This window comes from Notolabrus celidotus, chromosome 1 (assembly GCF_009762535.1).
Source record: "Notolabrus celidotus isolate fNotCel1 chromosome 1, fNotCel1.pri, whole genome shotgun sequence".
Taxonomy (NCBI): Eukaryota; Metazoa; Chordata; class Actinopteri; order Labriformes; family Labridae; genus Notolabrus; species Notolabrus celidotus.
Window position 1 is genome coordinate 7,277,274 of NC_048272.1, and position 246,215 is coordinate 7,523,488.

Below are 246,215 nucleotides of genomic sequence, written 5' to 3' on the forward strand. Positions count from 1 at the left end.
TTCTTGAATTTGTTCAACGTAAAACATTTAAAGTGAGAGAAACTGCTGGAAAATTATCTTTTGGGCTCTGAACAGTTTCCTTCAATGGAAGAAATTTGCAGTGCTGAAATTAGTGGCATGGGTAGTCACGTCCACCTTTTTCCTTTGAAATATAGTCATAAAGGTGTGGAAACAGCTTTTAGACAATAGCAATATTTTGAAGAATGGGGCAGGCTTTTCAATTACTGAGTAAGTAGACCAGCTCTTAGTTATGCTGCTATAGGATTAGACTGCTAGGTGAACTGGCACACCCCCATCACTTACTTTAACTATTCCTGTCCCATTGAAAGTTACTAACCATAGACCTTTCTGGAGTCCCTGAGCTCCATTGTCTTGTAGGTTCCTCTGAGTCGCTGCCATAGACGTGCTGCTTCTGTGGACATTCCAGACCCCAGCTGTTACAACTATTACTACTATTATTACTACTACTACTACTACTATCTGTCTCATCACTATCATCTCTCTTCAAGAGCTAGAGTGGTCAGATGTCCTAACAATGGACAATGAGGCAGACTTTTGAATTACCATCATTTCCTCAAAAGAAGGTAACCCTGAATAAGCCAGCGCTGCAGGCTCCCAACAAGCAGGTCCTGGATTCAAATTCTGGAATGGGTCATCACTGCTACCAGCTGTCAAATGACTACAATTCTCAGAAACCATGATGTACAAGAAAGTTAAAAAATAAAACCTAGACAAGTTAGCAGTGACAGGCAGCACAGTGGTGTGTTGGTTAAGAAAAGAACATCACCCAGTCCTCTTTTGAAGTGTGTTTATTAAAGGGTATTCAAATGTCATTTGAGTTCTTCAAGTTTCAATATAACACTGACATCAAAACTAGACAGATTGGTGTGACTGACTGAAGTTGACTTTCACTGGTAGATCACAAAGGTACAAGATGGCTATTTGTTTTCAGTTATTAATTTAAAATTATTACAAATCTTTTAATTCAAGAGTTGAACATAATCCCTGGGAACAGTGCGTTACAGCCATGAATCCTTAATCCTGCAGACCCAAATCCTGTTTTCAACCATGAATGTCACCCCTTCCAAACAGCGTGCACCATCTTATAAACCCAAATATACTGAGATGCTATAGCTGACATGGGAAATGTATATATGTGTCATAAGAAAAACCAAGAATGTAACTTCACTTAAACAGTGCATTAATTATAGTAAGGTTGGAATAATTGATCCAAATGCATCAGTTTGTGTTTGATTGTTAAGTTGGTTGCAGTGGAAAGCCAGTTGTTTCATTTAATGTTTATCATGTTTTTAATTGACCAGAGATCCAATATCCGTGGTCAAATGATGCTGGAAATCAATCTGACAAACCATGGTCAAAACACAGCCTCATAAAACCTCTCTGTCATAGACGCATTATTGCACTCTTAATGAGTGTTGATTTGTATTACCAAACCAGTGCCTCCATGACATGAGATTCATTCCATGAGGTTATAAACCAATTACAAGATTAATGCACACTACACATTGTTAAGTTCATGTATGAAACCATGGATCATTTGTTATTTAAGGCATACAAGTGTTAAAAGGTTCAGAAATTGTACAGGTTCATTAATTGTGAGCCTCTGTACTGGCATCTTTCAGTGTCTGATAAGATCATCAATTTTAAAGTTGCAAAATTCAGTTGGCGGCAAACAAGCATATAATGGTGTGAAAGTATTTTCTTTTGAAAGGAACATCACAGGAAAGACAATAAACAGAACTGGACAGAAGAATTATGCTTACCTTATAAAAAGGACACTAATCACGAAATTTGATTTTTAATACTTTTTCATTTTTGTAGTTTTCACCATAAATTGACACGCTGACTTCACCAAATAAATCAGTTGTCACAAGGCAAAGTAATCCTCTATGCTGGGCATGTAATCGTTATTTTTAAGGAATTTGGAACCATTTAATCACACTATTTGTTAATTTACTGCATCAGGTGGAAAATTGCTTGTAGTCTTCATCTAGACCTATAAAGTACAGTTAGCTTTTCCGTTCAGAAACAGCGAGGCAACACACACAAACATTTCTGAACAACAACTTTAGATTTTAAATTCCTGTCGGGTTGGACTTTTCCAAATTGATAAAAAGTTTCATATAACACTACCTAAAAGCTATGCAGGCTACATCTTCTAATCTTTGATTCACTACAAGTCTTTTGACTTAAATACAGAAAAAAATATCACAAACATGGAAAAAAAAACAATGTAAACTTTAAAACAAAAGATAATTTGAAGCAAAACACAGCAGAAGTATTTAGGCAATACAAAATAAACCAATAATAACCAAGGAAGTAAATTTCTTATTGCTCGAATAAACTTTTGTGACATTCTCTTCTTGCTTTCTGCAATCTTTGGCCTCAGGCTGCGTGCCCACCGGGCATTTGTTTCATAGCAGGAAGTGCCGGCCTGTTCCTCTACCATTGCTTTGCAGCTACAGTATTGAAACACACTTTTAAGAACAGTCCAGTTTTACACAAGGGTTGGATCAGTTTGACCCCCAAATACTTTGCACTCAAGCTGCTGAATGCATAGTACCTCCCTGTTTAGCACTTAGTTTCCACTGAACTGACAAACTATGGCCAGCTTCCCGGTGGACGCCCAGCCGTGATCCCTGTCCATCAGCGGAAAGGCCATCTCATTAAGTTAGCTGCGTCTGGGGAAATCACACAGATTCACGAGCTCCACTTAGACAGACACCTGATGCCCTTACACCTGGCTGGCCAATCATACTTAAAATCATAGGGCACCTCATGGTACATCAAAGTATCACAGTGTGGGGATGTGAGGCCAAAGCCTGTTCACAGTATGGAACAGCCAGAGTTTCGGACTTTGGCTGACCTCTGCCAGCCCATCGTACCATTCCACAGGAGATAAAGACTGGGTGAAAGGCAAAGACCATGTCAGTAAGCAGAGTAGAGAGAGGGTGGAAGAGTTTGTATCAGTCCATGCTACGTCTTCGTGTTTCTAATCTGTCCAATAGTTTTGTCACCCCCAACTCTACTCTTCATACAACACACATCATTTAAATTGCCACCCTCTATGACAATGGATTTCTCACTTCAGGTAGCTCCTGTTTATCTGCCGAGTCTGAAGCCTGTGGTGCCATCTGGACCAGTGGGCTGGCGGATCACATGATTGTTTGGACGAACTTGTTCTGGGGGTTGCTGAGTACTCATCCTCGCTGGCCTAATGATATAAAAAAAATTTAGAAACTTTAATGCATACAAAATACACTTTTAGGTATTTTCTAGTTTTGGCAACAGTTAAGGTTCAATATTCAACTCCCAGTTTGTAAAGCCATACCTGTCCTGACTTGAATTGTCCTGAGGGGTTTCATCTGAAGAAGCACTGCCCAAAATCCTTCTCCGGGCTTCCGCATACTCTGCCTCCCGTTGGGCCAAAGATTTCATCTGCTGAGAGGGTCGTGTTGAAGATGCAGAGTTTCCTGCAATACCATTGTTTGAGGGACGTTTCAAAATTCGAATTTGTGGTGGGGGGGCTGCAGGCAGAGAGTCATCCTGGATCACAATAGCAGTTCGCACAGGTGAACCAGCTGAACCAAAGCTGGATTTCCTGTTTGGGGAAAAAATTATAAGTAAAAAAAAAACTAGAAAATCCTTGTATTTATTCTAACTATGAATATCACATTGATAATTGTTTTTTCTTACTTTGCCTCCTGATTTATTTTCAACTTTGCCTCAAGTCTTCTCTCTATTTCCTGAAGAAGAAAAAAAAACATAGTTTAAATACATTTTTATTGTTGTCCAGCGAGTCCATTATCCTACCATAAACCCTGTAATAAGGTATAGCAATCCAAGTTAGTTACATTGCTATTGACTTAGACTGCTGGGGTCTGGATGCACAAAGTTTCTCTCTTTTCCTCATTTGTGCACACTTATTTCTAAGAAAACAAGTTAGTAATTCTGTAACTTGCCCATAGTTTATTGCTCTCTTATTTGTTTTATTCCTGAGGATCAAAGTTAATGAGCACCTGCCCTTGTGGGTCTGCTAAACTCCAAAGCAACCATTGGCACAGTCAGTCATATTAAAAATATGTTCTATTATGCATATTTTATTTTATTTTATTGCCTATCATATTTCTATTTGTTCACAGTCGTTATTAGTTTTCTGTCTGTGGCCAAAGGGGTTATTGTTATTGCTATTTTTGCTGTGCTTCTCATTCTGTCTTTATTTCTCTCTGTGCCCAGCCAGCCAGTGCAGGTGGCTTTCTCCCTAAAGTCTGGTTCTGCTTGTGGTCTGGGCCTGTAAAGGAAAGCTTTTTCTTGTAACTGTTGGCAAGATCTTGCCTGTATCAGAACTGATGGGTCTCTGAACTGAGCTGGCCCAGACATTACCTGTTTATAAAGTTTTGTATTTATACAGGAATATATTAATTTCATCCAAAAATAAGAAATTATAAAGATATGGGATTACATATGTCAGGACAGTGGATTACAGTATGCTCTTAATCAGACTGAGAATATTAAAGAATTCAACTTTCACATTTTATAATCAGTTATAACATCAGGTATAGCCACATGACATGTAAGGTGAGGAGTGTAGGGCAGATTTCAAGGGTTGATAGTAATAGCACTGTCTGCTGCTACCATGTGTTTTCTAGAATCAATCAACACAATCTGAAAAGATTTATGTGATTACAGTATACAGATTTTTATTTTATTTTAAGGATTCTCCCCACTGAAGCCTGTCATTTCCGCAATGGGCGGGTCTAAATAATGGGGGATAAAGTAGGAAGAAGTCCACTTGGTGAAGAATTAGGCTCTATTTGTGGACAACAGTTTAGTTTCCCACATATATGCTTAAACAAATGTGACAAACATACACGATGACATGAAGCCATAGTCGTCTCGTTTCTTACTGAACAGCGAGGCCTGCACGACTCTATCAGGAAGACAGACTACTTTCTTAGACAAGAAACCCCTCTGAAATGAATGACATGGATATTGTGTTTTGTTATTGCTGTTGCTAGCTGTTTGACAAACTTCAGTAAGTTTACGACCTTGTTTGTATTAATGCGACGTTAGTATTTTTCTCACCCCGCTGTCCGCTGCCTCTTCCCAGCTCTCTGCAACCTCTTCATCCTCCATGTTTAGCAGGACTGCTGGCTGGTTACCTCTTCGGCCCCACTTGCTTGCTATTTCCCCATCCACGCAGAGGCTTTGGATGGTGGGGCTGGGCTCACACACGCCCGTTCAGATTTTTGAAACTCGTCTTGTTTGATAAAGATGAAGACAGAATGAGCTAATCTGAGAAACGCTGCCCTGGCCGTGTGTTAGCCAGCTAGCTTAACGCTCTACTTCTGAGGGCAATCCCCCTTGGCTGCTGCTTTCTACTTTGAATTTGGCGACACGTCCACCCCAGTTTACCAAAACACTGGCCACGGGTTCCGTCCAAACACGGCTACCAGTGCAAAACAATACACACAATTGTTTGGATTGCCTTAAGTTACGTCTGGCTAAGGTTTCACTTTGGCTGTCTGTCAAATTTAACCGTTTAGTTTCCTTGCGTTGAACGGCACAGGAAATGACGTCAGACCGAAGCTAGCATAAGTGACGTAAACTCGCTGACGTTCCCTTATTAAATAATTTATTTTAGTCAATAACAAAAAAATCATCAAATTCATGAACTATTATTATATGGAGCCAAAACGATTACTTTAATGTTTGGTATTGAAAATGATATTTGGCATTGAAAACACACCCTGAAACTGAAAAAAAATAACATTGGCATTGAAACACTTTTATTGTAAAAAAAAACAAAAAACGTAACGGCATCAAAACAGGTATTGGCATTGAAAAGACATCAACTGTGTATTTAATTTCTAGAAATGTCCGCATTCTAATCATAGACTGTATAAAATAGATTCTAATATGTTTTTGAATGACAATCATATTATACTTATTTGATGTAATTTTTTTTCAATGACAGATAATTTTTTCGATGACGTTTTTCTGCATTCAAAGACTGCATTAAAAAAAAGGAAAACGTCATTGAAAAAATAACCTGTCATTGAAAAAAAAGTGACATCAAATAAATATTATATGATATAATATAATATGTGGTTTAGGTAGTGAGTAGCTAGAGCATTGATAGAAATGTAGTTGAGTCCAAAGTAATACGTCCCCCCAAAAATAATACTCAAGTAAAGTGCAGACACACAAAAAATGTACTGAAGTACACTGCTCAAGTAAATGTACTTTGTTACTGTCCACCACTGGATGAAACTAATGATAAGGGTTGCAAAGGGGTGGAAAGTTTCTGGGAAGTTAAGCGTGGGAATTTTGGAAATATTCCAAATTGGAAACTTTCTATGGGAATTAACTGGGAGTTTATGGGAATTATGGGAATTAATGGAAATAATGGGATTATATGGGAATTAATGGAAATAATGGGATTGTATGGGAATTAACTGGGAATTGAGGGTAATTTAATGGAAAGGTATCATATCCAAGCATAAATATTTGTTTTGTTATAAGAAGACATCAATCCAAAATAATACAATTACAACAGATTTATTTGTAAGTTCAACCTCTAGCGTTAAATATTTTATTGAACAATCAATTCTTTCCTTGAAGAACAAAAACATGAATGTTGAATTAAATATTACTCATCCCCACGACCCAATAATCCCTCCAAATAAGTCCCATTCAACATGCAAATAAAAAAAGCATCTTCCCTCAAGCTTCACAAGCCTAGCCTCTGCAGGATTTTAGAAATCATCTGTGCATGTGATGGAGGAATTCCAAGTTTGTGTGTAGTTAGTTTCTGATGCATTGAAACACACTTTTCTTACTGAGACACTTATAAGAACAGGCTATTGACAATTTTACATGAAAAACTTTGTTTTCTTCTACTTTAGAAACATCGTTTTGTGAATCTATTACTACTTTGGTTTGAAGATATCTGTGAATTGATCTAAACATTGTTCCTGTTTTTATTTGTTGAAAGTTTTTCCGCCCCTCAAATAATTCGCTTCGATCCTCTTGCAGAATGCACAATAACCAATAATAACTCACCGTAGGCCTAACCAGAGTCTCTTAAACTAATAAGGCAGGCAAGGCCTTTGGTTATTAAGCGGGTTGTATAACTTAGTGGGGCTATGAAAGACATATTCTGTACTTTTCAACACTTTCCCTGTTAGAAAAGAGAAATATCAAGTGTTTGCTAGTCTATTCTTCTCTTTGTAACTGCAGGTTGTTGAGGTTGGACTGAACTAGCCATTCATTTTTTTCTGATGTCATGTTAAAGAGATAGTGTGATTTTTTGGTAACTTTTATTATAGTATTTGATTTAAGTGTTTGCAGACTTTGCTGTAACTTAACTTATTGCAACATCAACTTCCAATTCTATTTGTTTTGCTGATAGATTTTCTAAAATAAATCATATAATTGATGGTATTTTTTATTTGCCTTATTCTAAAGTGGCTATAACAGTGTAAGTGTACCTTTTCATTGGGCACATTTGCTTACAGCCAGTGGTGGATCTGTACTTTACTTGAGAATTATTTTTTGGGGAACTTATTACTTTTACTCCACTACATTCAGAAGACAATTATTGTACTTTTTACTCCACTACATTTCTATCAATGCTCTAGTTACTCACTACTTTTGCTTTGAAGTCAACTCGTGAATTTCCTTCTCTTTTCTGAAATCTGTAAGACAGTAAAAAGTGTTTGTGTAGTTCTGTTTGTCTCAGTGGTTTAGCCATACCTGTATATCGTGCGTCTCCACGGTTGAACGTGGAGCAAACACAGCAAATTTCCCTCAGATCAGGCAGTTCATTTAGAGGTGGTAATGGTGGCTATAATTCTCCACCTGAGCACCCATGGCCATATCTCCATCCTGTGTTAGAGGTTTTTGAAATGAAGAATGACACATATCATTTGAAATGTTCTCCCTGTTTCCCACTCTGCCCAAACATTCATAATTCACAGTCCAACCTGAGAAAGTGTGTTGAGCTACGCAACATTTGTTTCATTCCAGATAAACATTTAAAACTAAGTTGTCTGTGCTTGGAGTAACTTAGTGTCTGTTTTTATTCCATGGTATAGTTTTTAGAGATTTCAAGTAATGGTTTCTAAATAAAACATGATGTAACCAAATGTACTTCTCTGTATTCTTGATTGCATTTATGTATTTTGAAAATACAATGTTTTGAGATTTTTTAAGAAGTACTTTGAATACATAAGTATTTTTAAAAGTGAGCACTTCAGTACTTTAACTCAAGTAATAATCTGACAGAGCAACTTTCACTTGTATTGGAGTAATATTTGACTTGGAGTATCTATACTTTGACTTAAGTCATGAAGCTGTGTACTTTGTCCACCACTGCTTACAGTCAGCGGCTGGGGGGCGCAGTGTTTGGAGCAGAGGACCCACCCTTGTACCACAGACAGTCAGCGGCTGCTACAGCGTCGCTGTGCTGCGGAGGACGCTGTTCTCAGAGCGAAGATGGCGACTGTTTGGAGGCTGCAGAGATACCTCCGGAGCTGATACCGGGGGGAAGGAAAGGAAAAATACACATTTACCGTAAAACCACGTCCAAAAAAACGGTATTACTTAAACTGCAACTGTTTATGAGCGAATTTGACACAAGTTGTGTGGATAGGTATCTGACCATGGAGGAGCTAGCGCCAGTTAATTACTGCACACAGGCTGTGCTCAAGCTAACGTTAGCAAAGATTATCAGCAGTAGACTGAAGATGTCAGCTAGCTGTTATAGGATGTAACATTAGCTGGGACTGTTGTCTGTGGAGGATGCCGTGACATGTAGATACACAAGACGTGAATGGTTTCCTCCTTTGTCAAGCAGAGGGATTTGAAAGAGAACACGTTATGGCTGGTTCTGTGCCGCTAGCTGAAGGCTCATGATGAGTGTTAGCTAAGGCTAGCTGGGCTGCCTGTGATCATGTTGGTAGCGTTAGCCGGTGCTAGCTTTTATTCTTCAAGAAACAGACATGAAGAAGCACGTTGCTATTAAACGCTGGGTTGTCAGTAAGGTAGCCGTATGTGGCAGAAGTCGGTCATCGTGTGATCATATGACACAAAACCCGTGTTCTGTTTTTTCTTGGTTCCTTAGCTTCAAGGGGTGATTAGCATTAGCAATCCGGCATTTCATTGACCAAGATATGCTTAATGATACAACAGGGACGTGGTGAGTGGAGGGGCCAACACCTAAGTCAAAGAAAGGGCACCACAGACAATGGATGTTACACTTATAATTGGTGCTATAGCGCTATACAATACAACCCTACTGTTATTGCAGGTTTCCACATTGTCATTGAGTTTCTTTGGTGGGACAAGCTCTCCTCTTGTTTTGTTACATGCTCTTTTATTTGTTATATTTCTAATAAGAAAATATATTGCAGACGACAAATAGATAAGTCTACCAGTAACCATGGCTAATTTTAGCTGCTGCCTTATTGCAGCTAATTATAGCTGATGGTACACATGCTCCTGAACATCATTATAACATCAGAGCAGATATTAATAGCACTTCTTCCCATGTCTCATCAGACAATAATGTCCCACTCCCCTGACAATGAAGATGGATGCTTTGTTGCCATGGATACAGAGGACGACAGTACAGAGCCTGCTGGGATAACAGAGGACATAGACGCAAAGATGGGGTCCTGCCAACAAGAAGGGAATATGGACAGTGGTGCCAAAGGTGAAGGGAGAACAATGGTGGAGTTGCCAGAGGAAGTTCTGGAATATATTCTCTCCTTTCTCTCACCTTACCAGGAGCACAAAACTGCTGCGCTTGTTTGTAAGCAATGGTATCGCCTCATCAAAGGTATGGGCTTTTTTTTGCTACATCATTCTGTGAAAAACATGATGAACTTGTCACAATGGAGATGATTTGCTAGTATGTTCTGAGCAAAGTGGTGAAATGTTATTTCAGACACTGGAGAGTAAAGTTTAATAAGTAATACGATGTGTGAGTCTTTATCCTTGGGAAGAAGTTCTGAGATGAATCGATAATTAAAGGTTCATTTCGGTTGAGACAAGACTAGGGATGCACCGATCCCACTTTTTAGGTCCCGATACCGATATCGATACCTGGGCTTTGGTATCTGCCAATACCGATACTAGCCGATCCGATCCTGGTATTGATTTAACAATCTCTATTCCTCAATGAGAGGATATAATCATCTTTTGGCAACTTCAGGCTTTTCTGACTTTGTAAACAAAAATAAAATGAACATTTTTACTGACATTATTCAAGAGATTATAAATGTGTATCAGCAGTTTTAGGAGTTAATCTACATAACCAACAGATATTACAAATCAACTGTAAACCTCGGCAGTGGATAAGAGGAATTAAATATTCTGTATATAAAAAACTGCATCAAATGAGAAAATAAAAAAAATGTCAACATAGTGTTTCCATAGTGCTTTCCGCTGAAGTACAATGTACCTGTGTTTGGGATTAAAATCATCGAACACATTATTACTCTACCCAGCTTTGCCCTTACTGTTTCCCTTCTCCATGCCTGATATGGTGACAATATTAATCAGCAGCACATTTTATAAAGACGCTGATGACATAGGAGACGCACATGGCTATTGTAAACACAGAAAAGCATAGAACTGAGATTAATAGATCTGCCATATGGATCGGCACTATATATCGGCCCCTTGTCACCGATATCCGATCTAGCTTTTTGAGTCCAATCGAGCCGATATCAGATACCAGGATCGGATCGGTGCATCCCTGGACAAGACCAGTTGTGATTCTGTGTCCGGCGGGACACAGAATCTCTCTCTGTACATAAGTACATAAGTACAGAGAGAGAGAGAGTAGATCAAACATAACTGGCTGCATATCAAATTTTAATGTAAAAAGTGTTTGCTGTATGTTTTTGTTGATTGTTACTGTTCTGTTTTTTGTTATTGACTCTGTAAAGCACTTTGAATTGCTCTTTGTTTGAATGGTGCTTTATAAATAAACTTGCCTTGCCTTGCCTAATACTGTTTGAAATCAATTTCCTTAGGAGTTTTAATGTGTTCCAGTAGTTTACTTATATTTCGTCCAAACTAGGTGTTGCCTATCAGTGCTACCATGGTTTCTTGAGAGCTGTGCAGGAGGGAAACATCCAGTGGGAAAGTCGAACATACCCATATCCAGGAACACCCATCACTCAGCGCTTCTCACACAGTCAGTATATGTTGCTTCAGTTGTGTAAAATTATGAAAAGTGTTACAATTTGCTTACTAATTGTTCAAAACCACGAAACTGCAGTTCATGTACTAAATACGGCAACATGTTTAAATGCAGTTTGAGCTGTGTGTCAGACTTTGAGTCCAGTGTGGAGTAGACAAGAGTAGTGATTCACGAAGAGTGTGACATTCAACACTTAATCCATCATTGTGGTCTGATGTATTTCATCAACAATTAAAATAGATTTAGTCTTGGACGCAAAACATTGTTATGGAAGTTTCAAGTTGAAGCAAATCTTTTATCACCAGCTATACAATTTGAAAATAAATAATCTATGATGTGTTTTTTTTTTAGCTATAACAAAACAGTGATAAATATTGCATTGTGTACATGTCCAGTTTCAAGTGGTTGAAACATTATCTGAAATGAGAGGACTATTGCCTCTGAGCATATTCCTATGTTGATTTATAATCAAAACTTTTTTGATGTAATATTTATGTTGTTGTGTGAGTAAATCTAGAGCTTTTCGGAAAATGTTTTTTGCAGATTAGGATATAATTGTCAGTGCAGTGTTTATGAGCATACTGTGATATTACTCTTGTTCTTTTTGATTATAAAACATGTTAAAAACTGTACTTCACAAATATCCCTAAAAGTTAAAATCTACCATTAAGTTGTGCTTCATTTTTAATTTGTTTGGTTGCAGGTGCATGTTACTATGACTCAAACCAGTCTATGTATGTGTTTGGGGGCTGCACTCAGAGTAGCTGCAATGCTGCCTTCAATGATCTATGGAGACTTGACCTTAACAGCAAGGAGTGGATCCGCCCTTTGGCCTCAGGTAAGGATCAGCATGAAATTTATATTTCAGATTTCAGGATTACAGTATATCAGTACACCATTATCCCCTATCCAATAATGCTCCCAGTACAGAGTCACTTTATATCACACCCCATTTGCATTGTCAGAGTAATAGGAGCATGTTTTGATACTCTATTACAAAATCCTTCATTAACATTTTATAGAAGCGTTCCTAGATAGACTGATATCCTCTATCACATAACATCCCCACTGGTGACAAGCGCCCAAGATTCTGGCTCTACGCATTAGCAGAGCCTCCTAGTAGCACATCTAGATAGGAAACACTATTCAACAGAACACCAGTGTAAAGAGTGACATGCAACAGGATAAAAATACCATCAATAGGAAGTGAGACTGTTTTATACTCACTGCTCCTCTCCAGTATGTTCTTTTTCACTCATTTGCTGATCCTGTGGATATGTTCAATTACTGAAAGCCTTGATATAAAGGGAAAAACTTGTTGTAAAAGTGTACAACTCTGTCTCTGTCTGCCAACTTTGTTTAAATTAACTTTAGTGCAATCATTGACAATAACAAAGCGGTGAATTTTGAATGGACACAGGGGTTGACAGGGAAACAGAAATAAAGAGAGTATGATATAGAGTAATTTAAACAGAAGAGTAAAATGAAAGGATCAGCACTTTTAATCTAAGATAAGATTGTAAAAGATTTCACATGGGGCGCTGGTGGCCTAGCGATCTAAGCGTACAGTGGCCACAGTCCTTGTCGCAGGGGTCGTGGGTTCGATTCCCGGCCGGTCGACCATTTCCTGCATGTCATCCCCTCTCTCTACTCCCCGCATTTCCTGTCTCTCTTCAGCTGTCCTATAATATAAAGGCAAAAAAGCCAAAAATATAACTTAAAAAAAAAAAGAAAAGATTTCACCGTGACAACTGCAGTGTCTATCTGACGTCATGATCAATTTTCTTGAAATCTTCCAGGATTCATGTCATTCTGTTTATAAGAATAATAACCACACTGAATTGATTATTAACTCTTACTTGTTCATCATTTGATACAAGTTTAAATCATTTTGAATTTAGTAAAGACTGTTGACGATGCTTACTTATGTCAGACACGAACCATGCAGTATGGTTCAAATGATTAGTAAACCATCAAATTCTGTTTTGAACAACATTTTACACAGCATCCCAACTTCTTTAGTTAGTTGGGGTTGTATATCACATATCACATGTGCCAAGAGCATTGTTCTGACTGTATGGTAAAGCATATTTTCATGTTTTTTTGAATGGCTGCAACCACTGATTATTTCTATGATTGATTAATCTGCCTCATATTTCCATGACTGATCTTAAAACATTAAGTTTTTCCCAAAAACTTTGGAGGAATCCCACCAGTGACAGTTGGAAATGGGTTCTTTTGTACTACCAATTGTCAGTTACCAAAATAAACTTCACTTCCTATCACAGAAAGGAAGAAAATTGGTTACTCAGCTTTGACATTTTTGAGCATTTTTTTTAACAGATAACTTATTTATGCATTACCCTATAAAGCTTCAATTTTAATTACATATTTGTATTCTCTTTTCTTGTACAGGCTCTTATCCGTCTCCTAAAGCTGGAGCGACTCTCGTAATGCACAAAGATCTGTTGGTGTTGTTTGGGGGATGGACTCGCCCCAGCCCATATCCACTGCACCAACCAGAAAGGTTTTTTGATGAAATCCACACCTACTCTCCTTCAAAGAACTGGTGAGAGATGCTGAATCACTATTAGTTTATGAAAGTGTGAAACTTGGGGAAGCTTTCCTCCATTTCTGTGTTTCATTATTTTTTCCTTCTGTTGTCTCAGGTGGAATTGTATAGTAACCACACATGGACCTCCTCCTATGGCTGGGCACTCTTCCTCTGTGATTGGAAACACCATGGTGGTGTTTGGGGGATCACTAGGAGCACGTCAAATGTACGAATATGTAACACCCACTTAATACTTTACCATGGTTCATATGTAACTTTTGCACGTTGAATGTACTGCAAAGATTACAAGAGTAAGGGGGATAAAGGTTAACTGCCTGCAGCTCAGTACACATTAACTTTTATGTACTTAAGATGGGTAACAATGTACTTGAAATCAGAAACATGTCTGAAGCAAACATTTCACAGTGGATGTTCTATAATTATTTTTAAAAATCAAATGCACATTGGTCATATGCACGTCAAAGGAGTCAACAGTCCACCATTGATATGGATGCAAAAATGTTAAACTTGTTTCAGCTTTAGATTTAGAATTTTAACTATTAACTGTGTTTAGTGAATATTATCTTTAGCTGTCCCAACTCAACATGTCATCTCCTCTGATGGTTCTTAACAGGAGTAATGAAGTCTGGGTTCTGGATCTGGAGCAGTGGTCCTGGTCCAAACCACCCATATCGGGTCCATCACCTCACCCACGTGGAGGCCAGTCACAAGTAAGAACACTTCAACATTCAAGCAGGAAAAAAACATCCATTGCATCTCCTCTACATTCACAGAAATGATTTAACATAATAACAATGTATCACTAGGTCCAAAAAAGTGTGATGATATAGTAGTGGTTTCAAAGATTCCTAGTCTCCAAGCACTTGATGACTGTAAGCCAGAAATGTATTATTATTATTTTTTAAAACAGCCTTTTTGCTTACTTTCCATGTTAGATTGTGATTGACGATCAGACGCTGCTGATCCTGGGAGGCTGTGGTGGCCCTAATGCAGTAAGTTCTTTCCTGTGTTATATTCATTCTACACATCGTTATGCAAAATTGTATCTGTCCAAATATTCTATCTGACTACAATGATAGTTAAAATGACCATGTTATCTTGTGTGTTAAAGCTCCTAAAAGATGCCTGGCTCCTCCACATGGATTCACCCCCTTGGAGGTGGCAGCAGCTGCAGGTTGAAAATGAAGACCATGGGGCCCCAGAGCTGTGGTGTCACCCAGCTTGCAGAGTACGTGTTTGTCTTATTTGGCATGTCTATGTGTGTCCTGGTGACCAATGTCTTAACTTTTTCTTCTATCTCAAGGTGGGACAGTGTGTGGTGGTTTTTTCCCAGGCTCCGTCTGGCCGTGCACCACTCAGCCCAAGTCTTAACTCTCGGCCCTCCCCCATAAGTGCCACACCCGCCCCTCTGGGCCCTGAACCGCCTTCCTTGCGCTCCCAGTCTCCTGTTCGGAGTGGGGCTGCCGGTGTCGTCTTGGGAGCCGTTGAAGAGGCTCCATGTGTTAACGGTCGGTGGGGCACACTGAGACCTCGGCCCTCAGCCAGAGGAAGTGCCAGAGATGGAAGTCCATCTTCATCTCAACAGCAGTCTCCTTCTCAAGGCCCTGACAGCCCTCCTCTTCCTCCGCTTCCTCCTTTATTAAACGGATCATCCCCTTCCCCCAGGACCAGCCCGGCCCAGGCTGCGTCTCCTCCCTCCCGCCCTCACCTGCCTGCCTCCACAGACTATGGTTGGGAGTCTCCCCCTTCTGCTGCTCACCCCCCTGAGGTGCCCAGCACTAACGGCCTGCATACTCCTCCTTCAGGCTCTCCATGTACGCCCCCAGGAGCAGTGTCCCCTGCTGCCTTGCGGCGAGGTCTAGAGGCAGTGAAAAACAAATCTCCCCCATCATTACCATCGTCGTCTTCATCATCTTCCCTTCAGACACAGGGGGCTTCTCATGGAGGAGGGAGCAGTGGAGGAGGAGCAGGTCCTCCTAGCACCCCTCCATCATCCTCCAGCCCTCCACAGGCAGCAGGAGCTGATGGACATGCTATACCACCTATTGCACGGCGTCTTGGCCATCACCCGCCTCAGAGCCTGAACGTAGGGAAACCTCTGTACCAGTCTCTCAACTGCAAGCCCATGCAGATGTACGTGCTGGACGTGTCCCGGGCCAAATCTGCAGGGGTGGTTTCCTGGAGAGTTTATGGGAACGGGACCCCTGCTGCAGTTACAGGGCCACCAGAGACCAGCCTTCACACAGTGGTACAGGGCCGAGGAGAGCTTATCATCTTTGGGGGCCTAATGGACAAAAAACAGAATGTGAAGTATTACCCAAAAACCAACGCCTTGTACTTTGTTCGTGCTAAAAGGTAATGCAGCACCAGGCAGGATCGAGAAGACGGACGCTCCACCCTGTGACCTCACGAGGGACTTGACACACAAGGCCTTTTTCCCATACAGAGGATTATGGGAAAAGAACATAATCAATGTTAGATGTTTCACTTCAGAAATTCACTATTCTCCCTTCTGCCTACTGCAAGCTTTCAAAATACAACACTTTAACTACACTTTGATAAAAAACATTTGGTTGAATGAGAATACTGAACGTGTGTGCGTGTGTCTGTGTGTGTGCGTGCGTGTGAGTTAGTGACTGCAGTGGTTAAAGAGAACAGTTTTATTTCTTGTTCTTCCGCAAAAGGTAATCAACCAAACAAGATTTCTGTTTTTCTGTCTCTCCTCTGAACTTTTGAGAGAGAGAACCCCCTAAGAACAGACCCAGTAAAAGGATCAGTTGAAGACTACCTTGCTTTTTGTATCACTCTTTAAACCTGCAATGTTTACATTGATACTAGTGTGAGTGTGTGTGTATGTGTTTGTGTCATGTGTGCACGGTGGTGGTTCAAAGTTGTTGACTAATGTGTGGGGGGGGGGCAAGGTGGGTGAGAGATGTGGCACTGTACTATAAAACATAGTTGAACAATAAAGGCCTCCATGTCTCCTCTATCACAGTCTCTGTGTATATGTATGCATGTTTGTTTCACACATAAAATGGAGCTTATGATCATATAACAATCTTCTCCAGCTGATGAAATTGTCATTGATATGCAGATCTTGAATTTCTGTATTTTTGTCTAAACATGAAGTTTGAGTCCGAACTTAAAGGCATGGGAAGTGTGGAAGCTCTAAAACCACATTGTGAGATTCATTCCCTTTTTATTAGTTCATGTTAATCTTACTGCAACTGAATTTAAAGCAAAATGTTTTACTATGAAAATCTCATTTTTTGGCTGAAAGTAGCCCTTGTCACATTTCCATCAAGTTATTTCAATATTCTGTTTTGTTTTCAACATTTAAACAGAAGTGTAGGATACTTTTAAAGATGTGTGCTTCACAATAAAATATTTACTAATATGTTTGTTTTGCATATTTTCAAGCCAAAATAATATAGTATCATTAGGCGTTTTTCGACCGCAGAAACTTTACCCTGGAACTAGGGACTTTACTCCTGAACTATGTGCGTTTTGACTGGAGGAACCAGGGTCTAAATTTAGTTCAGGGATAGATAATCTCCCCCCTGAAAAGCCCTTGCTTTTGGGGTAGTACTTTTCAAAGGTCCTGGGACTTTCGGTTGAATGTAACAGTGTTTGTGGAGTTTACACAGTTGTTGAAACAGAGGGAGTTCCTGGGAATGCATACTAGTTTAGTGTTTTATTAAGATTTCAAAATATTACACATAAATATTTTTTTTCCCATACATCACTGACCTGATTTGCACCACCTGGGACTTGAGCCCGCGGTCGAAACGCAGACAACAATGGGGGCACAGGAACCTTTTAGTTCTGGGGACTAAAAGACCCTGGAACTCTTGGTCAAAATGCACCTATAAAAACCCAATTCCAAAAAAGCTGGGACGCAGAGTAAAGTGTTGATAAAAGATTTGGATTGTTTGCAGATAATAAAATACATTTTATTTTATTTATTTTTTTATTTTCAAAATAAAATAGTTTATAGACTACATGCCATGTTGAAACTGAAGAATTGTTTTGTTTTTTGACAAATATATGCCAGAAACACGTGTCAACAAGACTGCTATGATTACCATTGTGTAATATCACCTCTTCTTTAAACAACACTGAACATTTAGGAACTGTGGACTGGAGTATTGAAAGTGAAAATGTCTCTCTCTTACCTGATGTAGAATTTCTAACTAACTGGGCTCCCATGTTTTTAATGGGGTGACAAGTTGAGTCTCCAGGTGGGCCAGTTTAGCACTTAGACCCTTCTAAAACAGAGACATGCTGGTGTAATGTGTGCAGAATGTGGTTTGGCATTGTTTTGCTGAACTATGCAAGGTTTTCCCTGAAAAAAAAAAGCATCGTCGGGATGGCAGCATATGTTCCTCCAAAACCTGTTTATATTTTTCAGCAATAATTGTGACTCCCCAGATGTGTAAGCTACCCATGTCATGGCTACTTGGTCTACCATCATGGATGCTGGCTTTTGAAGTGTATGCTGATTACAAGTCAGGTGGTCCCCTCTTATCTATGTAGCAGATGATGCTGCGTCCATGATTTCCAATAGCAATGTCAAATTTACATTCATCAGACACAGGCCAGTTTTCCACTTCACCTTGAATGGACTCTGTCTGTTTTAAATGCAGTGTAGTCCAAGAGCCCAAAGATCATGGCCTCCCAGTATTGGTTTCCAAGCTTTTACCCTTTCTACAGAGATTTCTCCAGTTACTCTGATTCTTTCAGATTATGTACTGTGGATGATGAAATCCCCAAATTCTTTCTAATTTCATGCTGAGGAACATTATTCTGAAATTGTTGAACTATTAGAGATATTATATTATGTTATATGATATAATATAATTTAATTTTACATACTATTATATTATATTATATTATATTATATTATATTATATTATATTATATTATTTTATATTATATCATATCATATTATTTTATATTATATTATATTACATTATATTATATTATATTATATTATATTATATTATATTATATTATATTGTAATACTATAAGAAGTCTGTAAAAGAAAGTGTAAAAAGTGACTATTTTACTTTAACTTCATCTGCTGAGGAACATAATCTGTGGTTAGATTGTCTTCTGCTTACAAACAAAAAGGATGAATTTGCACATTTACTTTTTTACTCTTCTCCCATCAAAGATCATGATAGTCAGATATGAAGTACTTGTAGAAGAGAGCCCTCTTGTGGCTCCTTTGTGAAGGGTATGAAAGGTTAAGACCATGGTTAAGACACATGAATTAGTCATCTCATCTAAAAGTTATATCATTTTTTTCAAATGTATTTCAAAACTATTTTTTCAAAGCACTTTTTTAAACATGTTTGCATAATAATTAATCGATTTTGTTGAATTCATTTTAAAGCTTAAAGTTTCTTTGAAACAATCAATCCGGCAAGTATGTAAAATAGATTACATGGTGCAAAATGAAGCAGAAAACAGGTTTGCTTGTTCGTTGTGCTTCAGAGATTATCCATACTGTATTGCACACATTGACCTTGTTGCCAACCCCTACTCCCCCAGTTTTGATCCTCGCTCTCTTGTCCCCCTCAGACACTCCACCCCCCTCTTTGACCACCTATAACCTTTAACCCAGAGAGCTCCCATTGGACCAGAACAGGGGCAGTTTAAAGGGGAGCCTTGTGATTGGTGCAGACTTGGGGATATGGTGATGTGGCAGAAGCAGCGAGCTCTCATTGGCTGTGACATGAGACAGGGGGAGGAGTCTCATACAATGAATGTGCTGAGGACACATGTTTACAATGATGGGGGAGAGAGGAAGAATGGAGCTGCACAGGAGGACCACTCAATACTGTGAGTTCTCAATAAGCAATCCAATGAAAGAGATATTTTTAACTTCAAGGGAGTGTTTGAGTCTGGTACTTGTTCTCTGCGTGTTTAACAGTTGGCAATTTGTTTGAATGAATCTGAATTGAGTGGAGTGTAACTGCTGCATGTCAGGTCATCTTGCTTTGAGATTGTCTGTTCAGTAAGATGCATAATTGTATATATTCAGAAGTTCTTCTATACCTGTATTGGAGTTGTAGTCTTCATGAATTTAAACATGCTGCAAGTTTAGAGGGTTAATCAGGGAGGAACGTTTCTGACAGGTTTTTTAAACATGTGTCATGTGATTAGCTCAAACCTGAGGGACTCCTTTCAGTCTGATTCTAGACTGATTCTCTGTCCTGATGTGTAAGAAAGAGCAAATGTAAACACATGAACCTTACAGTTAGAAATGTTCATTCAGATGTATTTTCTCTTGCAGATGGTGCCTCCCCTGGACAAACTTCTTGTAAGGGAAGCTAACAAAAGCCACTGAAAGACGCTAAAAAGTCACACTGGACTGCAGTATCACAAGGGAAAGATATTAAATGAGTCATCATCCCAAAAGCTTGTTTGTAACCTCACTGTTTGGTCCAAGCACAACTCTCTATACCAGTTCCATAACAACCTCAGACAAGTCATCACAAGGACTCAGAGAACACACTGTGAAGATCCTCTCTCAGGAATGACCAGTGCTCGGCTGCTGAAAAAATCAGAAGAGTCAGTTTTTGGAGCTCAGTCTTCTCACAGGATGGCTTCCACTGTGTCTGCTGTCCCCCGTGGCGTCTTCGGCCCTTCACGGCCTCCTCCAGCTGTCTGGCCTCCTCTAGACTTTGCCCTGGGTGCTCTCGCCTGCTGTGCCGCCTGCGTGTTCACCAACCCTCTGGAGGTAGTGAAGACCCGCCTGCAGCTGCAGGGAGAGCTTCGTGCTAGGGGATCCTACCAGAGACACTACCGGGGAGTCCTGCAGGCCCTCTGGGTGGTGGGCCGCACAGACGGGCTCAGGGGCTTGCAGAAGGGGCTCTCAGTGGGGCTGATGTACCAGGGTGTGATGAACGGTGTGAGGCTGGGCTCCTACTCTTACTGTGAAGCTCTGGGGGCTACAGCGTTGCACGGAGGGAGTCTATTGTCAGGGGCAGTGGCTGGGGCGCTGGGTGCCTTCATTGCCTCTCCTGCTTACCTGGTATGTTTTTTTTATGATGATACTGAGTCATCCTCTAATTACATCTTCCTGAAAAGTATTCTCTACTTGCACACCCTCTTTAAAGAATGCATTTTTATGAGTTGGGAGTAGATCATCTAAAGTCTTTTCTTTTTACCTTCTCAGACTGATTAATGTTAATAGTTCTTAGAGCAAGGAAAAAGCAAATATTAGATCTTAGTTTGAAAATAACAATCTATCTTTCATTTAAGGGGATCTTCATGCTGGACACTACATTCTATTGATCATTATACATCAACTCTCCAAGTTTTGAGAAATTAAGATTCTGTAGGTGTTACAAAAATCCATATGAAGGTAAATCTTCATCGTGTCGAGTCAGAGAGTGTTACAAAATTTAGGTTTGGCCAAAAGATTGCAGTCAAAACCCCAATTTTTAGTGTCAGATCTTCTTACAACATTATGCTACACACATTGATGATACTGACCATGAATTAAGGTGAAATGGAGTGATCTGATGCTCCTGTTTCTTGTAATCATATACAGTTTGTCTCTGCAGCATTTCATGAGTTGTCAGCTATTGTGTCCCTCTTTGTTGTTTTGGTCTTTTGTATGACAAGCAGGGAAAAAAGGAACTGGAAAACTGAATCCCTGTGCACAATTAAGAGAGTATCTTAAGACTGGGTTACACTCATGCATAGTAAAGAAAACCAAAATGAGTTATTTGACAGCCTCACGATAGACAAGAGCTAAAAGACTCTAGTGTGGAAAGACGACACAGGCAATTTTCTTCTGATGCTAGCCTCACATACATTATGCAAAATGTTTCAGCAGAACATTTTTTTTGCAAACCCATCATGATGTCCCATTGTTTAAGGTAAATATACATATATTTGATCAGACCATTGTTGCTCTTGGTGGGGTCTTTATCCTTGATGTAATGGAACTGTTACAGTCACCCTAACCTGAAGTTGTAATCTACAGTAACATAAAACAAACAGTATGTCAGCTCTTTAAACAGATCTGCTACAAGAACTTTAGTGGTGTAAGATTACATAAGGATTTATACACTACAAAGCTTATGCAACACTGGGCAGCAAGAGATGTTCAGAGTTCACTCCCACCAGTCATACTGGACAAACTCTATGCAGTGCAGCAGGACATCTTTGCACAAGACGATAAATTCACATTCACTAAAACACCTCGTACTTATTTTTACTACTATCTGTTCAAACAGTGTTTTGTTGTTGTAATCATCTGTACTCCTCAAACTCGCCCTGAATATATCAAGAATCCAATTCGAAGGACAGTGTACAAAACTTACAGTCCTCATTCTCAGCAGCCTATCCAGACCTTTTTGATTAGGATGACTCAACAATGGCACTTCCTTATTCAGAGGTGGCATTACGAATATGCACACACACCCATGAATGAATGACATTTGTTAACCTCTCTGAACATATCTAGTTTAACTTCTAGCATTTGAGTACTGTGCTGTTGATGTACTATTGTATAAGAGCAAGACTAGCAACTTATGAATCAAAAATTCATTTTTTAAAGGGCCCAAAATGTCTTTGCTCAAAGTTGAAGGTACATTAAATGAATTTTAAATACATTTATTATCATCTTGTTTTTGACAGTAAGACAGTGTGAATAAGTTTGCTGTACGTTTTTGATTGAACTTATTTCTCTCCTTTCTACGTGTCTCATGAAAAAGATGTGCCAAGAATTTTTTAAAGTACCAACCAATGGTAATGTGTTACATTTAAATTCTAAGAAAGCTGCAAGCAGCCTGTTACAACACAGCCCAAATGGTTGATTTTAACAGAAGTTACACCTCTGACAAGGCAAAAAGCAAGTCATAGGATTTTGGGGAGACACATTGATTGACCAATCAGATTTCAAAGGGGACCCATGCCACCGCTCTGGATACCCCCAGCTTATTCTGCAAATAAATCAACTTCAGTGAAAACTCAAATGAGGCTTGGTAGTCTCATTTTATTTATCAAATTGTGTGCATGTCCTCTAAAGTTATATTTTGATGAAATTCCCCCTCTTTGCAGAGCTTTGGTACAACAGCAGTTACACAAAGAAAAAAATCTGCACTTGATTTGTACATTAACCAGAATAAACTGAGATAAATTATAGCAGCTTACCAGTTCTTCAATATACACTAAGTCATCAGGGTGTTTTTCTAAAGATAGACTGGAAGAAATGGGAATCTATAATCTAATATTGCTTTTTGATTACTGAATAACTGATGGCTGTTGACCAATGAGTTTTGTGCTACTGCCCAAGCCCTTCTTTGTCTCTGCTATCAAGTGTTTGCTCACAGTGGACAAATATTGGGTATCTTTTTAATAGCATATTGAGTTTACATTTGTATATGATCTTTTCAGAAAACAGATTAACAGTTTGACGTTAAATTTGGAAAATAGCAGCCTCCTAGCTGGATATCCTGGTTGTTTTCTAGTGGGAGAAAAACAAAAAGAAAAGTGGGTCGCTTACATGAAAACTAGACTCCACGCATATCACCATTTGGCCTGAACACAAACAGAAACATGGAAACACAGCGACTCAGTTTCAAAGGTGTCTCAAATGTCCTCAGTCTATTTTAATCGAGTAGGCAGGCTTGTGAGTCAAAGAGACATTACATGGGTGTGTGTGTACACAAACCAGGTTTGTGTGAGGTCACACCTAATCTAATTACATCTAGTTTGAAAGAGCACAGGATAAACATTCTGATCATAAATCGACTTAACTGTATCCTGCACAGATAGATGAGCAATATATCTTGACATGTCTTTTCTGAATGTGCTGGGGATTCAATTTACATCCATAAAACTTGAAGTCTTAATGTTTGTTTATTTACTAAAGGTTTGACATTAACACCTCTCATATTTCACTGTCTTCTTTTTTATATCCATGCATAAATGACCTCTGCATGCTCCATCTTAAATAACAAACGTTTTTTTGTTTATTTTTTCCTCTCAGCTTTCAGTCAATATATTAAAGAGCATCTGATCTTTTGCACTGTCATGGAAAGACAAAATTGTTAAATGGCGTATTTGTATAGATCTAGGTCACTAAATATATCCTGCACATTGCTTCCACTTCCACCCCGCTGCCAAAAATACACAAGATACGTATACATACAGGGTCCCATGGCTCCCTGCTTTGTGTTGTTGGCAGCGAGTGGAGGTGGATGAAGGTTATTTTGTTGACACTATGTGTAAGGCATCTTGTGCTAGCTGTGAATGATGTAACTGCTGGATCATGAAGGTTTGGCAGAAATGTTTAATCACAGTGCAAATTTACCAAAGACACTCCTGGCAAAGTGTGCGTTCCGTGACTCATGACAGGTGACTTCGTTCAGTGTGACAATTTCAATTTTCTATTTTAAGATACATTTTGTTCAATGTTTGCATCATAGGTGAAGACCCACCTGCAGGCTCAGAGTATGGAAGCAATAGCAGTGGGCCACCAGCATAACCACCTGGTAAGAAAGACAAAGTATATCACATGAAAACATCACCAGTTACTTTAACTGTATTTTACCATGCCGTGTACTCAGATTATTCACTTGAAGTAGCAATATCACAGTGTAATGGTAGTTAGATATATATTTGTCACATCTTTAATTTAACTTGTATCTTAAGTGTGAGCAGATACATGTGCTTAAGAATATCTCTTAAAGCCCCTGTTTTGAAAGTTGATCCTATTAGTGTTATATTTCTCAATAATACTAATATGTTATTATGGATAAAAATTCCACCATGAATTGTTCCACACTTGTATTTTCACTTATCCTGTCTGATGAAATGTCCTCTCATCTTTGTAGTGGTGTATAAAACTTTACTTGGTTGAGAGCTGCCTCACCTCTCCAGCAGTTTTCTTTAACCTGTAAAGCAGGACATCCTGTTGTCATTAGAATAAGCACACACTGTTTGGACTTGTCATCCATAACACGGCTCCACCCAAACTAAACTTGACAACAAGTCAATTAGAGTCATTAAATAACCCCTGTGTGACTTTCGAGTGTATCTGATTTACAAAGTAAAAAATGTATTCAAGCACAAGTCAAAACCATTTCTCTCTGAAATTCAGTGAAGAAGAAGTGGTTATGGTTGCATAGCATAAATGTATATTACAGCACAAATTACAATATTTTCTTTAATTGTTATTGAATGTTTTTAGTGCGAATCCACCTCTGATTTAAACTATGTTTAAAGCCTGTAATGATGACACTTTATATTACTCTACAGATGGAAAATACAAATAGAGAACACAACATTGCATGATAACAATTAACATCCGTACACTCCACCAAAATTGTCGCTTAAGCAGAAATCTTTGAGATGGTTTGACAAAGCTTAATGCCTGAAACATACTTTTTGATACATTTAAAACATTTTCTTACAAGTAGGAAACACATCGCTGTATTTATATATATATAAATGTCTACATTTACATAATAAACCAAAATGTCATCACCTTTATCTTCTACTATCATTCCTTTATATCGTCTATTTCAGGGGGCGTCTGATGCCTTTGCTACCATCTATAGAAAGGAAGGTGTGATTGGACTTTGGAGGGGGGTGAATGGGGCCGTGCCTCGAGTCATGGTGGGATCAGCTGCTCAGCTGGCAACCTTCACCTCGGCCAAGGACTGGGTGTCACATTCCCAGGTAGACATGCTGAACAGCTGATAATTTTACAGCACATGTAGAAGTCACAGTCATGTCGTCAGCAGAACACCAAGCCTCTGTTCACTATCCTTTTCTGTCTTTCCTATCAGTGGTTCAGTCCAAACAACTGGCTCACAGCTCTGATAGCTGCCATGGTTAGTGGTGTTGCCGTGGCGGTCACCATGACACCATTTGATGTTATAAGTACGCGTCTTTACAACCAGCCGGTGGATGAGTCTCATAGGGTGAGTCAAAGTATCCCCCTAAAATATGATCTTGCTCTGAGCATGGGCACAAAAGACTCCATCATATTGTAGCTTAATTTTTTTTTGTTTTTCTCTCAGGGCCGTCTGTATCATGGATTTTCAGATTGTCTACTGAAGGTGTGCCAAGCTGAAGGCCTGCTGGGGTTGTATAAAGGAATGGGTCCTGTATTCGTACGCTTGGCCCCTCACACTGTCCTCAGCATGCTGTTCTGGGATGTGATGAGACAACAGACAGTGAAGGACAAACAGAGCCAGGGAAGGAGCTAAAACATTCTAAACTACCGCAGATGATGGTCTGAAGAGGACTCAACTATGGATATTAAAGTGGTCCATCAATTAATGAAAGATGATAGGACTCCTATCATCCCAGCAATAGGAGTCTCATTTCTGATATGAAGCTAAAGTTGATAGTGTATAAGCTTAGCTTAGGAGAAAGACTAGAAACGGGTAAAATATGTTACAGCTTTAGCCCAAAGGTAACATGAAAGCTTAAAACACCTCTAAAAGCTCACTTACACATACTATCTGACAGGTTGACGGACTTAGACTGTCTTGGCTATGATGCTAACTTCTTTGAGTCTCAGCTGGTTTCCTCACATTGCAGCCAAACCAGTAACAAATGTAAAATTGTCATTAAGGCTTTCTGCACAGGTTAAACTCAACAAGTTGACATTATTAATCAACATGTTAAGCTTTGAGTTTGAGAGATGCTAGGATTGGCCTTTTGTAACTGTGGAGCCAAGCTAGCTGTCCTTTTTTCCTCAGATGTTGCGGTAAGCTATTTAAAACTAAGCTAGGCCAAAACCTTACGGCTACAGCTTTATATTCAGCCTAACGCTAGGAAAGCAGCATTGGTTGTCTCAACCGTTTGCCAGATGGTCAATAATAGTATTTACCTACGTGTCACACTCTTCTTGAGGCACTAGTGGCACTTCAGTCTGAAGATAGGAACTGATGAACATTGAAGTAGCAACTTGAAGTTGGACTCAAGCTGCAAAGATTCTAACAAAAATTTCAGGGGTTTTGATCAAATGTCTACAACAAGAATTTATTGATAAACTATCTGAAGTTGCCTTCATACCTCAAATCATATCGGAACAAACCAGGTCTTAGAAAGTCTTCCAGTAAGAAGCTAAAATGAGGAAATATTGGCTTGTTTTTAATGGACTGCATTTGACCTTAGGGAATATGGTCGTACATCAGGCCTATGAGTCAACATGGCTGCTGTATTTGGGTTTTTCAAAGTTGAATTCATAACTCTAGTTGCCTTATCTGTTAATTGTTTGGAGGAACTTCTGATAAACATGCCTTTATTAACTAACACAAACTACTGGTACCTTAAGCACAATTGTATTTGATGTGATGTTTTTATGTACAGTAATAAAATCTGTGAGTACTTTAAGCCTTTAAAAAGCACTAAGTGATAATAATAAAGACTTTTTTTGTATGAAATGTAATAAACTTGTTTTTGTGTTTTTTGGACAAATGAGCTGAATCTTTGAAATACCAGATATGTAAGACCCCTTGTTAGTACAGGGTGTGTTGAATTTAATCTAGTTTGAGCTTCCTGATTGCTCCTTTAATCCAATCATCTTTGTGAGAGTACTCTCATCGGGAAAGGAATTGACTCACTCAAATCACCTCTGACCTTTGAAACCCAAACATGAAGCTGACTCAGACCTGACCAGCAGGGAGGAAAGAGACAAAGTGATGGTTTGGCTCAAAGGGGTTCAGTGCTTGTAGTTCAGTTCTTGGGGTGTTTCTAGCAAGAGTGTATAGCAGTTTATTGACCTCAATTGTTGAAATAAGGGAAAACATGTTCCTCCCATTCTCCTGGATCCTGGGAACATCTCACTGGACCCCTTTTGATATAAACCCTTTTGACAGCTTTTTTCAGGGTGAGTCAAATATTTTCTTTATTTATATGTCAATTAGTTTCTTGTTCCCATCCCCTGTACTCATTCATTCATTTTTGTTTGTTATAAAGGCCTTGTGGGTGCATGTGCGATATCTGTGCTCTGCAATTTAATGAGAGTGTACTACTTCATTCAAAAATGCAGGTGAGTTTCATTCATAAAGAAAATAAAAAATATACTGATTTTGTTGCAACAGTATTCATATTTCCATCTCATTTCTAACAGTGACTCTGAAACTGAAACTAAAGGCAAACCAAGGTCATCTTCTCCGGGCACTGATGTGAGCAGAGACTGGAGATCAACTCTTCAGTTGTGGTCTCTTGCTGTCCTCCTGTCCCTGGTTGGCTCAAGGGTCTCCTCTCTGATAGTTCTGGAGTTTTCTCTTAGAGCTGTTTCTGCATGGGTGTCAGCAGGGCTGGTAAGCTCCATAAGCACACACAAAGCTGAATGAAAACACACGACTTAAAGATACTTTTACAACCATTTTGCCAACGCTTTGTACATCTAAATAATACTGATAATAATGCTGCCTACCCTCCTGTATCTATCTAAACTCAGGATGCCAATGGCAGAGGTCTGGACCTGCTTCTGATCCAGAGCCAGTTCTCCCTGGGCTGTGGTCTCTCCTGCACTATGTTCTTCCTCCATCAGGGGGCTCCACACAGCTCCCTCAGCCTGTTCCTGGCTGCTGCTCTCAGCTGGGCACTGGCAAGCTACAGCCACAGTCTGTGGATTCATGTGGCCAGACTCTACCCACTACACAGCACCGAGCGCTACTGTGGGAAGTGCATCAGCCTGCTGACCTCCGCACACAACCTACTGGCTTCTCTGCAAAGAGTGGTTATCTTGTTCTTCGCTCTGGCCAGTGTGGCCTCCACCGCTACAGTTTACGACCACTTCCTGTCCCAAAAGGATGCTCTGAAGTTTTGGACTCCTCTGACGCTCTGTTACACCATGTTGGTGGTCTATATTCAAGGTGATTGTGAGAAAAAGGGTCCATTGAATGAAAGTCAGAGTGTGTGGAAGGATTCTGGTTAAAAGTGACTCATTATAAAAAACAGATTATATAAGTTTTATTGAAAACAAATTGAAATAGAGATGCAAATCAACCACACCACAATAGACAAGAAATCAAAGAACACACATGGCAATCATCATTAAAGAGCCCACCTTCAAGATACTGCAAAGCTGAAGAAGCTCATTGTTTGTCATCTAGAGGTATTAGTAGGTTAAAATTAAAATAACTATTTAAAATGATTAAAGTTTTGTGAAAAGAAAGACTTGTTGGATGAAGATCTATACAACATTCAAATTTCATTAGCCTTTGTAAAATTATTTTACCCAAAATAAAAAAAAATCCAGAATTCATTAATTAGTGTGACCAACATTGGAATAAATTGGATATTAATCTATTTGACTAAGATGTTATTCCTCAAAGCCAGCAGCTCAGCTTTGATTCCAGGTTCAACTGAGGGCCTTTACCATATGCTGTCCTCCCTCTCTCTTCCTACTTCTAGCTATAACCTCTGCCCTACCTCTCAATGAAGACATCAAAGCCCCAAAATAGACAGAATAAAGAGAAACAAATGTATTATCATTACTTGAGTTTGAACAAGTCAAAAATTCAGCAATATATTTTCTTTAAATCTACCTTAATCCAAGTTTCAACTATGTTAAAAAGGCTAGTAGCATTTATATATGAAAATGACCAGCAGTTCTAAAAAACGTGTAATGGACCTCAATAATATTAGACATAAGAAAAATTATACCACAAGAGCAACCCAGTTTAAATCAGTAGACAACCACACCAAAAACAAACTCAAGCTTGTGTGTAAAATGCTATTAAAGGCAATTTATCACATGTTTAACCTACATAACAAAAGTAAATGAAGATTTGTCATTCAACAGTTACCTTTTTATGTTTATGTTTTACAGAGGATCAGAATCGGCACACTGGTCCACAGGCCCTGCTACACATAGTGGTGCTGCGACTGGGAGCCGTACTAGTGCTCATGCTGACCGTGGGAGACTGGAGTGATGTCCTCCACGTCCTCATCGCTTTCTTGGGTGAAGCTGTCTGTCTGCTGCCGTCTCAAGACCTGCTACAAGCCATATTAAAGGTTGGTGTGAATAATTTCTTCCCATTTGATTCATAAGTTTTTCTTATTTTTTATCATTATTTTTTATTAATGATTAGAAAAGTTGAAATTACAGATGATATTTAGTTTCCTTTCATCATTTCTAGGAGGAAGAAGACACACAAGTGAGCAGATCTGAACAGAGCTCCAGTCACAGAACAAAAGACAACACCAAAAAGGCATCAGATGAGAGCTAATGATGCCCCTGAAATTTAAATTCAAATTGCAATTTATCCCCGTGTATCCCTCAAATTACTGATGTGTGTATACTTTTTAATAAAATAACAAGAGGCTTGTCAATACTTGATATTATTGCCTTTTTGTGATGAGCAGAAGGGGAGAATTTTGTTTTGATTGCTGTTGTATTTTTAGTGTTAACTGGATGATTATGGAGCTTGAGTAAACATGAGTAATGAGGTTATTTATCTTGCTATATTGTGGCAATGCTTCATTAAATGGACGAAAATACATCAAAGGGATTGTTGCACTGCATCACACTGCATCCTTAAACAAAGCCTCAGTGGTTAAATAAAGTAGTAGAAAAGGATTAGTGACATGTTAGACCTCCCTTAGCAGCAGATTTGAAAATGTAAAAAACAGGGATATGGCTGTGGCTGTAATAAAAATGCTCTATATATTAATAATATGTTAGCTAACGAATCAAGAAAATCAGATTTTCCTACCAACTTTTGTTGTGAAACTTTTATTTTCTATATTTTTAATGAACTGATGAACAACAGAAGATTAGGTCATCAGGGTGTGTACATGTTAAGATGTTAATCATCAGGATGCTGCATTAACACTGGTGGCCTACTGATGGTGACCATATGTCAACAATTAAAGGGGCACTCTGCCAAGTTTTCACGAGGATCAGTTTACTCACTATGAGATGTACTATTCAGCTTGTGCAAACAGTTCTATAGAGTATCATTTATATACTGGATATACTTTTGAATTAAAAAGGTTGTGACCCCTGAGATGACGTGTAAGAGGCACATGGGTCTGATGAAATTATGAATTTTCTGCATTATAAAGAATGGAGGATCATTATATCACTAGCTTGGTCCTTTCCAGAGAGTAACAGTCAGGATAGCTCAGCCTCTCTGGCTTCTATATTAGGTTTTGTTTTTGGTCTGTATCTGACAATTTCCCTTCAAGAGTGACTTCACCCGGGGCGCCGGTTTCCTAGTGGTCTGTGCGTGCCCCACATGCAGAGGCTATAGTCCTTGTCACAGAGGTCGCTGGTTCAACTCCCGGCCGCAACCATTTGCTGCATGTCTACTCCCCATATTTCCTGTCTCTCTTTAACTGTCCTATCCATTAAAGGCGAAAATGCCCAAAGACCTAACTTAACCCTGTACTTCTATTCAGAATTAAGACATGTCCATGTTGATGTACAATATTCTCCCTTTGCACTCCTTGCATATTTTTATAAAGTTTAAGTCAATATTAACTCTTTCACTCACTTATCCTAAGTGTGTGTACTTCTGTGTTCCTCCATTCTTCCTTCTGTTGTTTCCTCCTCTTCCTTTTCCCTCATTTCCCTTCATTCTCCTATTGTTGCCTTTGTGGGCCAGATAGTCAAAACTTTGGATAAAAATACGTAATTCTGTGTGCTTGTGGTCCAGTAAAATGAAAAGTCATGCTGTAGAAGCAGTAAAGAGGTTCAGAGAGTTTAATGAGGGTTTTGGCTGGGTTTTTTCATTTTTTTTTGGGGGGGGGGGGGGGGTGGAGCTTGGGGATCTGGGGATTGTGTCATCAGTAGGCATGCTCCCTCCTGCAGCCGTGACATCACTGCAGCATTCCTTTCCTCAGAGCTGGAACAACAGAGACCCCCATCACTCTCCTCATCCCCGTCTCCTGTTCCCCTCTCTCTCTCTCTTTCTCACATTCCTGACTCACGTTTTTTGCTCTGATCTACATCGATCAGAAAGTTTTATGCAACTTTTAGTCTCCATCTTCCATTCTTGGCGTTTTGGAACAAAGTAGACCTCCCAAACTTTGGCCTACCACAACATTTACAGATTGTCGGACTTGATAGTGCTAAGTTAGACTCACTCTGGGGGAGAGCAGCAAAAACACAACAAAGCAGCTTTTTCATAGCTCGAACAGACATCACTCACTGCCCCCTCCTCCTCCTCCTCTCCTAATAAACCAATATCTCTTTCGCACAAAGCTTTGATTCATTGCACTGTAACGCTGCTGCTCCTTTGCTGCTGCCTTATGAGACTCTGATAAAGTCCACCACATATTATCAGACATGGTTGTGGCACAAATGGAAGCCATGCCATGTGACACTGATAATGAGTAAAGGCCAAAGTGATCTAATGTAGTTTGGGGGGAAGGGAAGAAGGAAAACAGGAGAAGAAAAAGAGGGCAATGAGGGAGGTAGGGAAAATAAAACTTACAGAACAATAAGAAAAAAGAGCTGCTCAGGAGAGAGAAGAGATAGAGAGTTAGAAGAAAGGGCAGGTACAGTCACATCCTGCTGACATGTTAAAAGATAAAGTAGGAGTTGGTTGTTTGCTTCAGGGCAAAAACCTTAAGAGACTTTATGATACTGTAAATGACATTTGTACAAAGTCCAACTGTGCGTGTTTGGTCTGATTGCTCAACATTGTAAGAGTATCTTTTGTATGTTTGTGTGCACACATGCCTGTATTAATATATATGTGCGAGCCTGCCAAGTTTACATAGTAGATGAATGTGTCATGTGTTTTACTGCTCTTTGCCCGAGATTAAATGTTCACCTTTTACGGTTTGGAGGGAGGTGGTATTGTCATTCAGCCAGAAAGGGAGGAGGAGGGGTCGACGGACGAGTGAGCCGGGAGAGAGGGAGGGAGGTACAGAAGGAAAAGGAGTGGCTTTCTGCTGATAGTCTCTCTCTCACTCTCTGCCGGAGTAAAACCTTGTCTCTGTGGCAGCTCACAGGAGGGACACAAACCAGACGTTTTGGAGATACAGAACAGGGAAGGAGAGAGAAGAAAAGTTTCTCACAGGTATGTAATGGCAGCTCACAGACAGACTGAGTGGGTTTAAAGGAAACATATGATTCAGATCTGTGCTTTCTTCTTCCAAAACCAATCATTATGGATAATGAAAGCTGTGAGTGTGTGAATTTACCTCTCTAAAGTGAGAGTAAACACACCCACAAAGTTGGCTTTGAGGGCGTTTACTCTTCGATAAAATATTTCAGAGATCAGAGGGATAAAATGTTGTGACTATTGTTCTGTTTGTCTGTTTTTATTAGTTCAAAAGACCCAAGTATGTGTGGGGTCAATGATATTTATCTGAGTCACAATAGTTCTCTCAAATAGAGTTATGAAACATTAAATCATGCCCTTAATCCTGAGTCTTGATAAACGCTCTGTCCTCCTGTCAGGCTGTAACTGGTGTTATACAGTCATGGCATCAGCAGCTCCACCAAAAAGGATGGTGTCCTCTGTCTTCATCACCCTGGCGGCTCCTCATCGAGCCACTTTGACACAGCAGAAACCAGCACTACAGGCCCACAGTGCCCCAGCAAGAGAGAAGCACCAAACAGCTGTACGAGTCAGCCCGTGTGACAGCATCCCCGTCATCAGACACAAGAAAGACTCACAGTCTGACCCTAATGGCAGTACAGAGAGCAGAGGCCAGACCCATGCTGCTGCTGCTGCCTCAACCCGGGTCTCAGACCCTCAAAGGCCATCACCTGCCCAACTTGGACCCAACAGAGCAAAGCTGCAAGAAGGCAGCAGAGAGGCTGCAGGTACACATGATAATACTTGTTTGTTACCTCCTAATTAATGGCAAAAGTGCACTGAGGTTAACTGAACTTTACTGCGAAATTGAATCTACATGTATCTGAGTCCATCAGGGCCTTACACACTGACATGCTCTTCTACACATTTGTTTTAGAAATTAGTGTTTCAATCACATGTTGAGCCGCTGAGGTTCTTCTTTGACTTTCCCCAAATACAAATAACAGTAAGCTGCTTTCCAAACCTTTAACTGGATAGTGTTAAAGGACAAACTTATGTAGTCTTTTTTGATTGTTATTGCAAAATTCGTAGGAATTGCCTCAAATGCTGCCTTCAGAGTCAGCATGGGTTTGAGCAACACTATGAGCTTGTGTTGAGAAAAAAAGAAATGGAAAATCAGACATTTTAACCTCTGTGGCTAGCATCTAGTTATGTTATCAATTAAGTTAGCCACAGCTGCATAAGTTGCATTGTGGGTAATACAGATGCAACTTTTGTAAAGGAGAAGAACATGAGGAGTAAACAGATGAAGATACAGATTCTGCAGCATAAGTTTCATTATGTTTGGATGTATGCATTTTTTGGTATATATTTTGACATACAAGCTCTCTACTGTGAGCCTGACAGTTTTACAGGAGTGCAACACTTGCTCATGGAGTTGGTTTTAGATTTAGAACTTTAAACCCTCTTCTTACACTCGCTGGATCTTTGAAGTATTGTGCCCTGGCAGGTTGTTAACACCAGAGTATTATCAATTCATGTGATCAAATTTGACTTCCCTCTTATGCTTGAAATGAAAAAAAAAGCCAGAAAAATATAACCCCATGAGCTGTAATTTGTTTGCACATTTAATTAATGTAACCCTTACCTCAACCGTAGTTTGAAAAAACATTTTTTGGCAAGGTATCTAAGAAGTGAAATTATCTTACCATACAGATATCCTCCCTCGTTCTTCTCCTGCTGCTGCTCTGACTTCATCCCAGGGAACACCACTGTCTGAAGAATCTGTTCTTCCACCACCTCTTCCTGCTCAGACGCCTCTCGTCCAACATCTGAACCCAGGCCAGCAGTCACCTAAAAACAAAGCGGTATGAACTATTCTCTCCTAAAGTCAAATATGATCCTAAATTTCCCTCCGTGCTCTAAGTGGACCGGACATTGTTCCCCAGAGTGATTGATTTCTAAAACTTTTAAAGATACTGGATGATGTTGTGCGGAAGATTGTAAAGACTCTTCTGCAAAGTACATCATAGAGGGAAAAAAAGCTGTCCTTTAAATATGGATAAATGATCAACACTGTTCAGTTTTTTCCTTTGGAAACGGAACCCCTTTGTTAATGTCTGTTGAAGTCTTTGTGAGAAACATCTACTACAGCCTCATCTCTGTCCAAACCATCAAAGTGCTCAGCAGGAAATAGGGCTGAGTTACACCAGGAGGTTTGATAAATTGCAGACTTTCAGCATCTTGACAAGATGTGGCAATATGAGATGTATGTTGGTAGGAAGAAGCCAAAATTGCAAAATGATTATTTGTTTAGAATAGTATCCAAGCTCCATTACAGTTGTGAAAATGTTACAAGGCTTCAGGAGGTTGACTTTACTGATAACTGGAATTCAGTGACTCCAAAAGTTGACATTCCACTGCCTCATGTTATGAAATATCTTAAGAGTCAGAGGCAATGGCCCATAATTCAGCTCATCTCTGGAAAATAATTGAGCTAAAGAAAGTGCACAACTGGCAATTGTATCTGAATTGTGTGTCTTTTCATTATGAGCAGTAGTTCTATATGTCGGTATGTACAGCTGAATACTTTCCAAGTATCCATCCATCCATCCATTATCTTGACCGTTTATGCCGTTAGGGGTCACGGGGGGCTGGAGCCTATCCTAGCTGGCTTCGGGCGGAAGGCAGGGTACACCCTGGACAGGTCGCCAACCTATCACAGGGCCTTTCCAAGTATCAGAATCAGAATTGCCATAAACGTTGTATTGAAATCAATTTAAGTTATTTGAATCACATATGACATAAATATACAAATATATCTCTGCTGAATTAAAATACTAGAAGTGTAACTCAGTCCTGATTCTTTGAATGACCCTCATGTGCTTGTTACCTTCACAACCACTCTTCTTTAACTTACCATGAGCTATGTGCTTTACCTTTTAGGTAGAAACAAGCACACCATCTAGTGGGTTGAAAAAAGATGAACAATCCCAAGGGATTCCTCAAATTGGCCAGGAAACAAGTAGCAAGAGTAAAGGTAACATGATCTCTATTTACACATTCACGTCTCGGGCTTTAAGCTGCTCCACTTTGACAAAGCAAAAATTATGATCACTTGTTTTGACATTTTTGTTTGTGTGCAACTCAGAGGTGTGTGGCTTCTGTCGGAAACCTGTGGCTCTTTCTGAACCTGCGATAGAGGCTTTAAACAGAACGTACCATGAGGGCTGCTTCCAGTGTAGATCCTGTCACAGTCCTCTGGCGGGAAAACATTACTACAACAAGGCAGGAATCCCCCTCTGTGAAAACTGCTACCAGGTACGATCAACACAGCCTCCATCACAGGGTGTTATCAGAGCAACAAATACAAATGTAAATGTTTGTAAAGGGCTGATGTGTTTGCTGGCTCAATTACTTTACAATCATGCTTTACATTATTACTGTTTCCAAAGGAAAATGAAATTACCCTTTTGCAGCATGAAAGCTTTCTTACAACTCACATTGTGTCACATATTTTTAGTACATGTTTTGTAATGGCACTGTACATTTGCAAATTTGAAGGAATTAAAGTCTAAAATGTAAAATAATTGCCCTGATCATATTCAGTGTGCTACCTCTTAAATGCTCAGGCCCCTGACAGCTGACTTATATTTTGATAATGAAAGGAGGTTAGAGCTGCTTGGAAAGAGAGAAAACCATATTCCAGTAACATTTATTTTTAAATAGCCAGCATTATGACATTTGAGGTGTAACATTTTCATAGAAATTTGTTTAAACTTTGGAAAATGGTGGTTGCACAAATAACTTCTGTAGAGTTTTTAAAGAAATATATATATAGCTAGGCTTAAGCTTTATAAAAGTTGTTCACTGTTTACCCACCATTTTATGTTTCCTTGAATGAAAAATGCAAACATGTAAACAAAAAGGAGTAAATGAAAAAAATACATACATTTTATACTTATTAGCTTTGTATGTCTGTCTCTCAGGCCAGTCTTGAGCTCTGCTGGGCCTGTGGGGAATCCATCACAGACAATGTGATCAGAGCTCTGGAGCGAGTTTACCATCTTTCCTGTTTCACCTGTGCAACCTGTAAACAGCAAATTGGAGAGCAACCGTTTGCTCAGGGGGAAGTTGGAGAGGTTTATTGCCTCCCAGACTATTACAGGTAAATCCTACACCATCCAATACCATGGTATGTTGTAAAAGGTTTGAAACAGAAAAAAGTAGAACTTTTTTTTTTTTAAAACTTTCATTGCGTTGTATGTGTTTACTTTGTGTAACGCTTTAGAATTTGTTATACAAATACAATGGTTTTATCTAATATTTTCTTTCCTTTAAAATGTGGCCCATAAAGAAAGTATGCTCCAAAGTGTAACGCCTGCAAGAAACTAATCATCCCAAAAGAAGATGGTACTGACAGCTATAACATTGAATGTTTGGGACACTCTTACCATGAAAACTGCTACAGATGTGAGGTAGGTGTTCACTGAGCAAACTGTGTGGACACACTGCCCAGAATGCAAACACACACTGTTTTTGTACTCTCAAATTCATAAATCTTTTGTACTACACGCAGGCCTGTGTCATCCAGCTGTCTCCTGAGCCCAATGAGCATGGCTGCTATCCTCTGGAGGGGAAGCTGCTCTGTAAAACCTGTCATCTGAACCTGGTCTCAGGGCAGCACTAACACTGGCCTCTGTGCCCGGGGTGAACTGCCACAAAGGGAAAAGCACCACAAACAGGACGGAAGATTGTGCACTTGACTCTAAAATACACACCATACATTTTTTATCCTGTAGAACAATATGAAATATGACTATATTTTGACAACATATCATGCTTTCTTAACTTCTTCCTATCTTACTTTCATACTTGATCATTTTGCACTCAGTAAAATACAAAATGTACAAAATATATTTATGTAACATGAATGTACATCAAGCATTGTTTAAATGTTTTACATCTCAATCTTTTCTTAATCACTTTAACCACACAAAATATCTCGATGAAAAAGGCTTGTATAAAGTTATCACATTTATTTCATCTCCTGGCAGGCTCCAACTATTACACCTACACTATGACCAAGTATTAAAATGTGAAAAAATTACTAATTCATTTTTATTTTGTAACTTGCAAAATCAAATTCAACTCATTATTTAGGGAAACACATTTATTTGCTAAAATGCTGCAGAGGCTTAGACAAGGCAGCAGCATCTTTTCTGTGGATTGATGGACTGAATGTAATCACTCTTCAGGATCATTTCCTTCACCTGCTTAGGTAAAGCCGACAAAAGAATTACCTTTACACAACCAATTCCACCTAGCTACTAAATTACAGGTTATGCCCTTCTCTAAATAAGTCCAATTGGCTTAGTAAACACATTTGTGTTAGAAATATTTAAGATCCAAGTTGAATACAAACATCACTGTACAGTGCAACTGGAAAAATAAAAATCTAAAAGCATTTATGTTGGACCAAACAGTGCAGGTGTTTTTAATGTGACTATGGTCACAATAGACACATGCTCTATTGTCTTTTGCTCTTACAATACAAACATTTCTCGTTCAATTATTTTTTATTTATTTTTATGTAATCTCAAACTGACATGTCCGTGGAATCTTTTGTCTATGTATCCAAAACATTCAATAAAAAATACTGAATTTCATTTCAATGTTTATTTACATTTTTATCCATCACACCTTCAGTTTCATCAAAGTTAAAAATTCAGAAATGAACAAAGATAATTACTATGGGTGCTGACAGAATGAGTCTTCTCCTCTTGTGCCACTGTTACACTGTTTTAATATGTATATTCATCCCATTATTGTCACTGGTGGCCTCAGTGGAAATGTTCAGCAAAGATTACACAGTCTCACTCTCTGTGACCCAAAAGGTTGTATCTTAAAGTGAAGAGAAAAATCTACTTGATACTAGCTTAAGATAGAATTTGAAATATTACTTAATGCTGCATTATGTTTTCATCAAGCAATAATAAATGGTATTAAATATCAGTTTTATCAATCATATATAGACTCATACGCACGAGGGATTTGGATCATTGTTTCCATTGTGAGATAAAATTATATTTAAGAACAAAGACAATAAAGATTAATGGGTAGATTTTATGGACTTGAGGTTATATAAATATACAATATACAACTAGAGTATATGTACATGTAAACATTTGTGCGAAATGTAAAATTTTAAATATTTATTTGAAGGTACTCTTAGACATCACATCCTGCAAAGTGTCATACAGGCAGACATATTGCCCAACCCCAAAGATATAATTGTCATCTTCTCTTGAACATTTGTGTGATACTTTATCACAAAACAAATAATGAATTTTGGAGTAACGGCCGAAATCTTGATACTGGGGGTACCCATTTCTTGTCTTTTAACCTCCATTTTTCTATTGGTTCATCTTTCAGTAAAGGTGGACCTGGTTTAAAATGTTACTAAGCCTAAGCTTAAAGGAATTTCCACATAATGTCTCATATAACTTCTATTTATTTTAAAAGTAGTAGGACAAATTATCTACAGTAACAAATATGACAACAATTTGGATTGATTTACTTCTTCTCTAATAAACGGATGATTATAAGATCTAAGTCTGTTAATCAGACAATCAGTCTAAAAGTGCTACTAGCTAACACCAAGATAGCTAATTAGTTGAAGCCCTGCTTTCTACCTGTCACTGACATTGACTGGGGCTTCCATAATCACATAACAATAATTCAATGTTGAAAAAGCTATAGGATACAAGCAGTGGTGAAAGTGCACAGCTTCATTACAAAGTATGTCAAAGTATAGATACTCCATGTCAAATATTACTCCAATACAAGTGAAAGTTGCCCTGTCAAATTATTATTTGAGTTAAAGTCCTGGAGTACTTCCTTTTAAAAATACTTAAGTATTCAAAGTACTTCTTAAAAAATCTCAAAATGTTGTATTTTCACAATATATCACAATATATCCCATGGAATAAAAACAGCAAATATGTTACTCCAAGCACAGACAACTTAGTTTGAAATGTTCACCTGGAATGAAACAAATGTTACGTAGCTCAACACACTCTCTCAGGTTGGACAGTGAATTTTTGTATGTTTGGGCAGAGTGGGAAACAGGGAGAACATTTCAAATGATACGTATTATTCTTCATTTCAGAAACCTCTAACACGGGCTGAAGATATGGCCATGGGTGCTCTGGTGGAGAATTATAGCCATCATTACCACCTCTAAATGAACTGCCTGATCTCAGTGAAATTTGCTGTGTATGCTCCACGTTCAACCATGGGATCAGATTTCAGAAAAGAGAATGAAATTTATGAGCTGACTTTAAAGCAAAAGTAGTGAGTAACTAGAGCACTGATAGAAATGTAGTGGAGTAAAAGTAATAAGTTTCCCCAAAAAATAATACTCAAGTATAGTACAGATACTCAAAAAATGTACTTAAGTACTGTCCACCACTGGATACAAGTGTGCTTTAAAAGATAATTGCAACTTATGCAAATCAAAAAATCTGCAGTTTAGTTTGTTTGGGAATTGCACAAAGAAGCGCATTTAACAGGACTTGAAGGTATTTAGTCAATCATTTTGTAAACCTCCCTGGCAGCTGCAGAGTTAAAAAAAAATTATTGAACATTTTACAAAATTACAAACTCTCAATGAGGATAGTAAACACAGATTACAATCAATTACAGTGCAAATAACAAAAAGGGAATCATGTAAGGAAAACAAAACAAAACATTGTAAAACAACAAATAAGGTGCATCAGGGCTACTGAGTGAGTCAGGCATCCAAAAACAATATAAAGCAGAGCAGAGGCACAAAGTTCAGCGTGGTAGCATTTAGCTGATTGGTCAGTCCGTATATAGAAAATAGTTTGGGACGAGGGGACGTCTCATTTTAAATTTCTTTACATGTTTGGCTGTTATAATAGCAGTGGTGGACAGTAAACAAAGTAAATTTACTTTAGTATTATTTTTTGGGGGAACTTATTACTTTTACTCCACTACATTTCTATCAGTGCTCTAGTTACTCACTACTTTGCTTTGAAGTCAGCTCATGAATGTTCTTCTCTTTTCTGAAATCTGATCCCTAAGACCAGTGGCGGTTCTGGGGAGGGGCAAACAGGGGCCAGTGCCCCTGTAAAACTGAACATGCCCCCCCCCCCCCCCCCCCCCCCCGTGCCCCCGCCTCCACACCAAAATAATAAAATAAAATACAATAAAAAAGCTTCGGTATCGAGTCGATGTTACAGGCGGAACACATGCGTGTGGCACTTGGTTCCAGTCACTTAGAGCACTAAGGGACTTATGTTGAGTGTAAACAGCCAAACAGCTGCTGACACAAAAGTATTTGTGTAGTGGTTTAGTCGTAGCTTTATATCGTGCGTCTCCACGGTTGAATGTGGAGCAAACACAGAGCAAACTTCACTCAGATCAGGCAGTTCATTTAGAGGTGTAATGGTAGCTTTAATCCTCCACCAGAGCACCCGTAGCATGGCTATGTATTCTTGACTACACTTATGTATTGAGAAAATGCAATGTTTTGAAATATTTTAAAAAGCACTTTGAATACTTAAGTATTTTTAAAAGGAAGTACTTCAGTACTTTAACTCAATTAATAATCTAAAAAATAATAATAATCTAAAAAAAAAAGAAATGCCCCCCAACGGGGGACAAATAAAGTATATCTTATATCTTATCTTATCTGACTGAACAACCTTCACTTGTATTGGAGTAATATTTGACCAGGAGTATCTATACTTTGACTTAAGTAATGAAACTATGTACTTTGTCCACCACTGTATAATAGTGAGGCAGCAGCGGAGAGCTCAAACAGATAAACTGGAAGTGTGCCTGATGAAATCACGTGCTCACTGTTGCGTATGTTCTTTCGAGCACGCGCGGTTCACCACAAACCGGGGCCGCGCAGCTCGCGCCCACAGCAACCAGGAGCAAGGCTCCTCGCGCGTTCACGTGCACAGACCGAGGACGCAGCAGCTAAAGCTAAACGGGCACCGGGCTACCAGGCCCAGATTATTCACGGAATCCACGGTCGGTCATTTTGTTCAGGCGGATCTCCGACCGGTAGGGATTAGAAACGTGCGAGATCATATGTGTGTGAAGGGGGGAAGAAAGGCGCAATATGGTTCGGGAAACCAGACACCTTTGGGTGGGAAATTTACCCGAACATGTTCGAGAGGAGAAGATTGTGGAGCATTTTAAACGGTAGGTTACGCAAGAGTGGTCTCTGTTGGCGAAGCAGCGCGCGCTCTGTGCAACACTAAGGTTAGCTAGCTGTGCTACCTAATGCTAATGAAGCTAACATTAGCATCTGTTTAAGTTTTACAAGTCACGGGCGGTCAGATGTGCTGCGAAGGCCTGGATGCTTTACAGACAAGTTTGTTCAACCAAAACGTCAGTAATGGAACAGCTTCAGCGAAAGTGTTTTGGAAATAAAATATTAGGGTAACTTTTGGTAGAAGGCACGTAAGCTAGCTCGGTTTGTTAGCCACCGAGCTACCACCCAACCAACCAACCAACCATTTTGTGGGAAGTCAAGACGTTTACATGATCAGTACAAGCCAAAAGGCAGCTAGCGTTAGCTACACACCAGGTTTAATAACATTGGTAACACCAGATGACCTGTGTTATTTTAACCATCCGGGGGAAACATCGGCTTATTTATCGGTGCAAGATGTTTCCTTTTAGAAACAATTAGATCCAGAGAAAACCTTCCATCGAGCAGCGAAACGATCGGACTGATAATAGCAAGTTGTTCAGCTGCTTGACGTCGGAAGCCATCTCTTTTCTTACAGTTGGTCCGGGAACCTTGCAAATCTGTTTTTAAGTGATCCGTGTGGTTTTCTTGCAATGTTACAAGCAATTCGCAGACATGGTTTTGCCTCAGCTAGAAAGCAAGTGCTTGAATGTACTTCGCGCAACCAAGTATACACTGACATGCTTTCCCGTATTCGTAGAAGTCAGTGTAACGTGACATGATCCTTGATATAACATTATCAAACCAACGGGGTACCCATCTGCAACATATACACATTTACAGCCAGTCGGTATCACTAGATGGGCATGCTTTACAGTGATTAAAAACATTACCGTCACCAGGGATGTTTGAATGACATAACGAGGAAGTCGTTAAGAAACCTTTCGAAAACACAAATGCATGACAATATAAGAGACACATCCTTTAATTAAGATGGTTCACTCTTGTGTGGTGGATGGAAAATGAAACAAAAAGTTTAAACTTAATCCAAGAAATGTATTGTTTGCTCATAGATTCAGTACCTTTCCAGTTCTAGATTTACCTCAATGTGATAGCATACCACAATAGAGCTGCTTTGCCCCCACTCTGAGCTGGTATATCCATGTCATTTCCACCTTGTTTTTCATTGTTGTTCCCACACAGGTATGGACGCGTGGAAAGCGTTAAAGTCCTGCGGAAGCGAGGGTCAGAAGGCGGTGTTGCAGCCTTTGTGGATTTTGTGGATATCAAGAGTGCACAGAAGGCTCACAATGCTGTCAATAAGATTGGAGATAGGGACCTTCGTACAGACTACAATGAACCTGGGTCAGTGCCTAGTGCTGTGCGGGGCCTTGAAGACAGCTCCCCCTCTAGCAGTCGAGACGTTACAGGATTCACAAGGGGCACAGTTGGTCCAGTGTTTGGCCCACCTGTGTCCCTTCACACCAGGGAGGGGCGTTATGAACGGAGAATAGATGGGTAAGTGGACACGGCCTCCCCTTGAAAACCAGGGGAATCTAAGTATTGGATAGCTGTAATACCCAAACACATAGTGGGATTACATATGAGGGATAGATCCCTCCAGGGGGTTACACAAAGGTAATTAGGGATTCTTCCACTTTTCATCATGTTTGACTCGCCTTTCCCATGGGATCCAAGTAAATTAACTTCACATTATCATTGGTAAGGTAACTAAAATTCAAGGTTTGACATCTGGTTTGGATATAACATCTGCAAGGAATATCCTGGTGAGTTTTGGATTTATTGAATTTTGTGAGGAATTACATTGTCAGTTTTTGATTTTTTACAAAACAATTTTTTTACCAAAACCTGGGATCTAACCTTGCTTTTTACACGGAGTCACTTGAAGCTGGAAGTTTATCCCTATTAAGAAGGATGTACTTTTCCTTGAAGAATCGCATCAGGCAGTAAACCATTACTCCAAGGATTCCTACTCGGTCGTCTTTTTTTTTCTCCTTTTTTTTGCTCTGGGCAACAGTTGGTGATCGGACTTCTTTGACCACTTTTTGTCAGTGGATACGGCTGCTCTGGATTTAAGTTTTGCACAAGCGGATGGAGGATCTACATTTTTTCTACATCACAAGAAAGACCAATGTAGTCCGTATCTGTCTCAGGCTATCTAAATAACATTAGGAAAATTAACAGAAATTCTAAACACTTCGTCTCAAACATGGAAGAGCTACAAGAAGATTTTTTTCAAGAGCACCGAGGATGGACAACCGGTAATGTTTGTGGAGCTATTCTTGTATTGGATTGGTGGCCATGAAGACACGGGAAGACCGCAGAGTTGGGATGTATCTGCTTGGATGTACGCAGTACTGATTTGCAATGTTGGATGTAAGGATGTGAACCCTAGTTTGGATAGGTGTAGCTGCAATTAATTTGGATTACTTGAGTGTGGATGTAGCTGTATAAGGCCTCAGTCAGGAGAAGAGCGCTACATACGTGTTCCAGAAGCTAACTTTTTCAGAGTAACTTGAAGTTTTGCCACAAAATATTATAGCCTCCCAGCATCTACACCTGATGAAGAATTGTAGACTGTGGAATTATGTCAAGAACTCGCAAGGATTTTATTTGCTTCGGTCGATGTGTCCGCGAGTCAACCATAATGTGCAACCACCTCAAAGCAACCTGTGGAATAAATCTTTGATTTTTTTTCCCACACAAACCCTAACTTTTGGAAAGTACCACTTCTCATACTGCAAGGCACAACTAATCCAGTTGGATGTATTTTCCCTTCAGGCACCAACTTTCTGTGTAATCTAAACGGATTGTGCTGAATTTCCCTGAAATTAATCACCTTTTTTTTAACCATATTTATTTAAAGAGGTCTTATGTTCCTATTTTAAACCACATGTCCTGAAATCCATTAAAAGGTCCATCTCTGTGATTATTTTGTTTTTTTTTCTATTTTTCCATCCAGTGAAGAGAATTAGTAGCATAACTGTGGATTATACATCAACAATCTTCTGGCCTGGTTGCTCCGCAGTATTTGAAGAAAATGCACAGTGCGCAAACTGTGCAAGAGAACCGTTTTTGCCTAAATAGGTCAATTGATTTTTTTGTCCCTTGGTTTTTCATTCGGGCTCACATTTTGACCAACTAGATTTTATTTGGATTAGTTTCGGTAACTTCTTTTTCTAAAAGGTTGGTATTTTTCGCCCTCTACATATCTTATTCCTCTAACCCTCTTTTAGTGCCTTGTCTTACATAAGATTTTGCCCTGCTTTTATTGAAAATATCATTTTGCTGAGAAAAAAATGCTACATAATGCAGACACACTCGCAAAAACACACACAAGCAACACGTTTATGTATTTATTATATTACATTACATCAAACATTACTTTTATCACTGCATGGCATTTTAATTTCAGTTTCACCAATCTTTTTGATATGGTGGTGTGTTATTGAATAATTTAGAGATTTTTTTTTCTTACTAGCAGTAGTTCATGAACAGTAAACCCCTGAAATAAACACTCCTGGACACCTAGAGGAGCCTCAAGTGCTAAGAGTTCTTAATTTGAAAATATGTCCTTAAAAAGAAAAGGATTCCAGCAATGCAGAGTTTAATTTAGATAGTTTTTTATGAGCAGGTCTTCAAAACAACACAAAAGTTTGTTGTGACTATAAAAGTCTGAAATGGCTTTGTTGCAATCGATATAAGTCTTTTTGCCTATTAGAATGTGAAATGTAATGCAAGACTACTGGCAGTTTGGAGATCCGAGCAACGGTACATAATTTCATCCATTTTTCAACAGTTGATATGTTGACATAAATGATTTGGTGAATTTGTTCAGTTGGGACAAACTTGGAATTACATTTTTAAGAAGTGTTGAATTCATATCATGTAACTTAAACTATAAGAGCTTCTAAAAGTAACAATTCAGTGATGACATGTTGTGATACTTGTTGCTGTAAATGTAGAGAGTAATTCTTTAACTCACATTTCGGTAAAGACTGGTCTCTTCTTTGGATCCCATAGTAGTGGCCAATTTTCGTCTCCGATGGGTCCAAATCAAAAATTGATGGAGACAGCCTTCAGACTGATGGGACTGCTATGTCAAAGATATTAGCACTGCTCTTAATACCAGTTTTTAGTTACTTGAACTGACCTCATATTTATTATGGCCTGCTCTTTGCTGTGCCATTGCTAAACTGCCGTTTAAACTTTCAGATTTGTGCATCTGAATGCAAAAATGGCTTAAAAGTCAATAGTTTTGCTGTTTTTTGTTGTAAATCATAGTAATCCTTTCCCCTTTCTACCCTGTTCTTCTTTCACAGTAGCTCAGAGACCCGGGACCGTGCATATGAACACAGCCCTTATGGACACCATGACCGCAGCAGCACCTTTGACCGGCAGCGTCACTATAATGCTGATTATTACCGAGATCGTTCTATGTTTGCCGCTGCTGGCCCAGGAAGCAGCGCTATTGCTGGAACCTTTGAGCCATCGGATCCGCATTTTGACTCTAGAATAAGAGACCCCTTTACTCTGACTAACTCTTCAAGACGAGATCTATACAGAGATGACAGAGGCAGACGTGTTGATAGAACCTATCACCATCGTCGAAGCCGTTCATCTCATTCCTCACAGTCAAGGCACCCTTCCCCACAACGGACCACAGGACAAACCTCTAAAACTCCTCATTCCCCTAAAAGAGCTCCTTTGTCCCCTGGGAGGGGCCCACGATCTGGATCCCATAGCAGATCTTCGAGCTCGGACTCTGTCAGCAGCACCAGCAGCACAGGCAGCGGCAGGTGTGACGTTTGTTTGATAAAGATCTTAAGTCTAAATGTTCTGTGTGCTTGTTGAATGGTTCAGTCAATGAATGACATTTCAGCATTTTTTTAACAAATACTTTATTAATTTCACCAACAAATTTCTTTGTCTCTTTTTTGTGACAATAGTGATTCAAACAGCAGTTCAAGTGATGGATCTAGGGCACGGTCTGTTCAGTCTTCAGCTACACATGCACCTCCTCAGTCTTCTATGGTGCTTGATTCAGATGAGCCACGCAGAAGTTTTGGAATTAAAGTTCAGAACCTACCAGTGCGCTCCACAGGTGAGTCTCTACATGTCTTTAGAAGTGTCATGTGAAACTTTCCCTGAACTGTTACAAAGTGGAACAGTTAATTGTTGCTTTATAGGCTCTTGTTTGCTTTATATATTTTTTTGCACTGTCTACGTTGTTACTGTGACACTTGAATTTCCCCGTTGTGGGACGAGTAAAGGACTTATCTTATCTTATCTGTGCTCACAGCATGATAACATATTTAAGAAGTCAAAGTTAAGTTGCACAAGAAGATCATGTGCTGCTCACATGAATTTATATACTTTCCTGACACAAAGTTCAGCTGAAGGCTACTTAGCTAAATTGTACATGTCAAGAACACTTTTAGCCACCAGAGTACTTCCCTCTGGATGAAAGCCTTTTCCAACTTGTTTATCCACCGCAATGCTGTTCATGTTTGTTGTGTTGAATTTCAAATGAGCAGGGAAACGGTGAGTTTAGCTTACATCACCTATTTGCTCATGTTTTAGTCCTAAAGCATTTTTTATTCTTGGTTGCTACATTATAGTCATGTCTGCTAAGTAATGCTTGGTAGCAATTATTTTGGATATCATCCCACTGGTATACAGGTCACTTGCTTCTTATATGTCAACAAAACTACCCCTGCTAGTGTGTGAGTTTACTCCTCAGGTTCTCAGACCACAAGCTATCAATCTGCAAATCAACCTTTAAATCTTTGAAGGTATATCGTTTTGGTGTATGTATAGCTGAAAATTATAATAAAAATGTGCTAAAAAATAAGGATGCGCAATAACTGTTTTTTCCACCGATACCGATAACTTCCTGCTTCTCCAAACCGATACCAATATCAGTTTTTTAATAGCCTATACTAACTGACTGAAAGAAAGGCTAGGATGTAGTGTGGAAAGATGAGTTCAACATCATGGCTCTGCCTTTGACCTAAACAAATTATGTATCCGAAATTACTATATCTGTAATCACAACAACAACAGTTCAGTCTCCCAAAAAATAAACATTTATCACAGTTTTAAAAAGTCTGAATGCATTAGTCAATACAAAAAATAAAGTGCTTTAGTCGATTCAAAATAATTCTAAGTTTTGACAAAACAACAGTCTCAGTGCAATAAAGTCCTGAAAAGTGCATCACATGTGCAGCAGCAGAAAATGTTGTTCCAGTCTGTCCTGGTCCTCTTTGCCAGCAGCTCATCTGTGGTAGCTGAGTGAGGAGCAAAGGTTTTTAACTTTTTTTAAATGCCACAAGATATAAATCCCAGAATGTCAATAACAACTGTGATTGAGGATTAAAACTTAACCCCAAGATTAGTTCTCTTTTGTCTGTCATTACTGACAGATAATAAGCAGCTACACTCTCATTTCACATTTCAAACAGCAGCATTATTAGAATTAGATTTTTGTACAGCCCTCATTAAATCTTGTAAATGCCCCAAACATTTTAGACAGAAAAAAATATTTCAATTCTCTTACCCTTTGAGCCATGGTACTGGCTGCTCTCACTCTTCTCCCGTAGCCTTTCTGTTACTTCTCGTGTGGATGTAGGCGTCTCTGTCAAACTTTATTCTTTTTAAATGCCTCGATGATAGGCACAGGACCGGCCCCAGACGACTTCTTGCTTGCGGCTGGTGGTTCGGTAGCATTAGCCGCAGTAGATTTTCGTATTTCTTCCATACATCGTCGTAGCGAAGATTAAACTTTTGGTGACTTGTGAGGTTTGATGTGTTGTATGTCACACTCCTTTTCCCTCCCCTCTGAACTTCGGCTGAACATTTATTGCAAATTGCAATCGCGTTATCTTTGTCGCAGGTAGTAATGAAAGCCCACACTGGTGATGGAGGCGCCATGTTTACCTGCAGGCGCAGTAGTATGATGTCATGATTGCGACAACAGCATGCAGCTGTATTTATACAGTCTGTGCATGCAGCACAGGCAAGACGAAAGGGACCGTTATCAGAGCAATATTGGTTTATTTGAGTCGGCTCTTGTTATCAGTAATTTTTTTCAATATCGAACTTATCGATGTGACGTCATTTTTCCTAATATCGAACCGGTAATTATTGGCACCGATAATTATCGTGCATCCCTACTAAAAAAGTGTGTGGGGGCGTTAATCGCAACATTTGACCAGAAGCTTATGTTGGTATAAAAGCCAGCTTTAAGTACAAAACTTAAGACATCCCAATCAGACCTTGAGTCATTCTTAAAAAAAATAGCCAAAATAGTTTGCTAATCCAAAACTTCAAGACCCTCTCCCCACCCCATTTTACAGCAATGACTACATGAAAACTGGGAGAGGAGAACAGCAGTATTGAAAATGTTTTTTCTTTATCAACACCATTAACGGGGAATTAATTATTATGAAACTGTCATTTTAGATAGCAGGCAGACCTGGTCAAAAACAGATCTGATTTGTGGATCATTTTTGAAGAACAGCATTGAATAGTCAACCTGTTTTTTCCCCCTCTGCAGACACAAGTTTGAAAGATGGACTCTTCCATGAATTCAAGAAACATGGCAAAGTGACTTCAGTGCAGATCCATGGAGCATCAGAGGACCGTTATGGTTTGGTGTTTTTTAGACAGCAAGAAGATCAAGAGAAAGCCCTAAGTGTTTCCAAGGGAAAGCTGTTTTTCGGCATGCTTATTGAAGTCACTGCCTGGAATGGACCTGGTAAGTGAATACAAATACAACAGCTCTATGATGAAAAATTGATTCCAACATATTAATGCTAGTTGATAAACTAAACTTTACTTCTGGTGGTGGCAAACATGAGCTTTACATTTAGAAATAATTTAATGTTATTAATGAGATATAAACCCTCCCTTGCCTCAGAAACAGAGAGTGAAAATGAGTTCCGGCCCTTGGATGGACGAATAGATGAATTTCATCCAAAGGCCACAAGGACGTTGTTCATAGGCAACCTGGAGAAGACGACCAGTTATCAACAACTCCTTGATATTTTTCAACGCTTTGGAGAGATTGTGGTATGCTACCATTTGACCCTTTACTTCTATTTGATTCACCTTATATGTGATTACTTGTTATAACGTAAATGTTACTTACTGTTTTCTTTCTCCCCCTTAAGGACATTGACATCAAGAAAGTAAATGGAGTTCCACAGTATGCCTTTGTGCAGTATTCTGATATTGCCAGTGTCTGCAAGGCCATTAAGAAGATGGATGGAGAGTATCTGGGGAGCAACAGACTCAAGGTAGGGTTTATACTTAGTAGTAGTATACTCAGTAGTGACATTTTTGGCTCGATTGGGTAGCAATCTCAATTATTCTGTCTATAATATAAATGTTCTTCTCCTTTTAGCTTGGATTTGGGAAGAGTATGCCCACAACATGTGTTTGGCTAGACGGTCTGGCAACCAGTATCACAGAACAATACCTCACACGACATTTCTGCCGCTATGGACATGTAGTTAAGGTAAGTTAGTCATGGCAAAGGATTTGCAGACTTCAATTTTGATGCTGTGAATTTTGAATTTAAAATGTATCTTAAATGTGTCCCTCTTTTAGGTTGTTTTTGATAGATTGAAAGGGATGGCCCTAATCTTGTACAACAACACAGACTTTGCTCAGGCAGCTGTAAGGGAGACCAAAGGTTGGAAGATTGGTGGCAATAAAATCAAGGTAAATAATAACTTTCAGTGGCTAGATCTGGGAAAAATATTTTTGTATGTAAATACTTTTTGTCTTAACTCTGTTTTTTTTTTTGTGAAAGGTGGATTTTGCTAGTCAAGAGAGTCAGATGGCATTCTACAGATCTATGCAGGCATCTGGCCAAGACATCAGAGACTTCTATGAAATTCCTCCTGAACGACGGTAAATTTTCTTTTTTGTTAATTGCATACAGTTAATAACATACACGGCTTTAAATGTTTCAGTACATAACAAATTTTTCGGTCAATGGAATTTTGACTTGATAAATCTTTCAAAAGTAATTCACCTTCATGGCTAAGTATCGAGTAAAATTTTGGTCTTGATCAAAATTATGTTGCAGAATTTGCACGGACCTTTTGTTTATCTGACAGTGATTGTGCAACTTTACAAACTTATTGTTTATCTAGGTAGTAGTAATAAGTTTTGTCTTTCCACCCTTTCAATTTACTCTACAGAGAGGAACGCAGACCTCCATACCATGAATTTACAGCAGAAAGGGCATACTATGAGAATATACGAACCCCCGGGCTATATCCAGAGGATGCCCGAAGAGAATATGCTGCTGCTGCTCGCAGCAGAGAACGATTTCCTGAACTTGAACACTATCAGGGTGAACACTTCGACCCACGTTTTCATGAGGACCCAAGAGACTACAGGGACTACAGGGATCCTTTTGAGCAAGACATTCGGAAATATACATATATTCAAAGGGAGCGAGAAAGAGAGCGAGAACGTTTTGAGGCTGACCGCAGCAGGTGGAGTCCGTCCCATCCAAGGCGACCCATTACTCCAACAGTGTCACCTTCACCATCTGAGCGGGCTCCCAGAGACTCCGAACGACGAGTTTACAGCCAGTCTTCTGAGCGAAGTGGTAGTGTGAGCTCAATGTCACCACCACACTTTGACAAATCCGACAAGACCCTACCGGATCATGCATCAAAGACTGAAAAGACTGAGAAAAATAGTCTACCAGATCGTGTGGCAGGGGCAGAGAAAACCAAACGTGCAAAAAGAAAAGAGAAGGGTGAAAAAGCAGAAAAGAATAAATCAAGAAAAGCAAAGGGGCAATCTCCGTCCAACCCATTGCCTGAAACTGAGCCTGAGCCTGGGTTTGATGGAGGTTCTGGAAGAGGACGGGTACCTGACCAGGATGCTCATGAGAAGCAAAAACCTAAGGGGGATAGTGACAGTGGAAATTCATTGTCAGCTACTCATGACCAAGCTAAAAGTGAAAGATCTGAAGCAAGTAAAGGTGAGAATTCAGACGTAGATGGTAAAAATCGGCCCAAGAAACATCTAAAGTCTGAAGCTGGCAATGATGGGAAAGAGTCATCAGCAGATTCAGAGCGTCTTGCTGCAAGAAAAAGGCGATTTGCAGACTCCAGTGGAAGGACTGTTCGTCAGAAAAGAAGCAGGCATGAGGAGGAGGATGGTATTCAGTCTTCTGAGTTCAGTGCTAGTGCCACATATTTGAAAGAGTTGGACACTGAGAAACACAAAGATTCACAACGGAGAGACTCAAGACTTAAAGCTGAAAAAAGTGGTACACAGAAGGATGGTCAAGAGGACCCAAGAGGACAAAGAGAGAAATCAGAGGGTTCTTTGGACCCTCTGGAGTCAAAACGTCATCCAGGACACACTTCATCCAGAAGGTTTTCACATGAAGGGATTACAGAGCAAAGCAGTGCAAGAGAAGAAGAGCACCATCCTACATTCAAGTTTACACAGAATGCTGACAATGAAAAAAGTGGTAAGTCAAAAGAAGACCATGTTGACATTGATCTCTCTCAGAGTTACCGCAAGCAGATGGAGCAAAATAGACGGTTGCATCAGCAGCAACAGCAGCGTGAATCTGACAAATCTGATAAACCGGGAAGTCCCCATGGAAGTGAAATGGAGGACTTGGAACATCGCAGTCTTGTGCATGAAGTTGGTAAACCACCTGAGGATGTCACTGATAATTTCCCATCCCACAAACTAAAGAAACTTGACCAATTTGACACTGACCCTGGGACAAAGAGAGAGCGTGTCTACAGGAGTTTCAGACAAAAAAGTGAAGATCCTGACTGGAACAACACTTCCTCTCCAGGACATCATCACTTCCCTCACCATGCAGATGAGGACTTTGAGGATCATTCTCAAAAAGAGTTGGGCAGGAATGAGGAGAAAATTCATACAGATCTTGAGCTATTGGTCAAAAGGACACATAATACCCAGGTAAACAAGCCAAATACTCCTTTACTTAATATGGAAGAGGAGCAACAAAAGACCTGGGAGGGCCGGGTAAAACACAACTTGTTACCTGACCTGAACTTCCCCAGAACTCTTAGTAAAAATGTTCATAATCGCAAGCGTTTGGAATACGGAATTTGGCATGACTTGGAGCCCGGAGAAGTAAGATCTGATCCTGAGGAGGACAGAGAGAACAAGACCCATTCTCCTGTGCCCTCAACATCTATGCCTTTTTCTGATAGGCAAAGGGTTGACAGGTTTTCAGACCCCAAACTAGCACATCTCGAGAGGAACAAATTCTATTCCTTTGCACTGGACCAGACCATCACACCCGATACAAAGGCTCTGCTTGAACGTGCAAAATCTCTATCATCTTCCAGAGAAGACAATTGGTCCTTTTTGGATTACGATTCTCACTTTGCAAGTTTCCGCAATAGAAAAGATACTGAAAAAGTAGAATCAACACCAAGACCTACACCCTCCTGGTACATGAAAAAGAAAAAGATTCGGAGTGGATCTGAAGATAAACTTGATGACAGGAAGGAGGAGCCGAAGCCAGAGGAACAGGAACGCAGGGAACTTTTTGCCTCCCGCTTTCTTCACAGCGCTGTCTTTGAGCTTGATTCTAGACGACTTCAACATTTGGAGCGCAAACATGAAGAACCTGAGCATACACAAACCCAACAACCTAATCAGCAAGGGACAGGAGATGGTGAACTTGAGTCAGGGCCAGTTGTCCTTTTCCATAGTCGTTTTTTGGAACTCACACGTTTACAACAACAGAAGAATAAAACGCCACAATTGCAAGAAGCAAAAGGAGAGCCGATACCCACAGATGAGAAAGTGGAAAAACCATCTATTCCAGAACAGCAAGCTTTGCAGTCCCCCGAAACAACAGAATCTGTCATGGAGCCAGAAATTAAACCCATCAGTCCTGTTGAAGAGCTGATTTCTGAGCCCCAACTTGCACCTACACCTGTCACACAGTCTGTGGTTAAGGATTTTCCTCCATTAGAACAGAAAAGTGTTGTCTTAGATCATGCCCCTGAAACATATCCCCCTCTGTCTTTGGTAAAAGAAGTAAAGGACATGGAACATGTTGAATCAGTGCAGCATCTGCCATCTGAGACATCGTCCGATTCGGAGCTTGCACATCCATCAGCAACAGAACCCAGGCATTCAGCAGAAGGATGTAAGCTTTCATCTTCTGAAGAGAAACTGGATACTGCAACTGAAGACGGAAAACCTCCCAGCACAGAAAAGTCTTACCAGTGTGATGAGTTAATTGGCAGTTCAGAAGCTGAGGTGGATCCTGAAACAACACAGCCAGAGGAAGTGCCAGAAGTCACTAGCCCTAAACTACCTAGTCTTGCAGAGGAAGTGGATGTAGTCAAGAAAGAGACTCCCTCCTCTTGTAAAGTAGTAGAAGAGCCTGAGGGAGAGAAGAAATGTCAACTTAGTAAAGGGCAGGTTCCAGTTGATGTCACAAATGATGAGCCAATCTTGCTACAGAAAGAGCTTAGTAAAACAAAAGAAGGCAAAACTAAAAAATTCAAGCAATCCCCTGCTCGAGTTTCTCCAATTCCTGTTGTTTCTACCGCTGGTTCTGAAAAGCCAGCTACACGCAAGAGTGAGCGCATTGACAAAGAGAAGCTGAAACGTGGATCATCTCCAAGAGCTGAAACAAAGTCCACGAGCAAGTCTCCCATTCATAGCTCAGACCCAGATATCTCAGAGCCAAGCATATCAGTAGGCAGAGCAAGACGACGAAATGTTAAATCAGTCTATGCCACCCCAGTTGAAGATGATGCACCAGGTCGTACTGGAAAGGATATGACTGAGTTGCCACGCCATGCCCGAAAGCGGGGTTCAGACAAAGATGCAACACAACAAATTATTGAACAAGATCCACCAGCTCCTACCCCTGTAACAAAGCGAGGCCGCCCTCCAAAGAATCGCAAACCAAGTGACGAGATTTTAACAGCTAAAGTAGAAAAACCTAAAATCGACAATAAAGACACTGATTCAAATGAATCAGAAAGCAGTGAAAGAATTTCAAGAGTGTCAAAAGGGAAAACATCCCCTGGCACAAAGGGTCAGTTGAATCTGATGTCCACAGTCTTAGGTTCTGGATCAACAAGGAAGGTGGAAAAAACTGAAGTGGTTGAGGATGATGACCAGGAAATGGATTTTACAGATGAAGATTCTTTGGCCTTGCAAGATCCTTCAAGTTTATCTAAAGAAGATCCATTGATAAAAGTGGACCAAAAGAAAGATGATAAACAAGGATTGAGCGGAGACAAGGATGTTCTCAATGAAAAGGCTTGTGGGGGTAAGTCAAATGGAAAAGAGACAGATCCACGAGTCTTGGAAGAGAAACCCATCTCAGAAAAAGACAAGATTGTTAGAGGAAAGACAAAGTTGACTAGGACTCCTAAGTCTCCTGTCCTAAAGAACCTCAAGATCAGACTTAATGTCACAGAGGTAAAAGATCTTCTCCAGTTAGGGGAAGATGAGCCAGGTAATCCAGAGGATGCTTCAAAAAAGTTAAGATCTGTTGATCCTAGTGATAATGTTTCTAGTTGCTCCAATGCCAATGGGGGAGGCCTCAACAGTGAAGATAAAGGAAATGCCACCTTAGAACTAAAAGAGCCGATTGAAGCAGCAAAAAGCTTGATTTTGCAAGAGCGGGAATTGGAGCAGGCTGTGGAGAACATTGCGAAACTCACAGAGCCAGCATTCCCAACAGAACCATCAACACCCCCTGTCTCGGTTCCAGAGGTAAAAAGTGACCCAGAAGAAGAAAAGCCTTCTAATCCTGCTAGTGAGACAGAGCTCATGGCTGCTATTGACTCGATAACTGCTGAGGAATCAACTGTATCCTTAGCCCAAGCGACTCCAGTAAGTGCAGAAGTAGGTTCAGAACCTGAGGTGCCAGACTTCATTCATGCTACCAAGGAAGATGAACCTGAGACTCCACTCTCTATACAGGAAGAGCCTGTCCTGCCTACCACACCCAAAAAGGGCTTCAAGGTAAAACCGAAAACACCTAAACGCCCTAAAGTTCAAAAGCAAGTAAAAAAGGATTTAAAGGAAGGACTCTCAATAAGTGAGGAATTGTCATCTCCTTCAGAAGTTAACACAGCTGTCAGTGTAAAGCTTGTCCCTGAAGCAGCTCCATCATCAGCAACTGCTGCTGTCATTACCCAAACTACCTGGAAACCAGAGTCTGAGCCTTCAGCCCCCAAGACTACATACGTAGAAGTAGATTTAGAGCCATCTTGTGAAGAACAGAATCCAAATCTTAAATCAGTGACTCCTCACTCTAATAGTCCAATATGCCTAAAGCCCCCACAGGTTCCACCAGAATGCATCACCCCTTCCTTGTCTCCACTTGCTAACAGGCCAAACATAAGACCTATTCAAACTAGTAAAACGTCTGTTTCTCCTCCTGATTGGCGCCACCAGTCTAAAGAAACAGGACTCTCTTCCCTGCCTGTTATGCCATTGGCATCCAAGGAAAACCAGCCTTTACCATCAGAGTCTGAAAACATGGATATTGGTCATGGTACAAGTGACTTGAGACAAATTCTGATGAAACACAAAAATATTTCCCTTGCAAGCAGTGGTTTTATCCCAAGTAATGTGTCTACTCCGCAAGATCAGAACATCTCTGAAAGTAATACCCCATCAGCTGCTGTGCCGAATAAGCCACCACTACCTGATAGAATGCCAGCTCATCAAGCTCCACCAGTTGTTCCAGTTGTTCGACCTCCTGCGTCACTACCATCTCCTGAGACTAAGTCTGTAATCTCTGTTATTGCATCTACTGCAACCTCTGTCATCAGTCGTGTTTGCAACCCTCCAGAGCCTGAGGACAAATTAAACCTGAACATTGGGAATCCTTGTGTGGACATGACTATACCCAAACAAACTTATAGGCCCAGCAAAGATGACACTGGATCATATCATGTTGGCGATGAAAGTGGCAGTGCTGCACGCTTCATTGTTGATGGCCAAAGTCTTGGCACAGGATCTTGCCCAGGTCTGAGAGTCAACACATCTGAAGGAGTTGTAGTATTGAGCCACTCAGGCCAGAAAACAGAAGGACCACAGAGGATTAGTGCAAAAATAAGCCAGATCCCCCAAGCTACAGCAGGCGACATGGAATCTCAGCAGTTGGTGTCCATGCCCCAGACTAAACAGGAACTGTATGCTCATTCAGGACTACAGAAGGGACCTTCAACGCAGGCAGATCATGGGCACCTTGGAAAGACTCAATCAACTTTGTCCTCTATTAAACAAGAAAATGCTGTTTTCGAAAAGCTGGAACCCAGTTACCAAACTGGACCTCAAGGAGTAGTAAAGCGTTTCACTCAGGGGAACCAACAAGTAATGAGTTATCATCAAGAGTACATGCCAATGAAGCATCCAAAGAAAATGGACACTGCTGATCATCACAGTACAGATGGTACCAAACCACCATGGACTTCTGCTATAAGTCCTGCTATAAGTCCCCATTTGCCCTCTCCACCTGGTAACCACGTAGGTTTTGTTACATCAGCAGGTGAAAGAGCTCCTTCACATATCAGTGGAGTCAAACAAGAACCAAGATCACCTCGGAAGTCAGGCCACCCACACTCTCCGTTCACTAAAGTATCCTCACCTATTGGCTCCTCATCACCAAAGGGTATACCAGTGATGTTACCCACTGGTCATCCTGCTATGCAACAATTTATTACTGGCGTACATCATCAAGAGCAGTCCGTAATTATGCCACCTCATAGTGTCCCTGGAGGCCTGGGGCGTATGTCTCCTCACCGTGTCTCCCAATCAATACCGGTAGGGCACCTTGTCCAAGGAGATGTTCGTGTTAATACTCCACCTCTTTCTGTAATGAGCTATGGGATGCATAGTAGTGACACTCTTGCCTCTCCTTGGTCTGGTTCTTTGCAGCCAAGGCCCACATCCCCCCAGGCTGTAGGCAGAGACAAGGTCCTCAAGGTAAACCCTGGTTCTTTGAGGAGTCATGAGGGGGAACAGGAAGAAGCCAGGCGCTACCACCAAGCTCAAGGGAGGCAACCTGGCACACAGCTAAAACCTGAGACATTGCAGCCAGATCCTCGTGGAACTTTGCGGACTAATGTCCAGTTAGAGACATATATGGCGCAAAGGGATATGCGTGTGCTCTTGCATCAACAGGGAGAGCGTCTGGCCACAGACCCTCATTCTGGACACATACAAGAGACTCCTCCTCCATCTTCAGCAACTTCCAGCATACCTTTGTCCTTGTCTCCAAGAGGACACGTTTTATCTAAAGGTGTGGCTGAAAAGGATATGACGAAATCTTTAGAGGCCAAGAGGCCACACTCTCCTCTTGCAAAAGATGGAATGATGGGAATCCGACAATCTGGCCAAGCAATTGCATCTCCCCAGAGAGTACAGCTAATAACCACTGGACCTAGTGGCTCATTCCCAGAGTACTCATCTATGTACTCAAATCCAAGAGGCATCCACTCTCAAATACCAGAGGCATCTCCTGCTGGAATCAACCGGCCACCATTGAGTGTCACACCAACCTTGGTGAGTTCACTATGCTCAAACTTCTGTTTTAAATTTACCCTACTAGCTCTAATGCATTCTGAAACAGCAATCCTTCAGTAACAGTTATCCATATAAAGGTTAAAATGTTTAGTGTGTATTAAAACCGTGTTAGAAAGTAACATTACATTGATACTGTTTGTTTCATCTGAATTCTGCAGTCTAATTCTAACCCTTATGTTCTGTTAGGCACACAAGAAACTGGTCAAGTGATTGTGTATTTTGTTAGTTTTTTCAGGTTACAGAAACTGCTCATGACACATTGCTCTCATTTCTGAAATCCTTAGGGTGCAGACCTCCAGACCAAACCAGATGGCAAGATGACTCAGCCTGTTAATATGGTGCAGTTGCTCACGGTAATACACAACAGTTAAAACTGTGGTCAGGGTTTTGTGTCTGAACAAGAGCTGGCTTTGTCTGACACATTTATCTTTGTTTTGTCTCATATTAAACCAGAAATACCCTATTGTGTGGCAAGGCCTGCTGGCACTGAAGAATGACACAGCTGCAGTCCAGTTACATTTCGTCTGTGGCAACAAAGCCTTGGCTCATCGATCACTTCCCCTGCAAGAAGGAGGCGCATTACTGAGGATTGTCCAGAGAATGAGACTAGAGGCTTCACAGCTGGAGAGCGTAGCCCGAAGAATGACTGTATGTATCTCTTACTCACAATGTGTATGTTTTTCTCTTTTGTTAAATAGAAGCTGCAAATAGCTTATACTCTTTTTTTTTTTTTTTTTTTTTTTTTTTTTTTTTTGTCCTCTACAGGGAGACACTGATTTCTGTCTTCTCCTTGCTCTGCCATGTGGGCGAGATCAAGACGATGTCCTGAACCAAACTCAAGCTCTTAAGGCAGCTTTCATCAACTACTTGCAGACAAAATTGGCTGCTGGTATCATCAATATACCCAATCCAGGTTCCAATCAGGTGAGTTAGTTACTAGTGGTACTCCCTGCTCAACAGCTTAACTTGCGTATCGTCACCCTATTAAAATAATGGCCTAAGTCATTTTTTAAAGTTTTTGGGAAAACACAAAAAACCATACCAAATGCATTTGATATTTATTAATCATTTAAATAAAAAAGGCCTTGACAGTGGATGACAGTTGACATACATAGAACATTGTGGGTCAATTATGTAACATTAAAGAATAAAGTGACTTAGGCCAATTTTCAAACATTCTAATGTGACTTAGGCAACTTTAAACCTGGCTTAAACTGCCCTCTCAGTGCAAACTCAAAACTGAAATTACCCTGAGTTAAATTAAACAAATGTCAGGTAAATCAAATTGGTCAGGTGGCAGTCCCTTTCCTCACTTCTCCAGGTCTTCTTTGTTGTGTTTTTATTGAATTTGTCCTTTAATTCCATAAAGCAAACTCATAACGTAAATAACTCTAACTTAAATTAAAAAATGTCAGGTAAATCAAATTGGTCAGGAGGCATGTCCTAAGTGTAAGTCCCCCTCTTGACATAGGCCATTGTCCTTTAGGGCATAAAGAGCATAATTCTTTCAACTAAGGATTGAGGCAATTTTACCAGAGGTGTCCAGAATCATCAAGACATGATTTAGGCCAAAAACTCATTTTCATCAAAAAATGACTTGCCATTATTTTAATAGGGTGACAATATTAAACAACCACCTCATATCAAATATGCGAGCTCTCTATAACAACAAATGTTTAATTGTTGTTTTTTTCCCAGCCTGCCTATGTGCTCCAGATCTTCCCACCATGTGAATTTTCAGAGAGCCACCTATCCCAGCTCGCCCCTGACCTTCTGAACAGGATCTCCAGCATCTCACCACACCTCATGATTGTCATCACCTCTGTGTAACCCTCACTGCTGGGAGCTGTCCCATTAATGGATGTTCTCACCAATGAGCCTCAGGAAACCAGAGGAATACGGAAATTATTTTTATTTTTTCCCGGACACAATGGGAATGTGTAGGACGAACCCTATCAACTGTTTTTGCTTTTTTCCATCAGTCTTTTTTTCTTTTGTCTGGTGATTTTGTCCTCCTCAAACAAACTCAGGGATGGACCAAACCAGAATCCAGTCTTATTTGACCATTTCTCTGCTGTATTTCTATTTATTGGAGTTTAATTTTAATGTTCGGAGATGCTCTGAAAAAAAATCGGGATGTTTGATGAACAAGATTGAGTGACTATTCGGGTGGCCTTTTTTCTTTCATCAGTCTTTTATTGTCATGCTCATTTCTCCACAACAGAGGATCACTGAAGCTGTTGTGCCACAACGGCTTGAAAGGCATTTCAACATGTAATTTTAAATAATTATGTACAGACTTCCTCGTCCAGGCTTTCTCTAGATGAAGTATTACCTTGTAAACTATGGAGACCCTGTAGAGGACCACGTTCGCTTAACAACTCCTTCAATTCCACCAGCTCTGCTCGTTTCTCACACTACTGAAGCAGTTACACTTCTGGCCACCTGCCTTTGCATTGAACAAGCTACAGTATGATTTGGGAGCTTTTGAATACAGGACTTTGTAAATATTTTAAATATTTAAACTTTGACTATGGAGCTTGGACAACTTGACACAGACTTGAACTCTGGGACATACCAGTGCACAGAGTGCGAAAAATTCGATGGATAGCCTTGATTTTTGGGTGTAAATACTTGTAACACAAGAAGGTTGGCAAACTCTGCTGTGGAGTCTGCTGATGGCACTTCGTATTTTGTAACTCAAATAAAACAAACTCCAGAAAACTTGAATTTATAAGATATAATCCTTTTTTTTATGTGCTATTTATAGAAAGTGTCTTCATCTTTTATAAGTTAAATGCATTATTTTACTTATTTTATCCATGGCAATATATTTATTACAAGGTTAAATTTGAATTTCCTACCATAGAACCACTTTTTAAGTTGACCAAAGCAGTTATGGGTTGTTCTGTAGTGTATTCATTTATTTTACAGGGACCATGCACACCACAACTGCTGAGCCAGAGTTGGCTAAAGAAGCTAATTTACATGGTGGTCCCTGGGCAGGAAGATCTAAAAACAAATGATACAAATACATGGTATTGCATACTTCTGAGTCCATGCCTGAACAGCACAGTAAACTAAACTGACTTGAACTTTATTTTTGCAAACACTTATATAACGTTGGCCTGTAAAATTATGAATATTCTGATAACTTGTACCTTAGCGGCTATTAAAGTTATCTTATCTTATTCAACTTTCCTGTTGAAACTTAAACATTAGATCTAGTTTTACAATTTTAGTGCAATGTTAAAACAGCTTTTCAATAGAAAGGGAAAGTCACCTTTATTGACTTAATCAAAATCTATCGGTCTGGAAGAGCTGCATATGTGACACAAAGGAAACCTTTTTGGGCTGCAAAGGGAGCTGCTTGAAAGTTGTTTAATAGTTACTGATGTTTTAAGACTTATTTCAGGAAACAAAAGCATACAGGCTCTCTGTTACTCACTCCTCATCTCTGCTTTGGTCAGGCGACTTCATCAGCTACTAGAAATGATCACCTTGATGTTAAACTGGTTCACAGATTGCAATTTGGTATTCGAGGCTGATGGTTTGACAAAAAAAGACATTTTAAAATAAAGACTTATCTCTGATTCAGCTGCAATAATGTTAGTATATCAGTGAAACCTGTCATGAGGATGATAATGTTACTTACGATGGTTACTAACAAGTAACTGACTGCAGCTCTTCTGCTGAAAACAATATTTTACTTCTCATTTAAATATATGTGCTCAACCTTAACTCTTCTTAAATCTTGTTTGGCGAATAACCAGGCTTTTCACATAATGAATTATTTATGACACAAAAATGGATTTCTTTGCAGAGCTGTGCAAGGAACAGTACACTTTAATACAAATAAAACAGAGGGGAGATACTCATGTGTTACACATACCACCACTATGCTTGACTGAAATACTAGTTCATTTTATAAAATACACCTAATGTTTTAAATCAACACTGGAGCCAAAGAGTGCCACCAGCTGGTCTTCATACTGGGAAATGTTCCTCTTCATGATGTCCATACAGGGTCCCAGCAAACGCTCAAAAGCCTGGATGTCAATAACTGAAAGAAAATAACATTGGGTTATTTTTGTTCTCATCCTTTGCACAGAGGCAGACCGTGTTGCATAAATACATTTTCAATGAACTCTTTTCTAAAATATACTTTTTAGTTTTTCTGTCTTTGGTTTGTCTCACATTGGGCATATGGGGCATGCTTCATGTATACACTTTGTTTTTCAGTATTGATGTGGTGTTAAACAGAGGGTTAAGAAGAAAAAAGAACCTGCATCAGTGGATATCATTTATAAAACTACAGTGCAACACCAGGAATCCAGATTTATGGATTTGTCTGACTTATCTCTGTGAAAGAGCTCTGTAATCCTTTGCAGGCTTAAGACTTAAGTCCTTGAAGTTTAAAATCAAGGATATAATCAGGTCTCTAAAGCCCACATATCAAGACCTCCCTCATCGGTTGCCTCTTCTGACCCCTTCTTGAGCACATGAAAAGACTGAAGTTTTTGAGTGTAATTATTCATAGATGTCATCTGACACATGTCGTGTTTTTGTTCCTAACATTTATGTTGTCTACCTGCTCCACCTCATCTCCTAGGTGTTGCTAGGTTGAAATCAGGGGACTGTAGACCAGATTAATGTATGTTGTCCAAACAAACACTGACCTGGTTAGCAGCATATTGCAACAACAAGTAAGATTTGTTGAATGAGGTGATATGTGTCTGCTCTGGTATGATCCAGTTTACAGTAACTTATCACTACCACTACAGACACATTACTCCGCTCTTGGTTGGTAAATATGACGTGTGAATTTTTTTTGGAAGAATAGTGGTGAGATGCTGAAACTTCCATGAGACAACTATTTGATCAAATTTTAAGCCACAAACAGGGGGCAAAGTTGAATTTGAGTTAATTGAGATCAGAGGGTTGGGTATGGCTTGGTTTTATGAAGGGACATTGATTTCAGTAGAAATATGTTTTAATAACTCTGGAAAAGAGATCACATTCTCCTCCTGTTTTTTTAATAGTATATTTTAATAGTATTATCCAAAATTCATTGTATTGTTTATTCCGAGAGACACATTTCTAATTCTATTTCAGTTTTGGTATTTGGTATGGCAACACTGCAAAGATGATGTTAGACCAAATTAATTGTTTTAATATTGTGGCTATTTTACTGGAACCTATAAATTATTCCCTGAAGTTATTAGACTAGTTTTATTATATAGAAATGCAATCAGTTCAAACATTACTTCATATAAGCCAGGAACAGAACACTCCCTAAAACAATCTACTTGACATGTCAGAACAACATAAAGAGATTCTGGGGGAAATAATATTTTAACTCCACTTCCAAAAAAGTTGGAAATCATGGTTTGTGCAAAGACAACATTTTGAATATTGAAACTGAAAAAAGTTATTGTTTTGTGAAAAAACATATCGGAAATTTGGTGCCAGCAACATGTTTCAGGGGCATGTCAATGTGTTGCATCAGGTTTTCTTCAAGCATTGCATTTCAAATGAAAGTCCAAAAAAATAACTCCAATGTCAATTTTTGGTATTTTTGGTACTCACTATAGGGGGCTGGTTTACTCCAGAAACATGCATACTGTTTATGTATATGTTGAGGAGCTGCTGAATCAAAATGAGTTGTCTTTCCACAGAAATTAGGGTTACCATTTGTTTCTTTTATGATTCCAATCCATTTCTCTCTTGCTGTGGCTCAGCATTTAGATAAGCTTTATCAGATCTAATGGTTTAGTCACAGACTTTCCCAAAAAGTGTTATACTTTTCTTTCACAAATGTGGGAATGAAATTGCATTAAAATGTACAAAACATAGAAATGTATCTTTCCGGGCTCAGCACTCCTAAACATCCGATCCTAGAATTGCCCCTGCTCTGTGTCCAAACTTTTTTAATTGGAATTTAACATTTCGCTGAGATTAAAATATCATCAACTGTCAAGAACTCATCCTGAATATGGCAGAACTATTCCCTATGATTTCATGATAAAAAACATGTCCAAGAGTTGGCCATAGATATATATTCAAGTCAAAGAAAAGGGGCTTTCTTTGTTTAAAATTGATGTTTCAATACAAATTGTGTTAGAGCTGGCATCATAGAGGGGATGGATGTCTGTTACAGTAGACCCTGAATACTAAGATTGCTTGCTTTGATGATAATAACTTTGATAGGAGTCAAGCAGCAATCCTTTTTTTGTCTGATTATTGACACTACTGTTTGATTAGTACTAATATAAGTGTAATACTGATTGTTCTAGTGCTACTTCCTCAACAGTGAGAGAGACACACTGGTGACATACCTAACAATTTGGTTTCCCCCACAGCATAAACAGATGCTGCTCGAGGTTTGTTGTTGACCAGCGCCAGCTCGCCAAAATACTGTCCCCGGGAACATCGAGCGACCTCCACCTCAGTGTTATCCTGCTGACCTGCCTTCGTCTGTAACATACACACACAAACACAGTCATTAACTATCGTTCAACATCATAATTATTATGTCTACTGAATAGAAAAAGTTAGCACAGATACAGATCAATTAGAATACACAAAGCAAACTCTGAGCTCTGCAGTCATTTACTGCAGGATCAATGTAAACTTTAATCAAACCAGAGAACTCTAGGCCTCCCTTAAACAAAATCCAACAACCGAAGATACTACTCAGAATATTGAATGCTTACTTTGCTTTTTATCATAATCTTCACCTCTCCTGATTCCACTATGTAGAAGCAGTCAGCATCGTCCCCCTGCAGGCACAAGAAAACACCTAAATCACCACATTCATTAACTGTAACCTGCTAAAATCAAACAAAAAAAGGCAGCGAGAGATAGGGCAGCAAATGCCTCATAATAACACCTGTGTTATTATCCGCTCTCCATCCTTGAACCCTCGAGCTCCCAAAACATCCACAATCTTCATTCTCTCTGAGAGCTGGTGAAAGAAAAGGAAAGAATTTCCCCGATAAAAAAAAGACAACACGACTTTCATCAGCTCTACAGTTGTTTTGTCTGTAAAGAGTTTGGTATTTGATACAAACCTCTAGAGACTTCAGCAGAGGAACACACTCAATGAAAGCCTCATAAGTCCTCCTCTTCTTTGCGTTGTTTCTAACAATTAGTCTGTGGAATGTGGCTCGATCCTGAAAGATTTTCAAAAAACACTTTTCAAGTGATTTATCTTGGTGTCAGTTTTACTTTGAATTTTATTCCAGCAGCAAAGTGGACTTGTAGTTATAGATGTATTTGAAAATGTCTGACTCAGTCTGAATCTTAATCTTTAACTCATATATTATTAGCCTCATACACTCCTTTAGAAAGTGTATGCTGCAGTGATAAACTGTTACTCAAAATGCTGTGTATGACTCACCAGCCCCCACAGAGCGCCCTCCTGTGTTGCAACAATGGTAGCAGCTCGCGGTGTGTTGTACATGAGAGCCAGCTCACCAAAGCTCCCCTTGTTGTCATACTTTCCCACACACACATTCACTCCCTCTTTATCCACCAAAATATCATACACACCCCTGAAAAATAGACAGACACAGACATGAACCAAAAATCATCATCCAATTCTAACATATGAGGTTGAACAGAGCATTTCTGTCCCTCACTTCTCTATGACGTAGAAGTTATCCCCGTCGTCTCCCTGGTCAATGATGTGCTCCTGAGGTTTGACCAACACCTCAAACATGCCGTCCAACACCTCAGAGAACTGCTCCTGGAGGATTGTAGAGAAGAAATGTTTCAAAAGTGAGGAAACTCAAAGTGCTTTACATAAAACATACAAATACAAAAAGACATGATAGTGGAAACAAAGGTAAAATACACTCACTGTTTGTTTCAAAATACTGCATACAAATAGTTTGACTTACTGGATATGATGCCACATCATGCAGAAAATCAATAAAGATCCAGGGAGGTACAGTGGCGGTCAGTTCACTGTACACCAGTGGGCTTATAGTTGAAAACGGGGGAGTGCTAGGACTGAATAGAAAATTCTTATCGCTGAATTTTCAGTGAGGTTTTAATAAGTTAAAACAGAAATATGAAGCTGAGACAACTGATGTAACTCAGCATCATAATGAAAATGGATACTGCTTCTGTAGTTTGGATGTAGTAAGCAGAGCATATGATTAGAGATGTACTCCAGCTCTGAATTATTTAGTGCTTTGTCATTCAAAGGTAGGATTTACAGGTTATTTTTAGACAAACTGGACACAAGTCCAAAAAGCTTAGACTTGAAAAGATGTTTCACTATATGTGTTTCAGTAAGGACTCCAGCAGCTCATACTCAACATGTTCAAATCCCACCCCCCCAAAAAAAGTAATCAAAGGACAACTAGTTTGTCTCATCCTTTCTGTACTGTACCGGTTCCAGTGTTTTGAACAGTAAAATGTCTTTGCAGGCATCCTGAAGTCTGCGGCGCTGCACGTCTGTCTTTGGATGAACAACCCGAGGTTCAGAGTCGTCATCCTCGTCATCGTCAGGGTTGTATGCCTCTGCACAAACTGCAAGAGGACATGCAAGTTCAAACACTGTGCAGTGTACAGTCAATATGGTTTAATATGGGTTACATAGAATGGTCTACTTACTGACCTGAAACTCTGCGATTGTATTTGCCTGTTGTTGATTCTGTGGGGAGAAACACAGTGGGAATGCATTTTCAAAATTTAAATAAGATATTCATCCCTTATTGCTTGACTTTCTGCATGACTTCTTTTTTTTTGTACATTGTGTTTTTCTATTTACAAAATGAATTGCCTGAGTTAATCAGTGATTTTGCATCATGTGATCTGAATTAATGTTAAATGTGTCTTATGTGTGTCTGTACACACTTCCCTGCTCTTTATACACAGGGAGGTTTGCCTGGCTGTAACATGTCAGTCATAGTTTTGAGCTTGTCTTTCCATTTTCTGTGTGTGCTGTTGGGAAATGCTTCTTTAATTTGGAGCAGGAAACAAAAGAACATAACAGTACTTACTAATAGTGTCCTCCTCCTCCTCCTCCTCCTCCTCTTCCTCATCATGCTCTTCATCGTCCTTATTCGACTTGGTTTCAAAAGTCACTCCTTTCCTTGAAGGTTTGAAGTTGCGTTTTTTAGCCTTTGGCTCCTTTTTTTGACTCTCCAGAATTTTTGTAAAATGCTGCACGGCAAATTCAGCCAAGTTTAGCGGCCTGCGACGGAGCACCTCCACTGTGTACCCCTGCAGCAGCTCCTTCAAACCAGCCGGTATCTCCACAGTGCTCATCACTAAAGCTCAGAGGTCACAGAGTTTACAATGAACCACAAACACAAGTTTGAAATATCAAATTTCAGCATCAGTTTGTCTAATAGATTTCATTAAAGTACATCTGTCTGTACTGTCATCACAGGAACGATGTGATTCCTCCTCCCTTTGTCCCACACTCTCTCTAACAGTCAGCAGCTTATTGATTTTCTGTATTCAGCACGGCCTGTTGGAAAGTATTGATCAGGACTTTTCACATCACATGTAATTAAAGGCTGTCAGATGGATTATTCATCAGAACGTGATAATATAGCAAAGAAACAACAGAGAAGGAGAGAGGGAGATGTTTGTTTTTAAATTTCAGATGTGAATCCATCTCAAAATTCTGAAGGGATCAACAACGAACAAGAAGTAATTCCATTTTCATAAAACAGAAATGGTAAAGGGAGGGATAAGAATAAACCAGGTGACAACAATTAACATGTCTTACAATAAAAACATAGGTGCAAACTTGGATTTAAGCCCTGTTGATTACTTTTGTTGGAAACTCTCATTAAAGCTTTTAAAAATGAATTCATGAAACCATGTTGCTGCAGGAGTCATATTCTGCATTTTGATCTTCTTTATCAGCTGTGTGTCCACTGCAGGAACCTTCCCCCAGGGACTACTGTGGGTACATCAGGAGGTATGCTAAGTCAAGGAACAGTCCCCTGGACTTATTTAACTCCTAAAGAGGTCCCTGTTTAGGGAGTACTACTTCTCAAAAGTACAAGGACTTTCAGGGTGGGACCTGCAGTGCTGAACAGTTCTGATTGGCTGATCATTTGGAGCAGTCAGGACAATGGAAGAGCAACAAATAGTTTGACTTACTGGATATGATGCCACATCATGCAGAAAATCAATAAAGATCCAGGGAGGTACAGTGGCGGTCAGTTCACTGTACACCAGTGGGCTTATAGTTGAAAATGGGGGAGTGCTGAATAGGACTGAATAGAAAAGTCTTATCGCTGAATTTTCAGTGAGGTTTTAATAAGTTAAAACAGAAATATGAAGCTGAGACAACTGATGTAACTCAGTCCTTCCCCACTTTCCCTCTGCCTCCATTTGAAGTCACACCCACAGCTGAACAGAGCACTCATCATGAATCTGGAGGGACTAGATTTGTCTACAAGCTTTGAGGCAAACTCCCCTTAACCATAATCAGACTTAACAAAAATCACTCCAATGTAAAAAAGAAAAAAATTTCCCCCCCTTCTCTGGTGTATACATGTTCCATTTTTGGAGTGTTAATTGATCTTTTTTGTTATAGTATTGGTGGATAAATTTTATGAGTTTCCAGTTTTATTTCTTACATTTTTCCCTTTTTTTAAAAAAGCATTGTCTTTCTTTTACTATTATAAATGTTGTCTCGTGTAAATTTGAACTATATTTGTTTGGATCTTTTATAGCGCTGGTAAAATTAGCTTGTTTCATTGTCAAGACATCATTGTTTGCCCCATAATAAACATAATCAAATAATACAAATAAATTAAGAAAATAAGCTAAAAAAATGCCAAGTCTATTTAGTAAATATGGATTCTCCTTTTTATTTCTATACATGCTGATATTCACAAATCGTTCATTCAATCTCATAGTGACTACTCTCATAATTTCACATTTAAACAAACAGAAGGCGTACTTATTGTTGCTGGCCACAGGATGGAATGTGACCTGACAGACTGTCTGAAAGGTGTGTATTGCTGACAGACTTAACACACAGTACAAAAAAATGCACCTCTTTCCTGATATGTGTACCTGCTCGCAGATAACAAAGGTAAGGCACAACATGTTCAATGCACTCCTTTTTATATCATACAAACATAACAGATTAAAAAAATCAGGAAAGAAGTCAAACAAAGAGGAGTGAGAACATTCGACTGTCTGTTCGTTTAAGAGTGTGTGTCTGTGTACCGGCACCAGTGCAGAGTCATCAGCTCCGAGTTTTCAGCAGGTTTAACAACTCCTCAGACTAAACACTACCTCACACTTCAAAATATGATCAAGTATATTTTTTAAAAATTGTTATAATCTCTTGGTATTGTATGATTCTTTAGTTTGTGTGTGTTCTGCTTATAACTGCGTTGTGTTAAACAGTCCTTTTCCAGGTATCACATACGAAGCAATCAGCAGCCTCCATCACAGGTCTGGTGCGAACCAGTTCAGGAACTTCATAGCGAGCTCAAATCCCAGGAAACAAGCCTGAAAAAAAGAACAACATTTACAAAGCAGTTGAGTTTGTGTCAAATAGTAATGTAATTAATCATTTTTGTTATTTTCCTGTGCAGAGTATAAAATGTATTATTTAACCTCAGCTGATTTAAAGAATAACTGTGCCTTTATCTACCTTTTGCTGATGTTTTAAGTATCTATCAATTAACTTTTATTATGAAGGTCTTTACTTGGTAAACTGACCTGGAACTGAAAAATTTACAAATCTGGATGCTTTCATTTTCGATTGAATGTTCTCATTTTTATTAGAAAAAAAAACAACAACAAAAAAGTGTAATTTATCCCTCATAATACTTGTAATAATTGGGTTCTTCTGTGTTATGCATGTCCAAAAGGAAGAGGTAAAAATGAAAACAATTTAAAAGCAAAGGAACTCGCTTTTTGTGTATATGTAGATAGACTTTTCTTACTTAGTTATTTTTATTATTTATCTTTTATTTTATCAAGTCTTCTTTTTAACTATATCATGAAGTTTATGGGCTGCTTATCCCTCTATAAAAGGATATGTTTTATTTTTAAAAAGATACACACATGAAATATGAAACTCGCAGTTGTATGAACAGTCTCTTTTTGGCCTATGTTTTTTTTTTCCTTTCTCTCATTTTTGTTCCTCTATTATTTTGCCTGTTTTTGTTTTTGTTTTTGTTCTTACTTCATTTATGTGGGAAGAGATGTAGGGGGTGGGGGGTTAAAGGGAAGTAAAAAGTTTTTTTGTGATGGTTTTGCACTCAAAAAAGAAAACGATAAAAATAATATTTAAAAAAAAAAAGGAACTCACTTTTTATACTGCATCTAGCTCGTTGACTGCAATATTTTTAGTTAATCGTGAGTTGTGGTTACGTTGTCAGATGACAACAGTCAGTATTAGTGAAAAAGTATAGAATATGAGGATGAGATCATAGGAAAATACTGATGCTTCTCTGTAGCAACTGTAACAGACGGCTAATACCAAGAGAGGAAGATTCACTGGTTTGAAATATACATTCCAGTGGGATGAACAAAAACATTTTTTTTGTATACTGAGGTGTTGAAATCTATTTTGTGTATTGGTGAATCAAAATACTGTTTTGCTTACTTTTGGTCCTTATCTGTACATCCTTTTTAAAAACACTTGCACAGCTTAGTGTAATGATTAGAATGCGCTTTGGAGTATGTAAATTTAAATGGATCAACAAAACTGCTGCCTCTAATCATCGAGGTCCTCCTCGTGGGGCTTTTTAAAGTGGAAACAGCTTGATGTCCGATATACCATTCAGCCCTCCTGAACCCTGCACAGTGTAAAAAATAAGTCAGTGTACTCACTGCATTAGCAGGGAAAGCTCGAAGCATGACAGCATTGAAGCCTTTATAGAGAGAACCCACTCCCTCCTCTCTGACCAGCTCCCGCAGAACATCCCGGACACCGTTTGGATATTTCCCCTCCGGAGCTGAAGGAAAAACACATACGTTAACTGAGCAAATGACACGTTCTTATTCAGACGCATTTGCTTGCAAGACAAAAAAAGATTTCCCAAGCATACAAAAGAAACAAACTAGATCTGTTGTTGTTGTTTTACATGTCATCAGACTTTTTTTCAGTGCTCTGAATATAAGAGTACCTGGATATTGAAGAAACTTAGACAGTAGAAAAACACAAACTGTTTACAGACTATCTCATTATTCAAAGTTTTAAAAAGCACCTTTTAATGCCTTACAGAAGTTAAATCTAAAATGAATTCAATACCCGGAAACATAGCTGAAAAAAATACTTGACTTAAACAGTTAAGTGCTAACATTGAAAATAAAAAGGGTAGAAAAAAGGAAATCCAAACACTGAATCAGTAAAATAGTGTAAAGAAGAGAGAATTCAGCAATAGTCCTTTACATTTCATTAATATAGCAGTAGATGTATAAAATAAAGACAGCTCATAAATTAAACCAGTAAAAGCATTATCTGTGAATGAATCAATAAACTTTAAAAATTGTTTAATATAGAGACTGACCTGTCTGGAAGCGAGACTTGAGCACGTCGGGTGGAATTGCAACCGCCCAGTTAAAGATCCCGGCCATTCCTCCAGCAAATAGCACGCTAGGAATACTGAGTTCGTTGTGACTGCAGGGAAAAGACAACAGGTTCAACTCATCAGCTGAAGCCTTTTAACTGTATCACAGAGGGCTGTACATACTGTGAGGTAAAAACAAATATTGACCACAGTTATTCACCTTTTCCCTGGAGGTGTGAGGAGGTTTTTTAACCACTCATATGATGTGAAGTACATCCCACTGGCTGGAACATCTGAGATATGGAACAAATAAGAGTTTGACACACAGTATGTGAAAAAAAATCTACATTCAACTGCTCCGTTACTATATTGATAACAGTAAATATTTCTACTTAAACATAAAGAAGTGAAGTTCTTCTGACAAAATACATGAGGTGAAAGATCACAACTTATACACTTTTTTTTTCCTTTCTAGTTTTTATTAACCTGAAAAAGATGCTGAATCAAGTGATACAATTTAAGTCAAGAAATCAGTTTAATCTTTTGAGCTACATAAAGAACAAAACAACAAATATATACAATAAGAAAAAATCTATATATAGATATATAGATATATATTTTTTCACCTCTAACAGCAAGATGTTGAAGTGCTTTATTGTGTTTGTTTTCCCTCAGGTATTTTCAGTTAGTGCTTTAGTGAGCAACACTAAATGTAAACAGCACCTTTGTTTGTCTACAGGAAACCCCACGTCATAATTTCAATGGTTTATGTCATTTTTCCATGTAGTGTTCTTGTTATTCACTCATGCTTCTTAAATGTTAAATTTAACAGCAACTCCTCAAGTTAAGACTCAACCAGATCAAAGACTAACCTCTCATGAGAGTCAGAGCAGTGCCTTTGTAGATGCCTCTGATCCCATACTGTCTGTACAGCTGTTTGACACAGTCCATGGGTCCAGCATACTTCACATGTCCTGTTGATGCCTGGGTCTGCATAAATAAAAAAAACACTATTCCAAACAAGACCTCTCCAGAATGTGAAGTAATGAAAGCATGGCCAACCACATGCTCTGACCTGTAGGAGGCATTTGATTCGCTCTCCAGGAGCCATAATGGCTGTGGTGAACACTCCAGACAACATCCCAGCAGCAAACAGCTGTGGATACCTGCAGGAGATGGTGTGATTACATGTTATCATCCAGAGAGAGTTAGGGACAATTACAGCACAGCCTATTTCAACAAAGCTTCACCTACGTCAGGATATCATTGGGAGTTTTTTGTTGAAGTTTCTTGCCCAGTCCAAATCCAAAGAAACAGACAGCAAACATAGGAGTGACTCCAATGATGGGGGCAGCCATGCCTTTATAGAGACCTTTCATACCCTGTAAGGAAGAGGATGACGAGGAATACATCAGAGGAAACACTGGGAAATATTTTATCTTATCCATGCCAGAGATGAAGGCAGTTTGTGTCCTAACCTCTTTGGCTAAGGTCTTTTTGCAACAATCAATGGTTCCAGAGTAAAGAAGGCTCTCTCCCGGTTTCGGTTTGGGCTGAGTTTGTAAACGCACCTGAGAAAAAAAAAAAAGTGCACTTAGTTTTCACATCACATGGAAAAAATATAAAATAATCCCAGTTGTGTTATCTTTATATACCAATTGTAACCCCAGTTCAGCTCCTTATTGGTAGGGTTTGACATCAACTATTACACAGGCAGTGATATAAAAATATGTAGTGTAAATATTTCATGAACATTAGCCTGGTTGACACATCAGTTAGTTCAACATGTTTCTTCTGGATGAGTAAACAGGAAACTGTTTGCTGACCGTTATTGCTGTAATAAGTTTACTCAGTAAGAAGTTGTGATGTTTTGTTTACAATGTATTACTCAGCTCCCAAGAGGCCACACAATTTCAATGTGACCTGAAATGATAAAAAACTATTTTTGAAAATGTTATACATTGATCGGGTCACTTCATAGTCACAAGACGTGTCAAAGTTTTCATGAGGAGCCATCAAACTCTTTTTTTTCCAACATGTCTGAACTGCAATGATGTTATGACTGACCAATGAACAAGCACTGACATAACAACAATAAGCAACTATTGGCTACATGGAAGGTTCATCAGACTAGCTCCATTCAAGAGTATTGATCTATCTGCTGTAGGTGTAATGAAGGAACAGGTGACATCTGGCAGTAAGGGGAGCCATTACACCAGCAGCGAGCTGAGTCATATAACACTATCTGTCTGTATGTGGGTCAAAGGGCTGCAGCAGGCTGAGCTGGTACCCGGAGCTCTCTGCAGTGACATTAACACTTATATTAACCTTACTGCAGATTTGCACATATTTCACTCTGACATATGTTTGTCTGTAGTAACTAGCTCCATTGGCCGCTGTGTCATTGGATGCACTGCCCAGGTCGTATCCTAACGCGACACACAAAGTGTAAGAGAGGCACAAAAGCGCAGATATCACTTTAATCGTGTCGAGTGGATGTCCCGCGAAGACTAGGCAGACCCCTCCAAAGCCCCCGGCGAAGAAGTTCTTCAGCGGGCTGATCTGCTGCTGCGGCTGTTTGGACATTTTGACTTTCCGCTCTGCAGGAAGACAAAACACACAAAACCGCAGCGCATGAATGAACCAGGGAGCGAAAACAAACTCACCCACATTAAAAAAAAACACGATACAATGGATACCATCTCACCTGGTCGACTGTGGCTCTGGGATGTGCGTTTGTGATCTGCTGTCACTGCTACCTGGTGGACCTTTCACCCACTTTGTTACCCGGACTGGTTAGACTGCCGCACAGCCCTATACTGTACGTCTCTGTTTGCTGCCCGGGGAGAAACTTCACTTTGTTTGAAACTTGAGGAAATCAAACAAATTAATAATACAAAATAATCACATGTTGACACAAACACATTTCAGTTTCGTTGCACTTTGACCATGTGAAATTATAAAACCTATGTTAGTTCGCATTAATACGGAAGAGGATAAGGGCCACAGGAAAGAAACAAAACAATTAAGGTCAATTTACTATTATTATTATTATTATTATTATTATTATTATGAGAAAAATAATTCTGAGATTAAAGTCAGAATTCTGACTTATTTCTCATAGTAATAATAATCATAATCATAATCATAATAATAATTTAAAAAATAATAATAATAATAAATTGACCTTAATTGTTTTTTATCCCTTCTGGCCCTAATCATCTACCGTGTTAACGTGAATCAACATAGGTTTTATAATTTCATATGGTCAAATACAAGTGTAACGAAACTGAAATGCGTTTGTGTCATGTCAATTGATTTTTTTGTTTCATTTTTTAAAAATTATTATTATTATGAGAAAAAAAAAAGTCAGAATTCTGAGAAAAAAAAGTCAGAATTCTGAGATTAAAGTCAGAATTCTGACTTTTTTTTCACAGAATTCTGACTTTATTTCTCATAATAATAATATGAATTAAAAAAATTGACCTTAATATTTGTTTTTTCTCTGGTGGCCCTAATCCTCATCCATTCATTAACACCAAGCATGTTGTATTCAGTTTATTAAGCTTATTCCAGATATAATGTTGATACTACAGATGGAAGACACTGTGTAACCCCATTCACTGTTTATTCACAATACTATATATTTAAAGTCTCTGTAACAATTTGTTGTTAGACCTGTAAGTATATGCAGGTGCATTTCTAGAATGACTTAAATGTTCTCTTGTATACTGTAATTCAGAAGTAGGTACCATGAATAATTGTTTTGCGAGCAGGGGCTATTTTTTTTAAATCAATTTTTCATGCAACCATTCAACGATTATTATAAACAATGCTATACACATTTTTTTAAATGAAGGAAAGCAGAAAGAAAACAAAAGGCAAGGTGGAAAAAAACAGATACCTACACTACACATACGAAAGTCACCAGATGAAAATCAAAATATGTTTTGATTGCAAACTATGGAAAAATGAGATACAGGACAATGAGTAATCAATTTTCTTTCATATTTAGCCCTAAGAGAAAAGATACAAAGGTGCTTCAGTCTTCTGCTTTTGATCACACTCAAAAGTTAAACTTTAGTCCAAGTTAAATCAAACCTCTACTCCTTTAGTTGTGTCCTGAGTTTAACACCGTGACCTAGAATTTGTTAAAAAAATAAATTTGGTTTCATTTTCTATTGCACATAGTTTTCATCTGAAATACCATTCTGACCACTTGCACTGTTAAAATATAGCTTTATTAGTTGTATTATTACACAGTTGCAGCACTTTTGCAGACAATGTTAATAATGGTAAGAAGAGACACTCACCCCCTTACACTGCTGTAAACAGACACAAATAATTATTGAATGAACAGTAAGATATTATCTAAATACTGATATCACTTCTCTTGGGTTGTGTCTACCTTCTCAGAAACAAGTTTCCAGGGAAGTCATGCCAGGGACAACAAAAAAAAGTCAAAGTTTAAAATGGGAAACGACAATCACTACATCATGGAGAAACAAGGAATTGTTTATGTCAGTGTCAAGTATTGAGCATTAAAACTCCAGAAGACAAACAAAATACTCAGTACTTCCATTCCCTTGAATTTCAGAAAGAGAATCGAATGAGATGAAACACTGAAATTAATTGTTTGAATAGTCAGGGCAAACACTTTCATCTCTAAAAACCTGTAGCTGATATCAGCCAATACTGATTTTATTACAGCGAGAGTGCAAGCTGCTAGAAAGCCTTAGTGCAGCACAGTAAGATCGAACATGAATGCAGCATACGGACAAATAGTCCAACAGACGAGAATCTGTAATATGTCAGAGTTCTGATGCTTAAGGAGTTTTACATATGTAAGTGCAGAGCGACCATCTTTAAGTGTTTGAAAAGCTAAAGAGACAAAAGTACCAGATTCAGAAAAGTGCAGTCACAGCCACAGGAGACATCTGATATGTAGCAGCAATTACGCAGCCAACTGCTTAGTAATGATAACAAGGTCAGAATGTGCTTTTATCACTATATTTCACTAGGCTTTTAATCTAACTATGATGAACATAGAGATGAATGACAGAGAAGTCCGTTTTAAGAGCATTTGATCTATTAAGAAAATAATGCTTTTCAGTAACACACAGTAGTTTGGTCCCATTTACAGGGAAGCACATTAAGGGTGAAAGTATTCTCACAACAGTTCAACCTATGGCACTATTATCTGTAACATTACTTCCTGAAAGATCCGCCTTTTTAATTCAAAATATTTGACTTTGTTTTAAAAATAAGATTTGTTAAAGGTAATTTTGTTCAGAAAGGGTTTAGTCTTGGTTGCTGTTACTTAAACTCAAAATACCGAGTACATACAGGTACCTCATGTATGATTCTTGAAGTTGTTATTGCTAGGAACCCACTGTGAAACAGCTTTAAGGTTTGGCCTATATTTTTGGCTATTTTTAATCTCCAATACTGACTAAACCTTACATGTTTGAGCATTTGTCATATATTTTCTTCTTGGAGGAAACATACCTCCTACGGCAAAAATAGCATGCAGCAAGCTGCAGCCCTGGACAGATTCCAAGAGAGAATTGGCAAAACTGGCACAGAAAACGGGGTGTTCAACTCCTCTTCTTCAAGCTTTTTTGTACCTCCCTGCAGCAGACAGGAGCAGACTACAGTGTGTGAGTCTGATACTGATATGGTTAGTCCTGGTTCTCACAGATCTGTGGAAACTCCTTGTAGATCTGCTGTACGATTAGCTTATCCATCTGCTTTGCTGTGGCACACCCGTCCTCCTCTCCTGGATCTTCCTCCTCCCTGAGGATCCTTTGCAGTGCCCCCTGCAGGTCAGACAGGCGGTGTTGGTGCTCAAGGTAGTCCGTTGAGCGTACAATGGAGTGCATGAGGGAGAGATACTCCATTCGCAGCTTTATAGGGAGAGAAAGAGAGATAACAATTAGTCAAGGAAATAAACCGCTCATACATCATTATAGGACATTTTGAGAAATACAATTATTCAACATACACTACTGGTCAAAAGTTTTAGAATTTTTAGATCAATTTTTTTTATTGAAAATTATGTAGTTCAATGTCTTATTGTGATCTGAAATGAAAACATTGACGAAATAAACAATTGAATTACAACAATAAATCATGGAATCAATTCATAAACCAAAATGTAGTCTAAACCTTTGACTCATCAAAGTAGCCACCTTTGGCAGATATAGCAGCTGAACAACACACTCGCGGCATTATTTCTACAACTTTCAAAGCTTGACTAACCTCAATTGCTGCAGAACAGCAACCCATTTCTTCTCCCCTGATAAAGGCCTTTTCGTGTAATTCTGAAATGTACATTATTTTTTCAGTTTTGGGTAATCTTACCTTTTTTTAACCTCTGGCACTTCAACACTTACCTTTGTACCATTTCAAGCTATTCAATGGACTTGAACTGCTTGGATTTTAATAAAAAGTGGAATAATTGGGGTGTTCTAAAACTTTTGACCCGGAAGTTTATTTAGTTAGCGTCTGTTTCCCTCTGATGTTAGACTCAGGGTGGAACACCCACATGCTATTAAAAGTTGTGTTGCTGTGTTCCAGGATATTCATGCAGTGTGTTTGACAATTATTTTCATTTTATCACTTCTCTATAAATGAATAACTGATAAGACAAAAGATGAAAATCAGGCAAATATCCACATATCTCTAAGTAAAACAGCATATTTTATAACACATTGCTCACCTTTAATTAACAGCTAATGCTAATGATGGCACTTCCTAAATATTACAAGTTGTACTTAAAGTAGTTATTTTCTCCACTTTAAAATTATGTTAGCGAGGACAGAAGATTAGCTAGGAAGTGCTTAGCTAGTTATTTGCTGTAAGTTAACATTAGGTTAGCTAAGAATATAATAATTTACTTATTTGGCTGGGAAGTACTTTAGCTAGTTGTTTGTTCTGAGCTAACATTAGCTAGGAATTTAAGAACTTTACTATTGTGTTGTGTAAAACTGCTAATAGGAAACATTAGTTTTCAACACTCATGAAATATTATCTGAGTATTAAAAGGACAATATCGGAGGACAGCAACAAAGAAAAACTATTTGACAGTATATGGAGCAAGATTTATGAAGCTCTGTTGACTGAGAGAAGACACAAAATCACCCGATTACAATATACTCAAAGGCAGGGGTTCTCAAACTTTTTTGGCTTGTGTACCCCCTTTCAAAAACAATTTCCCCCTTGTATGGCTGAGAAACAATTTCAGGAAATGATATGGGAAAATAACATGTATAAATGTATGCATGTGGTTTTACAGTAACATAATACCATTGAAATGAAAGATGACACAAATTCTATACTTTTTCAGAAACAATTAAAGATTGAGGCAGCTAGAACCTTTGATGGCCCAAGGAGCACACAGATTAATTTGTGTCAAACAAGAAGCATTTCAACCACCTGTCCATTGTTATCCTCCTAGCCGCGCTTTTATTAGCATGCAAATGTACGTGATTGCTTGCTGAACAATGACGTCAACAGACAGAGGTTGTCTGGTCCAAGCAGTTTTGCAAATAATATATTTTATGAATGAATATGCTCAATTTGGAAATTGTGCCCTATTTGATGTTGCACTGAAATAAAAAATAAATGCTGTTGTAAAGTTGTTTTTAATCAGATTTTTTATTTTTTATTTGTTGTGATGCAACTTTTTTGCATTTTTTTTTACATTTGGCAGTACCCCTTGCAGTATTCCTAAGTACCGCGTGCACCCCCATTTGAGAATCACTGAGTCTATAAGTCGGTGAAGTGGTAGGGTGGACAAGTGTAAACATGTCAGAGTGTGTGTAAGGGATACAAACTACCTGTGAGATCAATCTAATATAACTGTAATGTGAATGAATAACACAAACAGCATCTATGAACTGAAATTTGATTTTCTTTGCTTGTTTTTGTTTGTTTGTTTGTTTGTTGGTTGGTTTTGTTTAAATTAAGATGACTAATTATTTGAAACACAGAATGTACTGACATATTTTGGCCCTTGCACACTTAATAAAATAAAATAATATTAAATGTTAAAAAAAGGGGAAAAAAGGAAATATTATTTTTAAGCCACTTCCTAGCTACGAGAAACATTTTCTACTCAGTGACTGGATGCTAACGTTAGCTGTTGTAAATGGGCTCTCCAATAGATTGTTTTACATTGAAATGTTTCAGATTTGTCTCTGTATTTTCTTTGTGTATTTTCTTTTCATCAATCAAGTAATTGATCAATTTAGAAGCAATAAATAATTAATAATCTCCAGACCTCCTTAGTCAATTCACTTTCTTTCTAATCTGTAGTTTGATTTAGTCTCACCTTATCTCCAGGTGAAAGGTCAGATATTTGCCGAACAGCGATATCAATCATCACCATCATGTCAGTGCTGTAGAAGATGTCAGCGGTCTCTCTGCTGGCAAAAACATCTTGCAGAAACTTGAGCACAGAGTGCGGTGCGGGTGGGGTGTGTTTGAACATACACACAGGGTCATCTGGATGGGAGGAGGAATAAAAGTGAGTAAGGACATTGAAATCCTAGTTGCTAGATGAGAGGCATGACAAATATTGGTATTTTACCTCCCCTGTTCAGAAGCAGCAGCACTTTCTCTGACAGGATCTTGACATTTTTCTTCTTCAGCTCCTGCATGATCACATTGTTGCTGGGTGCTGCAAACAGAAGACAAAGAAAGTATTTATTTAAGTGAATTGAATGCAGCCATTTTTGTTTTTTGTAGACTTCTACCGTGAGTTTCTTGCTATGACTAATTAAACCATCGGCTGTGAAATGTTGTATGGTGGCTTTCCTTACCTGTGTGGTGCAGGTTGAAGGACAGTAAGAGGTTCAGGAAGATGTCAGGCAGCTGCTCAGTGGGATCAGAGGGAAGCCCGTCCTCCACCACGCCCAACAGAAACTGAACAAAGTCTGCATTCAAGTGTTCTGAAAGCAGGAAGGGAAGGGATTATGTCTTAATAAAGCATACATGATCCATTTAATACAACCTTTAATGGATGAATCACAACTTTTTAGATTAGCTTAGAAAAATAATCATAATAATCAAGTCAGATTAAAAGAAGGAGTGTTTAATCATGGAGCCAAACACAAAGTTGTTTTTACTGTTTTGGAATAATAAACGTAGTTCACAAGAAGTGCTTGTTTCTATTCAGAGGTAAAATCATACACAAGAGTTTGTAAGAAACAATCAGCTTTAAATATTTCTTACCATAGTGGTGATATGGCACCTGTTCACCCATTGAGAAGATCATTGTAAGAACCAAAGCAGTGTAGCACATTTTCTGATGTTCTAGGGAGAGTAAAACAGGCAAGAAAGAGTCAACCACAGTAATGTGAAAATGTTCAGCTTGAGGAGTACTAGGTGAACAAGAAACTATGAAAGTGAAGAAGTGCACCTTGTGTGTCAGTCTGAAGGTCCCTAGCCAGCTCCATTGGGAGGATGGAGTTGAGGAAGGTGGAGATAATGGCAGCATCCAGGCTGCACATGGCCCCGAACACTTTAAGCAACAGCAGCCGTAAAGACACACGGTGCTCCTGCAGACACACAATTGCATAATGAGCATGCGCTGACTGAATGCACACAAAGCATCCCAAAGATACAGCTAAATATTTTACTAGGGTAATCCAGGCTAAACACTGGTGTTTCTAAAAGATGCTAAGTCTTTTTAGAAAGATAAACATGTAATGGATGGTAAATGGACTTGTACTTTTCTAGTCTGTCTGATGACTCAAAGCACTTTTACACACTACTTGTCACATTCACCCATTCATACCCATTCACTTACTGATGGTAGAGGCTGCTAATGTAAAGGGCCATCTCATTTGTACACATTCACACACTGCTGAACAACAGCGAGAGCAATTTGGGGTTCAGTGTCGTGCTCAAGGACACTTCGGCATGTGACCGCAGGAGCTGGGATCAAACCACAATCTAATCAATAGACGACCGACTCTACCCACTGAGCCACAGCCACAAGTAGCTGACAGCAACGTTTCCCTGAGCACACATTATTATTATTTTTTAGATCAAAAGGTGTTAAAAACAAATGTCTTCATTATCATTTAATTACCATCTGATAATATGAAACCAGAGACAGCACATTTTCGGAGTGGTTGGCCTTGCACATCCTCTTGCACACCTCAGGTTCAGCATCAGTCTGGGGAGGGAAAAACAATCAGCTTTCAGTTGTAAGCTATGCTAAAGTAACATCATAACTATGCTAGTTTATGATCTGCTGTGGTTCCTGAACACACCACAGGATTATGGATCCCATTAACAACTCATCAGGACATCAAAGCCATGGTCTGCATTCTGGTCAGGACAAAGTGCCAACATAGAACATTTGGCAGCCTGAAGAGTTTACAGATTCAGTCCTAAACCACACTGTTGGATTTGTAGAGTCGTCTGAGCCGCTCTGATCCTATCAAACATGTCTGGAATTTACAGCACAACATCTGGATGAGTCCTGCGGGGACATCACAGACTGATCCCACGTAAAAAACTTCACATATTATAATGATGTCAGCTCTCCCTGGAAAGTGTCTTTCCTGACACAACTGAATCTATTTCAACTCTGTTAATATAATACATAAATACTCATGATGGATCACCAGAGATATGTGTCCCATGTTTGTTCAATACTTAATACCTTCACTGTGGGAAACCCTGAAACTTTTATTTTCAAAAGTGCTGTATAATAATAATAATAATAATAATAATAATAATAATAATAATAATAATAATAATACATTTTCTTTATAAAAGCGCTTTAAAAGATTCTCCAAGCGCTTTACAGGAAGATGAAATTATACAATAAAAGCAAAGGAAAACAGTGCAAAAAAAGAAAAAAGAAAAGAAAAGCAAGGCAGCAAAATAAATCAAACAAGAAAAAAAATCAATCAATTATAGTTGACAAAATGTATGACAAAATTATCTTTGAAATCTAATTTTAGATGTGTTAAAAAATCACTCAGGACTTTTCAATGAGAAAACAGAGACACTTATGACTTTCAAAACATCTGCTGCAGGTGAGAGAGGTCAGCTGCTCTGTGCATCGTACCAGTATTTTCAGCAGCTCTTCCAGGTAGCAGGCGATGAGAGCGTGGTCTTCATGAAGCGCCCAGCTTCGCTGCTGGGAGTCATCTCTGTGACGTGCAAGGTCACTGAAGATCACCTCCAGCCTCTGTTCATCATGACAAACCTGACCCTGAGGTAGCCCTGCGCTCAAATCCTGGAGAGAGAAAAAACATCATGACACACCTGTTTCTGCTGATACCTGAAACATAGGCGTTTCTAGCCCATTTTTGGGGGTGGTGAAGCACCTCTAAATTGAATCCAAGTACCCTTAAAATTTGAGATTTTTTTTTACTGTATGTCCAAGTTAGCTAGCTAGAAAAGTTTAAAAACCACACAGTACTTGGTTGAAACGTAATATTTTAACAACAAAAATACAGCAGCTCCCCTGCGTTTTACATGATGTGCATTGCATTTCAAATGAAAGTCAAAAAAATAACTCCAATCTCAATTTTTGGTATTTTTGGTACTCACTATAGGGGGGTAGTTTACTCAAGAAACATACATACTGTTTATGTGTATGTTTAGGAGCTGCTGTATCAAAATGAGTTGTCTTTCCCCAGAAATTACGGTTACCATATGTTTCTTTTACAATTCCATCCATTTCTCTTTTAAATAACAGCATTTAAATAACCTTTATCAGATTTGATGGTTTAGTCACAGAATTTCCCAAAAAGTGTTATACTTTTCTTTCACAAATGTGGGAATGAAATTTCATTAAAATGCACATAACAGTGAAGTGTATCTTGCCCGGCTCAGAACTCCTAAACATCCAATCCTAGAAACGCCCCTGACTTGAAATATCAGTCCAGAGCAAGACTTCCTCTTGGAAGGAATTGACAACATTTTAACAGATTTTAAACATCAAAGTAAGATAGAACAATTGCATGGTTTTACATCTTAAAACTTGCATTAATTGTAGCAAGATGCTTTTAGCTGAACATTGACATAATATCATCTATAAAGAGATTACATTTAGCAAGACGTGTTATAACCGGTAATAACACAGCCAGAGAATTAGCCGTCATTCTTTCAAAGCTGCATCTCAAATATCAGATCACATCAGATCAGATTAGATTCCGTGAGACAGAGGGTAAATATAGTTGCCTAATAAAGTTGCTACATGTTGCACCTGAAATGAGGCCCAGTATTTGCTTTCTTCACATCTCTATTCTGTTTTTTTAGAAGCGAGATGCTATACTATTATCAGCTTCAGTACTGGGTAGTAGGTGTACACTGGATTTATTTGCAGCTTCACACTGCAACAGAAAGTGGTTTATGAGAGAGTTGAAAGTGACAGTGTATTTCTGTTCCAGCCATCTGGTGCAGTAGTAAACATAAAAACAACACATTAAATTTGAAAGCTGACAAAACCACAGCCCACACGTTAGTTACGTTCACCTCTCTGTAATAGAGGTGTTTAGTGACCCATGTTAAGTGTCATAAAGAGCAGACAGGCTTTCTCATTGGATGAGCAGGGTCCCAGTGTGCGCAGGTGTCACCGTGTAAATAGAGGATGCAGCCAGAAGCTTTCAGTGACTCCTGTTTGGGAGTCACATAACTCTTCCCACTGTCAACAACCTTACACCAAAAAGAAAAAACAGAAATGTCTGCCAAGGGAGAATCAGTGGTTGATTTCCAGCTTGGTTTGACACTGCAAACGTTGCCTCTGCAGGGCACAAACAGGAAATGAGTGAGTGATACTGTGAGAACTGTCCTCTCTGAGAAATGTCAGCTAAATGCAGACCAAGCTGTAACACTAAACTACACCGGTATTCTCCTTTAAGCTGGCAGGGCCCCAGGATGCTGAATCCACATAATGTAAAGTAAACGTATCTGACCTTGCTCTCCACCAGAGAGAGGAGGACCTGCTCCAGAGCAGAGGAGGACTGAGGTAAGGCTGTCTGCAGGTGACCCACCACCACGCCCACGGCGACCCGCGACAGCTCGTAGCTCAAGCCTGTGTTCTTCCGTACCAGTTCGATCAACTCGGCCCCGATGGTCATGGGAACTGGCTCAGGGCTAGTGGGGCTGCCAGGAGGGCTTTCAGCGACAGAAGGGGGGGCAACGGGCCAATCAACCTCCGGCTGGTCCTCCACAGCAGGTTGTGAAGGAGGAGGGGTTGCTGAGGACTGGGGAGGCTGTGGAGCCGGGCTCTTTTTTACAGGAGCCGGCTGAGGAGGGGAGTCAGAGGAGGGCACGTCCAGAGCTGGTGCAGAGGGCTTCACACGGGATGGCACAGGGGGAGGGGGTGTGCTCGACACACTGGGCAGACTAACATCAGAGGAGACCAGAGAGTGGGTGGAGCCAGTATCTAGAGAGGTGGTGCTGATTGAGAGGGAGGGAGCAGGAGATGGAGGGAGGGAGGACACTCTGGAGGGGACCTCTGGCTCTACTGAGAAGGAGAAAGCAAGAGAGAGAGGGAGAGCTCCAGTTACAAAGAGGAGAGAGAGTAGGAGTGACCTGACTAAGAATAGAGTGTTTGTGAACTAGCAGTTTTTGAACAAAGGTGCAGCAGCCAGCAAAAAACACTGTACTGTGTTAAATCTATAAAACAAACATATTAATAATGCTGTGCATGCACTGCTGCTCTCACCTGAGCGTCGATTGTTTCGCTGTTTCTCAGGAGGAGGAGGTGTGGTAGGAGCCGCACGTCGAGCTTGAGGAGGAACCTGCAGCGGAAAGCAGAAGTGGTTTAAATCAAACATGTACAGCTTAAAGTGCGGGACTATTTATAAGTGTGTTTTTATGCATCCAGCCTTGCTTCCCGTCCTTAGAACTTTCATGTTACAACTGGTTACAACTGCAAATCAAAACCCATTGTATTCAGATTGTATGTAATGGATCAACATGAATTGGTCATAATAAAGTGTGATCCAGTGCAACAGATCGCTTTTGGGTTAACTTGAACCAGTGGCAGAGCCAGATAGTTTTGATTTGGGTGGCCAACTGGGGCACTGACTGTTAAGGGTTGGCCAGGCGTGGAAAACATTAGGGGCTTACCCCAAGCCTAGGAGGGTTACTTCCAATAATCACATCTACTTTCACTTCTTTTTATAAAATAATTTTAAAAAATATATATTTTTGTGGATTTCTAATGTTAAAAATGTAACTCGAGAGTATCAACATTTAAATCTGCTGAACTGAACTATTTACGAACTCAAAATGAAGATGATTGTCCAAAGTCAAAGCATCAACAAAAATAATATTCAAATCCACAGAAACTACTGTCTCTGCAGCTTGTTGAAACACAATAGCTGATTTCAATATAAGTAATGCCTCTGACATGGCAAATAGCCAGTCATGGTTAAGAATTTCAGGGTGGCCACAGGGGTGGCCAATCAGTTTTCAGAGGTGGCCAGGGTCACCCCTGGCCATCTCCTGGCTCTGCCGCTGACTTGAACATCCAACAGATTTCTACCTTTTGGACCACCTTTGTTTGTTAATGAAAAAGTAAAAGTTTAAATAATTATATTTGAATTCCTGGTCATAACACAGTACAATGCAAGGCAATGCAGTTTTATTATGCAAAATTTAGAATCATATTGGTTGAATTGTCATTTCAGTCACATAGTCACCATAAGAAATAATCAATCCATGTTTTTATCCATGCTGATGAGTTGTGTTTAAAACTTGTGTTGATTATTAGGGAGTTATACTTGCAAACCAGCAAGCAAACTCAATGGACATGGCACTTCCAAATTATTAATTAAAAGTGTTTAACATAAAGAAAAGAAAAAAGGGTGAAAAAAACAAAGAAATAAAATGAGCTTCAGCAGCAGACTCTGAGGCATAAACCACGTTGAATTTTTAAATCTTGTGTGTTACCTGGTAAAAACCCTGTTCTCCCTGCATATTGTCCATGCTTCCTGATAGTGGCACGCCCCCCTGTCGTCCATAGTTTTGGTTAAGGCCGTTGGGCGGAGGAGTCTGGCTGAGAGAAATTTCACTGCTGGAGGATGGGATGCCTTGTTTGTGACTGATGGATGAGGAACTCCGCCGTGCAAGAGTCTCTTTTCTGTGATGAATCAGCTTTCTACAAGAGGAAGAGATAAGGGTTCATAGACAAAAAAACAAACATAAATCAGTCCTTTTTAAAATGTATTATTTGCTTTTGTACTCACTGAAGAACGTCCCTCTGTTCCAGATTGTATTTGCCTCCATTCTTCAGAGCAACATTGTGGATTCCCTCAATGGCTCTGTCTATCGACTGCAGCACCTCGTCCTGCTCTGGAGCCTGGCAGAGAAACACACAGAGACAGATAGAGAAAACATGGACTGATTAAATATTCATTGCAATAATTATTAAACTTTAAACAAAGCAGATCTGCCGCTCGGGGACGTGTGTGACTCCGGGCAGGATCAAACTAGGGCAGTTAACGAACAAAAAACTGCTTTTTAATCACTGAGGCTTCACATTCAGGCTCCTGAAACCTCCACAGACAATGGCATTTTGAACAGGAGAGAGCATACCTATCCTGCTGCTGTGAGTGAGCCTGTGATTTCATTAAATACATGCTCTGACTAGTTCACTGTAAGCTGGAGTCCTTAGAAAATCCTCACTGTGGAGCACATGAGGGTGTGACTGTGAGAAAATCCAAGTGGAAGGAAGTATAGCTCCATGTTTAACACAGGGGGGAATAGTTTGGATAAGCTTTTGATGACAAAACAGAGACAGAATCACAACAGCATATTAGATTAGTTGATTATAAACAGAGGCTTTGTGTCCTGGTGGTCCTGTCCTTGACTCTGTTCTGTCTCATTTCCTATCCTGTATCATCCTGACAGATCCATCCTTTCCTGTCCCATCTCCTCTCTGTCGCAGTGAGCAGCTGCAGTGCAGAAGGCCAAGTCCCCCATGATGCAACCCTTGCAAATTATTTATGTTTGGCTTCAGAAAACATGCTTTTTCTTCCTCCCAGTATCCAACATCCAGCTTTCACACGGACTGCCCTGCTGCACACATACTGTAGTAGTAACACGGGACCTGTCTGTATCGATCCCATCACCGTTAATGCGCGTTCACTAGATTTGACTTCACCTCAGGGTGCGACTTGGTCACAGCTTGTATTCATAGAGACAAAAGAGTAGGGGAATTGCCGGTTCAGAAAAGGGGTTTCACCTGTATTTTCTCGATGTATGAGGACGGGATGTAGCCGGTGTCCCCCGAGCTGCAGCGGGACCCCAGCCACCAGTGTTTGTTGCTCCTCTCCAGGATTAGGAAGCTTTCTCCGGCCGCGAAGTGAAGCGAGTTGGGCTCCGCGGATCGAAACGCGTACAGTGACCGGTACATACTTTACCAGCACGTTTACACGCCAAGACGAGGCGGGCAGGATCAAATACAGGCGTACGAGGAATCAGAGTCTCCTTGTGAAAATATCGGCTGTAGTGGAGGTGATTTCAGAGAGGTTATGATGGCATGGCCCCGGCGGATCGCTGCTGAGTATTTACAATATATCACAGACCCGATCATCTGACCTGTTACCTGTTACCACCGCAAGGGGCGCTGTTACTGCGCGGACACGCCCACCAGACATTGTAATCAAACGCCGAGCTGGTAGTTCATCGTTCATCTTTATAATACAGGTGTATTAAACCTTCTTTTGATACTCAGAGATGTCAAAATTATTCCCATTCATTACTCAAGTAGAAGTATAGATACTAGGGTTTAAAAATACGTATGTAGAAGTTATCATATCAAACTTTTTACTCAAGTAAAAGTGTAAAAGTACTGGTTTCAAAACTACTTAAAGTATAAAATTTAAAGTAATGTAAGGGGAAAAAAATCCAATCAAGGACAAAAGCTTAGGCTGCACCACAGGGGCCTATAGTGCACTACCCCACCTCCCAAAAGAAACATTTTTCTAAAGGCCATAATGACTATAATATTATATTAATATGTTAATTTTGAAATATTTGGGTTGCACCTGTTTCAGCCGCGTTCATACCCATTGAAAATGAAGGCATTTCCATACAATGCAAATACATTAAAGAACCATATATGTGTACTACTGAGCATTAACGTGTTTCATGGAGCAGAAGATATAATGACTAGTTGCCTATAAGTATTGTTTTTTGTTTTTTTTTAGAGTTTTCAAAAATGCAAGTAAACAGAGACAAAGGACAAAACAATAACAGACATGGGAAAGAAAATATACAATATAATAGGACATAGGAGACACCACAACACTGGACATGACACTTGGGGGGAGGGGGGGGTTACATGATAATTCATAACCAATTCATGATGGGTGAGTTAGGTTACAGTACACAACGAAACATCTAAGAGGCTGAATAGCTGATATAACAGCAGCAGGTAGACGACAATGAACAAAACCATGAACACAGATAAATACAGTACAAAGCTCCTAACCCAGACCTCCCCTGACAATGTCCCAGAGTCCACTCAGAGCTTGGTCAAATTCTTTTGAGAGACCAGCAGCTCTCTCCATATTTAGCGGGTCAAGGTAATCCTCCAGCCAAGAGTCCTTCATGAAGCATGCTGGCTTTCGCTCCTTCCAGTTAAGAAGAATCAACCTTTTAACCTAAAGGCACCCGAGGGCCCACAGGCATGTGACAGCAGGGCTAGTTTTAGTCTGGGGCTTATAGCCCAAAATGCAAACAGAAGGGGAGAAAGGAAGAACAGTATGCAACATTCCTGTCATGACGATATGCACTTCTGCCCGCCTATAAGTATTGTAATGGTGCAAAAAGTCAAACTTCACAGGCATGTTCCTTTATTGGAATGTCAATGTACATAAATGTGGTTTTTTTTTAAGGTGACAAGCCAGAATGAAAACAAGCCAAAATAAAATACGGGTAACGAGGCCATATTTAAAATGTAAGAAGTAGAAAGTACAGATAATTGCATGAAAATGTAAGGAGTAAAAGAAAAAAGTCTATATAAACTCAGTTTCTACTTAAAACTAAAAGTGTAAATCAACTCAAATATAATGACATGAACGGTTTATGATATGATATTGATTATATCATGCACATATTATAGATTATGTCATGCTTAAGAGTATAGGGGCTCAAAAATCACCATTGCTTGAACAAATTGTAACTATATATCAACTATTTTATAAGATTATATATGTATTTTTTTTCTATGTAAAAATTTAAATTTCACGCAATCAATTGGAGCTTTTGATACACACACACAGCCATAAGTCTTTATAGACTTTGTAAATAAAGTAAAAAAAAAAAATCATGACACTCATTAGGGTATTATTTTCTCCAGTTGTTAATGTAATCAAATAAAATCTAATCTTTAGCGATCACTAGTTAAACTTCACATTTTTAGTGAATATCTTGGTTCAAAGGGAAGTATTGTCAGGACCACTAATGCGTTAAAAAAAAAATCGCTCGATGTTGCGTTACACAACACCGGAAATAAGCGGCTGGTGTAGCAGTGAATTGTGTCCCCCCTGTCTGTCGCCGACTGGAGTGAGTTACTTTGTGAACATGGCGAGCGCAGTGTGTGCCAGACTCCTGCTCAAGAGATCAACACAGGGGTCTATCTTCTCTAGGACAGTGCCCGCTCTCTCATCGTAAGACTGTTTGTATTTTAAAGCTGTTGGTTAATTTAAACTGGAGATTGTAGAGTCAGTGAGGTGGTTTGAGTTACTGTCAGGTGACTTCTCTACCCTCTGTGAAGAGCCTTCCAAACTGAGACAAATGTCATGCTAGTATTATAAATACCGTGTTGATAGTGTTAAGGGCCGTGTATGGACATGCATGATTTCTGGAAAAAGAACATGAGGACGACCCTAGTCCTGCTGTGTGATTTTACACTGTAGGTTATAATGTCAGGGGACGGTTCCCACTGCGTGTTTACTCAGGGATCCTACATGTGCACCAGGACAGACATATTTGCATGCAGACCAGAACAACAGATAGCCAACATTTAATTACTGATTACATATTGTTTTTCATAACTTATTATGATAGATAGATAGATAGATAGATAGATAGATAGATAGATAGATAGATAGATAGATAGATAGATGGATTTAATCTGTAATTTAATTTCTATATTTTCCTCTTCCTCCCAGTGTGGGATTTAGCTTATATTTTTTTGTACAGTAATGTTGACACCTTGTGACAGTTACATTTTAAAAATAGATATATGGCTTACTTTGAATACAGCAAATAACTGTCAAACAGCAAATGTCAGTCAAACATACATTTTTTACATTTTAACCTTTAAAGTTTTTTTTAAAATGTTTTGTTCAACTGTCTAAAGAAACCTTGAACTGTCATCTACTTAGATCTTCACAACTATTTTTAGAAGGGATAAAGAACAAATGTCAAAGTCATCTTATTTTAGAGTCAGAAGTTTTTATATTTGATTTTCCTCTACTCCTTTGTGTCAGACAAATCAATTTAGGTTGTACAAAATGCATTTTGGAAAGTCATCCCTCTAAATTTCTCACAATTTTCTTCCACAGTATAGACCTAGCAGTTATGTGATCAATACAGAAAAATATAAATGGCTTGATTTACAACGAGCGAGCAGTCTATGTTAGTAATATTTTGATGGAGGTCCAACTGGTGAAGGCGGTGCCTAATATCAGGCAGTGGAAAAGTTGTGGGAGCTGATTAACTTTTTCTGTTACACCATGTGTGAAATTTAACAGAAAAAGATGTGTGCATACATTTTAACCATTATTTAAGGGTTCTTTAAAGAGAGACGCATTTTACTTATTGTCCATCCAATATTATCTGGGGCTCCATCTGGTGGAGACAGTCATTACGTTCACCTCTGGCAAGACTCGGCTGGAAGGTGGTCCATGACATCTCAAATCGAAAAGATCAGTCAAGCTTAAAACATTTTTGATACCAGTCAGGAAGGGAAAGTGTAACATCACCAGGCTGAAATATGCTACAGACAAGCAGATTTTTTTTTCTGTAGAAACAGACCTTAAGCTGTCCTGCCAGTAGGATGGCAGCAGGCTCTTGGACTTAAAACTCGGTCACATGGCAAAATTTCTTTGCTGTTGCCTACTTCTTATGATGGAGAATGTCCTGAGGCATTAAATACTTAATTATAGAGAGACTGATTCAGGCCTGAAGCACAGTGATTAATAAGAAATTATCATTTCTGTGTACTTAACATGGTGTGGGTTCAAATAAAGTTGACCTGTGCTTTGTTCCAGCCCGTTTCTGTCTCGTGCGCATCGATTGGGTCCCAGTGATGATGAAATGTACCAGCGTACAACGGTGTCTGTCATGCAAAAGGAGCCGGGAAGCGGCATTATGATCCACAGCTACAGTTCTCATGGATTCAACATCGATGGTAACAGAGTGTTCGGGCCCTGTGCTGTACTGCCTCCAGCCATCCTGCAATGGAATGTGAGCCCAGAACCCAAATTGGCTCCACAGCTTGTAGTTTGTTTTGACATTTAATGCTCTGTATAAATTTAAACAATTATCTTAGCCATGCCTTTTTAATGCTTTAAATCTCCTTCTCTCCTTCTCTCTCTCCCTCCCCCTCTCTCTCATTCTGCAGGTTGGCAGTCATAAAGACATTACAGAAGAAAGTGTTTCACTTTTTCACATGCTTGAACCAAGAATAGGTACAAATAACAGCACACCAACAAAAATAGATCAGATCTGCTGTTCTTCAGTAAGAACGAAACCTTTGCTTTTGTTTATCATTTGTATTTTTCTCTTTTTATTTCGGTAGAGATTCTGGTGCTGGGGACAGGCGCACGCGTTGAACGAATCAACCCCTCAGTCCTCGCTCTATTTAAAAAGAAAGGCATCGCTTTGGAGGTGCAAGACACGGTAAACTGCGCCCTTTGTCTCAGTTAGTAGAGTGCATTTGATAACTCAGACAGCACACAACCCTCATTCTGCTGCTCAGATTTACCCCTATAACTTTTCTTTTTTTGTCTCTGCTGTTTTGCAGCCAAATGCATGTGCAACCTTCAATTTCTTGACCAGTGAGCGGAGAGTTGTAGCTGCAGCTCTGATCCCTCCACCTGTCAGCACTGCGCTGGAAGTGACACAGGAATAAGTGTTGTGATGTCATCACAAACGAGGACTGATTTCTTGCAGATGAAGATTATAGAGGTTCACGAATGACCTGAGACCTGTGGGATATTTGTTCATCCTCTGCAAAAAGCTTCTAAAAAGATCAAGTCGGTGACATCCAGCTCTGAAACACGAAGAAAAACTAGACTATAACTCTTATTCTTTGAGATTGAAGTGTTAAAGATGCTGTAGTGACCCAGTGAACTGAGCGGGAAGCTGGTTTGATTCCCGAAGTGGACAGCAGTGTCACAATCAGGTGACGCTTTCAGGCAGCTTGGGGGTGTGAGTTTGTATGAGTGGAATATGCACAAGTGCTTAGTTTAATGTAATTAAGGAAGTCCATTAAGAATAATAAGACTGTAATAAAGTGTAAAGAAATACTTTTACTGAGCATAAAATAAGTATTAAAAGTGTTATATGTAATAAGTGATAAAAGTGTCATGACTCTTATGTGTTTCGTGCCTATAATAAATGTATAAGGACACCTATATGTCCTATGTTTTGTTTGGAAGACACTGAGAGGCACTGTTGTTTAGCAGCAGTCTAAAATACATCTGTTCCAGCCCTTTGCCTGAGGTGTTGCTGCTGACTGTGCTTCATGAGGTTAATCCTCTTTATTCTGTGCTTCTGTCTGTCAGCCTCCAGCAGTGCTGCCACCAACAAGCTGTCCGTCTACAGCACATGGCATAATTCACAGGCTTTGTCCTTCTCGTACATAATCCTCCATAGATAATAGACACCACAAATCCTCATCATCTCTACGCACATCAGCTTTAATCATCTGCCTCCTGCAATGCTTAAATCCTGTAAAAACAGAGGGCTGCAGGATTGAAAACAACTGCTGCTGCTGCTACAAACTGTGACACTGACCGGTTCTTAAAGGGGCAATAATTCTAAAAAGCTCATTTAGGTTTTCTTAATCCAAGTGTACAAGTGATGTAGTGAGTTAAATTGAAAGGAATTATCTAAGCCCATTAAAGCCCCTTTAGGAAGTTTTTGACTGGTTATGAAACAGAATGAAATTAACATTGATGCCTCTTTTATGACCTACAAAAGCAAACAAGACCATCAACAAAAATATGTAGTATTGTCATTTTTAATGCTTTGGTGCATTGTGACGGTGTAGGTGTCAGATGAGATGATTTACAACTCACTGAAGAAACAGCCTTTTTTTTAAATTTTCCACATCAAATATCCATAGTGAGTGATGCAAGAAATATGGTGAGATTTGTTGTCATGAAACACTACTTTCATATGTACAGACCGGTACAGACAGAGACGGCCCTAACCGTCTTGGTGCCCTAGGCAAGATTTCAAATGGTGCCCCTTGTATTATAACCAACTCCACCAACAATCGCATCACCTAGACACTTAAGGAAAACTGACATACAGCTTCATGATTTAAACTTTTCCTTTTTTTAAAAATAAAATTACTTCTAAAAGAACATTAATAAAACAGTAATAATGGAAAAAAGTATATTAGATATATATTGTATTTAAGCCTATCCTACATTTTTTATCCAATTAAGCTAACAGCTACAAAAGTGTAAATAAACAAAACAAAACAAAGACAGTAAATCATGAACACTGATAACCTTCAAAAACCGCTCCGCAAACTAATTTTTTAAAAATCAAAAGTGAATCACACAACTTTAAATGTATACTGGCATCACTCTGCAATTTGACCCCAAATTATATACAAAATAAAACAAGATTATTTTTCCTGTTGGCTTCAAATTTCCTTCCTCACTCATTTATGTCCAGTGTCTTTTCAAGAAGGAAATGCAGCTGTTATTATAAAAATGTGTGCTGTTTGAGAAGAAATCTTCTGCTCATACAACATACATTCTATTCCTCTCTAAATAGGATGAAAGTGACATTACGTCTAACTGACCCAAACTAGTCTAAAGCAAGGGTTCCTAAACTTTTCAGCCTGTGACCCCCAAAATATTGGTGCCAAAGACTCGCGACCCCTCAAAGTGATTTAATGTGGCCTCATTTAGCTGGCCTGCAGAAAATTAGCAAATTATATACAAAATAAAACAAGATTATTTTTCCTGTTGGCTTCAAAATTTCTTCCTCACTCATTTAGGGTGCAAGTGGCGCCCCCTTTGGAAGAACGGCGCCTCTAGCATTTGCCTAGTCTGCCTATGCCACGGGCCGACCCTATCAAATCAGTGCAGATGCAAGAAGTAGCACTTTGTCAAGCGGTTGCTAAAATTTACAAACAGATAGTTCCTTACAGGAGCTTTAAATAAACATAAAAAATAACCTGTTATATCAATTTAAGTAGTAATACGCTATTTTTAAAACTTGATGTCTGACAGAAGTTTAAAGTGTTTTTTGTGAAATGGTCAGCTAAGAACCCTCAGAGACATTTATTACATTGTCCTACATCTAAACAACACAAATGTGCAATAACGGCCCTTATAAGGACCAACAAATAGCAACAAGTCCTTCAATATAATTTCACAAAAAGGTAGAAATTTAACTCAAATAAAATAAGTAAAAAACTGAGACAAAGGAAAGCCACTCAATGCTTACATATTACACTCACTGTGCTTTACAGAACATCCTCTGCTTTATGACTGCAGAAAGTATTGCCAACAGTTATGTCATTATGAACGTAGACTCCAAGCAGACATGCCTCCATACATTTTATTACCCTGTTTCTCTGTGATGATGAGAAACTTATTTTTCGTTATCCCAGGAAGTCAAAGCTGGTCATTGTTACACATTAATTTATCGAGTTATCCAAAGATAACAAAGCTTGTGTTCTCATGATAACAGGATCATTTTCTGGTGATATTGAAAACAAAACAACAGGCTGGTCACTGTGAAAGATTTTGCAACTCTGAGGATTCAAGTTATGATGACCATGTGATAGAGTCAAGGGCTCAAGAAAACAATGCATTGTCACATGAAAACTGAGTATATAAAATGTATGGATGCATGTCCGCTTAAAGCCTTCATAATAGTGACCTCCCAGTGGTTAACTTATTTGATCCTGATGTTGAAAGTCTTCCTCAGTCTTCATCAGAGGTGTGAGACTGGTGCCTCTGTGATCGTCCCCAGCAGAGCTCTGTTCCTGTGATCCGCTGGTACATTCCTTTGATGTCCTCACATTCAGACACAAAGTAGTTTGTTGCATCGTATGAGCTGGACACAAAAATCTAGAAAAGGCAGAGAGATGTAACCTAAAACACTTAGACTTGTTTCTATCTTTACTTTTTTAATTGAAGAAATTCTTGTTTATGAATCGTCTAATTACCTGACTATTTCTTCCATCTTCATTGGGAACCAACAGGTTGCTGATTGAAACAAATCTAGATGGTATAGATAGCATCAGATAATAAAATGAAATGTCAACACACTGCTACACTGCAAAAACTCAAATTCTACGAAGTGAAATGGTCACATTTTTAGTCAAAATGTCTTATCCCACTTGATTTAAGATAAATGTACTTAACAGGTAACATTTGAGCAAGATAGAGGGACTTCTTTTAAGACAATGCATCTTAAATATTGTGTTAAGTCAAATAATCTTGAAATGATCTGGTTTTGAGTTAATTTAGAAGAAAAGGTTTATTTTACATTTCATACATTTTTCAAGCTGAGATCTTATTTGTAGGAGACGGATAATCTTGATTTAAGACAAACCCTTTACTTGATTTAAGTCAATGCATTTTACTGGAGAATCTATCAGAAAACAGCTCCATTGAAAGAAAGAAAGAAAGAAAGAAAGAAAGAAAGAAAGAAAGAAAGAAAGAAAGAAAGAAAGAAAGAAAGAAAGAAAGAAAGAAAGAAAATTTGTTTTTTTAAGGGTGGGTTAAAGTTTTCAGGCACTGTTTCTTCTAAATCAGATAAAAATATACATCCTCAAACTACATGCACACAATGAAACACCTACTTTTGATCCTAAAAAACAACATGACTGAATATTAGTATATATCCAGTTAACTATTAGAAGACATTATATCTCAAAATGCTCAAATTAAACATTGTAATCTTATTTCAAGTACAAGATGGTCTTGACCCTAGAGAAATGCTGCTATAATACAACTCAAATTAAGGTGAATATCTCAAATGAAGAAGTTGACATGAAATGTCTTAGTCCAAAAATCTTTTTTTGAGTGAAAAAATACTAATTGTTAGCATTCCTGGCTTATTCTGAGACACTAATCTTTATAAATACTGGCAAAATATTGCTTAAAATAAGTTTTCCCTGCTAATTTTAAGATCACAGTTTTCCAAATATTACGTCTTATTTTAAGAAATCTTACCAATCAAATTTTCACTTGTTCTATTGGCAGATTTTTTTTTGCTTATTTCAAGGTAAAAGTACCTTGAATTAAGTTTTTTTCCTTGTTTTTGTAGGGGCATTTTCCAGTGTAGATCAAAGGCTTGAAAATGTGACTCACTTTTGGTTGATGGGCTCGAGAAGCTCCAGTGCTGGCTGGATTTCTTTCTCTGGGTTGTTGGTTTCCACTGTGGTGCTCACTGTGGCGATGTACAGCCCGTCAGGGGCCACAATGTGAGCATAGGACACCACAGATATGTAAATATCTGCAGAGAAAAAAGAGAAGGGCTTTTTTCCTATACTCATACATCATTCTGAGCAGCTTTTGGGGGGAAACATTTTGTCACAACACACAAAGTAAATACCGGATTTCCTGTTGAGTTGTGTTTGAGGGATGATGATTTGACAGGAGTTTGCCTCGTGGGTGTTTTTAACTGGATGGTTTAATAAACAGATGACTCTTATCACACGGCCTACTTTCCTCACTCTGTTAGGGACGTAGCTGGGGTCACAGATGAGCAGTTTGCACTGGAACAGCTGTTCCAGAGAGACAAAAGAGACAAAATCACCAAGTGCAAAACTCTGCGGCTGGATCTTTTCTAGCAACATCCCAACATATTTGCAACAACTTCTCTATCCTTCCTCTACATTGATGCACTTGCCTTGCCCTCAGATTTCACAGCTTCCACTTTGCTGCTGTTCATCACAATCTCATCCACAGCTCTGTTCATCAGGAAGGTTCCACCGGACTCTGCACTCAATCTGGAACATGGATACAGGAAAGAGCCACATTTTCTGACCCTACCCATGAGCATTATAATGGCAGGAAAATCAATACGACAGCTATCAATCATATCTTCTAACATACATTTACATCTTGATATCTGTTTTGGTGTTTTGATGTGAAACATTAAATGTGTGGTTGGTTGCCAACTTGATGTAGAACCCAATAGATAAACTCAAACTTTTCTGAAAGTATTCAGGAGAAAAACTAAGTAATAATGCTGTAACCTGGCAAATCCCTGAGGTAGTTCTCCCAGCCCGTTCAGAGGGTAGAGGTAAGGACTTGTGTTATGACGGGACAGAGACTCAGAGTACAGCCTGATCCGTCTGATGGTTTCCAAACACGGCTGGTCCAGGTAACTACAGAGGACGGTAAATCAGAGAGGGAAGGTTTCAAACTTAAGTACCAGCTTTCACCATTTGACAAAGTTAAACTTTATTTTCTTTGACAGACCTCTCGCTGCTGTGTAAGGCGATGGCGTGACCTGTGAACTCCTGAACATTTACTCCCAGGTCAAAGCGGCAGAACAGGTCTCGGGTGGTGGTTTTATGAGGATCCATGTCTTGGTAACTCCGAGGGTTTCTCAAGTTAAAGTTCTGTGCAAAATGCAGCAGTTTTCTGAAGCGTCTCTTGTCAAACATGCCCAATAGATCTGAAAGGTAAATGCCTCAGTGAATACTATGAAATAGAGCTGTTTATATGCATGCACAGGTACAGTATGTGTTTTTCACCTGAAGCATGGGCATCCTCCTCTGTGCCGGGAACTTTGTGAACTTTTCCTGCTTTGTAAACATAGCTGCCTTCAACAACCTTGAAGTCCAGATATCGTGTAACCTCAGTGTGCACCAAGATTTGCACCAGATCACCTAATGCAAACACAACAGAGGGGTAAAGTACATTCCTTCTCTAAAATGATGCAAGACACTCTTTCAAACAGCACTCTGGTCTCACCATTTGCAAGAAAAAACTTAGGGATGAGGTCAATGTTCCACTCTTTCCCGCGTCCTAATGATTTAGCAGGAGCAGGAACTTCAAACATCTTGAACAGCTGTTAATGTGGAAATGTAAAATAGTTAAAACCACACTTCACTAATGTATCAGCAGCTGCTCTTGTAAGGTTTGTGTTTGTGTTGATGCACCTGCTCGAGGGGAGAAATAGATGCACTCTCTCCTCCGTAGTAAGGATTCTTGTCAATGTGAAGAACCTTTTTCCCACTTTGAGACAACAAAGCGGAAAGGACACATTCCTGAGACAGAGAGGGATTCACAATGACGTGCAGGACAAGTTAGAACATAGCAGGAGTAATTCAAGAGCATAATGATGTCAGTGATTTGAGTTTCTTAAAACTGAACATGTGACCATTTTTGCTGGAAAAAGAAACTTGTGTGATAAAAACCTGTTCAAAGATGATAACAGATAAGGTATTAGCCAAAGCATTCAAGGCAGTGAAAAAAACGTTTGCATTAAGAAGTCAACCAGACCCTTAAAACATTTACCTTAGACAGCTTTCATTAGCACTACAAGGATCATGAGGAGATTATGAGGCCAAAACTCTGCAGCTTTACATTTCTTTATATTATTTTCTCTGCTCTTAAGAGGACGTCCGTAGACCAACAGTATGAGTGGCAGGGGGAAAAAGTGTATGCAAATTTCCCTCTTTACATTATATCTATATTTAACAATAATTATATGTTTTCTTACCTTAAGTCCAGTTCCAAGCACAATAATATCATATTCCTGCATCCTAACAGTCTCTGCACCTGTTTTCACCGCCTCAGAGTCTCTGTGCTTTTCTTGAGTGTAGCATTGTGGGTTTGTGCTTGTGTGTGTGTGTGTGTGTGTGTGTGTGTGTGTGTATGTCAGCATGGGCATATGTGTTTACAGAGAGACACAGTTGATGATAAGTGACAGTAATTGCTGTGTGTTCTCCTTTTCAATAATCCTCTTAAGACATGCATAGCTGTTTGTTTGTGTGTGTGTGTGTGTGTGTGTGTGCGTGTGTGTGTGTGTGTGTGTGTGTGTGTGTGTGTGTGTGTGTGTGTGTGTGTGTGTGTGTCTGTGTGTGCACGTGTGTGTGTGTGTGTGTGGGGGGGGTGCGTGTGTGTGTGTGTGTGTGTGTGTGTGTGTGTGTGTGTGTGTGTAAGAGAAGAGGGAGAGAATAGCTTTCATAGATTTAGGTTTTATATCCATCGTTGCTTTAAGCTGTGGGGTTTCCCTGTCCCTGCAGATTAATGTATTAAATGATTAAATGAACAGGATATCATCAGTTAAAAGTGAATTAATGATTGAAGTTTAAAGTACATTTACATGTACTGAGCTTAAAGTTCCCCCTTTGACTAATGTATTAAAATGTAAGATAGTTTTATGAGATATGCCTTTGCTGATCCCTAGTGGTGTAACCTGGTTGTTGCAGAAGCACAGGTACAGAGATAATTACATAGTAATAGAGAAACAAAACAGAAACCACATTAGCCATAAAAAACATAAAATACAAAATACAATGAAGGTATTTAAATGTGAGGTTTAGATGTAAGATGTCTCTGGTGTCTGCTCACAACTTTCTGATATTAGTAGTACCCAAACGGATTAGTCTTTTAAAACAAGACTCTACAAATTAACCAACTAGTTGCATGTCCAGTGACTTTTCAAGAAGCAAATGCAGCTGTTATTATAAAAATGTGTGCTGTTCGAGAAGAAATCTTCTGCTCATACAACATACATTCTATTCCTCTCTAAATAGGATGAAAGTGACATTACGTCTAACTGGCCCAAACTAGTCTTAAGCAGGGGTTCCTAAACTTTTCAGCCTGTGACCCCCAAAATATTGGTGCCAAAGACTCGCGACCCCTTCTGTCCCTCAAAGTGATTTAATGTGGCTCATTTAGCTGGCCTGCAGAAAATTAGCCTAGCTATAGGAGCATGTGTCTGTGTTTCCTGTGCTGTTATGAATTAACCTACTGCTACTGATGCTTTTGATAATTAACTGTTCACTAACCCTAAACTTAAGTCGTGTGGCAAAAAGAAAGGCAGAAAACTAATTACATTTTCTATTTTCAAGGTTTTATTTCATGTTTAGCTTGTATTTTTGTCCATATTTTTTACTATAATGAGTAAAATTGACTAATTTTAGATAACTTTTGTCATTCATCTTTTTTTTTGTTGCATTTTTTCAGTATTTCCTTGTTCACCACAAGTTAACAAATTAGATATAAGTAATACAAAACCAACAAAGAGAAGAAAAAATATATAAATAGAAAAAATACAAAAAAATAATAATAAACAAATACTAATAATTAACAGTACCAACCAAGATAAACATGAGAAAACAAGGAAAATAAACAAAAACGAATGTGTCTCGCGACCCCCCAGGGGGTAAAGCATAGGTCTAAAGGTCTAAAACCACTAAAACGACCTTCTATTAAGAACTCTATTTCCCATCATGCCTCGTAATCAGATTTCCGGGTCGGTCTTTTTCAGGTTCGCTTGTTAAATACTCCAGCACACTCAGGCAGCGTTGGTGGGAAATGGTTTGCTATCTTGCTTCGACTCCGCCCAACCACAATGAGTTTCGGTGTACGCCGGCTCCATCGCAACCCATCCCATGTACGGAGGGTGAATAGACTTCCTGTCGCTTGCATCTCCCAGACCTCCAACACCTCAGACTGACTGTGGACTTGAACCGGACTTTAAAAAATGTCTTCACCACCGACAGTAAGTGTTGTTATTGCAATGCCTTGTTGACTTACAACAAGTGCTCATGGATTTCAGTAGTGGCTGTTACAGCAGCCTCCAAGTTACCACCGATTCTGTTTTACCTAATGTCACAGCAGAAAGTAACTTGAACTGACTCAAACTAAAAGTTAAGACTCTGTGAAACTTTTCCCTGCACTATTTCGTTGATTTAACCCAACGATATGCGTATAACAACAGCTCACCTACACGTATATCTGTGCAAACCTGAAAGTGTGGTTAGAAAGTACATTTGGCATAGAACCAAAGGAGTGTGATTGGTGCACGCCCAGCTTTCTGACAGGAGACACACATATTTGTTCACAGATGTAATAAAGCTTGGTACTTTCAAAACCCTCCTTTAAGTAGATGTACCTACTCTGGCCTATCACATGTATGCAACACATACAGTGAATATAAGACAAAGTGATGATTAACATATCAACAATGGTTCAAAGCAAATTTTCATTTCTGTCTGTTCAATGTTTTTTCTTTGATGGAGTTAAATGTAACCCAGCTTAATCAGACATTTAATAGGATGTCATTGAATTTACTCTCTAAACTACGGTGGCCCTGAAGGACAAAACACATTTACAAAAGATGAAACACTTTTACAAAGTTTGAGACAAATTTACAATTTGGAAAACATTTTTACATTTTATAAAACAAAATTACATCAGCAAAACACTTTTACGATTTCAAAACAAATTAACATTTCCTTTTTATGGAAAGGGAATGTCCCAAATACTGGAAGTGATCAGGTGAGGGATCATTTAGTTTGTTTTGATGGAGAGAAACCAAATGGAGTTGGACATGGTTTATATATTAGGACATCCTCAGGTCTCAAAGTGAGGTGTCAGACCTCAGATGAAAAAGCATCATGTCTCCGCAAAACCTTCATCATGTGTCAGAGTTCAGATTCAGTGGCCTCAGACCACATAGCCTCAGGCTAAACTGAGTCAGGCTGAAAGGAGTCAGACTTAATGGTAAAAGTGTTCCGTCGTTTGTAAAATTTTTCTCCAACTTTGTAAAAGTGTTTCATCTTTTGTAAATTTGTTTTGTCCTTCAGGGCCACCGTACTAAACTACATACCATTTATCTCCTCTCTGGATATTGAGCTGTGGTCATTTGGGGAATCCAAATTTTCAACTTCTGATGTTTGTTTCAGTTTTCAGATACAGACCCAAACCAACACAGACGTGTGTCTTCAAAGTCCAACCCTGGATTCCTGGAGCGACTCAGTGAAACTGCAGGAGGGACCGTCTTCGGCATCGGACTGTTTTTCCTTTCATTTTATGTTCTCTTCACCAATGAGGTAAGATACAGTACACAGTAGAAAACAGTTGCAGTGAACTATTGAAACATCAAAGTAACTTGATGTATCAGCAGACTAGATAAAACTATGTGCTCTAATGTTTTAGGGACGGGCTCTGCGAACAGCGTCTGCTCTGGATGAGGGTCTGTCTCAGGTCGTGTCGTTGGAGTCTTTCTCAAGCCTTGACCCCCAGAACAACAACCGTTTAGTCCACCTGTCTGCCAAGCTCAGCACCTCACAGGTAGACAGTGACACCTTGATTTTTATTTTTTTCCTTATGTAGTGTGTTCTTCAAAATGGGAGCTTTTTGGTTTAACTTTTTTAAATAAAAAGTTTCCATTGGTATGAGCATTAAATATATTTGTATGCCTGACATCAATGCAATACTATAATATTAATACATTAAAGCAATCATAATAAAAAACTTTCTTCAACAAAACTGGGACAAATCAGATATCATCACCATCGATCCCAAATCCCTCATCACAGCCACCCAAAACGTCTCCTTCACATTTGATAACACCACTCTGACTCCATCAACCCATATTCGAAACCCCTGTATAAGTTTTGACACCAACCTCACCTTTGAAAAACATGTCACTAACATCACTAGAACAGCCTTCTTTCACCTAAAAAACATTGCACAACTCCACCCAGTACTCTCCTTCCCTGCAGCTGAAACCCTTATCCATTCATTCATCACCTCCAGAGTTGACTACTGTAACAGCATCCTATGTGGCTCATCATCCAAAGTCCTCAATAAACTCCAGTACATCCAGAACTCAACTGCCCGTCTACTCACTCGCTCACTTCCGTTTACGTGATCACATCACCCCCGTCCTCCAAAACCTCCACTGGCTCCCTGTCCCCCAACACACTCCTCCTCCTGACCTCCAAAGCCCTCCATCACCTGTCCCCCTCCTGTCTCACTGACCTGCTTCACCCTCACAACCCCTCCCGTGCTCTCCGCTCCTCTGTTGAAAACCTGCTCTCCCCACCCTGTAGGACCAAGCACCGAACCTGGGGCGACAGGGCTTACTCCATTGCTGCCCCCGCCTTCTGGAACTCCCTCCCCAAACACAAATGCAACTCCACTGACCTACAAACATTCAAATCCCACCTCAAAGCTCACCTCTTCAGAACCGCTTTTAAATATTAATGTTTTTATATCCACTCTGTTTCTATTTTTGTTTCTTTTATTGTGTCTTTTATTGTATGCTATTTGTGAAGTGTCTTTGAGTTTTCTGAAAAGCGCTATATAAATAAAATGTATTATTATTATTATTATTATTATTATTATTATTATTATTATTATTATTATTATTATTATTATTATTATGTCATTAATCCTCTGTCTCTTTGTAGCCCCTGCATGACCCAAACTACAGAGTGGTGATGCATGCAGTGAAGCTGAAGAGGGAGGTGGAGATGTATCAGTGGGTGGAGTACCGGGACAGCAAGTGAGTTTGTCATCATGCTCATAAGTCTGTCAACATTCAGGGTGGAATCAGGTGTGAAAATATGTAGAGTGAGTAAATTTAGCCTGAGGTGAGATTTGATGCTGTGTGGTCATTTCAGGGATTACCAGGAGGATGGAGAGACCAAAACTGAAACAACGTACAACTACAGTGAGTATAATATTCTATAGCAAGATTATGCTGCAACCTGTTAGCATACCGTGTTTGACCTGAGCTGAAGCTTTGTGTGTGATTCCTGTTCTGTAGACACTGAGTGGAAATCAGAGCTGATCAACAGTCGTAACTTTGACAAGGAAATCGGTCACCAGAATCCAAGGTACTGTAATATGTCCCTGTTGTGTTCTGTGTCAAAGTAAATAACATGTCTGTGAGCAGATTGTTTCTAACATTCACTTTGATTCTTAGTGCCATGGCAGTAGAGAGTGTCACAGTCGTGGCTCCTGAGGTCAGAGTTGGACCTTTCATTCTGTCTAAAGGTACTTGAACATAGAGACACAAACAAACCAGATGTAAACACATACTGTTTGTTTCACTCTTAATCATGTGTTGTTTGCTCTGTCCTCTTCAGGCTTGGTGGAGCAGATAAATAACTTCCAGACACTGAGTCTGAGGGATTTTCCTCTCTCTGAAATCGACTCTTTTCTCACCATTAATGACGATTATTTCTATCACACTCAGAATCCACGCAGGCCGGAGGTGAGCGCTTTGATTACTTTCCCAAAATACATTTACATCTGTCCTCTGCTCATGTGCTCCACACTGGTGATGTTATTGAGTGTTTTGTTTTGTTTTTTTCCCCATAAAGGTTGGGGATGTGCGTGTGAGCTTCTCCTATGCTGGACTGAGCGGTGAGACGTCTTACCTCGGCCCTGCACACACTGTGAGTTTCTTTGGCACCTGAGCAAATGTAACATTCATCTAACTCTTGGTTACATCAGTTTATCATTGACTCGAAGCATTTTTCTGCATCTTTCCATTGAGACCTCCACATAGAATTCAGATATCTTGGTATTTATCAATCAATTAATCAATCTATCAATCTTTATTTATATAGCACCAAATCACAACAAACGTCATCTCAAGAAGCTTTTACAAACATAGCAGGTCTCATAGACTATACTCTATGTTAAATTATTACAAAGACCCAACATCAAGACAGGGTGAGACTCAGTCTTATCTCATCTTAACCCTCCTGTTATGTTCGTTTCTCAAGAACAGCAATAAGGGTCCGGGGTCAATTTAAGCCGGGGCATATTTAATTATCCAAAAGTGTCAGAAACCAAAAAAATCCCCCAAAACATTGTTTATATCTCATTATTAACTCCATTACTAACCATTTCAATCAATATCTAGTGCAAATGTCTTCTCAAAGATCATGGTTCAATGAGGATAACTCACTTGTTTTCAGGAAAATTCATGTTCAAACTGTTTGAATGTACATTGGAAAGACCTAAATATAAAAACCATAGTTTTACATGCCAAAAGTGATGTTGAAAAATTAACACGAGACACCTTATATGTCACATGCTACTCAGATGTTATGCTCTATTTAGTTGTTTTGGAAGGAGGTCGCTGCCTAAATGGGTCTCCACTTTGACTGCCGGGTCAAATTGGCCCGAAAAGTATAAATGTAATATAAACATGCAGGAGGGGCGGGTTGCAAATATGTGAAATGAACCATTTTCATTTTATATATTGATAACGCTAATTAAGCCAAGCAGAAGAAGTTTCATACCAAAACATTTTTTTTCCCCCAACTTTAAAATGGGTCAATTTGACCCGCAACATAACAGAAGGCTCAATCTACTAAGAGCAGAGCCCTTTGCAGCATTTAGCTGGTGACAGCGGCCAGGAGGAAAAGCTTCCTTTTAACCTCGAGCAGAACCAGACTCATGTAAGACAGCCATCTGCCTGTCCCAGTGTGTCAGTTCCCCTGGCAGTCTAAGCTTATAGCAGCATAACTAAGAGCTGAAACTATATGCTGATTAATTTTCCGACCATGAAGTAATCGATTAAATATTTCAGCTTTTATTAAAATTTTGAGTTTTGTTGAACACCTATTCAAGTTTGATCTTCCTGTATGTTATCTATTTTTCAGGCCAGTGTTGTGGCCATGCAGAGAGGGGAGCAGCTGATGCCTTTTAAAGCCAAGTCAGGAGACACTCTGGAGATCCTGTACCTGGAGGAGCTCTCTGCTGAGGTCATTGATATAGTAATATTCATATGTGTGTAGTTCTCCTCTTGGTCCTTGCTTCTTGGCGTTGATACAGTTGTTTTGTATCTATAGGAGGTTTTTGCGAAAGAACACCAGCAAAACAGTATGAAGACGTGGGGACTCAGGGCTGCAGGCTGGGCCCTCATGTTCCTCAGTATACAGCTGACCATGCGTATCATCTACACTTTGGGTAAATTAACACTCTCTGATGTTGAGAATCCATTTACAGATGTGTCCCTGTGTATCTCTCATGTACCTTCATCTGTTGTGTGCCGGCAGTGGACTGGGTTCCTGTTCTCAGAGATCTGGTGTCTGTGGGGCTAAAGATCTTCGCTTTGTGCGTCTCCTGCTCTCTGTCTCTGCTCACCATCGGAGCCGGTTGGTTCTTTTACCGTCCTCTGATGGCTGTGGCTCTGGGAGCACTTGCTCTGCTTCCAGTGTTTCTCGCCCGTTCAGGACTTCCGGCCAAGAAGAACGAATGACTTGTGAAGTGACAGTTATCTCAACGGTTTGTGCTGCATGGCTGCAGCCGACCATCAGGGATGTCAGACCGGTGTATGCAGTATGGGAGTTGCTTTGTTTGGGGGGAACACATATTTTGGTATTGAATGTGTTCTTGTTAAAAAGGAAGAAATTTTATTTTTACATATGTTTTCTTGTTTGTTTGTAATCTGTAATAAACATCAGTTTATTACCCTCAAATGTATTTATGAAAAAGAAAACATATTTTGTGCACTGTTATTAATCTGTGAGACTCTGCTGGAGGCTGTTTTTGTTGCTTTCATTTGGTGTCTTTGTTGTTATTCGATATGCTTTAAGTTTATTTACTCATTCTCTCTATATACATGTATACTTGATATTTTGTTGTTTGGAGATGAGCGGAGAACAGTTGCAGTCTTCAAATGTTGTTTCTCACACTTAAGTAATGTAAAATAGCCTTGTCTCATATTGTAAATAGAACTTACCAAAGACTTCTTGTGCTCTCTCATTCAGTTTATTCAGTACATCTTTTCAAATCTGATGCAGTCTGATACAAAAGCCCTGAAGTAACCCCTCCCTGGTGAAAGTGATGATCTGTTTTTCATAACTCTTTATAACCATGTTGGATAACCATATTTCTTTTCTGAGGCTGTTTCTGGTGAACTGTTCTGAGATATACTGTGAGATGATTCTAATGTTTAGTCTACAATCAAGGATTCTAACAGGCACAGAGGTAGTTTAACAAGGACTAAATTATAACCACTAAGTTAGAAGGTTCATTTCTCACTATCTGCTTCACTTGGAGAAACATTTTATATCATGACAAAGTGTGGACACAAACACTTACTGTGTGTTGGCACTTACCAAAGAATTTTGTTATTTTTTGTTGTATCAGTTGTATTGTTATGCAGTGTGTCCAAAATAAACACTTAGTGTGTGTCAGCAAAAGACCAAATCAACTCCTGGCTCCAATCGGAGTAAAAGGGAAAGAAAAGGGGCAGATGTGTTGGTCCTTCCTGTTTGGTATTGGCTCACTACAGAATCATGAGTAGTGGCAGGTATAAAAAATTGAGGCACACAAATGTTAGACTTTGCAATAAAGACATCCCTGAAGTTAGACAATGAAGGAGTTGGTTTATTTCAATCATTAAAGTGTCTTTTAAAGGGGTCTTTATACAATGTTTTTACATGGATTGTAATCATATCTAAATAATTGCATATCCTTAAAAATCCTGTAATTCAGTTCATTGAAATTTGGGGACCCTTTCTGAACTCTGTACACAACCTTTAAAACCATGATTCAGATGCAGCTTTATCATCGCTCTCTTTCAGATGTACAACTAGGTCCTTCATGGGACTGGGAAAGTATTTTACGTTATCACCTATCACTGGTAGTGACAGAGTAGGGATTGTTTTATAATGGTTGTTGTTTTGCTTTTTGTTTACCCTGATATTTTCTTTAAACTAAAAAGCAAAACAGTTACACAGGCTGTTGATGTAGGTCCATGCTTCACTTACTGACCATGTGCAGTAAACGGTCCTTTTCTTCCCCTTTGCGAATCTCTCTAACTTTTTTCCATGTAGATGTGTCTGCTAACTGCGTTTGGTGTTTATTTACAACATCCTCTAATATCAGTGACTGATCAGCACTGTGCTTCATGTATACCTTGAAGTAAGAGTTTGACTAAAAAAACAAAAAAAATCACATAACTGTTCAGTTGTTCTCAGCAGTATTAAAAAGCAGCTTGTATTGTAACATCGCCCACAAATCAGATGAGTACCCTCAACCTTGGGACTCAGAAATGGTTGACAGAAAATAATAATTGGTGCATACTGTTCACAATTTATCCTTTGAAACTCTTGACAAAACCTTACTTTTTTTTCTTCAAAATATAATAAACTGGATTTAATGCCAGCCAGTACTTTTATCAAGAAAGTTACACAAGTTATCAAGATTCTTACAAAGTAATTTATTACACAAAACACTAAGTTTCCATTTGCGTTTAACAAAATGAGTTTCCAGTCTCATATTGTGTATGTAATCAGGTTGCACATTAGATTTGTATGTGAAGCACACAAACCAAATTAGACTTCATGTGTGCATCTGTTTGCTGAAATAAATTCAAGGACTATGGGTCACAGTGTGCAGGTTCTTCACCCTGGTTGCTGTGGAACATTCCTCAGATCAGCAGGCAGGGCTTAAGCACTTCACTGTAGTTGGCAGGTGTGACACGACAGGTCCCCTGGCTGAAATCTTTGATTACACGGTACATGTTGATAAAGGAGCGTTCATTATGGCAAATTTACTCATTTTTTTAAGTACAAAAAAGCATTTTCCATAACCTCAAAACTGAATACTGACAGAACCTGACTACTTTTGCTTAAGACAACAAAAAGTAAAAGCATTACACCTTTTAGTTAAAACTGGGGAGAACAGTCTTTTTGTGTAGGTGTGTTTGGGGGCTGGTTTGACCTAATGCTCCTTCTCCCCCTCTGGAGGAAGCAGTCCGTGGGCCCCTCGTTTACAGTACGACACATTTACTGCTCTTCTTGCCCCGCTTGGCCTGTAGTGCAGCTCTGGTGGCCATCTCGAACACTTCCCTCACGCCATCCTTTGTTTTTGCAGAGCACTCCATGTATCCAAAGGCACAGATCCTGTTGGCCATGTCCCGTCCGTCTTCAGGTTTCACAGGTTCCTAAAAGAAATCCAAGAAAAGTTTTTTAGAATCAAACTTTTATCAACAGGAGAACATTTAAGTGTTTTGTGCATGTTATGAAATGTCTACCTGCTTCATTTTGGCAAGTTCCCTGCGGGTGTGCTCATCATTACGCAGGTCCTTTTTATTTCCCACCAGTATAATGGGAACATTGGGACAGAAGTGTTTCACCTCAGGAGTCCACTTCTCAGGGATGTTTTCTAAATTAGGAAACAAAAGACAATCAAACAATAGAGAAATAAAACATGGAAAATGTAGGTGAGATCAATCAAAGAGAGCAGAAAATGACTATCTGTACTACAAATTGCCTTGATGTACTGTTTACACTATGAATTTTTATAAAACAATAACTGTCCTATCATGGTATGGGATAACAGTCAAATGGTGACTTGTATAGCATGATCTGGTGTCTTGACAAAGGCCAATCCATAGTGCAGATCTACTCTACTCTGTTCTATGCTATTCTACTTTTACGGCAACCATGTGCGTGTACTACTTTATCGGCCTGTCAGTAGGTCCGTGCATTTTGGTTGGTGGAGAGCAAACGTATCTACAGAGATTCAGCAGTTTGTAGGTATTTTATGCTTAGTACGCCAACAACCCAAGTGACAACTTGTAATATGTTTGAGGCTAGTATTTCAGTTATATATATATATATATATATATATATATATATATATATATATATATTCAGTTTTGAAGTCTCAGTACATCTTCGGTATAGTCAGATAAACAATGCAACACAGAAAATGTATTTTCTAAACTTAAAGCTGCTGTGAGGAACTTTTGTTTTGTATTGGTTCTGGCACCCCCTTGTGGACAAAGTGATACCTCTGATCTCTTGCCCTTAACATGCAAAAGAAGTGTTTTCAGCAAAAACTTCATCCTGTTGTCTTTTAACAGTGAACTTTATCAGGCAATGTGATTCTTTTCCATGAAAACAGTCGAATAAAGGCTGTTTCTGAAGCGAGATATCCATCATCTGGTCTGACACCTAACCCCTCAGGGAGGTTTCAGGCATTGAAAATGACAACAGAGAAGGTGTCAGTTTTGTCGCTGATGGTCTTGTTTGCTATTTAAGGTCATAAAGAGGCATCAGTATCATTTTCGGTCTGTTTCTCAGCCAGTTCAAAACTCCTCACAGGGCCTTTAAAGAAGTTTTAAACACTGTCTTTAAGGGCAGCATTGACAGTTAAGACTTGTATGCCTGCTCAGATTTATTTTCAATAACATTTGGAAACCTGAAACATTCTAAAAAATATCTGGACCCCACAAGATAGTGTGCAAACTTATCAGAATTAAAAGATGTTACAGCGATAAGCTTCGCCAGATATCTGGAGCTCTGGCGTTTTCCCATCGTAACTCTTGTGTCTAACTGTTGCACTTGGCGGTCTATGGTTCAATTGCAATTCCTGTTAGTTTTGAAGATTGACTTACCAACCTGATGATATTCATTTATTAAATAAATAATGATTCAGCCAATTGAAATATATTTATTTATATATACATTTTGTTTTACAATGTTAAAAAAGCCTGATGTTGCCAAAAACTAATTCCTAGTCTCATCTTCACATTGAGGAATAAAGATTGTTGATTTCATTCTGGTCTTGGATCGGATCCCATTGGTATTGGTGTGAAAACTTTTTGTAATGTCAACATGCTCGGTTTACTTTTCTCCTTGTTGCTTAACATGATAACAATTCATTAAAACTGAATATGGACTGCTTTCCTTTACACTCCTATAAGTCATTTGCATCTATGCTGGTGTTGATCTTTAATTCCAACTGGGAGGAAAATGTAGCAAAACATTGAGCACTCTGTTTCAACTTACCTAGACTGTCAGGACTGTCTATGGAAAAGCACATGAGAATGACATCAGTATCTGGATAGGAGAGTGGGCGCAATCTGTCGTAGTCTTCTTGACCAGCTGTATCCCAGAGCGCCAACTCGACCTATTGCAAGAGAAAAAATATTAAAAAAACATGCTCAGAATGCTTCAATGCAATTAAAAAAATTTTTTAAAATCACATTTAAAGGGGTTTCAAATTATCCTTTTCCCACCCCCAACTCCCCAAAAATATGGGCACTGTGTAAAATGCTTATATAAAAACTGGATTTTGTGGTTTCAAATTTTTGCAAACTCTTCAGTCAGTTGAATAGAGTTCAATGACAACATATCAGATGTTGAAATTAAAAAACATTTTGATTCATGAGAAATACTCATTTTAAATTTGAAGCCAGCAACACATTTAAAAAAAATTGGGGCAGGGACATGTTTACCACTCAATTTCTTCAGCTCTTATTTTAACACTGTAAACATCTGGGAGCTGAGGAAGACCAGTTTCTGGAGTGAGTGAGACTGAGAGTGAGATGTTGTCCCATTAATGCCCGTCATGGGATTTCAGCTGCTGAACAGTTCAGGGTCTCTTGTGTCATCTTTAAGTTTCATGATGCACTGAATGTTTGCAATGGGTGATGAGTCTGAACTGCAGGTAGGCCAGTTCAGCACCTGGACTCTTCTTCCAAGGAACAATGCTGTGGTAATATGTGCAGCATGTGGTTTATGTTGAAATATATAAGGTCGGCCCTGAAAAATGAATTGTCTGGATGGCAGCATATGTTACTATTTACAGTGTGTATCATTGGTGGTAAGAGGATGCGGATATAAATACAATCAGCTTTGGTTTTGCATTTCAGACGTTAAGATATAATAATAATGGTGTGAAATTGTTCATACCTGTTTGCTATCAACTTCAATGTCGGCAACGTAGTTCTCAAACACTGTAGGCACATAGACCTCTGGAAACTGGTCCTTACTAAACACGATGAGCAGGCAGGTCTTCCCACAAGCTCCATCTCCCACTATGACCAGCTTTTTCCTGATCGCTGCCATAGCTGCAGAGAAGGAACAAGCAGAAAACAGAAAAGGTTACAACATCGGGACACTTTATCTAAAACAACTGTGAGGGAGGACATTTAACTTTAATCAGACATTATGCAACCATTAGCACCAACCAGTGGTGGACAGTAACAGAATAAATTTACTTGAGTACTGTACTTAAGTACATTTTTGAGTATCTGTACTAGGGGTGACCACAATTAATCGATTATGGATTAATTGATTGTTAAGAAATGACTCGAAACACACATTTTTGTTATCAAATTTCCGTCACGTGGAACAAACATCATGTGGTCTCATATTACATTCAGCTATCAGGGAGGTGTTTTAAGTTTAAAGCATGTTTCGATGTGAATCAGCTGTAAAAGGTGTTGCGCACAGCGGAGACGCTCAGCTGGCGGCTGCGGCTGCAAGTCAGGTCTGCACGTGCGCTTTTTTAAAGAGGATCAATACGCAACTGCTGCCAACAACAACACAGGCACGAAGAGTGACAACTTTAAACAGGACATTTTAACCTTTGGATACGAAGGCAACAGACAGGTGGGAAATTCAGGTACGCTATGTTTGCAGACCAGCAACATCAGATCCGTCTGGGCTTTTCTGCAGCTGGACTGATAGTGACCCGGTTGCGCTCCCGGCTGACACCTGATTTTATACACATGATTATTTTTTTCAAAGGGAACGAGTAGACAGAAAACTGGACACTGCGAGTCTGAAGTACTTTTCTGTTAGTAGTCTCAGCCTTCACTTTATAAGATTATGTCCGCGTAGAATATTTTAATGAGCCTGATCGTTGATATTCTGCGTGTCAAACATGTACCCGTATTCAATCCTGTCAGTTAGATGCATTTTGTTGCTGTAGAAAATATAATTAAGGGGGAAGACAACGTATTTGGCCTTTTTTTTGAGGTAAGAATAATAATGTTTTTTTTTAATCAATTAATCGATAATTGATCGTTAACATTTCCAAAAATCGATCATGGAAAATACTTAAAATGTACATCCCTAATCTGTACTTTACTTGAGTATTATTTTTTCGGGAACTTATTTCTTTTACTCAACTAAATTCAGAAGACAATTATTGTACTTTTTACTCCACTACATTTCTATCAATGCTCTAGTTACTCACTACTTTTGCTTCGAAGTCAACTCATGAATTTCCTTCTCTTTTCTGAAATCTGATCCCTAAGACAGTAAAATGTGTTTGTGTAGTTCTGTTTGTCTCAGTGGTTTAGCCGTACTTGTATATCGTGCGTCTCCACGGTTGAACGTGGAGCAAACAAAGAGCAAATTTCACTCAGATCAGGCAGTTCATTTAGAGGTGGTAATGATGGCTATAATTCTCCACCTGAGCGCCCATGGCCATATACTCAGCCCGTGTTAGAGGTTTATGAAATGAAGAATGATACGTATCATTTGAAATGTTCTCCCTGTTTCCCACTCTTCTCAAACATACAAACATTCACTGTCCAACCTGAGAAAGCGTGTTGAGCTACGAAACATTTGTTTCATTCCAGATGAACATTTCAAACTAAGTCGTCTGTGCTTGGAGCATCTTAGTTGTTGCTATTATTCCTTGTTATAGTTTTAGAGATTTCAAGTCATGGTTTCTAAATAAACATGATGCAAGCGAATGTACTCCTATGTATTCTTGCACAGAGAATACAATGTTTTGAGATTTTTTAAATACTTAGGTATTTCTTAAAAGCTAGTACGTCAGTACTTTAACTCAAGTAATAATCTGACCGAACAACTTTCACTTTGGAGTAATATTTGACCTCGAGTATCTATACTTTTCTCAGCACGCTTTCTCAGGTTGGACAGTGAATTTTTGTGTGTTTGAGCAGAGCGGGAAACAAGATTTCAAACAATACGTATCATTCTTCATTTCAAAAACCTCTAACACAGGCTGAAGATATGGCCATGGGTGCTTGGGTGGAGAATTATAGCCATCATTACCACCTCTAAATGAACTGCCTTATCAGAGTGAAATTGACTGTGTTTGCTCCACGTTCAACCATGGGATCAGATTTCAGAAAAGAGAAGGAAATTCATGAGCTGACTTCAAAGCAAAAGTAGTGAGTAACTAGAGCATTGATAGAAATGTAGTGGAGTAAAAAGTACAATAATTGTGATCTGGAGTAAAACTAATAAGTTCCCCCATAAAATAATACTCAAGTAAATTCACTTTGTTACTGTCCATCATTACTACCAACTGCGCCCGTTAGAAACGATGAGCAGCTATTAACCTTCAGCTGTGTTGACACAACGCCAAACCCTCAGAAACCCACAAACATTTAGCCTCATGTAGCAACACTGACACATCGGCTGTTGACAGTCGGCCACTCAACAGTACAGTGGAGTTTTGCATTAGGAGCAACACGGTGTTGGCTTAAAAAGTTGAGAGTCCACGCCTCAAATTTTTGCTATTGCTTGAAACTTAAAACTGAAAAGAAACCCTGCTCCTTCATACATTTCCGCTTCGGTGTTTCTGACCCATCCCCGGCTTCAATCGTTAGAAATCACTCTGTTAAATGTTTGTCACCATTAAAACAGTTCACAAATCTAACATACACATTTGAGTGTTGGTAGCTATAACTAGCATGCACTTTAGGATAACTGTAGCGTGGGTTGACCTAGATTTTAGTTAGCAGGGAGGTACTGTTTACAAAAGACTTGACGCTAGCTTGCTGACGCTAGCAGCCGCCGTTAGCTGGTGTTGTGTCGAAATATGCGACTCTTTCGAAAAGTGCAACCAGGGCAAGAATCTACAGCAGAGGCAGTGTATATCTTCTGTCAAATGACGCTCCTAGTACATAATCACTTTGTATTACACAGCTACTCACCCTATGTTAATTATCAGAATGTGGGGGAACATGTTTTGATACTTCATCACAACATTTTCAGGAGGAACACAACTTAATAGACTCCATCAAAATACTTCCACCACTCATTTCATTTTCACGGTAAGAACACGAGCAACACGTTTCGATACTGTATTATAACGCACTTTATTTGAGATTTCACGAGAGTAGAATCTAATTTATCACAGCATCAATTTAAGGTGGTGGTGGTGACAAGCAAGCAACCTGGGTTGACTGCTCATGCGCGTAGGTGCGAAGTAGCACATCTCATAAGGTAGCACTATTCAATAGAACACCGGATATGTGGCTAGGGCTTTAAGTTTCTTACATTCTGGTTTAATTTAGGTGTTGTGGTTAGTTCATGAGCAAAATTTAAAATACAATGTTAATGTAGCTACTCCTCCAAAGTTCAATTAATCATTTGAGTCACAAAGAAGTAACACGACTAGCTAGCTTATTACCCATCATTAGCTTAGCATAACGGAAGTCAATTCGACTCGAGTGGTCCGTTAGCTAGCAGGCTAGTGTAAGCAAGAAAATATAGGTTATTAAATAGATAAAACGATGTGTAAGCAAATACGATCTACTGACAAGATACAGCAACTCAATTTTGATTGAATCTATTGCATGCTCACCTAAAGATTGGTCTAGAGTCTATCCAACTGACTTCCAAGTATTGCTTTGTTGGCCTCCGTCGCTGCTCCCTGACTGCGCCGCTGCTGCTGGGGGATTAACAGAGAGGAGTGAGGGGGTGGGGAGAGGAGCATAACAATACACTATTATACAAACAATAAAATTATACATTAACCCTCCTGTTATGTTCGTTTCTTAGGGACAGCAATAATCTTCCTGAGTCAACTTGACCCGGGGCATATAATGATGCAAAAGTGTCAGAACCCCAAAAAATCCCAATACACATTATTTAATCTCATTATTAACTCCATTACTAACCATTTAAATCAATATTTAGTGCAATGGTGTTATTTAATTCTCACAGATCATGGTTCAATGAGGATAACTCACTCGTTTTTTTTAATGAAAATTCATGTTAAAACTTTTTTTAAATGTACATTGAAAAGCCCTAAATATAAATACAATAGTTTTACATTTTGTTTATTTTATTTTACATTTTGAATTTATTTTTATTTTTATTAGGTGATGTTGATAAATTAACACGAGACACCTCTTCTGTCCCATGCTGCCCAGATTTGTATGCTGCATTTAGCTGGTTTGGAAGTCATATATTACCTAAGATGGAAGGAACCTCTGAATACCACTAATAGCCTTTCATCCACTGTGACATTAGAAATGCAAAATAATACAATTTTAAGATTTATGAACTTTAAAATGGGTTAATTTGACCTGCAACATAACAGGAGGGTTTATATATGCAGTTATTTTTTTAGATTTGTAATAACCATGGTTAATTTATTGACATGCATACATACATGTGAAATGATAATGCTAATGCACTTTTTTTAAGCAGTTATCATATTAAAAGTCTAGGTGGGCCCTGATGTTAAAATGCAACACTGTAGTTTCAAGGTACCATAGTTGTATACAAGCAGCTTTGGGAGAGTTAGGAGAAAATAAGAGCTACTGAGCATCAACATATCACTTATTATCTTCCCCTCTCTGCAAATTGTGTGTCATATACCCCTATATATATATTCTTTTTTGTTTGGTAACTGATTTTTTTGTATCTGTATTTAAGAAAAAGTTTTAAAAATATATTGTTATTAAAAACATGTAACATTCAAGAAAACCTTTTTTGTCCAGAGCCGACATGTTGTCTTGCAACAGAAGGGGACGTAAAGGTGTCACTTGTAACATTAACAGTGTCTCTGTGGGATATCACAGTATGACAGTGAGACAGCAAGAACTACAATAGGATGCTGGAACTGAAGCAGCTCAACATAATTCAGCTATTATCAATTTATAATTTAGACCTGTTCCTGGGTCATTAAGCAGTACCAACCAGACAGACTGATTGATTGTTTTTGTAAGTTCAGTGGATATACTGTAGTAATAGATGTTTACTTATTGGCTGATATTGAACCGTGATGAAAATTTGTTCACAAATTTCAGTCTAAAAACTTACTTTGAGCCAGTTAACATACAGTGAACTATGGCCTTTGCAGGGCCTTTTTATGTCTAGATCCCTGGGGACAGTTGTCTGTTGGTTTATACTTCTACTCCTCTGGGCTTCTGAAGGAAATAATGCACCTTTAATTGACTAAATGTATCTTAGTGGTATGGTTTAACATTCCAATTCAGAAAAAATAAGAGATTATACTGTAAGAAATGTGAGTGTAGACAAATTAAACTACCTCAAATATGTGACCTGAGGCACTTCATTGGGGTAAGGCACATTTAATGACGTTTTTTTGGCTAAGTACCTTTAAAAATGATCAAATACCAGCAATAGAGTATACACAACATTACACTGCCAAAGAAGCAGCTGCATCTGGAGAAACTTGTGTGTTTATATTTCATTTCATTATAGATAAAATATAAATAATGATAAATAAAATATTTCAACACTGTTTTCCCCACTGTGAGATATGTCTGTTATTCAATCCTGACAGAAATTCTGCATGGAGAGTCAAAAATCTGTCGTTTAGCTTAATCGATGGCCAGAAAATATTTGCTCTAAAGTCTTGATAGAGCTTGTAAAAGGAAAGGCATCTGATTTTGAAGATCTATACTTATTGAACATCAGACTATTTAAACACTTGAAACTGACAGTTAGGAGCAAAGGCAGACGTGTAGAGATAGTCTGTTCTCAGTTGGTGCAACGGTGTATTAATAACTGCAGCTCTTACTGTAATCCTGATAAGAGGCTTTCTCAGCACTGCTCAGTTACAACTCGTGGAAACCAAGTCAGGCATGTTTCCATGAAAACAGCAAGTCTCACATTTATGTTGGAGTGGTTTATCAGTAAAAAAAAAAAAAAAAACTTTGATGAAAAGGACATGATTCTTGAAAATCCACAGGCATCCTCTTTTCAGAAAAGAACAGGGTTGGAAATAGAAGTCCTTGAATTGTAAACAACAGTTTCAGCACTTAAAACACTGTTTAGTTGAGAAAAGGATAGGGCAAATAAAAGAAGTTAAAATGCACAGTGTACCCAGCTTTTATTATACCTTTCAAAGTTATGTTTGGTCATGTCAGGCCCTCTGATGTGCATGTCATTTAGTGAGCCTGACCTCAGTCTTTATAGTATACATGTCTTGCTTTTTGCAATATACAACAAAACCCCGACATGCAAGAACTGAATTATTCCATTGCAGGGAACAAAACCCCCATGTCCCTTGTGGCTTCAAACCATGGTGAAAAAATAATAAATACACACGCTGTGTAAGGAAAACCACAACACTGAGAAAACAGAATGAAAACCATGATTCATTGTTAACTAGTTTGATATAGAGGGAATAAAAATAGCTTTATTTAACAAGGCAAGGAAAAACAGAACTCTTCAGGCAATAAAGAATCCAAATCATTTCCAATATTGTTCTTCCTGGAATAACAACACAAACAGCAGCTGCTTTTCAAGTGGTTAATTAATGAGAAGTTTTGGCTCTTTTGTGGTAAACAACTGGCCTAAAACATGCAAAAAGTTATACGACTCTCTCCAAAGTGACAGGAGAGCAAAAACAAACTGTAGAGAAATAAAATGTATGCATGTAAAGTGAAAAAGCCATAAAAATAATCCTCTGGAAAACAATAGTGCCACTGTAGACTGTAAGACTGAGCTTACTCACACTAAGGTTTATTGTCCTTAAAGCTTTTCAATGTTCTCCCCTTTGTGGTGTCAAGAAGCCTCAGATTTACAGCATGTGTTCCTGGAGTGTGACCCTGACCCACGTTCTGGTCTCTGCATTCTGTCTTAGAGGAACACAGACCCTCATATGTGGAACGGGTAGTTCTGCAGGTAGTGTAACAGAGGCTTTGGGAGTGGCAACAGGTCAGTGCAGTCTGTTGTGTGTCTGTGGATGGCGAGGCGTGTCAGGTGCTGCAGAGAGGGGAAGGAGTCTGGTCTATGCAGAGGGTGCTTCAGCTTCAGAGGCACCCCACCGTCCTTAGTGGTGTGTTTGTCGGGGTCAGGCTTTGTTTCAGAGTGGATGTCATTAGAAGAATTACCCTGTGGTGTGTGGCCTGAGCCCATGTAGTGTTGTATGAGGCTGACAACATCTGGGAAGGACTGGAGCTGAGGCAGGCTGGGGGAAATGGAGTCTAGCCAGAAGGCGCCCCTGCTGTACTCGATGCGGACACTGGTGGGTCCACAGCGGGTCTGCACAGACAGGGCCAGCATGTACTGAGGGTGACTGCTTTCCCGCATCAGAAATGTGCCCTCAGGCTTCTTTAAGAGTGCCTCCCGAGCTTCACTTGCAGAGATGGAACCCCAGTACCAGCCTGGAATCAGATAGATGGTTGGGATATCAGTTTTTATATTTAGTGTTACATCAACTCAGGTTTGATTAGGGTTGCTCAGATACTGACAAGAGAATCAGAAATGAATACATCCTAGAATGCTAACACAGGCTATCGCAAAAAAGCCTAAATACATTTGATGTCATTATTTATACATCTCTTCAGGCTGCAAGCTGAGCTGCCACTAATGTTACTTTAGCTCGTAACTTGGTGCTCAGCTTCTCTGGTTTATGACTTATGAGAGTTTTCATAGTTCATGAGGTTTTCACTGAGAGCTGAATAAGCTGCAAAGGTCTCCTCCTCTCCAACATCAACTGACCTAGTTGGCAACTTAAAACTAATACAACCACAGAATGAACATTTCTGTGCTAAAAATATGAGTTTACGCAATGCTATTTGGTTGACATGAGAGAGATAAAGGGATACACAGAGAGAGAGAGAGAGAGAGAGAGAGAGAGAGAGAGAGAGAGAGAGAGAGAGAGAGAGAGAGAGAGAGAGAGACAGAGAGAGAGAGAGACAGAGAGAGAGAATGAACAAAAGAAAAATCTTCATTTTAATTTTTTTCAAATCCTAGATCAATCTATTTATGTTCTTTCTATGTTCTTATAATTCTGTAACCATTCGGTGAATGCAATTGTTAATGAGTTATAAATTTAACCTGAATCAGACAATGCAACAATGATAGCAATGGTATCAAGCCCAGTGTATGATTGCAGTACTTAATGATTGCTCACAGAAAATGTGTCGACAGCTTTGCAAGTCAAAAAACAGATTTCATGTTGAACATTTAGGTATGACACTCAAACTCTTTCCACAATACAACCCTTAAAGTCATGTGCAGTGCAAAGTCATATCAGTGAGAGTGCTGCTCTACCTGAGATCTGTAGATAGTGGAAGTTGGTGGTGATGCTATGCAGGTCTTCTGCAGGGTCCCTGAGTGGAGGAGAAGGGTTTGGGCAACATGTACCTCCTCCTTGCTCCTCATGATGGAAAATGGTCACTGCCCGGGCAACCATTTCTAATTGTCAGCAGCCCTGTTGATATATAAATAAATAAATGAGGACTATATATATACTCTCTCTTACTTTCCAAGTTTCTTTGTCATCCTGTTCTAAAAACCCCTCTGGGTAAGCTATTAGGAAAAATAAACATGGCTTCTCTTCATATAGTTAAATGTGTTTTAAAATGTTATTCAAGACATCATCATCGTTATTGAGTTGTTGTCTATAATAATAATAATAATAATGATAATACTAATAATAATAATAATAATAATAATAATAATAATAATAATATTAATAATATACTTTATTTATATAGCACTTTTCTTAACATGATTACAAAGTGCTTCACAACAAAAAAGCAGAGAAATTACAAGGCATAAAAAACGGTGCAAACACGGGGGAGAAAAAAGACAGAAGCATAACAAGACACCTGAATGCAGAGCAAATTCAAGAATTAGGGGTGGAGAATGCCTTTTTTATTCATTTTAAAACAGACATTTACTGTTAAAATGCTTACGCAAGAAAACAACGAGTTTCAAGCTGATAAACACTTGTGTTATGTATATCACAAGAAAGTACTCGAATTATCAAAGTTTGACAAAATAAACACATGTGAAATAGACCTACCTCAAATCATAGGAAATAGGAAGGACTGTGACCAGTTCGAAAAAAAAATCAAGCGCAGTAAACAATCAGACCACCCGGTCACAGCCGAAAAGTCACGGATAAAGATGACAAAGGAAACGTTTCTTGTAACAATAAATCAAAGTGATAGAATCCAGGAGAAATAAGAGCTCTCCGTGTTTGCTGCCGGTGTTGTGCTGAGAGTGAGGCGGAGTGCGAGCTCTATAATCGGTAAACTGAGGCGCAGAAAACAGCTCAGTTCACTTCGGACTGACAGAGCTTCCAGGAATCCGTTTCCCAGAAAGGTTTTGTGTTTCAGCGCCCGCAGTGACGGACACTCTGCAGCCTTCATTCTCACAGAGCTCCGTCTAAACACACACACTGTCAACACACACAACTTCCTGTAGACTTCATAATAAAAGTTATGTCGTAGTACGGAACTTAAGGCTACGCTGCAAAGTACACATTATACTCAAGAGCCCATTTAATACCTGCCTAGATCGACCCTCCCACTTTAACCAAATCAACATCGAAAATCTGGTGAACTCATTATACTGACTCTAAACATGTTATTCCAAAATGCCAATGTCCATGCCATATTAAAATACAAATTTGAGAAACTTAATAAAATGATTTGCCTTGAGTCTGTGTAACAGGGGCGCAACCAGAGGGTTGGCAAGGGATGTTCATGCCCTCCTTGAAATCTGATTAGTCAAAACTGCAGTAGCCTTTCTTCAGCTAGGAAAATCTTGACATGTAATTGGCTCAAAGAGAGCCAATACAGAACATTACATAGACTTCAGTGAACACCACCGTTTTCAAACAAATTTAATCCTCAGGTCTCTGCCCTCCGTATGAAGTGTAAAAAAGTAGCAACTTACTGTTACTGTGGATGGCAATATCCCTTAATATCCAGGTATTGGAAAATATTATATAATATATGGCTTAATTTGTCACAGAACAATAAAACTAGAGACAGCATTGTTTCTACTGAAACAATGCAACAGTTCTCTCTATCAAAAGGACAGCTCGTCCTAATGGGTAAACTTCTGCTCCTAGCGAAGCGATGTATACTGTTTCAGTGGAATCAGGAGAAGCCTCCATCGGTCACGCAGTGGTACAGAGAAACATTCAAGGCTTTTCCTATGGAACACCTCAGTGCTAAATTAAAGGGCAATGACAACCTATTTTGTAATATTTGGCAACCCTTTATAGATTATCTTCCCACTGATCTGGTTGGTTTATTGCAGAAAGGGTGCCCATAATTTATCTTCAAAAATACGTCATAGTCTTGTTTTTTCCTTTCACATGTGATGTAGATAGATAGGATTGTATCTGATATGATATATGTTATTATGACCCATGTAGGTTATTATTGTTTTTATATATATATTTTTTATTTTTCTTCAGTAATTTCATAATGTATGTGCTGTCTTGTTCTGTGTTTGTTATGTGTAAAAATGAATAAAATATATATATATATATATAAAACTGCCTTGGTCTATAATCGTCTATTTGTTGATGCGTAACAGGATCATCAATTTCATGATATAAACAGAGAGATGACTGTAACTATGGATGCTACAGTGGCTTTGAAATCTGATGTGGAAACATTTTTGTTCCACGCTTTGGATTACCATAATGTACTGAAAAGCATGACTTTTAGTGGCATGTTGGTGTAGCCTACTGGTTTAGCACTGCTGTACCTTGGTAGCGCAGGTTCAAGTCATCACTGGGATCCTTCCCAGTGGAGCTAGAATCTTTGGGCTTCCTTTCACTGTAGAATGGAGCAACTACTTTAATGAGATAAACTTTAAAAAGTATGGGGTATTTTATTTGTTCAAAGATAGCACATAGGTCTTCAAACAGGACAGGGACAAGAAGGACAGGGGGTTGTAAATATTCTACAATTCTACATTTTCATTTAGCAGAGGCTTTTGTCCAAAGCGACATACAACACTATCAAGAATTTAGACTGGAGGGAAAAACCTTTGTAAGTGCGACAAAGTGCTTCTAGTTGATTGGCCACAGGTTCTGCCATCTATAAGCTAAAAAAGACAACATCGACCTGTCCTTCCACCCACCATTATGGGGAATGTAAGATCTATCTACGATAAGGTGGGAATACTGGCAGAGTAGCATCATGCTCATACATTGGAAGGATTACAGGATACAGGAGAGCAAGACTGAACTAACTGGGAAAGAAGGCCAGCTCAGTCCTGGACCCTGTGGATGTGGTGGTTGACAGGAGGATTATGGCCAAGCTGTCGTCTCTGATGGACATTTCTTTTCTATATATATTCTTGTTGAATTCTTGTACTGTACACCTTTTTGTTTGCTGATCATATAGTGCCAGAAGAAGTGCCATGTTTTTTATTTATTTATTTATTTATTTAAAGATAATGTAGCCACAGCTAATCACAACAAATAATTCAAGTCAACAATATAGAATATAAATATAAAGATTTTATTTTGAGCAGAATAAGACTGATACGTTTCAAGTAACAACTGTATTGATTTATGATTCAATTTCACATGACCATCTGTATTATCCTACAGTCTATGGTATTATCCTTTGACGGTTTTCGAAGCTTTTACATTGAAGGGAAGATCACTTCCGGTACTGTTTTAGTTCCCTCTTGCTTTTTTATTTTATCTGACGGCACTGATGGGTTCATTGCTGCGTTTGCGTCCAATGTAACCTTTACTTGTCTCAGTTACACTGCACTATAGAAATGTATGGTTATATCCAGAATTGTTAATGCGCAGTTTTCAGACTGTATTATTTTAATATCCGGTCATACATTTGACTTCTTTACACGTTGTCATATCACGATTTTGTTTTCTTATAGTACCCAGGAACCACCTATGCAGTTCAAGTGGTTCACTCATCTCCATGGAAATTCACTGGGTCATGTCAGAAGTCAGTATTTCCTCACAAGTCAAACTTCATGATCATCTACCAACCCGCCGATTCCATGTAAAAGATAATAACCGTTCGAAACCCGCAAGTAAGCTTTGAACCGTGTTTCCAAGAAAGCGCGGTCACATCAGCTGTGGTATGAGAGCAGCAGAGCGGCACGGCTGAGGGCTTCTGAGTAGAGACGCTTCCTGGAAAACACACACAACAAAGTGACCTCCACTGCTGAGCCCTGATCCCTACTGCTGCTGCTGCTGCTGCTGCTGCTGCTGCTGCTGCGGCCTGCATGACGAGAGGATCAAGCACATACTATGCCAGAAAAAAAAACGAGAAATGAGGACACGAAGACGAGGGAAATACAGAAAATATTTTATTGTGGAACCTTGTAAAACAACTGCCTTCAGCTGACTGTAAATCAAACCTCGTCAGGTGACTGGAGAAGGCGACTTAACATGTAATGAGCAAGCATGTGGTAAAAATTGAACCGTGGGAAAAGCATAGGCTGGCTGTAGAGAAAATCAAGGAGAATCCACCATAAAGACAAGATGTCAAATCATTTTCACGATTGTGAATAGCTGAAAACACAAAAGTGAAGGAATCAAAAAAAGGGATAATAATAAAAGAATAGCAGAAACAAAATAAGGTGTATCAGACCGGATATGTTGCCTGCAACTTGAAATGTGATTGGCAACGAATAAATAATCAATACAATTGAATAATGATTTTAAATATCAAGCTTTTCATCCTTGTGATAAAACCTCTGGTTTTATTATAAGTCTTAGCTGGTTGTCTGGCAACCCAACAGTGACAAGGACACTTAGGTAATCATGCTGCATTTGAGATTCTCTCCTGTTAAGTATGCTAGAGTTTGAGTTATAAATGCTATACTGATTGTGAAAAAAGAGAAACAGACAGAAATATATCATATTTACAATGCAACACAATACAACCGTATTTAAGGTTTCTCTACAGATCTTTGTATGAAACTTACTGGACCTGAAATGCATACTACTGGTATATCTGGGTCTGTTTGTTTTTTACAATATGCAAGCACCATATTGCCATTAAAAATTCCTACAAGCAATGTCACAGTGACAACAACATTAAGGGCAGCTCTGGTGAATTTTCAAAAATCCTTCAGTTTAGCTCAAGAAAGCTATGCAACTTTTTGCTTTGTAAAATAACCAAATTTTCAAACTAGTTGATTGTTTGGACACATCATTTTGAATGATGTTTTTTCTTTTTTTGGAGGGGGAGAGGTAGTTTTGATTGGAAAGGACAGCTGAAGAAAGACAGGAAATTTGGGGTAAAGCGAGCAGGGGAAGAAATATGGAAAGGTCAATACTGGGAGTCTACTGATGCATTCAGGAGTGCAGCGTCTGTACACCGGGTGCCTCTACCAAATTAGCTTGAACCAGCGTTTGAAAGATATTGGGTTTTGTTATCTTTGGACAGAGGTAGACCAGCTGTTTTCCCTTTTAACAGTGTACGAGATAAACTAAGCTAACTGCCAAGTGGCTGCAGCTTCTTATTTCACATACAGGCATGACAGTGGTGTTAGTGTTCTCCTTTAACTCTTGTCAAGAAAACTGATCACTTATGTTGTCATTTTGTTCTCTTATGCATTGTCATCATCACAACTGTGACTGTATAAATTGTACTGACAGAATATTGGACAATGTACACCTGCAAAATCAGTCCAAAATGAATAAAAAGTTAAATACAAGAAAATGAAAAATAAAAAATTGGTTACTCACAAAATGTCATACTTCAGTTCTAACAAATCTAAAGATAGTACAAGTTTGTCCAAACTTGTTATTGGTGCTACATTGATGTTTATTTGGTGAGTTTTGTATCTAATTTTCATAAACCATGTCTGAGTATCATTCAGTCATCCCATTTAGACTCAGGCCACCCGTTGTCTTCCTTGGGCTTACAAAGTAGTTTCTGAATTGTGTTTTTAAGACAATTTTGAATCATAACAACTATTACATGAAAATGTTCACAGATTTCATCATGAGAAAATAAATATGAATCCTGCTTTATAGTGGATCGTGTCTTCCCTGTTTTCAGTGTGAAATGTCTGTAAGTATGAAGAAAGAATGAGTAGAAGTCAATTAACAAGTCAATTCAAAGATTTGGTTCTGGTTTCCATGTTTGCAGGTATATAATGTCTTGTGTGTAAATTTCTAGTATCTAACTTTCTTCCCCGTTTTCTCCTGCACCCTTGATGAGGCGTTTGTTGCCCCTCTTCCCTCCCGGGCCGCGGGGCTTAGTGAAGGCCTGCTTCAAGGTGTGCTCCATTGGGTGGACCTCCTCGTACAAGAAGTCTTCTGTCAGGCCATCACCACTGTCAATCTCCATCTACACACACATAAATCATTCTGAAGTCATCTCTTTACACTACATAGACTAATATTCATTCCCTTACACAGGCTGTTGTCCCTATTTTTCTATTTCATTTAACCTTTACCTTTTTGGTGACCTCAAGCTGGTAGTCTCTCTCCACCTCATCCAGTAGCCTGTTCTTACAGCTGGAGTACAGCATCCGCTCCTTGATACTGCAGGAGTACCCAGGCATCGAATATATGAATACTGAAAGAGATATGAAGTCATTATTTATAATGATGTTGCTTGACCATATCTGGTTTTGCCATAATTGTTTCTGATAACGCTATCTGTGAACCTGGTTCACAATCACTCATTCACACATTCTCTAAACCATTAGTTCTCAACATTTTTGAGTCGACCGGCAAGAGTTATATTGTCGGTGTTTGTGGCCCCGCCCATGTCTAGCTGCGTTGCAACTTGTGTGGGAATACCATTAGGGCACAAAACCAGAGTCATCACCTGCAGCTGTCATGAAACCAACATGCCGAGAACCCCATTGGGGTTGCAACCCCAAAGTTGAGAATCACTGCTCTAAATTGTAAACTGTACAACGGCTATACAGAATTCAACACCTCTAGCTCGAGTAGAGGTGCTGGCACTTGGCTTATATTATGTTTGAAAAGCACATTTGTTGAGAACTAGGCGTCAGAATCTCTCAGAAGCTTTTAATGTTGGTTATGGACAGCATAGCAACATCTCTGAAAGTTGCCATGAGTAATTGTTGAGCTACTTTTTGCACAGAGAACAAGTTGTATTTGTTGTCAGCATGTAGAAGTTATACACCTGTCCATGAACACATGACATACATATTTTCTCATGTCGACCTACTTTCTGTCTTTAAATTTAGAAAGCAAAATGACTAGAGTAAATACAGACTGAGTACTGACCCAGCGCCTCCTGCCGCTGGCCCTGGTGTGAATGTTTGAAGATGAAGAAGTGATATCTCGGTGAGTCTGAAGGGATCCTGAAGGGAAGCTCGTGGGTCTCTGTAGGTTTGGTGTGAACCAGCTCGATGGTCTCTCTCTCTACGTCCAGCCTCTGCGATATCACAAACAAATATTAAGAGGTCAATTCATGCACAGCCAATGTTTACTGACAAACACAGATACACAGATTGTTTCTGCAATATTTGCTGATGGTTTGGTTTTCTGTACAGGAAAATACGCTGCTTGTTGCATGCTGTGTATTTAGTTGAATGTGGTCTGTCAAAGCTCACCAGCTGTATGTAGTTGATGCGTCTCTGCTTGAGTTGCTGCAGAGCTCGTTTGGCCTCATCTTGCAGAGGAAATGCAAGACCTTGAAGAGTCTGTGCCCGTTTGTCTATGCCAAACTCCATTGTAACCTGCAGGATGAAAAAAACATTTGTTATTAATTTCTGATGTCTCCCAACATATGTTATGAAAGTTAAAGCCATTGAGTCAAGCAGCTTTAAGGGTAGTAACGAACCCTCGCTCTTGCTGTTGGAGTTGCAATTCTTCTGCGTTCATCCTGTAACAAGAAGTGAAAGTTTGCATCAGCCCTCTTTTCCTTTTCTAAATACAAAGGCAAGTTAATGTGTGAGGAAAAGAAAATCAACCTACCCATACAACTTTATCCTGCAGGAATGGAGTAGCAGCATAAATGATAAGCACACATAATAAATAACTCATAAAGCATGTGTTTCATGTAATCTTCATACAGTTTGTATGGTTTAAACTTCACCTCCGTGACTCTGATTTGTTGTAACTCCTGCTCGGCTGCTGTGAGTGGAGCCGGGGAGGAGCAGGAGGACATGTGTCGCAGGTATCCCTGGAAACACACATCTTCCTGCAGACAGACAGACAGACACAAACAGGAAAGTGCTTTAACACCATGCACCTCAAGATTCACTCACGTCATCATGCCTAAGGGTTTTCACTAACTTCGACTGTGCCAAACATTTCATCCTTAATGTGACCTCCTCCAAACTCTTTCTTGAGCGTGGCTCGGGTGGCTGCATACACCATCTTCTGCCTCACCTAATGGGTGGGAGGAAAGAAAGAAAAGTAAGTTGGTTATGGATGTACTTACTGGGATAACTTAAACATTACAAAGTCTTGTAACTTTTGCACATATTTTTTTCTATCTTTGTTGTGTTTGCTTAGACTCAAGTTACTCATTAACATATGATTTTGTGACACCTGAACTAGTCTGGGTCATGGTAAGATCTGCATTTTCCAAATTATTTAGTGTCTCACAGACACTTAGAAGTGTGTGACAATCTTGTGTCCAGAGGTTAAACTTGAAAAAGTGAATATTTCTTTTCGCAATAGTTGGTCTTCAAAAATCCAACCAATGTTGAAGTGATTAAAACTGCAGTTCCTCGAGCGTCCACTTGAGGCTGGCCCCAGAAGCAACATAAGCCACCTACAAAGACATTCAAAAAAGCCATCTTTCAGCAAAAATTAACATGCTTACAGCCTGGTTCAAAACACAATCTTGGTGTGAATTGGTCATTTTTTCAAACCAAACACACTGTGTAGTGGTGATTTTTTGAATAACTCATCAGCTTTGAAGACATTACGGACACTATTATCTCATAATTAGGGACATGGCTGACTTGACTGACAGGCAGTCATACTGCAGCTGCTACTGAGGAGGCATCAACTCTGACTATTACCCTTATGTTGGGTTGACCAAAAGTTATGTTGAGTAAGCATTTCCAATTTGGTGACCGTCATCCATAGGCTTCAAGACTCTACTTCAGACACCAATAGGTTACTCTGTTCCTGAGAGCTGTTTTTAAGCCAATCGACAGCAGCAGCCATATTGGAAATGCAGAACTCAACCAGACAGTGTGACGTAAATAGGCAGGGTTTGAGTCTCCTAGCCAACAGCTATGTGTTCCCGACCGGGAGTCAAGTTAGTCATGTCCTTATTTGGGCAAAAACTCGTAATCTTAATATCTTCTAAACCGTCGCGTTAGAAAAAAATTCACCCGCTGTACAGTGTGCCGATAGAGAGATTAGCTACGTAGGGCCAAGAACCAGGCTGTAAACATGTTTATTAATGCTGCAAAGATCGTCTTTTTCCCATTCATGTCTATGTGGTTTCCGGTGTTTCTGCAGCCAGCCTCAAGCGGATTCTCGATGAATTGTAGTTTATAACACTTCAACATGGGCTTCATAGTTTGAGACCGGAGGTTGCCGCTTGGGTTTCACTTGAATTATATCACATCAACCACCTCAGTACCTGTTGGCAAGCCAGCCCATACACTGCCACCCACTGGCCAGCTGTTGTAAGTGGAACAGAGTTTTTTTTTAATCTAACAGAAGTTCAGAAATACCGCGCAGCTCAGGAATATCTTGTAAATCCTTAACTCCAAGCCTTGCAATTAAAAAAATACTATAATATCAAGTAAAAACTAAGGACTAACGTTTGGAGAAAATCAGTACCACCTATCCACTATATTGGACATCATGCATTGCTGCTACGTCTTAATTATGATGAAAATTAAAATGGAGACTTTGTAGTTGTTAAAATACTTAATGTTTTGTGTTGTTTGGTGAATAAAATGATGTATAGCATTAAGCTGTAACTTGTAGGTTTTAATTTAAAAAACAAAATCATTATTTGCAAGTTATTACATCAGTTTCATTCAGTGTGTCTCTGTGAGTATAGCCCATGTCCTGAATCAAAACCATGCTCTACCATAATATTGGTCACCCATTTAATGTCTGCTGTTCTGGCAGCCTCCAGGCAAAACTATTTAGCTTGTTTGATTATTTCAAAGTTATATTTTTGGCCTTTAATGGATTGGACAGCTGAAGAGAGACTGGAAACGTGGGGAGTCGGAGAGGACATGCAGTAAATAGTTGAGGCCTGAATTGAACCTGCAACCTCTGCAATGTCTGTTTATTTTCAGTTTAATTTTTTTTGGCTGAATATGACCACAATTTTAAACCTTACTCTTTCAAAGCTAGCTACTAGCCTGTTTTTACCCCAGGTGTCATTTAGTGAAGTCAGGTCATGTGTGTTCTACTTCTTGTAGTTTCAAACTAACAAATGACACTGTTTGTCTGTTTGATTGATTGATTGATTGATTGATTGATTGATTGATTATTTGTCTGCAGACATTAGAGAGCTGTACGTAAGAGGTATGTCAGCTCTGTGATATCAGTAATGTCAAAGAGCTGCTGAGAACATACTGGTGATTGGTCAGGTGACCAGGCGATAAAAATCCACTCGTATCCCTGCGCATTCTGGGAATCCAGGCGGTAGAGGATGTAGCATGGTTCCTGAGGTGTGAGCAGAGGAAGCAGGAAGTAATCGTAATCCTTGTCCCAGTTCTGTGCAGGCTCTCTGTATGAGTCTAGCACCAACTCCTCTGCAGAAAATAAAAAAGTGCATGAGTGAATTTGTCTCTGTGTTTAGAGCAAATCAACTTGCTTCAGTTCTCTCACAAAACAAGCAACCTCTCATGTTTACCATTTCGGATGACAATCTTCATGATTCTGATGGCCCCTCCTCTCGCTCGAGCCAGGAACTCCTTCAGGTCACCTGTAGCTAAAGTAACCAGATATAACACAGACAGGTCAAAACTGAGGATGGGGGGTGAGAGCGAGTGAGACCGAGTTGGGTAAGTAAGAACCTGAGACTCCTCTTCAGGGAGAAAATTTGATCCAGTGCCAGATCGTCACGCCATGACATGAAGTTACTCAGACTGATAATATGTGTACGAAAATATGAAGTAAGACCTGAAAACAACCTCATCTATCCTCATCTTTCAAAATATGTGATCATCATTTGCCACTGAAAACTATCTATATATTGCACCCCCTCCTCCTCTCTCACCATGGTTACCAAACACAGCATCTCATAAATGATGTAAGATCAGGTGAGAAAGGGGAGAGAGGTACGCTTCTGCCAACCAGTCCTCCCCTATGCTCCGATTACATAATGCCATAACACACATATATACATCCTGGTAAAACTAGCCATAAATGAGTAAAGCAATAAATTACACACATATTGGTACCACAACATAGATCTTTACCAGGGAATTCATGATATGCAGGCATGTTGATAGATCTGTGACCCTTAAAGGCTGTTTTTTAAATACCCACAACAGGTGTATTAATTCAGTAACATCAAAGAGACCAACTTGTCTTAAAAGCACTGTTTTTTTCAGGAAATAAGATGATTATCAAAGAGTTTTAAAGATGTTTATCACATGACATCTCTAAAGAGGAACAAAAGACCTAAACCAGAAGAACTCACCCAATACACCGATAACAACCTGCATTGAGAAAGTTCAGAATTTGCATTCAATAAATTAACCTACCATTAATTCCAGTTTGGTGTGACATCTTCACCCGCCTCTCACAGAATAAGAACCAGGTCCAGGTGTCTATGTCCTCACGCGTCTTGCTCAGCAGGTAGTCTGTCTCTACACTGATGGCAGACAGATGGACCCACGCGCACCACTGACATAAACGCCTGAAGGGTGACTCGGGAGATTCCTACCACTTGAAACACAATCTGCGGAACTGTGGCTGATGAGTAATAACGTGCCTGTCAGTGGATATGCCACCCTGACCACTGATCTAAAACTCTCTGCGTATCGATGACGGCTACTTTAAAAAAAAGTCTCAGTGGGGGAGACTCTCCTGAGTCACATACTGTCCTGACCTGTCCAGTGCTCTGCTGTGTGTGAGTACTGGTTCACCAGTTGTGACATCAGTGGTTAGTGCAGTGTTTTCAGATGCTGTCACATGTATTGACATTTTATCGCTCATTCCCACGTAGTGGCCGATCAGCTCAGGCATGATCTCAAATTCCAGCCACGGAAATGTGACACCAAGCCAGAATCTGACCACTTCATTTCAGCATGTAATAGATCAGGACTGGGAGTGTTAATGTATTTATGATCAATATCTTTTGTGTGTTTTGGGTAAAGTTACCTTTATATCAAACGGAAAGGTGAGAAAAGATTGATCTCTGCATGTTCTTTGAATATCTGAATGTGAGGTTCCTTACAATAAAAGTAATAAACAACCTTTAATCCAATCAACCTGTGAACATTAGAATAGTTGACTCCCAAACAGAGAGCACTGATGGGTTCATTTATGAACAAACCATACATGAGACAGCTAGAACAGGAAGGAGTGTGTGAGGGTGAATAGAATGTGTACCAAATGCTTAAACAGTATGTCTTACTTCTCATCCACTCCTCTTACACATCTCTGATACACACATGAACACAGACAGCTAGGTGAGAGAAAGATAAGTGTGTACCTGTGAGGTTACCTGTGATGGGATCATCAATTATTCACTATGTGGTGAGTACACAACCCAAGCATCTATACATTATTCAACACAAAACCCCATCCCCCTTCTTCTCAGGAAAGCTGGGTTATGTGAACCAAAAAAAACCCACCCATTCATCAAAATGGATTTACACTGCCCAAGCTTCTTTCACTCTTACATGTGTGTTCATAGTTTACTGACTGAGTGAGCATCTGTGTGTTAAATGTGATCATGTAAGGGCGGGAACAGTGTTATAAGACGAACAAATACACTGAGCACTTACTGTTATGCACAACTAAAAAATTAAATACTTCTTTAATGCAGTTTTTCTTCCTGCATGTGTTGAAGGTTATAGTTTTCTATGTAAATGAAGAAAAAGCAACTATTTTTGGAGAAACTGAAAAATGTGTTGTTACATAAAGTGTTACCTATCATTAAAAAATGGATCTGAGTGATTTGATATAATTCATATGCAAGTACTTGATCAAAAAAAAAAACAGGATAGTGCTGTGGCATTGGAAATCAAAACAGAAGATCCGTTTTAGTGAATGGAGAGATGAACTGGCCAGGATAGCTTCTTTTAAACAGCTTATCTAAAGAATCAATAATAACACTAAAGTATTCAGATCAATATGGGGTCAATTTTTGGAAATGATTGGAGAAGGTGACTATGGTATCCGATGTGCAATGTCTGATGAACGTCATGTATGATTATGAAATGTAATATTGTGACATGAAATACTTTATGTGTTAACCTCTAAACATCACCAAGGAAATTAACAATACTATTTTATCATAATCTTTATTATTATTTTTTTGTATTTATTATTATTATTATTATTAATATATGTATTCTTTATTTTATTTTTTTTGTTGTTGGTTTTGTGTAACTTATATATAATTTGTCAACTTGTGGTGAACAAAGAAATACGGAAAAAAATGCAATAAAAAAGTAGAGTGTCAAAAAAACCAAAAAAACAGAAGGATTCTCATTCCCAGGCAGTAGCCCAGTCCGTGGAGGGTCAGAGGTTCTAGTCTTGAGAGCTGCTGAAGTTTCCTTGAGCAAAACACCAAACACCCAACTGCCTGGGGGGCCATCCATGTGCACATCTCATGCTCATAGAATCCTATTTCTGCATGTGTAAATTTCTGGCCTATGTGTGTGTTGCATGTTTGATACCAGATTGTATAAAAATACATTTTCTCTTGGGGTTTATGGGATATGGGGTATGTGAAGGGGATAATGTATGTCTCTTCTTCTCAAAAGTTACCTTACGTTAACTTGACAAACCTTGTCAGTTTTGAGGATTTCAAAAAAAAATTTGGTGTGTGTGTGTTAAACCAAAGAAAAATTAATATTGATAACTAAAATCTTCGGGTTTTGGACTTTGGTAACATAAACATATCTTGTTCAAGACTTTTTCACACCTTTCTGTGGCATATAGTCAGTCATCTAATGAAGTCATAAGTTGGAGCTTTGTACTTTATATCAATAAAAGGCAGAAAAAAACGTATTGTTTTTAAGTAAAACTGTTTTATTATAAAATATCTAAATAATTCAAACCTTATTGAAAAAATATATAAATAAAATGAACCCAACTACGTCTGAAAAATACTTAAAGCAGGAGGTATGTCGGATTCTGTCACAGCTTGCGAAATCTTTAAAATTCTGCAGGTAAAAGTTTAATTAAAAAATTACTTTAAAAAATGTAACTCCTCAGATAAACTGGACCTCAGTCCAATACAGACATGTAGCTGCATCTCTGCCTTATTTTTATGTTTTCAGGGAAGGACTCACTTCGGCAACATCCCATCAAGGGTCATCAAGACACGGGAGCCAGAATTTCTGTCAAAAGAAGTAAAGAAGAAATTATAAATGAGACAGTACTGTTCATGAAAATTTGATGTGAGGATTTTGATCTCACCATGTGAGTGCAGGCACTGGCAAATGTCAAGTATCTGGGGTTAAATTGCAGAGTGTTAATGGGTCCTGGATGTTTCCCGTCAAGCACCGCCACCTTCATCCCGCTCTCAGTGCTCCAGACGTGGACTCTCCCATCCTCTGAGCCTGCAAAACAAGACACATTTATCAGCAATCTTACCAGAAGAGATATGGAATATAAAGCCAAGGTGTTGATGCTCACCAATCATGACAAACTGTGAGTCTGGAGTGAAGCAGGCCTCCAGGGAGATGCCTTTACTGTTGTTGTAGCCCTAAGATAAACCAAGACCAGAAACATGTAAGGTAACTGAGATAACACACAGATATGTTCAGTAGCTTTGTGACAATGTTAACTTACAGAAAAAGTGTGCAGCACAGATCCATTGAAGGCGTTCAGGATGCGAATCATCCCTCCGTTTGTAGAGATTAGAATCTGTTTCCCATCATTGCTGAACTTTAGTCCTGTCCAATCACAGACACGATTAAACCTTGATTCAAAGGATGCAAAGGGACCCTATCCAGAGAAAAGTTGAAGTTATTCAAAGCATAGCAAGGCAGAGATAACAAAAATACAAAAACCACACATGCCCCTGGATTTCTGTTTTACCTTGTCAAAAGCCCGGAGGTCGTACAGTTTAATGGCCTGTGATTCCACCCCGGCAGCAAATATCAGACCATCAGGGTCAAAAGAACACACAGGTTTCCCCAGTGGATTAGTTAGACCCTGAAACAAAAACTCACAAATAAATCCACAGAAAATGATAAGTCCATATTGGGAAATACTAACATATTTCAGCCTTCTTTGTTAATTACGGCAGTTCCACTCATAACTGTTTCATATTAACATCCATCCTTCCATTAACTTTTTGTTTACAGTCATTTTATATTATGGGGTTATAGTTATTGTCTGGCCCAATTTCACATCACAGAGAGCAGATCTAAGCAGGTGTGGGGACACCCAGTGGCCATAGAACAAAAAAGATAGTCTTTTTATGGTGGTTTCTGATCAATGTACAGGAATCTGGGATATCTCAAGCAAGTATACCAGCTGTAATAACACAATTGAGATACTGCCAATAGTAAAAAGTAGAATTGCCATTTTCTAAACAGTTAATATTACTTACTTGACAGTTTGGGGAGCGCAGGTCCCAGATTCTGATAGTTCTATCTAATGAGCCAGATATAAATGTATCATCCACCGGTGACATGGACAGAGCAATAACCCTGAAAAACAATCACAGAAGAATTATGATCATTTTTGATAAATTACAGAGCATAGGGAGCATTGTTAAATATGAACATTTTTTTTTAACAAGCATATAAGTCAAGGGCAAGGTAGTTAGCTTTACACTTACTTCAAAAATGGAGACACAATAACAGATAAATTCAATAATTGTGTAGGAACAATAAAGTAGGTATGCATCTTTTGGAAGCTCTAAATTTAGCAAACACCAGAACAGTGTTGCATTTTACATGTTCCCCGACATGTTCCCCTGCACACTGGAAAATGTACATTATTTAGCGTTATGTCATTGCACTACTTAAAGTCCAGATGGGTGTGTATACTCACCTTGCAGTGTGACCTGGAAAATACCTGATGAACTTGTTGTCAGTCAGTGACAAGTATCTGATGGTATCTAGACGACACGAACACATATTATATTTTCATATGTATTTAAAAGCTATTTGATTATTAATGAGCTTGGTGCGCAGATCTGACTGTAGATAATGACTTATTACCATCCAGTTTGTTGGAGCTGTAGACCACTGTCTGTGTATCTCCATGTGTGTAACGGATCAGGTCCACTCCGTACTTCTTGCTGTACAGAGTCCTCTTAGGTCTGAGACATGACAGAATATGTTAAGTTGTATACTGCTGTTCCTGCATGGAAATTAAACACTATTTTTTTTTTTATTTAAGGCAAAATGTACGGTGGCCCTGAGAGCTCACAGCACTGCAACTTAAGAAAACACATGCAAAAACACAAAAGACAAGCAAATTAAGAAAACATCTTCATCAATTTGACAACACATGCGCAGCACTTAGAAAAACGCGCTGCAAAGACCACAACACAACAAAAATGTTTCCAGAGGACACTAAAAAGTGATGCACACATACGGACATGCTTGTAGTTTAACAGCAGATCACTGCAATAGGCTGAATCATGTGATCACATTGCTAAAATAAATAAAAAACACTTACTTTTTTATCTCATTTACCAACCCCACTGACTGTAAGAGAACCTTAATAGCGCTGTGACTCAAAATCTGCGTCAACAACAAGCGTGTCCGGACGTGTGCATCACTTTTAAGTGTCCTCTGGAAACACTTCTGTTGTGTTGTGGTCTTTGCAGCGCGTTTTTCTAATGTGTTGTGTTGTGGTCTTTGCAGCGCGTTTTCTTCAGGCTGCGCATGTGTTGTCAAATTGATGAAGATGTTTTCTTAATTTGCTTGTGTTTTGTCTTTTTACATGTGTTTTCCTAATTTGCAGTGATGTGAGCTCTCAGGGCCACCATACAAATGCATTACAAATGCATGTTAATATTGATAAACATGTGAGATTCAATGTAATAACACTGGCAACTTACTTCCCTTCCCGGATGTCATATAACACAATGCAGTCGTCGTCGCTGCTTGATACTGCGTTCTCACCATTTGGGCTGAAATCAACACAGTTGACTTTTTCAGAATTTTCTCCATATGACCTGGCCACCCTGAAACTTCGCAGCACGCTGTCGGTTATCTTCATGTCTGCAGGTCTGCAGCGATATATTTCCTCATAAAAATACACTTGTTAAAACCATAAAATCTACCTCTCCATCATATCAGCCCTATATGTCTGCTCTGATAGAACCCATGAGTAACTTAGATTTTTCTAGTAGGTCAATGCATGAGAAAGATCTGAGAAAGCTGTGTACGTGAAAATTCCGTTACATTATCAGAGATAAAACTGTACACACACAAACCTGAAACCAGAAAGAGAATTGGAAAATCTATAGTGCACTCGGTTTGAATCTAGTTATACACCAGGTGGGCGGTGTCCACCAAACACCATTACACATATAGGGTGTTTAACGGACCGGCAAGGAACGGGGAGAGAAACGAAGATACCATTTTTGGAAGTCGGAAATGACAACATACAACCACAGGAAGTTATTGCTGCACTCCAAAGTTTTTTTTTGAAACTTTATTTTAGATGAACATAACCCATAGACTGTATAAAATGACATAACCACAAACATCAGAAGGAGCATCATACATAAACAATCATCAGGACATAGAAACAATACAGCTTGAATTGTGAATTTAAGGTAAATGAGAAAATTACACATACATAGAAAATAAATAATAAATTAAGTTGAGTAAGGAAAGGGAATCATTTTACAGTTCAGTGGGGATTCTTTTAAGGAATCATTTATTTTAAGTGCTTTTGGTCCTTTCATTATTTCCAATGACTTTAGGTATAATTGGAATTAATTTATTAAAAACAACAAATTTGGGGGGAGATTTCATAGTTCTGTTTTTATGAATGGAGATTTTTGAGAGGCACAGGATTATCTTACAGCATATTTCATCACTTTTATTTTTTAATATCAAACCGAAATTTATGACATTTATTGAAAGGAATTTGGAATGGATTTAATTTTTATTTTTAATCATTCATGCGTATCAGTCCAGAAGCTGCACATTAAAGTCCTTCATTTCTAATGTAACAACTGCTATTAGGTCAGACTCGTGCATATTTTCCTTGCCCTAATTTCTATATTTTATCTAGTTTTTTAATTGTATGTGTCAAAATGGCTCTATTTGACCAAACAATGAGGTTATTATTACATGGTAATAAGAAAAGAGATTCCTTTGCTCGTCCCACAACGGGGAAATTCAAGTGTTACAGTAACAGAGTAGACAGTGCAAAAGAAATATATAAAGCAAACAATAGCCTATACATTAACAATTATAAAAAAGTTATTGGCAATTAAAATCAAAATCAAAATCGACAGGTCTACGTTTCTAATTCGGTTCTTTTACTCTGAAAGGTGTGACCCGGAAGTTATTAGACGCATGTGTCCAGTAGAGTTTGTTTATACGTGCGTGGTAATGTCAATGAGCTTGCAACAATTTACCATGAACAACTGTACAAGAATAGCTAAAAGAGAATGGAAGTTTATCCTGAACGTGGTCTCTGGACAGCGGGACGCCTGCCATCGGTGTCTGATGACAGCTCCGGTACTCCACCGGAGTCAGGCCACCGCCGCTAAACCCGGATCCGAAGATGGAGAGAAACCCCGACTGCGAGCGATCGACCTGGCACGTAAGGTCCAACAGGAGAAGGAGAAGGCACCCAAGGAAGACGTCCCGATGTCTGCTCAACAGAAAAGACTAACGGATCTGAGACGGTTCAGTATGCAGCTACAAAACGTTCATCCCAACGTGCTGGCCAAACACCTCCACAGAGGCGTGCTGTACCAGGATAAAGATGTAGTTATCATCAACAAACCCTACGGTGTCCCCGTCAGAGGTAAATCAACAGTAATTAACAAAGTTACTAACCAACTAGTTACTGTTTACATTATTGTTTTGAAATCAAGTTTTAAATACCTTAAAGTTTGTCATTCCATTACAAATCTGAGGGCATTGAAGGTCTAGCAAGGTCATTTTATAAGATGATTTCCTCCGATCTTTACTATAGGATGATTTATAACTAAGTTAATTTGTAGATTATTCATTCTGATTTGTTTTTGTTCCAGTTGCATAGATTTCAGATTTGTTTGAATTAATAATACAATAAAAACAATGTATCTGTGTAGGATTTATCATTTGAATACCCTCCAGATTTAATGAAATATAAGGAATTTGATTTGATGTCTTTATTTCGAACATGTAAAAGTAAAAAACAAAAAACAAAACATACAATTAGAAAATAAGAAATAGTTATACAAACATACAAGAACAAAAAGAAATAGTTATACAAAAGAAACAAAGTTTCAGTTTCATTAGCAAGCACAGAAACATTTTACTTTACATGTGCTGAAAGGAGTAGGAAGAAGTTAAAACTTATCTAATCCTACCCCTTCATTCACTTTTATCAGGCATTATACTAGTGCACTCCCACAAGTCAAATCTACATATTTACACCAACAATCAAAAGTAAACCCCTTCTCATTATCAACACTTGTCTTCTTCCTTGTACCGAAAATCATTTCTTTATACTTCTTCTTGAACTGGATTATGTTCTAACATTGCTGTAGCCCCATATTGAGACTGTTCCACAGTTTTACTCCACAGATTGAAATACAAAAACTTCTCCTTGTGGTCCGAACACCCATCATCTTTAATCTAAACTTCCCTCTTAAGTTATAATATTATTATGGATATATGGAATATATGGAACAAACTGGTACCTCAAGTAAAATGTCAACAGCTTCACGAGTCCAGAATTAAAAAAATAGTGGTGGATAAATAAGGTAGTAAATATTGCCCGTAACATGGTCTGAGACACAAAACTGTCTTTAATTGTATATGTTCTTGGATATGAAATAAATAACTTTATTTTTCTCTCTCAGAGGACCCTAGAGTCACATCCATCTCCTCTGTGCTACCTGTTCTCTCCAAAATGATGGATGGGATGAAGGTTCAATCTGATTCTCAGCTCATCCCATGTCTTGGACTGGAGAAGGAGACATCAGGAGCTCTCCTGCTGGCCAGGAGGGAGGAAATCGTGGAGCACATACTAGACCTCCAGAAAAACAATCAAGTGCAGAGAAAGTACTGGTGAGACACAAGGGGGTAGAGAAAGAAAGCTGTAAATGTGTGTATTTGTTGTGTCACCACATGTTGCCATAAACATGAAGACGTTTGACATATTCTTCCTCAGGGTCATCACAGTCGGCGTCCCTGTGCCATCTGAAGGATTGATTGACATCCCTGTCATAGAGAGGGAGGTCACAGGATCTCAGCCACACTACAAGGTGCCTCTTCTATGGATTTGATGCATTATGGAATTAGTAGTTGACAAATGAATGGAGAGAAGCTTGCACACTAGTTACCTAATTTTTATAACCTTCTTTTTTAATTTCAGATGGCTCTAAGTCCTCTTTTCAAAATGAATGATGCAGGTGATGGTGTCACCAAAATCCGTGCCCACAAGCAAGCCCACCCTGCACTAACCAAGTACAGAGTCATAGACAGCAGCAATGGTTGTAGCCTTGTGGAACTCCAGCCTTTTACAAGTAAGAGAGCTTTGCTTAATACAAGAATCCAAAAAAGTGATTTGGTCAAATGTACTTTTAATTGCATTTCTTCTTGCTCACTTTTAGATGTAAAGCATCAGATGAGGGTTCACATGGCGTATGCTCTGACATGCCCCATGCTTGGTGACCACAAATATTCCCATTGGAACAAACTGGCTCCTCAGGTAAAATGTCAACAGCTTCAAGAGTCCAGAATTTGAAAATAGTGGTGGATAAATAAGGTAGTAGTGTTTACATTGTAACGGGCAATCATACTTTACTTATTTATAGCCTATGTCCATCCCTGCCTTTCATTTTCAACCTTTCCTTTGATATTCAATGTCCCAAACAATTGATAGGCATCGATTTACCTTTTGTTATTTAGTATCCATTTCTTCTATAAATCTAATATCGTTTATTTTGGTGCATAGAAATTACCTGAACGTGTGCTGAGAAAGCTTGGACTGGAGCAGAGCAAGATCCGGCACCTTCCTCTTCATGGGCTTGCACGACAGCTGACCCTGCCAGGAACCAGCCAAGCCGAGATCAGCGTGTCCTCTCCCCTGCCCAAATACTTCACTCAAACGCTAAATAGACTGCAGTTAACACTTCCGGACAGAACAGACTGAATAACTACCTCTTGGCCTTTTTTTTTTGGATAAGACTGGCATTTAAATGCAGGTATCAGTGCAGGACTCTTTCATACCAGTGAAATGCAGGGAGAGTATTTGAGGTTATTTAAAACGATCAAACAACTTATAGAACAGAAAATGCTAAACAAGTATTTAAAGTAATTAAAAATATTTGAACTTTTTTGGTCTATGGCTGCGTTTTCACCACAAGAACCTTAGGAAGAACTTGGTGTGTTTACACTGCAGGACAACAATCTGTCTTATGTCCTCTACTTGGTACAGCTTAACTCACACAATTCATAAGGAACTATTGTAGTGCTTGGTACATTTTTGCTTTGACGATTTTGCATTCAGTAGAAAAATCTGAATTCACACACAGTAAAGAACATTGTGTAAAATTTCTACCTGTGTATGTTATGTGTTGAAGACAAACGTGGGTTAAATACATTTTACGCAGTCGTACTGGAGTTCAGCTTAGAACTCTGCCAGCAGTATTACCTACTGCACTATCTGTACTTTCTAAAAGAACAGGAACTTCAGAATTAGGTTTATATTGCTGAGCATATTTCATTTGTCAAGTACGCACACTTTAATTTTAGTAGCCTTTCAGCAAGTCAGCAGTTCCCTGCATTTTTTAGATTTTGGTACCCCTGGAGAACAAATCGGACCATTCATGGACCTACAACAAAGTTCAGCTGCATGTTGCACCAGCTGTGTGTAAGTTGTGTCCTAAATTAGGGTGTAAAGTCCACACTAAACCATACGTTGAAACTAGTTAGTTTGTAACTTAAGTTGTGTCGTTGAAAACGAACCAAAACATTGTTGTAGATATGACGTTTACACTTCCAGCAGCCAATCAGTGGAAAGCACCAATTTTGATGAATTGTTATCTTTCGTGCCTAATCTTCTCAGAACTGACCAACAGCTGAAACTAACTTACGTTACTGCAACAGAAGTTATGTCAATCTTCATAAAGTGTCATAGTAAGGTGATAACTATAGCCTAAATCCTTAATCTACAGTGTGTATAATAACAGTGACATGGAGTGCTAAAATTATCAACTACAACATACGTTAATATTCTAGAGTGCAAATCTTGGTCATCATTTTTTTAAAAAGGATGTAATCTCTTGCGGATAACACATTACCGAAGTAATCTAGCTGGGAGAACCCTCTGTATCTCCTCATCCTCCAAATCATCCCACCTTTTAAGACGATGCTCAATGGCAACCGGTACTCTACGGAGGACTTTACACCTACTGGCAGCTAAGTGTAAGAATTAAGTTGTAACTTAGGCTTACGTTGGAACTATCTTAGCTGGTGCACCCAAAACGTTAGTAGAGTGTAAACTCCATCCTACATGAGAAATTACGTTCAAACTAGGCTAAGTTTGAACTTACACACAGCTGGTGCAACAGGCTACTGGTCCTGTTAAGCACAGGGCAGTTGAAGCGCTGCTTGTGTTATTCATCTAGATTTAGAGGTCATTCATGGCAGGCACCAAAAGGCTTTGACTGGTCTCCTTATGAAAAGTTCTGCTGTTAAGGCCCATATATCAACAAAGTAGCATTACTATTGATGACACTTTGTTTTGTTAAGTATTAATACTGTATCAGCTAAACAAAGAGGTTTTCATCTGCATGTCCTGTTTAATAACGGACAATATACACATACAGGAATAGATTGGCAAAAAGTCCTCAGTGGGGTTTCAATCACGAGCTTAGACCTGAGAGAAATGTTTCTGATCTCCTGAATCACTACAATATAGCACTTGACCTTGTGAAAATCTGGAGGTTCAAACTCACGCAAAGATCCACAAGCATAAATTATGACGTCATTTTTGAAAACAGGCACAAATTCTTTAGCTTTGAACATAGCAATACATGATCCAAAATGCAGTTGGTATACAAAAACAGTTTTAAGCAGAGGTCCCGTGTAACTGTCCAGGAGGCTTTCGTGTATCATAGAGGGACTTAGAAGAGAAGTAAGGTGGTTAATGGTCTGTGAGGTTAAGTAGTGAGGGTTGTATATCCTCATATCATATTGATAAGACTAACTTTCACAGGAAAAAAAAAATCACAGTCCAGCAGAGGTAAAGTTCTCCTTACATGCCAGTTCAAAGGTTACAGAGGCAATGGCTTAAAAGCAGTTAGAGAAAGATCAGTCCATCCCATCAACCGGAAACAGAAAATGTGTGAGAAAAAAATCTTTGCCAACATAAAACATAAGGATGATTGTTTCAGGAATTGTTCCATTTGAAAGATGTCCATTGAGGTTGATAGAGACAGGGTGGATACTGCGTGGCCAGCAGTAAGCAACCAAAGAACTAGTTCCCATGAGTCAAGTAAGCTCATTGACTTGCGCTGATGATCTCCTGGATTTCTCGGACCACTATGATGCGGGCCAGCATTTGCTCCACTTGCTGACTACTGAGAGGCTGAGATGAGTACCACATCGGGCTGTTAGGCGCGACCACAGGCTCTGGAGTCATGTAGTATGCGTCATTGCGTCCCTTTACACTTTGAGGGCTAGAGACCAAAAGAAAAGTAGGATATTTTTTTAGGTGTGTACCAAGGGCTGAATAGAAAAGGTGAATGACACAGAAGTGAAGCTACAACATTAGGAGCTTCCCCTGCTGTCTGGCTGTTGTGTTGGTCATAAAGCCACATCCTCTATGTTAACAAAAGGACATGGGTCAAACTATGAAATTAAAATACACTGCAAATTGTGTTTTCTACAACATAGTTTCTGTTCCCAGAGCAGCAAGGTATAGATGAAACAGCAAGATCAGACGTAAAAAGAGAGTCGTATAACTTTCTATAACTGCGTAACTACTAGGGTTGAACGATTTTGGAAAATATTCTAATTGCGATTATTTTCCTCAATATTGCAATTGCGATTTAATATGCGATTATTTTTTCAAGGTCCTCTCCTCATGTATTTTTCAACAAACACAAGCAATAAATCAATTTGTATTATAATAAACAATATCAGATTGAATTGTTCTTTCTTATAGGCCTGGCTTATGTTAAGATAAAGGCAAATTAAATGTTGAATTAATATTAAAGACAGTTTATTTATCTTCTACTTCAATTACAGTTGTAAACTTTGTAAAGTTTAAAGCCTGTTTCGATGTGAATCAGGTGACTAGACAGTGGAGACGCTCAGCTGGCGGCTGCGGATGAGTGACAGGAGCGCTTTTTTTCACTGCCGTCAGACTGATTCTGACCCAGTTGCGCTCCCGGCTGACACCTGGCTGTGTTCACATGCTTATTTTTCTCAATAAGAACGAGTAGGAGGAAAACTGGACACTGTGAGTCTAAAATATGATCCTGTTCAGTTGTCCTGTTGCAGTAAATCCACATGGTGTAGCTTGAGTCTTCCCTCTATGACTCCACGTCTGCAGAGATTATTTATAAGCCTGTTCCTCGCGTTGATATTCAGCGTGTTAACATTTTGAACACCTCAATATGATCCGCAGCTGTTTAATACTGTCAGTTATATACACTGTGTCGTGAAGGAAATTTTGATTTAGGGAAAAACGCATTTGGAATTATTCTTGATATGGAAAACGTTCATGTTTTTGAATGATTCAGTGATAATTGATAATTGATCGCTAACATATCCAAAGATCGATCACAGATAATACTTTAAAAAAAAACGCAAAGTAGGGATGTTAATTTCAACTGTTGATAAGGGTTTGTGGTGTTACCTCGTGAGGTAGAAACAGTAGCAAGGCAGGTTCTGCACAATACCTGTCATTGCGCAGCATCTTCTTTATTTATAGCCAAAGTAAATCCACACAACTGACGTGATGCCCCTCGTTGGTACTAAACTTTCTGCAGTGTCAGTTTCTGTGGAGCCTGGGGCCACTGTGCAACAGGTTAAAGCGCAACCCTGCCTGCTCTGCTCCGCTCGTCACGTTGTCCAGATCACGTGACCAGTCATATCGCAGCCTTTGTGGTTAGAATATCTTGTTTTATATCATATCATAAATGCAATTAATCTTTCAGCCCTAGTAACTACTGTGCAGACTCTGACTCTAAAATGACGTCAAAAGCACAAGATGTACCGCCTATATTTTTGCTTTACTTCTGTGCAATGAGATGTTGCATAACTCACCATTTGAAGAGATAAAAGTCATAGAGTTTAATGGGGCAGCGGAGAGGATTCTCAGGATCTTCAGCCTGCTCTTCAAACATTTCATCAGGTCCTGAAATAGATGTCACACAACATCTCAGCAATGTCTTTAAAAATGTAAGGGGACCACATAAAAACTGAAACATGAGAGGAAGTGTGTGGAGTACCTTTCTGCCCTGGGCCATGTGCACCCTGTACTTTGAGAAGGCGGATACTGGTGGCTTTGTCCTTGGTATTAGCAGGGTTCTTTCTTGTGTGTCTTAGGACCTTTGAGAAAGCTACCTTCATGTGCTGTTCAGGTGTTATCAGGTGGAAATGCCTGTGACAAAGATACATTTAACAGTATTTAATCTCAAATACATTTGCATTATTGTATAGAACTGATTTAGGTCAAAGTGTACTAAAAGATGGTTGCTCACTTAGTGTTGAAGTACATTAGAGTTGTTAGCAATGTGGCAGGTGAATGTGCACCTAGCTGTTTACACTCCCAAAGCATCTCTTCAGTCACATGACTTGGAATGACGTAACCTAGGATGAAAAAACTTTGAGTATTTATCTGTTAAACAGTTAAATAACACTGTCAATATTCATTTTTCGCTTACCTAAAGGATGGACACTTGGCTTCCAACCATCCAGGATTTTGTGTAAACACCCACCAAAACGTGTGTAGTATGGATCCGAGAAAATATCATCCACACGGCCATTTTCAAAGAGATACTACAAGAGGAAAAGTGCACGTTAAGTAAAATTTTTAATCTTTTAGCAGGATACACAAACTACCCATGAGGATACTAACCTTTTGTATACACAAGAAAATATAATACAGAACATCGGATGCAAACTCTTCTTCAGCTGATCCTCGTGCCTCTTGGGTCATCAGGGAAAGTGCCAAGTTTAGCTCAGCTACAGCGCTCGACACCAAGTCTTCCTGAAAACGCAGAGGCTGACGGCCTGGAACCAAAGAGCAGAGAGATTAACAAAGTTTTATAAGGGCTACAAAGCTATCTTGTTCCTCAATTTAAAGTAAAAGACAAGTCAGACAGCTGGCTAGTCAGAAACAAAACTGAAGTGTTGTTTCTTCCAGGGGTCTGTCTTCTTAATATAATGACATACTTCAGGGTTGTTCCCAGATGTCTAATATAAATAACCGTTCAAATTATCAATAGCTGACTTACGCCCTATGGGTGCAAGCTTTGTCTTTTCCTGCTTGCTCAGCTCCACATTTTTTCGCTTTGCCCAAAGGCGCCACACCTCCAGGCCTTCCTCTGGCTTCAGACAGACAGGAACCAGAATCTCTGTGGGCGGCTCAGCATTAGCCTCTGTTTCTATGTGACCCTGCAAAACACCAAAATAAAAGTATCTTAAGTTCATGTTCTGACAAAGAGCTGCCAGGATAATATAACTATCTTTTTATCACATGAAGTTGATTTATCTAGTTAAAATTAAAATTGGGTTGTTGTGATTCTACTCAATTGTATTCTGTCCAAAATGGACCAGAAAAAAAAAAAAAAAGATACGCAATATGAATATCCAATTTGAAAATTTCAGGTATTATTAGCACTTCTTGTTTACAGGGATAGATGGCTGGATCTGCATCAATAAGTAATGGAAACAAATATAAAGTATGAGAGACATTCAGTTTAGCCATACAGCCTTCTAGCTCTATTTAAAGGGCAAACTGTGTTCAAACCTGCAGATGGAGCTGCTGCTCTTGTCCATCTTCTACTTGGCCCTGCTGTTGATTTGGATCCCATATGTGTACAGACTGTGTCGTGTTGTAAGTCCCTCCTACAGTCTGCACTGCCACAGGGATGTGAAGGTTCCCATTCATGAACTGCGCTGGGAATAAGGTCTGCACTATTTCTTCCTGTGTTCCAGCGGTGGCCGAATGCAACTCTGCTGACCTTGATGAAGAACTGCCGGACAGTTTGTCCTTACCGTTGGTGGTGGCAAGTTGTACAGTGTTATACGTCTCCTGTGGTATGGTAATATGAGTCACACCTTGCTGCTGGGGAGTAGAGTACACAGGGATGGTCCAGGTCTCACCTGTGGGACCTGTGATTGTTCCTGTAGTGCTGTACAGCTGAGCGCTGTCGACAGTGAGCAAATCTGGTCGTAGGGACACATAGCTCTGCTGCTGACCCTGAGGGATGGCTAGAACTGTAGCTACCTGCTGGCCCTGTGGTACGGCATACGACAAAGCTACAGGGACATCCACCTTGCGCTTCTTGGCAGGTTGAAGAACAGCTGAGACAGCAGTCCTCCTGTCCATCTCGCGAGAAGACTCATGCTGCTGTGAAGGGGACATGGCCTCAATGGTCTGGATCTGGATCTGTTGCCCCCCTTGTAGCTGAATGTGTTGGCCATCCTGTAGTTGAATTTGCTGGCCTCCTTGTAAATGAATCTGCTGGCCGTCCTGTAGTGTGATGTGCTGGCCGTCCTGTAATTGAATTTGTTGGCCAGCCTGAATTTGAATTTGCTGGCCCCCTGGCAACTGAATATGCTGGATTTGTTGGCCACTTGACAGCTGGATTTGTTGTCCTCCAGTTACAGCGGCAACCAGCTGCGCCTGAAGCTGTGAAATATATTCAACATTGTCACAAGGCAGTAATAACAAGTGGATGCACTTCACAATCAGAGATTGTTTTGATACATCTATCAATATACCTGCTGCTGCTGCTCCTCTGTGAGCTCTCCCTGCTGGACAAAATGGGTTGGGATTCCCTGCAGGTCCTGCTGGGATGGGGAGGCCACCTGAAGGACTTGGCCGACTGCTTGACCCTGCTGTTCCTGAATCTGCACCTGGCACGGAGGAAAAAAATAAAATGAACATTATGCAAATATAAGAGACTTCATGTTACGTGTGTCTGGGAATTGTGCCAAAGAAAGAATTTTGAGTAGAAGGGTTCAATCATGTCTAAAAATGTAAGGACATTCAGAGTGACAGACAAAAGTTTAGCATTAGAAAGAGGGTAAAGATTGATCCCGCCTCCTTACAACCAGTCTACAGGGAGGCTAATGGTGAAAGAAATATGGCATAGTAAATGTATCACGGTTTTAAAATTGAAATTGTAGTTTATATTAACCACAAAGCATAAATAATATCACATCACACTTATACTAAGTAGATATAAAATTAATTATAAAAATTAATAGCAGTACTTTTGATTTTGAACTGACATCTTTACAGTGAACAAGGACTCTGTCTCTGGACCCTGCCAGCCCCATCTATCTTGAGCAATTCTAAAGTATATCATAGTAAGAGAAAATGACACTGGTTTATCAACTCACCTGAACTTGAAGCTGCTGATCAGACTCTTGATGCGCAGCCAAATGAGATGCAATCTCTGCTGACGTGACCTGTACCTGCAATAAAACATGTGCATTCATTAATTTCTGCATGGTAAGGTGTATCAACAATATCATTCAACGCCAACAGCCCTAACAAAAACGTGGAATTTTAGTTACCGGACAAGCCAGCTCTAGCAGGGAGCCTGCCACCTCTGTGCTGTCTGTGTAGATACAGTTGGCACCCTGCTGCTGGTACACCATGGCTGTGGTGGTGGCTGTGGTGGTGGTGGCGGCGGCCGCCCCTCCCTGCTGGCTGAATTCCTGCAGCACCTCTGGGCCCTTGGCGAGAGACTCCAGGAACTCCTTCATCCTGTGCTGAGGCACAGTGCGTGCCTTCTGCCGCACATACTCATCAAACGAGACCACCCCACTCTCCTGCTCATTCATCGTCAGTAGACCTGTAAACACGAAGGGATGTAAACATTTGATTATCTTAAGCCTGAAGTAGCTTCGCAAAAAGTCACAACTGGGTGTATTAATATCACAAAACCTCTAATACTATCCCACCAGTGTACCCTTAAAACTAAGATCATTTATGCAGTAAATGATGAGCTGTATAACGACGAATCCCTGTTTATGATACATTGGAATAACAGCGAGCAAATGGGACAAAGTGCATTTTGGTTTCTGACACAATGACTGAGCCACGCTTTAATTTACAAAGCAGTGTTTTTTGACCCGCGGCTGCGTCTCTATTGTTATACTTTGATGGAAATGTTAAGTAGAACGTTACAACAGTCTACGTTTTATATTACTGAAAATTTGTACTGAGTTTCTAACAACAGTCTACGGTATAGCTTCTGGTTAGCATGCTAGCTTGAGAGTGTTAGCATAGCACTGTGTTGTTATCGCCCATATGGATAGTTAGCTCGCTCGCAAACTTAAAATATTTCCAACATATCTGACTTACAATTTCATGTCTACTATAAAAATGAGAATAAGTTGCATATTTTCTCGAACATGAGATAACAAACATCAAAACATCTCAATAGCTAGCTAATCGCTGCGCTAACGTTAGCCGACTAGCTAGCTAGCTTGATGGCTTGCTGGATCCTGTCATGCTACCTTAAATAAAACGAAATCCTCTCCTTTCCGCCAAGGCACGGTGTTTAAAACCAAAAAGCCGATTCTAACAGCTACCAGCAGATCGCCATTAACTCTACTACATAGTTCGTGCAGCAGTGTTAACCCGCGAACAATACTGTGATTAGATTGCGATAAAAATGTAACAGCAGCAGGCGGGCGAGGTCTGACGTCTGCTTATTTCAGGGTGATATCCAGGCAGGCTCTTCGTTGTAGAACTAGTTTCCCCGCTCCAGGAAAACACAGATCGATTCACTCGAGTTCAATCCCGAGTTGGGTTCATTCATTACAGGCTGTACTACACAGCACCGAGCAGAAACCCCGCACTGTGTTTGTCCAGTGAGATATAAAATGACGGAAGTACAGGCCACGAGAACAGCGCGATTCCTTTGCAGACTGCTCGTCTATGAGGCATCGGCCTGCCGCGGTGTCCTCTTAACAAGAGATCCCATCCTGAGTCCAAAACCAGCGTTATCATATGAACCTATAAAGCTGAGATGGGAACTGAAATGGTATTTAGACAAAACATGCACACACTGCATGTCGCTGAACGTAAAGTACATAAAAACTGTTGTGATGCCTCATTATTCAAGTCATATCTGCTAAAATTAAGACTGGTTTACTTTGAAACAATGTAGAATTTACATACAATATAATACCCAAAATTTTCTTCATTATGGAACTAAAAGCAGGATATTAACAGCAGGGAAAATATGTACTCTTGCATATGTTTTTGGACAGGTGGGTAATAAATGAAACAAGTTTAAGTTATACTTTTAAATGGAATACATTTGAACTTGACTCTAGTTTCCCCTCAATTTTGTTGTTACTTAACCTTACAATTGTTTCTTTTTAGGTCAAATACTACCCAGTGTGGTTGAACTCTATCCTAAATCTAGTATATTCCCCTTACTTGTTACACTCCCCGCATTTAATAGGACCACCGTAGCACAGGATTAACCACAGGAATTATTAACAGTGACACTTACACATTTATAAAGTGAAACGGTACAAATGAGCCTCGCAGCATGTTGGGTTGATGCCTAGTTACAATTTTGAATGGATATACCTTTAACAATTTCTAACTTCCCCAGTCTGCCTTAAAGAGCCAGGCATGTGCTACTGAGAGCCTCCCCCTGTTCTCCCCACAACAAACTGCCTCTTGCCCTTCTTAAGGTGGACCAGCATGGATGTACTGTGTGAATAGGCTACGTCCCTTATACACTGGATAGGAAAGAGTTAATTCCCACACTCACAGCACACTAACTGTGGTTCTGTGAGAACTCTCTGGTGTGAGTGTTGGTGGGATTTAATATCAAAATACATGTTTACATTTTCTATTAAATACATATATATTTAAATTGTGATAGAGAATACAAAGGAAAATAAGCAGTACACAAGGCTTGCAATGTTATTTAATGTTGATGTAAAGCCCAGCAATGAGTGTTTTTTTTTATTTTTCTTTGTATTTAAGTCGTTTCAACAAGAGACCCCTGAGTTTTAAAGCAACATTTCGGACAGTTTAACCTGAAATGGGCTGTGTCTGGTTAATCTGTGATATAAGTGACTAGTGGGTCTATGTGTAATCAGCATAGGCATGTGGATGTCAACCTGCAAGGAGGACTGAAGGCTGGTGGTGCTGCCTCTGCTAAAGTTAGCCACACCATGCAAACCATTTTGACAATGTTAACCCACAGACTCTGTGATCCTGTGTCTAGATGTGTTCCATGAATTGTAATTTTCTCATCTTTAGACTAGCTAGTTTGCTGGAATCAAATTTCAGTTTCAAGGACTAGTAAATCAGTCACTCTGGAAAGTCCTTACTTCAGATATGATCTTTTTTTGGTTGCAATACAAATTGCAATCACACCAATCACTCACACCTCTGGAGGGCTTCATGGCAACAATTCATAGCTGTCTACAGGAAACTTATTACTCTTAATTTGTGGCTTTAACTTTGACACAAACTACAAGTTACAACTTCAGAGAGCACCAGAATGACTATAAGCCGTCCCCTATAACCTTTTGGAGAATGTCTTTGTTTAAGTTTTATTCATTCACAATATCAGAAAGTAAAACTGGCGAGTTAAAATTGACTGCAATAACACTTTTATTAACATATATAGAACAATAATGAAACAGCTGAATTTTCAGTTGTCATTCTTTGGAAGAACGCCACAGGAGAACTTTTTTACAATCCACCTGAAGAACCTTCTGGTTCTGGTCTTTGGGACCTTATCCTTTGCTGCATCACACAGGGCCTTGCAGAGGGCAGCAGAATGTGGCTGAGCTGGCATACTGGCCTGGCAGAGGGCAGCGGAAGGTGGCTGAGCTGGCTCACTGGCCTGGCAGAGGGCAGCAGAAGTTGGTGGAGCTGGTGCACTTGCCTGGCAGAGGGCAGCAGAAGGTGGCTGAGCTGGCTCACTGGTCTGGCAGAGGGCAGCATAAGGTGGTGGAGCTGGCTCACTGGCCTGGCAGAGGGCAGCAGAAGGTGGCTGAGCTGGCTCACTGGCCTGGCAGAGGGCAGCAGCAGAAGTTGGTGGAGCTTGCTCACTGGCCTGGCAGAGGGCAGCAGAAGGTAGTGGAGTTGGCGCACTTTCCTGGCAGAGGGCAGCAGAAGGTGGTGGAGCTGGCACACTGGCCTGGCAGAGGGCAGCAGAAGGTGGTGGAGCTGGTACACTGGCTGGTTCTGTGCTGAGCTGCCCCTCCACAACCTCACCCTCCAGGACTGAAACCATGTTACGTGGTTCAGCTGGCAGGGTATGAAGAGGTTGTGCAGTTTGCTCAGCAGAGTCTGGCTTTTGTGTTGCCTGGCTGGTGGGTATGCCTGGTTTGTGCTCAAACAGCATATTGATGTGTCTCACTGTGGCATTAGTGATGCTGATTAACACCTTTGCCTCAAAGTTGTTGAGCTTCTTCATGAGAGTGTCAGATGGGTACATCTGCCTCACCTTTTGGTCGATGGAAAGGACCATGCTCTCTCTTTCAGATCTGGTGATGTTGACCCGGTGGAAAGTTGAAGAGAGAGCTGAGGAGACTCGATCAAGGACAGCTTTAGTGACCCCAACTGACACTTCACTAAGCCTCTGTGAAGGCATGTCCCTGGAAATGCTCTTTTTGGGTTTCCAGAAGCCCTGCAGGACTCTGGGAACCAAGTCCATTATAAATTCTTCAGGGTCCAACTGTTTGGTGACGGGAGCCTCGTCCAACTGCTCTTCAAGGATCCTGGCATACTCCAGCGTCTTGCTCAGGATCTTGGGATGTTTAAAGTTGATAGGGATTGTTTCTGGGGAGTCAAGCAGTCTCCTCGCCTCAAACTCCATGTCCCTCTTTAAGTTGCTGGTGTTCACCACCCACACCAGCTTCAGCAGAGGCTTGACGTCCTCAGCGAATCCTTCCACCTCAAATTCCCACAGCTGTACTCGGACTGATCTCTTACTGTCCTCCACCAACAGGTCAACCATGGCTTCAGCAGGCATCTCAGAGGGAAGCTGTTTATCCTGCTGAAGACGCAGGAATTCAGCCGTAAGAGCGACCATAGCTCGAAAAGACTGAGTGTGCCAGCAGTGCTGCTTGCTCGTAGATTGGTGTGCCGAACAACACCCTGATTGGCTTATACATCCCTCCGTCGATGAACTCCATCGTAAATCAGTTTCTGTATTACGAAATACAGAAAAAGACACGGCAGTATGCTCACAAAACTTCTCAAAAACAGTCAATAATTGTAACAACAAACTCAAAAGTGCTCCTACACGGTTGCTTGTCGAGGCTCAAAAGATCTGTGTCCTCAGGGCTGCGATTTTTTAAAACTTTAAGTGCCACAGAGTCTGTGTTTTGTCACAAGCAAAACATTCTACAGATCGGCTTTTAGAACTTGTTCACTAGAACCCTTATCGCCATGGTGTGTACATATACAGCTTATTTAGAACTCCATGAATTCATCAATATTAGCACAGTTTAATATATCCCACAGCTACAGAGCCACATACAATAACAGAGTACATTCTTGTTGAAATTCCCCCACAGAAAAATCACACCATCATTAATTTCAGCTTTTGCTCTTATGAAGTGTGCAACAAAAAAGCCAACACAGCACACCTCACACAAACAGATTAAATACTGATACATGCATATCTGTTTTCTCACATAAGGGGATACCTTTGAAGAATATATTATATAGAAAACAATGCTTTAGCGATGAAATTGAGTCTACCATACAGCTATCTTTTTCATATAATTCTCACAAAACTCTTTGCGGCACTTGACACAGAGCATCACAGCTGAGCAGGTGGTGGGAATCCCTAAAATTGATTGACAATTTGTAACAAAATGTAATATTCTTATACAAATTCATTCATTGGCAACATTTCCTGTCCACCTCTGCAAAGTCATAGCAGTATACAAGCCAGATATAAAGATGTAAAAACTTTTCTTTGTTATGGTTAGCAGTGAATATGCTCTGAATAAACTCTCAATCATAATGCAGATAGTCCTGTTTGCTTTTGTAGGTCATTAAAAGGCATTTCAGTCTGTGTCACAACCATGCTATCATATAGACCAGCCTTTCCCAAACTTAGGGTCAATTTGGTTGCCAGTCAGCTGAACCTCCGGTCTTGGTTTCAGCCCTTGGGGGTGAGGTCAGAAACAAGGAACCAAGCAAGGAACTGGACTCTGCTTTGGTACAAACTCCACTTCCTCATGCCAGCTGGAGCTACTATCACAGCTTTAGTCCTGGAGGGTGAGGATGTGGAAGGGCAGTCCACCAGAAAACCAGAACCTGTTATGGTACAACTTCCAACACCTACCAATGAGGTTTCTGCCCAATATCTCATGTTTCCTTGCCAGCAGTAGCTGCCGTAACAACTTCAGTCCTAGAGGTCGAGCTTATGGAGGGGCAGTTCACCGAAGAGCCTGCTGAACTTCCCATTTTGACTTCACGTGACTTGGTGCTACTGTAAGAATCTTAATGTAATCCTTTAGAGAAGGGATTTACCTTGACACAACTGTTGTAGAAAGATGCAGGTGAGGCTTGTTGGCTTGCATTACTAGAGAAACATTATAATGTTTTAAAATTCTTAAATCTTAATATGCAAAGAAGATGACTTGCAATGTCCTTATTCATGCATTTTTTAATTGGCTCCTGGAAGTTTGATATTGCAACTGTTTTTGCAGGTGGCATTAGAGTAGGAGAGTGCCAAGTCACCAGCCGGTGCAGTAATAAGTATGAGACATATGCTTAAAGGCTAGATGGCTGTAAACATGCCCTTTAAATCCAATGTGTGCAGTTACTGTAATGCTCTTTGTGCACAACATCAGAAATCAAATGACACAGACCTTACAGCTAGCGACAATGGAGAGCTGCCCGTGATGCACTGAGGGAAGGCAGAGCAATAAAAGAAATAGCAGGTACATATAATTTCGGCTGGTTTGATTGATCAATTTAATTGTTTTTGCTTTGAATTTTAGAAGCTGTAGCATTAGATACAGTTTGGTAATGTGTGGAGACTGCTTTTAGCAGTAGTTGGACACTTTGCTGCATTCTACTCCAAACTGCATGTAAACCTTTTTTAATGTCATATTCCTTTTTGAGAGTGCAGTTTTCATAGACTGCATTATACAAAATTACTTATGATTCTTTTCAAAGTCATTTGGAGTTAGCAGAGTAAAAAACAAACAAACATCAATTTGTCGTCTTAGCTTTCTTGAGGTTGCGTTTTTAGCTTAAGTCACCTGTGAAAAGTGTCAAGTCATGTTGAAATAACATTATTGTGCATTAAACTTGTTCTCTTTTGTCTCTTTGAATATCTTAGATCATTAATTGTCTTTTTTAAAATATATGTGATTGTTTGAAGGAGCAGCTTGGCATTTGTGACCTAATCGTTGCAAACATCAAACTGATTTGCTGTAAACTTCCATTATTCTGCTACAGTTCTGTTTTTTTGGCGGGACAACCTAGTATCCACAGACGTTAAGGAGTGACTCACTAGATTACCCATGAGAATTACCCTTCTTTATAGGATTGGCACACAAGATTAATTATCTGGGAATCTGTTTGACTCTTTACCTCTAAAGTCTTTCTCAGCCCGTTAACACTCACCGGTACTGCATTTTAACTGTTCTTCTTCTGTGTTGTTTTACAGGTCTTTGGAATTCTTTGACAAAAATGGGGCATCCATCTTTGCTCCTGTTTATGCTTACACTATCTTTCTCATGCATGATTCAATCTTCACATTCACTGGACAAGTCTGCTTATCTCCAAATGACTCAAAGCATAGACAGAGACAATGATGACCTGGACATCGCCAGTGAGGTTATCTTTCATTCAGAAAGTAACAGTGACTCTATGGAAGGCAGTGGACATGTTGGTGATGGCATGGCATTGAAGCTCATCAGTCAAGCCATTCCAGAGGAGTCTGATCGAGCCAGCAATGAAAACCCTTCTGGACCAGGAATCACATTAACCAAAGCACCAGCATTTTATCTTCACCACTCAGGGGCTGGTGACCACAGAGCTGACAAGACTAATGCTCCTATTACAGGATATGCACATTCCGGAGAGCATATCATCTTAGAGGAAGCTCACTTTGGAGGCAGCCAATTTACAGCTGAAGATGAGTCGAGAAAGAGTCACTCATCTAAAGCTCATGAAGAGTTTCTGAAGGGTAAGTCAACATTTGACTGCAGATTAAGGTCGTAGATTCCTAATAGATCTTTGAAAATATATATATATATACATCCTATGGGGTCATTCAAATTAAATGTTTTGAAGAACTTTCCATTCCTACATCAAAAATTACATTTTTCTCTTTCTCTTCTTATCTCTTATTTTCAGCATTGAACAGCCCTCAAAACCCACTCATAAACAACGTGTTCCTTGACCAGGACTTTTCAGGACCTGAAGTTCTCTGTGTGCTTGGTCCTTGTGTTGTTTTCACAAACTTAAATGGCACCAATCTGCTCTGGGAAGACATGAGGCGCACATTGGCATTTGCTTGGGAGCTGCATGTCTTTGGATCAGCAGGCCTTTTCATATTAATTGCAGGAATAGCGATTATTGGAACAGCTGGCGCATGCACTCATCCTCGTCCTTTCTGTGACGCATTGGTCCTGGCGAACAGTCTGCTGATCCTGAGTGGGACTCTGCGTGGTGTCCTGCTTCTTCTAGATCCTTATGGTACCCGTCAGGTCCTGTCTCGAGCTACTCTGGCAGCGTTGCATAATGTTCCTCTTCAGCTCCTTTTGTGGGCACAAGTTGCCCTCGCTCTAGTCACGCTCAGAGGACTGAACCTGATGCTTTTCCCTCTTAAGTTGCAGCGCCCATGGGTGGTCGGAGTGCTGGCTGTATCAATTTGCACATCATTACTTCTTGCAGACATTTTCTCTCCAGCGTTGTCCCCTGCTCTCCCTCTGTTGCTACAGACCCTCTCCCTCTGCTGGGGCCTCCCATTCTGCATTGTAATCCTTGTTAAGTCATTTTCTCATCTACATCCCTGCAGGTCCTCTATCCCTCAGTGGGTGCCTTCACAGAGGATTGAGAAGCGAGCAAAGCGAGTTACAGCAGTGTGCGCCCTTCTTGGGGTTCTCTGCCTCAGCCTTCAGATGTATAGTCTCCTTTGGCTTTATGGGCTTCTGGGGAACTGGAGGCGCTTTGGCTGGGGCTGGTGGCTCAGTCAGTTTTGGGCAAGAATTCTTGAGGTGTCCTGGGGGTTTTCTTTGCTTGTCCTGGGATCCTGGATCTTCTGGACGCCCTCTATGGTTCAATCAAGGGGCGATTCTGGGCAGAGTAGAAGTGAGGCTTCCACAATGGTGGACGAGAACAGCATGTGGGGTGGTTTTTTGGCCAGCATACGTAAAGGACCATTAAAAAAAACTGAGAAAACCTGGGAAGACCTCATACCAAGCAACTGGGCAAAGTATAACCTCTCACGAACAGGTTTTAACAACAGTGCAATGTATCCTTATGATGATTCTCCATCCATCATTATACCAGAATACAAGCCAGATCCTGGCTGTAATAACCGCTCCTATGACTCTCAGACAGCACTTCTGTGGCAAAAACAAGTTGGTGAACGTGATTGCATTCTTTCACTTATAGAATTTGACAATAGTCCTCCATCTCCTGATAACCTCAGGTTCAACAATGACAACATTCTACATCAGAAACAGTTTGTGGACAGAAGCCTTTTCACAGCTCCACCCCCATCTTGGATTCAAACTGTGGGAAGGGACAGCCCTGGCAGAGATAGTGATGCGACAGTGTTCTCTATAGGTCGTGTTGGCTACCGCTGGACCATGGACACAGATTGTAAAGAGCCTACACAGTCACCCTGTGCTGCTGGTTGTTGTGATACTGGTGTGTGTTCTCAAGTTCCTGCACAATGGGAAGAAGAATTTAATTCAGCAGGGACGTATCCACAAGACTGGTCTGATGATGATGTGACTGACCTCTGAGCTGTCTACTTATATACCACCGTCAGTCCTCCAGCCTTCATGAAATGTCACAATCCCTCTCAAAACAGTCATGTAACAGGCATTTTGACATCATACTGCTGTGTCCTAAGTTTCATAGAGGCTTTGACTGTAATTGTAATATTTCCAACTTGATCAGTAACTGAAAAGACAATAATGAGTAACCATTTAAAAGGACACTCTGACATATTTCAATGTAACAATATGTTTGATAACCCGTTAGCTACCTTTTAGACTACATCTAATGTTAGCATTCAACCAGTTCCAAGCTAATTGCTGAAACTTCATCCAAAATCCAATTCATACAATCTTCTAACAATAATTTTCTCCAAACTTGTATCTGTTAATAGATATCTGCATGGAAGTGTAGCTAAGAATCTGCTCTCAGATATTTTCACTCAGCTCCAACTTGCCTCTCTTCTCATGTTGCTAGTTGTTGGCAACCAACAGTAAAAGGAGTTTGGGTTGGAAGTGCTTTATTGCTAAACGACGGCTACACTGGAAGCCACCCAAACTGGCTCTCAGTCACGACAATTTAGCCAGAAGCTAAGTCATGGACAGATGTTAGCCAGTGGATTCTGGGCTTGCCACCTAGCTATTATCATAGTTTCAAAGTGTGTCACTTTACAACAAGAGAGTTGTGAAATATGAATTAATTCTAAAATGTCAGGATATAAAAAATGAATCCAACCTGATACTACACTTTGGACCTTTTCTACTGACTACCAAGAATCAATGTTAGCTAAGAAGTAGCTGTACACTAATTGTGTTTTCTAACAGTTGCTAACATGCTATCAACTACTATGATCAATTGTCGAGTGATGTGATGGTAATAATTTGTAACATTGTCTACTATTCAAGATTCTACCATCAGAGCATGCAACATTGTAACAGTTTTTGAGATTCTCACTATTAGCATGACATCAGAAGAAAATAGTTGCCAAATAAATAGGCTTTATTGAATAAATGTGGGATCCCTTCACTTGACATGGCGTCATCTAGTAATAACTATTTTACTGTTAAAACTATTTTTCTTTGGCTTATATGACCTGATATCACAGTGATATGAAAGACAAGCCATTGGGTTAGGATGTATCATGCTAAAAGCCTTTTGTACATTTTTTGCATGAGACCTATGTTTCGAAATGGATAACAGTGAGGAGGCAATTTGAGACATTTTTCAGAACATTTTCGTTGCTTGTTTCATAGTTCTCTTTGGCGTTGATTGGGTCTACGAGACATTTGATTTTTTATGAAGTCATTAAATTGATTAACTGTGAATACTATGAGGTTTTCATGGTTATAGATTTGAATAATTTTTGTGACAGCTTGACAGTGTTCTTTGTTCATGCAGAATATGTGACTTAATTCACTAAGCTTAGAACTCTATTAACTCAGGCAATATATATTGTCTGCCTTCATTACTTTACTGCATTAACTGTCTTTGTGTAAAAAAATAAATACCTTTGATAATATGTTATGCTCTTATACACCTCTTCTTAAGACTGACATTACTGGATGTGGACACTGTATTCTTTGTAAATAAAGAAAAATGAATAGGAGTCAGTTATAACAATGAATAAACTTCATATGCAGGAATGTTGCATTTTACCAGATGGAAACATTTATTTCTTACGTTTATACTACAAAGCTGATGTGTTTTTTTCTTTATAAACTTTTCATTTGAAATAAACAGAGACTCTCAAAAACAGGGATTACCTAACTTGAATGTAATTTGTCAATCATTTGATAATTACATGTGGTATTGATTGCAACTCTAACATTATTACTATACTTGGCAATAAATAACCTGTTTACATGATGCCATCCATCAAGGGCCTTCATTAACAGCTTTACTAGTGTTCACTTCAGGAGTGTGGTGTCAGGTTTAGAATTAATGGCTCCTTAAAGATAGCAGGACTAGTGTACTACTGTGTGTGTGTGTGTGTGTGTGTGTGTGTGTGTGTGTGTGTGTGTGTGTGTGTGTATATATATATACTTAAAAATCATAAACTTTTTTCATTTTTAGACCCCTCACTAATTTTTGTCTCAAATTTACTAAATAGAGCTTTTCTGTGAGAAGGTCTCGGAAGGTAAACTAGTGTCTTCAGTCTTGAACTGATTTGATTTAAACTTTTTACCCAAATCAATTGTGGAGATTAGGTACTACCTTGCAGTTATGTGGAAGATCAATGACCACGACTTGTCTGGGTGTAAGACCACCAACCTCTGTTCCCTGCTTCCCGTTCGGCTTGATAGTGAAAATGTGTTGTATAGCAAATGAGCTCAAAGGCAAGGGAAATAAATGTTACATATTTCCCATTTGTAAGCTCTAAAGAAAGGCCTCAGCTTATTTTCTTAGTTATTATGTAAAATAGTTTCAGTATTTGGACTGGGAGTATCCCTTTCATCAGTCTGTGGAAGTCTTGGATTTCACAAAGCGCTCTGTGGAGAAATGATGCTCACTACACATTAACTAACCAGAGGCCTGGGAAAGGGAAGTTATGGTATGTCAGGCCCTCTAGTGGTTAAACTGGAAGTTACAGTGCACCTGCTTGTGATGTTAATCTGTTTCCTTGCAGGCTGTCTTGGAGTTAATGGGTGTTACTCTTCTGTTGACTGTTGACACGATAGGCTTGTGTCCTTCATTTCCAGACATTGTAAGCCTTCTACAAAAACAACTATGCCCTCTAGTGACAGTCAAAGTGCCCTGCAGTATCCTCACTTCATCCAATCAAAAATGTTTCCTTAATACTCATACTTTTTTCCTAATGCCACACACAGATACCTGCCTTGACTTGGGGCACAGTGGCACCATTAGAACTATGAGCACATTGCCTGTAATGAGCCACTACTGAAACTATTTCTGAAAACCAAAAAGGCACTCGCTAGCCTGCTGCTCCAAATCTGTTTCATTATCCACACCCTTGAATGCCTACCTATTATTTCCCTCAGCAGGCACCCATGCTGGTATTTCCTGATCCTCCTGCAGACCCAGCTCCATCTGATCAACACCAGCCTGGCTACCATGCTATACCTTCATGATGCCTGTTTCCTTCTCACCAAAGACAAAAACTGGTGGTGGCAAAAAACTGGCACAGGTTTGGCTGACAGTGCTCATACACCTCAGCCTCTCCCACATGTGTTTTTGTTAACTTCAGAGATGGGGAAAAGTTTCAAAGCATCTTCTCCCGTTAGAAAGAAGTTGACAAAAATATAACAGGGCAAGCAAATTAAAATTCTTCCCTTGCATCTTTAAAGAATAGAAATAAACGTAAAGTTTGCCACTCAGTTACAGACTTAATTTATTTACTTGATGTTTGGAGTAATGGGCTTCAGCTTCCAAAAAACTAAGGCCAGGAGTCCAAAATCAGCCATTTTTTTGTTTTTTGTTTAATTGCATTGACATTACATTTAGCCTATTATTAATGATCCTTGAACAGTTAATTAAATTCAGTAGATGCCATTGACAATAATGTACTCTATAGTAAAGACAATATTAAATCACAATTCCAAAAGCCGAAGTTGGTGTGTCTCAGAAGCGCCCTTTTCCAGGGCCAATGAGCCAGATTCCACCAATATTAGGTTTAAATATCATGGAAGGCAAAGAAAAAAATGTTCACAATTACATGTTAAAAGCAATATCATATCGGTTTCTATTCAGCATAGAATAACACACTTGCCACCACAGACTGATGCTGCAGATGTTTTATTAGTCTGTGGTGGCAAGTGTGTTATTCTATGCTGCAGTCTGCTGGCGAATGGACAAACTAGCTAAAAAAGCTGTCACTGTGACTGGAACCAGATTGGACTCACTGGGCGCTGTGGTGGAGAGATGCACACAGAAGAAGCTAGAGGCCATTCTAAATTACACATATCATCCACTTCACAACTTCTTTGTGGACCAGAGAAACTGCAGCAGTGGACGGCTCATCTCTCTGCGCTGCAGGATTGAGAGATACAGAAAATAATTCATCCCTGCAGCCATTAGGCTTCATAACTCTCTAGCAAATGGGAGATGAGCTGACAGACACCTGAATTACTTGTTTTATGTGATTTTCATAATTTTATCTGCCAGACACCTGAATTTCCCAACAGGGATTAATAAAGTACATAATAAAGTAAATTCTACATTTTATATTTATATACACTGTAATATAGAGTCATAAATTACTTGAGGTCATTGATGTTACACTACCAGTCAAAAGTGTGGACACACTTTCTCATTCAATGGTTTTTATTTATTTAAATTATTTTCAACATTGTAGATTAATACTGAAGACATCAAAACTATGAAATAATCTGGTTTTGCCGTAATATGGATTACAACAGTAGTCAAATAGGGCTATCCATTGTGCACTAACCATACCTCTGAACAACACAACTGATGGTCTCAAACTCATTAAGAAGGAAAGTAATTCTACAAATGAACTCTTGACAAGGCTCATGTTAATTAGAAACCATTCCAGGAGACTACTTCATGAGGCAGGCTGAGAGAATACCAAGAGTGTGCAAAGATGTGATCAAGGCTAAAGAATCTGAAGAATCTTTACAGAATCTGAAATATGAAACATATTGTGGTTTGTTTAACACTTTTTTCTGATTTAAATAATTCCATATGTTCTTTCATAGTTTTGATGCCTTAAGTATTAATCTCCAGCAGCCCTATTCAATTAGCGGGCCACATGCGGCCCGAAAGCAACCCTCAAGTGGCCCAAAAGCAACTGCAGAGTGATTGGGACTTGGGTCCAGCAAGAAAAACATCTTTTACTAACACTGACAAGTTCTTACAAAAAAAAATGTATGCACTTTCAGATGTGACCAAAACAAAAGATGGTGTTCTTAATCTGAACTTTGTTTTTTTTGTTCATATGCACCTTAACATGTGCTTGTATTTACCTGTCAAAATGTGTTGAAGTTATGTGTTTGAAATGTAAAATGTAGAAGCAGTATTTCAGCATAGGTTTAGTTTAAGTACTGCTCTTTTATTGTGTTTATGCCCTTTTGGATGTGGCAATAAGTTAATAAACATCCAGTGTGTTTGTTATGTTATCTATTTTTTTTCTTTTAAATGTTTAACTTTGCTCACTGTCTGCTAAAAAGGTCCGACCCAGCTCGTATCCTTAGTCTGAAAATCTGGCCAGACCAAATATTTAATTGAATAGCCCTGAGGTATGGTTGGTACACAATGGATAGCCCTATTTGACTACTGTTGTAATCCATATTACGGCAAAACCATATAATTTCATAGTTTTGATGTCTTCAGTATTAATCTACAATGTTGAAAATAATTAAAATAAATAAAAACCATTGAATGAGAAGGCGTTTCCAAACTTTTGACTGGTAGTGTATACATATTTTTTGATACAATTATATGAAATAGTAGGCTACTACTAAACCTATTTGACCGGATCACCTGCTTGGCTCAGACGGGATGGTTACCTCTGGTACTCAGCTGTTCTGACGTCGAGCACGCTATTTGACGTCACTGTGGGAGTGTTCCACCATCGGGAGAAATGAATGGTCATCAACACAATCCTCTCAGCGCCCATGTAAGTTGAAACCAACAAAAAACACATTTTGCGAAGTGGTGTATGAATGAAACGTGTTTTCAGGTGCCGGTATCTGATCTGTACAATGTTTAATGTTGATTAACGTTGTTTATGCTGTAGTGGCTGCCGCCTGGCGAGGTGCCCTGTTTGCCTGTAGCTAACCATGGCTGAAGCCGGAGCGTTGTTTTTCTAGCTTAGAGTCTAGCCAGCCTGCTAACTGACAGGCGGAGTGGCCAGGCGGCGAGTAAGCGCCTGTTTTTACCACCCAGGAGAGTCTGGGTGGGCGATGTTAAGTGTGTTTACGTGTGGATTACAACGAAAAGCGTATTCGTCCTCACGCTGTTGACATTAAATGTAAAGGTTACACTTTGGGGACAACACCCAGGCCGGATTCAGTGACATTTTGAGACACCAGGATATGCTAAACAAACTGATCCAGCTAACAGCGTTGACTTTGTCCTCAGTGAAGTTCAGTGCAAGTTGATATTAGCGTTGCAAATAGGAGACTTAAAACCTTTTGCAAACCTGCACTGAGTGAGCTGTTTGATGAAATACGCCACCATGAAATACAAGACTCTAAGGTGTGATTAAGAAAGCCTAGTGGGAGTACGTGACAGATGGCTACCGAACCAGATACCTTCAATCTAAATTCACCCTGTGTATTTAAGCATTTCACACCTGTGAGGGTCGTTTTATTATGGTGATGACACTTGTATTGCTGCATGGCTGTAAAATGGAGTGTTGTTTCTGATGGTTTATGTAAATAGTTTGAGTATAGCTTATTACAACATTGAAGGTACTATTTTGGACTGTAGATCAGCACCAACAATGTAACATTCAGACATGTCAGCAGTGGTTGAGTTCAGATAGGTCAGTTTGATTACAACATAGTTGTATGGTTTCGTTTTTCAATTTGGTCTGTGAACTGTATATAGATATGACTTTAAAGCAACCAAACTACTGGATATTGGTTCATCATGCTCATTTATTTTGTTTGTTTGGTTTGTTTCTTGTACCAGATATTGTAATGCATGATGGCCATCATCTAGTGAAGGGGTTCCTAAACTTTTCAGCCCGCGACCCCAAAAATATAGGTGCCAAAGACTCATGACCCCCACTGTCCCTCAAAGTGATTTAGTGTGGCTTCATTTAGCTGGTCTACAGAAAATTGGCCACCTATACGAGCATGTGTCTGTGTTTCCTGTGCAGTTATGAATTAACCTGCTGCTACTGATGCTTTTGATAATTAACTGTTCACTAACCCTAAACTCAGGAGTCATCTGGCAAAAAGAAAGATAGAAAACTCATTACATTTTCTATTTTCAAGGTTTTCAAAGTTTAGCTACTATTTTTGTCGATATTTTTTTACTACAATGGGTAAAATGTACTATTTTTTAGATAAATTAAACTTTTTTTTTGCATTTTTCATTACTTCTTTGCTCACCACAAGTTAAATTATATATAAGGAATACAAAACAACAAAGAGAAGAAATAATACATAAATAGAAAAATGCAAACATAATAATGATAATAAAGGATTAATCATAATTAACAGTACAACCAAAAAGGAAGATAAACATAAGAAAACAAGCTAAATAATAATAATTAAAAAAAATTCTGGAAGACACCTCACGACCCCCCATTTGTGTCTCGTGACCCCCCATGGGCCCCCGACCCACACTTTGGGAACCCCTGATCTAGTGTATTGATTAAAATCTGTAATGTGAATGAGTTATTCAGTGTTTCACATGAGCAGAGTCTGTTTTATTAGTAGCAGTGATGAGAGCTAACTTCAGGTAATCAGATTAAAAAGTAACCCTCTGTTCCATACCCTGGCAGCCTATGCATACAAGAAATAACAACCTGTCGTTTATGAGCCTGTTATCCATCAAACAACAGCTCAGGTGAGCCAGGAGGGCGAGTAATCGAACTGCCAGCATCTGAAACCTTTAGTCTTGGCTGGTATATGCTGCTTTTTAACACACTAGCCTGTTATGAATGCCAAACCTCAAACACATTGTCTCAAATGTGCTCACAGGAAACTAAATAAAACTGTGTCCTCGCCCCGCACAGCCGCACCGGTGTGCCCTGTGAAGTAAAGCCAACACCCTCCGGTACAACACGGTAGCTTTACTGCTAGCTAGGAGGAGAGCAGATAACCCATCAAAACGGAGGCAACTATTCATTGAGACTTTGTGTACATTTACAAATGGCACCACCCGCTCGCAAAACGATGACCTACACTGACGTTTTTAGCAATTATATCCCACAATTGAGTTTTTTAAATGCCTGGCCTACGAAGGTTGGCTAGCGAGCTGCTAGTTCAGCCTCTGCTTATCTTTAGCTAACGTTAAACCGTGGGGCTTAGACTTTATGCAGTGATATACAAACAATCTAAAAACTGAGAGACTTTTTATGTTCAGAATTTTCCCTTTACCCCGATATACGAGCATGCATTTAAAGCATAAACTTAACTACAGCTTCCCAGCATGTAATGACATCGAATGCACCTGTTACCTAATGAGTTAATGAAATAATAAACCTAACATGTATGCTTGTAGGAAGCTCCCTATCTAAGTAATTATTACTGAGCTATTAGTTCCATGTTATATTGTAGTTCAGAGGAAACTTCATTGTTATCACTGGTAGATGACATCACTGAAGAGGTGGTGATGATCTCATCGGAATGCAGGTATGACTGCATCCGTGTATTCATGCAGACAGCATTCACACATTACTTGTTCATACATTTGTTTTTATTGTAATCATCATATTGATTTTTTTATTCATTAATTGTGACTTTACAAGGTAAGGAAAAGGTTTATGTCCTGCAGATATTCCAACGGGAGCTTTCTGGCACTATTAATTAACATTACACAGTAATTAATATAAAAGCCCACGGAGGCCTGTGCTGTACAAAATTAAAACACGTGTTTTCATTTTGCCTTTCACTAATGGAGCCACAGACTTGAATGGGCTTTAAGCAAGCCTTCTTTTTTTAATTATTGTTAAAAAAAATGACAGGTCTTAATTACAGGTACAATCTGAAAATTGCAGGCAGGTTCAGTTTCTGTCTAGCTTTATCCCCACTTGCTCAGGAGTCATGCAAACAGATCCAACAATAACATCACGAGATCAAGGCCCCTGCAGTTTAGGAGCCAGGGGTTGAAGTTGCTCTCCACTGACTGCGAATACATTAAGGGAATGGCTGGAAAAAACTAGCTCCACTCTATTCTAAGAGCTTATTTGTTAGAAGTTGTATCGTTAACATCATGCTTTAGAGAATCATGTAAAATATGTTGTTTATAGGTTTTATGTGGGATGGACAAGCTGAAAGCATCAAATTTGTATAGCACTTGTTATACTTTATGGAAGGTATAATAGTTTCAGTCCACAGTAAAATAACACATGGATGACACTATTTCTCTCCTCATGCATTTTGAATGTTACTTTATTTAATTTAGGGGACCCAGCAATCAAATTAGTTTGTATTCAGCAGCGAACAGATTTGATGGCAGCCTTACATGAATAATCCAGCCTACCAACCTTTTTATATGAACAACTGATGGCTTAAACATGTACCATACTTTACCATTTTGATCACAGATAGTCTTTTCATGGGCCTACCCTATCATGCTCAACATCATTACTACAAGTTTTGGAGACTGATATAGATCGGTCTGAAAATACAGTGACAAATTGGATGCAATCTGACAGAAATGTTGGATAAAGTTTCACTTTTGCGTCTGATGTCAGTTTCAAAATGTCATAATAGCCTTGTCTGCAATCTGGTTCTCAGACTCTAATGTCTGTATTTGTTTTACTTTGCAGCATGTGATTTTTCTAAATGTCCATGGAAACAGCTGACTGAAGTTCAACGGCTATTCTACCACAGTTCCATTTGAAAGAATTACCCAGAAGACACAGAGCCCGAAATTTGGTTGGATTACACCATTTTCTGTGTAAATAGATCCACATATCATCTGCTGATGACCACATCTGAAGGTCAGTTTATACATACTGTGGTGCTCTTGCTGGGTTGTATCGCCAGTACCATGACTTAAGCTGTTTTTTTTAGACATTTACTGATTTTGCCTGAAAATACTTTTGCTGTTGTAAAAACTGCATTTTATATGTATGCAATGTTTGTTCTACCATTATCAATATTTATTATTATCAACAAATTAAATCCATTATTTTATAGTCTGAAAAAAGGGCTGATCTATGGACATATATGCCGACATGTTGATACTGGAATTAAAGCAGACATAAAAAAAAAATGCTTCAAAATGAAAATTTGCCCTCTTCCCATACTTCCCTTTTTTTTTTTTTTAACACAAGAAAAGATTTAAATGCTGCGAGACACACACGACACTTGATGATGTGACCTTGGATCGCTGCATGAGCACAGAGTGATGGGCGAATGTTGGCTGACCCATTTCAGCGAGAACACTTTACCCTTCGCCTGGAGGAGTTGATGCCATTGTATTTTCAGTGTAGAAGATGGATACACTTCTATGTATCTGAAGACTTTTTGATTTGGACTAGAAAATAGCCGTTTTTCAGTGTTAAATCACTTGGCTGCATAGTTACACAGACCACATATAATAACTGTCAGCCATAAAATTATGATCTCAGTAAGAAAGATGCGTACATTTATCACTTTCATTAACACTTCATGGTAGTTGGATTCTTTTAAAAGTAATTCCATTATAGAAGGAGGGAGGCTACATGTTAATAATCCGTGGACATTTGTTTTTTATAGAGAGTAAAATGATTGACTGCTGTAAGTAAACGGTAATAAAATTCAAACATGGAACAGCCTGTTTTGATAGGTAGGATTCTCTTTTCATTTTGTACTATCCTCACTACCACCTACCCTTTAACAACGTGCTTTCTCATCCAACAGTGCAGATCTAACAGCAGGAGCAGCAGTAATGAGTCACAGTGTAGCACTAATGGAGCTTTTCAGAGGGTTTTTGCTGCTAGATTGTGCTGCTGGCTTGTTAAGTGATACTTCATAGCTCTGCTGACTCGTGGAATCATTTTCCTGTTTGTCTGCAAAATAATCCATGCACTGCATAGTCAGACCCTTCACTTCAGGCTTGGAATATGTCTTGCAAATTTGCATAAACAGGCTTCTCTCTTTATTGTTAAAGAAAGACAGGATGTCTGGGTGTTTTAGTGTATGTTTCATGCTTAGTAACACATGTAACCTAGTTTCTATTTGATAACATGTAATTAGAAGATCATTTGCCAAACAAATCAGCTGATGTTTAGGTTTTGATTCCCTGCGATTAAAGCATGCAGAGACAAAACAGAACCAGAGAAGCTATCTCTGCCTTGGGCTTCACAGATGAGGACTACATTTTCGAAAATGAGGGATGCAATAGATTAAGAAGATCAATTTCATCAGTGTGCATTCTGTGTGAAAATGTATCCCTTTGTAAAGAATGCGTCATCTGGTTATGTCCACCTTTTCGTTTTTTAATGGCCCAAGTCTCAATTCACATACAATATGTAGTGTGTGATACCATCTTTCTATGGACCTTCTCTATAGGTCCTTAAGACTCATACACAACCTAACAGTTTATGACAGGGTATAACCATAGACTGTATAAATAATGGATGTAGTATCCGTGACGTCACCCATTTGTTCCTGAGTGCTGTTTTGAAGCAAATCGACGGCAGCCATATTGGAAATGCAGAACTCAACCAGTCAAAGTGTGACGTAAAGAGGCGGGGATTGAGCCTCCTAGCCAACAGCTATGTGTTCCTGACCGGGAGTCAAGTCTGTCATGTCCTTATTTGGGCAAAAACTTGTAATCTTGTCATCTTCTGAACCATCGCGATAGAAAAAAATTCACCCCCCGAGCAGTGTGTGCCGATAGAGAAATTAGCTACGAACAGCCAAGCTGTTTTTTGAACCAGGCTGTAAACATGTTTATTAATGCTGCAAAGATCATCTTTTTTGAATTGGTGTGTATGTGGTTTCCTGTGTTTCTGCAGGCAGTCTCAAGCGGATTCTAGATGAACTGCAGTTTATAACACTTCCGCATGGGCTTCATAGTTTGAGACCGGAGGTTGCTGCTAGGGTATAACCATAAGTAATGTAACCTCGGGGGGGGGGCCTCTCCCAGCACAGACATATGGACAGGCATCATGTGACTCATTAATTGGCACATGTAAAATATTGTTAAGAATTAAGCACAACAATTTATGGTGCTAGCGCTGTCTTGCGGTTTTTAAGGTTATAGGAATGTTTTTTGACTGTATATTTTGAAGGGTCAAATAAACAGAGGTACTGCAAGAAAACCTTTCGGACTCACTGTTGATTTGGTCATGTGAGAAATAATGAAAAATATAATTTCCTGTTTTGATGTTTGCTTACATGTACCATTAAAACTAAAACAGTGTGCGTAGAGCTGCTGTAATGTTATGTTAGTCTTGTCATGTTATAAGTGTTGTAATATACAATAGTTTCCCCTGTGACACAACATGCATTGACTTGCTGCTCGCTTTAGGTTTTAACAGAGGTCCATTAGGTAGTCGACTGTAGACTCGGCATGTTTGAAGCTCTTAAGTCCATCCTGTTAAGTATTCCATCACATATCCATTATTATCATTTACTGCTCAGTTAATAGTCTGGTCTAAGTCTTTTTAAAAATGTTTTTCTTTAGTAATGAACATACCATTTATATACTCTTTTGTTTATATTTCTAGCCTGCCCTGAGCTGTGAGTCAGTAGAGGAGACGCAGGGCTGATGGTAAGTCACACTCTTTCCACCTCCTCTCTTGCTTTCTTTCTCATTTTCCTTACATGTTGGTAGAGTCAAAAGAACTTTATGTACGCCGACACCTGTGAGCTGAGGACGTGGACTCATCACAGAGCAGGATTTTAGTCTTGTTATAAAATGAGACATAGTGGAACTGCCGTGGATCACTGCACACCTTAATCCTCTGAAAATTGGATAACAATTACTGTCCATTTAGATTTTAATTTACTTTTTTTTACACTCTGTAGTCTCTTTTGTTAGCACCATTTAAGCACTCAAAGTTCTGTTGATCATTTATTTTGTAATGAATACTTTCTGGAATATAATTATTCAATTATCAAGAGGTCCTTTTTGCAATTTTGCTGAATTCCCAGCAATAAACATAGGGAAAGCCAAGGGCGTTGACCTTCATGATGTGTGATAACAAACATTGTTATTTCAGAAAGTGTTCTTATACCTTGTTTATTTTGTACACTATGTGTTGTTGCATTACTGGGTTGGCACTGTCAGATATGCCACATGCTGTTGAGCTAAAATGGATCCTCACTGATTTCTCTCAGTGTGAAAATATGAACCTTTTTTTCTGTCATGAATTGATTTTAGACAAAATAAACAACAAACCTTCCTATATTCAAATACAAAAACAGCTATCATGTCCGCGTCAACCCAGTTTCTGTTGCCTGTTTTCTATTCTGTCACTGCTTATTATGTTCATCATCCACTGCTGCATGTCATAATTCATTTTATTTTCCTTTTGTGGTAGACAAGCATGACATTGAGCCAAGCCACAGATGCATGCCCACTCAAAAGACCCAACTGAGCGCCATCCCCTCTGCTCTCCGGCTATCAACCAGTCTCTCAGAGGGGAGGGGGGTGTCAACGGGGCGTAGCTAGTCCCCTGCACCCCCAGTAGAGCCTCACTGTGAAACTGGAGGTCTCAGATGGATCAGGGTAGTAGTGAGCAGAGTCCAGAAGAACCAGATGCAGGTGGGCGAGTGGAGCCGGAGGCCGGCAGGAGGGCCTCGGAGTCAGAGCACGGCTTGTCCAAAATCACCCATAATGCCCTGGAGAACATGGGAGCGTTGGGCCATGGCCTGAAGCACTTCTTCCAGCCACAGCGCCGACGCTCCTCCGTTTCCCCACATGACTCCGTCTCTGCCTGCACGGGTGCCCCTACCTCCGAACCCACTGAAGTGGGGTCAGAGGTGGGGGATAATCCTGCCTCCGCGGCCCTGCCCGTGGATTCTGAAAACTCTGCCACTTCCGCCCCTCCCGCAGCTCTGAGCAGAGTTCTGCAGCAGATCCGAGGTGCTCCACCAATGATGAAGCGAGGCACCAGCCTGCAGAGCCGCCGCAGCAAGGTGGGGGGCTCTGGGGATCCTCCCCAGAAAGGAAGCCCGCAGATCCACAGGCGCAGCACCCACGAGGCCCTGCTTCAGGCTGGGCGGCCACGCTCCTCCTCGACCACGGACACACCCACAAGCCCCGCCCTTGACATGCTGCTTACCTCGGGTTACCACTCAACTGAGGAGCCAGATAAGGTGAGTGTCCTAGTCCTCTCAAAAAGTGAGGGGAAAGAGTATCGTCATGCAGCTGAAGGTTCTTTGCAGAACAGGAAGAAATTCCGGTATTGCTGTAAGCAGAACACTGGGAGATTTGGGAGCTTCGGGATATAGGTCACACAGGCAGTTGTTGAGTGTGCCAGTGTGTGTGTGTGTGTGTGTGTGTGTGTGTGTGTGTGTGTGTGTGTGTGTGTGTGTGTGTGTGTGTGTGTGTGTGTGTGTGTGTGTGTGTGTGTGTGTGTGTGTGTGTGTGTGTGTGTGTGGGTGTGTGTGGGTGGGCGGGCGGGCAGAGGAGGAGAATCACTTTGCTTTCTAGTCACACTCCTTCTCAGAGTTATTCCCCAGTCAAACCCAAGGACAAAGAATCAGAGATGGCAGGCCATTTTTTTTTTTATCAGAATCACAGAGACAAACCACCCATGTAATGACCTCAGAACTTGCAGTGAATCATTGTGCTCAGATTCTCGAGTAACAAAAGTAGTCCTGTAATTTATTTCTTTTGCAAACTGTAACAAACAGGGGAAGAAACTGGGCACAAAGTGTTGCAAGCTGTTTCATTCACTACTTCAATTCAGTGTTTGCAGGGTTTAGAACTCAGCCTTTTTGTTTTGAATAATAGTGAACAAATAAAAAAGTTATCTGCAGCAAAACTCATCAATAAAGGCTTTTCTTCAATTCATTTTTGTATATTCGTAGCTTTTCCACCCTTACTCTTATACTATTATGCAAGAATTGTCAATGTGTTTATAACCTGGGCACAAGAAGGAAAAATAAAAAATCTAAACTTCTCTCTAGCTTGACATTTTTCCTACGACACTCAGAGTACAAGTCTGTGACAAATACAACATTATTTGTATTAATTTAATCCCCAAACTTTAATTTCAAATAGATTTTTCTCTAAGATATAAAAACATTCAAATTTAAATAGTATTACAAAAAGACACTGTTCTGTCACAAAGAAAAAAATGCATTGTATTTGTTTTCAAAAAGAAAAGTGAGTCATGGGCTAATATCTGTGCAGGAATGTCAAAGCTAAGTGACTGTGCAGACATGTTAAAAGGTCTGTTAATGGTTTAGATGTTGCCTGGATGAACCGGTGAATGTGGAGATGAGCTGTCAGTGGTGGAAGGTCAGAGATTGCCTTTGACTGGTTGGTCACTATGTGCTTTAAGCCTTTCTAAATTTAGACCTCGCTGTCTCTGAGAGTACTTCAGGTCAGAGAAGGCTTGCAGGGCTAAACACTCTCAGACTGAATGATTGTTTTTTTTTGACAATGAATACTGAAACAAAGTTATGACAAGGTACCAATGTAACTGTAAAAGCTTACTACACAGCAGGTTTTTTTAAGTAACAGGAAAAATATGCTCAAAACAGATATTTCTAAAAGTTTTTTTATTTTAAAAAGTATGTAGTAAACTTGTTATGGTTATATAGAGCAGAGGAGTCGAGGATACATTTTTAAAAAACATTATAGGAAGTGGCCTTGAGGTAGTGTATGAGGCATCCGTTGCATGACAGAGGATTCTCAAGAATGAGAGACAGTAGAGATTATAAAGTGAGGGCCAATGCTACACTGTTCAACAGCTCCCCTCAACTCTATAGGATGCATTTTTCAACAGACATTCTTAGAAAGTTTAAAGCATTTGATCCTATGCCTTCTTTTTGTTCATTCAACATATAATGAACTCTGAGATTCGTTTAGCTTAGGTGAAATAATCTTCTGTGGAACACTAGTAGTGTCTTCGTTGTTTTCCCACCATGCTTGGCAGTTTTTTCAACAATGGAGGTTTACAAATAAATGGTTTGTGCTGCGTTATTGGAAATCCATGTAATCTGTAATGTTGGTAAAATTGCATTTATAAGGATGAATGGGGAAGTTTTCCATCAACAGTTATGTTTTAGTCCATTTTTTTTTTAAGATTGACTGATTTTTTAAAATCATATTTGACTTGAAATTACTAGTAGGCTAAAAAATAGAATAACATAATTTGTGTTTCAATATGTTTATTAAGGAAAACAAGATCTCCACAAAGCATCCACGTCGACATTCAATTTTCATGTAATAGTGTAAATCAAAGGCCTGGTCTCACAGACTACATCATCACTAATTCGGATTATTCATTCCTTATTATCAGGCAAAAGTGTCTTCATCATAGAGTTAACAGTAGAACTATAACTATCCCACCAGAATAACATAATTTTAGCGTTGCTGTAAACAATTGCCAAACCTGTGTCATGACAATCACATAGATCTAAATGAAACTTGCCTGACCACAATCCTGAAGCACATACTCACTAAGACACTGTTTTTTGATGGATTATATTCAGTTCTGCAGACAATAAGAAGCTGAAACACTTTCACATTTTCAATAGTAGCTGGTAGCTATTTTAATGTGGCTGATTCAGTTTGTGGTAATAATCCAGAATTGCTATTTACTCCTTCTCATGTTGCTCCAGCTTGAGCCCCAATGCCTAAATGACTGTTTATGGCTTTAAGTCATTTGCATTGGGCTTTCCAACTTAACTGCCTCCTGAGGGGTAAAATTACAATCAGTGCCATAACTTCTGTTAAATCCTCAGTTAAGCTGGACTATTACTGAGCTTTTGTTCCTCACAACACTCACTATATCCCTCCCCATGGGACTCCTTGAACTGGAGCCATGAAGTGGCTGTGAAAAGAAAATTTTGTTTTACAGGCGCCATCTGCTGTTGTGAATATGTAGTGACTCATATATATCCAGAAAACACAGGTGTTAACAGAAGACACTGTAAGGGTTCTCATTGGACAAAACAATTAACATTGCAAACAGACTTCATACCAAGGGTTATCAGCATTACAACCTACACTACAAGCACAGTAATTCATTACTGATGACCTATACTGTGACAAAAAAGTAGCATTTACATGACAAACTTCTAATGATTCATCACATTTGCTCTCATTTGTAATTATTTTTTCTTTTTACTTTTTTGAACAGCTGGATCGATATGATGGATCAGGCCCTGCTGTGTCACCCAATGCCCTCCCATACGGTGCAGACGGGTATGATGTAGTCGACAGTACCCCAGACCCACAGCGAACTAAGCAGGCCATCGCCCAGCTACAACAAAAGATCCTGAAGCTCACAGAACAAATCAAAATTGAACAAACCGCACGCGATGACAATGTGGCCGAGTACCTGAAACTGGCTAATAATGCAGACAAACAGCAGAGTGCACGCATCAAGCAGGTGTTTGAGAAGAAGAACCAAAAGTCAGCTCAGACTATCCAGCAACTGCAGAGGAAGCTGGAGCATTACCACCGAAAGCTCCGAGAGGTGGAGCACAACGGTATCCCTCGCCAGCCCAAAGACGTTTTCCGAGACATGCATCAGGGGCTGAAAGATGTTGGAGCCAAGGTGTGTGTGTTCCTGGTGCCGCCAGTGTTCTCTCTGTTACTCACTCAGCATTACTTAAAGAGCTTTAATGACAAAAAAATGTTGGCCCTATTTTGGGAAACAGAATGTTTTTACGCTTGTAAATAATTAAACTCCTAAAACAATTCTAATTTTTTTTTTTTTCCAGCGAGGCTATGATTTATTAGAATGCAGTAAACTTGAATTAGTTGAATCTCAAGAATTGATGTGGTATGTTTCTGTATAACATGATTCCTACACACATTAATGTTATGGCTATAATAATCCAACCTCTGTGCTCCTTTTGTATGATTGAACAACACAAGAAATATAATGCTAACCTCATACATGTTCTATGCAACAAATGACCTCCAAAGCAGGTTAATTTGTACAGTGTTGTATCATTCTGGAAGCTAGTTAAGTGCTTGCATTGTACCCTGAAAAAAAAAAAGGTTTCACAGATGGGAATGCAATTTTTTAACCTGAATACTGATAACATTTAAAAGCTACAATCATCACTTCCATTGGGACAGTATAGTACAATGCCTTTCTGTCCATTTCTGACCAACTAACATCAGCCTATTTTGCAAGTTTACAGTGGTTAAAACCAGAAGTCATGCAGCCTTAGGTCTCATATTACAGCCTGAGTACTAACAGATCTTGCAAATTACAGGTGACAGGTGGCCTCTCCAGTTTCTCTCAAGCCACTCACTCTGCAGCTGGAGCCGTTGTGTCAAAGCCAAGAGAAATCGCCTCTCTCATTCGCCACAAGTTTGGCAGTGCGGATAACATTGCAGCCCTGAAAGATTCCTTGGATGAATCCCAGGGAGATGAAGGTGTGGCTCCTGGGGGAACTAGGACCCTTGGGACCGGACAGTTGCAGTCCAGCCCAAAATATGGAAGTGATGAGGACTGTTCTAGTGCTACGTCAGGCTCTGCTGGAGCCAACAGCACCACTGGAGCACCTGGGGGTCCCCCTAGCTCCAAGGGCAATACCCTTGAACATGGCCAGGCCTCAGGCTTCGATGCTATACTCCATGAGATTCAAGAACTCCGGGACAACCAGGGTCGATTGGAGGAGTCCTTTGAAAACTTAAAAACTCACTATCAGCGAGACTATACCATGATCATGGAGGCTCTGCAGGAGGAGCGATACAGGTATAATAAAATTAACTGTGCAATGTAATATAAAAAGTTTGTTTGGGAAGAGGAAAAGAAAGCGTCCTGTTTATTAAGTGCTGTGCTCTTTTTTTCAGGTGTGAACGTTTAGAAGAACAGCTCAATGACTTGACAGAACTGCACCAGAATGAGATTCTTAACTTGAAACAGGAACTAGCGAGTATGGAGGAGAAGATTGCTTATCAATCTTATGAAAGAGCGAGAGACATTCAGGTAAGCTTCACGAAAAAAAAGCCCCAAAATGCTTCGACTTTATCCACTGAGCAATTACACCAACACTTTTGTCTTTGACCTGTAGGAGGCGCTGGAGGCATGTCAGACACGTATCTCCAAGATGGAACTGCAGCAGCAGCAACAGCAAGTGGTGCAGCTTGAGGGTTTGGAGAATGCCACAGCAAGAACTCTACTTGGAAAGCTAATCAATGTGCTGCTAGCTGTCATGGCGGTCCTTTTAGTGTTTGTGTCCACTGTGGCCAACTGTGTTGTCCCCTTAATGAAAACACGCAGCCGCACACTTTCTACACTTCTTCTTGTGATCCTCCTGGCCTTCCTCTGGAGGCACTGGGAGGCTATTTCGGAGTACCTGAATCGCTTTCTTCTGCACCCCAGATGACCGACTTTGAAAGCCCTGTTTAAACATTCAAAGAACAGAGTTTGGGTTGTTGTGTATAATGAGGACACTGACCCATACAGGAAGTTGAATCTCAATGGTCCTATCTTTCCTTAAGCTTCTCAATACACTCAGGAGGGTTGCATCAGAGGTTTGTCACTTTATCACTTCCTGGAATATGTTTTGAGAAGAAAATTATAGAGAGGAAGAAAAAAGCTGGATGTTTGGTATCAACTCGCTGTCTTTAGTGCATTTGTGGCACAAGCACATACTATAAGAGTAAATAGGGCATATTTGAAGGAGGGGCGAAGAGAACTGCACACTTGATTTCTCTTCTGAGTGAATTTGTTTACATGTGGAAAATGCATTTTTTCCTCACAGAAGAAGTTGTAATTCAGTTTGTATTACTTTTGAGCTGAATCAAGTGGTATTGTTTTGAAGTCACTGCTATTTTTAACTCAGCTGATTGATGTTTTATTTTCTTCTTTGAACTGTAATGAGCCGACAGTGTTCTGCTGATTTAGTTGTTCACATTCTCGTTTTGTTAAGTTCTCTCTTTTCTGGTCTCTATTTGGATTTTTCAGTCTGCTCTTTCTTTCTCTTTAATTCAGTCTTTTAAAATTTCAGCTTGTGTGAACAACGCCTCCTCTTCCTCTATGCTACATCTGAATCTGAAGAATGGGGTGCTTGCAAGTCCGCTACAATGCCCTGGAATCAGACTCGTCACTGGATCAAATAATAGTGGGTTCTTGACTTGTTGCTTTTGGATGTGTGAAGTCTGTAACACTGGTTCTGCCACAACCAGGATAATACTATCAAGTACTTATATTTGGATTTGCAACCCTTCCCTCTGGGCGAGCTGGGTTCTGCTGTCCTGGTGGGTTTTCCACTGCAGAAGAATAATCTATGAACTGTTTGAACATACTTGAAGAGCAAAAATGTGCTCAAAGACTCAGTGCTTCCGTACTGTTTCTATTAGTGACAATGAAATAGTAATACTTTTTAGTTGATTTTTTTATTTTTTAAAGATAAATAAATTTGCTGTTTTAAAAGGTGAATACAAAAGTCTAACTTAAATGTGTCTCTAATGTTCTTTAATGTTTCAATTGTACACATTACAATGAACCCCCTCACTTGGTTTGCTAGTAGGCAGTATGTGTTGAATATACCATAGATAGGAGAGAACAAGTTGTGCTAATCCACGTGTCTGAACACAGTCACCAGTTTGAAGCCTTTATTTGTGTTGGAAACCATTAAAACTCACTAGAGACATACACAATCCTAAAGCTGTTTAATTGGAGTTTAGGTCATGAGAGTAAAAAGAGTTTTTTCTCGCATTAGCAAACATGATTGTGTTGCCTTACTTGAACAGCCTAAGGACCACTCAAAAAGAACCACCCTTTAATTTTATGACTTAGGCTTGTGCTTCTTCTGCCTATGAGATGATATGATGTGGGATGTAAACAATATCAATCACTGGCGATCATTTCTTTCAAGATTAGTGAAGTTGTGCTTTCACACACAAGTTTGATGTTAGTGCATTCAGTTGTGGACTGCTTGGGCCTAGCATGTCAACAAGTTACTGACAACCAGTGGTGGACAAAGTACACAGCTTCATTACTTATGTCAAAGTATAGATACTCCATGTCAAATATTATTCCAATACAAGTGAAAGTTGCTCTGTTAAATTATTACTTGAGTTAAAGTACTGAAGTACTTTCTTTTAAAAATACTTAAGTATTCAAAGTACTTCTAAAAAAATCTCTAAAAGTTGTATTTTCAAAATACATAAGTGGAGTCAAGAATACATAGAAGTACATTCGGTTGCATTGTGTTTATCTAAAAACCATTACTTGAAATCTCTAAAAACTATACCATGTAATAAAAACACACTAAGTTACTGCACAGACAACTTAGTTTAAAATATTCATCTGGAATGAAACAAATGTTAAGTAGCTCAACATGCTTTCTCAGGTTGGACAGTGACTTTTTGTATGTTTGGGCAGAGTGGGAAACAGGGAGAACATTTCACACGATATGTATCATTCTTCATTTCAAAAACCTCTAACACAGGCTGAAGATATGGACATGGGTGCTCAGGTGGAGAATTATAGCCATCATTACCACCTCTAAATGAACTGCCTGATCTCAGTGAAATCTGCTCTGTGTTTGTTCCACGTTCAACCGTGGAGACGCACGATACACAGGTAAGGCTAAACCACTGAGACAAACAGAGCTACACAACACATTTTATTGTCTTAGGAATCAGATTTCAGAAAAGAGATACTCATAAGCTGACTTTGAAGCGAAAGTAGTGAGTAACTAGAGCATTTGATAGAAATGCAGTGGAGTAAAAAGTACAATTATTGTCTTCTGAATGTAGTGGAGTAAAAGTAATAAGTATCCCCCCAAAAAATAATACTCAAGTAAAGTACAGAAACTCAAAAATGTACTTAAGTAAATTTGCTCTGTTACTGTCCACCACTGCTTGTTGTAAACATTTAAATCAGAAACATCCAAACTTAATTTTTCAGACGATATTGAAATCTGTAGTTCAACGTTAACTCATAAATTGTTTCAGTTTCTAAGCAACATCAAATTCTAACGGTCGGTGGTATTTCAGGAAGCAGCTTATAGTAAACCGTTAAACTTTTTCATGCTATTCAGGCGACTCTTTAGTTTAAGAAAAACGGTAATTCACTTAAAGTTGACAATTTTCGAAATGGTGATATTAACTTTTGGCTTTTAATTTTGGAACTGACGCTGGATACGTTTTTAAAACAATCGCATCGAGTGGTCGGCTAAAGTAAGCTAATGGCACTGGGAACATTCAAACTGGGCAGTTTGGAGGTTACTGAGATTGATTACTTCAAATTCTGGTAAGTACCCACCACAAATAACATTTAACTTCGTGTATCTGCATTTATAAAGTCATTATTTTCAGTTAAACGATGATTTCTCATGAAGATTTTGTCAGTATGTGACTACTGGCCTATCCAGCATTTTAAGAGCCATACACTACTATCCTGCAGCTGCGGTGTCTGCGCTTTTGGCCCTGATAACATTGCAGCCCTGAACAACTCAGATGCAACCCAGCAGGGGGGTGGGGGTGCTGGCCCTGGGGAAACCACAAGGCAGTTGCAGTCTAGCCAGAAGTATGGCAGATATGATGACTCTCCTAGTGGTTTTACTTCTGGCTCAGCCGAAGCCACTGGAGGACTCACTAGCTCCAGTGACAATACCCCTGCCCGTGACCAGGCCTCAGACTTTAATGCTTTAGTCCACGAGATTCAAGACCTTCAGAAGAACCAAGTTCCTTTTGAGAAATACTTCGAAAACTTAAAAGCTCTTTACCAACGGGAGTACGCCATGATTGTGGATGCCCTACAAGAGGAACGATACAGGTAATATAATCCTACTAATGTTTCATGTTGAGTGGTTGTTGTCCTGTCTGTGTTTGACTGTTATTTTTTTTAGATGTGAACTTTTTGAAGGACAGCTTAAAGATTTCACAGAGCTACATCAGAATGAGATTTTGATCTTGAAAGAGGAGCTGGCCAGCATGGAGGAGAAAATTGCATGCCTGGCCTACGAAAGTGCAACTGATGTCCACGTAAGCTTTTCTATTTTTTTCAAAGCAGGTCTCTGGTCACATAGCACAAATTCACAGGTGATAGAAGTTACCTTCATAATTGTAGTTGTGTTCCATTCGGGTGAGCAAGTTCCAGTGTGTGTGTAGGCTTACAGGCTCCCAATCAAATCGTATGATGAGGCATAGAGCACGTTCTCTTGACAGTTTTTATCTCTGACCTGTAGGAGGCGCTGGAGGCTTGTCAGACACGTCTCTTCAGGATGGAGCAGCATCAGCAGGTGGTACAGCTCGAAGGTTTAGAGCATGACACTGCACAAACACTTGGAAATTCTATCGAGGTGCTGACTACACTTATGGCAATCCTTCTAGTATTTGGGTCTGTGTTGGCCAACTGTATAATCCCTCTGTTGAAAACATGCAGCCACACCTTTTTTATACTGCTTTTTGTACTCTTTTTCTCTCTGCAAGTAGTGGGATGCGAGTATCTTGATACATTAAAATTGTCTCATCCATAACATCTTTACATGTCCAGTAGCCAACAGCAGTTTACGGTTCTGGTCGAAATCACTTTCATCACAAGTTTAAAAGTGGAAAAAGAAAACATGGCACAAAGGAGCTCAAAAAATTAAGATTTTATTGCAAAGTGAAATAGTTTAAAAACATCAGTTAATAATTACAACATTACTCTACAGCCTTCTTCCCTCGCTTCCCAGGTGCTTTTGGAGCAGAGGCATCACTTCCTGCTTTAGCAGCCTTACTCTGGGAAGCCTTTCCTGCCTTTGCCTCCTTTGTAGTCTTCGTCACCCCTTTAGTCGTTTTTGCTGACTTCTTTATGGCTGAATCGGCGGTTCCCTCACCGTCGCCTTTCACTGCAGCTTTTTTGGCAGCTGGCTTTTTTGCTGGAGCAGGCTTTGCCGGAGCCCCTTCGTCTTTCTTTGACTTTTTGGGAGGCTTTGTATCCTGACAAAAAAAAATTCAGAGTTAAAGGCTTTAGCATAAATTCTAATGTTTTTAAGTTCATTTGATTTATTTATCATTTGGGTTTACATTTACAGGACACTGCCCTTCACAACCATGTATGCTTGTCCAACCCATAACCACAAACATGCAATACATACAATTTGGCAATGGTTACGTTTTTAAAGACAAATCTTCCAGTGGTACATTTTTTTTCTGACACCAATGTCAGACTTTAATAGCACACAAGCATCCTCTCACCTTCTTTTCCTTGGTCTCTTCATTTTCTGTCTCCCTCTTCTTTGTGGTACCTTTAAGTAATAACGGTAATAACACGTTATCAATAAGAAATCACAATAAAAAAGGTTAAGCTTGCAGTTTGATAACCTATTCATACCTGCGGTTTTGGGCTTTTTGGCGCCATCCTTCGCTGCTTTGGTCACTTTCTGCACATTTGGATCAGTGTTCTCACTTTTTGTCTTTGGCTCTTTGCCTTTTTGTGCAAGCTAAAGACAGAGGATGAGAAAATAGCCTGATTAATTACTTTATTTGACCCATTCAGACGAAACTGTAGACTTGTCTTACCCTAAATTTTCCCGTTGCGCCTGTAGTGACGTTGGAGTTGGCAGGGCGCACCAATGTGCCGGTCTCGATTCCCTTTTTTAGGGCTCTTCTGACCAAGTGCTTCAACCGAACCAAATCGACGGATGGGTATTTTTGTTTGATATAACTCTGTATGGCCTGGGATGACACGCCTTTACGGGAGTCCAGCTCTTGAAGTGCTTCTCGTACCATAATGGCTGTGGAGGGATGAGCTGCAGGTTTGCGCAGCGGCGCATCATCTAAGGAGAAAACGCTTGGATTTACATTTTATGAAAATGAAAACAAATTGTGGAGCCAATATGCGATAATAATAAAATGTTTTTGAATTAATCCCGTGTGCGCTCAGACCTGATTTTTCCTCGACATTTTCCTCCACCAGAGCATCGCTGGAGGACTCAGGAACCTCAACAGAGTCCGCTGCTGCCTTTTTAGGAGGCATTACTGCAAAGTCAGAATAAAAAGTAACGCTACAAAGCACCTATAGATCGGGATATGTCAAGTCTAAAAGTAAGGCACCACGTTTTCAGTCCCCGGCGTCTCCGCCTTTATGAGGTCGCTTCCGGTAAAAATTAGTCCAGGTGAATTACATCACATCAGGTGCAAATCATTTGGGTTAAATTAGGGCCGCAAAGGGACAGTGCAAGACGCCATACGTCGTTTTAGGTCGTTTTTGAATTTGTTGTCTATGACTATGTTCTCTAGAAAGCTAAATTTTTATTTATTCTTTGTGAAAACAAATTCTCCCATATTAGAAAAAAAATGGATTGTGTAAAACAGCAACATCACATTTCCAATTTTGGATGTTGAAAATGTTGTTGAACACTGAAAAGATGCAAATAATTCAAAATATTCAGGCACAACTTACAAAACCAGGGAGAGAAGAGAGAGATGTATTTCTGCACATGACTAACAGGTGTGAGGATGTGGTTTCTCTCTGAGTGATAGCTATGAAGTGTTACTAGGCAGTTCAGTTTCTTGAGTAGGACTTTTTTCTCCACATAACATATCATGAGACTGTGCATTTACTGAGACAACCATTTCTTTTTTGTGACCAAACCTAAAACATGACACAAAACTGGTTTGCTGTGTCACCAGTATGGGGTGTGATAGCGTTTTCCCTTTTTGAGTTACAATCCCTAATGGTCGTGCCTTAGAGGCACATGCTGCTTTAGACTACATATAAAGGCACAGTGTCTTCAGTTCATACTGATTTTAGCAAATGGTATGATGAAAAAACTCTTTCATTTAACTGAACCAGAGAGGTAACACTTTGGTCTAAAAATGTACAGGGGGTGAGTATTTTTTGTATGTGACCTTGATGTGCTCTGCGATGAGCTGTGAGCATGTTCTGCAATTGACACATTCAGATGTGGGAGTCTACTAAGACAGACACACAAGTATCTATTCTTTTGAGGATCCTGGTCTGTCAGTATTGAGCTTCATCATGGCAGGGCACCTATTGTTTGTCCTTTTGTGTAAGTAAAATCTCTCATCATTATAAATCTAGACTACTAAAAACCATGAACATATTCATGCCATGCAAATATGATTCCACTCCAACCCAGTCCACTCATGTTCTTAGCCTTTCTATGGTTGGTGATTGTATGGCATTTGTTGTCTTGTTGTGTGTGTTGTCTCTGTTTATTCGATAACATGTTATGCAGACTCTTAAACTATTTTGTAGTAGGAAAAATGAAACGTTCCTGAATCTTAATCTTGATTCAGTTTTTTATTTTTTAATGACTGTATTTGCTTTTTAAATACTTTTTTATTTTCAACAGGCTGCTTTTATGAGATTCAAGTGCAAGGTCAGTCTCTCATTTATTGTATGTCATATTTAACTGTGACAGTTCAGTCATAGTAAAAGTTTAACATGGTGTTATATGATACTTGACAAGTTAGATATAGATTATGTTTGTGGTATATATTTTTTTCTGCATGGACTCTAAATGTCTTAATGATGGTTTGATTTTAGTGCAATAATTAAATATTAATATGATATACTGTATGCTTTGTTTACCTATACATTTTCAGCTTTTCCTCCTCAAGCTAAACTGATAGTAAATTCGCCCACAGTCACTGAAAAAGACTCTGTCACACTGAACTGTTGGCCTGGATTGTCCTCTGTGTCAAATTGTTATTACAAATTTGGAGAGGAAGTCAGAGTCCTCTCCTGTCTGGAGACACTGACAGGAACTAAGCTGCTGCAAATAACACACCAGAGTTCACCAGCAGAGGTTCAAGTTCAGTGTTATTACACCGTGAAGCTTGGAGACATTAATTCTCCATCACCACACAGTGACGTATCTTCCATCATCATACACAGTGAGTCACTGCTTTTTATTCATTCCTTCCTTGATGACTGGATTAAAACAACAGGACCTTTGTGAATGCAAGCGTGCTTTTAAAAAGCTGCTACATTGTTTATTTAATTACAGAATGGCACATTGTCTTTTATATTTTGTAGGTTAGCAACCAAGACTGAGTCATGGTCATTTTCATGGTCAATATATTGTCTTTACCTGCTCTCTACCTGGATCTGCTACACCTGACACAAAATGCAACCTGTACTTTGGAGAGGAGAGTTATCTGGTCAGAACAAAAAACATCTGTAGTACACCCATGAAAACCAAAGAGTTGTTCTGCCAGTTTAATGTCACAATTGATGATTTGCTGAGTCGACTACATTTAGTTCAACAAAGGGATGCAAGCTGTGATTACACATTAGAAAGTGGACCCAACTCTTTATCTCCTCGCAATGAAAGAAACAGCTTGACTGATACATCACAAAAGACATGAATTCATAATCCACAATCACTTTACTGTGTATAACACAACACAACACATTATTAGAAAATTATGAATATATTTAAATGATATTACACATAAGTAGTTCTTTCCAAAAAGAAGCCATTTTGAAATGTTTAAGTCAAACACTGTTTCACAAGAATCAAAAATCTAGGACAGTGAAGGCTAAATGAGGTCAGACTCACATTGTTTTTTTTTGGTGAGTCCTCAGCCATGAAAGTGTCATTTTCTGCTTGGGAATAAAAGTCTTTTGAGCTAATTGTTAAAGCCAGTATACTCAGATTTTCACACTGACAAGGTTTACATTGCTGATGTTTTCAAGGGATAATGTTTGAACCATATGTTATCGTTCTAGCTATACAAAAACGACTGCTCAGACTTCTTCAAAGTTCAACCCAAACGGCATCTGGACTTGGTTAAAATTCTTGATGTTTGACCTGTCATAATACGAATAATTCTGGAAAACCACTGATATTAGTCTGAACAAAACTGGCATCCGATTGAATGATGAAAACTATGAGTTTTTGTTCTCTTGTTTCCAGTTTTGACACATTTTAGTGCTTTAATATGTTCAAATGAGAAATGTTGTACAAATGTTATTTTCAAATTCATATTCCAGTGAAAGGTACTGATCTCTTTCTTTTACAGTAGAGATTGGACTCAAACAACCACTTTATTTTCTTTGATTGCAGGTGTTGCGAGAGTGGAGACAGATGCTATGCCAATATTGCCAACAAGTATCATGACCACAGGTAGTATAATTTAATTTGATTAATACTCAGATTATTAATACAATACCTAACTAATTAGAATTTTTGTTTTGAATGTTTAAATTGGCAAACTGTTTATTTGCTAGGTGTGGTTGTTAGAATATCTCTTTACCTCACTTCTCTAACTCCTGCAAAACAAATATCAGGGATAAACATTACATGTATATCCTGGAAGGGTTTCATAGATAACAAAACATATCATAATGCTGTGTGAGTTTCATGCTGTTTGTAACAGTTATGACTATTTTGAATTATATTGAAGAGTCCATCGATACAATTTGTTATGAATTGGTGCTGTTCAAATAAAAAGTGATTATTTGAGTGATCTTTTTCTCAGAATTAAGTTAAGTGTTCGTTTTGTCTTTGCTAAGAGTGATCAAATATCTGACCAATAGTGTTCCTCCATGGAGGAGTCGCTGGTTTGAAAATAAAGTGACAGCAGATTTCATTTCTCTTCAGTTAAAAGACTTAAAGCGTACCATTTTATAAGAGAAGCCTTTTATTATGGTGGTTAAAATGATGAAGGTTTTTTTTTTTTTACCAACAGAGAAAGGCCTGAAGGGAAGGGAAGGATTCTTTTCTTTCAAAAATGTTTATAATTTTTTTATCTAGCCTCATCTGCACAGTTTGTCCTTGCCGGTTACATTAAAGATGTGTAACCAAGTTTCAAACCAGTTGCACTGTCTATGATCTATGAGAGTTTATACATAATTCAAACCAATACAGAATTTGATGTTTAAATCATGTCAGACAGCAAGAAAGTAAGGCAACATACAAAATAGTAGGTCCATATCCATCTTCTTTTATTGTAGATAACGTGGAAGAAGAGTCCCAGACTTTGACAACGTCAACCATGAGCGCAGGTTGTATATTTGAATACATTTTGATAGAAACTCATGTCATGTCTACAAATGTTGCTTTTAATTTGAAAGTTCAATAAGTGTTTTATCCACCAGGTCCAATGGTTGGCGTGTCTCAGTCTCCTTCTGTAACTGCTCCAAAACAAACATCAGTCAACATCCTTACTGGTATATTAAGTAAGAATTTCACAATCAGTGTAATATGTAAATACTTAAATTTGTGTGGAATGTAACACTTCTGGCTGTTCTGAATCATAGATTTTTTTAACCTTCCAGGTGTGACCTTGGGTAAACCTGGGTCTACCTCCATAGCACCCACGGAACCAGCATCAGGTGACCAAACTATGTGTTTTCTCATTGATTTTCTTGTCTTTTTTTAAAATACTTTATATGATGCTATTTATTAATTTGTGAGACATAATGAAGGAATGACAGCCAAAGTATTATGGGGATAATTAGAAAAGTATGAAAACTTTTCTACATGTCAGCAACTCTATCTAATCTCAGTGCAACTAGTGGGACCCCAGCTGTTAAAACTTGTATGAAACTGAATCCAGGAGTCAATAATAGAAGTGAGTTATTGTGAGAGTATCAATGTGCAAAGATGCAAAACTCTTAATGATTCCAAAATTATTCTTATGAAATTAGATGAAACACTTGATGAGGCTAGCAGCAGACCTGCCATGTTGCTGTAACATCACTTAAACCTACATCAGGTGAATCAAAAGCATCTTGTGGTCACAGATACAGTTTGGTGTATTGATATTATTTTCAATAATTACAGACCTGATGTAGAGAAATTATTTTCACGCCTGGGTAACTTCACATACTTTGAAACTCTTTTAGCCACACTAACATCCAACATCCTTTTTTGCAAAGTGTGAACAGATACAGGATTCAGTATTGCAATGTTAACAAACCTGCTTCATCCTCAGGGGAAAACACTATGCATTTCTGCTGGGTTTGGAAAGTACATAAAATCATGATGTCTAGTATCTCCTTTATCTGACTTGAATGTATCAACACTCTAATTTATATCCTGGTTTGTGGCCTCTTAAACAGAATCATGGAAATGGAAGGTGGTAGTAGCCTGTTTTGGAGTCACTGGTCTCATTTTACTGGGACTGACATTTCTCTGTACTAAAAGAGGAACTGGTAAGAATGTTTCTGTTTACATTGTGACTGTTTTTTTAAGAGAGCTCCCAAAAAAACCCCATAGGATTTGGCAGATAGAGCCATTGCCCATGAGTGAGCACATTAGTAATCAAAACCCATCAAATCAACATCATGTAGTATCACATAAGGAGCACATTTTGGTTAGTGAAGGGAGCTTTAATCAATCAAATATTCTTTATGTGATATTCCAAATGGCACTGGCATAAGCAAATCAGCAGAGTGATAATTATGTATTGGTTTAAAATGTCTGCCAACCTTTAACTATGTGACTCCTGCCCCCCTTTTCAGAGAGATGTTTTAACAAGAGGTAAGATTACATGTTTAAACTAATTCCAAGTTATAAAGTTATTGTGCAAGTGCAGAGAGATTTACACTTTATTAAAACTGTTTTAATTTTATTTCTATTTAGGAAACAATCCGATGCCACTGGTGATGTATACATTAAGTATTAAGGAAACATCACTGTTTTATTTTTTTCATACCATATGCTGTATGTGCATTTATATTTTGGTCTAATACTGTATTGTTTTGCATATCCTTACAGTTGCAGATAACTCAGTGAACATGAGCAATCTTGACCAGGGACATTTGGTAATTAATAATGAAACCTCTTTTTTTTTCATTTTACTGTTGGATGTGACATGAACTGTCATGTTACGCATTCATTTTCAAACACTGAAAGAACAAAGTCAGGATTTTCTCTCACCTATCCTCCCCCTCTTCTCCATAATTTTGAAGTTACCTGCAGGTGAAGACGAAACCTTCAGTGTGATCACATCAGTACCTGGGGCTGGTGAGCTGCTTTTCACTTACATATTCACTCCACTGGAGGCTGAGGCTTAGGGGTAGAGTCAGTTGCCTCTCAACTGGAAGATTGGCCCAGCTCCCACAGTCCACATGTCAAAGTGTCCTTTGCAAGACACTAAACCCCTGATCAGTACAGGAAGGGGATTAGTTGACACTGATGAGCCCTTCTTATATTATAGATATGATGACATGAAATGCCAAACTGGAGAGAAAATAATAATTCAGTAATTCTCTTTAACTTTCAGGAACTGAGAAAATGAAGAAGGAAGAGCAACAAAATGAAGAGGTAAGTGTGGCATGAGTAATGGTAGCAAACGTGTTTGACAGTTATGTTATGCCAGCTTAGGTGAGCCATTTTTCTGCTTGAGTTGTTTGGAGTCTAGGGTCATTAAGTGCTTAGCAATGGCGTTTCAGTTTCTCTCTGCAACAATAGGTGAAGTCAGCTGACGTGGGTCACACTCTCTATTGATTGGCCAAGTGAAATCAGTCAGGGGTGGTTCAGCCGGGTGCAATCAGTCTAGTTGTAAACAGCTGTGACTCTCCCGGGTATATAACTGCACAGGCTGCTCTGGAGCATCAGCCCACATACTGTAGTGTGAAGACCACATTGGGTAAAGACCTGCGAGTCCACCTGTGCAAGTCCACCGAGCAAGGATACCAGCTGCTGCCATTTGTCTGCCTCTTTCATTATACAACCAGTATAACACACTATGCCAACAGGAGGAGAAGTATCTGATTCACATGGCTTATCGACAGGGGTACCCCAGGGGTCAGTGCTTGGCCCCCTACTCTTCTCCTTATACACCACCTCACTTGGTGCAGTGATCCACTCCCATGGCTTCTCCTATCACTGCTATGCTGACAACACTCAGATTTTCCTGTCTTCTCCACCTGAAGACACAACTGTCTCAGCTCGGATATCAGTGTGTCTGGCTGATATCTCTACATGGATGAAGGAACCCCACCTTCAGCTATATCTGTCCAAAACTGAGCTCATTGTCTTATCAGCATGTCCCTCCATTAAACCACAGATTAGTGTCATGCTTGAATCTAATCAACCTGTGCCCACAAACCCTGCAGAAATCTGTGTTTCATGATTGATGACCAGCTGACCTTTAAGGTTCATGTGGCCTCGATTGCTCGGTCTTGTCAATATGACCTCTACAACAGTTGTTCTCAAAGTGAGGTCCTGGGACCCCTGGGGGTCGGCAAACTATAGCGTGGGGGTCCGTGAAATAATTTGAATACATTTCTAATAAATTATAAAATTGTGCTGTGTCATTACAAAACAGCATATACCATTGTTATGATACCATTTGGTGGCTCGAAGGGATATGTGAGTCTTGCTACTGTTAATTTTCTGAAAGCGTTTAAGATCAGTTACTTGAAAAGTATAAATGCTCTCATGTTGAGTCCACAAGGAATGAAATGACCCTCTGTTTTAAAGTATACAAGTGGTATTTACTTTATTCAAATGGAAGTGTTATCTGTTTATCACTATGGTACAGGTCTGAAGTATGTACATTGATACGTTTTAACATACAAATAGTTCCAAGGGCAACTAAGAGTGCAAATGGTAGTAAGCATGTGCTTTAGTGATGGGAAGTTCGGCTCTTTCAGAGAGCCGGCTCTTTTGACTCGGCTCCCAAAGATGCCCCGGCTCTTTCGACTCCCGAACGGCTCTTAATTTAGGATCTTTTGTAGCCGTATATTTTACCTTAACTTTACAAAAAATAATGGTTTGTGTGTTGAAAACCCTTTTAAGTACAGTGTTTTTATGAGAAGCCTTATAATTGCCCAATTTGTGCATTTATTCTGTTACAAAACCATTCTTACCCTAACCCTAGGGTTAGGGTTAGGACCAGCACTAAACTTAAGCAAACAGAACCAGAACCAAACTCAAGCGAACAGAACCAGAACCAAACTCAAGCAAACAGAACCAGAATCAACTCAAGCAAACAGAACCAGAACCAGAACCAAACTCAAGCAAACAGAACCAGAACCAGAACCAAACTCAAGCAAACATTATTAATGTCCTCAGTGCAGGTTGGCATTGAGAAAAATCGGATGCCTTAGCTTGGATGGGCTGATCCGATTTGTCCTCTCAGTGAGAATGTGCCCTGTCTTTGAGAAGAACCCTAACCCTAACCCTCTCAGAAGGAACAGATGTAGCCACGATACACAGCCTCCCCTCCATCACCTGTATCCTATATCTTCACATGTGCATGGCCGCATGGCCGCCATGCTGACCAATCAAAGCAAAGTTCTCTGCTGTGAGCAGAGTTGGGCTGAACACTGTGAGAGCTAAGCAGCGAAAGGAAAAAACTGGGAGCTGGCTCTCTCTCGATGCAAGCCGGCTCTTCTGATTCACTATAAAGCATCGGCTCTCAGAGCCGCAGCTTTTGATAATGACACATCACTAATGTGCTTAATCTGTATTACAATTATGAGGGGGTCCTTGGACAATTTTCTCACCTGTAAGGGGTCCCTGGCTCCAAAAAGTTTGAGAACCCCTGTTCTACAACAAAAGGGGGATCAGACCCTACCTGACGCAACAGGCCACACAGCTTCTGGTACAGGCCCTGGTGATTTCACGCACTGACTCCTGCAACTCTCTTCTAGCAGGCCTCCCTGCATGTACATTTAAACCTCAGCAGATGATCCAGAATGCAGCAGTATGTCTGGTCTTCAACCTGCCCAAAACAGCACGTCACCCCACTGTTTATCTCTCTTCCCTGGCTTCTAGTGGCAGCTCGAATCAAATTCAAAGCTCTTCTTCTGGCCTAAAAAACAGTGACAAAAGCGGCTCCTGCCTACCTGGAATCCCTCATCCAGGTCTATACTCCCTCTCGCCAACTACGCTCTGCCTGTGAAAGACGCCTGGTGCTCCCAGCCCAGCATGGCTCTAAATCTTAGACTCTTCTCTGTTATTCCCAACTGGTGGAATAAATTACCTAACTCCTTACGATCCGCAGAGTCCCTTTCTACGTTTAAGAGATGTCTGAAGACTCAACTGTTCAGGGAACACTGAGACACTTAACCTGACCCTTCTCCTCTCTCTTTCCTCAGGGGTAGAATGAATCAGAAGGTCTAAAACCCAGCTCTTATTGACTATTTAGCACTGAATATTGAATGCTGTTGAATGTTGAATGATATTGTTGACTTGAGTTATTTGTTGTGATTAGCTGTGGCTGCATTATCTTTAAAAAAAAAAAATTAAAAAAAATGGCATTTCTTCTGGCACTAGATGGCAGAACTTGTGGCCAATCAACTTGAAGCACTTTGTCGCACTTACTAAGGTTTTTCCCTCCAGTCTAAATTCTTGCTTGTGTTGTACGTCGCTTTGGACAAAAGCATCTGCTAAATTGAATTGTAGAATTGTAGGTTTGTAGTTCATATAGATTATTGGTGGGTTTCTTTCTTTTTCAGTCTGTTGTATACCACATCTACTCAGCCATCCCTGAAGCCAAACCTCCATCAGCCCTGAAGGACATGGTGTACAGCACCCTGCAGCCACATGGAAACCCTTTTTTTTACTGTACAGTAAAACAGAAAGCATAGAGGCCATTGGATTGGACATGGTATCTATGACGTCACCCATCCATTTCTGAAGCGCTGTTTTGAAGCCAATGGTGGGAACCATATTGGATTATGCTGAAGTCAACCAAACATAGTCTCAGGTAAAGAGGCAGGCTTTAAGCCTCCTAGCCAACAGCTACAGTGTTCCCGCTTGTCAATCAAGTCAGCTGTGCCTCTCATTGGAAGACTCATAATCTCAATATCTATGAACTTACCACGTTATGAAAAAATTCACCCCCCTCACAGTGTATGGCGATCAAGAAATTAGCTTTCCAGAGTACACTAGTCTTTTGTACCAGGCTGTAAACATGTTTATTTCTGCTGTAAAGATCGTCTTTTGTGAATTGGTGTGTATGTGGAAATTGGTGAACATTGTGGAAAGTTTATTATAGATATATGCAATACCACACAGACTGAGCTTATTTTAAATTTCATGTACATGTGCTTATGGGCTGTCTATTTGTGTTAATGAACTCTGATGCTTGCTGCAGTTTTGTTTACTGTAAAATGACACTGTCTTGCAAAGTCCATGTCAGACTCACATTTGTAGTCTTTTCCTGTATGAGCTTCATCATGGCTGGACACCTGTTGTTAGTCTTCCTCATAGGTAATTCTAACCTAATGTTTGGCTTGGTCATTGTTTATGGAAGAACTTTTATAGGTTAATTTCATTTTCTTCTGCCAGACAGATTTAAATGTAAGAACATTTTATGACCATTAACTGTTTACTAGATTAGATTGGACCAAATGAGAGTTTGCAAGATATTTGTAGTGTCAAAGTTAATGGGAGTGGATGAAACCGGCAACAGTTGATTTGACTGTGAAAATCTGAAGATAGACTGACTCCAGGAAGGTTTGTACACAGAAATAGCAAAGAAGAAAACAAAAAGCTGGCTTTCAGACTTGCACGAGTGAGGCTGGGTGGTGTGGTTTGGCCCTAAATCTGGCAGGATGAGGCACTGGAACAGAAGGAGGAGAGTACCAAATTACTCAACTCATGGAATCACTAGAAATAATTTTGAAACTCACAAAATGCAAGTCTGAAGAGCCGATCTCCCAACGCTGGATGAGCTGAAACAATCTGACAAACTGATAACACAACACAAAGCTAGCAAAACCAACTTAAATAACAACCAGCACTAACATAAAAAGAATCCAAACCACAACATTTTTACTGGTAAATGAGTTTTATGATTTTACAACAGATCGCCATACAAAACACAAGTAAAGTTTTCACTGAACTATTACATTTCCTTTGTTGACACTTTTTTTTATCCAACAGATTTTTTTTACGTGTTTGTGACACAAGGACAGTCATAAATCATGACCAGTTGAAATGTTATCATAGCATATAAAGTAACCATCAGTCCACATTTAGACATTTTTATCACATAGTTTGACTGCAAGGGTTTTTTTCTCTATTTTGAATGCCTTTATATTAAATCAGTTTTTAATTTTTCAGTTCTTCTTCCACCTACACTGACTGTGAATCCATCAGGGATAACATAAACAGTCACAGTCACACTGAACTGTCAGCCTTCACCATCTCTTTCTGTGCCTGAATGTTATACCCACTTTATAAGAGAACAACCTGCCATGAGCTTCCCATGTGTGAAGACTATGACAGGAGCTGAACTGCTGAAGATTAACCATCAGAGTTCACCTTGTACTGTATTTTTCTTTATTCTCATTCTCCTCTCCCTTTCCACTCACACACACAGTAGTGTGAGTAACATATTACACCTGCAGGCTTGTGTAAGCATTGGGCCAAATGTGGCCATTGCAAGATAAAGGGATGTAAATTTCCCTATGCACCTGTGCACAGCTATAGTTTGTGACTGGGGAAGCAGCTTGTACATTCTCACGTCTCCAATGGTACATTGGAAAGTCCCTGTCAGCAGTTTTGTAAGGGCAACCTATCTCCCTACCAAGATGCTGAGAGATGGGTCCAATGACCCAGTCACAGCTGTTTTCAATTAGGGTTCATGACTCGGTCACGGTTGTTTTTGACTCAGACTCACCAACATTCGGCACCTGTATCTCCCAGTGAGTGGGATGATGTGCCTGTCACGTTGTGGCCCGTACCATAGGAAGAATTGTGGTCATGATGTCCAATCAAAATATTGCAAAATGAAGATAAGGCATGTCTTTGAGACATTTTGTGCCAAACTTCCCACTACTCCTATAAAAATCACTGTAACGTCTTTGTTCTTCAGTTGGTCTGCAGCAGAGGATCAACTCACTTTGTTCAGATGCATAGGTGAATAAAGTTTTTCTTGGATTGAATTTCAGCTGGACTCCTTTGAGTGATTTGAACTATTCAAGGAAGACTCAACACTTAGAATATTTTTTGAGAAAGTGAACTTAGATTGAGACCAGGCAAAGTGTTTTAGAAATTATTACACTTCAGTGCAAAGATTTGATTTCTATATATTAGTCTCTTATTAAACCCCTGTTCATGTTACTTCCTGTGTTTGAGTATTTTTTGTCTTACTGTAGTTTCAATTAGCAGTCTTCAAATGTATCATGAAGCTACTCGTCATGAATGTTACACTGCCCAAGGAACTAGGGGATGAGGAGAAGAACAGTTAAACTAAAAAGAGAGAGGGAGGGAGAAACGGGCCATACAACAAAAACAAAGAGGCACTGTCCATAACAATGCAAACAAGACAGTGTAACATTAAATGGCTGCTTTATTAAACAACCTGTCGGCGCCAACAGGATTTGACATGCGTACTTCTCAAAACCGTAACTCCTGAACCGTTTAAGATATCTAGAAAATTCAAAAAACCACCAGAGAGCTGGGAAATAGACCTTAGCGTCCATATAGTTGTCATTACGGTAGCCCCTAGGACTTCCACACTACGACCGTCCAATCACAGACTAAATTCAGCAGTGCGTCACACATTTGTGACGCGAGCTTCTCAGTACCGTAACTCTTGAACCGCTGGGGCAATTTAAAAAAAGCAAACGTTTTTCGAAAGTAGAGAACAGGAGCTTTCCAATAGTGTATGGTTTGATCATACACTGTACATTGCGGTAAAGATCGCTCGGCGTGGGAAATACGATTTCCAGCCAAGGAGAGGAGAAGTCGCTCAGAGCCAGTAAAGGGAGGCTGCACGTGCACTCTGTGCAAGAGGAGCACCCCGTGGCAGTGTGAGGTTTGCAAAGTGTGGCTCTGTCTGCAGCTGGAGAGGATCTGCTTCAGGGAATATCACACAACATGAAAAACGCCTGGCTTTTTATTTAAAAAAAAGCAAGCAGAAAAATTGAGAAGCCAAGGGCCAGGACTGACACTTTTTTGTACATATGTGAAATATTTAAAAGTTCAAATTGTTCATGTGAAATTGTTTGTTCATGTAATTTCAGAGTTCTTATGCTGAAAATCATATTAAATTGAAAAATCCAAATCCGTTTTATGTTTTTTCACCTTTTAATTGTTATTATAGTATCATAAACACACAATAATGTTGAATAACTGCCAGATACTTAAAGTTGAAGCTAACTAGGAAAAAGGGGCAGAAGCACTCACTCATAGCACATTTTTTGACAATTCTACAGCCATAAAATCAAAATAAATCCAGGTGGCTTGAATATAATTATGGTCATAAGAGGATTAATGCATCTATCACTAGCCCTTTCATTTTTGAGTTAGCAACAAGTCTAACGAACAATGATAAAGCAATGAAATAAAAGCCATCCTTGGTTTGTCTGAACCAGTCAGACAACACTGCAGTAGATTTATTCTATTTATGCAGTGACCAAACATTGACCCTTTTTAAATATGTAGTTGAGTGAATGTGTTGGTGGCCTCTCTGTTCATGTGACCTACACCTTTGGCTTGCTGTGGTTTTTGTTCAGAGAGAGTTCTGAATGACACTTATCTTAGTTGAGGTCAATGTAGTCTGTCACACAAGTGAAGATGTGAAAGGATTATTGAACATTAATTTCATTGAGCTTCATCATGACTGGATACCTGCTGTTAGTCTTCCTCATGTGTAAGTTTGATCTCATTTCTGTGTTGTGACTGTAAATGTAGGTGATTATAAGACTTGTTGCAATGAGTAATGTCAGACAGAAATGTAGTGGTATAATAATGCTTTGTTGTTCTTTTTCACCAAGTTAAGATAAATACAACATACTTAGAGATCACTCTTCTCTAATAGGCTGGTTTCCTTTGTTAACTCTTTTTCTTTAACAGATTCATTTCCTCAGTTGAAAGCACAAGGTTAGTTCTTTGGTTTAATACTTTAGTCATGTGTGAGTAATACACATTTCATAACAGTAATATGCCCTTTCTCTATTTTATACTTTAAATTAAATCACTATTGATCATTTGTAATAACATTATCTTTATATTTCAGTTGAATATTTTATATTTAACTTGCTTAACTTCATTTCCAGTTGTTCTTCCACCTACACTGACTGTGAATCCATCAGTGATCACAGAAACAGACTCAGTCACACTGAACTGTCAGCCTCCACCATCTCTTTCTGTGTCTGAGTGTTATTTCCGCTTTATAAGAGAACAACCTGCCATGAGGTCCCCATGTGTGAAGACTATGACAGGAGCTGAACTGCTGAAGATTACCCGTCAGAGTTCACCTGCTGTGGTTAAAATGACATGTTTATACCTTTATGGGTATCAATCTCCTCAGAGTGAGACATCTTCTCTCATCATTCGAAGTGAGTGGGCAGTGCTGCTATGGACTATCGGTACAAATAAGTTAGTACAATATCAGTGCAAAGTAGTGTTCAACAAAAAACTTCAGAAAGACGTGTCATTACCCTGTTCTTTAAAGATTTTATCTAAGACATAAACCTCTCCGTGATCTAATCCAACATTTGCTCTCATTTTCAGCTTCTCTTCCACCCTCACTGACAGTGAATCCAACTGTGATCGATGAGACAGACTCAGTCGCTCTGAACTGTCAGCCTCCATCATCTGTTTCTGTGCCCCAGTGTTATTTCCACACATTAGGTGGAGGATCTGGTAGAGTTCGCTCTTGTCTGCAGACTCTGACAGGAAGTGAGCTGCTGAGGATGTCATATCAGAGTTCACCTACAACGATTAAACTGACCTGTTTTTACACTGAGAAGCTTGGAGAGGAAGATTCCCCATCTCCACACAGTGCAGTGTCCTCCATCACCATACACCGTGAGTGATTCACCTGTTTACAGATGATAGTATCTTTATATTGCCTTTGCAAAAGAACAGTAGTGTGATGTAATACTTCAAATCTGCAGTTCTTAATGGTTTACAATCAGAATCAAAGAGAAAATCTGATTTATTAAAATCTATTCCCAAAAAAATGCTTTCTGAGGGCAGAGTTGTTATCATTTTTGATATTTTGATGAAATTGTTTTGTAATATCTGACTTTTTGTTCAGTCAGATGGAGATAGAGTTGAAGTTAAAAAAACAACAACAAAGGTTTCATTTCAGAAGTTTCAAATTCAGATAAGACTTGAGACAGTCATTGTTACTTTATGTTACATGATGTGTGGTGTTGTTTCATTGCTGGTTTTCTGAAAAGGAAAACAGTGTTTGGATACAGACCCATCGGCACGTGTTTTGTTTTTGATTGCATAAAAATACAAAATATTTTTGTTAATAAACTCTTCATCTTTTTGTAGGTCTAACACCAAAACTGAGTCGTCATTTTGATGGTGACCTTGTTCTCTTCACTTGCTCTCTACCTGGATCTGCTGCTTATGGAACAAAGTGTAACCTGTACTTTGGAGAAGCAAGTCGTCCAGCAAAAACAGCAGACATCTTGAGTAAATCAGCCAAAAAAGAATCCTTCTGCCAGTTTTTTTTCCCAATTGCTGGTTTACTGAATCGACTGCGTTCAGTTAAACAAAGGGATGCCAGCTGTGATTATACATTAGGAAGTGGATCCCACCGTCTATCTCCTCGCAGTGATAGATACAGCATGATGGGTAAGTTAGAGCAGAAACAAGGACATTTTTCACTGCTGCACCACATTCACTGTAAATGATTTAGATCAAGTTAATCAAATTAATTTTTACTGAAGTGTTGCTTAAAATCTTAAATCGTTAAAATGTAAAATAAAAATGGTCTTAAGTGGCTCATTATAGGCATATGTACAGTTATCTAAGTTCTTCCACAGTTTCAATGATTAAATCAACACACCTAAAATCACCTGTGCAAATTGATTAATTAACACTCAGTATTTGCACAAAAAGCGCATCCCACACATTTGTCCACACATACATTTGTCTGGTCTAAATCAATCTTCTTTTATTGTAGATCTTGTGGAGGAAGAGTCCAGCGTAACCCAAACAATGTCTGCATTTACTATGACAAAAGATAGGACATGTTACATATTTTAAAAGATATCGGACCTAATTCACGAATCACTCTCAAGTTGTTATTTTTAAGGTTTTGATTATTTTTATTCTTCAAGTCAGTCTGTTGTTAGGCCTGGAGATCCCACTCATATTACCACTTCAAAACAAACACCAATAAATTATAATTATATCAATCCCTAACTGTACATTACTTGAATCCTGTGTTTGAAGGTATTATGATAAATGTCATTACTTTGAGAGGTACTTCTCTTCATTCAGCAGTTCTGACTGTTAGTCCACCAAGTAACACTGTTCGTGTTGCTTCCACTCTCAAAATATCAGCTACACCATCAGGTGACGACTCATATTTAGAATTTCTTGTCTTTATACTGTATGTGAAGCAGAGACAATATTTGATTTTAATGTGTTATGTTGTTTATGTGCCTCCAAGTAACGGATATGACGTCTCTGAATACAGACGCTGAGGATGGAACAGGTACTGTAGACCCAGATTCATGATGTGTTCAGGCATTTCTGTGGACATATTAACAACTTCTGTGGCTGTGTACTCACTAGGTGTAAGTGTAAACATGCCTGACAGTAAAGACAGCACTGTCCCTGAAACCTCTGAGAAAACAGCTTCAGGTGAGAATGAGTCATTCCTTTCCACCTGAATTTACTGATGGAAAAATGTTGATGACATGATTTACTCATTTATTGTGTAACATGACTGAAGCAAGACTTGACCTTCCATCTTGTGTTGGGTGTACACGGGTTTTGCTTGCTTAACTATAATGAAAGCAGCACAGAACATGTCTGACGCTAACTGTGGGAAGTGAAACTGACACTTGTTCATGGTCTCTTGTTTCAAAGCAGAAAGAGGGATATGGAAGTTCGTAGCAGTGGTCACTGGTTGTTGGGTAACTGTGGGTGTCCTGTTGTTGGTTTCTGCAGTCCTCTGTAACAAAAGAAGAGCTGGTGAAAATGGTAATTTGCACGTTTACTGAATTCAGAATTTGCTAATATATTCCTGCCAAGAGACAGCAGATGTGAATAATCTTTAACTTAACTCTGTTACAATGCCTCAAATCATAACATTTATTATTAACCTTTTACATGGTCCTTTACAAATGAAATAAAAAAAACCCACAATAACTGAAGTGCTAATTTGAATGACAAAAATGAAATCTAAAACTCTTCCTATAATTTGTTATAACAGTGTGTTTCTTGCCTTTGGAAGTTGCAGGAGTTAAATACGCACATCACATCTGTAGTTTTACTCAGTCTTAAAGAGTAAAAACAACATATCAAATAAGTTACCTAACAAGCTTGTGACTCTTGAGTTGTTTTTACCTTCTGTTGCAGTAGACTGTTTGTACAGGAATCTTGTTGGTCACAGAGGATTGGTAATTATGAAAACTTTTGTTTTGCTTGTCAACAAAAAATCGTCAACAAGCATTTTATTGTAAAGACTCCTTGAGCTTGATTAATTTGTCAAGTTAGTTCTGATTTTTTTTCTCTCACCCTGGGCTCCCTTTCTGTGACCTTAGCTCCCTGCATGTAAAGATGAAACCTACAGTGTGATCACATATGTAAGGGGAGCTGACATCCAGGTGGGCTGCTTCTCACTTTAAGACTGCTTACATATAATATTAGGTGCCTGGACAGGATCTATCCTGTTTAACGTGCTTAATAAATATCTCCCAAGTTGTGCAGTGGAAGTTGTTTATCTTATTTTAAAATATGAAAATATGAATACTACACAGTAATAATTTTAAGTCTTGATATAGTTTAATTGAGGCATTTACTTAAAAATGTGCTTTCATTCAATAAAAAAACGAAAAAAAACCAAACACAATGCTGGCATTAGTCCCAAAAAGTAGCTTCTGTATCCATGCTATTTAATTTGCTCATAAAACTTGCAGAAAATGAATCAGAGAAGACTTAACACATTGGATCCAAATTATTGACATAGGTCAATGGCATTGTAGTCTTTTTATGGAAAATATATACTGTATATAAACCTGTACACTTTGCTTGCATGTCTCTCCTTATCTTATACAGAAGATGGTATAAAATGTCAAACTTTTCTCAAAATAATCTTTGTGTTATTTTGTTTCACCTGCAGGATCTGAATAATGAACAAGGGACAGACAAAAAATGAGCTGTAAGTAGGACATGAGTCCCAGAGTTGAATGTGTGAATTTTTGAAATTGAAATTTACAGTTAAAACAGGTTATTGGTGGGTTTCGAAAAATCACAAAACACAGCAACAAATATGAAAACCTAACAACAAAGCTCAAAACACAACAACATTATATTCTAATGGAAAAGGGAAGTAACTATGGGCGTCATGGATCGTCACTGGTTGGACGAACAGTGTCCATCATTTTCACCAGAAGGAAATGCTGCTTTCAACACGTGTTGATTTCAAAGCATAAGAGCTACCATTGATAAGTATCTACTATCAGAGAGTATATTTTAATGCAGGGTATACAAATGAAGTGATGCTGGATATACATCATAGTACTTTTGATCCCCCATTTCCATTTCTCTTTTTGTTTGGTGCCAAAGGTGAGAAACATTTCCTTCTGGTGAAAAAGAGTGACGGTTGTGTTTCCTAATTCTTATCTACCATCTCTTAGGACCCACCTCCATCAGCCCTGAAGGACGTTCAGGATGTTCCACACCTTGAAGCCACATAGAAACCCATTATTTTTATGATGTGCAGAAAAAAAAGAAAGCATTCAGCCCAAAGAACTTAATTTAAAACTTGGGAATATTACCTTTTTTTCTTCTTTTGAAGTATTGATGAGGGAAACTGACATACTGTAGGTAATATATGTGGTCCACTCTTCTCACAAGTTCTACCCTTCAGTCCTGCTTTAGGTTGGAAAATGGGAGCAAGGTGACATATCTGTAATCTGGGTTTATGTGTACATTTGATTTGATCATGTTTTATTATGAATGGCATAGTTGCAAATAATTCTTTATGAGCACAATAACAAAACGTCTGTACCAAATAAACTGCAGATAGATTGTATTTTTTTAATCTTCAGCGAGCCCTGGTGCATTGTTTTAACCAAAAAGGCCAGAAATCTTAAATTACAACTGATGTCATCAACAGAGAAGGGCAAAGTGATGAAGCTCAAACAACATCAGACTGTGGTTGATAAAAGAAGTTACTATTTCTGTCCACAGCAGTGGTCAACTAGTCCTCTTATTGAACCAAGTGTTAGATTTGTTGTCAACTCAGTATCCAACTCTCTCAAAGTCATCTATTCTGCCAAAGAGGCCTCTCAGGGGGTGAGACGACTGAATGAGTCCATTCATTCACCCTAATCTATCCACATTCATGCCTTATCTGTAGTACGTATCCTTTGGTTTGTAGGAAGGAAGTCCACTGGGTTGTACAACATTACTGTAAATACTCTGATGTTGCTTGTTTCTCTTGAGAATGCATTACCTGTGCTTATCTTTGAAATATGATTGTATTTGTTTCAACATCATGTGCAAAGATTTGATTTCTAAAGATTAGTCTCTCATTAAACACCTGTTCATGTAACTTCCTGTGTTTGAGTATTTTTTGTGCTGTCTTACTGTAGTATCAATTAGCAGTCTTCAAATGTATCATGAAGCTACTTGTCATGAATGTTACACTCCCCAAGGAACTAGGGGATGAGGAGAAGAACAGTTAAACTAAAAAGAGAGGGAGGGAGAAACGGGCCAAACAACAAATACAAAAAGGCACTGTTCATAACAATGCAAACAAGAAAACAAGACAGTGTAACATTAAATGGCTGCTTTCTTAAACAACCTGTCGGCGCCAACAGGATTTGACATGCGTACTTCTCAAAAACCGTAACTCCTGAACCGTTTAAAGGTGACATATCATGCAAAATTGACTTTTTACTGGTTCTTTACCTGAAATATGTGTCCCTGGCATGTCTACAAACCCCCTGAGAATGAAAAAAATCCATTCTGCCCCTGTTTTGATTTCTACACCTTTCTGTAAATGTGTGAAACGAGCCGTTTCAGACTTCCGTGTTTTTGTTACGTACCAACAATATCCGGTCTGTCACGGAGTCAGAGCTCGGAGCTTGTTCAGCCCATAGACTGTATAAAATAATACTGAATCCCTCCCCCGTTTTTCATTACCTGCACAAATGTGTGCTAACAAGGAGCTTAGGAGGGAGGCATTCTAGTTGTAGGCTGTCTTAATAAACACAAAGGTCGGTTTTACTCCCCACGTCTGCAGATTTGAAGATATAGTGGATGATTTTTATTTGTCATGGATAAGTGCTAGCGCTAATTAGCATAGCCACATAGTTATATGTTCATAGCTGTAGCTGTAGCTGTGTACCAAGACACACGTCTACATACTGATAAATAAAACAACAAGAAACACTAAATCTATGACCAATCGTTCAGAAAGGTCCTGCTACAGGCGCCTCTCCGTCAGGATCAGATTCAGAGGGTTGAAGTAACGCGATCTCTGAGCAGCCGTGTATATTCAGCCAACATGTAAACATTAGATCAACGTGCTGGAGAGCCGAGGCACATCCACTTCCGGAGGGGGCGTGGTCAGAGGGAAAACAGAGTGTTCTGATGAGGAATGAAGAAGAGGACTTTTCAGGCATGCCAAAATCTGATTTTAAAGTGTTTTTTTGAGCATAAACTTTAAAGACATGTTTTGGGGACCTCTTAGACCAATATATATTGATGAAAAAAGCGTGATATGTCCCCTTTAAGATATCTAGAAAATTCAAAAAACCAACAGAGAGCTGAGAAATAGACCTTAGCGTCCATATAGTTGTCATTACGGTAGCCCCTAGGACTTCCGCAGTACGACCGTCCAATCACAGACTAAATTCAGCAGTGCGTCACACATTTGTGACGCGAGCTTCTCAGTACCGTAACTCTTGAACCGCTGGGGCAATTTAAAAAAAGCAAACGTTTTCCGAAAGTAGAGAACAGGAGCTTTCCAATAGTGTATGGTTTGATCATACACTGTACATTGCGGTAAAGATCGCTCGGCGTGTGAAATACGATTTCCAGCCAAGGAGAGGAGAAGTCGCTCAGAGCCAGCAAAGGGAGACTGCACGTGCACTCTGTGCAAGAGGAGCACCCCATGGCAGTGTGAGGTTTGCAAAGTGTGGCTCTGTCTGCAGCTGGAGAGGATCTGCTTCAGGGAATATCACACAACATAAAAAACGCCTGGCTTTTTATTTTAAAAAAAGCAAGCAGAAAAATGGAGAAGCCAAGGGCCAGGACTGACACTTTTTTGTACATATGTGAAATATTTCAAAGTTCAAATTGTTCATGTGAAATTGTTTGTTCATGTCATTTCAGAGTGCTTATGCTGAAAATCATATTAAATTGAAAAATCCAAAGCCGTTTTATGTTTTTCCCCTTTTAATTGTTATTATAGTATCATAAACACACAATAATGTTGAATAACTGCCAGATACTTAAAGTTGAAGCTAACTAGGAAAAAGGGGCAGAAGCAGTCTCTCAGCACATTTTTTGACAATTCTACAGCCATAAAATCAAAATAAATCCAGGTGGCTTGAATATAATTATGGTCATGAGAGGGTGAATGCATCTATCACTAGCCCGTTCCTTTTTGAGCAAGCAACAAGTCTAACGAACAATGATAAAGCAATGAAATAAAAGCCATCCTTGGTTTGTCTGAACCAGTCAGACAACACTGCAGTAGATTTATTCTATTTATGCAGTGACCAAACATTGACCCTTTTTAAAAATGTAGTCTAGTGAATGTGTTGGTGGCCTCTCTGTTCATGTGACCCACACCTTTGGCTTGCTGTGGTTTTTGTTCAGAGCAAGTTCTGCAAAATGACACTTCTGTTAGTTGAAGTCAATGTAGTCTGACACACAAGTGAAGACGTGAAAGGATTATTGAATGTTTATTTTATTGAGCTTCATCATGACTGGATACCTGCTGTTAGTCTTCCTCATGTGTAAGTTTGATCTCATTTCTGAGTTGTGACTGTAAATGTTGGTGATTATAAGACTTGTTGCAGTGAGTAATGTCAGACAGAAATGTAGTGGTGTAATCATGCTTTGTTGTTCTTTTTCACCAAGTTAAGATAAATACAACATACTTAGAGATCACTCTTCTCTAATAGACTGGTTTCCTTTGTTAACTCTTTTTCTTTAACAGATTCATTTCCTCAGTTGAAAGCACAAGGTTAGTTCTTTGGTTTAATACTTTAATCATGTGTGAGTAATACACATTTCATAACAGTAGTATGCCCTTTCTCTATTTTATACTTTAAATTAAATCACTATTGATCATTTGTAATAACATTATCTTTATATTTCAGTTGAATATTTTATATTTAACTTGTTTAACTTCATTTTCAGTTGTTCTTCCACCTACACTGACTGTGAATCCATCAGTGATCACAGAAACAGACTCAGTCACACTGAACTGTCAGCCTCCACCATCTCTTTCTGTGTCTGAGTGTTATTTCCGCTTTATAAGAGAACAACCTGCCATGATGTCCCCATGTGTGAAGACTATGACAGGAGCTGAACTGCTGAAGATTACCCGTCAGAGTTCACCTGCTGTGGTTAAAATGACATGTTTATACCTTTATGGGTATCAATCTCCTCAGAGTGAGACATCTTCTCTCATCATTCGAAGTGAGTGGGCAGTGCTGCTATGCACTATTAGTACAAATCAGTTAGTACAATATCAGTGCAAAGTAGTGTTCAACAAAAGACTTCAGAAAGACGTGTCATTACCCTGTTCTTTAAAGATTTTATCTAAGACATAAACCTCTCCGTGATCTAATCCAACATTTGCTCTCATTTTCAGCTTCTCTTCCACCCTCACTGACAGTGAATCCACCTGTGATCGATGAGACAGACTCAGTCGCTCTGAACTGTCAGCCTCCATCATCTGTTTCTGTGCCCCAGTGTTATTTCCACACATTAGGTGGAGGATCTGGTAGAGTTCGCTCTTGTCTGCAGACTCTGACAGGAAGTGAGCTGCTGAGGATGTCATATCAGAGTTCACCTACAACGATTAAACTGACCTGTTTTTACACTGAGAAGCTTGGAGAGGAAGATTCCCCATCTCCACACAGTGCAGTGTCCTCCATCACCATACACCGTGAGTGATTCACCTGTTTACAGATGATAGTATCTTTATATTGCCTTTGCAAAAGAACAGTAGTGTGATGTAATACTTCAAATCTGCAGTTCTTAATGGTTTACAATCAGAATCAAAGAGAAAATCTGATTTATTAAAATCTATTCCCAAAAAAATGCTTTCTGAGGGCAGAGTTGTTATCATTTTTGATATTTTGATGAATTGTTTTGTAATATCTGACTTTTTGTTCAGTCAGATGGAGATAGAGTTGAAGTTAAAAAAAAAAAAAAAAAAAGGTTTCATTTCAGAAGTTTCAAATTCACATAAGACTTGAGACAGTCATTGTTACTTTATGTTACATGATGTGTGGTATTGTTTCATTGCTGGTTTTCTGAAAAGGAAAACAGTGTTTGGATACAGACCCATCTGCACGTGTTTTGTTTTTGATTGCATAAAAATACAAAATATTTTTGTTAATAGACTCTTCATCTTTTTGTAGGTCTAACACCAAAACTGAGTCGTCTTTTTGATGGTGACCTTGTTCTCTTCACTTGCTCTCTACCTGGATCTTCTGCTTATGGTACAAAGTGTAACCTGTACTTTGGAGAAGCAAGTCGTCCAGCAAAAACAGCAGATATTTTGAGTAAATCAGCCAAAAAAGAATCCTTCTGCCAGTTTTTTTTCCCAGTTGCTGGTTTACTGAATCAACTGCGTTCAGTTAAACAAAGGGATGCCAGCTGTGATTATACATTAGGAAGTGGATCCCTCCGTTTATCTCCTCGCAGTGATAGATACAGCATGATGGGTAAGTTAGAGCAGAAACGAGAAAATGATTTACTGCTGCACCACATTCACTGTAAATGATAAGTTAATGAAATTAATTTTGACTGAAGTGTTGCCCAAAATCTTAAATTGTTCAAATGTAATATATAAATTGGTCTTAAGTGGCTCGTTATAGGCATATGTACAGAGATCTAAGTTCTTCCAAGGTTTTAATGATGATGAATCAACACACCTAAAATCACCTATGCAAATTAATTAATTAACAGTTCAGTATTTGCACAAAAGGTGCATCCCACACATTTGTCCACACATACATTTGTCTGGTCTAAATCAATCTTCTTTTATTGTAGATCTTGTGGAGGAAGAGTCCAGCGTAACCCAAACAATGTCTGCATTTACTATGACAACAGGTAGGGCATGTTTTATATTTTTAAAAGATATCAGACCTAATTCACAAATCATTCTCAAGTTGTTATTTTTAAGTTTTTGATTATTTTTATTCTTCAAGTCAGTCTGTTGTTGGGCCTGGAGATCCCACTCATATTACCACTTCACCAATAAATTATAGTTACATCAATCCCTAACTGTACATTACTTGAATCCTGTGTTTGAAGGTATTATGATAAATGTCATTACTTTGAGAGGTACTTCTCTTCATTCAGCAGGTCTGACTGTTAGTCCACCAAGTAACACTGTTCGTGTTGCTTCCACTCTCAAAATATCAGCTACACCATCAGGTGACGACTCATATTTTGAATATCTTGTCTTTATACTGTATGTGAAGCAGAGACAATATTTGATTTTAATGTGTTATGTTGTTTATGTGCCTCCAAGTAACAGATATGACGTCTCTGAATACAGACGCTGAGGATGGAACAGGTACTGTAGATGCAGATTCATCCCACTCATATTACCACTTCAAAACAAACACCAATAAATTATAGTTATATCAATCCCTAACTGTACATTACTTGAATCCTGTGTTTGAAGGTATTATGATAAATGTCATTACTTTGAGAGGTACTTCTCTTCATTCAGCAGGTCTGACTGTTAGTCCACCAAGTAACACAGTTCGTGTTGCTTCCACTCTCAAAATATCAGCTACACCATCAGGTGACGACTCATATTTTGAATATCTTGTCTTTATACTGTATGTGAAGCAGAGACAATATTTGATTTTAATGTGTTATGTTGTTTATGTGCCTCCAAGTAACAGATATGACATCTCTGAATACAGACGCTGAGGATGGAACAGGTACTGTAGATGCAGATTCATAACGTGTTCAGGCATTTCTGTGGACATATTAACAACTTCTGTGGCTGTGTACTCACTAGGTGTAAGTGTAAACATGCCTGACAGTAAAGACAGCACTGTCTATGAAACCTCTGAGAAAACAGCTTCAGGTGAGAATGAGTCATTCTTTTCCACCTGAATTTACTGATGGAAAAATGTTGATGACATGATTTACTCAGTTATTGTGTAACATGACTGAATCAAGACTTAACCTTCTATGTTGTGTTGGGGTCTACACAGGTTTTGCTTGCTTAACTATAATGAAAGCAGCACAGAACATGTCTGACGCTAACTGTGGGAAGTGAAACTGACACTTGTTCATGGTCTCTTGTTTCAAAGCAGAAAGGGGGATATGGAAGTTCGTAGCAGTGACTGCTGGTTGTGGGGTAACTGTGGGTGTCCTGTTGTTGGTTTCTGCAGTCCTCTGTAACCAAAGAAGAGCTGGTGAGAATGGTAATTTGCACGTTTACTGAATTCAGAATTTGCTAATATATTCCTGCCAAGAGACAGCAGATGTGAATAATCTTTAACCTAACTCTGTTACAATGCCTCAAATCATAACATTTATTATTAACCTTTTACATGGTCCTTTACAAATGAAATAAAAAAAAACACAATAACTGAAGTGCTAATTTGAATGACAAAATTGAAATCTAAAACTCTTCCTATAATTTGTTATAACAGTGTGTTTCTTGCCTTTGGAAGTTGCAGGGGTTAAATACGCACATCACATCTGTAGTTTTACTCAGTCTTAAAGAGTAAAAACAACATATCAAATAAGTTACCTAACAAGCTTGTGACTCTTGAGTTGTTTTTACCTTATGTTGCAGTAGACTGTTTGTACAGGAATCTTGTTGGTCACAGAGGATTGGTAATTATGAAAACTTTTGTTTTGCTTGTCAACAAAAAATAGTCAACAAGCATTTCATTGTGAAGACTCCTTGAGCTTAATTAATTTGTCAAGTTAGTTCTGATTTTTTTTTCTCTCACCCTGGGCTCCCTTTCTGTGACCTTAGCTCCCTGCATGTAAAGATGAAACCTACAGTGTGATCACATATGTAAAGGGAGCTGACATCCAGGTGGGCTGCTTCTCACTTTAAGACTCCTTACATATAATATTAGGCGCCTGGACAGGATCTATCCTGTTTCTAGTGCTTAATAAATATCTCCCAAGTTGTGCAGTGGAAGTTGTTTATCTTATTTTAAAATATGAAAATATGAATACTACACAGTAATAATTTTAAGTCTTGATATGGTTTAATTGAGGCATTTACTTAAAAATGTGCTTTCATTCAATAAAAAAACGACAACAACAAACACAATGCTGGCATTAGTCCCAAAAAGTAGCTTCTGTATCCATGATATTTAATTTGCTCATAAAACTTGCAGAAAATGAATCAGAGAAGACTTAACACATTGGATCCAAATTATTGACATAGGTCAATGGCATTGTAGTCTTTTTATGGAAAATATATACTGTATAAAAACCTGTACACTTTGCTTGCATGTCTCTCCTTATCTTATACAGAAGATGGTATGAAATTCCAAACTTTTCTCAAAATAATCTTTGTGTTATTGTGTTTCACCTGCAGGATCTGAATAACGAACAAGGGACAGACAAAAAATGAGCCGTAAGTAGGACATGAGTCCCAGAGTTGAATGTGTGAATTTTTTAAATTGAAATTTACAGTTAAAACAGGTTATTGGTGGGTTTCGAAAAATCACAAAACACAGCAACAAATATGAAAACCTAACAACAAAGCTCAAAACACAACAACATTATATTCTAATGGAAAAGGGAAGTAACTATGGGCGTCATGGATCGTCACTGGTTGGACGAACAGTGTCCATCATTTTAACCAGAAGGAAATGCTGCTTTCAACACGTGTTGATTTCAAAGCATAAGAGCTACCATTGATAAGTATCTACTATCAGAGAGTATATTTTAATGCAGGGTATACAAATGAAGTGATGCTGGATATACATCATAGTACTTTTGATCCCCCATTTCCATTTCTCTTTTTGTTCGGTGCCAAAGGTGAGAAACATTTCCTTCTGGTGAAAAAGAGTGACGGTTGTGTTTCCTAATTCTTATCTACCATCTCTTAGGACCCACCTCCATCAGCCCTGAAGGACGTTCAGGATGTTCCACACCTTGAAGCCACATAGAAACCCATTATTTTTATGATGTGCAGAAAAAAAAGAAAGCATTCAGCCCAAAGAACTTAATTTAAAACTTGGGAATATGACCTTTTTTTCTTCTTTTGAAGTATTGATGAGGGAAACTGACATACTGTAGGTAATATATGTGGTCCACTCTTCTCACAAGTTCTACCCTTCAGTCCTGCTTTAGGTTGGAAAATGGGAGCAAGGTGACATATCTGTAATCTGGGTTTATGTGTACATTTGATTTGATCATGTTTTATTATGAATGGCATAGTTGCAAATAATTCTTTATGAGCACAATAACAAAACGTCTGTACCAAATAAACTGCAGATAGATTGTATTTTTTTTATCTTCAGCGAGCCCTGGTGCATTGTTTTAACCAAAAAGGCCAGAAATCTTAAATTACAACTGATGTCATCAACAGAGAAGGGCAAAGTGATGAAGCTCAAACAACATCAGACTGTGGTTGATAAAAGAAGTTACTATTTCTGTCCACAGCAGTGGTCAACTAGTCCTCTTATTGAACCAAGTGTTAGATTTGTTGTCAACTCAGTATCCAACTCTCTCAAAGTCATCTATTCTGCCAAAGAGGCCTCTCAGGGGGTGAGACGACTGAATGAGTCCATTCATTCACCCTAATCTATCCACATTCATGCCTTATCTGTAGTACGTATCCTTTGGTTTGTAGGAAGGAAGTCCACTGGGTTGTACAACATTACTGTAAATACTCTGATGTTGCTTGTTTCTCTTGAGAATGCATTACCTGTGCTTATCTTTGAAATATGATTGTATTTGTTTCAACATCATGTGCAAAGATTTGATTTCTAAAGATTAGTCTCTCATTAAACACCTGTTCATGTAACTTCCTGTGTTTGAGTATTTTTTGTGCTGTCTTACTGTAGTATCAATTAGCAGTCTTCAAATGTATCATGAAGCTACTTGTCATGAATGTTACACTCCCCAAGGAACTAGGGGATGAGGAGAAGAACAGTTAAACTAAAAAGAGAGGGAGGGAGAAACGGGCCAAACAACAAATACAAAAAGGCACTGTTCATAACAATGCAAACAAGAAAACAAGACAGTGTAACATTAAATGGCTGCTTTCTTAAACAACCTGTCGGCGCCAACAGGATTTGACATGCGTACTTCTCAAAAACCGTAACTCCTGAACCGTTTAAAGGTGACATATCATGCAAAATTGACTTTTTAATGGTTCTTTACCTGAAATATGTGTCCCTGGCATGTCTACAAACCCCCTGAGAATGAAAAAAATCCATTCTGCCCCTGTTTTGATTTCTACACCTTTCTGTAAATGTGTGAAACGAGCCGTTTCAGACTTCCGTGTTTTTGTTACGTATCAACAATATCCGGTCTGTCACGGAGTCAGAGCTCGGAGCTTGTTCAGCCCATAGACTGTATAAAATAATACTGAATCCCTCCCCCGTTTTTCATTACCTGCACAAATGTGTGCTAACAAGGAGCTTAGGAGGGAGGCATGCTAGTTGTAGGCTGTCTTAATAAACACAAAGGTTGGTTTTACTCCCCACGTCTGCAGATTTGAAGATATAGTGGATGATTTTTATTTGTCATGGATAAGTGCTAGCGCTAATTAGCATAGCCACATAGCTATATGTTCATAGCTGTAGCTGTAGCTGTGTACCAAGACACACGTCGACCTACTGACAAATAAAACAACAAGAAACACTAAATCTGTGACCAATCCTTCATAAAAGGTCCTGCTGCCTTTCTGGCAGAGGTCGGTTTTACTCCCCACGTCTGCAGATTTGAAGATCTAGTGGATGATTTTTATTTATCATGGATAAGTGCTAGCGCTAGTTAGCATAGCCACATAGCTACTGTTCGTAGCTGTGTACCAAGACACACGTCTACATACTGATAAATAAAACAACAAGAAACACTAAATCTATGACCAATCGTTCAGAAAGGTCCTGCTACAGGCGCCTCTCCGTCAGGATCAGATTCAGAGGGTTGAAGTAACGGGATCTCTGAGCAGCCGTGTATATTCAGCCAACATGTAAACATTAGATCAACGTGCTGGAGCGCCGAGGCACATCCACTTCCGGAGGGGGCGTGGTCAGAGGGAAAACAGAGTGTTCTGATGAGGAATGAAGAAGAGGACTTTTCAGGCATGCCAAAATCTGATTTTAAAGTGTTTTTTTGAGCATAAACTTTAAAGACATGTTTTGGGGACCTCTTATACCAATATATATTGATGAAAAAAGCGTGATATGTCCCCTTTAAGATATCTAGAAAATTCAAAAAACCAACAGAGAGCTGAGAAATAGACCTTAGCGTCCATATAGTTGTCATTACGGTAGCCCCTAGGACTTCCGCAGTACGATCGTCCAATCACAGACTAAATTCAGCAGTGCGTCACACATTTGTGACGCGAGCTCCTCAGTACCGTAACTCTTGAACCGCTGGGGCAATTCAAAAACAGCAAACGTTTTCCGAAAGTAGAGAACAGGAGCTTTCCAATAGTGTATGGTTTGATCATACACTGCACATTGCGGTAAAGATCGCTCGGCGTGTGAAATACAATTTCCAGCCAAGGAGAGGAGAAGTCGCTCAGAGCCAGCAAAGGGAGACTGCACGTGCACTCTGTGCAAGAGGAGCACCCCGTGGCAGTGTGAGGTTTGCAAAGTGTGGCTCTGTCTGCAGCTGGAGAGGATCTGCTTCAGGGAATATCACACAACATAAAAAACGCCTGGCTTTTTATTTAAAAAAAAGCAAGCAGAAAAATGGAGAAGCCAAGGGCCAGGACTGACACTTTTTTGTACATATGTGAAATATTTCAAAGTTCAAATTGTTCATGTGAAATTGTTTGTTCATGTCATTTCAGAGTGCTTATGCTGAAAATCATATTAAATTGAAAAATCCAAAGCCGTTTTATGTTTTTCCCCTTTTAATTGTTATTATAGTATCATAAACACACAATAATGTTGAATAACTGCCAGATACTTAAAGTTGAAGCTAACTAGGAAAAAGGGGCAGAAGCAGTCTCTCAGCACATTTTTTGACAATTCTACAGCCATAAAATCAAAATAAATCCAGGTGGCTTGAATATAATTATGGTCATGAGAGGGTGAATGCATCTATCACTAGCCCGTTCCTTTTTGAGCAAGCAACAAGTCTAACGAACAATGATAAAGCAATGAAATAAAAGCCATCCTTGGTTTGTCTGAACCAGTCAGACAACACTGCAGTAGATTTATTCTATTTATGCAGTTACCAAACATTGACCCTTTTTAAAAATGTAGTCTAGTGAATGTGTTGGTGGCCTCTCTGTTCATGTGACCCACACCTTTGGCTTGCTGTGGTTTTTGTTCAGAGCAAGTTCTGCAAAATGACACTTCTGTTAGTTGAAGTCAATGTAGTCTGACACACAAGTGAAGACGTGAAAGGATTATTGAATGTTTATTTTATTGAGCTTCATCATGACTGGATACCTGCTGTTAGTCTTCCTCATGTGTAAGTTTGATCTCATTTCTGAGTTGTGACTGTAAATGTTGGTGATTATAAGACTTGTTGCAGTGAGTAATGTCAGACAGAAATGTAGTGGTGTAATCATGCTTTGTTGTTCTTTTTCACCAAGTTAAGATAAATACAACATACTTAGAGATCACTCTTCTCTAATAGACTGGTTTCCTTTGTTAACTCTTTTTCTTTAACAGATTCATTTCCTCAGTTGAAAGCACAAGGTTAGTTCTTTGGTTTAATACTTTAATCATGTGTGAGTAATACACATTTCATAACAGTAGTATGCCCTTTCTCTATTTTATACTTTAAATTAAATCACTATTGATCATTTGTAATAACATTATCTTTATATTTCAGTTGAATATTTTATATTTAACTTGTTTAACTTCATTTTCAGTTGTTCTTCCACCTACACTGACTGTGAATCCATCAGTGATCACAGAAACAGACTCAGTCACACTGAACTGTCAGCCTCCACCATCTCTTTCTGTGTCTGAGTGTTATTTCCGCTTTATAAGAGAACAACCTGCCATGATGTCCCCATGTGTGAAGACTATGACAGGAGCTGAACTGCTGAAGATTACCCGTCAGAGTTCACCTGCTGTGGTTAAAATGACATGTTTATACCTTTATGGGTATCAATCTCCTCAGAGTGAGACATCTTCTCTCATCATTCGAAGTGAGTGGGCAGTGCTGCTATGCACTATTAGTACAAATCAGTTAGTACAATATCAGTGCAAAGTAGTGTTCAACAAAAGACTTCAGAAAGACGTGTCATTACCCTGTTCTTTAAAGATTTTATCTAAGACATAAACCTCTCCGTGATCTAATCCAACATTTGCTCTCATTTTCAGCTTCTCTTCCACCCTCACTGACAGTGAATCCACCTGTGATCGATGAGACAGACTCAGTCGCTCTGAACTGTCAGCCTCCATCATCTGTTTCTGTGCCCCAGTGTTATTTCCACACATTAGGTGGAGGATCTGGTAGAGTTCGCTCTTGTCTGCAGACTCTGACAGGAAGTGAGCTGCTGAGGATGTCATATCAGAGTTCACCTACAACGATTAAACTGACCTGTTTTTACACTGAGAAGCTTGGAGAGGAAGATTCCCCATCTCCACACAGTGCAGTGTCCTCCATCACCATACACCGTGAGTGATTCACCTGTTTACAGATGATAGTATCTTTATATTGCCTTTGCAAAAGAACAGTAGTGTGATGTAATACTTCAAATCTGCAGTTCTTAATGGTTTACAATCAGAATCAAAGAGAAAATCTGATTTATTAAAATCTATTCCCAAAAAAATGCTTTCTGAGGGCAGAGTTGTTATCATTTTTGATATTTTGATGAATTGTTTTGTAATATCTGACTTTTTGTTCAGTCAGATGGAGATAGAGTTGAAGTTAAAAAAAAAAAAAAAAAAAGGTTTCATTTCAGAAGTTTCAAATTCACATAAGACTTGAGACAGTCATTGTTACTTTATGTTACATGATGTGTGGTATTGTTTCATTGCTGGTTTTCTGAAAAGGAAAACAGTGTTTGGATACAGACCCATCTGCACGTGTTTTGTTTTTGATTGCATAAAAATACAAAATATTTTTGTTAATAGACTCTTCATCTTTTTGTAGGTCTAACACCAAAACTGAGTCGTCTTTTTGATGGTGACCTTGTTCTCTTCACTTGCTCTCTACCTGGATCTTCTGCTTATGGTACAAAGTGTAACCTGTACTTTGGAGAAGCAAGTCGTCCAGCAAAAACAGCAGATATTTTGAGTAAATCAGCCAAAAAAGAATCCTTCTGCCAGTTTTTTTTTCCCAGTTGCTGGTTTACTGAATCAACTGCGTTCAGTTAAACAAAGGGATGCCAGCTGTGATTATACATTAGGAAGTGGATCCCTCCGTTTATCTCCTCGCAGTGATAGATACAGCATGATGGGTAAGTTAGAGCAGAAACGAGAAAATGATTTACTGCTGCACCACATTCACTGTAAATGATAAGTTAATGAAATTAATTTTGACTGAAGTGTTGCCCAAAATCTTAAATTGTTCAAATGTAATATATAAATTGGTCTTAAGTGGCTCGTTATAGGCATATGTACAGAGATCTAAGTTCTTCCAAGGTTTTAATGATGATGAATCAACACACCTAAAATCACCTATGCAAATTAATTAATTAACAGTTCAGTATTTGCACAAAAGGTGCATCCCACACATTTGTCCACACATACATTTGTCTGGTCTAAATCAATCTTCTTTTATTGTAGATCTTGTGGAGGAAGAGTCCAGCGTAACCCAAACAATGTCTGCATTTACTATGACAACAGGTAGGGCATGTTTTATATTTTTAAAAGATATCAGACCTAATTCACAAATCATTCTCAAGTTGTTATTTTTAAGTTTTTGATTATTTTTATTCTTCAAGTCAGTCTGTTGTTGGGCCTGGAGATCCCACTCATATTACCACTTCACCAATAAATTATAGTTACATCAATCCCTAACTGTACATTACTTGAATCCTGTGTTTGAAGGTATTATGATAAATGTCATTACTTTGAGAGGTACTTCTCTTCATTCAGCAGGTCTGACTGTTAGTCCACCAAGTAACACTGTTCGTGTTGCTTCCACTCTCAAAATATCAGCTACACCATCAGGTGACGACTCATATTTTGAATATCTTGTCTTTATACTGTATGTGAAGCAGAGACAATATTTGATTTTAATGTGTTATGTTGTTTATGTGCCTCCAAGTAACAGATATGACGTCTCTGAATACAGACGCTGAGGATGGAACAGGTACTGTAGATGCAGATTCATCCCACTCATATTACCACTTCAAAACAAACACCAATAAATTATAGTTATATCAATCCCTAACTGTACATTACTTGAATCCTGTGTTTGAAGGTATTATGATAAATGTCATTACTTTGAGAGGTACTTCTCTTCATTCAGCAGGTCTGACTGTTAGTCCACCAAGTAACACAGTTCGTGTTGCTTCCACTCTCAAAATATCAGCTACACCATCAGGTGACGACTCATATTTTGAATATCTTGTCTTTATACTGTATGTGAAGCAGAGACAATATTTGATTTTAATGTGTTATGTTGTTTATGTGCCTCCAAGTAACAGATATGACATCTCTGAATACAGACGCTGAGGATGGAACAGGTACTGTAGATGCAGATTCATAACGTGTTCAGGCATTTCTGTGGACATATTAACAACTTCTGTGGCTGTGTACTCACTAGGTGTAAGTGTAAACATGCCTGACAGTAAAGACAGCACTGTCTATGAAACCTCTGAGAAAACAGCTTCAGGTGAGAATGAGTCATTCTTTTCCACCTGAATTTACTGATGGAAAAATGTTGATGACATGATTTACTCAGTTATTGTGTAACATGACTGAATCAAGACTTAACCTTCTATGTTGTGTTGGGGTCTACACAGGTTTTGCTTGCTTAACTATAATGAAAGCAGCACAGAACATGTCTGACGCTAACTGTGGGAAGTGAAACTGACACTTGTTCATGGTCTCTTGTTTCAAAGCAGAAAGGGGGATATGGAAGTTCGTAGCAGTGACTGCTGGTTGTGGGGTAACTGTGGGTGTCCTGTTGTTGGTTTCTGCAGTCCTCTGTAACAAAAGAAGAGCTGGTGAGAATGGTAATTTGCACGTTTACTGAATTCAGAATTTGCTAATATATTCCTGCCAAGAGACAGCAGATGTGAATAATCTTCAACCTAACTCTGTTACAATGCCTCAAATCATAACATTTATGATTAACCTTTTATATGGTCCTTTACAAATGAAATTAAAAAAACCCACAATAACTGAAGTGCTAATTTGAATGACAAAAATGAAATCTAAAACTCCTTCTATTATTTGTTATAACAGTGTGTTTCTTGCTATAAGACCTTTGGAAGCTACAGGAGTTAAATACACACATCACATCTGTAGTTTTACTCCCCCAACCCAAGATTGCAGCAGCACTGTGTCATTGTGTTCCGTCTCTGTTTTATTGTTTGTTTTTTCGTTTTTAGTCTGAGTTTTTATTCCCCTATTTATGCATCTGGCGAACCTTGAAGTGCTTATTAACTGTCTCGGGAGCCAATTCCTGATATTTTTCCACTTTTGAGTTACTGACAAACGGGATTGTTTGTGCCAACTTTTGTGCCAACTTTTGTGCCAACTTTTGTTTTTGTGCCAACTTTTGTGCCAACTTTTGTGCCAACTTTTGTGACAACTTTTGTGACAACTTTTGTGACAACTTTTGAAGCACCTGAAGCAGCAGCCTGTAAGCCAGCGCGCCACAGCATTGCCGGTGGGGCTACGGGAAGCTACTTTCTCTGACGCTGCTCTCTGGATTACTTCGTGGAGTGCACTCTTGGGAAGTCAACAAACCAGGAGTCTAAATCCAACTGTGATCTTTCACTCGGGATAGGCCTGCTGTTTACGGTCCATATCTCGGCGACAAGGAGATGTGTCCGACACCCTGCTCAGGTGTATCAGACAATAATCTCAATATGGGGATCACAATGCTTTCCCTCCTGGCTTTCTTATTTCTGCCTTCCACCTACAAGCTTGATGTGCACGGAAAAAGTTGGGTGAGTGTCTGCAACATTTCCACGCATGTAGCGCACACATCATCCATAACGATGCTGGCCGATGACGCGCAAAACTTTTCCAGCATGCGACGGGGGTGTTTGATACCTGGCCTGCAGTTGACTTTACCGCAGAAAAACATTAAAACTCTTATAAGCCTCCTCCTCTTGAAGGAACGTTTTATACCTGAACACCCCAGCACAGATACCAAGAGGACGCTTTACCGAAAGAAAGACTTGAACAGGGATAATCATACGCACGTGTTAAAATGCATTATCACATTAATGTTATTGCTGTCGGGGAATGTACAACTTAGTCCTGGGCCTGTAGCTGGCACAAAATGTCTAGATACACCTGCTGACTTCCAAAACAGATCTGGTGTTGGTTTTGTGCATATGAATGTCAGGAGCCTCTTACCAAAACTTGACATGGTTAAAATATGGGGCAAAATCTACAAACGCCGATATCATTGTTTTGACTGAGACATGGCTATCAAACGCTATCCCAGATAGTCATGTAGATTTGGATGGGTACAACATTTATCGCACAGACCACCGTGCTAAAGGTGGAGGAGTGGCGATATATGTAAAACACTCATACCATGCAACAGCCTTTCTGTCTAAGTCTGTCGTTAAACAGTATGAGCTGCTCATTTTGGGAGTGGAGTTTACTAAAGGCTGCGTATTGACAGTTGCAGGATGTTACAGACCTCCTTCTGCACCTAAAGAAACTCTGTCCTCATTGTCTGAATCTCTGTCAGAGATACATTACAGTGAGCTGGTGCTTATGGGGGACTTAAACCGGGACTGGTTGTCTCCGGCTTCTGATCCTTTTAAGTGCTTTTGTGACTCGGCACACTTAACGCAAATTATAAACTCCCCGACAAGGCCAAACTCAAAACAGCCTGAAAAGTCAACTCTCATTGACCTGATTTTAACTAACGCTCCTCACAAATATACATCCACCGCTGTTTTTGCTAATGACGTCAGCGACCCCTGCGTAATTGCTGCGGGGAGAGCCACAAAGCTCCAAAAACAGCCACCACGTATTGTATCTAAAAGACACCTGAAACATTTCTCTGAGCAAGCATTTTTACATGAGCTTTATTTATGTGACTGGGGTAAGTTATATCTGATTCCAGAACCTGAAAGTGCATTATCATATTTTAACTCGCTGTTCTTAGAAGTCATAAACAAACATGCTCCTTTAAGAAAATTTAAAGTCAAAGGACGTGATAATCCATGGTTTTCAGATGACCTTTCTGATTTAATTCACAAGCGAAATCTAGTGTGGGCTTGTGCAGGAAAATCCAAAAGCCAGTCCGATTTGACATATTCTAGACATTTAAGGAACAGGTGCATCTCCCAAACTCGTAAAGTGAAATCCGAATTTTATGTAAAGGAGCTGTCTGAAAGCAATACAAATCCCTCAAAGTTTTGGAAAGTTTTTAAGGGTATGTCCTCTGACACTGAAAGAAATGGAGGACTGCCAAAATCAATGACGATTGGAAATGAAATTATTACAAGTAAACCAAAAATATTAAATACATTAAATCAGCATTTTATATCCTCTGGTTTCTTGTTTGACAGAGATGCTCAGTCACAGCTCCCTAAAAATCATCTGGAGAAAGAAGATAAAGATGAGATGCCCACTGATTTAGATTTTATGTTCAGTCAGTTTGAGGTACATGAGGTATGTGAAGCTCTAAAAAAGCTAAATACCAAAAAATCAGCTGGCCCTGATGGTATTCAGCCATACTTCCTAAAAATCGCTGCCGATATAATCACTGAGCCACTAACTTTCATTTTTAATTTGTCTGTGCAATATGTTCAGGTGCCTGAGGTCTGGAAGGCAGCTTATGTTACACCAATATTAAAAGGTGGAGATCCCTCAAGCCCAAATAACTATAGACCAATATCAAAACTCTCAGTGCTAGCTAAGGTACTGGAAGGGCTAGTAGGAAACCATTTAAAAGTCTTTTTATCTCAACATGGCATTCTTAATGACCTGCACTCAGGTTTCAGAAAAAAACACAGTACAGTCACCGCCACAATGAAGGTCTTAAATGATATTAAAAATGCCATTGATTCTAAAGAACACTGTGTTGCCCTTTTCTTGGATCTATCTAAGGCATTTGACACAGTGGATCACTCCATTCTTTTACAGAGATTAATTAACATTGGGTTTGCGCTGAAAACTGTTCAGTGGTTTAAAAGCTACCTGAGTAGTAGGAAGCAATGTGTCAGGGTTGATGGCTTAGCTTCTGACTATATGAATGTAACAAATGGTGTCCCGCAAGGGTCCATATTGGGTCCTATCTTATTCGTCATCTATATCAATAATTTATGTAAAAATGTAATGGATGCAAAGTTTAATTTTTATGCGGATGACACCGTTTTGTACTCTTCAGCGTCGTCCTTATCAAGTGTAATTAGCAAACTGCAAGCTGCATTCAACACAGTACAAATGAATCTTTGTAATCTAAGGCTGGTTTTAAATGCAGACAAGACTAAGGTGATGTATTTCTCCAAGTCCAAGAGGACGGTGAAAAATGACTTTAAGATTTTCACCTCCACAAATGAGGAAATGGAATGTGTCCCAACATTTAAATACTTGGGTTTTCTCTTAGATGAAAATCTTTCTTTTAATCATCATATTGAGAGTCTTACTAAAAAAATGAGGGTCAAGTTGGGTTTGTTTTATAGGAACAGATGCTGTTTTTCCTTTGCTGCGTGTAAAAAGCTCATTCTAGCAACCTTTGTATCTGTAATTGACTATGGTGATGTTCTTTATATGCATGCTTCCTCAGCCTCTCTGAAAATGTTGGACTCTGTGTACCATGCTGCATTGCGGTTTGTTTCTGGTTTAGGTTTCCGCACACATCACTGTATCTTGTATGAAAAGGTAGGCTTGTCTTCCTTATACAACAGAAGAATGGAGCATTGGTATGTCTTTCTTTATAAGGCCATACTCCAGGAGCTGCCGTCTTATTTATGCTCCTTATTGATTCCTAAAGTTGTCAGTGGCTGTCATCTTCGGTCCCATGGACAAATTCTTTTTGTCATTCCTCGGACTCGCTCTGTCTTTGGTAAAAGTGCTTTTAATGTCTTTGCTCCCTCTTCTTGGTTTGAGCTTCAGGGTCGCCTGAAACTGGTTTCTTTAATTCGATTGGAGGATTTTAAAACTAGGATAAAGGATGATCTGATCAGCTTGTACACATGTTTTAAAGCTTAACACTGCTAATTTATAAATCAATGTAATAGTTACTTGCCACTGTATGTTTTGTCCTGTTCTATTTGTGAAACTTTTTATGCTGCTGTCTTGGCCAGGACTCCCTTGAAAAAGAGACTTTGTATCTCAATGGGACTATTCCTGGTAAAATAAAGGTAAAATAAAGGTAAAATAAAAAAATACTCAATCTTAAAAATTAAAAACAACATATCAAGTAAGTTACCTAACAAGCTTGTGACTCTTGAATCTGAGATTAAAATTGGACATGCTTGTGGTTGAACACTTATGCACGGATACAAAAATAAACTCATGTCTTCACACCTAACACTCTTTCACATGAGGGCATATTGTCTGAGAAGAGATGCTGTACTTCCCCTTTATGTCTGTGGTTGGTTGGGGGGGTTGACTCGACTGAAGTATCACAGGCATACTTGCATAAAATATTTTGCAACTGACGTCAAACCTCATATAAAATCATCATCTATGTGTTTTTCTCCCTAACAGGGTCCAGGGAAGTGAAAAGGCGACAGTCACAAATACAGAATGTAAGTCTGACATAAGGGATTACATGTAAAAGTCATATCAGTCATATGAATCAAAGCAACTGTTGGTTTCTTTTCTTTCCAGGGTGACACATGTTATTACTCCACTATTGGTGATGAGATGGCTGAAACAGCACTAACAGACAAGGTGTACAGCACCATACAGGCACATTGAAATACTCACTGTCTCCTACAGAACGAAGATAGGCAAAGCTCACAGATAAGATAACATGTAGCGATTTCAACCTTGTGTTTAAAGTGGACCAGTATAATGTAGTCTGAAGTCAATGTAATGATAGAGTACTTAATGTTTTTTCTTTAGCTCAATCAAACTAGTTTCATTTTGAACTTTGCGTGCCTTTATCATGTAGGTCAGTTGAAGAGAGAGGCAATGTGGGGAGGAGAGATCGCAGAATGAAATGCACAAATGGTCGTGGCTGAGTTGAACCACCGACCACTGCAACAAGGACTGTAGCTTCTCTGTATGTGGGTCATGCACTTCAACCTCTGAGCAAAACTGAGGCCCTGAATCCGATCGTTGTAACAACCAAAGTTTTTCACTTGGACGTGACATGAGTTTGAAATGTTCTTCACTTTGCTATTCAGTGCAGCAGAGTGTAGCTTTATATTGGTGGGGAGGGGGGCTTGCTATGCTTTCATCGAAAGAGTAGAGAATGATCCACAGGTTGGAACCTACTTTGAGGACAAAAGCTTCTGTCCATAGGGCATGCTAGGCTAAGTGTTGCATATTTTAAAATATCAATATGATTGCAATTATGCCCGTTTATGCTCATGTGGAATTTAATTATGTTGTAACATGTTTCTGTTCCTTGCTGTTTTTGTTAAATATCCCCTGTTATTTTTGTAACAGGGGATATTTTCTGAGAATTCTGCACATTTAGCATTTTAAATAAACTAGTATTCATAAATAACTTCCTGTCATTATATTGTAGGATTTGTCCAAAACATGTATGGCTTTGAAATGTAATAAAGTATAAAAGTTACATGAAACAGATTCTTTTTGTTCAGTCTCATTCATTTTTCCCATGACACATAATACTCCAACTCACATCACCACCACATTCACTCAAACACACTCACTGGAAAAATAACCCGAAGAGTATGAAGGAAAATATTTCTTTTTATTTATTCATAAGCTTTCTGAAACATGGTTGGAGGATGTGGTCACCTTACAAATTATGGCAGGAGATGTCGATGTAACATCCTGTGATCTTCATCATCTTCTTCTTCTTCTTCTTCTTCTTCTTCTTCTTCTTCTTCTTCTTCTTCTTCATGCATCTTTATCACATCTCTTCTGCTTTCAAACAAGAGGGGAAACAGCAGAATAAAGCAAATTTAAATGTCTCACAGACTTTATGTGATCCATATTATTACTGACATCAAAAAAGGAATGACTTACAAAATAAACTTTGAACTATATGAATACAGAAAACTATGACAGTATTGTTTTTTTAGCAATATACTTCCGAAAACGTCCCTGTGTTCTTTTCACGTATGACAAAAGTGCATCTTACATTCTGCAGATTTTTACACCAGCCATCTTTTTTTTCTCCAAAACACCAAAAAAATAAACATGTTAGATGTTTGGCTATGTTTCCTTATGTAGTGGGAGCAGTGCTCCTAGTTTTTTTTTTTTCATTGTTTGCCTTGAATGCAGCCTCTTGGAGGTAGGTCAACTCCTTCCCTTAATCAGGTGAACCGTATAAAGCACCTGTGGCAACAAGACTGCCTCTGTGTTCGGTTTGCCTGCTGGTTGCCACATGCTACTTGCACCTAGGTAGGTTAGAAATCAAAAGGATTATTCCCACATTGTTTTAAGTAATGTAGGAGCCATATGTGTATGTGTTTTATATGTGACGTGTTGGTAAGTGCTGTATATTGATGTGAGGGGGCTGTGTGCACTCTGCTGGCACTTGAGTGGTGGGTACGTCACTGTGGGTGTGGGCGCGGTGGTTCCAAATAATTCCACGCACCTGTAGTCTGTTGGTTTTGTTAACGAGGAAGGGTGAGTCGGGAGTGACACTTTCTGTTGACCGCTACGCTTAACACCACATTAGTTTTGCCGTTCTGTACTTTGTCTTGTATTATATGAAGCATCTGTTCAAGTTGCGCATCGTTAGAAATAAAGAGCATTAACGAGCATTAGAAGTGGATGTGTGTTTCTGTGAGTGCGCGTCACAGGTAAACTCCCGTGCTTAGCCTTCCGCGGCGTGTCGGTTTTGGTTTGGATAAATCGTCAGTCAGCCGCAATATTAGTCAACAGAAAGGTTATCGAAGTGTTGATACGTGGAAGATGTTTCGTTTATGGACTCCTGGAGCGCTCGCTGTTACGCGGGTGAGTAACAGTTCATTCATCGCTGGTCTCCTCTGATTCATTCACGCCCTGCCTACTACTACGTTCATTCATCATCACCGCTGGAATTAAGGTACTGCTACACACACTCAACAGGTTCCTTTGGTGAATCAAACTATTCCCCTGGTAGGCATAAGCGATATAGCCACGTAAGGTGGTTGTATTGTTTTTTGTTTTTCAGCCGTTTGTTATTTTCGTGTCATCGGCGGGTGGCGCAAATTGTCTCGGGAGTATGGGGCGCCGTTTGTAAAGTTGTGCACACCAAAATTAACAGCAACATTTCTCCACATTTAGCTCCAAAACGTCATAAAAACGTAGAGTGATTTTTTAAAAGTCACTTTTTTATCACATTTAGAGGAATATTTGTGATCTTCTTCACATTTCATTTTGTTGTGAAAAATATATTAAGTTGAAATAATTGTTAAATCCAAATGCTAAATCTAAATCTAAATGTTAAATGTAAATCTAAATATTAAATCTAAATCTAAATGTTAAATCTAAATCTAAATGTTAAATCTAAATCTAAATATTAAATCTAAATCTAAATGTTAAATCTAAATCTAAATGCTAAATCTAAATCTAAATGTTAAATCTAAATCTAAATGCTAAATCTAAATCTAAATGTTAAATATTAAATCTAAATGTTGCTCTGCGATCCTAAATATTTAGCTGATATGCAAATTCACACTGCAGCCCAGCGGAAATACCAAAATAAAAGCTTCAGAAAGAGATACAGACTTAGCAATAGCAACTTAGCTTGTTCGTACCATAGACTGGGTTAGTTCTGTCTCTGAGCGTTGTGAATCCCTTTATAGCCTCCAAAACTGCCTATGCGGCATTTTTACAGCGGGCAGTCCGGCTAGTAACCCGTAAGAGTCAGTACTGACAGACTATGGTTAGGATATATGTATCAATATTTGAAGCTTTTATTTTGGTACTAAAAGCGCCCAATACAAATTCACACTGCCGCCCGGCGGAAGTACCAAAATAAAAGCTTCATAAAGCGATACATATATCCCAACCATAGTCTGTCAGTATGACTCCTACGGGTTACTAGCCGGACTGCCCACCATAAAAATGGTGGATAGGCCGTTTTGGAGGCTATAAAGGGATTTCACAACGCTCAGAGACATAACTAACCCAGTCTATGGTACGAACAAGCTAAGTTGCTATTGCTAAGTCTGTACCTCTTTCTGAAGCTTTTATTTTGGTATTTCCGCTGGGCTGCAGTGTGAATTTGCATATCAGCTAAATATTTAGGAACGCAGAGCAACATTTAGATTTAACATTTAACATTTAGATTTAGATTTAGCATTTAGATATATATTTAACATTTAGATTTAGATTTAGCATTTAGATTTAGATTTAACATTTATATTTATATTTAACATTTAGATTTACATTTAATATTTAGATTTACATTTAACATTTAGATTTACATTTAACATTTAGATTTACATTTAATATTTAGATTTACATTTAACATTTAGATTTATATTTAGCATTTGGATTTAACAATTATTTCAACTTAATATATTTTTCACAACAAAATTAAATGTGAAGAAGATCACAAATATTCCTCTAAATGTGATAAAAAAGTGACTTTTTAAAAATCACTCTACGTTTTTATGAAGTTTTGGAGCTAAATGTGGAGAAATGTTGCTGTTAATTTCGGTGTGCACAACTTTACAAACGGCGCCCCATACGGGAGTACCGCCGTGGTTCTCGTTTTAAGACAGCTTGTCTGATTCGGGACCATCGGTATACAGGTACATAAATACCCACCGCTTGAGCCACAGAAGACTAGGGTGAGTTGGTTAGTCTAGTTTTCTGTAGGCAGTTTAGAGGGGAATATTTGGTCTACCTGTTAATTGAGTGTTTTTGTGAAGCTTGTTGTAGTATATGCATCTTATTCTTAAAGGTCAACTGACTATAGTTATGAACGTATTTTGCATGGTTTTTGATCATTTGTGAATGAAAATGGAGTCAGGCAGGTCAAATCCCTCTTCTGATGTGGGTCAAAAAAAGGAAGATAAGAGACAAAGTAAACTCACTGCCAAAGCATTTGCGAATAAAATTGAAAGTCTTCAAAAGGAGCGAAAAGTAAAAGTAAATCAAATTAAAGGTGTTTCAAAGGAAATTAAAGGTCTAATGCAAAATAAAGATAAAGCTACAAACATTCAGTCTCAGCTTGAAAATTTGCATGTACTGTTTGATGATGCAGGTAAGCTCCATGATTCTGTAATTCCATTGCTTCCTCAGGAAGAACAAGAAAAACAAAATGTGTGGTTTTCCAGTGTGCATGGACACCATCATAGGTTTGTGGATGAGGTGAAGGAATGGCTTTCTGATGCCCAAATCCTAACCCTGAGGAATACAGATATTTCTACACTCCCTCAGTCACTGCTGCCTGGTGTTGAGTTGCAAGATGCACAAAATAATGAAGAGTTGTTTGTTTCCAATCGTGTTGAGGATGATATTAGGCCGAGTGACAGCATCTCTAATGTTGCAAGCAGAGAATCGAACAAAAGAAGTTCAGTCGGAAGATCCAGTGTTTCGTCTACTTCATCTGCATGTATTAAGGCTGAGGCAGTTATGGCTGCACTTATAGCTCGCCAAAGGTTGTTAAAGGATAAGCATGTTTTGGAAGAGCAAGAGGAGCAGCTCAGGAAAAGGAAAGAGAAGCTTGATTTGGAGATGGAAATAGCTGCATCTGCAGCTAAATTGAATGTGTTGAAAGCCTCCAACACTTCACGTGTTTCCAGTGCTGTGCGTAGTAGAGTGGATGGAATGAGCTCGTACCTGGAAAGGGAAAAGGGTAGGGTTCAAGCATTGAATGTTGATGCTGAGATCTTTGTGCCTGTGGTTGCAGGCCAGGCATCTCTGTATACCTCTGTAGGTGGCCAGCTTGGACAACATTTGGTGGATGTAAGACCCAAGGTAAGAAATGTGGAACTGCAACCTCAAGCCACATTGTCATACCAGCTGCCAGGATTAGATTCTAAGATGAAGAAAAGTGGTACACAGAGCTTTAATACTGGACCCTATGTAGAACAAGATCTCTCTGCACCTGTGATGAGAAGTAGCACTGATCAGGGACGCTTAATATCAGTCTTGGAGAGGCAAAATGAGATAACATCCTTACTGGTGGAGCAGCAATCTCTCTCTCTTCTTCCAAGACGTGACATTCAGTTTTTTGATGGGGATCCTTTGCAGTATCAGGCTTTCATCAGGGCCTTTGAACATAGTATTGAGCAAAAGACCCACAGTGCAAGAGATTGCTTATACTTCCTTGAGCAGTACACCAGAGGGCAGCCTAGGGAGATGGTTAGAAGCTGTCAGCATATGCCTCATGAGAGTGGATATGTCAAGGCTAAATCTTTGCTCCAGGAACATTTTGGCGATCCATTGAAAATTTGCTTCTGCCTACATGGAGAAAGTTTTCACATGGCCGGTGGTAAAATCTGAGGATGTGAAAGCTTTGCAGGCATATAGCTTCTTGTTGCGGGCATGCTGTAATGCTATGGAAGGAGCTGAGTCCACACATGAGTTGGATGCTCCTACTAATATGCAGACAGTAACAAAGAAATTGCCTTATAAGCTCAGGGATCGTTGGAGAGATGTCGTCTGTGATATACAGGAAAGGTTCCATCGAAGAGCCAACTTTCGGGACATTGTTGGGTTTATTGAAAGGCAAGTGAAAATTGCAAATGACCCGATCTTTGGAGACCTTAGTGATTTTCCAGCGGCAGTAAGAAAGGATGTTAGACATGTTAAATCCCAACCTTCTTTCAAGCCGAAGGGAAGTAGCTTTGCCACTACTGTTACTAGTGTGGATGAGAAGGTTGAAGCTGGGACGAAGAGAAGAATCGATACACCCGTGGTAAAGGTTTGCCTGTTTTGTGGAGCTGGACACACCCTGGATCTATGCCTTCTATTGGAGAAGAAGACGCATAGTGAGAAGATGTCCTTCTTGAAAGAAAATGGGTTGTGTTTTGGCTGTTTGTGCATTGGGCACAGAAGTAAGGATTGCAGGAAGCGCCTTTCATGTAAGGTATGCAATCTGAAGCATCCCACCATGTTGCACATCCACCGCAAAGAAGGTGAAGATGGTTCAGTGCAAGTAAGGGGGGGGGGGGGCAGGAGCCACGGGTAGAAGTGCTTTGATTTCAGTGCAGTCTAGTGGGCTTACTGGGGCCGGTGAGCATGATTGTACTCTCTCTATACTGCCAGTGCAAGTTAAGTCTAAGAAAGGGCAAGAAACACTTGTTACTTATGCCTTTCTGGATCCTGGGAGCTCAGCGTCATTCTGCACTGAAGGACTAATGAACAGGTTGAATATTACAGGTAGGAAAACAGACATTCTCCTTAGAACCATGGGTCAAGAGAAAGTAGTTGGCAGTAATATTGTGGCAGACCTAGAGGTAGCTGGGTTTGGCGCAGACTCTTTCATTGAGCTACCTGAGATGTTCACACAAAAATGTATGCCTGTCCATCAAGGTAACATTCCCAGACAGGAAGATCTTGTAAGATGGCCACACCTAGAGCATTTAAAGATAGCAGAGATCGACTCAGGCGTGGACCTAATTATTGGAACCAACGTTCCCAGGGCCCTTGAGCCATGGGAGGTTGTTCGCAGCGTGAATGGTGGTCCGTATGCGGTTAAAACGATGTTGGGTTGGACTGTGAATGGTCCTCTTAGAGGAGAGTGCATCACTGATAACTGTGTGGAGTATGATGTCACTGTTAACAGGATTTCTGTTGCAAAGCTTGATGAGCTCTGGGAGCAGCAGACAAAGACAGACTTCCCTGAATGTGCTCAGGACGAACAACTCGGGCTGTCTAGGGAAGACCGACACTTTATGGAGTCTGTTTCAGAGTCGGCTAGGTTGGTTGATGGCCATTATAGCATTGGCTTGCCTTTGAAGCAAGGTGACCTGAAAATGCCTAATAATAGGAAGGTGGCCGAGCAGCGAGCACTGAGTCTCAAAAGGAGGTTCAACAAGGACAGTGCAAGCTCAGACTTGGACCTGTTAAGGTTTCTTTGGTGGCCAAATGGAGACCACAATCAGGACCTTGTGGATCATAGAATCGTTGCACATCTCTTTGGAGCCGCGTCATCTCCAAGTTGTGCAAGTTTTGCTTTAAGAAAGTGTGCAGAAGATAACCGAGGTCAGTTCAGTCCTAAGGTCATTGACACCATTCTGCGTAATTTTTATGTGGACGATTGCCTCGTATCTGTTGGTTCTGAAGAGGAGGCTGTATTGCTTTATCAAGATCTCTGTGCTATCTGTGCTAAAGGAGGCTTCCAGCTAACCAAATGGGTTAGCAATAGGCGCACTGTGCTTGCTGCCGTTCCTCGAGAGGAAAGATCTATTGAAGTTAAGGATCTTGACTTGGACAGTGATATCTTGCCCATGGAAAGAGCCTTGGGGGTGCAATGGTGTGTCCAGGAAGATGTCTTTAAGTTTAAGATCACACTCAGGGACAGGCCTCTGACAAGGAGAGGGATTTTGTCGGTCATCAGCTCCATCTACGACCCTTTGGGATTCCTGGCACCTGTTGTACTTTCTGCAAAGAGAATCCTTCAGAGGTTGTGCAGAAGTCAGCTTGGTTGGGATGATCCCTTGCCAGTCATGGTGGCCCAAGAATGGATAGCCTGGCTCAAGGAACTCCATCAGCTTGAGAATTTCAGGGTTGAAAGGTGCTTGAAACCTCTTGGCTTTGGAGAAGTCTCTTCTGCCCAGCTACACCATTTCGCGGATGCTAGCGAGGATGGGTTTGGAACAGTGACATACCTGTTACAGCGTAACATCAAGGGGCAAGTCCACTGTGCATTTGTGATGGGAAAGGCCTGCATAGCTCCATTGAAATCCGTCACTATTCCTCGTCTGGAATTGACAGCAGCAGTGGTTGCAGGCAGGATGGATAAGCTGTGGAGTTGCAGTTGCCTCTGCAAAATTCCGTTTTTTGGACTGACAGTACTTCCGTGTTGAAGTACAGTACTTCAGGAACGAAACTGTGAGATTCAAAACCTTTGTTGCAAATCGGGTGTCAGAAATACTCACACTGTCCAGTCCATCGCAATGGAGGTACGTGAATACATTGAGTAATCCTGCAGATCTGGCTTCCAGAGGGGCTAAAGTGGGATCCTTCTTGAAGGCTGACGCTTGGGTGTTAGGGCCCAAGTTTCTTGTCGAGCCTGAAAGTGATTGGCCTGAAAACCCCAATGTCTCTGGGAAGCTCTCTCCAGAAGATCCTGAGGTTAAGACAGTTGTGTCTGTGAATGCAATCCAAGCTGATGAGCAGACGGGCTTGGTTATGCGTTTCATATGTTATTTCTCCTCTTAGATAAAGTTGAAGAGGATGGTTTGTTGGCTCCTTAGGTTTAAGACATTGCTTTTGGCTCTTAGTCAAAGGAGGAAGCAGTTGAGAGCAGCTTTCGCTCAGTCTGGCTTGGGTGAAAGGCAGCTTGAAGAAAGGCTAAATGAGAAGATGCTGATTTGTTCTGGAAGCGGTGGGTCAAGGAGTACTTGCCTCAACTTCAGGAGCGACAGAAGTGGCAGAGCACCAGACGGAACTTCGTCCCTGGAGATCTTGTTGTCATTGTGGATGAGTCTGCGCCTCGTAACTCGTGGCTCACTGGAAGAGTGGTGCAAGCTGTTCCTGATAAGAGAGGACTGGTGAGACAGATTCGTGTTAAGACGAAGACCAGCTGCCTGGACAGGCCCATCACTAAGGTGTGCCTTCTTCAAGAAGCAGAGGAGTCATGAAGATCTGAATTGACTCTTGAGTTTTTGCAGACATGGACTGTATTGTTTTTTTTTGACTTGGACATTCGCAAATGGACATGGTAATGAACTTCAGCTAAAACTTCCAGCTAGAGTCTTTGGGGTTTTTTTTTGGACTCGATGGATTTGTATTTGAATGTAATGTTGTTAACTGATTTGATTTTGTTGCAGTTTCTGTCTCCTACAGGTTAGTTGTTGTGTAATTAGTGTTTTAGCATAATTAGGGGCCGGAATGTAGGAGCCATATGTGTATGTGTTTTATATGTGACGTGTTGGTAAGTGCTGTATATTGATGTGAGGGGGGTGTGTGCACTCTGCTGGCACTTGAGTGGTGGGTACGTCACTGTGGGTGTGTCACTGTGGGTGTGGGCGCGGTGGTTACAAATAATTCCACGCACCTGTAGTCTGTTGGTTTTGTTAACGAGGAAGGGTGAGTCGGGAGTGACACTTTCTGTTGACCGCTACGCTTAACACCACATTAGTTTTGCCGTTCTGTACTTTGTCTTGTATTGTATGAAGCATCTGTTCAAGTTGCGCATCTTTAGAAATAAAGAGCATTAACGAGCATTAGAAGTGGATGTGTGTTTCTGTGAGTGCGCGTCACAGGTAAACTCCCGTGCTTAGCCTTCCGCGGCGTGTCGGTTTTGGTTTGGATAAATCGTCAGTCAGCCGCAATAAGTAATTTTGCACTTACTTTAAGCTAACACAGTTAATTTAGCCCCCTGTCTGCCTCTCTGCCTCGAGTGAACTGGTGTCTGGTCTGATTAAGGCTTGTTTGCTTTAAAGATTGTTAATTGCTGAGATGTGGAACTATTTTAAAGGATCCATTTTATCTCTTGTATAGTGTCTGTTGTCCCATTGGTCCTTTTGCTCGAGGCTTCCTTGGTAGCTGTTCCCGACCCGTGTGTCATTGTTTCAGTGAAGCAAGTTCCTGGTAAGTCAGGCAACATGAGGGTTGAGGTATTTTTTATTAATTGTTATAAAGAAGTTTTAAAACGTAATGCTTTTCTGTATTTCAGGCCTTATCGGCTGCTGTTTTGCCTTTTATTGACTGTTTAGCTTTTCCTTGTTTGTTTTTTGTCTGGATGATTTTGTCTTGTCTTAGTACTGCTTTTGACAGAGTTGACCACAAGATACTACTGGACAGACTTGAAAACTGGGTGGGACTCTCTGGTTCAGTACTAAATTGGCTTATGTCCTATTTAAATGACTGGGAATATTTTGTGTCTATAGGTAACTACACATCTGAGTGGATGAAAACAGTGTGTGGAGTACCTCAGGGATCCATTCTGGGCCCTCTGCTGTTCAACATCTACATGCTCCCCTTAGGTCAGATAAAAAGAAACAACAAAATAAAATACCACAGCTATGCAGATGACACACACATTTACATCACCATATCACCAGGGGATTATAGTCCCATACAAACACTGAGTAAATGCATTGAACAAATCAATGACGGGACGAGCCAGAACTTTCTTCAGTTAAACAAAGAAAAAACTGAAATGCTTGTTTTTGGAGCCAAGGAAGAAAGGTTATAGGTTACTGCTCAGCTCCAATCTGCACAGATGAAATGTTCAAACCAAGCCAGAAACCTTGGTGTAGTCATAGACTCAGACCTTAATTTCAGCAGCCACATTAAGACAATTACAAAGTCAGCCTATTATCACCTTAAGAATATATCAAGGAGTAAAGGACTTATGTCTCAGCAGGATGCAGAAAAACTCCCTCATGCATTTATCTTTAGCAGACTAGACTACTGTAATGGGGTCTTTACGGGACTCCCTAAAAAGTCCATCAGACGGCTGCAGCTCATACAGAATGCTGCTGCTCGAGTCCTAACAAGGACCAAAAAAGTAGATCACATCACTCCAATTCTTGGATCTCTACACTGGCTTCCTGTCTGTCAGATAATAGACTTTCAAATCCTGCTTATGGTTTATAAAGCACTGAATGGTTTAGGCCCAAAATACATTGCTGATCTGCTGCTACTTTATGAACCACCTCGACCTCTGAGGTCATCAGGTACTGGTCTGCTTTCAGTCCTGAGAGTCCAAACGTAACATGGTGAAGCAGCGTTTAGTCATTATGCACCACATATCTGGAACACACTCCCTGAAATCTGTAGGTCTGCTCCAACTCTTACCTCTTTTAAATCAAAGATTAAGACGTTCTTATTGGCTACTGCCTTCCTATCTTAGCTTATTTTAACTCGCTTTAAATGCAAATTTTCATATAATTTTTAATATATTCTAATTTTCCTTTTCTTTTCTGTTTTATTATATTTGTCATTTTAATTGTGTTCTTTTATGCTTATCAGAATGTTACCAATGCTTTTAATCTTTCAATGTAAAGCACATTGAGTTGCCCTTGTGTATGAAATGCGCTATACAAATAAAGCTGCCTTGCCTTGTGTTGTTTTGCCTGTTAGTAGTTTTTGCCTTTATTGATTGTTTTGCCTTGTCTTTTTTTTTTTAATCGAACCATTTAGTATTTGTTTTCTTTGTGTAATACTTTTATTTCCCCTGTGGCGAGGTGTTTGCCAGCTGCTGGTGGAGGCTAGGCACTCTAGGTGGTTCCCTGCACTGTTTGTAGCTGTAAGCGCACACAATAGTTTGCACCGGTTTGCCGTGAGTCCACGAGTGGTGGGTAAGTTGCACTCCTGGAACACACCTGTTGATGTTAGGCGGCCTCCCCTCTGCTAGCACCCGTCACTTCCCCCTCCCATTTTGCTAATTCTGAATCACATTGATTGGAAGTGTCTTTTTAAGAGAAAATAAACAAATTATATTGTAATAAACTTTAATACATCCCCCCCAACTGACTAATTTACTTCCTTACAGCAATAACTAACCCCCCTCTCTTCACAGACACTCCCATTTTAAGTTATCAATGAATTTAAATTTTCTTTTAAACCAAGTCTCTGTCTCAATTGTTGTTGAACCTGTGTTGCCTTTTTATTTATTACGGCGTTTGTTTATTTCCTTGGGTGAAATTCCCCAGGTGGCGTTGTCGGATCAGTTACATTTTTCTTTATTATACGGCAAACCCTTAGTGCCGCCCCTCCACCTTGCCACACTTACACAAAGGATTTTTAAATGCTTTGCCAAGAAATGCCTGTACTCCTCCTGCAAGCTGCTGACAGTATTTCTTTCTCCTATTAATTTCAGCACACTTTGTCGAAAAGATGGTGAACGGTCTGCAAAGCTCTCAGCAGTCACCGAGAAATCCTTTTCTTTTGCTGCTTCACATCGTTTATGTGATCTGCATTAATGAATGTGTGTCAGAGCTACTGTTTAAGATGTTTTATAAAGTAGAGCACTGCCTGTTGCAGAGGTATGAGTTTGGAAGCATCTTCAGATTGATTTAGTCCTTACTGACATCAAGTCCTGCTGCTGACGGTCACCTGCTGATGGTTGCTGCTATCAGAGGCAGCAGAGCTGCTGTTAGACAACTGGAGAGACGTGTTGCTGAACCACACTCCATGGCATTTTCCTACAGGAAACACAGTCTTGTGTGAAACATATGAGCTGTGCTACGTACAGTTGGTTATGTAAGGGATACTTTACAATGCTTTGCTGGTTACACAAATTAGAATCCCGACATGGTGAGCAGGACCCCGAAACAAAAAAGGAGTCTTGTCTCATCCTGAAGAGACTCTACCTTTCATAACCGTTCACAATACATTATCCTTCTTACTACCCAGCTACCAAATACAAACACAAACAAGTGAACAAAAAACACTGAGCAAGCAACAAGTGAAACGAACAATGATAAAGCAATGAAATAAAAGCCATCCTTGGTTAGTCTGAACCAGTCAGACAACACTGCGGTAGATTTATTCTATTCATGCAGTTACCAAACATTGACCCTTTTTAAAAATGTACTCTAGTGAATGTGTTGGTGGCCTCTCTGTTCGTGTGAGCTACACCTTTGGCTTGCTGTGGTTTTTGTTCAGAGTGAGTTCTGCAAAATGACACTTCTGTTAGTGGAAGTCAATGTAGTCTGACACAAGTGAAGTTGTGCAAGGATTATTGAACGTTTATTTTATTGAGCTTCATCATGGCTGGATACCTGCTGTTAGTCTTCCTCGTGTGTAAGTTTGATCTCATTTCTGTGTTGTGACTGAAAATGTTGGTGATTATAAGACTTGTTGCAATGAGTAATGTCAGACAGAAATGCAGTGGTGTAATCATGCTTTGTTGTTCTTTTTCACCAAGTTAAGATAAATACAACATACTTAGAGATCACTCTTCTCCTATAGACTGGTTTCCTTTGTTAACTCTTTTTCTTTTACAGATTCATTTCCTCAGTTGAAAGCACAAGGTTAGTTCTTTGGTTTAATACTTTAATCATGTGTGAGTAATACACATTTCATAACAGTAATATGCCCTTTCTCTATTTTATACTTTAAATTAAATCACTATTGATCATTTGTAATAACATTATCTTTATATTTCAGTTGAATATTTTATATTTAACTTGTTTAACTTCATTTTCAGTTCTTCTTCCACCTACACTGACTGTGAATCCATCAGTGATCACAGAAACAGACTCAGTCACACTGAACTGTCAGCCTCCACCATCTCCTTCTGTGTCTGGGTGTTATTTCCCCTTTTTAAAAGAAAAACCTGCCATGACGTCCCCATGTGTGAAGACTATGACAGGAGCTGAACTGCTGAAGATTACACATCAGAGATCACCTGCTGTGGTTAAAATGACATGTTCGTACCAGTATGGGTATCAATCTCCCCAGAGTGAGACATCTTCTCTCATCATTCGAAGTGAGTGAGCAGTGCTGCTATGGACTATTAGTACAAATCAGTTAGTACAGTGTCAGTGCAAAGTACTGCTCAACAAAGACTTCAGAAATACACCTCATTACCCTGTTCTTTAAAGGTTTTATAAGACATGCAACTCTCCATGATCTAATCCAACATTTGCTCATATTTTCAGCTTCTCTTCCACCCTCACTGACAGTGAAGCCACCTGTGATTGATGAGACAGACTCAGTTGCTCTGAACTGTCAGCCTCCATCATCTGTTTCTGTGCCCCAGTGTTATTTCCACACATTAGGTGGAGGATCTGGTAGAGTTCGCTCTTGTCTGCAGACTCTGACAGGAAGTGAGCTGCTGAGGATGTCATATCAGAGTTCACCTACAACGATTAAACTGACCTGTTTTTACACTGAGAAGCTTGGAGAGGAAGATTCCCCATCTCCACACAGTGCAGTGTCCTCCATCACCATACACCGTGAGTGATTCTCCAATGTATAGATGATAGTATCTTTATATTGCCTTTGTAAAAGAACAGTGGAACGATGAACTGTATTATTATTATTATTATTATTATTATTATTATTATTATTATTATTATTTTAATCATTATTATTTAAATCATTGTTTTAACATTTATTTATCTTATTTATAAAAATGAAGTATTTATTTATCTTTTTATTTCTTGTGTTCATCTAATCTTGTTAACACTACCTTATTTTTAACTTTTCTTTCCACTTCTACTTATTTTATTAATTTTACTGTATTGATTTTCTTTTATTTCTAAGTATTTTATTTATAATTATACCTTTTATAATTTTACCATTGCTTTTGTTTTCTGTCTCTGTTATTCTGTGAAGCACTTTAGGCTGCATGTTTTCATGTATGACAGTTGCTATATAAATAAAGTTGAGTTGAGTTGAGATGTTATATTTCAGATATGCAGTTCTTAATGGTTTAAAATCAGAAACAAAGAGAAACTCTGATTTATTAAAAAGGTCAGTCTGAGGTGGAGGTGAATGTGAAGGGGAGCAGCGTGTTCAGGAGTCTCACAGCATGGGGTAAAAAGCTGTTGCTGAACCTTGTTGTTTTGGTCCTTATGCTGCGAAGCCTCCTGCCAGATGGTAGGAGGGCAAACCGTCTGTGTGAGGGGTTGGTTACTTTATGTAACATGATGTGTGTGGTGTTGTATCACTGATAGTTTTCTGAAAAGGAAAACAGTGTTTGGATACAGACCCATCTGCACGTGTTTTGTTTTTGATTGTATAAAAATACAAAATATTTTTATAAATAGACTCTTCATCTTTTTGTAGGTCTAACACCAAAACTGAGTCGTCATTTTGATGGTGACCTTGTTCTCTTCACTTGCTCTCTACCTGGATCTGCTGCTTATGGAACAAAGTGTAACCTGTACTTTGGAGAAGCAAGTCATCCAGCAAAAACAGCAGATATTTTGAGAAAATCAGCCAAAAACGAATCCTTCTGCCAGTTTTTTTTCCCAGTTGCTGGTTTACTGAAACGACTGCGTTCAGTTAAACAAAGGGATGCCAGCTGTGATTACACATTAGGAAGTGGATCCCACCGTTTGTCTCCTCGCAGTGATAGATACAGCATGATGGGTAAGTTAGAGCAGAAACGAGAAAATGATTTACTGCTGCACCACATTCACTGTAAATGATAAGTTAATGAAATTCATTTTGACTGAGGTGTTGCTCAAAATCTTAAATTGTTCAAATGTAATATAAAAATGGTCTTAAGTGGCTCATTATAGGCATATGTACAGAGATCTAAGTTCTTCCACAGTTTTAATGATGATGAATCAACACACCTAAAATCACCTATGCAAATTAATTAATTAACAGTTCAGTATTTGCACAAAAGGTGCATCCCACACATTTGTCCACACATACATTTGTCTGGTCTAAATCAATCTCCTTTTATTGTAGATCTTGTGGAGGAAGAGTCCAGCGTAACCCAAACAATGTCTGCATGTACTATGACAACAGGTAGGACATGTTATATATTTTAAAAGATATCAGACCTAATTCACGAATCACTCTCAAGTTGTTACTTTTAAGGTTTTGATTATTTTTATTCTTCAAGTCAGTCTGTTGTCAGGCCTGGAGATCCCACTCATATTACCACTTCAAAACAAACACCAATAAATTATAGTTATATCAATCCCTAACTGTACATTACTTGAATCCTGTGTTCGAAGGTCTTATGATAAATGTCATTACTTTGAGAGGTACTTCTCTTCATTCAGCAGGTCTGACTGTTAGTCCACCAAGAAACACAGTTACTGTTGCTTCCACTCTCAAAATATCAGCTACACCATCAGGTGACTACTCATATTTTGAATATCTTGTCTTTATACTGTATGTGAAGCAGAGACAATATTTGATTTTAATGTGTTATGTTGTTTATGTGCCTCCAAGTAACAGATATGACGTCTCTGAATACAGACGCTGAGGATGGAACAGGTACTGTAGACCCAGATTCATGATGTGTTCAGGTATTTCTGTGGACATATTAACAACTTCTGTGGCTGTGTACTCACTAGGTGTAAGTGGAAACATGCCTGACAGTAAAGACAGCACCGTCCCTGAAACCTCTGAGAAAACAGCTTCAGGTGAGAATGAATCATTCCTTTCCACCTGAATTTACTGATGGAATAATGTTGATGACATGATTTACTCAGTTATTGTGTAACATGACTGAATCAAGACTTAACCTTCTATGTTGTGTTGGGGTCTACACAGGTTTTGCTTGCTTAACTATAATGAAAGCAGCACAGAACATGTCTGACGCTAACTGTGGGAAGTGAAACTGACACTTGTTCATGGTCTCTGTTCAAAGCAGAAAGGGGGATATGGAAGTTCGTAGCAGTGACTGCTGGTTGTGGGGTAAACTGTGGGTGTCCTGTTGTTGGTTTCTGCAGTCCTCTGTAACAAAAGAAGAGCTGGTGAGAATGGTAATTTGCACGTTTACTGAATGCAGAAATTGCGAATATATACCTGCCAAGAGACAGCAGATGTAAATCTTTCACCCTCCTGTTATGTTTGTTTCTCTGGAACAGCAATAATGTTCCTGGGTCAATTTGACCCAGGGCATATTCAATTATCCAAAAGTGTCAGAACCCAAAAAATCCCAATATATATATATTTTTTTATTAAATTTAACTCAATTTCTAACCATTTAAATCAAGATTTGGTCCATTGGTGTTCTTTAATTCCACATATCATGGTTCAATGAGGATAACTCACTCGTTTTTCATTTAAATTAATGTTAAAACTTTTTTTAATGTACTTTGGAAAGCCCTAAATATAAATACAATAATTTTACATGACATAGATATTTGTTTATTTGATTTTACATTTTGAATTTGTATTTTTTTATGAAGTGATAAATTAACTCCTCTTCTGTCACATGCTGCCCAGATTTTTAAAGCTGCATGTAGCTGGTTTGGAGGCAGATACTGCCTAAAATAGACTTTAAAAAGGGTCAATCTGACCTGCACATAACAGGAGGGTTTAACCTAACTCTGTACAATACATCAAATGATAACATTTATGATAACCTTTTATATGGTCCTTTACAAATGAACTTAAAAAAAACCACAATAACTGAAGTGCTAATTTGAATGACAAAATGAAATCAAAAACTCTATAATTGTTATAACAGCGTGTTTCTTGCTATAAGACCTTTGGAAGCTGCAGGAGTTAAATACACACATCACACCTGTAGTTTTACTCAATCTTAAAAATTAACAACATATCAAGTAAGTTACCTAACAAGCTTGTGACTCTTGAATCTCAGATTAAAATTGGACATGCTTGTGGTTGAACACTATGCACGGATACAAAAATAAACTCATGTCTTCACACCTAACACTCTTTCACATGAGGGCATATTGTCTGAGAAGAGATGCTGTACTTCCCCTTTATGTCTGTGGTTGGTTGGGGGGGTTGACTTGACTGAAGTATCACAGGCATACTTGCATAAAATATTTTGCAACTGACGTCAAACCTCATAGAAAATCATCATCTATGTGTTTTTCTCCCTAACAGGGTCCAGGGAAGTGAAAAGGCGACAGTCACAAATACAGAATGTAAGTCTGACATAAGGGATTACATGTAAAAGTCATATCAGTCATATGAATCAAAGCAACTGTTGGTTTCTTTTCTTTCCAGGGTGACACATGTTCTTACTCCACTATTGGTGATGAGATGGCTGAAAACAGCACTAACAGACAAGGTGTACAGCACCATACAGGCACATTGAAATACTCACTGTCTCCTACAGAACAAGATAGGCAAAGCTCACAGATAAGATAACCTGTAGAGATTTCAACCTTCTGTTTAAAGTGGACCAGTATAATGTAGTCTGAAGTCAATGTAATGATAGAGTACCTTAATGTTTTTTCTTTAGCTCAATCAAACTAGTTTCATTTTGAACTTTGCGTGCCGTTATCATGTAGGACAGTTGAAGAGAGAGGCAATGTGGGGAGGAGAGATCGCAGAATGAAATGCAAAAATGGCGTGGCTGAGTTGAACCACCGACCACTGCAACAGGACTGTAGCTTCTCTGTATGTGGGTCATGCACTTCAACCACTGAGCAAACTGAGGCCCTGAATCCGATCGTTGTAACAACCAAAGTTTTTCACTTGGACGTGACATGAGTTTGAAATGTTCTTCACTTTGCTATTCAGTGCAGCAGAGTGTAGCTTTATATTGGTGGGGAGGGGGGCTTGCTATGCTTTCATTGAAAGAGTAGAGAATGATCCACAGGTTGGACCCCGCTTTCAGGACAAAAGCTTCTGTCCATAGGGCATGCTAGGCTAAGTGTTGCATATTTTAAAATATCAATATGATTGCAATTATGCTCGTTTATGCTCATGTGGAATTTAATTCTGTTGTAACATGTTTCTGTTCCTTGCTGATTGGTATTTTTTGTAACTGGGGATGTTTTCTGGGAATTTTACAATCTTTGCAATTTAAATAAACTAGTATTCATAAAACTTCCTGTCATTATATTGTAGGATTTGTCCAAAACATGTATGGCTTTGAAATGTAATAAAGTATAAAAGTTACATGAAACAGATTATTTTTTTCAGTCTCATTCATTTTCCCATGACCACCTAATACTCCAACCTCACATCACCACCACATTCACTCAAACACACTGCACTGGAAAAATAACCGAAGAGTATGAAGGAAAATATTTCTTTTTATTTATTCATAAGCTTCTCAAACGTGGTTCGAGGATGTGGTCACCTTACAATTATGGCAGGAGATATCTATGTAACATTCTGTGATCTTCTTCTTCTTCTTCATGCATCTTTATCACATCTCTTCTGCTTTCAAACAAGAGGGGAAACAGCAGAATAAAGCAAATTTAAATGTCTCACAGACTTTATGTGATCCATATTATTACTGACATCAAAAAGGAATGACTTACAAAATAAACTTTGAACTATATGAATACAGAAAACTATGACAGTATTGTTCATCTTTTTAGCAATATACTGCCGAAAACATCTCTGTGTTCTTTTCATGTATGACAAAAGTGCATCTTACATTCTGCAGATTTTTACACTAGCCATCTTTTTTTTTTCTCCAAAACACCAAAAAAATAAACATGTTAGATGTCTGGCTATGTTTCCTTACACAAAGGATTTTTTAATGCTTTGACAAGAAAATGCCTGTACTCCTACTGCAAGCTGCTGACAGTATTTCTTTCCTATTAATTTCAGCACACTTTGTCGAAAAGATGGTGAACGGTCTGTAAAGCTCTCAGCAGTCACCAAGAAATACTTTTCTTTTGCTGCTTCACATCGTTTATGTGATCTGCATTAATGAATGTGTGTCAGAGCTACTGTTTAAGATGTTTTATAAAGTAGAGCACTGCCTGTTGCAGAGGTATGAGCAAATTCATTTCTGATTGGCCATGTTCTCTATGTGTTGGAAGCATCTTCAGGTTGATCTAGTCCTTACTGACATCAAGTCCTGCTGCTGACGGTCACCTGCTGATGGTTGCTGCTATCAGAGGCAGCAGAGCTGCTGTTAGACAACTGGAGAGACGTGTTGCTGAACCACACTCCATGGCATTTTCCTACAGGAAACACAGTCTTGTGTTAAACATATGAGCTGTGCTACGTACAGTAGGTTATGTAAGGGATACTTTACAATGCTTTGCTGGTTACACAAATTAGAATCCCGACATGGTGAGCAGGACCCCAAAAAAGGAGTCTTGTCTCATCCTGAAGAGACTCTACCTTTTATAACCGTTCACAATACATTATCCTTCTTACTACCCAGCGACCAAATACAAACCACAACAAGTGAACAAAAAACACTGACGCATTACGAGTTTGAAACCGTTCACTGAGACTTCCGGTCTAGCGGCGTAGGTGGTGGCAGAATTAAGCGATATGTCCCCTACATTTAGAAATAAAAAGGTGCCCATTTCACTCAAATTAACACAGAAATTAGCTCAAACGAGCATTGATCAACGGGCGACCGAAGATGCCAAAACAGGAAAGAAGAGTCTCATTCAAAACAAAGAGTTTGACGGAGATGAGGAAGCTTGCTGCCTCAAGATAGCGCTGCTAGAAACACGGAGAACGAGATGCAGCAGGAGCCGACCGGCGAAGTCAATTTAAGCCTCATACTGAAAGAACTGAGAGAATTCAGAAAAGACTGGAGTTTCAAGCAACTAAATGGCACTACGAGAAGATATCATTAAAATCTACGGCAGGGTAGAGGAAGCGGTATAGAGGGGATTGATACAGCCGAGGTCCTGAATTCTATCCATGGAGGACGTGCTGTCGGAGCTGGTTAAAACTCCAGATACAACGGAGGCTAAACTCGTGGACCTTGTAGGGCGCTCACAGCGTGAGCACGCCAGGATATATGGGAGGAAAGAAGGAGCTGAGGATAGTATGACTTCTGTTGATAGTTTTTGTGGAGACTGGTTGGTGAAAGGCCTGGAGCTCTCCAGCTTCTACGCGCTTAACCGAGGAGAGCACACGGGTGCTTGCCCCGATGCCCCCGGCTGACGCACCGTCAAGGTCCCTTGTGGTCAAGTTCCGAGCTATAGATTGAAGGAGCTGTAATATAAAACCAGCATGGCAGAAAAAAGGATTCAATCCAAGGGAAACGAATACACTTGGACCATGACTAGGCCTCTGGTGTTGCTGAGGGCAGCAGAGGGAAATAAGCAGAAGCGACAGTCTGCGCTCAAGAAAAAAAACATCAGATTCCAGACTAAGTTCCGGCCTGATTGAGAGTGTTTTATAAGGAAGGGACAGGATTTAGGGCTCGGTAGAGGAGGCAGCTGACATGGCAGAAAGAGGGATACTGTCGCCACCCTGAAGAATCCAATTCCCCTGCGGATCAGATTAACCAGCTGACTTGGAGGTCAGCCCCACAAACACAGAGGTAGCGGAGCAACAAGGCTTTCAAAGAGCGGCTCCAGGCATTCCGGATCAGGACACTTGATAAGTATGTCAATATGACATAAACACAACTTATAATATAATCTTTGACTCCTCAATAAAGCGAGGATTATATTTTGAGCTGAATTCCTAAATAGCTCTGTTGTGGAGATAATATCAGGGCATATACAGTGTTGAACAGGAGTCGGGACACCTGTGACATTTTTAAAACTGAACGCATTACCTTTCTTTTTGAAGCTTCAGAAAGCCAAATTTGAGGAAGTGTGGAGTAAGTGGATGTCTTATATTTCTACAAAAATACCTTCTTTTGTTTAAGGTATTCAAACATACTTCTGTGTATCAAAGTATTTGTATTTATTATTTCTTGTGAAACAGACACCCCACATTCTGCCATTGGTCTCTTTTGTTTGTTGTTTTTGTTTGTATTGGGTTCTGTCTTATAACATTAAAAAAACAAGGTGGATCACTATAGATGACAAGTAACAAATGTAATTTGTACAATTGTGAACTCATGTGATCCCCCCCCCCCCCCCCCCCCCAAAAAAGTCACTGATGAAAGGTAAGCATGAAATAGGCATATAACTGAACACAACACAATTCAAACAGCTTGCACTATTCATTATTTATAGTTAATATCTATTTGTAAACAAAATGCCTTTTTTATTATTGCTGCTGCTAGTTTATTATAAACCTGCACTGGTATTCCTTATTTTGACTTGTATATTGCTGCTACTTTATACTGTACTCTGTGCAGTATAGTATTTGTAAATAACCTGTGATTTTTTATTTTGTGTATCTGCATGCTGTTTTCTGTCCTTTGGTTTGCCTGCTGCTGGAATCTGAATTTCCTAAGGGAACCTTACCAAAGGATTAATATAGTTCTATTCTATCTATCTATCTATCTATATATCTACTATCTATATCTATCTATCTATATCTATTATCTATCTATATCTACTATCTATCTATCTATCTAGGGGAAAACATCTAGTAGCACTCAAAATCACAAATGAACATGTGGTATCTTGTTTATTTAATCCATACAAGACCTCAAGTGGAAAACAACAAGTTGTAGTTTTGACGGTGTTTACCTGCTGGACTATTTTTCTTTTACCCAGAGCAGTGACTTGCTTAATGACATTTGCTGTCACCATGAGGTTGCTATACATAAAATACAATTAAAAAATGAGCAACATGACAGCTCGCCATATTGAAGCTAAAATATCTTCCCCTTCTGACTGGCTGCAATAAAAGTCTCAAAGTCTACCATGTTAACAGATAGGATGCCAAAAAGGGTTGAAGTCTAAATAAAAGTCAAATATTTGAGTCTGTCATATAATTAATTCTGGTTATGTAGGTTAGTTATAACTGGTTATGTGATGCTATAAAAGGTTTCACGTGTACAAGGGGTTTAACGCGGTGCTAACCAAATAGAGTAGAAGGAGGAACGCTGAAAGGAAGCATAAC

At 39.3% G+C, this 246,215-nt stretch overlaps 25 protein-coding genes and 1 long non-coding RNA gene across 36 annotated transcripts in view; 14 read left to right on the plus strand and 12 right to left on the minus strand.

The window, feature by feature from the left end:
- Positions 1–793: 793 nt before the first annotated feature.
- Positions 794–5,608, minus strand: LOC117815003 (SUZ domain-containing protein 1-like). Its single transcript, XM_034686628.1, has 4 exons — positions 5,107–5,608; positions 3,718–3,767; positions 3,353–3,622; positions 794–3,235 (listed from the first exon to the last, which is right to left on the minus strand). The coding sequence occupies exons 1-4, from the start codon at positions 5,155–5,157 to the stop codon at positions 3,124–3,126; spliced, it is 483 nt and encodes a 160-aa protein (XP_034542519.1). The 5' UTR covers positions 5,158–5,608; the 3' UTR covers positions 794–3,123.
- Positions 5,609–8,413: 2,805 nt separating this feature from the next.
- fbxo42 (F-box protein 42) lies at positions 8,414–16,800 on the plus strand. The gene is made up of 10 exons (XM_034686079.1): positions 8,414–8,621; positions 9,586–9,865; positions 11,114–11,230; positions 11,940–12,074; positions 13,652–13,805; positions 13,906–14,016; positions 14,425–14,521; positions 14,747–14,803; positions 14,923–15,039; positions 15,115–16,800. Exons 2-10 carry the CDS (start codon positions 9,592–9,594, stop codon positions 16,168–16,170), a joined length of 2,118 nt encoding a protein of 705 aa, XP_034541970.1. The 5' UTR covers positions 8,414–8,621; positions 9,586–9,591; the 3' UTR covers positions 16,171–16,800.
- Positions 16,801–19,528: 2,728 nt separating this feature from the next.
- Positions 19,529–27,241, plus strand: slc25a34 (solute carrier family 25 member 34). The gene is made up of 6 exons (XM_034686343.1): positions 19,529–19,659; positions 20,114–20,854; positions 24,264–24,329; positions 25,366–25,518; positions 25,629–25,763; positions 25,863–27,241. The coding sequence occupies exons 2-6, from the start codon at positions 20,357–20,359 to the stop codon at positions 26,049–26,051; spliced, it is 1,041 nt and encodes a 346-aa protein (XP_034542234.1). The 5' UTR covers positions 19,529–19,659; positions 20,114–20,356; the 3' UTR covers positions 26,052–27,241.
- A 218-nt stretch (positions 27,242–27,459) lies between these two features.
- On the plus strand, positions 27,460–30,138 carry LOC117814818 (transmembrane protein 82-like). The gene is made up of 6 exons (XM_034686352.1): positions 27,460–27,682; positions 27,772–27,844; positions 27,926–28,118; positions 28,259–28,676; positions 29,636–29,820; positions 29,946–30,138. The coding sequence occupies exons 1-6, from the start codon at positions 27,601–27,603 to the stop codon at positions 30,033–30,035; spliced, it is 1,041 nt and encodes a 346-aa protein (XP_034542243.1). The 5' UTR covers positions 27,460–27,600; the 3' UTR covers positions 30,036–30,138.
- Positions 30,139–32,733: 2,595 nt separating this feature from the next.
- Positions 32,734–38,470, plus strand: LOC117814780 (filamin-binding LIM protein 1-like). The gene is made up of 8 exons (XM_034686298.1): positions 32,734–32,837; positions 33,221–33,589; positions 34,518–34,669; positions 35,748–35,841; positions 35,953–36,122; positions 36,791–36,969; positions 37,159–37,279; positions 37,381–38,470. The coding sequence occupies exons 2-8, from the start codon at positions 33,244–33,246 to the stop codon at positions 37,489–37,491; spliced, it is 1,173 nt and encodes a 390-aa protein (XP_034542189.1). The 5' UTR covers positions 32,734–32,837; positions 33,221–33,243; the 3' UTR covers positions 37,492–38,470.
- Positions 38,471–41,754: 3,284 nt separating this feature from the next.
- si:ch1073-335m2.2 (msx2-interacting protein) lies at positions 41,755–61,377 on the plus strand. Of its 2 annotated transcripts, none has more exons than XM_034685979.1 (15): positions 41,755–42,041; positions 43,237–43,551; positions 46,377–46,853; positions 47,004–47,158; positions 49,613–49,813; positions 49,976–50,127; positions 50,229–50,354; positions 50,462–50,575; positions 50,668–50,781; positions 50,873–50,973; positions 51,267–58,626; positions 58,932–59,000; positions 59,101–59,295; positions 59,413–59,571; positions 60,346–61,377. In XM_034685979.1, the coding sequence occupies exons 1-15, from the start codon at positions 41,959–41,961 to the stop codon at positions 60,475–60,477; spliced, it is 9,753 nt and encodes a 3,250-aa protein (XP_034541870.1). In that variant the 5' UTR covers positions 41,755–41,958; the 3' UTR covers positions 60,478–61,377. The 2 variants fall into 2 exon arrangements, with proteins under 2 accessions (XP_034541870.1, XP_034541880.1); XM_034685989.1 differs by having other exon boundaries at positions 41,760–42,041; positions 46,380–46,853; positions 60,346–61,371.
- Positions 61,378–62,480: 1,103 nt separating this feature from the next.
- On the minus strand, positions 62,481–67,929 carry prkar2ab (protein kinase, cAMP-dependent, regulatory, type II, alpha, B). Its single transcript, XM_034686307.1, has 10 exons — positions 67,662–67,929; positions 67,277–67,300; positions 67,049–67,188; positions 66,291–66,397; positions 66,050–66,203; positions 65,721–65,822; positions 65,540–65,614; positions 65,364–65,429; positions 64,986–65,124; positions 62,481–62,710 (listed from the first exon to the last, which is right to left on the minus strand). Exons 1-10 carry the CDS (start codon positions 67,927–67,929, stop codon positions 62,586–62,588), a joined length of 1,200 nt encoding a protein of 399 aa, XP_034542198.1. The 3' UTR covers positions 62,481–62,585.
- A 1,540-nt stretch (positions 67,930–69,469) lies between these two features.
- slc25a20 (solute carrier family 25 member 20) lies at positions 69,470–74,998 on the minus strand. Its single transcript, XM_034686394.1, has 10 exons — positions 74,866–74,998; positions 74,637–74,758; positions 73,637–73,729; positions 73,413–73,540; positions 73,234–73,324; positions 73,031–73,148; positions 72,379–72,451; positions 72,159–72,268; positions 71,479–71,603; positions 69,470–70,146 (listed from the first exon to the last, which is right to left on the minus strand). The coding sequence occupies exons 2-10, from the start codon at positions 74,742–74,744 to the stop codon at positions 70,084–70,086; spliced, it is 909 nt and encodes a 302-aa protein (XP_034542285.1). The 5' UTR covers positions 74,745–74,758; positions 74,866–74,998; the 3' UTR covers positions 69,470–70,083.
- Positions 74,999–76,380: 1,382 nt separating this feature from the next.
- Positions 76,381–88,733, minus strand: LOC117814616 (NCK-interacting protein with SH3 domain-like). The gene is made up of 13 exons (XM_034686068.1): positions 88,384–88,733; positions 87,386–87,498; positions 87,090–87,297; positions 85,858–85,933; positions 85,103–85,656; positions 83,248–83,418; positions 82,258–82,344; positions 81,583–81,721; positions 81,396–81,476; positions 80,984–81,112; positions 80,752–80,841; positions 80,494–80,666; positions 76,381–78,064 (listed from the first exon to the last, which is right to left on the minus strand). The coding sequence occupies exons 1-13, from the start codon at positions 88,552–88,554 to the stop codon at positions 77,840–77,842; spliced, it is 2,217 nt and encodes a 738-aa protein (XP_034541959.1). The 5' UTR covers positions 88,555–88,733; the 3' UTR covers positions 76,381–77,839.
- A 1,835-nt stretch (positions 88,734–90,568) lies between these two features.
- On the plus strand, positions 90,569–93,725 carry ndufaf3 (NADH:ubiquinone oxidoreductase complex assembly factor). The gene is made up of 5 exons (XM_034686537.1): positions 90,569–90,814; positions 92,423–92,618; positions 92,776–92,842; positions 92,953–93,053; positions 93,178–93,725. The coding sequence occupies exons 1-5, from the start codon at positions 90,633–90,635 to the stop codon at positions 93,283–93,285; spliced, it is 654 nt and encodes a 217-aa protein (XP_034542428.1). The 5' UTR covers positions 90,569–90,632; the 3' UTR covers positions 93,286–93,725.
- A 1,857-nt stretch (positions 93,726–95,582) lies between these two features.
- zgc:112334 (uncharacterized protein LOC619199 homolog) lies at positions 95,583–100,166 on the minus strand. Its single transcript, XM_034686675.1, has 11 exons — positions 100,089–100,166; positions 99,526–99,633; positions 99,338–99,434; positions 99,118–99,252; positions 98,840–99,038; positions 98,614–98,745; positions 98,265–98,364; positions 97,968–98,139; positions 97,724–97,868; positions 96,574–96,628; positions 95,583–96,475 (listed from the first exon to the last, which is right to left on the minus strand). Exons 1-11 carry the CDS (start codon positions 100,128–100,130, stop codon positions 96,329–96,331), a joined length of 1,332 nt encoding a protein of 443 aa, XP_034542566.1. The 5' UTR covers positions 100,131–100,166; the 3' UTR covers positions 95,583–96,328.
- Positions 100,167–101,887: 1,721 nt separating this feature from the next.
- Positions 101,888–108,730, plus strand: LOC117814766 (transmembrane protein 43). The gene is made up of 12 exons (XM_034686274.1): positions 101,888–102,098; positions 103,285–103,431; positions 103,538–103,672; positions 104,797–104,891; positions 105,010–105,059; positions 105,156–105,225; positions 105,315–105,385; positions 105,478–105,605; positions 105,715–105,789; positions 107,008–107,109; positions 107,197–107,314; positions 107,404–108,730. The coding sequence occupies exons 1-12, from the start codon at positions 102,081–102,083 to the stop codon at positions 107,604–107,606; spliced, it is 1,212 nt and encodes a 403-aa protein (XP_034542165.1). The 5' UTR covers positions 101,888–102,080; the 3' UTR covers positions 107,607–108,730.
- Positions 108,731–109,550: 820 nt separating this feature from the next.
- Positions 109,551–116,851, minus strand: LOC117814936 (transforming protein RhoA). Its single transcript, XM_034686525.1, has 5 exons — positions 116,720–116,851; positions 113,059–113,216; positions 112,153–112,273; positions 110,391–110,521; positions 109,551–110,300 (listed from the first exon to the last, which is right to left on the minus strand). Exons 2-5 carry the CDS (start codon positions 113,212–113,214, stop codon positions 110,127–110,129), a joined length of 582 nt encoding a protein of 193 aa, XP_034542416.1. The 5' UTR covers positions 113,215–113,216; positions 116,720–116,851; the 3' UTR covers positions 109,551–110,126.
- A 2,649-nt stretch (positions 116,852–119,500) lies between these two features.
- LOC117814891 (cytokine-inducible SH2-containing protein-like) lies at positions 119,501–122,553 on the minus strand. Its single transcript, XM_034686463.1, has 3 exons — positions 122,150–122,553; positions 121,393–121,552; positions 119,501–120,500 (listed from the first exon to the last, which is right to left on the minus strand). The coding sequence occupies exons 2-3, from the start codon at positions 121,532–121,534 to the stop codon at positions 119,992–119,994; spliced, it is 651 nt and encodes a 216-aa protein (XP_034542354.1). The 5' UTR covers positions 121,535–121,552; positions 122,150–122,553; the 3' UTR covers positions 119,501–119,991.
- A 2,870-nt stretch (positions 122,554–125,423) lies between these two features.
- LOC117815031 (WD repeat-containing protein 82-like) lies at positions 125,424–138,626 on the minus strand. The gene is made up of 15 exons (XM_034686663.1): positions 138,255–138,626; positions 137,407–137,507; positions 137,237–137,303; positions 136,791–136,890; positions 136,274–136,390; positions 136,025–136,180; positions 135,869–135,938; positions 135,650–135,792; positions 131,624–131,797; positions 129,359–129,454; positions 129,148–129,263; positions 128,674–128,737; positions 128,345–128,495; positions 127,540–127,661; positions 125,424–127,430 (listed from the first exon to the last, which is right to left on the minus strand). Exons 1-15 carry the CDS (start codon positions 138,413–138,415, stop codon positions 127,263–127,265), a joined length of 1,806 nt encoding a protein of 601 aa, XP_034542554.1. The 5' UTR covers positions 138,416–138,626; the 3' UTR covers positions 125,424–127,262.
- Positions 138,627–139,692: 1,066 nt separating this feature from the next.
- Positions 139,693–142,930, plus strand: rpusd4 (RNA pseudouridine synthase D4). Its single transcript, XM_034686286.1, has 6 exons — positions 139,693–140,185; positions 141,231–141,438; positions 141,542–141,635; positions 141,746–141,896; positions 141,984–142,081; positions 142,328–142,930. Exons 1-6 carry the CDS (start codon positions 139,729–139,731, stop codon positions 142,523–142,525), a joined length of 1,206 nt encoding a protein of 401 aa, XP_034542177.1. The 5' UTR covers positions 139,693–139,728; the 3' UTR covers positions 142,526–142,930.
- A 1,226-nt stretch (positions 142,931–144,156) lies between these two features.
- On the minus strand, positions 144,157–151,574 carry LOC117814607 (glutamine-rich protein 1-like). The gene is made up of 12 exons (XM_034686057.1): positions 151,084–151,574; positions 150,136–150,416; positions 149,959–150,033; positions 149,335–149,469; positions 148,358–149,242; positions 147,843–148,002; positions 147,464–147,618; positions 147,270–147,384; positions 147,087–147,195; positions 146,835–146,986; positions 146,650–146,740; positions 144,157–145,055 (listed from the first exon to the last, which is right to left on the minus strand). Exons 2-12 carry the CDS (start codon positions 150,403–150,405, stop codon positions 144,878–144,880), a joined length of 2,325 nt encoding a protein of 774 aa, XP_034541948.1. The 5' UTR covers positions 150,406–150,416; positions 151,084–151,574; the 3' UTR covers positions 144,157–144,877.
- Positions 151,575–165,010: 13,436 nt separating this feature from the next.
- Positions 165,011–179,721, plus strand: tmcc1b (transmembrane and coiled-coil domain family 1b). Of its 3 annotated transcripts, none has more exons than XM_034686126.1 (8): positions 165,011–165,122; positions 168,954–169,127; positions 171,846–171,889; positions 172,662–173,439; positions 176,439–176,858; positions 177,529–178,013; positions 178,112–178,247; positions 178,333–179,721. In XM_034686126.1, exons 4-8 carry the CDS (start codon positions 172,840–172,842, stop codon positions 178,645–178,647), a joined length of 1,956 nt encoding a protein of 651 aa, XP_034542017.1. In that variant the 5' UTR covers positions 165,011–165,122; positions 168,954–169,127; positions 171,846–171,889; positions 172,662–172,839; the 3' UTR covers positions 178,648–179,721. The 3 variants fall into 3 exon arrangements, with proteins under 3 accessions (XP_034542017.1, XP_034542032.1, XP_034542024.1); XM_034686133.1 differs by lacking the exon at positions 165,011–165,122 and adding an exon at positions 167,793–167,814; XM_034686141.1 differs by having other exon boundaries at positions 171,846–173,439.
- A 1,499-nt stretch (positions 179,722–181,220) lies between these two features.
- LOC117815083 (transmembrane and coiled-coil domains protein 1-like) lies at positions 181,221–183,500 on the plus strand. Of its 2 annotated transcripts, XM_034686767.1 has the most exons (4): positions 181,221–181,523; positions 181,677–182,048; positions 182,122–182,257; positions 182,461–183,500. In XM_034686767.1, the coding sequence occupies exons 1-4, from the start codon at positions 181,459–181,461 to the stop codon at positions 182,749–182,751; spliced, it is 864 nt and encodes a 287-aa protein (XP_034542658.1). In that variant the 5' UTR covers positions 181,221–181,458; the 3' UTR covers positions 182,752–183,500. The 2 variants fall into 2 exon arrangements, with proteins under 2 accessions (XP_034542658.1, XP_034542651.1); XM_034686760.1 differs by lacking the exon at positions 181,221–181,523 and having other exon boundaries at positions 181,589–182,048.
- LOC117815094 (protein B4) lies at positions 182,854–184,333 on the minus strand. Its single transcript, XM_034686781.1, has 5 exons — positions 184,145–184,333; positions 183,779–184,035; positions 183,591–183,699; positions 183,455–183,504; positions 182,854–183,196 (listed from the first exon to the last, which is right to left on the minus strand). Exons 1-5 carry the CDS (start codon positions 184,233–184,235, stop codon positions 182,918–182,920), a joined length of 786 nt encoding a protein of 261 aa, XP_034542672.1. The 5' UTR covers positions 184,236–184,333; the 3' UTR covers positions 182,854–182,917.
- On the plus strand, positions 183,588–196,087 carry LOC117815048. 7 transcript variants are annotated; one of them, XM_034686715.1, is made up of 14 exons: positions 183,588–185,271; positions 185,578–185,604; positions 185,831–186,121; positions 187,297–187,356; positions 188,187–188,237; positions 188,331–188,411; positions 188,511–188,567; positions 189,297–189,389; positions 189,699–189,717; positions 189,820–189,839; positions 189,955–190,001; positions 190,149–190,203; positions 190,463–190,503; positions 193,647–196,087. In XM_034686715.1, exons 1-14 carry the CDS (start codon positions 185,241–185,243, stop codon positions 193,776–193,778), a joined length of 1,005 nt encoding a protein of 334 aa, XP_034542606.1. In that variant the 5' UTR covers positions 183,588–185,240; the 3' UTR covers positions 193,779–196,087. The 7 variants fall into 7 exon arrangements, with proteins under 7 accessions (XP_034542606.1, XP_034542589.1, XP_034542596.1 ...); XM_034686698.1 differs by having other exon boundaries at positions 189,820–189,851; positions 193,647–193,904; XM_034686705.1 differs by having other exon boundaries at positions 188,331–188,402; positions 189,820–189,851; positions 193,647–193,904.
- Positions 196,088–197,564: 1,477 nt separating this feature from the next.
- LOC117815440 lies at positions 197,565–203,674 on the plus strand. Its single transcript, XM_034687169.1, has 13 exons — positions 197,565–197,794; positions 197,998–198,024; positions 198,201–198,482; positions 198,658–198,954; positions 199,432–199,737; positions 200,389–200,463; positions 200,561–200,605; positions 200,686–200,754; positions 200,983–201,096; positions 201,475–201,515; positions 201,660–201,722; positions 202,238–202,276; positions 202,755–203,674. The coding sequence occupies exons 1-12, from the start codon at positions 197,761–197,763 to the stop codon at positions 202,271–202,273; spliced, it is 1,389 nt and encodes a 462-aa protein (XP_034543060.1). The 5' UTR covers positions 197,565–197,760; the 3' UTR covers positions 202,274–202,276; positions 202,755–203,674.
- A 1,197-nt stretch (positions 203,675–204,871) lies between these two features.
- On the plus strand, positions 204,872–212,335 carry LOC117815098. The gene is made up of 16 exons (XM_034686795.1): positions 204,872–206,090; positions 206,294–206,320; positions 206,497–206,778; positions 206,954–207,250; positions 207,729–208,034; positions 208,363–208,422; positions 208,675–208,749; positions 208,847–208,891; positions 209,051–209,125; positions 209,223–209,267; positions 209,348–209,416; positions 209,649–209,759; positions 210,137–210,177; positions 210,323–210,385; positions 210,899–210,937; positions 211,416–212,335. The coding sequence occupies exons 1-15, from the start codon at positions 206,033–206,035 to the stop codon at positions 210,932–210,934; spliced, it is 1,590 nt and encodes a 529-aa protein (XP_034542686.1). The 5' UTR covers positions 204,872–206,032; the 3' UTR covers positions 210,935–210,937; positions 211,416–212,335.
- LOC117815106 lies at positions 209,284–211,784 on the minus strand. Its single transcript, XR_004631692.1, has 3 exons — positions 211,557–211,784; positions 211,423–211,460; positions 209,284–209,730 (listed from the first exon to the last, which is right to left on the minus strand). It is a non-coding gene; the product is annotated as an uncharacterized LOC117815106 (long non-coding RNA).
- Positions 212,336–213,887: 1,552 nt separating the features above from the next.
- Positions 213,888–224,363, plus strand: LOC117827294. Its single transcript, XM_034703872.1, has 13 exons — positions 213,888–215,195; positions 215,372–215,653; positions 215,829–216,125; positions 216,604–216,910; positions 217,239–217,298; positions 217,551–217,625; positions 217,723–217,767; positions 217,927–218,001; positions 218,099–218,143; positions 218,224–218,292; positions 218,522–218,626; positions 223,311–223,351; positions 223,434–224,363. Exons 4-13 carry the CDS (start codon positions 216,904–216,906, stop codon positions 223,521–223,523), a joined length of 612 nt encoding a protein of 203 aa, XP_034559763.1. The 5' UTR covers positions 213,888–215,195; positions 215,372–215,653; positions 215,829–216,125; positions 216,604–216,903; the 3' UTR covers positions 223,524–224,363.
- Positions 224,364–242,498: 18,135 nt separating this feature from the next.
- LOC117815448 (voltage-dependent calcium channel subunit alpha-2/delta-3-like) overlaps positions 242,499–246,215 on the minus strand; it is a 44,254-nt gene continuing 40,537 nt past the window's right edge. Inside the window, 2 exon segments of the mRNA XM_034687178.1 lie at positions 242,499–242,645; positions 243,315–243,403. Coding sequence (XP_034543069.1) covers positions 242,573–242,645; positions 243,315–243,403 — 162 coding nt within the window. The 3' untranslated portion in view covers positions 242,499–242,572.

What these genes read in the sequence shown, in the direction of transcription:
- zgc:112334 (XM_034686675.1), bottom strand. Translation starts at nt 100,130, where the DNA reads ATGCAGGAATATGATATTATTGTGCTTGGAACTGGACTTAAG. An exon ending in GCCTTACACAGCAGCGAGAG is followed by an intron (nt 98,746 to 98,839) that starts GTCTGTCAAAGA and finishes CGTCCTCTGTAG; the next exon opens with TTACCTGGACCAGCCGTGTT. An exon ending in AAGATGGAAGAAATAGTCAG is followed by an intron (nt 96,476 to 96,573) that starts GTAATTAGACGA and finishes TGCCTTTTCTAG; the next exon opens with ATTTTTGTGTCCAGCTCATA.
- LOC117815440 (XM_034687169.1), top strand. Translation starts at nt 197,761, where the DNA reads ATGACTGGATACCTGCTGTTAGTCTTCCTCATGT. An exon ending in GCTGTTAGTCTTCCTCATGT is followed by an intron (nt 197,795 to 197,997) that starts GTAAGTTTGATC and finishes TTTCTTTAACAG; the next exon opens with ATTCATTTCCTCAGTTGAAA. An exon ending in GTCCTCCATCACCATACACC is followed by an intron (nt 198,955 to 199,431) that starts GTGAGTGATTCA and finishes ATCTTTTTGTAG; the next exon opens with GTCTAACACCAAAACTGAGT.
- LOC117814891 (XM_034686463.1), bottom strand. Translation starts at nt 121,534, where the DNA reads ATGGTTGCCCGGGCAGTGACCATTTTCCATCATGAGGAGCAAGGAGGA. An exon ending in CCACTATCTACAGATCTCAG is followed by an intron (nt 120,501 to 121,392) that starts GTAGAGCAGCAC and finishes ATCTGATTCCAG; the next exon opens with GCTGGTACTGGGGTTCCATC.
- si:ch1073-335m2.2 (XM_034685979.1), top strand. Translation starts at nt 41,959, where the DNA reads ATGGTTCGGGAAACCAGACACCTTTGGGTGGGAAATTTACCCGAACAT. An exon ending in TTGGTGGCAATAAAATCAAG is followed by an intron (nt 50,782 to 50,872) that starts GTAAATAATAAC and finishes TTTTTGTGAAAG; the next exon opens with GTGGATTTTGCTAGTCAAGA. An exon ending in ATATGGTGCAGTTGCTCACG is followed by an intron (nt 59,001 to 59,100) that starts GTAATACACAAC and finishes ATATTAAACCAG; the next exon opens with AAATACCCTATTGTGTGGCA.
- LOC117814818 (XM_034686352.1), top strand. Translation starts at nt 27,601, where the DNA reads ATGTTCCTCCCATTCTCCTGGATCCTGGGAACATCTCACTGGACCCCT. An exon ending in TTTTGACAGCTTTTTTCAGG is followed by an intron (nt 27,683 to 27,771) that starts GTGAGTCAAATA and finishes TTTGTTATAAAG; the next exon opens with GCCTTGTGGGTGCATGTGCG. An exon ending in CATGGGTGTCAGCAGGGCTG is followed by an intron (nt 28,119 to 28,258) that starts GTAAGCTCCATA and finishes ATCTAAACTCAG; the next exon opens with GATGCCAATGGCAGAGGTCT.
- LOC117814616 (XM_034686068.1), bottom strand. Translation starts at nt 88,554, where the DNA reads ATGTACCGGTCACTGTACGCGTTTCGATCCGCGGAGCCCAACTCGCTT. An exon ending in GAGAACAGGGTTTTTACCAG is followed by an intron (nt 85,934 to 87,089) that starts GTAACACACAAG and finishes TTTCCGCTGCAG; the next exon opens with GTTCCTCCTCAAGCTCGACG. An exon ending in ACCTTTCACCTGGAGATAAG is followed by an intron (nt 78,065 to 80,493) that starts GTGAGACTAAAT and finishes CTCCCTATAAAG; the next exon opens with CTGCGAATGGAGTATCTCTC.
- LOC117814780 (XM_034686298.1), top strand. Translation starts at nt 33,244, where the DNA reads ATGGCATCAGCAGCTCCACCAAAAAGGATGGTGTCCTCTGTCTTCATC. An exon ending in AACAAGTAGCAAGAGTAAAG is followed by an intron (nt 35,842 to 35,952) that starts GTAACATGATCT and finishes TGTGCAACTCAG; the next exon opens with AGGTGTGTGGCTTCTGTCGG. An exon ending in TGCCTCCCAGACTATTACAG is followed by an intron (nt 36,970 to 37,158) that starts GTAAATCCTACA and finishes TGGCCCATAAAG; the next exon opens with AAAGTATGCTCCAAAGTGTA.
- LOC117814936 (XM_034686525.1), bottom strand. Translation starts at nt 113,214, where the DNA reads ATGGCAGCGATCAGGAAAAAGCTGGTCATAGTGGGAGATGGAGCTTGT. An exon ending in TTGAAGTTGATAGCAAACAG is followed by an intron (nt 112,274 to 113,058) that starts GTATGAACAATT and finishes CTCTTGCAATAG; the next exon opens with GTCGAGTTGGCGCTCTGGGA. An exon ending in AGACAGTCCTGACAGTCTAG is followed by an intron (nt 110,522 to 112,152) that starts GTAAGTTGAAAC and finishes TTCCTAATTTAG; the next exon opens with AAAACATCCCTGAGAAGTGG.
- tmcc1b (XM_034686141.1), top strand. Translation starts at nt 172,840, where the DNA reads ATGGATCAGGGTAGTAGTGAGCAGAGTCCAGAAGAACCAGATGCAGGT. An exon ending in CAACTGAGGAGCCAGATAAG is followed by an intron (nt 173,440 to 176,438) that starts GTGAGTGTCCTA and finishes TTTTTTGAACAG; the next exon opens with CTGGATCGATATGATGGATC. An exon ending in TGAAAGATGTTGGAGCCAAG is followed by an intron (nt 176,859 to 177,528) that starts GTGTGTGTGTTC and finishes TGCAAATTACAG; the next exon opens with GTGACAGGTGGCCTCTCCAG.
- LOC117815048 (XM_034686698.1), top strand. Translation starts at nt 185,241, where the DNA reads ATGGCAGGGCACCTATTGTTTGTCCTTTTGT. An exon ending in ATCTTCCATCATCATACACA is followed by an intron (nt 186,122 to 187,296) that starts GTGAGTCACTGC and finishes CTTTGATTGCAG; the next exon opens with GTGTTGCGAGAGTGGAGACA. An exon ending in ACCCACGGAACCAGCATCAG is followed by an intron (nt 188,568 to 189,296) that starts GTGACCAAACTA and finishes CCTCTTAAACAG; the next exon opens with AATCATGGAAATGGAAGGTG.
- LOC117814607 (XM_034686057.1), bottom strand. Translation starts at nt 150,405, where the DNA reads ATGAATGAGCAGGAGAGTGGGGTGGTCTCGTTTGATGAGTATGTGCGG. An exon ending in TGCTAGAGCTGGCTTGTCCG is followed by an intron (nt 150,034 to 150,135) that starts GTAACTAAAATT and finishes GTTTTATTGCAG; the next exon opens with GTACAGGTCACGTCAGCAGA. An exon ending in AGCAGCAGCTCCATCTGCAG is followed by an intron (nt 148,003 to 148,357) that starts GTTTGAACACAG and finishes GGTGTTTTGCAG; the next exon opens with GGTCACATAGAAACAGAGGC.
- LOC117815098 (XM_034686795.1), top strand. Translation starts at nt 206,033, where the DNA reads ATGTTTATTTTATTGAGCTTCATCATGACTGGATACCTGCTGTTAGTC. An exon ending in TGCATTTACTATGACAACAG is followed by an intron (nt 208,423 to 208,674) that starts GTAGGGCATGTT and finishes CTCTTCATTCAG; the next exon opens with CAGGTCTGACTGTTAGTCCA. An exon ending in AATATCAGCTACACCATCAG is followed by an intron (nt 209,126 to 209,222) that starts GTGACGACTCAT and finishes TGTGCCTCCAAG; the next exon opens with TAACAGATATGACATCTCTG.
- LOC117827294 (XM_034703872.1), top strand. An exon ending in AATATCAGCTACACCATCAG is followed by an intron (nt 217,626 to 217,722) that starts GTGACGACTCAT and finishes TGTGCCTCCAAG; the next exon opens with TAACAGATATGACGTCTCTG. An exon ending in AGACGCTGAGGATGGAACAG is followed by an intron (nt 218,144 to 218,223) that starts GTACTGTAGATG and finishes TGTACTCACTAG; the next exon opens with GTGTAAGTGTAAACATGCCT.
- ndufaf3 (XM_034686537.1), top strand. Translation starts at nt 90,633, where the DNA reads ATGTTGCGTTACACAACACCGGAAATAAGCGGCTGGTGTAGCAGTGAA. An exon ending in ACAGTGCCCGCTCTCTCATC is followed by an intron (nt 90,815 to 92,422) that starts GTAAGACTGTTT and finishes GCTTTGTTCCAG; the next exon opens with CCCGTTTCTGTCTCGTGCGC. An exon ending in CAGCCATCCTGCAATGGAAT is followed by an intron (nt 92,619 to 92,775) that starts GTGAGCCCAGAA and finishes CTCATTCTGCAG; the next exon opens with GTTGGCAGTCATAAAGACAT.
- slc25a34 (XM_034686343.1), top strand. Translation starts at nt 20,357, where the DNA reads ATGACCAGTGCTCGGCTGCTGAAAAAATCAGAAGAGTCAGTTTTTGGA. An exon ending in TTGCCTCTCCTGCTTACCTG is followed by an intron (nt 20,855 to 24,263) that starts GTATGTTTTTTT and finishes TTTGCATCATAG; the next exon opens with GTGAAGACCCACCTGCAGGC. An exon ending in CGGTGGATGAGTCTCATAGG is followed by an intron (nt 25,764 to 25,862) that starts GTGAGTCAAAGT and finishes TTTTTCTCTCAG; the next exon opens with GGCCGTCTGTATCATGGATT.
- rpusd4 (XM_034686286.1), top strand. Translation starts at nt 139,729, where the DNA reads ATGTGTCCAGTAGAGTTTGTTTATACGTGCGTGGTAATGTCAATGAGC. An exon ending in GATCTCAGCCACACTACAAG is followed by an intron (nt 141,636 to 141,745) that starts GTGCCTCTTCTA and finishes TTTTAATTTCAG; the next exon opens with ATGGCTCTAAGTCCTCTTTT. An exon ending in GGAACTCCAGCCTTTTACAA is followed by an intron (nt 141,897 to 141,983) that starts GTAAGAGAGCTT and finishes GCTCACTTTTAG; the next exon opens with ATGTAAAGCATCAGATGAGG.
- slc25a20 (XM_034686394.1), bottom strand. Translation starts at nt 74,744, where the DNA reads ATGTCCAAACAGCCGCAGCAGCAGATCAGCCCGCTGAAGAACTTCTTC. An exon ending in AAAAGACCTTAGCCAAAGAG is followed by an intron (nt 73,541 to 73,636) that starts GTTAGGACACAA and finishes TCTTCCTTACAG; the next exon opens with GGTATGAAAGGTCTCTATAA. An exon ending in CAAGTCTCGCTTCCAGACAG is followed by an intron (nt 71,604 to 72,158) that starts GTCAGTCTCTAT and finishes TTTTTCCTTCAG; the next exon opens with CTCCGGAGGGGAAATATCCA.
- LOC117815031 (XM_034686663.1), bottom strand. Translation starts at nt 138,415, where the DNA reads ATGAAGATAACCGACAGCGTGCTGCGAAGTTTCAGGGTGGCCAGGTCA. An exon ending in CTGTGCTGCACACTTTTTCT is followed by an intron (nt 135,939 to 136,024) that starts GTAAGTTAACAT and finishes GGTTTATCTTAG; the next exon opens with GGCTACAACAACAGTAAAGG. An exon ending in GGTCACCTGACCAATCACCA is followed by an intron (nt 129,455 to 131,623) that starts GTATGTTCTCAG and finishes CCCACCCATTAG; the next exon opens with GTGAGGCAGAAGATGGTGTA.
- fbxo42 (XM_034686079.1), top strand. Translation starts at nt 9,592, where the DNA reads ATGTCCCACTCCCCTGACAATGAAGATGGATGCTTTGTTGCCATGGAT. An exon ending in CACGTGGAGGCCAGTCACAA is followed by an intron (nt 14,522 to 14,746) that starts GTAAGAACACTT and finishes TTTCCATGTTAG; the next exon opens with ATTGTGATTGACGATCAGAC. An exon ending in GGTGTCACCCAGCTTGCAGA is followed by an intron (nt 15,040 to 15,114) that starts GTACGTGTTTGT and finishes TTCTATCTCAAG; the next exon opens with GTGGGACAGTGTGTGGTGGT.
- LOC117815094 (XM_034686781.1), bottom strand. Translation starts at nt 184,235, where the DNA reads ATGCCTCCTAAAAAGGCAGCAGCGGACTCTGTTGAGGTTCCTGAGTCC. An exon ending in CAAAAAGCCCAAAACCGCAG is followed by an intron (nt 183,505 to 183,590) that starts GTATGAATAGGT and finishes TATTACTTAAAG; the next exon opens with GTACCACAAAGAAGAGGGAG. An exon ending in AAGAGACCAAGGAAAAGAAG is followed by an intron (nt 183,197 to 183,454) that starts GTGAGAGGATGC and finishes TTTTTTTGTCAG; the next exon opens with GATACAAAGCCTCCCAAAAA.
- LOC117815003 (XM_034686628.1), bottom strand. Translation starts at nt 5,157, where the DNA reads ATGGAGGATGAAGAGGTTGCAGAGAGCTGGGAAGAGGCAGCGGACAGC. An exon ending in AAAATAAATCAGGAGGCAAA is followed by an intron (nt 3,623 to 3,717) that starts GTAAGAAAAAAC and finishes TTCCCCAAACAG; the next exon opens with GAAATCCAGCTTTGGTTCAG. An exon ending in GACAATTCAAGTCAGGACAG is followed by an intron (nt 3,236 to 3,352) that starts GTATGGCTTTAC and finishes TTATATCATTAG; the next exon opens with GCCAGCGAGGATGAGTACTC.
- prkar2ab (XM_034686307.1), bottom strand. Translation starts at nt 67,929, where the DNA reads ATGAGCACTGTGGAGATACCGGCTGGTTTGAAGGAGCTGCTGCAGGGG. An exon ending in TGTTCAAAACACTGGAACCG is followed by an intron (nt 66,398 to 67,048) that starts GTACAGTACAGA and finishes ACAATCCTCCAG; the next exon opens with GAGCAGTTCTCTGAGGTGTT. An exon ending in AGATTATGATAAAAAGCAAA is followed by an intron (nt 65,125 to 65,363) that starts GTAAGCATTCAA and finishes TGTATGTTACAG; the next exon opens with ACGAAGGCAGGTCAGCAGGA.
- LOC117815083 (XM_034686760.1), top strand. Translation starts at nt 181,606, where the DNA reads ATGAAGATTTTGTCAGTATGTGACTACTGGCCTATCCAGCATTTTAAG. An exon ending in CTACAAGAGGAACGATACAG is followed by an intron (nt 182,049 to 182,121) that starts GTAATATAATCC and finishes TATTTTTTTTAG; the next exon opens with ATGTGAACTTTTTGAAGGAC. An exon ending in AAAGTGCAACTGATGTCCAC is followed by an intron (nt 182,258 to 182,460) that starts GTAAGCTTTTCT and finishes TCTGACCTGTAG; the next exon opens with GAGGCGCTGGAGGCTTGTCA.
- LOC117814766 (XM_034686274.1), top strand. An exon ending in ACCTTTCATTCTGTCTAAAG is followed by an intron (nt 105,386 to 105,477) that starts GTACTTGAACAT and finishes TGTCCTCTTCAG; the next exon opens with GCTTGGTGGAGCAGATAAAT. An exon ending in TGGAGGAGCTCTCTGCTGAG is followed by an intron (nt 107,110 to 107,196) that starts GTCATTGATATA and finishes TTGTATCTATAG; the next exon opens with GAGGTTTTTGCGAAAGAACA.